This window comes from Struthio camelus, chromosome 4, assembly GCF_040807025.1.
Source record: "Struthio camelus isolate bStrCam1 chromosome 4, bStrCam1.hap1, whole genome shotgun sequence".
Lineage (NCBI taxonomy): Eukaryota > Metazoa > Chordata > Aves > Struthioniformes > Struthionidae > Struthio > Struthio camelus.
The window spans coordinates 87,231,022-87,480,860 of NC_090945.1; the positions used below are offsets into that span (position 1 = coordinate 87,231,022).

At 62.4% G+C, this 249,839-nt stretch overlaps 18 protein-coding genes, 1 long non-coding RNA gene and 3 other non-coding genes across 63 annotated transcripts; 10 read left to right on the forward strand and 12 right to left on the reverse strand.

Moving 5' to 3' along the window:
* Nucleotides 1-4,106: 4,106 nt before the first annotated feature.
* Nucleotides 4,107-6,558, forward strand: LOC138067270 (N-acetyltransferase 8-like). 2 transcript variants are annotated; one of them, XM_068943947.1, is made up of 2 exons: nucleotides 4,107-4,452; nucleotides 5,780-6,537. In XM_068943947.1, exon 2 carries the CDS (start codon nucleotides 5,787-5,789, stop codon nucleotides 6,474-6,476), a length of 690 nt encoding a protein of 229 aa, XP_068800048.1. In that variant the 5' UTR covers nucleotides 4,107-4,452; nucleotides 5,780-5,786; the 3' UTR covers nucleotides 6,477-6,537. The 2 variants fall into 2 exon arrangements, with proteins under 2 accessions (XP_068800048.1, XP_068800047.1); XM_068943946.1 differs by lacking the exon at nucleotides 4,107-4,452 and adding an exon at nucleotides 5,320-5,652 and having other exon boundaries at nucleotides 5,780-6,558.
* Nucleotides 6,559-7,352: 794 nt separating this feature from the next.
* Nucleotides 7,353-23,901, forward strand: VPS16 (VPS16 core subunit of CORVET and HOPS complexes). The gene is made up of 24 exons (XM_068943945.1): nucleotides 7,353-7,515; nucleotides 11,587-11,675; nucleotides 11,816-11,910; nucleotides 12,859-12,987; nucleotides 13,586-13,730; nucleotides 13,798-13,913; nucleotides 14,282-14,404; nucleotides 15,728-15,783; nucleotides 16,095-16,184; nucleotides 16,824-16,918; nucleotides 17,813-17,889; nucleotides 18,766-18,897; nucleotides 19,013-19,140; nucleotides 19,687-19,722; nucleotides 19,977-20,085; nucleotides 20,168-20,302; nucleotides 20,411-20,519; nucleotides 20,910-21,007; nucleotides 21,188-21,292; nucleotides 21,693-21,770; nucleotides 22,039-22,208; nucleotides 22,616-22,712; nucleotides 23,123-23,226; nucleotides 23,399-23,901. The coding sequence occupies exons 1-24, from the start codon at nucleotides 7,463-7,465 to the stop codon at nucleotides 23,541-23,543; spliced, it is 2,514 nt and encodes an 837-aa protein (XP_068800046.1). The 5' UTR covers nucleotides 7,353-7,462; the 3' UTR covers nucleotides 23,544-23,901.
* A 1,065-nt stretch (nucleotides 23,902-24,966) lies between these two features.
* Nucleotides 24,967-37,616, forward strand: IDH3B (isocitrate dehydrogenase (NAD(+)) 3 non-catalytic subunit beta). 2 transcript variants are annotated; one of them, XM_068943949.1, is made up of 12 exons: nucleotides 24,967-25,096; nucleotides 27,717-27,797; nucleotides 29,774-29,872; nucleotides 30,765-30,885; nucleotides 31,327-31,387; nucleotides 31,861-31,993; nucleotides 32,484-32,617; nucleotides 33,106-33,208; nucleotides 33,735-33,881; nucleotides 34,025-34,119; nucleotides 34,289-34,349; nucleotides 37,412-37,616. In XM_068943949.1, exons 1-12 carry the CDS (start codon nucleotides 25,061-25,063, stop codon nucleotides 37,487-37,489), a joined length of 1,149 nt encoding a protein of 382 aa, XP_068800050.1. In that variant the 5' UTR covers nucleotides 24,967-25,060; the 3' UTR covers nucleotides 37,490-37,616. The 2 variants fall into 2 exon arrangements, with proteins under 2 accessions (XP_068800050.1, XP_068800049.1); XM_068943948.1 differs by having other exon boundaries at nucleotides 24,979-25,096; nucleotides 34,786-37,616.
* A 528-nt stretch (nucleotides 37,617-38,144) lies between these two features.
* NOP56 (NOP56 ribonucleoprotein) lies at nucleotides 38,145-43,425 on the reverse strand. Its single transcript, XM_068943950.1, has 12 exons — nucleotides 43,206-43,425; nucleotides 42,914-43,003; nucleotides 42,304-42,418; nucleotides 42,044-42,205; nucleotides 41,661-41,859; nucleotides 41,224-41,411; nucleotides 40,911-41,062; nucleotides 40,610-40,710; nucleotides 40,127-40,275; nucleotides 39,778-39,899; nucleotides 39,457-39,591; nucleotides 38,145-38,808 (listed from the first exon to the last, which is right to left on the reverse strand). Exons 1-12 carry the CDS (start codon nucleotides 43,206-43,208, stop codon nucleotides 38,623-38,625), a joined length of 1,602 nt encoding a protein of 533 aa, XP_068800051.1. The 5' UTR covers nucleotides 43,209-43,425; the 3' UTR covers nucleotides 38,145-38,622.
* LOC138067296 (small nucleolar RNA SNORD57) lies at nucleotides 39,664-39,733 on the reverse strand. The gene has a single exon (XR_011141176.1). It is a non-coding gene; the product is annotated as a small nucleolar RNA SNORD57 (small nucleolar RNA).
* LOC138067297 (small nucleolar RNA SNORD56) lies at nucleotides 39,974-40,044 on the reverse strand. The gene has a single exon (XR_011141177.1). It is a non-coding gene; the product is annotated as a small nucleolar RNA SNORD56 (small nucleolar RNA).
* Nucleotides 41,481-41,612, reverse strand: LOC138067291 (small nucleolar RNA SNORA51). Its single transcript, XR_011141172.1, has one exon. It is a non-coding gene; the product is annotated as a small nucleolar RNA SNORA51 (small nucleolar RNA).
* A 417-nt stretch (nucleotides 43,426-43,842) lies between the features above and the next one.
* On the reverse strand, nucleotides 43,843-137,105 carry DCTN1 (dynactin subunit 1). Of its 18 annotated transcripts, none has more exons than XM_068943957.1 (32): nucleotides 137,033-137,105; nucleotides 109,727-109,975; nucleotides 103,873-103,951; nucleotides 99,589-99,620; nucleotides 94,241-94,261; nucleotides 81,764-81,781; nucleotides 76,447-76,467; nucleotides 72,136-72,324; nucleotides 68,314-68,511; nucleotides 65,127-65,331; nucleotides 63,857-63,935; nucleotides 62,046-62,205; nucleotides 60,903-61,007; nucleotides 60,368-60,559; nucleotides 59,426-59,542; nucleotides 58,264-58,416; nucleotides 57,118-57,278; nucleotides 55,885-56,053; nucleotides 55,246-55,314; nucleotides 54,700-54,762; nucleotides 54,467-54,616; nucleotides 53,770-53,931; nucleotides 53,257-53,388; nucleotides 52,549-52,677; nucleotides 52,004-52,146; nucleotides 51,191-51,357; nucleotides 49,308-49,322; nucleotides 48,481-48,614; nucleotides 46,700-46,889; nucleotides 45,661-45,737; nucleotides 45,089-45,178; nucleotides 43,843-44,774 (listed from the first exon to the last, which is right to left on the reverse strand). In XM_068943957.1, exons 2-32 carry the CDS (start codon nucleotides 109,952-109,954, stop codon nucleotides 44,637-44,639), a joined length of 3,786 nt encoding a protein of 1,261 aa, XP_068800058.1. In that variant the 5' UTR covers nucleotides 109,955-109,975; nucleotides 137,033-137,105; the 3' UTR covers nucleotides 43,843-44,636. The 18 variants fall into 18 exon arrangements, with proteins under 18 accessions (XP_068800058.1, XP_068800053.1, XP_068800052.1 ...); XM_068943952.1 differs by lacking the exon at nucleotides 137,033-137,105 and adding an exon at nucleotides 121,648-121,955 and having other exon boundaries at nucleotides 45,661-45,734; XM_068943951.1 differs by lacking the exon at nucleotides 137,033-137,105 and adding an exon at nucleotides 121,648-121,953.
* On the forward strand, nucleotides 82,518-109,081 carry LOC138067273 (uncharacterized). The gene is made up of 3 exons (XR_011141156.1): nucleotides 82,518-92,982; nucleotides 97,964-98,087; nucleotides 104,782-109,081. It is a non-coding gene; the product is annotated as an uncharacterized lncRNA (long non-coding RNA).
* Nucleotides 135,547-142,358, forward strand: LOC104142211 (uncharacterized). The gene is made up of 5 exons (XM_068943973.1): nucleotides 135,547-135,607; nucleotides 139,414-139,507; nucleotides 140,077-140,234; nucleotides 140,386-140,552; nucleotides 141,050-142,358. Exons 3-5 carry the CDS (start codon nucleotides 140,084-140,086, stop codon nucleotides 142,355-142,357), a joined length of 1,626 nt encoding a protein of 541 aa, XP_068800074.1. The 5' UTR covers nucleotides 135,547-135,607; nucleotides 139,414-139,507; nucleotides 140,077-140,083; the 3' UTR covers nucleotide 142,358.
* Nucleotides 142,359-142,390: 32 nt separating this feature from the next.
* LOC138067272 (retinol dehydrogenase 12-like) lies at nucleotides 142,391-147,278 on the reverse strand. Its single transcript, XM_068943974.1, has 7 exons — nucleotides 147,236-147,278; nucleotides 146,063-146,299; nucleotides 144,564-144,803; nucleotides 144,381-144,470; nucleotides 144,118-144,306; nucleotides 143,146-143,252; nucleotides 142,391-143,063 (listed from the first exon to the last, which is right to left on the reverse strand). The coding sequence occupies exons 1-7, from the start codon at nucleotides 147,261-147,263 to the stop codon at nucleotides 142,869-142,871; spliced, it is 1,086 nt and encodes a 361-aa protein (XP_068800075.1). The 5' UTR covers nucleotides 147,264-147,278; the 3' UTR covers nucleotides 142,391-142,868.
* Nucleotides 147,279-148,157: 879 nt separating this feature from the next.
* C4H2orf81 (chromosome 4 C2orf81 homolog) lies at nucleotides 148,158-152,887 on the reverse strand. The gene is made up of 3 exons (XM_068942930.1): nucleotides 151,806-152,887; nucleotides 150,872-151,084; nucleotides 148,158-150,545 (listed from the first exon to the last, which is right to left on the reverse strand). The coding sequence occupies exons 1-3, from the start codon at nucleotides 152,037-152,039 to the stop codon at nucleotides 149,157-149,159; spliced, it is 1,836 nt and encodes a 611-aa protein (XP_068799031.1). The 5' UTR covers nucleotides 152,040-152,887; the 3' UTR covers nucleotides 148,158-149,156.
* A 2,597-nt stretch (nucleotides 152,888-155,484) lies between these two features.
* WDR54 (WD repeat domain 54) lies at nucleotides 155,485-163,056 on the forward strand. The gene is made up of 10 exons (XM_068943975.1): nucleotides 155,485-155,578; nucleotides 156,795-157,020; nucleotides 157,706-157,768; nucleotides 157,994-158,060; nucleotides 158,435-158,491; nucleotides 158,799-158,926; nucleotides 161,122-161,222; nucleotides 161,446-161,608; nucleotides 161,896-161,970; nucleotides 162,539-163,056. The coding sequence occupies exons 1-10, from the start codon at nucleotides 155,532-155,534 to the stop codon at nucleotides 162,668-162,670; spliced, it is 1,059 nt and encodes a 352-aa protein (XP_068800076.1). The 5' UTR covers nucleotides 155,485-155,531; the 3' UTR covers nucleotides 162,671-163,056.
* A 1,581-nt stretch (nucleotides 163,057-164,637) lies between these two features.
* Nucleotides 164,638-174,787, reverse strand: LOC138067271 (rho-related BTB domain-containing protein 2-like). Of its 3 annotated transcripts, XM_068943970.1 has the most exons (9): nucleotides 174,509-174,787; nucleotides 171,412-171,515; nucleotides 168,653-168,838; nucleotides 167,637-168,559; nucleotides 167,430-167,548; nucleotides 167,169-167,319; nucleotides 166,984-167,072; nucleotides 166,807-166,912; nucleotides 164,638-166,729 (listed from the first exon to the last, which is right to left on the reverse strand). In XM_068943970.1, the coding sequence occupies exons 1-9, from the start codon at nucleotides 174,698-174,700 to the stop codon at nucleotides 166,560-166,562; spliced, it is 2,040 nt and encodes a 679-aa protein (XP_068800071.1). In that variant the 5' UTR covers nucleotides 174,701-174,787; the 3' UTR covers nucleotides 164,638-166,559. The 3 variants fall into 3 exon arrangements, with proteins under 3 accessions (XP_068800071.1, XP_068800070.1, XP_068800072.1); XM_068943969.1 differs by having other exon boundaries at nucleotides 166,984-167,319; XM_068943971.1 differs by lacking the exons at nucleotides 171,412-171,515; nucleotides 174,509-174,787 and adding an exon at nucleotides 169,238-169,592 and having other exon boundaries at nucleotides 166,984-167,319.
* A 5,008-nt stretch (nucleotides 174,788-179,795) lies between these two features.
* On the forward strand, nucleotides 179,796-189,048 carry LOC138067219 (drebrin-like). The gene is made up of 12 exons (XM_068942931.1): nucleotides 179,796-179,922; nucleotides 181,115-181,167; nucleotides 181,232-181,344; nucleotides 182,629-182,703; nucleotides 183,046-183,183; nucleotides 184,794-184,871; nucleotides 185,102-185,253; nucleotides 185,321-185,375; nucleotides 185,481-185,558; nucleotides 186,838-186,958; nucleotides 187,040-187,423; nucleotides 188,957-189,048. Exons 1-12 carry the CDS (start codon nucleotides 179,837-179,839, stop codon nucleotides 189,046-189,048), a joined length of 1,425 nt encoding a protein of 474 aa, XP_068799032.1. The 5' UTR covers nucleotides 179,796-179,836.
* Nucleotides 189,049-189,478: 430 nt separating this feature from the next.
* RTKN (rhotekin) lies at nucleotides 189,479-205,263 on the reverse strand. Of its 7 annotated transcripts, none has more exons than XR_011141158.1 (13): nucleotides 198,155-198,308; nucleotides 195,839-196,015; nucleotides 195,656-195,717; nucleotides 195,422-195,475; nucleotides 195,212-195,329; nucleotides 194,881-195,105; nucleotides 194,702-194,796; nucleotides 193,068-193,174; nucleotides 192,819-192,944; nucleotides 192,576-192,741; nucleotides 192,399-192,503; nucleotides 192,138-192,246; nucleotides 190,445-190,534 (listed from the first exon to the last, which is right to left on the reverse strand). XR_011141158.1 is itself a non-coding variant. In XM_068943979.1 (13 exons), the coding sequence occupies exons 1-13, from the start codon at nucleotides 198,257-198,259 to the stop codon at nucleotides 190,528-190,530; spliced, it is 1,479 nt and encodes a 492-aa protein (XP_068800080.1). In that variant the 5' UTR covers nucleotides 198,260-198,308; the 3' UTR covers nucleotides 190,445-190,527. The 7 variants fall into 7 exon arrangements, 5 of the variants coding, with proteins under 5 accessions (XP_068800077.1, XP_068800080.1, XP_068800078.1 ...); XR_011141157.1 differs by having other exon boundaries at nucleotides 192,819-192,947; XM_068943979.1 differs by having other exon boundaries at nucleotides 195,816-196,015.
* Nucleotides 205,264-207,724: 2,461 nt separating this feature from the next.
* INO80B (INO80 complex subunit B) lies at nucleotides 207,725-211,405 on the forward strand. The gene is made up of 5 exons (XM_068943981.1): nucleotides 207,725-208,044; nucleotides 208,808-208,997; nucleotides 209,183-209,301; nucleotides 209,734-209,915; nucleotides 210,224-211,405. The coding sequence occupies exons 1-5, from the start codon at nucleotides 207,999-208,001 to the stop codon at nucleotides 210,686-210,688; spliced, it is 1,002 nt and encodes a 333-aa protein (XP_068800082.1). The 5' UTR covers nucleotides 207,725-207,998; the 3' UTR covers nucleotides 210,689-211,405.
* A 1,141-nt stretch (nucleotides 211,406-212,546) lies between these two features.
* Nucleotides 212,547-214,434, forward strand: WBP1 (WW domain binding protein 1). Its single transcript, XM_068943982.1, has 4 exons — nucleotides 212,547-212,674; nucleotides 212,990-213,092; nucleotides 213,239-213,400; nucleotides 213,678-214,434. The coding sequence occupies exons 1-4, from the start codon at nucleotides 212,606-212,608 to the stop codon at nucleotides 214,355-214,357; spliced, it is 1,014 nt and encodes a 337-aa protein (XP_068800083.1). The 5' UTR covers nucleotides 212,547-212,605; the 3' UTR covers nucleotides 214,358-214,434.
* Nucleotides 214,435-216,007: 1,573 nt separating this feature from the next.
* On the reverse strand, nucleotides 216,008-219,916 carry MOGS (mannosyl-oligosaccharide glucosidase). Of its 2 annotated transcripts, none has more exons than XM_068943985.1 (4): nucleotides 219,761-219,916; nucleotides 218,554-218,774; nucleotides 218,009-218,202; nucleotides 216,008-217,928 (listed from the first exon to the last, which is right to left on the reverse strand). In XM_068943985.1, the coding sequence occupies exons 1-4, from the start codon at nucleotides 219,792-219,794 to the stop codon at nucleotides 216,215-216,217; spliced, it is 2,163 nt and encodes a 720-aa protein (XP_068800086.1). In that variant the 5' UTR covers nucleotides 219,795-219,916; the 3' UTR covers nucleotides 216,008-216,214. The 2 variants fall into 2 exon arrangements, with proteins under 2 accessions (XP_068800086.1, XP_068800085.1); XM_068943984.1 differs by having other exon boundaries at nucleotides 218,548-218,774; nucleotides 219,761-219,903.
* A 1,859-nt stretch (nucleotides 219,917-221,775) lies between these two features.
* Nucleotides 221,776-230,932, reverse strand: LOC138067278 (programmed cell death protein 4-like). 2 transcript variants are annotated; one of them, XM_068943987.1, is made up of 11 exons: nucleotides 230,774-230,932; nucleotides 228,890-229,172; nucleotides 227,394-227,491; nucleotides 227,161-227,274; nucleotides 226,142-226,363; nucleotides 224,899-224,996; nucleotides 224,710-224,824; nucleotides 223,567-223,674; nucleotides 223,386-223,496; nucleotides 222,003-222,142; nucleotides 221,776-221,909 (listed from the first exon to the last, which is right to left on the reverse strand). In XM_068943987.1, exons 1-11 carry the CDS (start codon nucleotides 230,843-230,845, stop codon nucleotides 221,858-221,860), a joined length of 1,413 nt encoding a protein of 470 aa, XP_068800088.1. In that variant the 5' UTR covers nucleotides 230,846-230,932; the 3' UTR covers nucleotides 221,776-221,857. The 2 variants fall into 2 exon arrangements, with proteins under 2 accessions (XP_068800088.1, XP_068800087.1); XM_068943986.1 differs by having other exon boundaries at nucleotides 222,003-222,082; nucleotides 230,774-230,923.
* A 316-nt stretch (nucleotides 230,933-231,248) lies between these two features.
* CCDC142 (coiled-coil domain containing 142) lies at nucleotides 231,249-238,543 on the reverse strand. Of its 5 annotated transcripts, none has more exons than XM_068943991.1 (11): nucleotides 237,731-238,543; nucleotides 235,999-236,095; nucleotides 233,998-235,446; nucleotides 233,710-233,796; nucleotides 233,474-233,638; nucleotides 233,117-233,274; nucleotides 232,855-232,989; nucleotides 232,659-232,773; nucleotides 232,369-232,546; nucleotides 232,063-232,274; nucleotides 231,251-231,616 (listed from the first exon to the last, which is right to left on the reverse strand). In XM_068943991.1, the coding sequence occupies exons 1-11, from the start codon at nucleotides 237,776-237,778 to the stop codon at nucleotides 231,363-231,365; spliced, it is 2,898 nt and encodes a 965-aa protein (XP_068800092.1). In that variant the 5' UTR covers nucleotides 237,779-238,543; the 3' UTR covers nucleotides 231,251-231,362. The 5 variants fall into 5 exon arrangements, with proteins under 5 accessions (XP_068800089.1, XP_068800092.1, XP_068800090.1 ...); XM_068943989.1 differs by having other exon boundaries at nucleotides 235,999-236,161; XM_068943993.1 differs by lacking the exon at nucleotides 237,731-238,543 and adding an exon at nucleotides 237,133-237,157 and having other exon boundaries at nucleotides 235,999-236,161.
* Nucleotides 238,544-238,784: 241 nt separating this feature from the next.
* On the forward strand, nucleotides 238,785-248,813 carry TTC31 (tetratricopeptide repeat domain 31). 9 transcript variants are annotated; one of them, XR_011141160.1, is made up of 17 exons: nucleotides 238,785-238,901; nucleotides 240,080-240,141; nucleotides 240,379-240,484; nucleotides 241,624-241,874; nucleotides 242,733-242,816; nucleotides 243,070-243,138; nucleotides 243,411-243,584; nucleotides 243,752-243,883; nucleotides 244,761-244,857; nucleotides 245,217-245,307; nucleotides 245,493-245,634; nucleotides 245,819-245,920; nucleotides 246,005-246,089; nucleotides 246,304-246,451; nucleotides 246,574-246,736; nucleotides 247,248-247,350; nucleotides 247,563-248,813. XR_011141160.1 is itself a non-coding variant. In XM_068943998.1 (17 exons), the coding sequence occupies exons 1-17, from the start codon at nucleotides 238,808-238,810 to the stop codon at nucleotides 247,659-247,661; spliced, it is 1,917 nt and encodes a 638-aa protein (XP_068800099.1). In that variant the 5' UTR covers nucleotides 238,785-238,807; the 3' UTR covers nucleotides 247,662-248,813. The 9 variants fall into 9 exon arrangements, 7 of the variants coding, with proteins under 7 accessions (XP_068800099.1, XP_068800100.1, XP_068800101.1 ...); XM_068943998.1 differs by having other exon boundaries at nucleotides 246,002-246,089; nucleotides 246,662-246,736; XM_068943999.1 differs by having other exon boundaries at nucleotides 246,662-246,736.
* Nucleotides 248,814-249,839: the final 1,026 nt, after the last annotated feature.

Sequence of the window (249,839 nt, forward strand, 5' to 3'; positions counted from 1 at the left end):
GGCCCCGACGGGCGGGGAGGACGAGGGGGGACACGGCCCGGCCCCGGCCCTGCCCCGACGGGCGGACGAGGGGGGACACGGCCCCGACGGGGGGGGAGGACGAGGGGGGACACGGCCCGGCCCCGGCCCGGCCCCGACGGGGGGGGACGAGGGGGGACACGGCCCCGACGGGGGGGGAGGACGAGGGGGGACACGGCCCGGCCCCGGCCCGGCCCCGACGGCGCGGACGAGGGGGGACACGGCCCCGACGGGGGAAGAGGGGACACGGCCCCGACGGGGGGGGAGGACGAGGGGGGACACGGCCCGGCCCCGGCCCGGCCCCGACGGGGGGGGACGAGGGGGGACACGGCCCCGACGGGGGGGGAGGACGAGGGGGGACACGGCCCGGCCCCGGCCCGGCCCCGACGGGGGGGGACGAGGGGGGACACGGCCCCGACGGGGGGGAGGGACGAGGGGGGACACGGCCGGGCCCCGGCCCGGCCCCGACGGCGCGGACGAGGCGGGAACGCAGCGGGGCTCTGCCCCGGCCCGGACTGCCCCGCCCCCAGCCAGCCCCGCCCCATACAGGCTCCGCCCACAGGCCTGGCCCCGCCCCCTGCCCGGAAGGTCTCTGCGGTGATGTCACGCCGCTCGGCCCCGCCCACGCGCCCGGAGGTTCCGCCCTCCGCGTCGCCCAAGCCTCCCCGGGTTTCCTTCGCCCTCCGCCGGGCCCCTATTGGCTGGCGGCGGCGGGAGGGGCGGGGCCGCGGCGGGGGCGGGGGCCAATGGGCGGCGAGCCGTGCTGGCGTCACGTGGGCTGGGACGGCGGCGGCGCGGGTGTTGGGTGGAGGGCGCGGTGGGGGGGGGGAACCACGTCACACCCCGGGGGGCACGGGGGGGTCGGCTCGGCCCGGGGGGGCCATGGGGCGGCGGCGGGGTCCCTGGGTGCGAGGGCCCCATGGGGCCGGGGGGCCTCAGGGTGCCCGCGGGGCAGGTCTCTGGGGTGCAATGGGTCATCCCTAGGGTGGGAGGGGGGCCATGGGGCAGGAAAGGTCCCTGGGGTGCAGTGGGGGGCCCATGGGGAGCTGAGATGGGCCCATGGGGTGGAGGGCAGGTCCCTGGGGTGCAATGGGTCATCCCTAGGGTGGGAGGGGGGCCATGGGGGTGGGAAAGGTCCCTGGGGTGCAGTGGGGGGGCCCATGGGGAGCTGAGATGGGTCCATGGGGTGGAGAGCAGGTCCCTGGGGTGCAATGGGTCATCCCTAGGGTGGGAGGGGGGCCATGGGGGTGGGAAAGGTCCCTGGGGTGCAGTGGGGGGGCCCATGGGGAGCTGAGATGGGCCCATGGGGTGGAGAGCAGGTCCCTGGGGTGCAATGGGTCATCCCTAGGGTGGGAGGGGGGCCATGGGGGTGGGAAAGGTCCCTGGGGTGCAGTGGGGGGGCCCATGGGGAGCTGAGATGGGCCCATGGGGTGGAGAGCAGGTCCCTGGGGTGCAATGGGTCATCCCTAGGGTGGGAGGGGGCCCATGGGGGTGGGAAAGGTCCCTGGGGTGCAATGGGGGGCCCATGGGGAGCTGAGATGGGCCCATGGGGTGGAGAACAGGTCCCTGGGGTGCAATGGGGGGCCGATGGGGGGCTGAGGGGCCCATGGGGTGGAGGGCAGGTCCATGGGGTGCAGTGGGGGCCCATGGGGACTGAGGATGGATCTTTGGGTGCACAGCAGGTAGGGGGGGGCATGGGGTCCGTGGGGTGCGGAACAGGTCCATAGGGGGTCTACAGGGACTTGGGATGGATCCATGGGTGCTGGGCAGGTCCATGGGGTGCAACGGGGGTCCATGGGGAGACTGCGGGGTCCCTCGGGTACACAGGAGCCCATGGGGGGTTGAAAGTGTGCCTGGGGGATCAAGGGGGCAGGCGGGTCTCCGGGGAGCCTGCAGGTTGCATGGGGAGATCTCTGGGGGGCAGGGGGATCCCTGGGGCTCGGGGCAGCTCTGTCGGGTGCAAGGGGGTGGTCCATGGTGTGCACAGGGGGGATCCGTGGGGCGCAGGGGGACCCGCGTGGTTTGTGGTGGTGCGGGGTTGCACTGTGGTCGGAGGGGGAGCTGGGGGAGTGCCGGGAGCCCGGGGGGGGGGGGAAGCCGTGGGGCAGTGGGGTGGCACAGCCTGAGAGGGTCCATGCCGTGTTGGGGGGGCTGGGGACCAGGAGACAGCCGTGGGGCTGGGGGCTAGTGTGCAGCCTTAAGGATAGGAGCCAGGGGAGAGCGGTGGGGCTGGGGTCAGCCGTGGGGCTGGGAGCGGGCACGCAGCCGTGGGGCTGGGGCCAGGGGAGAGCGGTGGGGCTGGGGTCAGCCGTGGGGCTGGGAGCGGGCACGCAGCCGTGGGGCTGGGGCCAGGGGAGAGCGGTGGGGCTGGGGTCAGCCGTGGGGCTGGGAGCGGGCACGCAGCCGTGGGGCTGGGGCCAGGGGAGAGCGGTGGGGCTGGGGTCAGCCGTGGGGCTGGGAGCGGGCACGCAGCCGTGGGGCTGGGGCCAGGGGAGAGCGGTGGGGCTGGGGTCAGCCGTGGGGCTGGGAGCGGGCACGCAGCCGTGGGGCTGGGGGCCAGGGGAGAGCGGTGGGGCTGGGGTCAGCTGTGGGGCTGGGAGCGGGCACGCAGCTGTGGGGCTGGGGGCCAGGGGAGAGCGGTGGGGCTGGGGTCAGCTGTGGGGCTGGGAGCGGGCACGCAGCTGTGGGGCTGGGGGCCAGGGGAGAGCGGTGGGGCTGGGGTCAGCTGTGGGGCTGGGAGCGGGCACGCAGCTGTGGGGCTGGGGGCCAGGGGAGAGCGGTGGGGCTGGGGTCAGCTGTGGGGCTGGGAGCGGGCACGCAGCCGTGGGGCTGGGGCCAGGGGAGAGCAGTGGGGCTGGGGTCAGCTGTGGGGCTGGGGGCCAGGGGAGAGCGGTGGGGCTGGGGGCCAGGGGAGAGCGGTGGGGCTGGGGTCAGCCATGGGGCTGGGGCCAGGGACAACCGTGGGGCCAGGAGCAGCAGCAGCTCCCTGGGCCGCCGTGGGGCCGAGCCCAGCGTCAGAGCGGGGCTGCTGGGCGCGCGGGGAGGGGCTGGAGGCTGCGGGGTGCGAGCAGGGGCTGGGGGCTGCGAGCAGGGGCTGGGGGCTGCGGGGTGCGAGCAGGGGCTGGGGGCTGCAAGGAGGGGCTGGGGGCTGCGAGGAGGGGCTGGGGGCTGCGGGGTGCGAGCAGGGGCTGGGGGCTGCGAGGAGGGGCTGGGGGCTGCAGGGTGCGAGCAGGGGCTGCGGGGGTGCGGGGTGCGAGCAGGGGCTGGGGGCTGCAAGGAGGGGCTGGGGGCTGCGAGGAGGGGCTGGGGGCTACGGGCTGGGGGCTGCGGGGTGCGAGCAGGGGCTGGGGGCTGCAGGGTGCGAGCAGGGGCTGCGGGGGTGTGAGGAGGGGCTGCGGGGTGCGGGGGTGCGAGGAGGGGCTGGGGGCTGCGAGGAGGGGCTGGGGGCTGCGGGGGTGCGAGGAGGGGCTGGGGGCTGCGAGCAGGGGCTGGGGGCTGCGAGGAGGGGCTGGGGGCTGCAGGGTGCGAGGAGGGGCTGCGGGGTGCGAGGAGGGGCTGGGGGCTGCGGGCTGCGAGGAGGGGCTGCGGGGGTGCGAGGAGGGGCTGGGGGCTGCGGCGTGTGAGGAGGGGCTGGGGGCTGCAGGGTGCGAGCAGGGGCTGCAGGGTGCGAGCAGGGGCTGGGGGCTGCAGGCTGGGGGCTGCAGGGTGCACGAGCAGGGCCTGGGGGCTGCAGGGCCGCCACCGCCCCCCCCCCCCACAGCTGGCTGCAGCCCCCAGCCCGGTGCACCCAGCCGGATTGGGCGGGGGGCTGCGCGCCGCTGCCGAGCCTCCTCTTCCTCTTCCCCGGGCGCCTCGGCAGAGCAGCGGCTCCCGGTCCTGCCGCCACGGGCGGCCGGCGGCGCCCTGAGCCCCCCCAGCCCGGGAAGGAGCCCGTTCCCCCCCCCCGCTCCCCGGGAAGCCCCCGGCCCCCGCCGGAGGTGTTTGCGCCGGGGAAGGCCGTGCCGCGGCGGGTGCTGCCCCGGCGCCCCGCTGCCGCCCTGTCCTTCCCCCCGGGGGGGCTGCGTCCCGGGGCCGGCGGCTGGGCCCGCGGGGCGCCGCTGGCAAGCCGGCGGGGGGACGGAGAGGCCCCGCGTGCGCCCAGCGGGGCTGGGGTCTGCCGGGAGGAGCGCCGCGCAGGCTGCGCTCCGGGGGGGCCGGGACCCCTTTCGTTAGCGTTTCGGTGCAGCCGGGGCGGCTGCGGGGGGAGCGGCGTCTCCGCTCGGCCGGCGATACCCGCGGCGTCCAGAGGCAGCAGCCAGCCCCGCGCAGCAGGCGCGGGCGGGCCGAGCTGCGCACTTCCCCTTTAACGCGCGGCGCCCGGCCCCGTCGCGCTGCACCCCGAGCCGCCGTCCCGAGCCCTGCCGGCGCCCAGGCCCAGGCCGCTCCGGCGTGCAGGTAAGGGCCGCACAGCGCGCTGCACCGTGCCATGATGCAGTGTGCTGTGCTGCACCGTGGTGCTGCACCGCCCCGTGATGCGCCGTGCTCTGCTGCACCGCGCAGTGCTGCACCGCGGTGCACTGTGCCGTGATGCACCGTCCCATGATGCACCGCACTCTGCTGCACTGTGCTGTGCTGCACCGCAGTACACTGTGCCGTGATGCACCGCGCCATGATGCACTGCGCTCTGCTGCACCGCGCAGTGCTGCACCGCGGTGCACTGTGCCGTGATGCACCGCGCCATGATGCACTGCACTCTGCTGCACCGTGCAGTGCTGCACCACGGTGCACCATGCCATGATGCACCGTGTTCTGCTGCACCGTGCAGTGCTGCACCACGGTGCACTGTGCCGTGATGCACCGCGCCATGGTGCACTGCACTCTGCTGCACCGTGGTGCACCACACCGTGATGCACCACACTCTGCTGCATCGCGCTCTGCTGCACCATGGTGCACCGTGCCATGATGCACCGCACTCTGCTGCACCGTGCTGTGCTGCACCACGCTCTGCTGCACCGCAGTGCACTGCGCTGTGATGCACTGTGCCATGATGCACCGTGCCATGCTGCACCATGCAGTGCTGCACCGTGTGGTGCTACACCACGCACTGTGCCAGGCTGCACCGTGGTGCACCGCGCTCTGTTACACCGTGCCGTGCTGCACCGCGTTGCACCACGCTGTGCCGTCCTGCACCGTGCTGTGCTGCGCCGTGCCATGCCATGCCGCACCGTGCTGCGCTGTGCTGCACTGCGCCACAGGCCCGGCCCTGCAGCATCCCCGGCCGGGCCCGGCGCTGGCAGCGCGCCCAGCTCAGCCTCCCTGAGCCCGGCGATGCCGCCGGCCGCCGGCCCCGGCTCAGCAGGGCCGCGGCGCTCGGGGAGGCGAAGGCCGGGGGCGTTCGCTCCGCGGCACCGGGCGGCATCCGGGCAGGGCGAAGCCCGGGGGGCTCATGGCGGCTGGGGGCGCTCCCGGTTTTGCACGGCGGGTGTGCGCAGAGCCCGGGGCGGCCCCGTGTCCCCCGCCGCCGGCTCCTTGTGCCGTGAAGGCTGCCAGCGGCGTAGGGGCAAAGGACAGACTCCAAGGTCCGGGCGGCTGCCTCTGCCCAGCCTCGGCTGCGCGGCCGGGGAGGTTGGGGAGCGCCGCTGGCAGCGCGCGCCGGTGAGTGCCGGGGCGCCGCGGGAGCCCCCCAAGGGGACGGGGCGGGGGGGGGGGGCAGGCGAGCGCAGCGCAGCGCCGGGCCGCCGGTGACCCGTCCCCGACGCCGTCTCGCCCCGCGGCCCCCCAGGTGCCCCATGGCGCAGTACCGCATCCGGCAGTACCGGGACGGCGACTACGAGGCGGTGCGGACCCTCTTCGCCCGCGGCATCATGGAGCACGTGCCGGCCACCTACCGCCGCATGCTGGGGTCGGGCCGGACGCAGCTGGGGCTGCTGGCGCTGCTGGCGGGGGTGCGGGCGGCGGCGGGGTGCTGGGCGCCGGCGCTGGCCGCCGTCGCGCTGGCCCTGCTGACCGCCTGGCCCCTGGTGCACTCGCTGGCCTCCTCCTACGTGCGGGAGGCGCTGGCCACCGACCTGCGGGACATCCGCGCCGCCTACCTGCAGGCGCCCGACTCCGACTTCTGGGTGGCGGAGGGGGCCGGGGGGGCGGTGGTGGGCACGGTGGCGGCGGCGCTGCCGGACGAGCCGGCCGAGCGGGGGGCGGCGCTGGAGCTGAAGCGCATGTCGGTGCGGCGGGACCACCGGGGCCGCGGCATCGCCCAGGCGCTGGCGCGGGAGGTGCTGCGCTTCGCCCGAGCCCGGGGCTACGGCGCCGTGGTGCTCAGCACCTCGGTGGTGCAGGTGGCGGCTCAGCGCCTCTACGAGAGCCAGGGCTTCCGCAAGGTGGGAGCCTTCAGCCCCTCGCTGCTCGGCCGCCTCCTGCACTTCCAGATCTTCCGCTACCGCTGCGAGCTGCCCGCCGGCCCCCCGCCGCCGGCCCCCTGAGCGGGGGCGCCCGCCGCCGCCGGCCCCCCGCGCCGCCTGCCTGCCCCGCCGCCGGCTTCTCAGCGCAAAATAAACGGAGCCTTGTGGGAAGGTGGTGCGCGAGCGTGCAACCGGGCGCGCGGGTCTCTGGGCAGGCTGCTGGGCGCGCGGGCGTGCACGAGCGTGAGCGTGTGTGAGCAGGCTGCTGGGCGAGTGCACGCGTCTGCGTGCACGAGTGTGAGCGGGCAGGCTGCTGGGTGAGTGCACACGTCTGCGTGCACGAGTGTGAGTGTGCGCGTCTGGGCAGGCTGCTCTGTGTGTGTGCAAGGCCGTGAGCGTGCACGAGTGTGTGTGTCTGGGCAGGCTGCTGGGCACGTGCAAGGCCGTGTGCATGCACGAGTGTGCTTGCGTGTGTCTGGGCAGGCTGCTGGGTTAGTGCACATGTGCATGCAAGGCCATGCGCGTGCACGAGTGTGCTTGCGTGTGTCTGGGCAGGCTGCTGGGTGTGTGCACACGTGTGCGTGCAAGGCCGTGCGCGTGCACGAGTGTGCTTGCGCGTGTCTGGGCAGGCGGCTGGGCGCGTGCCTGCACATCTGTGCAAAGCTGCGTGTTCACATGTAAGCACGTGCGCGTGACTGTGTGTGGGCAGCCTGCTGCGCCTGTGCGTACACACGAGCGTGAGTGTGTCCGGGCCCGCGGGCCCGCGCGCGGGCCCGGCTGCCCGGCCGGCCGCCCCCACGGCCCCCTGCACCGCGGCCATCCGGCCCGGCCCGGGCTCAAGATGGCGGCGGCCGCGGCGGCGTCGCAGGGCGGGCGGAAGCGGGGTGCGGCCCAACCGGAAGAGAGGGGCTGGCCGGGCGGAAGTGGGGGCAGACCGGGCGGAAGTGGGGGCAGACCGGGCGGAAGTGGGGGCAGACCGGGCGGAAGAGGGGGGGAGCGGACAGCCGGGAATCCGGGCCCGGCGCTGAACGGAGCGGAGCAGGGCCGGGCCGGGCCGGGCCGCCGCCATGGACTGCTACACGGCCAACTGGAACCCCCTGGGCGAGGAGGCCTTCTACCGGTGAGCGCCGGCAGCGGCCCGGGGGTCCCGTCCCCGCCCCCCGGTACCGGCCCGGTTGTGATCCCCGCCCCCCGGTACCTGTGTATGAGCGATCCCCGTCCCCGGTACCAGCCCGGTTGTGATCCCCGTCCCCGGTACCAGCCCGGTTGTGATCCCCATCCCCTGGTACCTGTGTATGAGTGATCCCCGTCCCCGGTACCGGCCCGGTTGTGATCCCCGCCCCCCGGTACCGGCCCGGTTGTGATCCCCGCCCCCCGGTACCTGTGTATGAGTGATCCCCGTCCCCGGTACCAGCCCGGTTGTGATCCCCGTCCCCGGTACCAGCCCGGTTGTGATCCCCATCCCCTGGTACCTGTGTATGAGTGATCCCCGTCCCCGGTACCGGCCCGGTTGTGATCCCCGCCCCCCGGTACCGGCCCGGTTGTGATCCCCGCCCCCCGGTACCTGTGTATGAGTGATCCCCGTCCCCCAGTACCGGCCCGGTTGTGATCCCCGTCCCCGGTACCGGCCCGGTTGTGATCCCCGTCCCGCGGTACCTGTGTATGAGTGATCCCCATCCCCGGTACCGGCCCGGTTGTGATCCCCGTCCCCGGTACCGGCCCGGTTGTGATCCCCGTCCCGCGGTACCTGTGTATGAGTGATCCCCGTCCCCCGGTACCGGCCCGGTTGTGATCCCCGTCCCGCGGTACCTGTGTATGAGTGATCCCCGCCCCCCGGTACCGGCCCGGTTGTGATCCCCGTCCCCGGTACCTGTGTATGAGTGATCCCCGTCCCCCGGTACCGGCCCGGTTGTGATCCCCGTCCCCGGTACCGGCCCGGTTGTGATCCCCATCCCGCGGTACCTGTGTATGAGTGATCCCCGTCCCCAGTACCGGCCCGGTTGTGATCCCCGTCCCCGGTACCGGCCCGGTTGTGATCCCCATCCCGCGGTACCTGTGTATGAGTGATCCCCGTCCCCGGTACCGGCCCGGTTGTGATCCCCGTCCCGCGGTACCTGTGTATGAGTGATCCCCGTCCCCGGTACCGGCCCGGTTGTGATCCCCATCCCCTGGTACCTGTGTATGAGTGATCCCCGTCCCCCAGTACCGGCCCGGTTGTGATCCCCGTCCCCGGTACCGGCCCGGTTGTGATCCCCGTCCCGCGGTACCTGTGTATGAGTGATCCCCATCCCCGGTACCGGCCCGGTTGTGATCCCCGTCCCCGGTACCGGCCCGGTTGTGATCCCCGTCCCGCGGTACCTGTGTATGAGTGATCCCCGTCCCCCGGTACCGGCCCGGTTGTGATCCCCGTCCCGCGGTACCTGTGTATGAGTGATCCCCGCCCCCCGGTACCGGCCCGGTTGTGATCCCCGTCCCCGGTACCTGTGTATGAGTGATCCCCGTCCCCCGGTACCGGCCCGGTTGTGATCCCCGTCCCCGGTACCGGCCCGGTTGTGATCCCCATCCCGCGGTACCTGTGTATGAGTGATCCCCGTCCCCGGTACCGGCCCGGTTGTGATCCCCGTCCCCGGTACCGGCCCGGTTGTGATCCCCATCCCGCGGTACCTGTGTATGAGTGATCCCCGTCCCCGGTACCGGCCCGGTTGTGATCCCCGTCCCGCGGTACCTGTGTATGAGTGATCCCCGTCCCCGGTACCGGCCCGGTTGTGATCCCCGTCCCCGGTACCTGTGTATGAGTGATCCCCGTCCCCCGGTACCGGCCCGGTTGTGATCCCCGTCCCCGGTACCGGCCCGGTTGTGATCCCCATCCCGCGGTACCTGTGTATGAGTGATCCCCGTCCCCGGTACCGGCCCGGTTGTGATCCCCATCCCCTGGTACCTGTGTATGAGTGATCCCCGTCCCCGGTACCGGCCCGGTTGTGATCCCCGTCCCGCGGTACCTGTGTATGAGTGATCCCCGTCCCCGGTACCGGCCCGGTTGTGATCCCCGTCCCGCGGTACCTGTGTATGAGTGATCCCCGTCCCCGGTACCGGCCCGGTTGTGATCCCCGTCCCCAGTACCTGTGTATGAGTGATCCCCGTCCCCGGTACCGGCCCGGTTGTGATCCCCGTCCCCAGTACCTGTGTATGAGTGATCCCCGTCCCCGGTACCGGCCCGGTTGTGATCCCCATCCCGCGGTACCTGTGTATGAGTGATCCCCATCCCCGGTACCGGCCCGGTTGTGATCCCCATCCCCCGGTACCTGTGTATGAGCGATTCCCGTCCCCGGTACCGGCCCGGTTGTGATCCCCATCCCCCGGTACCTGTGTATGAGCGATTCCCGTCCCCGGTACCGGCCCGGTTGTGATCCCCATCCCGCGGTACCTGTGTATGAGTGATCCCCATCCCCGGTACCGGCCCGGTTGTGATCCCCATCCCCCGGTACCTGTGTATGAGTGATCCCCGTCCCCGGTACCGGCCCGGTTGTGATCCCCATCCCCCGGTACCTGTGTATGAGTGATCCCTGCCCCCCGGTACCGGCCCGGTTGTGATCCCCGTCCCCGGTACCTGTGTATGAGTGATCCCTGCCCCCCGGTACCGGCCCGGTTGTGATCCCCATCCCCTGGTACCTGTGTATGAGTGATCCCCGTCCCCGGTACCGGCCCGGTTGTGATCCCCATCCCCTGGTACCTGTGTATGAGTGATCCCCGTCCCCGGTACCGGCCCGGTTGTGATCCCCATCCCCGGTACCGGCCCGGTTGTGATCCCCGTCCCGCAGTACCTGTGTATGAGTGATCCCCGCCCCCCGGTACCAGCCCGGTTGTGATCCCCATCCCCGGTACCGGCCCGGTTGTGATCCCCGTCCCCGGTACCTGTGTATGAGTGATCCCCGTCCCCGGTACCGGCCCGGTTGTGATCCCCGTCCCTGGTACCTGTGTATGAGTGATCCCTGCCCCCCGGTACCGGCCCGGTTGTGATCCCCGTCCCGCAGTACCTGTGTATGAGTGATCCCCGCCCCCCGGTACCAGCCCGGTTGTGATCCCCATCCCCGGTACCGGCCCGGTTGTGATCCCCGTCCCCGGTACCTGTGTATGAGTGATCCCCGTCCCCGGTACCGGCCCGGTTGTGATCCCCGTCCCGCGGTACCTGTGTATGAGTGATCCCCGTCCCCGGTACCGGCCCGGTTGTGATCCCCGTCCCGCGGTACCTGTGTATGAGTGATCCCCGTCCCCGGTACCGGCCCGGTTGTGATCCCCGTCCCCGGTACCGGCCCGGTTGTGATCCCCGTCCCGCGGTACCTGTGTATGAGTGATCCCCGTCCCCGGTACCGGCCCGGTTGTGATCCCCGTCCCCGGTACCTGTGTATGACAGATCCCCGTCCCTGGTACCGGCCCGGTTGTGATCCCCGTCCCGCGGTACCTGTGTATGAGTGATCCCCGTCCCCAGTACCGGCCCGGTTGTGATCCCCGTCCCCGGTACCGGCCCGGTTGTGATCCCCGTCCCGCGGTACCTGTGTATGAGTGATCCCCGTCCCCGGTACCGGCCCGGTTGTGATCCCCGTCCCGCGGTACCTGTGTATGAGTGATCCCCGTCCCCAGTACCGGCCCGGTTGTGATCCCCGTCCCGCGGTACCTGTGTATGAGTGATCCCCGTCCCCGGTACCGGCCCGGTTGTGATCCCCGTCCCGCGGTACCTGTGTATGACAGATCCCCGTCCCCGGTACCGGCCCGGTTGTGATCCCCATCCCCTGGTACCTGTGTATGAGTGATCCCCGTCCCCGGTACCAGCCCGGTTGTGATCCCCGTCCCGCGGTACCTGTGTAGGAGTGATCCCCGTCCCCGGTACCGGCCCGGTTGTGATCCCCGTCCCGCGGTACCTGTGTAGGAGTGATCCCCGTCCCCGGTACCGGCCCGGTTGTGATCCCCGTCCCGCGGTACCTGTGTATAAGTGATCCCCGCCCCCCGGTACCGGCCCGGTTGTGATCCCCATCCCCTGGTACCTGTGTATGAGCGATCCGCACCCTTCATGGGGGTCGGATTGCCTGGGGTCGTTGGGACCAGCCACGGGGCCTGGTGCAGGCCGTGGGGCTCGGGGCCGGCCGTGGGGCTCGGCTCCATCCCCAGCGCCCCGTCCGTCTCCCTGCGGCCGCAGGAAGTTCGAGCTGTACGCCATGGAGTGGAGCCTGAGGGAGGACCTGCGGGACTGCCTGGTGGCGGCCGCCCCGTACGGGGGGCCCATAGGTAGGGCAGGGCCCCTTCCCCTGCGCCCTCCGGGGCGGGCACCCCCCGACGCACCGGCCGGGGCCGGCCCTGACCCTCGGAGGGCTGTGCGGGCAGAGGGGTGCCGCCAGCTCAGAGGGGCTGCCCCATCCCGCCGGCAGCTTTGCTGAAGAACGTCAGGAAGGAGAAGTCGCCCAGCGCCCGCCCGCTGCTGGAGATCTACTCGGCCTCGGGGCTGCTCCTGGCCAGCATCCCGGTGAGCGCGTGGTGCGGCGCGGTGAGCGGGTGCTGGCCTCTGCTGCCCCGTTAGCTATCGGACCCAGCTGCTCGCTTCAAGCTGCGCCCTGGGCCCCACTTGGGGACTTGGCGATGGCCTCGAGAGCCTGCGACAGTCCCGGCTGCATCCCAGGCAGGAGGTGCCGGCTGACGCCAGCCATCGGTGCCTGTGCTGCGCGTCCTGCGTCAGCACGGGCTCAGGCACGCTAGGCGGTTGCGGCTCTTGGACCCTTGCAGCAGCCACGATGAGCCCCCAAGCAGCGCGGGTGGCTGTGGCGGAGCTGACGGAGCTCTAGACGCCGTGGGTGAGGGCCAGGCACCGTGCAGAGCAGTTACCAGCTGGGCACTGTAGACAAAGCACTGGGCTGTGAGATGCGCAGTCGCTTCTGGCTGTGCCACGTGCTTATCACGTGCCCTTGGGCAGCTCCTCTAATCTCTGAGTGGGGAAGCAAGATGCTGCCCTGTGTCCTTAACACCTTAAGCTCTCTGGCATGGAGCTCCTGCCATGCAGCTCCTGCAGTCACAGTTGAGCCCCCCAAGACCTTCAGAGAAGCTGCTCAACAGCGGTAGTGTGTGCAAGGGGAGAGCTGTGGGGAGTAGGAAGCCACCTGGCCCCTCGGAGAAGGAGATGGCAGCAGTGCCAAGAGCGTTGGAGCCACAAGAGCAGCCTCCCTTCACCGTTGTGCAGAGCTGGGACGGGGGCGGAGCAGTGAAGACGCAGAGGAAGAGTGGGAGGGGGAAAAGTTGCCAGGACCACCAGCCCTGCAAAGCCAGGAGGGCCAGGGCATGAGAGCATCAGAGCTGCAAAAGCCAAGACAAGGCCATTGGCTTCACAAACATCTCCAGGCGAGAGGCTGTGGCTGGGACGCTGCCCTGCGAGGCACGAAGCCCTGCTGCGCGTTCACGCATCCTCTTCTGCCTCCCTCAGTGGAAGAGCGGCCAGCTGGTGCACCTGGGCTGGACGGCCAGCGAGGACCTGCTGTGCATCCAGGAGGATGGCACCGTTCTCATCTACAACCTCTTCTGCGAGTTTAAGCGTCACTTCAGCATGGGCAACGTGAGTGGAGCCGTGTGGGCCGGGCTGGGCTGGGTGTCCGTCGCTCCGCAGCCTGGCCAGAGGGGCCCTGGGGCCAGGGCCAGGCCTGGCACTGGAGCATCGTCCTGTCAAAGGGAGGAGGCCTTCCTGGGTGACACGAACCTCAGGCCACGCTCCCGCTGTGCCTGCTGCGAGCTCTTTGCAAGGAAATGCACTGAGTTGGGTTTGCACGACTCAGAGAAGGAAGTGCTACGTTGCCTCCCTGAGTGCTCCGCCAGCCCCTTTGGGGGCAAAGCTGAAAGCGTGGGGCTCTTTCAGCCTCCGTGCAGGGCTGGCTTCCTTTGAAATGAGCTGACAAACATCCTGGTGACACATGGGGCTGGAACGATCCTTTCCTCGGCAGGAGCAAGGTCTGCTGGAGCTGGGACGCAGGGCAGCACAGTGCAGGGCTGGGCTCAGTATTTTTGTTGTTCCTCCCGGGGGCGGTTTCGTTCCCAGAGCAGCGTTTCACCGACAGCAGCATCCCTCCTGGCAGCCTGGTGCTGAGCTCCCCGCTGCGCCTGGCCCGAGCTGCCCCTGTGGGCCCCGGCCTGGGCTCAGCTCTCTCTCTGTGGCACAGGAGGTGCTGCAGAACCACGTGCTGGAGGCGAAGGTCTTCCACACGGAGTACGGCACCGGCGTGGCCATCCTCACTGGGGCACACCGCTTCTCCTTAACGACCAACATCGACGACCTGAAGCTGCGCAGGATGCCCGAGGTCCCAGGTGCGTCCCCTTTGCCCTCCTCCCCGCTCCTGCCAGGCGCAGAGCCCTGATCCCTTGTGCCCGGCAGGTCTGCAGAAACCGCCCTCCTGCTGGGCCGTGCTCTCCCAGGACAGAGTGACCATCATCTTGCTGGCGGTCGGCCAGGACCTGTACCTGCTGGACAACACGTCCTGCTCCGTGGTGGTGAGCGAGGCGCGGGTGGCCGTCAGCAGGGAACAGGACCCGTCTCCAGCCTCCCACCCTCGATAGCGGGTCCTTTTCCCTTCCCCCTCGTCTGCCCCACGGGCACCCCCTCTCGCCGGGCAGGTGCATGCAGCGGGGACGCTGGCCGCGTCCTGGCCGGGGCAGAAGGATGAGGATTGAGCAGGCGCAAAGCAGCCGGTGGAGCGGGAAGGGACAGTCCAGCTTGGCCCTGGGCTACTGCTCACCAGCTTCACCCTCACCTACTGCCGGCTCTCAGCCCCGTAGGCAGGGTCTGTGCTAACGTGTGGCACGTCCTCTGTCCCCAGATTGGCCCCCAGTTGTAACCGTCTCTTTTTTCCCTGGCCCAGACCCCACCTGGCATGAGCCCCACTGCCGGAGCCTATCTGCGGATGGCCGTGTCCTTCAACTACCGCTGCCTGGCACTCTTCACTGACACCGGCTACATCTGGATGGGGCTCTCCACGCTGAAGGTGAGCGCCAGGGCCTCGCTGCGCCAGGGAGCCCGTGCTCGGCGGCAGAGGCGAGTTAGGGCGGTGCTGCCTCGAGGGGCCTGGTCTGAGCCCCGCTCTGGCACAGGCTGGGTTGGAGGTACTGAGGGCAGAGTCTGAGCCCTGGGCCCTGGATGTGTAAATTCAGGGGTCTGACTCCTCCCGTAGACAGGAGGCTTGAGGCCTAACTGATGCAAAAGATTGTGTGGTTTACTGGCTAAGTAGCAAACTGCTGAAAAACTAATACCAAAGCAATCAGTAAACTAAAAATGCACTATTATTATTGAGTTACAGTTGTACCACTTAGTTCATTATCACATATAACTGTAAAACTATTAATTATCAACGTTAAATGTTATAAATCATATACTTGCTGTTGAATTGCAATTCTATTTCCCTTCCATTCCCGCTACTTCGTATTAAAGTGTAAGTCTATCCCTCCGTACTCCACCCTCTCGCACCAAGTCTCACAGACACCGAGGATGGAGAGCACGGTGGGGTGTGTGAGCAGGTTCCCTCCGGGCTGCTGATGGGCTTGGGTCTGCAGGTCAGCGTCACTTCCACCCGTAGGCATCTGCACTTCTGCTGTCAGAAGACCCGTCCTGTCTTTTGTTCTTTACCTGATTTTTATACCTTATTCCCTATTTTTTTCTGCCTCTGGGCCCACCTTTTTACTGCCCTTGCATGTTCCTTGTTCTGCCCAAACTCCTCCCAAATAAACGACTTGCCTCTAATTACTTTTTCCCCACTGGTCCCAGTTCTTTTACACTCATACCCAAATTTGGTAGTTCTAATACATTTTCCTAGGCAATCTCAGCCTTATTACCATTACTGATGTGGTCACTTAGGTATAGCTGGCCTTGTAAGCCTCTGCACTCCTAAATTTCTCTGCAGTTATCTGGTTCATACCAGTGACATATTGGTTATGTTTTGCACTCTTGGAAACAAATCATTCTCCTTTAGCCTTTTATTTCCTCACCTGGTTTCAGTCAAGCACAAGCAGTTTCTCGCTCTTTGGGCAGACGGGCAGCATGCTGTAACAATGGAGGAACACACTTTCCACGCTCTGTTTTTGTGCTCGCGCAGCATCCTTGCCCTTCAGCTGGTCCAGTCGCTCAGGGTTCCCTGCAGAGGCCGGAGCTGGCGACGAGGTCGGCTGCTCCCGCAGGACCGCTTGTGCACAGGCTGGCACCAGCAGGCCCAGGGCCCGGCGCAGCGCGGTCTGCTGCCCCCAGCACGGGGCTCCTGCCACACACACCCTTCCCTGCGCTTTCTCCTCTGTAACCCTGCTCTTTCCCACTCCAGGAGAAACTCTGCGAATTCAACAGCAGCATCCGATCTCCACCCAAGCAGATGGTTTGGTGAGTGGTCTGTGGCCTGGCTCCCACTGCCCCGGGCTGTGCCCAGCCAGAGACCCCGAATCCTTGTCCCCCTGTGTTGGCCTGGGCCTGCTGGAGCGTCTTGGTGCCCTGAACCGCGGACGCTTCAGCAGCATCTGCTTGGCTCCGGGCTGCTCCGGTGCCTCCCTGGGATGAGTGTGACCACCTCTCGCATTCCTGATCCAGGAATGTGGGGACAGGCCCCGCTCTGGGGGGCTGCGGGACCAGACCTGGCGCTGGCGCGGGGCCTCGGGGTAAATGCTGCCCCTGACTGGGCTGGGGCTCCCCGGCAGGTGCATGCGTCCCCGGAGCCGGCAGCGTGCCGTGGTGGTGGCCTGGGATCGTCAGCTCGTGGTGGCAGGGAACTCCGCGGAGTGCATCCAGTATCCTTTGGGGAGGAAGGACAAGTGTCATTTTGAAGGCCAACCCAAACCGTGGGCCTCAACTGGCCTTCCTCAGGCCATTGCTGTGTCTGCCACAAGCATCGTTGTTTCTGCAGCCCTGGCTCTACCCTTGCTGTCAGCAGGCCCCAAAGATGGTCAGATAAGGCTGAATTTGTTCCTCTTCTCTGCAGTTCAGCCACAATCCCCCCTTTCCAGCTGCTGTCAACTCAGTTATGTGCAGCAGCAAAAGCACCTTCCCTCTCCGCCCCCACAGGCCCTTGTTCCCCTTCTCTGAGTCTCCCAGCTCCCTGTGGGCAGGACCCAGCCTTCCTCCCAGCCTGGAGAGGAGGCTGGTGTCCCAAGCCACTAAAGCCCCAGCAGCTGGGCGCTGCTCTGCCCTTCCATGATCCTCTCATGATTCCCAGAGGGCAACGGCTGCCCTCAGTGGGAGGATTTCTGTCCCTTCTAAGTCCTAAGCCTGTGTCCCACTGTCTGCCTAGAAGGGGGGGGGGGTCACGAGCCACTGTCCTGTGGACGGGAGCTGTCGGGGGTCACTCAGTGGCTTGGCTGTGGCTGGCCTGGCCCTGGGCTGCAGCTGGGAGCTGCCTTCTTCCTGTGAGTCCTTAGTGAGGAGCACAGATTTGTTCTGGATGAGGACTCTTACCTGGTGCCGGAGCTGGATGGAGTCCGGATCTTGTCCCGCACCTCCCACGAGTTCCTGCATGAGATCCCAGGTGCGATGTCCCCTGGGTGGCGAGGCCAGGGAGGCAGGGTCTCCCATGGGGCGCTCAGTGCCCAGGCTGGGGCCCCCGGGGCTGCGGGAGGAGGGTGACAGCAGTCCAGGTTGCCTCATGCCCAACTCTGTGTTCGAGGTGCAGCGTGCTTGGCCCTTTCTAGAGGCTCAAGAGCCGGTGAGAGCTTCGCAGCAGAGCAGATCTGTGCCCTGGCCTGTTCTGGTGCCAGGCTCCTTCCCCTGGGTCCCTTGCCTAGTGCTGAGCTGCTGCCCTGGCCATGTCCGTACCCCTGTCCCCCACTTGGCCCCAGGCACCCTCCCATCTCCCAGCCCTGCTTCCCCGGCGCTGCTGCAGTTCTGGTCCCTTCCTTGCCAGCTCTGCCATACCCCTGCGTCCTGAGCTGGAGCCCCCTGGCAGCTGCCCCCTGGATCCCTGTCCCCCGTCTGACTATTGGGGTCTGTGTTTATTATTTGCAGGCCAAAGGTGGTTGAGAGCCCCTCCTCACTGCCACAGCCTTTCCCTGCATCCCCCGTGCCCCGCATGCTCCTGCCCCTGGGACTGGGGCTCTCCAGTGTGAGGGGTCTGAGCAACCGTGGGCAAGGACGAGCCTCCTCTGACAGCCTGGCAGACGGAGTGGGGGCTGCAGTCGCAAGGGCTGTGAGTGGCCCCGAGGCTGTCCATCGACTCAGGTCTGCCTAGCTCCTCGGGACTGGCCGTGCTCCCACCCCTGCCCCGTGTCCCCTGCAGAAGGGTGGTGTTGGGACCTAGCTCTCTCCTGGGGTCGCAGAGCTGTAGAGAGCGATAGGGTAAGAGCAGGTGCCCAGCCAGGTAGGGGTGTCTTGTGCCTGTGCTGGGGCAGCCTCTCACCCTTGCTTTTTCTTCCCTTCTCCGCAGAGGCCAGCCAGGAGATCTTTAAGATCGCCTCCATGGCCCCAGGGGCGCTCCTGCTGGAGGCACAGAAGGAGTACGAGGTACGGCACGCTGCCCTGCTCCGGAGCCTGCCTCCTTCCTGCCTTCCCTGGGGAGCTCCGCATGGTCAGGGTGGCTCCGATGCAATGCAAACCACCGTCAGCATTATCCCTGCCTTCCTCTGCGGTAATGGGAGGGAGGAAAGCCTGGAGGTCTCTGCTGCGTTGTGATGGGGACCCAGCCCTGAACTGCAGAGCTCTCTTCAAGCCAGGGCCGCTGGCTCTGAGGCCTTCTGCAGCAGCCGTGGCCCCAGGGCGCAGGCTGGGCTAGGCTGTGCTGGAGCCTGGACGTCTGGAGCGGGACAGCTTGGCGTGCAGTTTGGGGCACCTGGGTGGGCACAAGAGCCAGCAACTCCTGCCTGGCAGCTCAAACAGCCGCGGGCAGCACAGGGAGGGCAGGGAGCGCAGCCCGGCTGGAGGAAAAGCCTTTTCCCTGGACACCACAGCAGCCACACGGCAGTGCTGGGTGTCCAAGCGGTTCATCGGCGCAGGGTGCATGGGCACGTCTGTGTGACCCCGGGGCCGTGCTCCCCGCCCCGTCCCGAGGGTGTGACAGCCCTGCCCGCGCAGTGCTGAAGGGTGACAAGCTGAGCGGTGTGGTGTCATGCAGCTGTGTCCCTGCTGCTCAAAAGCCCCATTCAGGGGAGCTGGGCACCCAGGCTTCATGCTCGCTGCCACTTTGCGGTCGCCTGCAGGCTGTGCGTGGGGAGCTGGTCCCCAGGACGCCAGGGTGAGGGCTCGCTGAGCGCTACCCACTACCCAGCACCTACTGTGCAGAGCAGAGGGAGCATGGAGAGTGAGGTGGCCCGTGCTCCTGCTGGGAGATGTCAGGTCCCAGATCCTGAGCTCTGCCTGTGGGCCGTGCTCTCTCCCCTGTAGAAGGAGAGTCAGAAGGCAGACGAGTACCTGCGGGAGATCAAGGACCAGAAGTTGCTTCCAGAGGCAGTGAGCCAGTGCATCGAGGCAGCTGGCTACGAGCACGAGCCCGAAACCCAAAAGTCCCTGCTCAGGGTGAGTGAAGGAGGCGGTGGGAGAGTTTGGGATGAGGCTGAAAGCTTTTCCCTGCTCTGCTCCAGGCCTCTCCCATGACTCGCTCAGCCCCAGAGACCGCACATCTCTCCTGCAGGCTGCCTCGTTTGGGAAGTGCTTCATTGACAAGTTCCCCTCGGAGAGCTTTGTGCGCATGTGCCAGGACCTGCGGGTGCTCAACGCCATTCGGGACTATCAGATCGGCATCCCCCTCACCTTCACCCAGTATCCTCTGTGGGACAAGTGCAAGAGCGAGGACTGTGGGGAGGGCACGACATTTGGCTGCTAGAGCAGGAGGCCACTGAAGTCAGTGCTGGCCTTGGCCCAGGGATTTGGAGCTCTGGGCTCCTGCTGGGACAGCAGCGAGATGCAGGAGGAGTGGGATGCGCTGCTGCTTAGCAGCCAGCTCCCTGTCATTTGGGCAGCAGCCAGCCATGTGCTGGGCCCTATAGCAGGGGTCTGTAGCTGAGATGCTCGTGCTCATCACATCCTGCTGGGCGTAACCTGGCTTTGTGTTGCATGCTGGGTTTCCCTCCATGATGGTGAGCCAGTAGGCTCTGCCAGCCTGCAGAAATGGCCCGTGCTGCTTCCAGAGCTGAGCTGGCCCTGCAGCCACATGTGCTGGGGCTGGCTCCAGGGCAGCGCTCAGCCCGGGCAGCGCCGGGGCAGCAGGCGCTGCCAGGAGGGGACCGGTGCCGGCACACATTGCCTATGCTCTGTGAGGCTCAGTCCTGTTCGGCAGGCTGAGATGTCCCTTGACTGCCCCTGCAGATACAAGCGGCTTACCATTGAAGTCCTGCTGGACAGGTAAGGATCCCCCGCAAGCTGGGCATGACAGCACCTGTCCCCTGAGCCACCCTGGCTGGCAGGACCGAGGCTGTGTCCAGCTGCGCTGCGGTCTCTGCATAGTCCCTGTCCCCCTGACCGGAGGGCCGAGCAGGCTCCAGGTGCTCAGGACCTCCTCGCAAGGCCAGCTGTGCTGCACTGCCTCGCACCGTGCCTCGGATGCCCTGCGTCCGTGGCGGGCCGTGCTGCTGACCCTCTGTGTGCTCCCGTGCCAGGCTCGTTCTGCGGCGGCTCTACCCCCTGGCTATCAGGATCTGCGAGTACCTGCGCCTCTCGGAGATCCAGGGCGTCAGCCGCATCCTGGCGCACTGGGCCTGCTACAAGGTAAGGAGGCAGCTGCGGGGAGGCAGGTCCGAGGGCTCTGCCTGTCCCGGTGCCATGCAGAGACGTCTTCGCTCCCTTCCAGGTGCAGCAGAAGGACAAGTCAGATGAGGAGGTGGCCCACGCCATCAACCAGAAGCTGGGTGACACACCAGGCATCTCGTACTCAGAAATTGCCGCCCGGGCTTACGACTGCGGCAGGACAGAGCTGGCCATCAAGGTGTGCTGGGCTGCAGGCTGGGGCCACAGTGTACCCAGCAGGGCAGCGAGGGGGGTGTCGCGGAGGGCTCGGGGGGCCGTGCACCAACGGCCTCTTTGCTGGTTGCAGCTGCTGGAGTATGAGCCACGATCTGGGGAGCAGGTCCCGCTGCTGCTGAAGATGAAGCGGAGCAAGCTGGCCCTGAGCAAAGCCATCGAGAGCGGGGACACCGACCTGGGTAATGGCAGGCAGGGTCGGTGCTCCCCACATGCAACTGCAGCAGGACAGGGCCTTGCATCTCCTGCACTGTGGGGTCTGACTGGTCTCAGGGCTGCAAACATCTCCTGGGAAGGATGTTGGCTTTGGGAGAGCCTGTTTATGTCTCTGTGCCTCGCTGCAGCGTTCAAGCTGGGATGAGGGTGGTGCTTCACGGAGATGAAGCCCCACAGGGCAATGCTCACCCGTGACAAGAAATAAGCATTGGGCTCTGCCCTGCACTTTGCTCTCACCTGCTTCCCTCCCCGTGCTGTGGGCTGGTGTATGTCCCAGCACTGCTCCCCTGGACCTGCTGTGTCCGGGGGAAGGGTCTCCATACCCCGTCCTGAATCCTGCCCTCTCTGTGCCCTAGTCTACACTGTCGTGCTCCATCTGAAGAATGAACTGAATCGTGGCACTTTCTTCATGACGCTGCAGAACCAGCCGGTGGCCCTGAGCCTGTACCGCCAGGTGAGGGGCTGCCCCAACAGCTCCGTGTGCTCGGCCCTGCGAGCCCCCTCTGGCCACCTTGGCAGGCCCTGCAGACCCGTGAGCCACTTTGGCAGCAAGGGGGTCCGAGCAAGCCGGGCCCAGGGCGATGGAGGCAGCTCGCCGTCTCGTGTGCCTTAATCCCTGCCCTTTGCTCCCCAGTTCTGCAAGCACCAGGAGCGGGAGACGCTGAAGGACCTGTATAACCAGGATGATAATCACCAGGAACTCGGCAACTTCCACGTCCACTCCAGCTACTCAGAGAAGGTCTGTCTGTGGCAGTGGGAGGAGGAATGCAGAGGAAGGGCTCTTGGGCTCCTTCCTGCCTCCTCCTAGTCAACTGATCCGTTTGGCCAGGGAATTCCAGCACGCTGGGCTCAGCATGCCGGACGCATCCCCATGTGAACAGAGCAGGGAAGGGGCAGGCGGTAACTTTGTGCTCGGTGGCTGTGTCTGTCCCGCGCAGCTCAACAGCACGAGCCAGGCATTTGCAACCAGGGCAGTTTCCACCCTCCCCTTGCTCAGGGTGGGCTCCAGCTGCAGGAGAGAAACTCCCAGGCTCACAGCTCAGTGCCCTCGTCACCTGGGGGCTGCTCAACACCCAGCCTGTGTGCCCCGTCCTCTGCAGCCCGGCATGGGGTGACATAGCTGTGGTCTCTGTCCCCAGCGCATCGAGGGGAGAGTGGGGGCTCTGCAGAATGCCCTGGATGCGTACTACAAAGCCAAGAATGAGTTTGCTGCCAAGGTGAGTGCGCCTGAGGCCGGGGAGGGGCTGCTGGGACCCTCCTGTTCTCGCTGGGGCTGGGGCTGGGGCTGGGCAGGGAGCGGAGCTGGACTTCGCTGGCTGGCCCTGGCATTCGGCTGGGCCTCGTCTGTTTGACGCGGCACTGTGGGCGTGGGAGGGCGGCGTGCAGATCCCTTGCCCCGCTGCTGAAGCTGAGTGGACCATTGCCTTCGTTTGCAGGGGAAGGGCTGGGGCTGGGACCCCATTACCCCGGTGCTTTGCTCCACAGGCCACAGAGGATCAAATCAAGCTTTTGCGGCTCCAGCGACACCTCCAGGAGGACTTTGACAAGCCCTACCTTGACCTCTCTCTGCATGACACAGTCTCCAACCTGATCCTGGATGGCCACCACAAGCGGGCTGAGCAGCTGTACCGGGAGTTCAAGATCCCCGACAAGCGGTCGGTCCCACGGGGGAGCAGCCTGGGACTGGGGGCTCCCGCAGCAGGGCAGGGGCAGAGCTGACCCCCATCCCTGGCTGCCCACGTGCACGCAGAGCTGATGCTGTGCTTGGCCAGCAGCACCCTCTGTGCACCCTCAATGGTTCACTGTGAGCAGGAGATGTGAATCTCAGCTTGGGGTCCCAAGGGTCACCTTTTCAGGGTGCCAGGCATGAGCTTTGCTGGAGCAGGTGCTGGCCAGGGCTGGGCAGAACTGGGAGGAGGAGGAGCAGTGTGTGACCAGGAGCCTTCCTCTCCTGGTACCTTTCTTCTCCGGGGTCCCTGTGCTGTGGGGCCAGGGCCCAGCCAGTGCTTGGGGGTGGCAAACCGCTGGCAGCTAGACGAGCTGCTTTGGTCTATGTCCCCAGGTACTGGTGGCTGAAGATCAGTGCCCTGGCCAACCGCGGAGACTGGGAGGAAATGGAGAAGTTCTCCAAGAGCAAGAAGTCGCCCATCGGGTACCTGGTAAGAGGTTTTGCTCCTGGAGGCGGCCCTGGCCCTGCCCCGTGCCAGCAGTTTGCCCCGTCCCAGGACACGTGGCAGGGCCCCAGCGGTGACACTGGGGAGGTGGCCATGGGGGCCATGGGACGCAGCAGGGTCTGGGTGCGCAGCAGCAGGCCGGGGCGCACCAGAGCGGCTGGGTGCCCTCTCTTGGGAGCAGGACTTGGCCACCTCTGCCTCGCTCAACACATCCCCATGGGGCTGCCCTAAGGTCTCCGAGTAGGCCCGGGGCAGGCCTTTGGCCCGGGACAGCGTGGGGCAGCAGGGGGGCACCACCAGGAGCAGCCCTGGGGGGAGGTGGGCATGGGGCAAGGGCTGAAGGAGCCCTTGGCTGGGAGGGGTCCAGCAGCGAGCCTGCCGCCCTGCTCTCCCAGCCCTTCGTGGAGATCTCCGTGAAGCACCACAACCGCTACGAGGCCAAGAAGTACGCTCCCCGCGTGACCCCGGAGCAGCGCGTCAAGGCTTTCATCCTGGTGGGGTGCGTCCCGGAGGAGCTATGGGGCACGGGGAGGGCGGAGGAGGAGCCCCGGGGCGTTACGGGATGGGGGCCCCAAGGAGCGTCCTCGGGGCTGGCTCCCGTGCCAGGCGGGCAACGTGCCGAAGGGGGCCGGGGGCAGCGCCGCCCCCAGCTCCCTCCGCTCTCACCGCAGGGACTTGGACCAAGCGGCCGACGCTGCCATCGAGCACAAGAACGAGAACGAGATGAACTTCGTCCTGTCCAAGTGCACCGCCAGCACCGACGCGGCCGTGGTGGAGAAGCTGAACCGGGCCAGAGCCCAGCTCCTGAAGAAGTGACCCGGGCGCGGGGCGCTGCTGCTGCTGCTGCTGCTGCTGCTGCTGCTGCTGCAGCCTCCCCTGCCGCCTGCGCCCGCGCTGGGGACCTCCGGCCCCGGGGTTCGTGCGGGCTCCGGGGCTGGGACGGAGGGGAAGGACTCGGGCGGCCGCCGAGCTGCCCTGGGGAAAGCGCTGTCCCCGTCGCCGCCTGGCCCCGTCCCGCTCGCTCGCGGGTTGGCACGGGGGAGAAGCGGCGCTGCCCCTGCTGCGGGCAGGGGCGGGCGGGCGGGAGCCCTCTGGCGCGCGCGTGTGTCCCCCCCCCCCCCCCCCATGCCGCGCACCCCGTTAATACGTTAATAAAGAGCAGAGCCGCCGCTGCGCTGTGTCCCCCTGCCAGGCTGCCCCGGCCGCCGCCACGGCTGGGGGGCGCGGGGGCTCTGGGCGGGCAGCTGCGGGGGCAGGATCGCCCGGCGGGGGCATGCCGGGGTGGGGGGGCCCAAGGGTGTCCTGGGCGATCTCGGGGGGGGGGGTCCCCTGGGTTGTCTCTAGGGGGGCTCTGAGGGGTTCCAAAGGGTCCTGGGCGGGGGTCCCTCAGGGGTCTCTGCAAGGTCCCACAGGGGGTTCCTGGTGGGGGTTCCTTGGACACCCCTCAGGGGTCCCTGGGGGGGCAAGGGGGGTCCTGAGGGGTTTAGGGGGGGTCCCTGAGTTGTCTCCTGGGGGGGCTTGGGGGGTGGTCCCTCAGGAGTCCCCAGGGGGGCTCGGGGGTCCTGAGGGGTCGGGGGGAGGGTCCCTGGATTGTCTCTGTGGGGGTCCCTCGGGGACCAGGGGGGTCCCTGGATTGTCTCTGGGGGGGTCCCTCAGGGGTCCCCGGGGGGAGTCCAGGGGGGGTCCTGAGGGGTTGGGGGGGGTCCCTGCATTGTCTCTGGGGGGGTCCCTCAGGGGTCCCCGGGGGGGGCCCGGGGGGGGTCCTGAGGGGTTGGGGGGGTCCCTGGATTGTCTCTGGAGGGGTCCCTCAGGGGTCCCCGGGGGAGGTCCGGGGGGGGGTCCTGAGGGGTTGGGGGGGTCCCTGGATTGTCTCTGGGGGGGTCCCTCAGGGGACCACGGGGGGAGTCCAGGGGGGGTCCTGAGGGGTCAGGGTGAGGGTCCCTGGATTGTCTCTGGGGGGGTCCCTCAGGGGTCCACGGGGGGAGTCCAGGGGGGGTCCTGAGGGGTTGGGGGGGTCCCTCAGAGGTCCCCGGGGGGGTGGAGGGGGGTCCCTCAGGGTCGGGGGGGGGAGTCCAGGGGGGTCCTGAGGGGTCGGGGGGAGGGTCCCTGGATTGTCTCTGGGGGGGTCCCTCAGGGGTCCCCGGGGGGGTGAAGGGGGGTCCTGAGGGGTCGGGGGGGGGGCCCGGAGGAGGGGGGGGGTCGGGCGCTGCGCTCCCCTGCCTGGCCGTGCGGGGGCGGGGCCCGGGGGAGGGGGCGGAGCCTGGCGCTGCCCCGCCCCTTCCGCCCAACGTCCCCCGCGCGGCCGCGGCTGCGGAGCATTGTGGGGCTGGGAGATGGCGGCTCTCAGCGCGGGGCGGGTGGCGGCCAGGGTGAGGGGGCCGGGGGGGTTCCGGGGTGGGGGCAGCGGTCTGGGGTGGCGGGGGGAGCCTGGGGAGGGCGGGATGGGCTGGGCTGGGGGGGCGGACTAGGCCGTGGGGGTTGTTCTGGCCTGGGGGGGGTGAAGGGTCGGTCTGGTGGGGGGGGCGGGCTGGGCCGGCAGGGGGTGGGGGGTTGGGCTGGGCTGGTGGGGGGGGTCGGTCTGGTGGGGGGGGGCGGGCTGGGCTGGGGGGGGCAGTCTGGTGGGGGGGTCAGTCGTGGGGGGGTCAGACTGGGTTGGGGGACGGGCTGGGCCGGCAGGGGGTGGGGGGTTGGTCTGGGCTGGGGGGGAGGGTCAGTCTGGGGGGGGGTCAGACTGGGCTGGGGGGGCAGTCTGGTGGGGGGGTCAGTCGTGGGGGGAGTCAGACTGGGTTGGGGGGGTCAGTCTGGTGGGGGGGTCAGTCGTGGGGGGGTCAGACTGGGTTGGGGGGCAGTCTGGTGGGGGGGTCAGTCGTGGGGGGAGTCAGACTGGGTTGGGGGGGATAGGCTGGGCCGGCAGGGGGTGGGGGGTTGGTCTGGGCTGGGGGGGGGGGTCAGTCTGGTGGGGGGGGTCAGACTGGGCTGGGGGGGGCAGTCTGGTGGGGGGGTCAGTCGTGGGGGGAGTCAGACTGGGTTGGGGGGGTCAGTCTGGTGGGGGGGTCAGTCGGGGGGGTCAGACTGGGTTGGGGGGGCAGTCTGGTGGGGGGGTCAGTCGTGGGGGGGTCAGACTGGGTTGGGGGACGGGCTGGGCCGGCAGGGGGTGGGGGGTTGGTCTGGGCTGGGGGGGGGTCAGTCTGGTGGGGGGGGTCAGACTTGGCTGGGGGGGCAGTCTGGTGGGGGGGTCAGTCGTGGGGGGAGTCAGACTGGGTTGGGGGGTCAGTCTGGTGGGGGGGTCAGTCGTGGGGGGGTCAGACTGGGTTGGGGGGCAGTCTGGTGGGGGGGTCAGTCGTGGGGGGAGTCAGACTGGGTTGGGGGGGCAGTCTGGTGGGGGGGGTCAGTCGTGGGGGGAGTCAGACTGGGTTGGGGGGGATAGGCTGGGCCGGCAGGGGGTGGGGGGTTGGTCTGGGCTGGGGGGGGGTCAGTCTGGTTGGGGGGGTCGTTCTGGGTTGGGGGGATCAGATTGGGCTGGGGGGGGCAGTCTGGTGGGGGGGTCAGTCGGGGGGGTCAGAGTGGGCTGGGGGGGCAGTCTGTTGGAGGGGGAGTCGTGGGGGGGGTCAGACTGGGTTGGGGGGGGCAGGCTGGGCCGGCAGGGGGTGGGGGGGTTGGTCTGGGCTGGGGGGGGTCAGACTGGGCTGGGGGGGGTCAGTCGTGGGGGGGGGTCAGACTGGGTTGGGGGACGGGCTGGGCCGGCAGGGGGTGGGGGGTTGGTCTGGGCTGGGGGGGGGGTCAGTCTGGTGGGGGGGGTCAGACTTGGCTGGGGGGGCAGTCTGGTGGGGGGGTCAGTCGTGGGGGGAGTCAGACTGGGTTGGGGGGGATAGGCTGGGCCGGCAGGGGGTGGGGGGTTGGTCTGGGCTGGGGGGTTCAGTCTGGTTGGGGGGGGTCGTTTTGGGTTGTGGGGGTCAGATTGGGCTGGGGGGGGCAGTCTGGTGGGGGGGTCAGTCGTGGGGGGGGTCAGAGTGGGCTGGGGGGGCAGTCTGTTGGAGGGGGAGTCGGGGGGGGGGTCAGACTGGGTTGGGGGGGGCAGGCTGGGCCGGCAGGGGGTGGGGGGGTTGGTCTGGGCTGGGGGGGGTCAGACTGGGCTGGGGGGGGCAGTCTGGTGGGGGGGGTCAGTCGTGGGGGGAGTCAGACTGGGTTGGGGGATGGGCTGGGCTGGCAGGGGGTGAGGGGTTGGTCTGGGCTGGGGGGGGCAGTCTGGTGGGGGGGTCAGTCGTGGGGGGGGTCAGACTGTGTTGGGGGATGGGCTGGGCCGGCAGGGGGTGGGGGGTTGGTCTGGGCTGGGAGGGGTCAGTCTGGTTGGGGGGGGGGTCAGACTAGGTTGGGGGGGTGGACTGGGCCAGTAGGGGGTGGGGGGTTGGTCTGGGCTGGGGGGGGTCAGACTGGGCTGGGGGGGTCAGTCGTGGGGGGGTCAGACTAGGTTGGGGGGGTGGACTGGGCTGGCAGGGGGTGGAAGGTTGGTCTAGTTTGGGGGGCCGGACGGGATTGCTCTGGGCTGGGGGGGGGGGGTGGAAGCAGTCTGGTTTGGGGGGGGCCAGACTGGGTTAGGGGGCTAGGTGAGATTTTTCTGGGCTGGGAGGGGGCAATCTGGTGGGGGAGAGGGCTTGGTCTGGGCTGGGGAGCCGAAGGGTTACTCTGGGGTGCGGAGGGGTCGTTCTGGGTCTGGAGAGGTTAAGGGGGTTGGTCTGAGCTGGGGGGGTGTTTGGGGGGGGTCGTCTGGGCTGGAGACAATGGGGGGGCTCAGTGGGGATGTGAGAGGTTGGTTGGGGGGGACGCAGGGGTCAGTCTGGGCCAAGGAGCTGGTCTGGGTTGTGGGGGTGTTGGAAGGTCAATCTGGACTGCGGGGTTTCGTCAGGGTTGGGGGGGTGGGTAGCGCTGGGCTGGGGGCACCCTGCCAGCTCCCAGGGTCTCATCCTTCCGCTCTGCCGCCTCCTGTCCCAGGGGCTCCTGCGTGCCCAGAGCATCGGCGCGTGGAGGGGCCTGGGTGCCTCCGCTGCCCTCCAGCAGATCCCGCGGGCCAAGGTGAGGGGGGGGTGTCGGTGCTCCTGCCCCGGCCCACCCTACGGGGCTGCCTCCCCCCCAACCCCGCAGTCAGGCCCCTGCGCTCGCTGCAGGACGCTGCTGCGCTGGCTCTGCAGCACCGAGCCGCAGTGGGTTGGTAGGTTAGAGCTGTCTCTGCCGCCGGTCTTTCTCCATAAGTGCCGATATGTGCTACTGGGGCTTTGGGACTCGGAGAAAGTAGCCCGTCACCAGCACAGCACTGGGAAGAGGGGCACGATTCCCTGGCTACCTCTCCCCGTCTGCCTGGGCCCCGGCACTCTGAGCAGGAGCTGGTGCGGGAGTCGTGGAGGATGAAGGGTGGCAGCGATCCTTGTGGGCCGCTGCCGTGCAGCGTTAGCTCAGTGACTGCTGCTGCCGGACGGCAGTGTGGATGAAGGGTGGTACTGCCTCAGCTTTATCACTGTGTCTGGCGTGTGCTGTAACGTTTTGCACTTCCCTGTGAAGGTGCTGAGCTTGTTGTGGCGAAGAACCGACTCGCTGTTGCTTATGAGTGTGAAGGAAAAGTTCATAACACGTAAATGTCCAAGGCTAAGCAAGGCGAAGAAAAGCACTTCTAAATTCTTTGGGGTGGAAAAACCCCTGCTATTTTTAGGGTTTGGCTGTGAGTGCTTGTGGCCTGCAAGGTAAAGGTCACGAGAAGACCGGAGAAGATTCATCCTGAGAAGGATTTATGTGTAGACAGAGGACACAGAAAGCCATAGCAAGACCACTGTCACCACCTAAAATTACAGAAGCTTAGGACTGTGCCCATGAGTGGGATTGGGCTCGCTTCGTTCAGGAGAGCATTCCTACTTGTTTGCATCTCATCGGTGTGCCTAGAAAGCGCTGTGCTTCCTCTCCCCTTCCCAGCCATCTGCTCCCTCTGTAGGCTCCCTCCCAGCCTGGTGAAAGCAGCATTTCTCACTCTCTGACTAGTGTGCTCTGAGACTTGCTCCCTCATTGCTGGTAATTCGGGCTCTTTTCCCTCTCTGGCTCACCTGCACGTAAAGGTTTGCTGGCAGGATTATGCTGACAAGCATTTCTGGTATTTAGTGGTATAGCTAAAGTGATTAGCCCTGAGTGCAGTACTACAGTAGTGAAAGTGCTTTTGATCTAGTCCTTAGCATTTAGTTCTAATTTCAGTAGACCTAGATATAGTAATTAACCTAAAAATAATACAGGAAATAATATACGATAATTATTAGAGACTGAATAAGATAAAAGCAAGTAGTAGCTTAGCACATATGAGCATCTTTTAGACTTTATGATCAGGAAATAAGAAATGGAGAGAGGAAGTGTCGCTTCCTATGGGCATAAGGATAGAAGAAACAACTGAAGTGCTGCCTCCTGGATTAGCATGGCATTTATTGTGTTTAGGTGGACACGTAGCGTGTTCACGTCTGGTTCCTTTTTGTAAGTTCTATTTCTACAATTTCTATTGAACAGAGGGAGAGATCGTAACTAGAAACATTATGGAGGAAATGATCTTTAGATTACTGTTGAATCGCAGGCTTTTGGATTCCTCTCCTGTGTAAAGTGTTCATGACCAAACAGTGTCCTCAGATCTGGGAAACGGAGCAGTTCTCGTGCCATTGTGCAAGGTACTCGCAGGGCTTTGTCCGTAATGCAGCGTGCAGGTCCCGTTCCCCATGCTCGAGGCGGAGCAGGAGCAGAGTCTATATGAGAGAAGATTACGAGTGAGGCTTGTTTAGCCTGGTAACGTGAAAGCTGGTGGAGGTTATGCTTGCTTTCAGCAGGCGCCCTGAAAGCGTGAATGTATGTAGGGAAAGAGGAGCAGGAGGACTCTGTAGGTTAAAGCTCAGTGCTAATGCAGCAGTAAGTGTATGTTGTGCATATTCTCCTCCCTGTAGCTTGCTGCTTGCCGGTTGGGCGTCCTATTTGAATTATGGGTCTGGGCATGCCACAGGAAGTTTAACTGTTCTCTGCTTTCTGTGCAGTCAGAAAATGCGAAATCTGAGGGCACGTTCCAGGTCACCATGCTGCCCGGAGATGGGGTGGGCCCAGAGCTCATGCACGCAGTCAAGGAAGTGTTCAAGGTAACGGCTCCTGCTTCTCTGTGAGGCTGGGTGAATGGTGGAGAATGGAGGAGCAGCAGCTGCAGAATTGCTTGAAGATGCTTATGTTTCAGAGACCAACTTGACTGTTTCCTCTAGAGCAGAAGAGAGTTAGTAGGTTGCTAGAAACCTGGGCTTTTACTCTTTTCCGCAAAATAGGTTCAACTTGGACCTTTTGCAAGACGGTAGGTAGTCTTGCAAAGTGTCTCATTTTCTGGTGTGTGCCATTCCCAGTCTAGAACCATGTCCTGGAATGAGCAGAGGAGTCCGTGACCTGACGGTCCTTCTCTTTCTCTGCTGAGGTGGCCAGCGAACACTAGTGCCCTCTGAGGTGGTCATGGGGAGGACAGTCCTGTCTGGAATGTGACTGCTGTGCTGTCGTTGTCCAGCTGTCTAGAACTCTGTGCTCTTCTGACCATGTTCCTGATCTGTAGTGAGCCTTTCTTTCATATAGCAGCGTCAGAGCTTGAGGAGGAAGTTAGTACCGAAGTTACTAGTTAGTTAGTAAGTTAGTTCTGTTTTTTAGCAGATAACAAGTCTGTTCACATCAGAGGAAACAAACATGACGTTATCTGTCACGTTATGAGTTACACAGCTGAAACTATAATTTACACTAAGGAAGTGGAGTTCTGATGTTGAAGGTACCAGAAAACATGTCATTATTCAGTTAGAATTAAGTTGAAAGAAGCAACCTAGACGTCCAGGTTCAACATATCGTGACTTCAGTATCCTCTTCTCCCCGCGGAGACAGTCTGGCTGGTTTAAGGTTTCATGTCCCAGCTCTGTGTGTGTGTGTGTGTGTGTTTGTTGTAAGTTTCCTGCCAAGTCTCTGAGCTGACTGGGCAGTGGTCCTTTTCTTGCATCTCTTGTGCAGGCCGCCAGTGTGCCTGTGGTCTTTGATGAGCATCACCTGAGTGAGGTGCAGAACATGGCATCAGAAGAAAAACTGGATGAGGTGGTTGACTCTATGAAGGAAAGTAAAGTGGCCCTTATAGGTAAGGAATTGCACTAGCTTTCTGTCCAGCAAACAGAGCTCTCCACTCTGCCTGAGGGAAATGTTGCCTTATCTCAAACCCCATTAGATGCTTTTAGAAAGCAAGGACTGCTGTGGTCTAGGTCCTGGAAAAGGAAATATGGCCTCTTTAAGCTAAGGAACAAATTGCCTCTACTTGATGTACTTAGCTTATCAAAGAAGAAGTTATTTCCAGCTTCTGCTTTTTGAAACAGGATCTCGCAGTATGGGGCCCAGAGAAACCAGTGAACCCGTCTGGGTCCCGTGTAGTGAGAGAGCAGTCCCTGTGCTTGGGTGAGGTTCTGTCGAAAGAACCTGTCTCTGATGCTGGCTGTCCTGTGGTCTGGGTTCAGGCAATGTTCTTAGCGGCTGTTGGTGGGCTCTGTGCTGTGCATCTTACTCCCGCTCAACCTTGTCCCTGCAGGCAAGATCCACACCCCCATGGAGTACAAAGGAGAGCTGGCTTCGTATGACATGAGACTCAGGTAAGCTTGGTCCCCTGCTTGACTGTCAGTGCTGAGCCCTGACGCATCAGTCACTGGAGAAACCAAGCTGCACTTAGTTGTGGTATTCTGCCAGTGGGCCACGTGTTGAAGGAAGTAAGTCCAGGATAGGTGTGAAAGTCATGAGGAAGCAGAAGCTTCTGAGAAACTGTCAGTGGCCAGAATCTGCCTCTGTTAATTATGATTGACGATGTGCTTTCTTTGGGATCCTGGAGATGCCAAAGGCGGGTGTGAATGGATGGAAAATGGACCTGCCTCGACAGAGCATTGTAGAAGCCCTGCTTGGAGGTGTGACTGGTTCATGATCCATGAGGGGATAAATAGATACAGGAGAACATCTTAAGAGGTGGAGAGCTGTGCACCATCACCGGCTGATACCCCGGCATTGGCCATGAAGAGTATCTGCCCCAGAAATAGCTCACGATGAAATGCTGACCCTGCCGCTTCTTTTGCAGGCGCAAATTAGACTTGTTTGCCAATGTTGTCCATGTGAAGAGCTTACCAGGCTATAAAACACGGCACAACAACTTGGACCTCGTGATCATTCGTGAGCAGACAGAGGGGGAGTACAGCTCTCTGGAACACGAGGTAAGGGAGCTTCCCTCCAGCACGTGGGTGCTGTGGTGCGGGGTCACTGCTGGGCTCAGCGTCTGCATCAGAGCTCGCTGCTGAAGGACAAGGAAACTTACCCAGGATATGGAACTTCCTTGCTGTTGGCGCCCATTCCTGCTTTGCGTGCCAGACCCGTTCAGCACGACTGAGCAACTGGCTGGAGCAAAAGTTACGTAGCAAGTAACAGTAACAGGCCTCGGAAACAGGGTGAAGAATACTTGGGAGGCCTGAATACACACAGACCCCAAGGAGGGTGGTGAGCGGCTGCCTTAGGGGTGATGCCAGAAAAAGGCAAAGGAGCACTGGGTACTGAGGAACCTCTTGATGGGAGGCAGAGACTCCTTGTCTGTGTCTCAGCACCTGGACTATCAGAGTGGTGCAGGTGGATGAGGTAGAAAAATTGTGAGGCAGGGCACTGGGCTACACGATGCATCGCATGGCTGCTCACGCTCCCTTTTGTGTCCAGAGTGCAAAGGGAGTCATCGAGTGCCTGAAGATTATCACGCGGGCCAAGTCGCAGCGCATTGCCAAGTTTGCCTTCGACTATGCCACCAAAAAAGGGCGCTCCAAAGTCACAGCTGTGCACAAAGCCAACATTATGTGAGTGCCCCAAGAGCGGGTTTGGGGGGATGTCTGCTGATTGTGCTGAGACTCACAACTGCCGTCACATCTCAGGCCTTGTTGCTCGCTCCGCTTTTGATCCTGATCAGAGCAACACCAGTCTGATTCTAGACAGGCTGGAGTTTCCCTGGCACTAGCTTCCCCCCCGCCCCGCCACCCCCGCCCCGGTGTATGGTCTCATCTCCAGTATGAGCATAGCTGAGGCCTGACAGCTGCATCGTGAAGGCTATCAGCTGAGAAGGGGAAAACCTCTGGCACTCAAAGCTGATCCTTCATCGTTCCCCTTAGGCCCAGGCTTCGCTGCCTGTTTGGCTTTGTGTGTGCAGTGGTGTGAGGTGCTCCAGAGTCGCCTGTCTTCCTGGGCCCTGCAGTGGTGGGACAGCAATTGCTACTGAATTACTTGGTTCTGTAGCGATTCTGCCGCTGTCCTGGCGAGCAGGCATGTTAATGTGCTTTTTGGCTCTCAGGAAACTAGGCGATGGGCTGTTCCTGCAGTGCTGTGAAGAAGTGGCAGAACTGTATCCCAAGATCAAATTTGACACCATGATAATTGACAACTGCTGCATGCAGGTGAGGACCTGGTTTGCCTACCTTGTCCCTGTCCCAGATTCATAATGCATCTGCTGCTGAGGGGATAAAGAATGGTCTGAAACCTGAAAAGCTGATGCTGCTCTAGAGCTTCCTGACAGCTTACAAAGGTCCCGTTGGCCATCCCTGTCTCCTAGCCTGAGGTTTGCTCCTTGCACAAACTGAAAGCCACTGGCCTTCTCCCTGCTCTGGTCCAGCCAAAAGCAGGAGCTGCAGGTATTGAGGCTGTCAGGGGTGTTTACAGCTGTCTGATTTGGGCTTGCAAGACTCTCCCAGGGGAAGTTGGTGTGTAGCAGCTGACGGTGATCCCCTTTTCAGTAGGACTCCCTGCTGTCACTTGAGTGCGGTCTGGGGATGTTGTCAGACATGGGGTGTTCTGCTGCTCCACCTGGTTCACCTCGCACTCCCTTGTCCTGAAGGCTGTCGGGCTGCCAGCTGCGTGTGTGCCAGCCCATGTTGGGCAGGACTGGTGTGCAAGGCCTCATTTCCTCCTGTTCCCTCCATGCAGCTGGTGCAGAACCCCTACCAGTTTGATGTCCTGGTCATGCCGAACCTCTACGGGAACATCATTGATAACCTAGCGGCTGGCTTGGTGGGCGGTGCCGGTGTGGTTCCTGGCGAGAGCTACAGCGCAGAGTACGCCGTGTTCGAGATGGTGAGGAGTCTTCTCCCTGCTCTCAGCTCCCTGGAGTCTGTTGCTTTGCCCCTTGTCAGCACCCTGGGTTATCTATCTATCTGGGGAGCTACTCGGACAGGAGTGTGGAATGCGGTCCCTCACTGTGGCTTCTCCTCCCACAGGGTGCCCGCCACCCGTTTGCCCAGGCCGTGGGCAGGAACATTGCTAATCCCACTGCCATGCTGCTCTCAGCTGCCAACATGTTGCGACATCTCAAGTAGGTGCCTCCTCCTGTGGCTGTGCGGTGGGATGGGGAGGGGATGGCCAGCATGGTGCCCAGAGGGCAGCGCTGCCTCAGCCTTCCTTTGGGCTGCAGACGTGTTTTGAGGGGCGGGCAGAAGGCTGCTGTATGAAGGGGCTGACCGTCGTCGCTTTCCTTTTTCTAGCTTGGAATTTCACTCCAATTTGATTGCGGATGCAGTGAAGAAGGTGATCAAAGTCGGAAAAGTGAGTACTGGGCAACTGGCCTTGTTGCTTATCTGTAGCCTCTGTAGGAGCTCTTCATGGGTAGGAAGAAGCTCCGCGTTCTCCCTCTCGGACAAGTGTGAGCCTCGGACAGAGGTGCTGTGTCAGCACCTCCACGCCCATTTCCAGCCCAGTGAGCAGCTCGGAAACCTGTGTGCTTGCAGCTGCTGCTGTATTCAGTCCTTCTCTGCTTGTCTCAGGGGAATGCTGCTGCTGCTGTTAGTGGTGTTTGCTGGCTAGGGGAGGCCTGGCAGGGCTGGGGATGTCTGATGGCCTTTCTCTAGCTTGCAGCCCGGCTGGGGTCTTTGGCAGGGTGCGTAGAGGGAAGCTGCTCTCCTCTCCCTTCTCGTAATCGTTTTGCTTGGTTCACGACCACATTTCTCCCTTGTTTCTCCCCTTCCCTGTGTTGGATTTTTAGGTTCGGACACGGGACTTGGGCGGTTACTCCACCACTTCTGACTTCGTGAAGTCTGTGATTGACAGCCTGCACCCCCACTATGGTGTCTAGGAACCCCGCTCGCTCGTGGGGAGTTCTGGGACTTCACTGCACCCTGCAGCACCTTTCTGTAGCTTAAAACCTAAAAGAGCGTCCTTCCCCCTCCCCTTGCTGGCATAGCTCTCCAGGCTGCTGGGATCCCCTTGTGCCTCCAGGGAGGCTCTTCCTCTTCCCCCAGCCCAGAGATCCCAGTAGCCTTCCAGAGTCATGGCCAGTGTGAATAGCCAGAGGGACAGAGAGCAGGTCTCCCTGGAGCTGGAGTGAGGACTCCTGGGTGTACCTCTGGTTTGTTCAGGTGGTGGTTTCACTTTGCCCTCCATGAGATGACTGTAAGTGCTCATCTCGGGACTTGAGCGTGCCTGCTGGGATGACTCGGTGTCCCCTGGCAGGCAGTTCACAGGGATATCAAGGCCAGTGTAGTCCATGGTTACTGTAGGAGCCTTCGCTGCCCACAGAGGCTTTAGCAGTAGGACCACAGGGCTGAGGACTTTCGCTCCGAGCAAATATTTCTGGATGCGAGTCCACTCTCTGGGAGCAGGCGCAATTCCACTTAGCACAAAGAGGCTTTGAAAGCTCCTGCCCTCTGGGAGCTGGTGCGGGACAGGGCTTGCTCTGTTCCCGTCCGTATTATGAGTTTCCTACGGATCGCTGAAAGCCACGGGACAAGGCTGGGGAGAGCTGTGCTCTGAGCTGAGCCACCGGTGTTGTAGAGCAGGGAAGGGCAGTCGCTGCCCTGGCCTGAGCAGGCACCCCGGCACAGCAAACTGCGCGCAGGGCCTTGCAGGCCTGCTGCAGGTTTGGGCCGTTCCTCTGGCTCAGCACAGAGCGGGGAGCTGGGGCAGGTCTCTGCCAAGGCCGAGCCGCTGCTGTGCTCCCTGGGGCAGGGCCTGGGGCAGCCGTGGGACTGACCGAACCTCTGCGCCCCTCACCGCGCCTTGCGCCTTGCCCAGCGCTGCAGCAGCCCGGGGAGCCTGCGTGGCTCTACGGCTGTGCCAGGGCCCTGGAGGGCAGCGCTGGGGGCTGGGTTACAAGCGGGCTGGTGGGACCGCTGGAAGCTCTGCAGGCGCAGCGCGGCCCGCTCCTGCCCTGCTGACACAGGGTGCTGTGCGCGTTGGGGAACGTATTTATTACAGTACTTTGTAGTCGTGTTTGCAAATAAAGGGAGCAACACCCTCCCCTCCACGCCCACAGCCCTGGGCCTTGGTCTAGGGCGCGCATGGACCGCTTTGTGCCAGGGCAGGGCTGAGGTAGGTGCAGGCTTGGCGCTGCGGTGTGGCTGAGTCAGCCCAGCGCCGGCGCCGACAGCGGGAGCAGTCGCCTGAGGGGGCTGCTGGAGCTAGCAGAGCTCGGGGTGGCCGTGCTGCTCCTGCCCCGCGCAGGGCCAGAAGAGGGGCTGGGATCACGGCAGTGCTGCTGCCCGGACCCTCTGCAAAAGCAAGAGCTGGGGCAGGGTTGCAGGGGCTTCAGCACCGCTCCCGGCGTCATGCTTGCCACAGCCAGCTGGTGATGGTGGTCATCCGCCATGGCGTGCCATGCTCCCCTTGTCCAGCCTGCTGGGCCAGGTGCCCCCAGGTGCTGCGCTACCGGGGCAGCAGACGGGCGGCTGTGAAATTAGGGCAGCAATCCCCTGCCAGCTTTTACAAAAAAAATTAAACCAAAACAAAACCTGGCTGTTGTAGAGGGCCACTGACTCAGCTGCTGCAGCCCTTGTTTTCTGCAGTTGCTAAAAGAGTCTTGTGCTAGTTTTTGGGGGTTTTGTTTGTTTTTCCTTTTTTCAGGGCAGGGGCGGCAGTGGGTGCTGAGCCAGCTGGCTGCATGTGCTGGCCCAATGGCACGTTGAAGCCCATCTCTAGGTTGAACCGTTGCAGCCCCGTCCTTGCGCCGCAGCACCACTTCGGCAGAGCCCCGCTGCGCCTGCGCAGCTGCTGCTGCACTGGGCTGGTGCTGGCAGGAGGGCGAAGGGCTGGGCAAGACCGAGCTGTGAGGGGCATGCACCTCTTTTTTTTTGGGGGGGGGGTGGGGGGGGCAGGAACTGAAGTGTCTGCTCGGCTCACGCCGGGACCAGGCCAGGGCGGCTGCCCCAGCCCTGACGGGGGGTGTTGAGGCAGGGCTGCCCCTTGGCGCCAGCGCTGGTGCAGGGCTGCCAGCTCCAGCAAGGCCAGGGACTGCTGGAGGGGGGCATCACCACCGCCCCAGCCTGGCCTGCGCACCCCAACAGCCCTGGCTGCTGGCCCAGCCTCCTCCCAGGGACCCCGGGGGGGGGGTTTTGGGGGGGGGGTCGCTTCCACTTCCCCCTCTCCCAAACCTGGAGCAGCTGCTTGTGGAGTGTCAGCCTCGCCCAGCCCTGCTCCAGGGGGATGGCGCCAGCTCTGCTCCGCTGCCTTCCTGGGGCCCAGGGACACCAGAATGGGGGCTGCACCGAGCAGGGGGCTGCGGCAGGCCTCAGGGGGCCTGGTCCTGCTGACCCCCAACGTGGTCCAGCCCCACAGCCCAGGCCCTGCTGCAGAGGCCGCTTTCCTGCCTTGCTAACGCTCCCCTCTTGTTGCAGGTGCGCACAGCGGACATGGGGGGATACGCCACGTCCCTGGATTTCACGCAAGCTGTGATAGCTGCCCTGGATGCCTAAGGCCCTCTTCTCCTGCTCTGGCAGTCCAGGTGCTCTTGCGTGGCCTGCATAGTAATTTATTGCTTCCCAGCAGCTCTGCTGAGCCGAGCCTGCCCTCACATGTAATAAAGCAGCCTCTGCACCACCACGGAGGCTCCTGCTGTGAGTACTTTGAACAGACAGAAGCAGGTCTGCGCATTCAGCCCCAGGCACACGCAGCACCTCCTGCATCCTGCCTGCCCCATCCTGACCCGCCCTCTGCCTCCGCTGCCCCATCGCCACGCAGCAGCACCTGCCCCACTCGTGTCCGCACCGGGAACCCACCTCGCTCCCGTGGCAGCCTGAGCACCGTCGGCCCCAGGGGAGGTGCCCCTGCCTTCCCCTCAGCACCCTGCACCCCAGCACTGCTGGGGCCCCCCCACGTCGCTGCCCCGCTCCCTGCGGGCAGCCAGCAGCACTAGGCTGGGAGGATGGTGGTGGCTGGGCAAGCACGCTGCAATCGTGCCCCTGGGTGCAGCCCAAGAGCCAGGAGTTGGGGGGGGGGGGGGACAGTATGCGGTCAACGTCCCATGCGTGGGGGAAAGGATGCAAAACGGGGGCCTCCTGGCAGCCCCCCTCCCCCCCCCAACGTGGCTTCACCTGCAGCAGCTGCAGCAAAACAAAACAGAAGAGGAGCAACAGCCTCAAGCGTTTATTGAGGTTCAGTCACGCTGGGAGCTGTTTCCTTGCCCCCTGCCCTGGTCCAGGGCTCTGCCCGCACCGTGGGTGGTGCTGCTGTGGCAGATGTCCCCCAGAGACGGGGGCAAAGCCACACCACAACCCCAACCCGCCCCCCGGCCCTGGCCAGGCCTCCCAGGCAGCTGAGAGCCAACGCTGTGTCAAAGGCAGAACAAAGCTCATTCGAGCAGCGGCCCAGATGATGCACCGGGCTTGGCCTGGTCTCGGGGCAAACGGACTCACCCGGGACCCGAGGTACCAAAAGTCATTTAATGGCGGCTGCCCCGCTGAGTTACATTCTAGGACATGCAGCTGCCGTGAAACACTGGACACCAGCTGACGAGCCATGTCCAAAGCTGCGCTGAGCGCAGCACCTCCAGCCCTTCTGCGAGTTTGCATGCTGCGCACAGGCCCTGCTCCAGCTCCTCCCTGCTTCCCTAATCCTCCTCCAAATCCTTGGCCTTTTTCTTCTTCTTTTTGTCCAGCTGGACAGTCTCTCCTGCTAGTTTCCTTTTCTTCTTGGGCAAGGCCTCTTCCTCCAGCCCGTTCTCCTCTGGCTCTGAGGCAGCCTCCAGCTGCTGCTTCTTTTTCTTCTTCTTTTTCTTGGGCTCTGTCTCGTTTTCCTGAAGGGAAACGTGAGTCAGCAGGAGCCATGCCCAACCCAGGGAGGGGGCCGGGTCCACGTGCTGAGCTGAGCTGAGCAGGCTGGGGCTGCCAGGGCTGCGCTTGGGAGCAAGGCAGGGTCACAGCACAGAACTGGGTGCTTTGCATTGGGCCCAGAGCAGGGAAGACCACAGACCGCAGCCACGTGCAAGGCAGCTCTTGGAGCGCAGCGATGCTTGCTAAGACACAGCGCCCAAGAGCAGGCTCAGTCTTGGGGGCTCGGCCAGACACCAGGTGCCCACACGAGTCCTGCCCCCTCGATGGCTGTCGCCAGCTCAGCCGCCCCGGCCTCGATTCTTCCTTCCGCCTCCCTCAGTGCTGGAGCAGGGTCACCCCACGGGCAGGGAGACACCACGGCTGAGGCACACACAGCCTGGCCCAGCCCTTCTGCCAGCAGGACACGGACAGCAGCCGGCACCTCGAGCCCCTCCGTGCCCCAGGTGAACGCCAGAGGCTGGCACCGGGCGTTCGGCTGTGACAGGCTGGGAATGAGCCCCAGGACTGGCCAGTTCTGTCCTAGCCGGGCCCGGATGGCCAGGAGAAGCAGGGACAGCGCCAGCCCCGTAATGGCACCCTTTCCTCCCACCCTGGGTGCTCCCCGCCTTCACCTCTGTCTCCAGCACCGAGTTCTCCATCTCCTCCGCAGCCGCAGCCAGCGCCTCCAGCCGCCGCTTCTCACGCTTCTTCTTCTTCTTCTCTTTCTTCTCCTGCTTCTTCTTGACTTCAGCCACCACCTCGTTGGCCTGCCAGAGGGCAGAGGCAGCTCTGTCAGCCCAGAAGACATCCCCGCTCTACCCGTCCCAACGGCGCCCGTCGGATCAGTCTCATTAAATCAGTTTTTTGCCTCCAGCGGTGGGTCAGGATGGCAATTTCACATCACGTCTGACAGCGGGGCCCCAACCTGGCCGCCCCTGCCCAGCCCGCCTCACCTCCACCATGGCCTCCTTCATGACCTCCAGGTTCTTGCGCGGCGGCTCCCCGGTCTCGTAGAAGGCCAGCCGTTCCTCCACCTGCTCCCGGAGCTTGTCCCCAAAGACGCTCGTGGGGACTTCTGCAGAGACGGGACAGACTCAGCACCACTCAGCCCTGCCCGAACCCGCCACCACCTCCCCCAGCTCCAGCGCTCTGCTCAGATCACAGGAGTCACCATTCACCCAGTGAAATGCTGTTGACGAAAAATATTCCCATCATCGCAGAAGCCACCAGGCGCAGAGGACCGCAGCCGGCCACCCCTTCCCAGGCCCGGGCTGCACCCCCGGCCCCGGGCCCCGCCAGCACCTGAGAAGCAGTCGATCCTGGAGGCGATCGTGCACTTGTTGGCCAGGTAGCGGGAGATGCGCCCCTTGTTCTTGGCGGCCGCTCGCCCGATGAAGGTGGAGTGGAATATGAGCCCGTACTTCGGGGTGTTCCCTCGCGTCTTCAGAGCCCTGGAACCAGCCCACGGAGCTGTCAGAGGGCAGCAAAGGGGAGTCCCGGGGCCAAGGGCATCCTCCGGCCAGGAGTCACGCAGGCAGAGGGCTGCGGGGACGCCCAGCGCGAGGGGACAGGGCTTCCCCCAGCTGCTCCCCGCCCCAGGGCGGCTCCCTGGGCACAGACCTGCCATCAGGCACCCACAACACCCGCGAGGCAAGACACACAGCCACGGTGGTCGCTCAGAGGCTGGGGCTGGCTGATCACACGCGGCCGAGGCCGCGAGGGCCCGGCGCGTCACACCCAGCGGCCCAGGGGCCTGCCATCACCGCAACCACCCTGCAGCGGTACCTGAAGAGGGCTTTCTCAGCCCCCAGGATCTGCACCGTCGAGGCCGGGTACTTGGCCAGGTTCGTCAGGCTGCCGGCGTGCGAGATGAGACGAGCGCCCACCTGCGAACGGACAGGGCTGGGGTGACGCCACCGCCGCCGTCCCCAGGAGCGTACGGAGTCCAGCTCCACCAGGACTACGCAGCGCAGCCCCCCAGGCCACGGATCAGCAGTGAGAGGTGTCAGCACGGCTGCTCAGTGGATTGACAGATTCACTCAGACATCACGTCCGCGGCCTGGGCGAGCCCGGGACACGCACTCACCACTTCCCCGATGAGGGCCGAGAGGCTGGGAGCCACTTGGCTCATCTTGGAGCGGAGATACTCCTGCAGGCCCTTGCGGTACTCGGACAGCGAGATCACGCGGCTGGAAAAACTCTCGATGTTGATGAGGTCGATGGGGGAAATATCCATGCCTACAAGAGAGAGGCGTCAGGGGCCAGGCCAGACGGATTGCGTGGCTGACGGAGGGCGCAACAGGAGCTCCGTCCTCAGCCACAACGCTCCTTCTCACCTCAGCTCGTGCCCTAGAAAGCCCAGGGCTCTGCCAGAGCCCCCACTGCCAGTGCCCACTCACCCATGGAGGAGCGGGAGGCTTCCAGGATCGCCTGCGCCTTGGCGCCGTCCATGACGATCTCCTCCAGCCCCTCCAAGCTCTCCTCGCTCAGCTCCTTGCGGTTCCCGATGAACTTGGCGAGGCGGCAGTACGTGTAGTTCTCCGAGGCGATCTTGATGAGCTCGGGGAAGTGGTACCCGTACCACTCCCTGCGGGGCAGAGCCGGTCAGGGAAGGAGCCCGAGCCCGCGCACGGAGCCCGCGCCCGCTCGCGCGCCGCCGTGTCCCCCCGCTCACAATCCAGCCGGGGCACCGTCTCCCAGGCCGGGGTGTATCGAGGCGATGCTCTCCCTCCCCGTTCTGTACAGGCAGCCGTAGGGGGCAGCTGCCTGCGGTAAGCGTGGGGAGGTGGGACCGCGCCGCTCCCCCCCGCCCAGCAGGACACGGGCCCCAACTCACCGCACGCGCATGGAGAAGGTGTTGATGTCCTTGTCCAGCTGGTCCAGCAGGCTGATGGACTGGATGATCATGTTGTCCACGCGGTTCACGTTGAACTTCACCTTGGCCCGGGAGTAGCTGTGGCCGAGGCCCAGCTGGGCCTTGGAGGCCGACTGGGCGGTGAGGCCCTTCACCAGGGCGTGGAAGTGCAGGCGGATCCCTGCCAGGGGACGGCTCCGTCACCGCGCAGCCGCCCCGGGAGCCGGGAACCGCCTGCGGCGCGGTCCGCCCCGCTCCGGCCGTTCCCGCTGCCAGGAGCCGACCCGCAGGGCCGGTCCCGCACCCAGGGAATCTCCCGGAGCGGCCGTCCCGCCGCCTCCCGCTGCCCCCTCGCCCGCCCTCACCCCGCAGGATCTCGGCCACGACGCCCCCCGTCTGGCACTGGTAGCCCAGCTCCTCCAGGATGGCGGCGCCGATCTTGGCGTCGGCGACTCCCAGCAGCGCTTTCTTCTTCTTGGCGGGCATGTGGGTCTCCAGCAGCAGGCGCAGGTCCTCGTGCAGGACGCCTGCGCGCGAAGAGCGGAGCGGAGGTGAGCGGGGCCGGGCGGGGGACGGCGCGGGGCCGCCCCGGGGACACTGCCGCCGCCGCCGGGCTCCCGCTCACCCTCGGAGACGGCGTTGATGTTCTCCAGGGCGCTCTGGGCCGACTTGAAGGGCGAGAAGGCCACGAGCTTCACCACGTTGTGGAACTTGCCCACGTTGAGGACGCTCTCCTCCACCTGCCGGCGCGGCCGTGAGGCACCCCGAGCCCCCCCGGGGGGGCAGCACCGGCCCCGCCGATCCCCGGGCCGGGCCTGAACCGACCCCCCCCGCCCCGCCCCGGTCCCGGTCCGTCCCCCGGTCCGTGTCCCCCCCCCGCCCCGGTCCATCCCCCGGTCCGTGTCCCCCCCCCGCCCCGCCCCGGTCCATCCCCCGGTCCATGCCCCCCGCCCCGGTCCGGTCCATCCCCGGTCCGTGTTCCCCCCCCCCCCATCCCGGTCCCGGTCCATCCCCCGGTCCATGCCCCCCGCCCCGGTCCGGTCCATCCCCGGTCCGTGTTCCCCCCCCCACCCCGGTCCCGGTCCGTCCCCCGGTCCGTGTCCCATCCCCACCCCGGTCCAGCCCCGGTCCGTGCCCCCCCCCACCCCGGTCCCGGTCCATCCCCCGGTCCGTGTCCTCCCCCCGCCCCGGTCCGGTCCATCCCCGGTCCCTCCGCCCCCCCCCGCTGCCGGTACCTGCGGCAGCAGCAGGCTGATCTCCTCCACCTCGCGGACGGCGAACAGCGCGTACCCGGCCGCGTGCTCGAACAGCGCGTGCAGCAGCACCTGCACCGGCTCCGGTCACCGGGGAGGCCGCGGGGGGGGGGGGAGGCCATTCCGCAGCGGACGGGCCCCCCCCGCCGCCGCCGCCCCCCCGCCATGGCCGCCCCCCGCGCCGCCCCGGGGCTCCGGCCGCGCCGCCCCGGCCGCCCCGGCCCCCCCCGCGCCCCGATGCCGGCGGATGCGGCCCGGCGCGGCCCGCGCTCACCATCCTGCCGCCCCGCCGCTGCCCCCGCCGGAAGTGGGCAGGGCCACGCCGGAAGCCCGCCCCGCCCGGCAGCGGCCAATCGGCGGCCGCGCCGCTGCCGCTTTCCCGCCAATCAGCGGATTGGCCACCACCCCTCCCACCCCGATGTCGTTCCCCCGGCCAATGAGAGCGCGGATGAGGCGGAGCCCGCCTCCCGGCCCCGTCTGCGCCGGCGCAGCGCGGGGACGGCCGCGGACGCCCCGCCCCTTCCTGCCCCCAAGCCAATGAGAGCGCGCCCCGCCCACCCGTCGCGTCACGCGATTCGATGCGAGGTTTCGCGCCGGCGCGCGGGGCCGCACGTGGGTGCTGCGGCCGCGACCGCCCAGGGCCGTCGGGGCCGCGCGTGGCTGGGACCATCCGGCGCTGCCAGGGCCGCACGTGGCTGCCGGGGCCGGCCGCGACCGCTGATCCCGCGAGTGGCCGCGACCGCCCAGGGCCGTCGGCGCCACGCATGGCCGGTACCTACCGGGGCCGCTGAGATCGCGCGTGGCCAGGACCGCCCAGGGCCGGTGACCCCCGTCCCCAGCGGCGGCGCCCAGTCCCGGTCTTCCCCCCGCCCCCCGGTCCCGCTGCAGGACGAGGAAGGAGCACGGCCGGGCAGGGTGAAGGGGCAGCTTTATTCAAGAGCTCGAGTGCAGAGAGTCCGCGAGGGGGCCGAGGCCCACGGCCGCGGCGGGAGCCGCCCCCGCCTGCGCGCCCAACAGCGAGGGGGCCCCAGCCCTGCCGCTGCTGGACCCTGAGCAACAAACGCCGGGGCCGGGAGTGCCGAGCCCCCCGCGCTCGTGTGTCTGGACGGCACCGGGCTGGGGCTGCGAGGGAAGGGGCTGTAGCGTCGGGAGCGAGACCCCGCGGCCCCCCAGCAGGACACGGAGATGCTGCTTTGGGCAGTTACTGGGTTTTTAATACCTCGTGCGAGGTGCCACCTCCCTCGTCTCAGCTGCCCCCGAGCCAGGCCAGCCCCGAGCAGCAGAGGGCCCAGAGGAAGAGCAGCAACGGGCTCTAGTGTTAAACAGCGTTTGCTTAGAAGGGGCCAGCAGCACGCGGTGGTCTGAGCTCTTGGTGAGCGTCCTGCTCGCTCACCCCGGGAGGAAAAGCAGCTCTCGCACTCACCCCCCCAGCAGGGCCAGGCAGGAGAGGCGATGTGGTGGAAGCGGCCAGCGTTTCCTCTCCCTGGCCAGGCTGGGCAAGGAGAGGAGAGCAGAGCAGTGGTTTCAGTAACGGGGACGCAGCGCGTGGCAGAGCAAGGCCAACGGGCGCTGCCGCGGCCCGGGGTACACACAGGTTAGTATTGCTGCCCCCAAGGGCTGCCTCGTACAGGGGACGATTCAACAACAGGCTGGGGAGGGGATGTGCAATGAACCTCAGTCTGTACGGGGGGAGGCAGCTCCGGCCTTAGGAGATGAGGCGGTTGTGCAGCTCGTGGAGCTGCTCTGGGGTGAGGACGAGCTTGTGCACTTGGCCGCGCCCGGGCTGGCAGGGGAAGGTCACTTTGCCGAAGTAAACCATGTCCTCCTCCTTCTCCTCTTTGGCCTGGAAGAGCAGAGCAGCAGTCAGAGGGGCAGGTCATACCTGGCCCGAGTCAGGGCTTAGCAGAGAGGCTGCGTGCACCCACAGGCCTGCTCCGGCAGCGCTGCTGCCCAGCGTGACCGTCCCCTCCACGCTCCAGCCAGCGGATGTCCCCACAGGGACCCCCCAGGACTGCTGTCCACTGTCCTCTGGCACCAGCACGGCCCCAGAGGGAACGGGCGGGAGCACAGAGGCTTCTGATCCACCCGCCCCCTTTCAGCGGGTCTCCCCCGTCTGGAGCCAGGCCCCGAGCACACTGCTGGGAAAGTAGGTCTCACCTTTAGGAAGGAGGAGGAGGGGAAGGTGGCAAAGTCCGTGGGGACGTTGGCCCCCGGGTGCTGCAGAACCGTCTCTTTCATCACCTCATCCTGCAGGGAAAGAGCGACAACGTCCCCCCAAGAACTGCGCTGCTCCCCGCTGCCCTCCGCTCAGGCTCGCGGCCGTACAGAGCAGCTCCCCGCCGTGTGACATCCAGCGGGGAGAAGCCAGGGGCCCTGGCCCAGTTTCAGGAAGGTGGTAGTGTCTAGCCCCACTCCGCTCCAGCCCAAGGTGCGCAGGGTGCGCCGAGCTGGCAGCACGAGCGTAGCGTGCGCCGGCTGGCTGGGCCTGCCCATGTTGAGGGACACGTCCATCCGTTTCCCCACCTCGGCCGGGAGCGACAGGAGGGCTGCGCCTGGGCCAGCTCGCGCTGGCAGGGCTGCGAGGCCCTGCCGCGGCCGGGGGGAGCCTGCCAGGACACCCATCCTCCCGCGCCAGCCAGCACCTTCGCCCCAGCAGCAGCTGAAAAGCCGAGTGATGCGTGGATGCGGGAGGTGCGAAGCCGCACGGCTAGAGAAGCAGCCTGCCTTACCCTCAGTTTGTCGATGCTGTCACTGAGAGACTTCAGGCGGGCCGTCTGCTCCAGCAGCCGGGCTGCTGGGCTCCCTGCTGCAGAAGACAGACAGGAAGTGAGAAAGGCAGGAGCCCCACAGGGCTGTCACAGCAGGAGAGCCACAGGGTTGTCACAGCAGGAGAGCCACAGGGTTGTCACAGCACCACCGGCCTTTGTCCAGCGCTCTTCATCGCCGGACACCTCCAGCCCTGAGCACCAGGGCCCGTTTCACCCAGCCCCGATGTACAGGGAGCTCCGGGAGGGATGTGGCACGTACTGATCAAACACCCCACCGCAGCACGAGCAGGGGCACGGCCACTGCTGTGCCCAGCTTGTCCAAATGACACAGCACAGGAGAGAGCTGCACGAAGGAGAAGGTGTTGTCCTCGGCGTTCAAGATCCAGCTAGCCACTGTGCTGCAGCGCGCGATCCAGCACACATGAAGCGCTGGCTCAGCTGACTCGGGTTGTTTGTTACTAAGGAGGTTTTAGTGGGACAAGAGGCTCCAGGATCAACTAGCAAATCCCTAGAGAAGAGGCTGAGACACACTGACACGAGGGAACGGCTTCAGCTCCTCCCTGCCGAGCCAGTACTGTGCTGTCCCCAAACACACAAATGCCTGCGAGCAGGTGGGATGGGACGTGACCCTTGCACCTATCACGAGGGCGAGGCCATTCCCCGCCACGCAGGAGAAAACCTGGCCAGCTCGAGCAGCCAGGGATTACTGATACCAGCCCAGATCCCTCGCAGGGAGGTCTCGCGCTGGCAAGAGGAGAAGCTGTACAGTCCTGAGCACCGATGGCTCAGATACTGCCTACCCACTGAAGGGGCGCTTGCTGTGATACAAGTACAGGGAGCTTTACAGATGCAGCGGCTGCAGGGACAGGGTCCCCGGGCCAGAGGGAAGATGCAGAAGCTGCTCACGCGCCTTGGACAAGCTCCCTCCAACTCGCAAGCTGCTCATGACCAATCTCCTCCCCAGATGCCTCAACCAGGCAGTGTTTTGTGTAGGACCTACCTGACTTTTTCCGTGTGATATCCACAACCTTGGCATTGGCACTCATCTGGTAGAGCGTCTCCAGGAGCTGGCTGGTCTTGCGGTAAAGGGTGCCTGAGGCCACATCTTCTCCCTGTCTATCCTTGGGGAGGGAGAGCTTGGAGACATGCAAAGGTGTCAGTCCTTCTAGCTCCATCTTCATCTGGGCTCCCTGGGAACAATGGGGAAAGAAGTATTTAGGGGCAGGCTGCTTATTTGGGAGGAGTTTGAGTGCAGAAGAGGTGGTGCAACGGCAGAGGAAAAGAGGGCTCCAACTCAAACAAACAAAAAAATGGAAAATAAGGCATAAAAATCATAAAATTAGTCTAAGAACAATAGAGGGTGAATCTTCCGACAGTGGGAGCATGGGTGCCTACAGTCAGAGGTGACATCCCAAACACACTGGACCCAAACGCACCCGGACACTGGAAGGAACCCCCTGGACAACCTGCTGGACTCTCCATCAGGTCTGTGTCCGTAAGACTTGGTGCAGGGGAAACAGACTTGCACCTCAATGCTTATACAACTGTAATTCAATAGCGGCCATGCATGTGACTCATTAGATTTAAGAGCTATCATTAACAGCTTTGCAGTTGTGCATAATAGTCTGCATGACTGTGTAGCTGTGAATTAATATTAGTGGAATATTAGTTAATTAGATTATTTTGCCACTTTGCCAATTTCCTGACAGGGCATTCCTTAATCAGCAGACATCTTAGTCTGCATCAGTTCATGTCTCAAGTCACCAGTCTAGAGAGGGAGTCCAGGCTTGGCAGTAACGTGCCGTCAGTACCACCACCTCTGCCAGGTGCTCCTGCTCTCAGTCACCTGGCCCTGACCCTGGACTCAGACCAAGCCAGCGACCTGGCCCCTTCTCCAGCCAGCACATCCTCTCACACGTTAGGAAAAAAAGAGAAACGAAAGGAGCCAAAATCCACCACTCAAGGGAGAGCCAGCTGCAACACAGCTGAGCTACATTCTTGGCCACTTCTTCCCTGCGGCGGTCAAAACCTCCCCTCCAGCTCATCCCACCCGACCTGCAGACCCCTGTGGCCCTTCCCTGTCCTCCAGGGATGCTACTTTCTACAACAGCATCAGTGAAAGCAAGGTAACACAGCATCCAACTCCACATAAACCCACAGCCCAGAGCCTGCAGTCACGTGAATGCAAATGCCCCTGAGAACAGTGTCCTAGTGGTGCAGGACGGCCCTTCCCAAGGGCTGAGCTGCTCCTAGACCCAAATGCCTGCAGGGAGGAGCCTGAGCCACCAGCAGCAGGAACAGGAACGGTGTAATTGTGTCCTTGCTGGGGTTTTCACAGAGCCCCTCTCAGTAAAGCTGTGTCCAACACCTCTGTCCACGCTGGTTCACTCTGTTTTCAAGCAGGGCTGGCCACAGCCACAGCACAAAGGTGCAGGGTGCTAAGCTGCTTCCCCGTGCTGGCGGGAGCACATCGCTGCAGGCAGTGCTGAGAGGACAGGGACCCTAAGGCACCCTAAGGCACCCTGCACGGCCCCACTGCAATCCCCCAGCACTGCACAACGGCATCACGCTCCCTTCAGTCATCCTGGGCTCCTCTTTCACCTTCAGACCAGGCCAGTGCGCTCAGCTGTCCGAGGGTTGCCCTCCCTCTCCCGATCGTACTCTGAAGGTACGACACATCCAAGCTCCAGCGCTCCAGCCCACGGGAACCGGCTGTGCTCAGCCCATTGCTGCAGACACCCACAAGACCCACACAGGGCGAGGGAATTCCCTACAATTCACCTTGAGCCGATTGTTCTCATTTTTGAGGTGCTTGATGGACAGCCGCATAGCATCGATTTGCTGGAGAAGAAGAGGCGAGTCCTTCACCTGGACCGGCCCTGAGCCGCCTCCCATCACCTGGCTGGCACCGACACCTGCAAACAAGCAAGAACAGGAGCAACATGAAAGACTGTGAGGCCCTGGCCCACAGGAGCCTGGGACAGGATCGCTACAGCAGGCACGAGACATGCAGACAGGGCTCAAAGGCACAAGAGGTGCAACGTGTGCAACACCGCAGGGAGCAGCAGCAGCAGTGAGGTCTGCCCAGGTCTGCTAGGCACACACTCAGCCATCACGGACATGCAGCGCCTCACATCTGGCTCAGAGAAAAAAGTCAAAATGTCACCTGTCAGGAGGCATGGGTGTTAAGATGCTGCCCCCGACAACAGCCCTGGCACAGGGGATTTCTCTTTGCTATTTCCTGAAGACACAGGATTTCTGCTTGGGCTCTGGGCGCCTCCAGGGAACCATTCCCCTATCGCTGCGGTGGCATCAGTCTGCATCCCCAGCAGTTTCATGCTCTTTACTCTCTTCCCGGACTCCGAGGGCTGTCGAGAACTGCATTAGCTGCAGCTTGCCCTGCGCCACAGGCCACTCGGTATGCGAGGCGAGAAGAGCTGCTCTTGGGCAGGAACCTGCCACCCTTTCACTCCAGCCCCTAACTCCCAAACCCAGCCTCGTCCCAGGGCCATGCTTGGATGCTTATGGGACACTAGTCCCTCCTTGCATGCACTTCTGGCGGCCGGAGGAGGTGGGGAGCATTTGCATGCCAGGGTGCAGTACTGTACCTCTCTGCTGTTCCTCTGCAGTACAAGGAGAGGAGGCAGAGGAAAGACAAGAAGAAGCAGAATTAAAGCTGAGGATCAAGTTGGAGAGGAGCTATGGCCAGAGGAGCTCTGGTCACCTGGAGCTGCTCCTGTGCCGACCCCTCTTCTCCACCTTTTCACTCAGACGGGAGCAACCACCCGAGGCAACCTCGGCCACAGAAGCGGGGCTCCTCGCACCCGGCTGTGGGCTGTGGGCTTTGGCCGGGGAGCCGGCACACCCGCTCACCTCGACTGTGTGCAGCCATAAGCAGCCGAAGGAGGATACGCGCACACCCACAGGCTGCTCCTCCAGAGCGCCTGCTTCTCGGTCTGGACCTCAGGACGTGCTGAGCATCTGCACTTCCTTCTGACTCCAAGATGCTCAGCCTGAGCCTCCAAACTCAGGGGGAGAGAAATTGCTCCCAGAGCCCCACTGCATCCAGGCTGCACATCTGCAAGTTGGGGCCCCCCCTCAGGCTTTATTCCACTTCCTTGCGATTCGGAGCTCTGACACAGCCGCATCCCCCAGCTTCCCTGCTCTGAACACGGAGCACTCATGAGCAGCCTGGCACTGGCACAGGCTCAAAGCACAACTGCTGCATTCGCTGCCCAGGACCAAGACACGCTGGCCCTATCTCAGGGCACCCAGAGAGCACAAGTTCACGGTCCTGATGGCTCAGGTAGAGGCTGCAGCTCCACTGCGGTTCAGGAACTGCTACCTCCAGGAACCAGACCAGATCCTCACAGGGCCTTTCAGGGGCAGACTCATACCCAAAGACATTTGCCTCGCCGGGAAGATGGCGTTCACGGTACACCCAGAGCAGATCCAAGACATGAACTGCCGCCTTCTTTGTGCAAAGGAGTTGCCCGCTCTAGACTGAGCCAAAAGGATGAGGAATCTGGACCAAACACTGCAGCCAGAGCAGCAGGTTGCTCCGCAGCCCTCAGTCACAGTCCTAAAGGACACCTGGGCTCTGCAGTCACAAAGTGGCATTTTGTCCTACAGCCAGCGCTCCTGACAAAGAGGCCAGCACGTTTCCCTTACCCCCACCAATGCTCTGCCTCACCACGGTTCCCCCGACCAGGGATTTCTCATAGGAGGTTTCCTCCAGACAGCGAGGGGAAGACCTGAACACCCCACACTAGCCAGCACGAGGACCTCTTTCCTCAGCAAGCACCCTTCACTCACCGTCACCCATCCCTTTCTGCTAGGCTTCAAAAAAGCCCCAAGAGGTATGGAGAAATTGGCACATCCGTGTCCTGCAGCGACAAGGGAGAGGAGGAAGGTGCTGGGCACAACAGCAAAGATACACCAGCAGGCAGGCACGGACTGCCGTCTCCCCACTGGAGCACCCTGGTGGGAGGAAGGGCCTGGCGGCACTGGCACTTGCCAGCCCCAGCGGGCCAGAGCAGGCGTGCTCCATCAGCGAGGCACAAGCTGCAGTGTACCCCCCGGGCTGGCTCCACAAAGGTGCCCTCCGTTCCGCCTACACAGGCACAGAGCTGCTGGACACTGCTCAGGGAGCTGCAAGCTCCCTGCGCTTCCCACTCATCCTTACAAGCCCAGAAGCCTCCTGCCCCCTTGCAGATGTTCTGCCTCTCTGCAGGAAGGTCAGGCAGGCAGAAGAACAGAGTGTAGAGCAGCACTTCCCAGTGCTGCTCACTCCAGCAGGTAGTCTCTGAGCTCCCACGCTGCCTCCTGGGGTCGTGCCATATAGACACTACACTGGCATTCCCCAAACAGTTCTTGGCATCTGCGTCAGGGAGAGGGAGTGTGGAGAGGAGGTGCCAGGCTCCCTCTCCAGCCTGCCAATACCCTAGCAGTTGCAGGGGCATTGAGTGCTTTGGGGGCACTGGCTACGCACCTCCTGCAATGCCAGACACAATGGAGGCAACTCCAGAGGCAGGGGCACCACGCAGTCCCTCAATGGTTCGCTTCGACTGGTTGTTCAAGCGCTGCTTCAGCTCCACCTTTTCTGACTCCAGCTGGTCGATATCTGCCTGAAGAGCATCCATAGTCTCCTCAAACTCCCTGCAGAAGGGAACACGGTCATGGGTCTGACTAGAGGTGTTTCTCTTCAGAAAAAGAGATGAACAGTTCAGGACGTGAGAGCTCCTAGCTTTGACACCCACCCTGCTACCGCCAGTCATCACCATTAAAAGCTTCAGGCACAAGCCTGCTGATTCAGGGTTTGGAGCCCCCACCAGCTCCTGCTGCAGGTTACAATACCACACACAAAGGAAGTATTTATCCATACTGAGCCCACCACCACCTTAGCTGTTCCTGCGTAGCCCAGCGTTTATCCTGCAAAACAACCCTCTCTTCACCTTGTAGGTTTGCACTGCCCTGCTCGCCAACAGGCTTGCTCTGCCAATAGACTACATGTGGCAAGAGACACTTGCAGCAAAGCGATGGTGGTAAAAAAAAACACACACAAGGAATGGGCCTTTCCCCAAAGAGCATTGGAACAGGGCCTCTCCCAAGACTCCTGCTCCCAGCCTGTGCTCTGCTGTGCGCTATGAACACATGTTGGTTCCCTTGCTCATCTTCCACTGACATCATTCTTCCAATACGTCAGAAATGCTCCCAGACTGTCCAGCCAACACAGGCAGTCTAGTCTTCATCAGGGACTCTCTATTAGCCAGCCCCTGTTCTGCAGACCCCATCTCACACTCACTTCTCTTTCTTTTTGAGCAGTGTCTGGGTCTCATCCAGCTTTGTCTGTATCTTTTCCACACGGTCATCTGCATCCTTGGATGCGCTGTCAAGCTTCTTCTCCAGGAGACTGAGACGCACGTTTGCTTCACTGAGCTCCTCACCCTGGAGGAGCAGGAAAGAAAGCAGGCTGCTCCAGGCCCCTGGAGATGGCACGCACTATGGACAGCCCCTTGCAGCGCCTCGGGGGAGCTGCCCAGAAATCATAACCCCTACCCCACTGAGCGTATGTTCAGTACCCCGACATATACACCCACCGCCAATACTCGCTGTCCCAGAACAGTATGGGAGAAAGGCCAGGACAGTCCCTAGCAGGGAGTCACCAGGCTGTGGCCACGTGGCAGAGAGCACTTCCCTGGTAACGGGAACGATATTTCCAGGAGGAGATCTGACTGGGACTTGAAACAGTCAGCTCCACAGGCAGCAAGCCACCTGGACCACAAAACGCGACCACTCCGGTGGCACAGACCAGTCAAGAAGCTTGAGATCAACTGAAGAACAGCTTACCTTGATCTTGAGAGATTTTTTCAGCTCTTTGATGACCGTCTCCCTGTCCTCCAGCTTAAGCCCCAGCCCCTCAGCATCAGTGATCTCTGCCCGAAGAGCTGCCGCCCTAAGGTCAGCAGGTGGGGTGGGCTGCAACGGAGACCAAAGGAACAAGACACAGATTTGGTACTGTAAGAAGAATCCTAGGAACAACAAAATGGGTCACACAGCAACTAGGGGACCGTTCCCTGCTTCCCCGTATCCTGCAAGCATCTCCTGCACCTCCCTAAGCCTTGGGCTCCTATTATACCCAGGAGACAGTCTCCTGCTGGGGGAGCCCTGCTAGGTTGAGCAGGCAGCTGAGTACACCTACAAGCCCGAGTCAGGCCTTCAGGCAGCCCCCTCAGAAATCCCACTCTTCCCAAGTTCACGAGGGGCTTCTTTCTTGACCACCAGCCAGTGGCACTCAGTGGGCCCAGTGAGCACTCACTTGGTGTCTGGTACCACCAAGCTCTGGGTGTCACGCCTCAGCATTTATTCTTCTGAGAGTCACTATTTCCTATGCCTTCATCAGCACTGTTGTCAGCCATCTGCCTGTGGGGAAACCTAGCAGGCACCAAGGCCATGCAAAAGTTTCCTTCTCTTAGAGATCCTCGGGATTATAGGGGATGAAGGGGCAATTCAAATGTTGCGGCTTTGCCTGAAACTCCTGCCATAGCCAAAGCCTACCTTGGTCTGTGGCCTATCAGCATCATATTCTCCCTCCTGCATGGCCGTGGCCATCTTGTTCATGGTTGCAATGAGGATGCTGCAAGACTGGCGCAGACACTCATATGGGTTGATGCCCTGGGTGCCGTAGATCTGCAAAAAGGACAGGAAGAAAGTTACAGTGCCCCCACAGCTGGGCTCAAAGCCACTGTTACAGCCCCCTTTCTGCCTCTCCACAATAACGCGCCACAGAGGTCGCAAGCCCTTTGACAAGGCAGCTGCAGAGCAAGGCCAGCTGCCGGGGAGGACAATGAAGAGCAGGAGACTATGAAGCTCTCTGCATTTTGACATTCTTTGGCCATATTCCCAGGAGTTCGTTCCCAGCCTCCACAGGAGCGTCCTAGACTCCATCCAGAGCTGCCCCCAGACAGGTCTGTAGCCCTTGAGTTAGATGGATCTGTGAGGATAAGCTTATCACCAACTTTATTTCACTGCAGCAGGCAATGAGGGGTGGCCGTGAACAGTGTTTCCCACCTGCTCGCTCGCTTTGAAGGCCAGATCCTCCAGCTTCACCGCCAGCAGTCCCTCGTTCTCTGTCAGAGGGGCAATCATCTGGGCCCCGGCAGCGGCCACCTCCTGCAGCACGGCCACCACCCACGTCAGGTGCTTGCGGCAGTCTAGCAACGTGTCCGACACCTGAGAGTCGAGCAGACACAGGGTAGTTCGGAAAGGCCAGAGCCAGCCGGGAACACCAACAGAGGCAAACGAGCTACTTCCCCACTCGCCTCCCAGACTTCACAGCTCCTGGCTGTGACACAGCACTTCCTTTGCCCTAGTCCAACAACTACTGAGATTTTAACATCCCTCTGAAGCATCATGGGAAGACGAGAAACATGAGGAAGGAACGAAATAAACTCAAGCCTGGAGAAAAGTAGGTTAAAAAGTCCATCTATCTCCATCCTGACTAGAAACATGCAGTCCACAGACATTAGATCAAGTATCAGCTCACACCATTTTCCTCTGCCTGAGCAGCAGGCTGCAGCTTGGCTTAAACAGGGCACAGCAGACCAGCGTGCTCCCTCCCTAGGGCCAGCGAGGAGGACAGCAGTGGTCTGTGTTTTATACTAGTCCAGTACAGTCCACTGCTCCCAGTATACTGCTAAGACGGCCCTATGCAGGGAACGGCAAGAGCACCCTGGCCCTATGCGAGCCTCAGTGCTGGCCAGCTCACCTGCTGCCCAAAGCCGAGCGCTGCAGGGATACCAGGAGCGTCTGTCCCCGGCATGCGGCGCCTGATCTTCTTGCAAAACTGGCGAATGTCACTGCACGAGGTCTCCAAGTCCTTGAGGAGGATGGCAAGGTCGGACGCCTCTTGCCCAGCCTAGGATTCAGAGATAGGACCTCAGAAAAATGGACAAACGGATCACCACCTAGGGGAATCTGCCACAACAGAGCACGTCCTACCTGGAGGAAGGATCGCAGTCTGCCCACCTCCACGCCCATGCAGTCCAAGGCACTCTGGGTGAACTGCAGAGCACAAACACAGGCACGTGAGCTCAAGGCAAAGCAGAGAGCAGGTAAGACAGCTGCCATTTGTACACCGTGCTGCCATGACTCCAGATTGTATAGGAGCAGGAGAAAAGGTTGAGGCATTAACCTGGCTTTTCTTTTACGCTGTGGGGCACAGGGCACAATGCTGCCCCCTTAAAGGCTTAAGAAAGTACAACGCTCCCTCTTAGGCACAAGGTTTTCAGCACTCTCCTTGCTGTTCTCTTTCTTGCTTACCTGGGTGTCTGCAGAGAAAATGGCCCACATCTTTTTCCCCTTTCCCTGACCTGGGAACCCATTTGACTTACGTGCCGTGACACCCAGTGGGAGCAGAGGAAAACGCGACTGCAATGGGGAGGGCAGAAGAGGTACTTCAACTCACAAAACAATTTCAGAGGAGCAAAAGACAAGAAGACAGAAAACGCGCAACAAAAAGAGCCAAATTATTTTGCTACACTTCACCTTAATGTGGTCGGCCAGCTGCATCGTGCAGTCTTCAGCCTGGTCGGTCAGGTGGATGCTATATAGGTGCTACATGAAAAGAGAGAGATCAACACAGCAGAGATCAGCATCCTCCAAATGTTTCCACGCATCCAAGCAAACAAAACAAACCAGGAAATACATAACAAAGTGAACGCTGAAAGTTTGGCCTAATTTGTGACTGGAAGTGAAAACTGTTGCACCCCAACCAGGTGCCCTGTGAACACCCCGCTCTCTGGGAGAACACTGGTGGCCCTTAGTTCTATCAGGTCAACAGCCCGAACCTCCAGCACAGAGGTTCGGGAATCTAGGGCAGGAAAATCATATCCTTTCTGCCTTCGCCTCCTCTCTCTTCCTCCCCGGGACAGAGGACACAGCCTCTAAGTGACAGAGCCACAGGCATAAGTTCTGCATGCTCAGAAGGTGAACAATATCCAAAGGGAATTGCTATCAGCGGGCTTATTGACAGCTTCTTAATATGCCATGTGAACGGTGTATCCAAGGGCATGACTTCCAGCTGCTGCACGTGCTGGAGAGATTTCACCAGTCCCATGCCCTGCACGGTCAGAAACGCCCTGAGCTCGGCCAAGAGCCAGACCCTCTTGGCTCCGCAGATCCTACCTGATAGTATTTGATAGCTTTGGTGAGCGGCTCCACATTGACCGTCTCATCCAGCTGGTCCTTGTGCAGCAGCTCAATCAGGAAGTCCAGGGAGCGTTCATGGACGCTCATCTCGGGGTACAGCATCCCCACCTTCTTATACACCTCAACGCTGCATTTGTTCAGGGCCCTGGTAAGGAAACGCAGACGCAGTTAGCTTGACTGGCATATGGTCCAGACAGCATCAGTGCAGGGCTTTGCTTCTGGGTGCCCATCTCAGACCGCTTGAAGTGCCAGCCATAGCCAGCTGGACTCTGAGGGGCACAGTAGCTAGAGAGAGGTCGCTGAAGGTCAGAACATCTGCAGGAAACGAGGGCATGAAATCGGCTGCCTGGCAGCTACAGGAAAGGGAGCTTCGGAACAGAAAACACTTCAAGTATCTAAGCTAGCATGAATTAATTTCTGAGCCAAAATCCAGTGTTGGCGGCAGGGGAAGATTTAGCATCTAGCTCCAACAGCATATAATACGATTTAATGAGCTCCTCAGTCATGTTGCTGTAGGAGCAAAGGGATCTTTCAGTGCCCTGTTCGACTGAGCCATTTTCCTGAGGAAGCAAAGCCTAGCAGGGCTCACAGTGATTATTTTCCCTAGCACAGCTCTTTTGGTCTCCAAAGGAATTTCCAGTCTCTACAGAAAGCACTGTTTCCATGCTATTGTCATGGCATTGGCCAGCAACTAGTTCATATTAATCAAGCATTAGATTCCTCCTTGACACTCCATAAAACCTTCCTGACTAAGCACTGGGCATTCACGAAAGAGGAAACTGGGCTGCAGGGGAAGAGTCTGCTCTTTGAGTCTGAAGCCCAGTACGAGTCCCAGACACAATCAAACTTAGGAGAGTGTGATGCATCTCCTGGCAGGATCAGATGGAAAATCAACGTGCCAGAGCTACTTCTGGCCTAAAGACATGGTCACAGCTGAAGAATGAGCAACTCATGCTAGAGAGCTAGATCCCTTCACATCCCAATTCTTGGGAGGAAAACAAGGAAGGAGTTACAAGAGAAGTGAACACTACCCTCACAAGGCAATATAGGGAATCCCTCAGCTTTTTTCCAGCCTAGTTGCCAGAGTATCTTCAACTCCAGCACAGATCAGGCCCTCCTTTGAGGCTGCAGAGCTCAGTACTTCTAGTTGGTGAAGCAGGTGGAAACCAAGGGTGGCACGGTGATGGAGCAGAACGGTTCGATACTCACTGTTCATATTTGTGCAGCGTAGCCTGCAGGAGACTTAGAGAATACACCAGGCCGGCAGCAAAGCTCAGCTGCTCTCCCTGAGCACCCCTGAGGCCGGTGCGCTCTGCGCAGTTTTCGTTCAGATCAAACTTCTCTTGAGCCTGTTTGCTGATCAGCTCAGCCTGTTGTGGAAGAGGGCAAACAATCACAGTCTTCCCACGCTTGCTCCGATCCTTCCCCACTTAGTCGTAGACCAGCCAAACCCAGGCATAGCTTGCTCGCATGGCTTCATTAGCCCTTCCTTCAACGCTGACACTTATTCAGGCTCAAGGTTCATTTCCATCTGCCTCGCTGCCAAGTCACCTACCCCTGTTCACACTGCTCAGCTCAGCTCCCAGGCCTCTCCAGCCAATTCTCCACAGCTGAGCCCCATAGTTTCCCTGACCAGCACCTTCCTGTGTTCCCTTTATCATTCAAGCTCCGTGACTGGAGCAGGAACTTCTCAGTGAAAAGCAGTGATCTTGTTGAAACTAAAGCTTATAAGGAAATGACTTACGTATATACGTGTGTGCATGCCTCTGTGTGTATGTATATATTTTATACGTATATACATACACACAGAGGCATACACGCATTTGTATATATAAAAGGTTTTCCTGGGAAAGGTGTCATGAGTCCAGAAGGGGTAGAAGAGGGACAGCTGGCAGCAGAGCGCCAAGCACCCCTGGACAGTGCTGAAAGAAACCAAGGCTCACCTGCCTGCCCTGCCTGAACTGGTCACCTTGGGCTTGACCAACCACAGCTGAGTACTCCAGCCACTGATCTGCCACTATCTGGAGGCAGGGACTTCTGTTTCCTTCCCTACTCCTGCTGCCCCAATAATTTTGAAAGTTTTCAAACAAGTAAACATTCTACCCCAGGTGAACTTGGAATTTTGAAAAGAATATCAACATTTTCCACAGAGTTGTAGCACAGCTCCTGGTTAGCCCAAATGGCACCGTGGGTTTGAAGATGACACTCCAAGCCCCACGAGCCAGCTCTTCCTATGGGCCAGCTCTAAGCCTCTGGGGAAGAATTAGCACGAGCTCTTCACATGTGTCCCTCTCTCCAGTCAGTGACCAAAGCCTAACTCCCAAAGCCATGCAGGAGTCGAGGCACCCATCCCACCTTGCAGATGAGCCGGGGGATGAGCAGCAGTACAAGGATGCAGTCATGGTCCCCTCCGTGACGCAGGAAGCTATCCGGCATGAACGAAGTGAGGAGGGAGACGTGCCGGTTAGCCTGCTGCACCTCCATCTGGCGCAGCTCCATCTCGATAGCCTGCAGGAGACGTGCACAGTCAAAAGGAGCCCTGCTTGGTCCTCTCTCCAGGTCAGCGCATCCCATGCGGAATAGGAGATGTGCTGTCAGTCTGTTCAGCATTTAAGAGTCAGAATCGCTTTCCTCCCGGGATACAGCTAACACCATGCGCCACAGCTGCTGCAGGGAACGCTTCTTTATCATTATCATCTGGCTGCCCTGTGGACTGGTTTGGATCAGACCCCGAGCTCCGATCTAGCCAGAGAGGTCAGAGCACACCATGTATCCATGCTCACAAGCGTTCTTTCTTTCCTGCCAGCATTCACAGCGTGATACAAACAATGCTTCAATTGTCAGCTCTGAGAACACACTTTCATAAAAAACACCCCTTTTTGCACAGCAGTGAGTATCCGAAAACGTCTGATGTTTTTCTTAGCAAAATGGTACACTGCTGCCCCCAGCACTAACAGCTGAAAGTCCTGCACTGCTTCACATCGCACTTGCCTTCCCAGCTTCCTCATCAAGTAGCAAGCGCTCAGTTCCACCAAAGGGCAGCGGAAGCAATGAAAATCTCATGGTCGCTGGGGTTCAGCAGAGCTAGAAACAGAGCAGGGGAGTCCTTGCACAGGCCCATACCAACCCACTGGAACACAAACCACATAGAAGCAGAGGGAGAGATGTTTTTCCTCCTGATTAAACTGCTCTGCTTGATTCAGCCCTCCCTGCACGCCTTCACAGACACAGCAGTGATCATTTCTTTGTGCGTCACATTCTGGTATCTTCCTCCCTCCCATCAGGTACCGTGTTCCTTCCAACTCCTGAGAGTCACCTCAGCCTGTTTCTACTAGTGGCAAGAGCACCATAAGTCTAACCCAAGAGCATCAGCCTCACCACACAGCGACTGCAGTACACTCAGAGCACGTCTCCAAGCCCTGCACCCCGCACACCTATGCCAGGTACGTCACTTCGGGAGTTTTGCACACTGGAATAGATGCACGCACCCGGTACACAGCTCTCCTGCTAGCCCTACCTTAGCATGAGCTTTTGTCTCTGCAAATTTAATCTTGAAGTCAAACATTTCTGGAGGAGGTTGCTGCTGTTTCTCGGCAGAAGCTTCTTGCTGACTCATGAGTTCACGGTTCACATCCTGAGCAGAGAAAGAAGCTGCAATTAGAAGTATGGAAAACACCACAAAGGAGAACTGTAATCCCACACCCTCTGCAGTACATCCACATCTAACTCCTGACGCCTCTTTTTTTTTTTTTTTTTTTGGGGGGGGGGGGGGGGGGCTTCTTGTGCGACAATGGAATAATAGGACGAAAACGAGGAAGAGAAACACAAGATTGTCCCAAACACTCAGCTGACAGCAAGCTGTATTAAAGCCAAGGAACCTTTGCAGACTTATTACCAATTTATTTCGCACTGCCAGCAAAGCCAAGGACAGTGCTGGAACAACCCCATGCTACCCTGTCTTTTCCAGGGCACAGTTCCCAAGCCTGGAGCATGAGCAGCACAGCTGCGTGAAAGGCTGAAACACCCATGTGTTCAGAAGCACTTTATAGCAGCAACTGCAGCAGCCTTGAGCTGATGCTCTGCTCTGCCAGCGAACCCCATCTGCATATAGGCAGGACAGCCAGGACTGACAGAGGTCGTGAGAAGCACGAGCAGTCTGGCATTGCTGGTCGTCCTCAGGAAAACAGAGTTAGGAACCCACTCCCCGGGGTATCAGCCATCTGTTTTCTGCTGTGTTTGCAGTGCCAATTTCCACATGAGATTAGGAGACAACATGATGCCCCCACCCCCAGGGCCTGCTTCCTTTAAGAACGCTCTTGCCTACATACGCTCGGTCTCCTCATCATCGAGGTCTGCTCCCAAAGGAGCGCTGCTCCAGGGGGAACGGCACGCCTGGCCGGTGGCATCTCCTTCCCAGCCCTGCCCTGCTGTAGTACTCAGCAGCGCTGAAGGTCACTACCTGAAGGTGTGCAGTCAGCTCTCTGTATTTTTTGATGGTCTGCTGGTAGTCAGCCACGGTCTCCTGTGCAGCCTCCACACGCTTCTCAGCCTCGCGGACCCGTGCTGTTGCCATGTCCAGCTGCTCCCGTAACTCCAGCTCGGTCTCCCGGGCATTTTCCTGCAGCTCGTCGTTCATCTCATTCATGGCTTCCTAGAAACAAGGAGATGACGCGGGATGCAGTTACCCCGCGGCCTCGCAAGTGAGGGCAGCCTGGCATTTTCAAAGCAGAGCAGAGGGGTGAGCGTAACGGGCATATTCTGCAGAGATGAAGGACGAAACACTTGGAAGCACAACCAAGTGCGATGGCTTTAGAGAGCTTCCTCAGTTCCCTCTGGCACTGCTACCAGTGCACATTAGCATTGCTGCCTTGGGCAGCCACAGCTTCAGGCAATCAGCCCAACCGGCCTCATGTCAGCCCAGCCACACACCAGGCATAAAGGAAGCAGCACAGGCACTCCAGCACCACCCCTTACTCCACAGGAATCTGTCTTACTAGGTCTCCAACAGTCTCACGCAGCTCCCGGACCTTCTCTTCCAGGTCTAAGTTTCTCTCCGTCAGAGTCTCCACCATCTCTTCAGCACCCAAAGCAGCATCGACCTGCAAACACACGCCACATCACAGTCCAACCCAGCTCTCAAAGCACTGCTACCAGCCGCTTAAAGTTCCTTTTGTATCACAGAGGGATAACTCCGGTGAGCTCTGGGATGTGACTGTCGCATCTTTCTCCCCCTCCCGGGGTGACTGCTTGGGCAGGAAGCGCGTAGGCTCCCTCCCAACAGCAGAGGGCAATATCCACGAGGACAGCAAGCAACTCAAACCAGAGTTGCCACCAATGTGTCTAGCAACTCAAAGGAAGGGCATGCTAAAAGAGAGGCTTGGCTTTGGCTCTTACAGTTATTACTGCGTCTTTAGCTGCAGCGTCAGGGTGCGACGCTGAACTCTTTCAGGTCAGCGTAAATGATGCTGACCGTTGGGTTGAGTCTTTGCAGACTCATGACAGTGCTTTCCAGGCTCTCCGTCCTCCCCCAAGGACCTACGTGAGTGGTTATAAGCTCACAATATTAATAGAGTAACGGGCATGTCAGTCTTTGCGTTAACAGGCATCACCTCTAACAGCCCACCTTTTATAAAACTCAGGTTAATGCTCAGAGAGCGTGTGGCCTGCTTCCCTCCACAGCCGTAGTTTAGAGGAATTGCACGCACTGCCTTGTGGTGAATAAAGATCCTTCCTAGGGACTTTGTAAGGGCAGCTCCTCAGCTGCAACCCTGGCTAGGAACAAGCCTCGTGAAGATGGCTCAGGCAGACAGATTAGAAGGAACAGAACTTAGCAAGTAGCAAACACGGATCACCCCTACAAAGCACAACATACAGCGCGTACTTTATGTTCAAGAGCCACCTTAGAACCAAGTACAAAATAAAGCAGAGTCCAGCACAGCTCTAGTGCTGGAACAGGGTTTGCTTTTGGACGCAGACATAGTGGTATTAGTCCCTGCAGTAGTATCGCCCAGCGTGGCTCTCGAAGAGCGACTGCCAAGATGAAACACCTCCATGCCATGAGGTAACCCTCCCTGACTTGCCTGGCAGCAGTTGCCCAAGGCCCAAAAGAGCCTAAACCACCCCCCAGATCGACTCACCTGCTCCTTCAGCTCATCAACCGTTTTCTCCGCCTGCTTCACCTCCTCCTGCAGCTTCTCCCTCTGCTGACGCAGGGACTCCAGCTCTGTGTTTTTCTTCTCCATTTGCTTCTGAAGCTTCACATGTTCCTGCTTCTCTGATGCAGACAAATCCCGCATCCTTACAGAGAGCAACCAGACTCAGCACAGGACAGCGGAGGCACAGGTACTACAGCAATAGAAGCCATTCCCTTCCCAGACGTCGCTCTTTGTGCGGTCCCTTCCTACCACCAGGGCCAAGACCCCGCTCTTCAGTTGGCCTTGGAGACAAGCAGAGCTACCAGGCACTGCTGGAGAGCCCCAATAGACCCTGCATGTGCCAGGCTGGCACAGAAGTGACTTCCAAAGTTTGGGAGTGGGAACACACGGAGATCTAAGACACTCAAGCAGAGGTCATACATTTTAAGGATAAACTACTCCCACCTCTGAAAGTATGTGGTCTGCAATTCAACTCATGAGCTGCCCCCATCTCCGCTTAAAGAAGAGCTGCCCATACAGTCTCCTATTCTGCTGCATCTGGGCAGCCGTTCCCCAGTGGAGACACCAGCAATGTCCCCAGAGAACAACTAATGAACAGTGAGGGATGGAGATGAATCAGTGCCTGAAATGGCACCTTCCTCTGAAAGAATCAGAGCTATTGGAGAGAACAGAGAAGGAGAAAATAGGAAAACGAACAGGAAAGAATAACTGCAAATGGAACAGTCTAAAGCACAGAAAGGAAGAACTAAGTGAGCAAAGAAAAATAACACAGTCACATTCAGTCTTTCACAGTGCATGAAAGAGGGTCCACAGCAGAGAAGAAAAAACAAACAAAAAGACAGAGTACAGACAAGGTAAGGTGTTTCATCATAGCAATGAGAACAGAGCTTTACTTATGTGTACTCCGACCCCAGTGTGAACAGCTCTGTTAAGAGACTATAAAGTTCCCCTGCCCACTTAAGTTTAAGGGCTGGGAGTTTCTCTCACTTAGAACGGTTTCTTTATACTTCCTATCCCAAACATATGCTGGTTGGGAAATCCTCGCAAAGTAGTTTGTCGTGTTTTGTATCAGTAGGGAATGCCTCCACAGCAAGGCCACCTCCTACTTCTCCCTTCCTTCACCTGTTCCTGGCCTACAAATCATAAACGTCTTTGAGCAGGGACAGTTTTCTGCACAAAGGGCAATATAGCACCCTGCATACACAAAGGAATTAAGGTGTGACAGTGAGCAATGATATGGTTACCACAGGGACCCAACCTGATCCTTTAGGCTAGAGGACACGCGGCTTTCAGAAAGAAAAGCCTCAATGCGCTGGCACGTGCCTTTACACAGAGAAAGGCAACAACGAGTTTGGACAGCAGGCTCAAGAAAGCTCAAGTAGGACCTGCCCAGGATGTGTCTGGAGAACTATCCTATACAGGCTGCTTGAATAAACCTACAGCACAAAAACCTGCTGCTTTTCTGGAGAAGCACAATATCGCATAAACAGAGAAAAGAAATAGAGCACGAGCTTCCTGAAACGGCTCATTTTCTCTTTATATGCATTGTTCTCCAGTAACAAGGGACTCTTCTTTTTATCTTGTTTCAGCCTCTGCAGGCTTAAAGGAGCACACAGAGCTTGAACAGCCCAAGAGTCAGTTAGCAGCTTTTACGCCGTCTGCTCTGGAGAGCAAGGGTTTGGCTCAGTGCTCTAACACAAGCTGTCAGTAGACCGACAGAACACGGGCTTTCATAGCAAGGATCTGCATAGGCAGTACCCCAGCCTTTTGTGAAGCCAAAGGTGGTTTCCTACCTTACAAGAGCTTCCTTGAGTCTTGCATTTTGCTCTTCTAGCTGTTTGACTTGGTAACTGGATGCTGCTCCATCTGAGCCTGGAGTGGAAAAGAAGCATTATTCAGCTTGTGCAGAAACAGCAGCTGCTACCATCTCTCAGCACTAAGTGACACTACAAACACTATTAGGAGGACAGCTAAGTCCCAAAGGGAAATGGAGCAGTCCCTCTGCTGCAACTGAGCAAAACTCAAGCCTGGTGCATAAACCTGGTGCTCCTAGGTTGAGAGATTCCCCTGATTATATCAAGGTCAATTAGTTCAGATGAAGAACCATTGTATCAATTTGCAGACTATATCCAAGCAATAGCTGGGTTATGACAGAGCTGCACTTAGCCGGATATAGCGAGCATGTCTAGCTCCCTCCAGGCACTCAGAATGCAGTGAGAGCAAACTCAAATAAAATATACCACTCATCTCAGTAATTTCCTCATCTCCCTGCAGACTGTTCCTGTCCTCCCCACATTTTTTTCACTCCCTCAATATGTCTATCTTTCTGTCACATCCCTCAGCCTGCCTGAGGGATCATCTGCTTTTTTCTATGCGTTTAGTTTCTTTCAGGTGAATGCTAATGCTACAAGTGTTTCATAGCTGCTCATTTCCTGCTATGTGTAATTTTTAAAGCTCCCCTTGAACACAAAGAGCTAAAAAGGCCACAGTGGAACCAAAAACGGGCAATAAACTGGTTTTGAAGATATGCTCAGGGCAAAGCTGAGCAGTTGGATCTAAAAATCAGCAAGCAACAAAAGCAGTTATATGACCTTCCACATAAAGTCTGTCCCACTCAAACACCTTGTGGGGTGGGATCCACTGTCCCCAGCGAGAGTGACAAGCATTAAAATTAAGCCTCTGGCATTAAATCCAAGCCCCTCCAAGTCTAGGACAAGAACACTCTTGTCCCCAGCCTCAAAAGTGCAGTAGCTACATCTCTGTCTTCTCAGCGAGGCCTGGTATCTGACTGAACACAAAGCTAAGCTGCTGCCTCCTGCTGACCTGCCCCTTGCAAAGGTCCTACCTGTACCTACTGGGCAGGGCTGGAAACACAGCAGAATGCCTCAGGGGCTGCCAGGTGGGAATTGCAGAGGCAAACCCCAAGTCCCACTGTAATTAGCAGTAAGGATCCACCACTGCTGCTAAGAAGTCAATCTCCTCCCCAGTGATAAGCTCCCCTGCGGAGCAGCACCCCTAGCTGACACCACTCTAAAGCTGATCCTTTCTCACATCCTCTCCCACCTTTCTCTTCTATCTCATGCTTCAGGATCTCCAGGTCCATTGTGAGATATTCCACCTTCTCTTTCAGGGAGTCCACCTCTTGCTGCAGGGATTCTGCTCGCTCTTCTGCCATCTCCTTGTCCAGGGTTGCCATTTCAATTGCATCAGCAGTATCTGCCATCTCCTCCATGTAGCGTTCCTTGGCTTCCAAGGCATCTTTGGCTTCCTGCAGTCAAGCACAAACAAGTGAGAAGACCATGTCCTGGAAGCCCAAGGCCAATTGTTAAGAGATCCATCTCATAAGCAGCGAGCCTCAGACAGTTATGACTGCCACAGCTCTCCCAAAGGAGAATCAAGTCCAATTAACAAGAGCTCATCCAGGCTTAGAGGGGAAGGCCCACTGCCAACACTCCAGAGTAGCCTTTTCCTCTTTCTTGGGAATCTCTCCTCTGTTTTGTAGCAGCTGCATTTCAAACCCACTCCCATCAATTAGACAGCCCAGCAGAAACACCCAAATACAGAACGATCTGCAGGTGAAGGAGAGATGGATATGAAGACAGAAGAGATACAGACTTGCTGTCACTTGTATTGGAGCAGATAAGCAAATAAAACACTGGGGAAACAAACCAAGAAGCTGCCCTTGACAAAACAGGCCAAAGAGCAGAGAGAAGCGAAAGGTCACTCTCAGTGCTCCAAGCGTCCTCCTGTCTGTCGGAGATCACTATGCACGGGTGGGAGGAACAGAGCACCTATCCTTGGCAGGGGGACAGAGAAGGAGCTAAATCAGTAAAGTGAAGCAGACGTTTTAAATGACATTCAAAGGCAGGACTTGGCAAGAAGAAATGGTACCGTAACTCAGGTGAGGGAGTAGCCAACACGCAAACCAGCTCAAGGGAGGGCTGAGAGAAGACAGTTCCTCAAGAAATATCATTAGAAGAACTATAAGCCGCAAGAAGAAGAACAGGAGGATTCAGGAATACCTTATGGAGGAGAATAAGGCACCAAATAACAGAACACCAGCTGCGAGCTGGCCCAGTGGTTTGCTACTACTATGTAAATCCAGGAGACTTGAAGCACTCCCCGATGAACTGAGACAGCAACAGCAGCACCAAAGAAGCACTTCTCTATATAGTGAGCAACACTAAGGTTCATTAGCTCCAATGGCTATGGCCAGTGGCTTTTACTGGCAATGACTCATGCTAACCAATCCTGCAGAGCAGAAGCTCAAAAAAAATATCAGTTTAGCTAAAGGGAGAAGGGTTTTAACAAATTAAAATTAAAATCTACAGTGGAAAGTCATGATCAGAGCCTCTTAGGAAGCCACTGCAGAAAGAAGCAATTCCAGGCTAGGGCAGGAAAGAAAAAGGCGCAACGGGAACACCCACTGACACCCTCCAGTCACTGAAGCAGGGAGGACAGTTCACACTTCTAACACAATCACAGAATAGGTGGGGTTGAAAGCCACCTCTGGAGATCATCTAGTCCAACCCCTGAGCAGGCTGCCCAGGACCCTGTCCCATCAGGTTTTGAATATCTCCAAGGGTGGAGACTCCACAACCTCTCCGGGCAACCTGCTCCAGCGTTTGATCACCTTTACAGTAAAATAGGTTTTTCTTATGTTTAAACAGAATTTCCTGCGCCCATGGCCTCTTGTCCTTTCACTGGGCATCAATGAGAAGGGCCTGGTTCTGTCTTCTTTACTCCTCCTCATCAGGTATTTATACATATTGATAAGATCCCCTTAGAGCCTTCTCCGACACCTCTGAAGACGTGCTTAGCTCAGACTAGGCTCCAGAGGACGGTATCATCTAATCTCCGTTTAAGAACGGCCCCAAGATGTTCCAGGTTGCTTCAGCTCAGTTCCTGAACAGACTCAGTACAACAAAGCAGCAGCTTACATTAATGCTGTATTTAAAAAAAAAAACATTGGGATGCAGCTTCTTCAAGTGATGAATACTGTAAGTGAATACATTGCTCAGTTAAAGAGTATGTTGCTTTAACATTACATAGAAACAAGCAAGAAGACAGACAAGCTGCTTCTTCACAAACACTAGAGAGAAAGATAAGTACATAGAAGAAAGGAAAAAAAAGCCTTCCTCCACACAGGAAATTAAAAGCAGCATGGTAGTTTAAAAAAAAAAAAAAATCTTTCAAGACATCCAGTTCTTGGGACATCAAAAGAACTTAGGCCTGCAAGGTCAGCATAAGCAAAGAGGAACAGATCCAGCAGCATTAACAGTGAGCATATTCCTGTGCTGCTGGCTCTTGCAATCGTAGTGGAAGCATCAAAGTGTGGCCGTGTTTTTAAAACCATAGCTGCTGGAATATATTGATTTCGGAAGTACTTTGCAAGGTCTCCAGGGACTTTACTCATGATTTTGAAGGTAAGACTGGTAGTCTATCAACAGCTTTGGGATTTAAACGGCGTCACTCCCACAGCACTGGCAGATATGCAACCACAGATTAAACTGGAGAAATGAGGATGCTGCCATACTCAGATATTTATCTTGCAAGGTGAGGAGACGTGTGACTTGTTCCTCAATCACTATATGTTTCTCCATCTTTTAAAGCAAGCTATCCTTAACTTCAACTTACCTTAACCTGCACAAGACTGAAAATTGCATCGATACAGAAATTGATTCATGGATAGATCAGATGTTCCTGCCTCAAAGGCCAAGCCGTCTGTCAGAAGGGTCAGGCAGGCAGCAGAAAGCAAAGCAAATCCCAGGATGCACAAAATCTCCAATATCTTGACAGGACTGAGCACCCAAGGAAAGCCCACCCAAAGGCTCTGTCTGCTCAGATATCTACTGCAGCTAAAGGAGGAAGCTATCACTTCAGCTCTAGGACAAGCTGAATGTGCTGCTGCCACGATGCACCAGATACTATTGGAGCTCAGGCTCACATGGCGATTTAAACACACGGTGTAGTCTGATTGCATTTGGCACTTGCATTGGCAGCTCAATACCTAAATCAGTATTTACGTCAGACAGAACAGAGCCATGTGAGGTCAGAGGCCATTTTAGGATCTTTAGGTATTCAAAAGACAAGATCCAGCAGAACACAGAGTTGAATACCAGCTAATATTTCATCCTTCTCCCCTCAAAACTATATAATTGGATTTTCAGCAACTAAATTAGCCCCGGCATCACTTCCTCCCTATGCAAGTCACAGCAGCTGAGCTGCACAGCTCCCCAAGAACGCTCACCTTTTTGGCCTCCTTCAAACGTTTTTGAAGATCAGCCTGTTGTTCTTGCATTTTGCTTTTCCATTCCTGCACCTGTTCCAGTTGGATCTTGTACTTCTCGAGCTCTTTAAGTTTTGCTTTGTCTTCATTTCGCTTTATCTTCAGAGTCTCCAATTTCTCCTCCAGGTCCCTGACTTGAGCACGCAAGTTTTCCTCCTCCTACAAAGTGATGCCAGGAATTAGCAACAGGAGTAGCAATATCCTTTGCAGAGAGCTCCAAAAACATTCATTTCACGCATAGTTAGCGAAACCTAAGAGTCTGGCCCAATCAACTAGCCCTTCTTTTGGCATTATTATGGGAACAGCTTTTGAAGAAAGCATCACTATATAGTTGCAGCTGCAGAGTCTATCATTTTAATCTTCTGATTTTCACTACACACAGAACACGTGATAAATGTTCCTTAACAAATTGAGACAGCCTGGCTTGCAAAGGGTGCTCAGCATCTAGCCACTGATTTCACTGGGATCTATGCATGCTTAAATTAAAAATAAAACAAAACAAATAAAAAAAAACACCCACCCACCCACCCAAATCCACCCTTCAATAATTTTTTTCCTCCTACCCTTAGGATCAGAATGGAATAGTGGCATGCCAGAAACGTTTTCTTAAGGAGAATCAGAATTTATTTAAAAAGGTTTTAACAAAGCAACCTACACAATGTTATAGACTTACAGCAACCAGGATTTTATGACATTAATGAGTAATTCAGAAACATGCATGCACACAAATAGGGCACACCACAAACTGTGCATTCATGCTGCAAGTTTATCATATCTTGGTTCAGCTACTCCCCTTTCATCCTTCCACAGTCCTCTCTTGATATTTACTCTTCTAGAGCAAGGCAGATATTTGTAAGAAAGAGGGTTTCAACCACATTCGGGGCTGTGTGTATTGCAACCCACAACATGTCAGGCTGGAACACCTCTACAAGGAAAAGCCCAGTAAAAGTCTAGAACCTGGAAATTCTTCAGTCTGACCAGGATAGCACATGACAAATCAAATCCTAAAACTGTCTCTGAAGTAAACCTCAGATTAGCTTGCAAGCGCAACCGCAAGACCCTCTTTAAGACTTTTCTAGCCTGCTAACTGCAGAGAGGCAGATTCAGGCCCTTCCCACAGCCCTGCCAGGTAACCAGCACCAGCCTGAATTCACTTCACTCTACTGAAGGTGAGTGAGGGCTCTAGTATTTGGGCTTCACTGTGAACCCCGCTTTATCTTTAACTAAAGATATAGCCTAAAGAGGATACTGATACCAGTACGCAATGCCCCACTTTAATCCAAAAAGGCTGCACAAAGATACAGCACTGTAGCTGGGGCCTGCAGCAGTGCCTTAAGAGCAAACCCAAAGGTGACCAAAATTAGTGCTGGTGCGTGAAAAAGGGAGGCAGACTTAAGACTCCCAACAAGATGAAGATGCACCCCCATGGGTGCAAGCAAACACATCCCATCTCACCCAGCTATAACACTTCTCTTGCAAAAACCTCCTATGTTCAAAGGGGAAAGATATATCTGACTCTCCTTAAAATACAGTCAAGCTTAGCACGATGTTTCTAAACCAGATAGCTATGTTGTAACTGGTGAGCTGCCTATGCAGGAAGGAAAACATCACTCAAGCAGCACAAAGCCATAAAGGTATTATGCAGCCACGCGTGAGTTTTTACTGAAGGGTGAGTTAGAGAGCTAGGCAAAACTCCCAGCTCCCTGTTACTGAGCTGACAAGGATGATTTCGACATGCACACTCATCAAACCACAATGCTGGGACAGCAGTCACCTGGCCTTCATGAACAAACTGAGATGCTGCTGAGCTGTTCTGGAGACAGAGAATAATTTCAGTTACAATTGCCTATCTTGAACACAATTCATACATCCAAAATATAGTATTTTTTTCCACAGAATCATACAATAACTGAGGTTGGAAGAGAGAACTGGAGGTCTCCGGCCCACCTCCCTGCTCAACGCAGGGCCAACTAGATCAGGTTGCTCAGGGTCTTGCCTAGCCAAGGTCTGGCTGTCTCCAAGGACAAAGATCCCACAGCCCCTCTAGACCCACCTCAGAGTCTGACCACCCTTGCTGTGAAAAGTTTTCCCAAATATCCAGAGTTTCCTGCATTGCAGCTTGTGTCCATCATCTCTTTCCCTGTCACCACGCACCTTTGAGGAAAGCCTGGCTTCCATACCATTTAAAGACAACCCCACTTCCACCCAAAGTTCCATCTTTTTTTAACTTTGCAAATAAGCCAGTGCTCTGTAAAGGATCCCAAGCTCCCTCCAGTACCCAGACTTTCCAGGCATGTTTTCCCACACTTGCAGCTGCCTGCCTGTGCCCCTCATGTGAGGGCCCACGCAAAGAACAGGGCAACTGCCCAAGGCCATGGCTATTCAGTCACCAAGTGGCATAAGTCTACAGAGCTACCAGAGATGGTCCTTACCCCTGCCCACTCCATCCCAGAGTAGCGCTCACATAACCTCACGGTAAGCCCCTGCCCGGAAGAACTGATCTTGTATTTGTCAGGCTCTTTTTTGGCTAGATCCACTCCCGTGGCCAGACAAACGCTGATGCCAGCACAGCGGTACCTTGAACAAATGGCTGGGAGAACGGGTAGGAGGAAGGGAAAGGATCCCCCCACTCCTGCCGCCACCTTTTGGCGGTAGCACAACTTTAAAGCAGCCTCACGACTGTAGGTTAAAATCATGAAGCTGAGGTGACATTAAGGAACAGACTTTGAAAAAAACCCTACATGTTGTCAAAGAGCATAGGAAAACCAAACAGATTTCTCTGCTGCTTTCCCAACTCCGGACATATAGATGTCACTAATACTATCGAGCAAACAGACCTGCACACACATTATAAACCTGACACCACAATCCTCAAAACCAGCCAGAACTCGGCGGGAAATGGGAATGCCCTTTCTTCCCACCAGGCGGTGATTGTTCCAGCTCCTTCCCTAACACACAACCTCTAATAGTGGTTTTTTTGTCCTCTTGTGCTATTATTTCTTTGCCCTCATGCCCTAAATCTTTCACAAGCTCTAATTTTAACTAATTAATACAAAGCAGGATGGAAATAATGAAAAACTATTTTAAAGAACAAAAATGGATTAATTGTGCCAATACAATTATTAGAAACATCCAAGTTAGAAAGATTGGATGTTTCTAAGGGGTCTTTGTATCCCAGGGCAAGAGTGTTTCCAAAGTGCACCTACTGCACATCTGTCCACTCTAGCTCATCTAATACTAGAGGGTGGATAACGATAACATTTCCAAGTCCGTCCTCGGACGGAACGCAGACAACTCCTCCCTTTACCCGACCTGTAGGCTCTAGCTCTGACAGAGCCTTGATCTAGTATCATGTTCACCTGTGAAATTGGTCTGATGCCATGCAAATCTCATGAGGACCTGGGAAGGCAGAACATGCATCAAGTAGGGAGTTAAGCTACGGCATTCTTAGCATCTGCAGTGTCTTTGCATGTTTGGTGTTTTGGCCTTTAATATTTGTCCCCGGCCAACGCCCTGCTAAGATATTTGCCTGCCTCTTTCAAGTCGCCAGCCATTTGGTTGCTCTGCTCCGTTTTCCTTCAGACTGTGGTACCCCAAAAAGAACCCTGCCGGGGCAGTCACACGAGCCCTGTGGAGCGATCACCATCGGGACCCGTCAGCAGACTCCTTGCTCCCCTTTTCCTCGCACAACTCCTACCAATGTTTGTGGCACGTTTCCTTTCCTTTTTTTACTTAGGAGTTCTCCACCTTTCATACTTGCAAGAGCCTACGGCAACAGCTCACCTTTGTGGGTGATGGAACTGGAGGTGCCACCGGAGAGGTCAGGGAGGGAGTTGGAATAACTGGGGCCACCAGCGGTGTCTGAGCAGGCGTGCTGGGTTCGCTGCTGCTCATCTCCCCCCCGGAGGCCGAGGCTGAGCCGGAGGGCCCAGCCGTACCGCTGGACGCTGCAGAATTGGTGGTCCGGGTGGGCTGTAAAACACCACATTCAAGGGAGGAAGTTAGATGAGCGCGTTTCAAAGCACACGACGCTGCCCAGACTGGTCCATCCCCTTGCCCTCCCTCTTTGAGATCGCCTTGGTCCTCCGTCTTCCTTTTACGATGATTTTTACCCATTGACAACTACCGTCTCTCAGAGACTCACATTTCCACCACAGGTGAAATGCAAGGAGTAAAACTGCAGAGGTGCTTCTGGCTCTTTCACACACGCAGTTTGTACTTACCTGCTGGGCTAAGACCCAAGAGTGGGAATTTGAACTGAACACACTAACCAGGGGCGCTACCCTCAGGAGGGGACTGAGGTCAGGAACAGCTCCCCCAGAAGACAAAAAGGGTTTTGTTTCACCAAAGAGAGAGCAGTGACATCAGGGAGAATAATCTGGCTAAACTGAGCATATATCTATGTCCACATTTTACTGAGATTTGCAACAAGCAGAGGACAACACAGTTCTCCAAAGGCCTTTCAGTGGTGTGAACTCTGCATTTTATGCTGCTCTGGGAGGAGTCTGGCTTGGCCAGAATTCAGATGATCAATTATTCTAGGGAAAGGTAAAATTTTATTACACCTGTGCCTGCCAAGTGGGTGCACTAGGCTGGATCAACGAAAGGACCAGCTAGGGTCCCTTCTGCAGCATTCACAGAGTGGAGAAACGCGCTCAGAGGTTTCAGTGGCCCAGCTCCAGAGGATGAGACAGCAAGATCTAAAAGCGCACAAAGACAAGAGCCGGAAAGGTTTCACCACTGTCCATTTTCCACATCTGATAACACTACCAGACACCTTTGCTGTTTCCGCATTCGGAGGAGCTGCACTTGCCGTGCACCCGAACTCAGGCACTGCCAACGCCCGGGCGCTAGCGGCCCCAGTGGCTTGTTGGGGACACGCGGCAGGCAGCGGCAGGCTGGAGCTCGGGAGAGCTTGGACGGCTCCCGCGTCTTCACGCTCTGTTTGGAACTACCCAGTTCTGGGGGCAAAGCACTGAGTTTTAGGGGAACAGAGGGAGAAAATGAAAGAGTGGCGGAAGAGTTCATCAGAGTCCAGGGAAAAAAAACAGTGGAGCTTGAAAGTAAAAACTTTTACAGCTGGTGAAGACAAACAGAATGGCTCTAAGCCTGTAAGACTCTGAAGTCATCCAGACTTCTGTTTGAGATGTTAAAAAAAAAAAAAAAAAATACAAGGAATTAAAACAGGTAAGCCTAAGGACTTCCAACACCAGTCAACAGAAGACAAAAATTTATATACTTTTTTTTTTAAATTATTATTCTATGTAATCTGTGGGAATTTTAGGAAACAGCTAGATACATGTTAATTTTAATTTATAGTCTGTTTATTTTCTCATTTTAGCCTTGTTTTTTCCTGTACACTATTACAAATTTTATTCCTTCTTCTCAGGAACAAACTATCCCTTTTACTATATGCCAATTTGTTTCCAAATTTTATGATAAAAAGAGTTTGTAGCCTTTCTTTCAAAGGAATTGCCAAAGTACGTTTTCTGGGGCAAAGATTCCCGAAAAAGGCCACACTGAATAATAAAGGAATACTATGCATATTTTTTACAGATGCTAACATAAAAGACAGGACCCAACCCTTGGCAGAGATGTGTTCATCAGTGCTTACAAAGCAGTTAACTGCTGCCAACGAAAAGTAACGAGACCAAGGGAACCTGCTGTCTAAAGGAAAGTACCAGGTTCAGCGGAAACATTGCTGTTCACCTGATCAGCCCTTCAATGACCCGTATTTCTGAAGCACCCATCTCTGTGGCATCTAACACTGTGCAAATTAATTTCCTGACTCCTTATTTTATTCCTCGAGATTGGCTTCCTGGTGCATCGCAGAGTCTAGCGAGGCTCATCCTCGAGCTGCCAGGCAGGACAGCGCTTGGCATGCGCGGGGGCACTGCTGGGCCAGGCGCAGCCCTCGCGTTGCTGCACCCACCTGCCTGAGCAGAAACAGCAAGCAGAAATCAGACGATCACCTGCCATACTGCAGAGATAGATCTTCTGCTGAGTCCTAGATATATTTCAGACAAATCTGACCTAAAATGACTGCAATGGCTGAAGCGCAGTACAGACAAGCAGGCAGCTGAGCCTCTCCCCTGGAGCGAGATCAGAGACTCTCCGAGGGACCACACAAGCCCCTGCCTGGGAACAGTCTCCGTGGCACCATCTCCAAGTAGCACGCTACTCGAAACAAGGAAGTTCTTGTTCCTTTTGCTTTAGGGATTTAAAAAGCCTTACAGAGTGAGCTTTCAGCCTCTGTGGGAACAGAGCAGCATCAGCAGGGGACATACCTAGTATAGTTTCATCGCACATCGCATCTGAAGCGCTAGAAATATTTGGAGACCGTTCTGATAACCACCTGCAACTTGACCTGGACAGTCAGGGTCAGGGAAGGCCCGGGGACAGGCTTGGCCCACAGCCAGTTGGACGGCAAGCCTCGCTCAGAGAGGGTCGGGTACCGCCTTTCTGACACAAGTCCCGGGGGGCTCCTGCTCCAGGATGCTGGCATGCCAAACAGCGACTGATGCTATCTCTTCCTTCTTCAAAAAGGCACAAAGCTCAGCATGCTCTGGCGTGTCCTAGAGCCCACTGCACAGCTACCGGGCAAACTGCATTAATGGTTCCTACTGAAAATCTATTCCCGGTAACCCAAGAAGGTCTGGGAAGGCCCCCAGAGGAAGAGACCTGCCAGCTGACCGTATCTGTTGTGAACACATTCGTGAGCCCTGTCAAAATAGGATGCAATGGCTGGAGAGGGGCCTTCATCCCTGCAGAGTGCCAGACTGGCTAGTCAATATGGGCAGCAGCTTCGATCCCAACACACGTGCACGGATGCCTTCGCCTCCTTCTAACTTCCTGCTGAGTGCATATGTGAGGTCAAAGGAATAGGAAAAAAGTCAGGTAGGACATCCACTCACTTCTTGTCCCCAGCAGAGGTTGAAGGGAACACGACAACATCACTCACACTGAGGCAACGGCAAGAGCAAGGACCCACGATCAGCTGAGAGCGCTCTGGACTGGCCCTGCAAGGGGCAATGTTCCAGGCGGAATTGCAAACTTTGGCTCCAAATCCATTTGGACTCACTTTTCTGCCTCATTGCTAGCAGCCCAACATGTCACATGGACCCACAGCAAAATCCATACCACGTCTCAAACGTTTGGGGAGGAGACATTTTAAGGAAATTTTTACCTAGCATCAGAGCACTAAGGTCAGTGAGAGAATGAGTGGTGAATTCCTCCTTATATTGCAGAGCGTGTTCATATACTTCTGCCACATTATTTTTTCATGAGGCCCTAACTCAGACTGGCCTGTGGCCCTACAGTGCCTAAGTGACAGTGAAAGAGATTTTTCACCGGGCAGAGCTGGGTGCCTGGCAGCTGGAATCCCAGTTGCCTTGGGACAGAATGGGCCTGTCCCTACCCTGGTTGGGGTTCCTTGTACAAGCCAGAGAAAATAAAGCCCTCCCTGCAGTGTGCCCCTCCATAAAGGAGGGAAAATTATTCACCATTTACAAACCATAACTTGTCTATTATAGAGATTTTGGATGATTTATCTCCTCGCTTTGTTCTCCTCAAACTATGTCCTCCTTTGCAAAGGAAGTCCCGCTTGCTAGGGGCAGACCTCAAAACATGAAAGAATCAGAACGCTGGAAACAGTACAATCCTGGATGACATCTCTTAGCTCTTACCTCTCTCCTCCAACAGGTCATCTCAAGCCCCTGCTGAAAAGTATCCCATACAAGAAAGCAAACAGCAGTCGGTGAGAAGCAAGTAATACCATTAACAGAGGGACACCAAGAGGATTGTTCTGCCAGCCAGACGGACTTGGCATTGCTACATCACTTTTATGCTCCGCTCTGTTAGATGAGCTCCGGCTAAGAGCATAAAGTTTTTATATGCACATCTCGCCCAAGCGAATCACCAGTGATTTAGACACATTCTAGAGGAACACATCAGTCTTGTGAACTCCTTCAGGTTCTACACAAAGAGACAGGAGAGCAGAAAATGCACTTTGGGATTAGCACTCAATTAGTTCATTAAAAAAAAAAAAAAAAATCAGATGATCAGTGCCCACTGACCGCACCTACTGGTTCTCACCTTGGGCCGCCGGGTGGTGGTCTGGAGGGCAACAGGAGTAGAAGGCAGAGGAGGAGAAACATTCATACAGGGAAAGACAGGAGCAGAGATACAGACCGCAGCAGCGCAGCAGCAGATGCAGCAGAGAACAAGGTAAAGGAAACAAAAGACATCACTGCAATTAGTGTGCATGGCATCAGGTGTACGTGCTCATTAACCCATGCTCCCAGGACAGCTCCAGGTAAAACCCTGCTAGCAGAGCTCCCTAAGGAAACAGAGCCCTGTAGCAGCCCAGCCTCCCATTCAGGTTTTCTTGCTTAGGCCAAGGAGCATTCATAGTGCTCTAGCCCATTTCCTCCCCCTTTAACACAGGGCCAGGACCACAAAGCTGTTTGCAGCCTGAGGCCTTCCACCACCAGCAAGGCTGCTTGCCTGCATCTGTCACAGGGAGCCAAAGCCCAGAGCTGCAGCTGACACCCTGGGGGCAAATGCTCCATTTACTTCACAGAGATCTTTGAGCTGCAAAGGCAAAATCTGGGCTGCCCTGGGTCAGCCTGGAAACATGCAGCTATGTTTTACTGCAGTGCTCTTCAGGCTTCACAAGGGATCTGCTTACAAAAAGCTCACTTTAAGTCAACACACCTTTTTTCAATCACTGAAGTATGAGATTTGACTTCTCCCCCCACCCCACCTTTTTTTTTTATTTTTATTGTTTTGAAGGAACTGGAGCATCACCGAACCAGCTGCCCACAGAGAGGCTGGAGTCCCCGGGCTCTGTTTCTCTCTAGTCACAAAACTCACAGGGCAGCATCTTGTGAAGCTTTCTCTTCATTTCTGGAACATGTGTGTCCATAGACTTTGAGGCAGGATCCCCCCAAAACACACCCACCGTTTGCACAAGCAACATAGCAATAAAACAACCATGGCCAACTTAGTGATCTCATGCTGAGGGGCGGAGAGGTCACACCATGTATCTGAGCATATCCTTGCTGTGAGGTTAAACATCAGTGGGACAATTTTCTCATTAACAAATATTCCAACCATAACTGATACTGTAACAGATAAAAGTGAATTTGGAAGCACTCTTGTGTCAGCCTGCAGCGGGGAAAGCCCACAGGGCTTTCAGTGCGGGCAAGGGGCTCCCGCTGGCACTGGAAGCTCATGAAACCAAGCAAAGGGAACCACTTGCAGGGGCTGCAGTTCTAGCAGTCTAGACAGGATCACTGCAGCGTATTTTAAGGCTTTTCACTCTGCTTCGTGTTTTACTCTATTATCTAATCCTCAGCTTAAAGTAACCAAGAACAGAGGAGATCAATAAAAATGCAGCCACACAACACAATCCAAGGAAGCTGTCGTGAACAAGACATTTGATCATACAAAGCCCATTAGCAAATATCTCAGAGGCAGACCGGCCCCAGACCAATGCAGTATTGCTCCCAGCAGAGCAGCTTCTCTTTCAACTGGATCTCAGAAACAGCAGTACAGAAAGCACTACTAGGTAGACAAACCAGTGCTCTACTGAGATGTCACAAGCAATGGTGGTATTTGCACACAGGGCCTTGATTAACCAGCCAACATAGACCTTCCAGCTACTTTTCTTTTAAACATTAGAATTGGACAGATTGTCACTTCAAAGCAGCTGGTACCTATTGTACTACTTAGGCTAAATCCTGTTTTGCTCACTTCCAGCATTTTCTAAAGGCTGAACTCAATAGCAGGCCCATTCCAACACTGAGTGAAAGATTGACATCTTCCAGAACTTTTTCTGCCTTGCAAAATATTAGCCAGAAAAGCATAACAAAAATAGTAAAAGCTTAAAACCCTCAGATAAATGCAAGTGCTGATTTAGGAGCAGTAGTGTAAGCGCCTCCAAAGTACTTCAGTATCTTTCAAAAGTTCTACTAAAAAAAGATTAAATCAAGTGACACACTGAATATCTGAAAAACGCTCTGAAAAATCCCCTCTCTCTGGGACTTAGCAAGCCATGCGCGTTAAGATGCTTTGACTCCTTGCCAAACATGTGACTCCCAATACAGCATGTAAAAGAAGAACTCAACAAAGTCCTCATTGTCAGAGGACAGCGCTTCCAACCTGGTTCCTGCTGTCCTATTATGAAGTGTTTAGTACCAAAAGCACCACAGCAGCGATGGAAATGCCAGCTGCACGGGCTCGTTGGCTCACAGGCAAGCACTTACAGAGAGCCCTCGGTGCTTGGCAAACATTAGTAACCAAGGGCTAGAACATTTTAAACTAGCTACTAATTTTCTGCACTTGAAATACAGCTTAGTGCTGCCCATTCCAGCAGATGGATGTCAGGAGAAATAGTCAACAAGCAATCATTGAACCCTTCACGTCTGGTATCAAACAGCCCTTGACTAAGAGCTTCTGGTCTATGAGGGGTGGGGGAGAAGCTGATATCTTCCCTTACTCAAAGCACACCAAACCCTTAACAAAGGGGGAAATCTCTTGGTAACATTCACTAAAAGCTATCCGCTTTAAATGACAGAGACAGGCAGGTGAGATTAATCCTGGTTACGTGCCTCCTCTGTTATCAAAGTCTAGCATGATGTGGAAGGCCGTTTTGGTCCCAATCCACGCAACACCGTGTAAAGATTATAAAAAGCTGAAGTGTCACCTCTGAGATACACCGGGTGAATGGCTCATTGGCAAGGGAAGGTCAAGAGAACGGTCTGCTGATCTCCGGAAGGGGCTGAAGATCACCAGGCTCCCTGCTCTTTCAGCTGTCCTTCTCTCCATCTGTCTATCTGTACAACATGCCTCATTTCTCCTAATGAAAATGTTAAATATGTTATAAAAATAACACATATATGTTATAAAAATGTTATAAAATGCTTAAGTGCTCCCCTCCCTGGAGGAAACTGAGAAGGTGCTCTGAAGCCTCGGGGATTCTGAAGGTAAAGGCCACTTGGAATAAAGGTAATAGACCATTATGTCTCCTTAGGGAAAGGCAGGGGTTTAATTTTTGAGTAGCAGTTCACCAGCTGTGGTCTGTAGGCCATATGTAACTGGCTCCCAGAAAGGTGGCCAGCCTGGGATGCTCGTTTCTCCTCATTTCTAGCCAGTAAGCCTATTAAAGAGATAAGGTATGCTAAACAGTTTTCTCAGCATCCACTTCCCAAGCGATCAAGTGCACCAGATAGCAAGGACGTTCAGCTGGCTGAGGAGAGGCAGCGACTCTACTGATAAAGCAGTTCACTGCTATGAAGTCATCTAGGAATCTCTGCTCTAGAGCCAGGATCAGAGACTTGAACTTTTACGAGGCTCCAGAACAGACTGATTATATAGGCAGTAGCTTAATACAAAAAATTTGGGACCTCTTGGATCCCAGAATGCTCTGCATCAGCCAATTGTGGCCATGAATATTTTATTATTTAGTGGTTCTGAACTGTTCTGCATAATGCTGCTGCATAAATATTTGATAATATTATGTAACCTTTGTTCCTTCCAAAGGACCCACACTCAATAGCAAGAAGAGTGTCTGAGGCTCAAAATAGACTTGCTCATATAAAAAATTCACTTCTAGCAGTAAGAAATCCGGCAAAACACCTTCTGGCTACCTACAACTGCTTCACGGCTGGCAGAGACAGTTGGCATTGCCTGTCTCTAATATGAAACTACAGTTCATAGGTGCTGACGTTCCCACCAAACTTGGTTCCACCTTGAGTAAAACCCTGATCCAGATTGAGACGACAGCATTAAACGCTGGCACTGTCACGTATATAGTCCAACTTTATACTCAAGACAAGCACACTTGTATTAGCTTCAGGGTTGGTACTGCATTGCTAAATTCTTCTGTTGGACAAAGTTTGAAGGTTTCTAAACCAAAAACGAAAAAGTCATTCTCAGGTCCCGTGTTTTAGCAACTGTTTGTACAAAGATTTCCCACGTCGTTTATGTGAGAGTTTCCAGCAGAGAATGGACAAGCCCAGCCTGCATCTCATGACAGGAGCTGGCAGCTGCTGAAGATGTATGCGGTAACTAAGCAAACGCTATAGGTTCAAGACTGTTAATCCCTGGGAGCTAGGACCTGATTCCATTTACAAGTAGAGAAAGTCTTTCAAAAGAATTGAGCCTTCTCCAGAGGATGCTCACAGTCAGACAAGACCTGTTGGCTTTAATAATGTCACACCCACGCAGCTTCCACCTACAGAATTACAAGCTCCCTTTCTAAAATTTTTTTCCCCCGGTAGGCACATCATGTGCATTATTCCTGGATACGTTCTACAAACAATTTCACAATATATCTTAAACAAGTGGAAATACTTTGTGCATGAACTTCCTCGCAGCAGTAATCAGGTACAGAGAAAGCACATGCAAGGAAAAGTAACAACAGGAAAAAAAAAAAACAAGATTAAATCAAGGGATTATGTCAGATTTATAAAATCCCCTGAAAGAAATGGAGGCTGGCCTATCATAAAGCCTATCACCAGCAGAAACCGATGTGTACCCAGGTTGGTTCGCAGACCCCGTCAGAGCTCCACCTTTCTGCTGGAGGCAGAAGAAAATTAGCATTTGTAAAACTTTTCATTTGGAAGTGGATTAAACAGAAGCTTTTAAAGTAATCTCCACGTAAGAAAGTATTTCACTATATTTGGTCAGCTTCAGAAACCACATACATAAGTCACGTGCGTTTACTGTAACATAAGACTACAAAGTCTTCTAGCTGCTGCAGTATGGTTAAAGTTGTACATTTGTGCCTTTGGTTATTTTTATTTTCACTTCTCTGAGATCAGGCAAAAATGCTCAGGATTTCTCTTTAAGCTGAACAGCGATATCCTGGTTATGCTAAAAATAAACATATAGGACACTACAAGAACACAAATCAGAGTCCAGGCTGTAACCTACAGGAAACGTTAGCTTGACAGCAAATCCAGGTAAGGCAGCCATTCGGGAACGCTAAAAGCAGGCAAAACTCACATTGCATAAGCTTGCATTGCTAAAGCAGGTAAAAGGCAGGCCGTTATTAACATGCAACTTCCATCAAACAAGCATCGTTATCCGGCGGCAGCAGCAGCGAGCCCACCAAGCCCCGGGCTCGGCGGCGAGCTGCAGCGACGCTGCATGCAACACCGACGTCGGGCGGCCCGGCGAAACGGAAAAACGACTTCAGCGAAACTTGAAAGGAAAGGCTAGAAATTAAAATGATATTGCTTCCTCACTGAACAGCCTCCTCCCCACCCCGTCCGTCCCCGGGCACCGGCACCCGAGTCAAACTCGGAATCAAAGCTCAGCAGCGTTAACGCAAAAAAAGAGCAAACCGCGGTACGTTCAGAAGCAGCATTAGAAACGCCCGCGGGGATACAGCGGCGGATTGTACCTTCCGTGTCGCGGGGGCCTGCCTCATCATTGCAGAAAAGACAGACGAAGGGAGAGAGAAAGAGAAAACAGGGAGGCAGAGAGAGACTGTTAGCACGCTCGGTCGCAACAACGCAGCCGCCGCCGGCTGCCCGGCGCGCCGGCAAATGGCCGCAGCTCTCCTCTAGCCGCTGTCCATCGGCCCGGTCCGCCGGCGCCGCCGATCAGAGGGGCTGCCGCGGGCCCCTCGCCGTTCTCCGCCGGCCGCCGCGCCGCTCTCCGCCGGCCTCTCCAACCACCGCCCCGGCTCCTCGTTACATCACCGCGCACGGGCTTCGCCCTCCCTCGCCGCGCTGCCGGGCGGCCGGCGGAGCGGGCGCCGAACCGCGGCCGGCGATGCTCGCTCCCCTTCCCGCCGCGGGGACCGCCGAGGGGCTCCTCCGTCGCCTAGCAACGCCCCCGGCTCAGCTGCATCCCGGGCTAATTAGCGCCTTCTCCATCCCTCCGCCGGCGAGGAGGGCCCCACGCCGATCCACGCATGCCCGCCGGGCCCCGGGGCGAGGGGACATCACCCCGCCGAGCCGGATGGAGGGATTTTCGCAGAGTCACCCAATCCAGCGCCCGGCATCACGCCGGCTTCCCCCCCCCCCAACCCCCGCGCGCCCGACGGATCCCCGGGCGCCCAGGGACAGTGGCGGCGCCGGTGCAGACAGAGCGGCCCGGCCGCAGAGGGTCTCCTGCCCCCGGGAGCACGCCATCGGCACCCCCCCCCCCCCCCGGAGGTGCCCGTTTCTGGGGCTTGTTACGGTGCCGGACTTGCACCTGAACTCCCCGGCTCTTGTTTGCTCCCGGACCGAGTTTGCTGCCTGCATACACCTTGGTGAGAAAGGCAACCCTCCACCAGCGCTCCAAAACCGGAGTTTAAAATGGCAAAGCAACCAGGAAAATTTAGAGTCAGATTTTTATCACAAACTCCAGCCTTCCTTGCGACTCTCAGTGCCCTAACGCCACCACACATCGGAGACCTCATCCATTCAGATACTAATTTTTTTTTTAAATACACACATCTTTTATTCTGTATATTTGTATTATATAATAGCACGTATATGTGCGTATGGATCTTCTAATACTGACAATTTATATTTTGATTCCATTATTTTCCAATACTTAAAAACCAGGGAAGTACAAAGGACCAGAGCTCGTGCTGACCAGGGGTTGCTGATACTGGTACCTGGCCTCCTCAGGCAGTACGCGTATGTGCAAACACCTACATATAAAGCGGCTCCTCGGTGCAATGTTTGCAATCCCTTAGAAAGAGCGTCCTTAAAGGCCACTGCTATCACCAGGTTAAAATTTCCTGGAGACTTGAGCCATGTCCCTCACAGTTTACCGTGCCATGGATCGATCACATCCAACCGCAAGAGCCATTATCTGCGGTAGTTTTTGGTCGCTGCACAACTTCTACATGAGGAAAATGAACTGTGCCCAAGGTACCTTGCACACTTGCTCTCCTCCAGGACTGGCAATCTGGACTGAGTTTCTGAAAGCTGAGAGCTTTTCCGAAACCAAAATCTGCATTTTTATGAGACTCTTGGAAGTCCTTTAACAACAAAAAACCTCACCCCCTTGCAGGGCCAGAGACAAAAGTCAGGAAGTTTCAGTCTAAAAAGTAGCATTTGGGAAAGAGAAGTTGGGAGTTGATGAGAAAGCAATAAAAAAGGAAACCATCACCCCTAAGACGACTGTAAACATGTTCCGGGCTCCAAAACGTGTTTTAACACCACCACCCATACTGGGCAGGCAGCGGGGGAGCAGCCGGACACGTCTTCGCCGCAGCGGCACGCGAGGCCTTCTGCCCTAAGAAACGCTGCCACGAGCCTCCCGCGGCGGCAGCTCCCGCGTGCTCCGACCGGCGTCCCAGCAGGCATCTCCGGCACAAGACGGTTACCAGAGGGACGTGGTGCCATTCCCACTCCGGCAATATTTGGGTGAGGAAAGGGAAGATCTGCAGCTCCTTTAACCTGCACGTAGGGGAGCGCCTCCAGTTTGTTTAACCTTGCCCCAGGCCACGGGGACGGAGGAGACCTTTGCAGCTCCTCTCAGCCCTCTGCTGCTGTGAGGCTGCAGAAAGCCCCCAGGACCCCCTACCCCGCGAGGGCTCGCGCACTTCGCCTGCCTAAGCCGCCCAAGCAAGGGCTGAGCGGAGATCCACCTGCTTTGTACCCACATCTGAGGGGCAGACACCAACAAAGGGGAAGCCACTTAAGCTAAAGGGCAATTTGGCATGTGAACAAGGGATAATAACTGGCCCCGAGCAATTAGGCTGGGAATTAGAACATTTCTTGACATCAGCGCAGGCCTGAGAGCGCCTCCCAGCAGCAGCCACGGGGACAGGACGCCCTCCCTTCAGGGCCTTACGAGAGGACCTGCAGGAAACGGGGTCTGTCGGCCACAACCACAGCCTTCCCCCAAAGCAACCTGACAGTCGAGAGCGAACCCTGGGGCACGAAGATCATCTACGGGGGTTTGGGGAAGTGGGGGGAGCGGGGCTGAGTAAACCAAAGCTCCCCCTCAATTTTTCAGCCCTTCCCCTGCAGCCAAAGGTCAGAAATCAGGACTACCTTATTAAAAACAAAAAACAAACAAAAACCAGAAACAAAACAAACAAAAACCAGAAACAAAACAAACAAAAACCAGAAACAAAACAAACAACCCCCTCCACACAATCAGTTGATTAACTCTAGAGTCCAAAATTCAGTAATTAAGTATATAGTTAGTATTTCCTACCCTGTAAGTCTCACAGCCAAAACATACCTATCAGGTTTTTATTGTTTGATGCGCTAAGAACACTTACAGCATTTTCTCTCTGAAAGCTATTTAAATATTTGTCAGTAAAAACAGCACATCCAAACTCTACGGCAATGCTTCTGAAAACAGACCCTTCCGGGGTCCAGCAGTGTCACAGCAGGTGGTCTGCAACTGTGCTGCAGACATAGGGGCTAGTGCAGACTTCCAGCTAAACTCTGCAAAGATTTCACAGCAGTTTACAGAAAAAAAAAAAAAATCTGGGAGCTGACTCTCCTCCATTTGCCCAAAATAGCACAGGCACTGCTGCTCCATAACGCCTTGAAGGCCAGCAAAGGAGACTATTCGCAGTGGCGCTGCACGTAGCACATGGCCAAAAGCTGAATCAGACACCACTCAGCCCACATCCTCAATTTTATTATCTGACTTGATCCAAAGTCCTTGGGGTAACTTAAAAGCACTAAGTAGTGTGCTGAGTTCAGATTACATACTCCAATCAATAGTCTAAAAAGGATAGCAGAGTCTGGATTCTGTTACATATTAAAACTGATTAGTGCTAGCTGCAGATAAGCTGCACACCAGCACCCTCAAATCCCCCAGCACAGTCCTAATGTCTTGGGGTCTGATGAGACAGATTGCTGAAGATCGCTCCTATTAATCAGGGTGAAAGCTTTTTCTCGCTAGATTTTACCCAGTTGAAAGGGGGGCAAATTCCCAGTGTCCAAAACACCTTCCAACCCAACTAGAACTTTTAACCTGAGGCCAGATTCAGTCTCGTTTTGTCCCTTCCATCACGGGGCAAGGCAGTCCTTGTCTGTATATATGAAATGAATATATATATATATGAATATATGTATGTGAATATATGTATATTTATGTATAAATATAAAATGTATATTGTGTGTGTGTCTGTGTGTACATATTTTAGATGCATCTCAGTGTGCCATTTAATATTTCAAACATTTTCTCTACTAGCAGTTAAGGTCACTGGTATCTTCAGTGACGTATCCTTTCCTGATCTACGACCTGGAAGTCGGACCCTCTAGAACTACTGGTCCTGGGATCCAATCTGCCCATATTTTAAAGTCAAGATCTTTTATAACATGCATGGTCTGTTGTTGAAAACATGGAAACCCAGAGGTGACTCTTGTCTAGGATGAAAGCTGCTGTCCTCTGCCTTGTGCAATTTAGATGTGGCCATCTGCCTCCCGGCAGGCTGCCAGAGCGTCCAACCAACTACTTATCCAAACTTACTGGTGAGCAAGTCAGAACTCAGCAGTATGAAGCCTGGCGCAGGGAATGATTTGAGAAGCCCCTTGCAGACAAATACAAAGCTGGGCCGGGGATGAGGATCCTTCCCCATTTCTCTTACCGCTGCAGAGCACCGCGAAGGAGGGTGAATGGCCAAACTGGCAGTTCTGAAGTGAGCACATGTAAGTTTTGGTTCATGTGCAAGTTGCTTCTACTTCCCCATCAATAAAAGCATAGGTGGGCTTTCGCCAGCCTCCGACCATTTAAGACTGTATCTCCTCAGTAAAACAACCAGTGTCAAGAATTTTTGGACTTCCGGCAAATCTGGAAGCATCCTTCTTGGCTTTTCTCCCTTAGGCAGCACCTCTCCCACACCAGTGGGGATCACAGATTTAAGGTTGGGCTGTGCTTCTGGCATCTTGGAAACGCTGAAGAAAGTCAGGTAACTAACCTCCCAGCCCCTTCTGCTGCAGAAGATCGTTTAAAAAAAAAAAAAAAATCTAGCATTCACTCAAGATCCTGGCAACAGCAAACCCATACATGTTAAGGCCCTCTTACCCAATCACTGCTATCTCAGACATCAGGCTCTCCTAGGGGAACCAGGAGAGGAAGCAATAGCATCCACATAGAGATGCTTTTTCCCTGCCTGGAGCAAGGACAAAAGGTTCCTTCTACAGTTTTACCTGCACATCAAACATTTGCAAACTTGCAAAATTTGTTGCAAAAAGTGTGACAACTGTATTCTAGATGCATTGTAAAAGTCACTTTATACAAAGGGTGCTCTTCGCCAACACATATGGCTACATCAGCCTCAGAGAATCCCTAAAGCACTAAAAAAAAATTTTAAACAGTTACAGTAGTTAAATCGCAGAAAGACTGGCGCCTTCAGCACGGAGTCACTTCCTGCTACGGAAATACCAGCCTCTAATACCTTCTGTATATGACAGGCAAAAAATAACAATAGTTCGCAAGAAAGTGTCTCTGTTCCCACAGCAATTTATTAAAGCAAGTCAGAAAATATGCTAATGAGCTGAGAGATGGCTAAATACTCACATCAGGAAAGAATCAAAAAGAAAGTGCTTAGGCATGCTCTCAAGAGCTGAAGCATTGAGACAAAACAGCAGATTTCAAAAGGTAACCAAGAGTAATTTCATGAGTTAGGGCCATTGCAATGCTACAGGAAACTACGGCACTTCATGCTGTACCACTGCAGGTACAGCTATTGACAGCAGAGACCTGTATCACACCCAGCTTGAGGAAGAGAATTAAGATATTTCTGCCTGTGTCAAATAACAGCTGACTGAAAGCCAGGAAGGAATAGATGCAGGCAATAGCAAAGCCACCACCGAGTTCCCACATCAGTGGGGTATCCTCAGATCGCTGCCCCAGCCCCAGAGCTTACTAGCAATGTCCTAGAGGTGAGAACTCTTTGGTGGTGGGGAATCCCACCCACCTCTCCGAAGAGCGAAAAATCCTGTGCAAATGTCTACAGAAGAGCTAAGCGTACTATCTCTCAGGTGAGCAGGATGGGATTATCATGCATCTTCACCGGCAAACAAGAAACTGCTCCTATCTGCAGACAGTTGAATAAGAACAGAATTATCCAGATAATTACACATACCAAGTTAGCCTAGTTTTTACAGTAGTACTGTCTTTCACATAAGCCCAGATTAAAATCTTTCCTTTTCGGGCAAATAGCAATTTTCTGTTGTTCAAAGGAAAACAGCAGGCTGCACTGAGTGACCTCAAAGGAAATTGCTGCTGCAGAATTGATGAGGTGTCCCAGAGGGATTTAAAGACATTTTATGCTTTCTACACACACAGAGCACCACAGAGACGTTCTGCAGCACGGCTCTGCTCCCAGAAGACGTTCTCAGCAAAGGGCAGTATGGACTCTCCCATTCACTGTCTGCCTCCAGCCAGACCCAGGGGCTTATGCACGTGAATGCTGTCTCCCTGACTTCCATTTCCCCAAATGTAAACCGAGCACAGAGCCTAACTGGATTTGCCCTTCTGAAGCACAGAACTCAAGACTTTCACCAAAGCCCACATTAGAAAATCAATAAGTATTCCACGAACCATCGAACGTGCAGAATCCTTTAGCCAGGTGAAGGACTCAGGATAGTTACCCGATCACATTATACCTTAGGACTCACTTTTATCACCAGTCTAACCACAGACTATTCTAAATCCCAGTGGTGCCTTTGCACCTCACTGTGCCAAGCAGTTTTTCCTGCTGTTTATAGTCTGACATGAATTCAGGGCACTGAGGTAGAAAGTGTCTGTCTCAAGCTCTCTGCTCTCATACGGGCTACACAGTCCCCCCTCTCTTGGCTTGCACTTGGTTTTTTACTTTTTACTCTCAGCTCCATTCCTAGCTTGCAGCTGCCAAGCCTGAAGTTAGTGAGTATAGCTTAGTGTGGCAAACCGTCGTGCGAGACATCTTGCTGTGACAGTCTTGTGCAAGGATCTGCTCATTAACAGGTTTGGGTCTTCTCAAAGATGTTCAGAGCTCAGTTTGGGGAACTTCATCAGCTTTCTGAACGCTTCCATGCTTGGGCCGATTGGTCTGCTAATTTTGGTCACCCATCCCCAACAACAAAGAACCTGGAGGCCAAGTAACACTCCCAACCAGTCAATACCAGGCTTGCTTACCGGCCCCACCATTAGCCACTTCCTTCCTCCTCCACTTTGATGATCCTTCAGGACTAACAGAGAAAGAGCTTATTTTGGATCAGTCAGCCAATTAGTCCACAAAGGACGGAACTGTCAAATAAGACGGTACCACTTCCACAGAAACAGCCCTGAGGATAAGGCACATCTATCATCCATACCTAACTACTTTTTGGTTCCTCCTAACTGGCTACGACCCCTATGCAGAGCTCCTATGGGCAGTAATAAGTTGTAAACAAATCTGTTCATCCTCAAGAGATAAAACCCAGGATCCCACCAGCATTGCCCCGCAACAGGTCTTCCAGAGGGTGCAGATAACCTACTGGTGTTAGCAGTGGAAGGGTTTCCAAACAGCATTTTTAAAAGTGCTAAGAGCAGAGGGTTAACAAAGAATCATTGAGTCTGAGCATGTCACAGTAAAGTCTGCTGGTATCAAGAGCTAATTTTATATGCAGCTAATTTAGAATTTCTACGTTATCTGAAGGCATTAATAGTTCCGGTAGAGTATCTCTTTATATTAGTCCTTTGCCGCATCCCTGGATTGGTCTAGAGGACAGAGGCTTTCCTCCATTTTTCCTCCATTTCCACCATTACCCAAATTCTTCAAGAAAAAAAACCCGTGTAGATATTAAATATTCTTAGACAAAAGCAACCTTGATTCATGGCTGTAAGCCCCTTAGTGAACAAAGTGACACATATATTGCTAAAGGAGTCACATGAAAGCTTACACAGATTTAATATTCAGTTAAGAGAGTTAAGGATATTACAATAAGTGGGGTGAGGCAGTAGCTGTTCTAATGAACCGACACTTTTCCTAGTCCAAATCTTACGTTTTCTGAAACTGAAAAATATGCATTGTTTCCACATCCAAGATCCTATAGGCATCAACAAGGAACTGGCCACACCTTCTAAAGCTGCACTGCCAAGCAGAAGGAGCAGATGAGAAAAATACAACTGTATAACTGAAAAAATAGATGTTAGATGCTTTAGCACTGTCCTTTCAGTGACATACAAGGAAGTGTACTTGACTTAAAATAACAAGGTGATCTTAGCACCAGCACAGATGAGATTGCTCAAGCTTATCTCAGTTCAGGAACCAGACCAGCTCATGACGGTGCCAGGGTTAACTTCATCTCACGTATATGGTATGACCAGCTTGTGGTGCCAGATGCTGCCCTGCTACAACTCAGTGGGTACACTGGCCTTTCCCTTGATCAACAGCAAAATAACCACCGTTCTGCAACACAGACCTTGCCACAGGTACCCAGGCACGCCCTGTAGAAGAACTGCCATTACAATTTGCCACCTGGCCAAGAGGAATAAAAGTCATGTAAAAATTAGTGCCCAGGTTGATTTTGACCCTTTTGTGAGACAGGCTTTCTGCAGTTACCTGAGGCACGTTTTATGAGATAACTGGATTACTCTTTCCTTTAAAGGATTAATAGGGCTTGGGTTGGCCCTTTTTCTTTAAAAAGAAACCATCTGGAATCAGATAGCCCCATGCCCTCATCAAGATGAAAGAGGCCATCTGCTCCACAAATGGAGACACTAGTGCTGAACATACAACTCTAAAAAGAAGCTTAAGAACTGACACAGTGATAAGCAAGAGGACAAAAGAGGGACAAAACAAGATCAGCTGCACAACAGAGGGGGAGATGAAGAAGCCACGTTTGTTACAGATCTGTTATACTCAGGCTCAAAACAAAACACTTAAAAATCGGCTCGAGCGTACTGAGTGCCAGCTGGAAAGATAAAAGGAATGGGAATGTTACTGAATTTGGGACAGAGCCAATCTAATAGAAAAACCCAGGCATCAAACTGGCTTTAAGCTCATGTTGTTACAGGACAAGTGAACTGCAGTAAGAGACCCTTCATTCAGCATCCTCGACATCGGGGCAGGCAGACGCTGCTGCTGCGGAGAGACCAGGTTCCCTGGAAGCAAGTGTCCGAATGGTGCCAGCTGGTACTGGACAGCAGAGGCCAAGCCATGCAGCTGGCACAGCTACACAAGACAAGAGACAAGGTAAGACTAGACCAGGTAAAATAGACCGACGATTCCCAGGATTCAGTCAGTAAGATAAGGCAGAAGCCTCTTTGGACCCTGGCCTCCTCTCTCTGATATCCTCACAAGTAAGGCAGAGCTCGCGGTGGTAGGAAGCTGTGAAATAAGGCATTCAGCAGGGTCTTCTGGGCAGAAGACACAGGTCAACAGCTCTTGACCATAATCCCACCAACACGACTGCGTTACAGCTGACCAGCTGAAAGGCCTCCAGATTCCTGCCTCCAACCCCACCACAGCCGCTGGCGTCTTGGGGCTGCGTTGCCAATCCCTGAGCAAACAAACAGCCACTCCACCTTTAGCAGAGGGCCTGCAGCACCAGCCAGAGCCAACAGCGCCGTTGCGCCCAAGGCTGAAGCCGGAGGCTTTCACCAGGAAGCCAGTGTCCATGCTATACTAAACCAAAGGCCAGAGCAAGATGCCTAGGGAAGAAAAACACAAGTAATCCTTTACTCCAACTACTCTTCCAGGCTCCAAGCACTTGTAGTTCAAGGACTCCCTGGGTCAACTGTAATTTCTGTACATTTCTATGCATTTCATATTCTATCATGGGTTTCTCTTCAAAGAGTACATCTAACCTTTCTTTGCATCCCTTAAAATACTTACCATCCCCAACATCCCGTGGCAGGAGATCCACAGCTTCACTACATGCCACCTGACAAAACTACTTCCTTCTGTCTGCTGTGGGCCTACCTAGAGAGCTTTTATTTAGCAGCCTTGGAAAACAGACCAAGTGCCAGTGTTCCACTGAAAGGTGCCGCTGCAATGACAGAATATAATCCCAGGTATCTCAACAAGGCAGAAGACAAATTGACTACACAGTCGGTGAAGCGTGGGACCAGGTAGCACTGAGGAGAGACAGGAGCACAGAACTGTAATTTCACTCCAAGTTTTAGGAGAGAAACGCTCCCTTACTGCTCTTATAGTATCTGCTATTCTTCTTCATCCAGTGTAACAGCAGTTTCAGCACTATGGCCCCAAGCAGGGGCTGCTATACCCATCCGAAAACGAGCCAGAAATTCCTTCATTCTTCACTTGTGCCAGAGGAGCGCAGCCTGGACCGCCAGCATCCGAACTGCCACTGGTACCCCTAGATGCAGGGTAGATGCATATGGGGAGAAGGAGGACATCCCCTGACACCGTTTACCCTTCTGCTGCTATGCAGCTCACAGATAACGATCAGAACCTCCCAGCTTCTTTCAGCCCCAGAAACGAAGCAACGGGGATCTTGCCAGCAGCAGCTGTACAAAACCACCCACGATGGTCGGGAGCCCTAGTGGGCTGCCTACCAGGGACGATAGCACAGTCCGTGCCACCAACCAGTAAAGGTCACAAAACAGCCGTGACCTCAAGGGCAAGGGGCTGCCTATTCCACTGTTCTTGCTGAATGCCAGGGCCGGGGGGCAGAAGAGATTTAGAGACAGTAGCGAAACCAAGGCAAAGAGCACAAACAGAGAGGGGCACAATAGCTTAGAGGACAAGGACCATCTGGCACAAAAAAAGCAGCAAGAGGAAACAGCTTTTAACCCGATTAAAGTCTATATTTAACATACAAAGAGCTACCTTAATCTCATGAATAGGGATTTACCTGCTAATAATGTTACTTATTTTGCAATCATACCAACTGGATCGCAATTTTCACACACTTGTACAATGCCAAGAGCTGTAGAGAAGGAAAGCGGAGAGCTGGCAGGTTTATTAAAGGCTTCCATCTGAAAAATTAAATTCTGAGGTGACATCGGAAAATTCGTGGCACAAGACTGTCATTCTGAGAAAAGCTATGACGTACCTGTCCGAGCTTCATCTCCACGCAACACTAGTCAGGAATATTCTTTTGTGACATAGGTCCTCCGGACAGCCGTTACCACATGACCACTTATTTTAAAAGCAATAGGCAACTAAAGCTCTGAACAGATGGTAGCATATGTACCATGATCTGCAATCAACCTAACCCCCTGGAAATCACAATGAATGGGAGATTGGAAAGTGGGGGAAAAAAAAACCCAAACATTCAAAACCAGAAGTTCTTCCCATCAACGTAACAGAGCCATGAAAGACAGCTGGATAGAAGTAAGAGTTGCATGCAAAACAGCAAGGATAATAGCTAGCAGGAATGAAAAAGCAAGGCAAAACGCATGCACAAAAGTTAAATATCAGACACGTGCAGAGACTTCAGACTAGAGAGAGGTCGTAAAAGAGGTTAGAAGAGAAAAAAAAATTCCAGTAGTATTTGTTCCCGGCCATCCTTCTACAGCGTCTCTGCAGACCAAATTTTAAATGGAACATCTAACTTCTCCCTCTACTCTGCTCCTCATCTGTGGGCTTTCTAAGGAAGGATAAACGCTGTTCTTTGCATTATCTCTCCACCCAAAAATCGAAATGAAAACGGCTGGAAATAAAAGATCCATCGCAGATACCACTAACTGGCATCTCGTACATAAAGGACCAAGCAGGTACTGTCTCACTTTCTTTTCAGTGCTTGTATTATGCCTATTGCAAGTATCTGAGTGGCCAGATTTGCTTTTTTCTTGGTAGGATTTCCATGGCAAAATAATATTCCCTAAATAGGCAGTAAGAAAATATTACTCTTTGCCAAGACCTATATAGTTTTAGTTCATTTTGGTAACAAGTCATACAATTTTTTTTTGCTTTGATATATGTTAATTATGAAGAAACTAGCTGTGGGGTGTTCTTACCTTTCTTTTTGATGCTATCTGGAAGAAACATGGGAAGTAGTATTTCAAGGAGAAGGCAACTTTCACATACATGCAAAACAGTGACTTGTCTCTAAGACACCGAAGCATGTTTCTTAGCAGCACTGTATCTTTTTCCAAACTCTTAGGTTTTGTTCTTTTACTACAGTTGTTCCCTGTTTTACCACTGCTCACTGCTAAATTAAAACCACTTATAAGAAAACTCATAATGTAGCACTACCTTGTATCTTTTAGAAAACTGCTATATATTGATCAAACAAGGGCTACAGGGTGGCCCAGTAAGAGCATATGTGGTTACCAAGACAAATCTACACAATTTTAAATGTTTCCAGTTAAGATAGTAAGTGTGAAGCTCACATAGCTCATACTTCCCACAGCGAGTAATTTCCTTAACGTTTACCTGGTACTTACAAAATCCACACGTAGGGGAAAGCACACTATATTAAAAAGGCAGTTAAAGGAAAGAGAAGGGAAAAGAACGTGAAAGCCAAGTTGAAGAGCATCAGTCAAGCATTTGTGTGTTGTCTCTTGGGTGCTCAAGACTTGAACTAAGTCGATGTAAAAACTTTCCATACACATGTTGAGAGATACTGGGCACATTCCACAAGCGGCACCAAATGCTGACATGAAAGCTCGACTGTGATTAACTGGAACAGCAGAAAATTCTCAGAATTGTACATAAAGCAAAAAAAAAAAGCTTGGCTTCTAAACCTCTGCACCTTTCTGGAGCACTGTCAGGGCAGAGATACAGCAACGTAAACCCTTTTCAAGTCTAACTCAGAAGCAATCGTTTTCACTGCATTTACCTTGCATTCTTTGAGCAAGCTGGGCCAGGCTGGGGGCTGGAGAAGGGGACACATGCAATGAGCAAACATGCAATCGTACTATGAGGGCACAGTAGCAATGAGTGACAATGAACTGGGATGCACTGGAAGGCATTTCATGCGGCCAGGTGACTCTGCAACATATAGATTAATTGCCAAAAAAAATGCACCACCTTTTTAGGTTTCACTCCACGCTGCATGAAGAGGAATAAAAGGTTAGAAAATTAGAGCTTGCATCATACGGACTATGACAAGAAAATTGTTATCGGTTCAAACGACATGGAGAAACGTACTCTTTCATGAATAGCTCTAAAAATCAGTGAAGTCATTGGGCTGCAGTAAAATAAGTACAATCAGAGAGGAAAATACATCCAGGCAAATTTAAACAAGTATAAAATAGCTTAACAGAGGAAAGTAGACAGTGGAGCTTATTTTCAATGCTATGATGCACTAGCTTTACTCCCAGTGCGGTTAATCCAGCTGCCACTCTTCCAGCACCAAGATCTTTTGAGGTTCCAGGGCATTTTGGAAGGAGAATGATTTCTTTTAATGGTTGTCATTAGCACTGGAAAAGAAGAGTTAACCGACCTTCTGAGCTGATTGAAACCTGGAATCCCTGGGAACTAGCTCCGTCCCAAATCAGCTTTCACAGACCCTGCTCACTTCCCACACTGACCCTGTCCTGGACCGGGCACTGTGAAGGAGCCACTGTATCCATCTGTTCCTTTCCACGTTTTCTGTTAAGGCATTTCCAGGTATTAAAGAGCAAGTAAAACTAGCAAACTTGCCTCAGGTAACAAAGACTACTTACGACTTACAGTAACACAAGACTGCACTTTCAAAATGCAGCTCTTGACTACACAAAGGCAAAGCCCCGCACAGGCTGCTTCCCCCCCCGGACGATTTTTCCTGGCTGCTGAAAGTTTTATATAATCATGTTGGTAAGAGATGTATTCGATCCAGAGCGGGCAGAAAATTTGTTCCGCTTTGCCTCCATTCTCACAGAGCAGGGTCCCCTCTACATACTGGAGGGAAAGTCGTCTTCACAATTCGCAGAGCTGATTTAACAGCTTCTCGGGCGAAATCTGCAAACGCAGAGCATCATGCTTTTGACGGCAGCGTCTCCCAGACCACAAACGAAGAAAGGGGGAGGAAGGAAACACAGGGACGAAAGACCTCAAACCGGCCGGGGCAGATGACTGGGAAACGCTGCGTTTCGGGGTGGCCCCCAGCTCGCGGGAGCCGCACCGCGTCCCTAGCAGGGGACAGCAGCGCAGCTAGTCGCGGCGTTTCCCCGGCCTCCACTGACATCTACTGGCAAAGCCATCGCTAACCAGCGGCTGCAGCCGGAGCCCCCACCCTGCGCCCAGCAGCACCCAGGGCAGCACCCTGCTCTCCTCCGGGCTCCCGGAGGGTCTCGGTCCCCTCTCGCGATTGCGGCGTGCTCCGACGGAGCAGCACCAGCGCTGCCCCAGCTGCGGCCGCTCGCAGGAGCGGGGCGCCTCCGGGCTCAGTAAGCAGGCCAGGAGCCGAGGCCGAGCTTCACCTATCCGCCCGAGGCCGTGCGCGGCAGGTGAGGGTTTGAGGAGCGCGGAGCAAGAACTGGCTTCCACGCAGAAAGCACTGACTTTTCACCCTCGCGCTTCGTGGGAACTGATTGCCCTTAACGTCAACGGGGCGCGAAGCCATCCTTGAAGAGCAAGTGACTCGAGTTCAGATTCGGGGACGTCTCACACCTTCTTCATGCACATGTTTGATCATTTCCATATTCCTGGCACTACGGGGACTGCCCTGCTGCACGGGCCTGCCTCAGCGGCTGAGCACCCTCTCCAGCCCGCTCACATCCCAACAGAGCCAGTTTTGACTTTCCTCATTTTTTCCAGACGCCATCCAAAGACTTGCTTCGATAACATCTCAGCCCGGGACACAAACATATCACTCGTAAAGCACCACAAAGGTGATCTGACTGAACACGTTGCGTTGCTGGGCTAACACGGGTAGAGATCAATAACAGGCTGTGCTTTTTGCCCTCACCAGTCCCTGTCTTGAAGGGCTCAGGAGATGCCAACAGAGCCGGGAAGTCCTGGTGTCTCAGAGCTCCATAAAGGCCCCACCTGGACTCGATTCCCTACCCCAGGCCACAGAGGTGGGAACACTAACGAGCAATATATGAGCCAACGGAGGCCAGGAAAGAGCTGTAGCTTAACAGAAAGACGTCCGGTTTCTTAGGGATTTACACCCGGAGCACAAGCAGCCTGTCAGCAAACAGCAGCAGCTTGCAGAAAGCCGGGCTCCCGCGCTGCGGCGCCCAGAGCCTCCCCCCAGCAGGCCTTCGAGAGCCTCTGCTGCGGGAGGAGACCGAGCGCTCTTGCTTCATTCTCTACTTTCAGGGAATACGATATGGTACTACCACAGAAAACATGCCTTTTGCAGCAGTGTTAAGTACACACTCAAGATGGAAAAGCTTTTGCTCTCAGAAAATATCAGTTCTCACGACTGTCACTAAATAGTCAAGCCTACACCACGTACAGATAGGCCAAAGAAAAACCGAACAGACTGCAAGGGCTTGCCCATCGTGAGGCAGGATCCTTACTCCAGTAACTCTCGCTAACCTCCCCGAACTCTTGATGCTTGGACCACAATTTCAGTATCACTTTCTGCAAACAACCGCAACACCGTTTAAAAGATCAGGACGCGATGCTGGAGAATGCTGCAGAACGCTTACCCTACAGCTCAGGCTTCGCATGAGGGAAGCTTTCTCTCTGGCATTTGCTTGCCTAGCACCACTGCAACATCTCTGGAAAGAGCATGCTCCCTTCTCTTTGGGGATATATGCAGTCTCTCAAGAACCACTATTTGCTTTTGTTCCTTTCTCCAGTGTGCTATTATGTTGGCTTGAAGCTAAACCCTTAAGCGTTTGATCAGACTTGCCGCATACAGAAAGAGGGAAGATTTATGTTGTCAGCCTGTAACATGAAAGACTAACCTGAACTCGTTCCGTGGATCTCAGGTTTGACAGGCAACTAGCCTGTGAGCTAAGTGTTTATTCAATAGAGTAAAGATATCTATTTGGGTTAAAATCCTGGACTGTAGCTCAAAGCACTTCTCCAGCACCTAATTTTCATGTTTTTGTCTGGCAGCTCTAGCAGTTCCTGGGAAAAGCTGTATAATCAATGCAGACAAACAACAGAGCCCTCATTCTCTTTTTCAAAGCCAGTTTCTCATATGGAAGGTAAAAGACAAATCTGTGTGTATCCTGATCTCTTTCTGATGCATCACTCAAAATACTGCTGGAAGTCTATCACCACCCTAGCGATAGCGTTTAAAATGTAGCAGGACATATATTTTGAACTCTAGCATTTTCCGTAACGAAAATGCTAGACAGCGCGCCCCCACAGCACAGCAGCACATCACAGCAACAGCATCTCCAGCCCAGAACAGGACACTGCTCCAGCTACCAAAATATTTTGCTTCCAACCACAGCCAGCACCAAATTCTTTGTAAAATAGTAGCAGTCTCTTATGCAGAAAAAGTGTGTTATGCTTATGACTAGAAGGTACCATTAGATATTTAATCTGGGGTTTCTTAATCCTTTTGGGTGCAATGCCTTTTGGTTCATCTGCTTTCCTATAACCTTCTTGGAATCTGAACAGCATAAAGCATTTAAAGAAAAAAATACTTCTTTTAGCATCCTGCCTTCGTGAACGCTAGGATTTTTTTCCCCGTTCATAAATACTGTATTTGTCTTTTATTATATGTGTTTTGAAACAATTTTAAAAGTCTTCTTCCAACGCTTCATGACTCCTTTTTGCACCCCACATTTTCAGAAACTGTAATGTGATTGCCTTTACAACACACTGTTGAGTTTCACCTCGCAACTCATCTCTTAATTCCAGTGTATAATTAAACCAGGAGACCAAAACATTATTCACCACAGGCAGAGAACACAAGGGCAAAAGATGCCACCAGTGCCGGAGGCTCTGCAACAGAAGAGACCAGTCAGACAAGATGAGCCAGAAGGTAAGTTATGCCCATTCAGCAGAGGAAAGGCAACCCCTGCAAACTCCCTGTAAATATTATGGGGGGCAGGAGCGGGGGGATTTCTTCCCCAACCTCTACTCTGGCAGTCAGCTTGACTCAGAGCACAAGCAAGGCACACCCGCTGGGACATCCGAGAACGATGTCCGTCGGGACCACCTCAGAGCGCTGGTCCGTCACCCCCGTTTCCAAGTGGGCCACGCTCTGATGCTGCACAGGCAGACCAGGACCCAGAATATAGCTGTGCATCAAGGGGTAAAACCATTCTTCCTGCTCTTGGCAATTACCTGAAACCGCAAAGCATAAGATTTGACTCAGTAACCGTCCTAATGCAGAACTGCAGGTGTTAAGCGCACAAGGGGGCAACATGGAGCTTCCTATTAATTTCAAGTCCATAAACAAAGAGAATAAACAGCAGTGCTCAGATTCACCAGTTTCAAGCCTAGAAAGTACCACTCAGAACCAAGCAGTGAGAGAGAGTCAAGCTTAAGCTCTCTAGGACTGACCAGGCAATCAGTGCAAAGATATTAAACAAAGGCAAGTTTATCAGCTTTCTTTAGAAAAAGGTTTCAAGACTGAATTGCTTTCATTGAAACAAAATGAGAAACATCCAGCTTCTATCCTAAAGTATGCACAAACCAAACTCACCGTATCATCCAGTATCACCACAGATGCTCACAGTATCTACATAGAAATTTGGCCATTTTTGCGTTTTTAATCTTCAGTAGCTATTTAATTGAGCCCGTCTGGGGGTCAAAAGTACCTGAAAATATAAGTACTTGCTCCAATTTTTTGTTACTTATGAAATACGCATCATATATTTGGATACAAACACGTACCCATTTATGTCTCAAGAGTCATAGGGATTCCTAGATAATGATACTCAAAGAAGCATACACAGAGTTTATCTGAAAGCCATACATACAAGCCAGAGAATGATCATTTCAAATTTCCTGAAAAGCACACTCTTCCTGCAGGATGCAAAGGTCAGGATTTTTAAGGAACACTGCCAAGAAGCATGCAGGGCTCACATTTTGCAATTCTGACTAAACTTACGATAAAAATCTAATGCAGCTACCGTGCTGGGATTTGATTCCTTAACTGCAGAAAGGTAGGTAGAAGATTATATCTATAACTTACTGGTTTCTAGCCATTAGCTGAAGAAATTACTTTTTATGTGGCCTTGTTTCCCCACATGTTTCAGAAGAAACGTATTTTACCACTGGCATTTTTATTATAGAATACAGAACTGAAAAAGTAAAATAGGAGACAGGCTGGTAAAACTCTGTCCTTTCTGTACGTTTTGTGTGTGCGTGCCCACGCAGTTTTTCTGTAGGGCTAGAAAATGAAGCTTTTAGAGAGGTGATAGAAGTCAATGAAGAAAAATCAATACAGTAGCGTGTGCAAGCCTGCCTCTTCCACTAACCATAGGCAACAAAGTGAATTTATTTCGACGGCCTGCAGTTACAGGCTCAGCACTCACCAGTTTGCTGGCTTTGGCGGCTTCTAGGGAATCTGTAAAGAAAAACAGAAATAGAACCATAAGCCTCGGCCCAAGGGAGCCCTCTGCCCTAACGTGCATACCAAGAGTCTCTGCAGTCCAGCAAGAGTTGAGGCATATGGGAAGGACCGTTTACACGTGTTCTTAGAGGAGCGGGAGTGAAGCAGAGATGATGGAGATCTGGATAAATCAGGAGATGGTGGCACAACAGGGTATAGATGAGGTAAGGTCTGTAGGAAGCAGCACTCCCTTATTAGACCAGCTGGCACAGCTGGAAAAAACAGACAAACATTCAGACATATGCCCTTTAGAGGAAGGTCATGACACACGTCTTTTCTTTAAATAGCTGCAAAACTTCAGAGAGCTTTGAGTCACCTTCCAAATATCCTCCTCATCAGAAATGTACGGTAATCTAGCTGTCCATATGACCATACCCAGCTACCTGGATTCCAAATGAGAATCAACCGTGATTATGCATAGAAACATAGGTCCAGAGATCATTTACTTCACTCAGGAAACTAAAATACATTTCCATCTGGGACTGTATGCAGCCAGGAATCTGAACACCCATAAAGAAAACGTATACCTACAAGAGACCAACTCTCTGAGCAATTAAGACAGCTGCTCGGAAATGCTTCCAAACTTACCAACTACGGTTCTGTTCTGCCTCTATTCAATAGCTACCTCAGCTCAGCAAACTACGCACGTGTCACTTGATAAAAAGGGGCATCAACAGCCCTAAAACCACAATCCTGACAGGTCTCGGCCTTGCTCCAGGTCACTAAGCTCATAGGGTTCCAGCTGCTGCTGCGAGGTGCTCCCATTTTGTCATCCTAACAGAGCACCCACAAAACAGAGGATGAACTATGCACGTTGCCACAGAACTCTGACCGTAAGAGCAGGATGGCAAATGCCAGCTCAGAGCTAAAATCCGCTTCTCAGGCAAACCCACTTCCCTTGCGTTCAGGATTCCTCCCTCATTCTTTGGATTGTTGGTGCGCACAGTTAAACAGCAGAGCGAAGGCCACGTACGTGAGTGTGGAAGCACCATCTAATTGCACAGTCTTGGTAAACACGCATCAGAAATGCAAGCAACCAAAGCAGGTTTTGCTAAATTACATCCTTTGTTCTGTTTCTGGATAGCTGAGGGGTCCACGACAGCAGCTCACAGCCACAGCGGCTGTTTGCCCAGCTCCTCTCATGGCTGGAATTCAAGAATTGAGTGTTTTGAACTGTGGCACTGGCTGCCCCGATAACAAACACTGCAGAAGGGTCTCATAAATAAAGGATACGAGCCACCTCCACTGCGCATCTTACACCTTTACTAGCTTGGGAGGGAAGGTACTGGATTTATGGGAATCTGCATCACGTACCGCAGAGTCAGACTGCGGCAGCAGGCACCACTGTTTCTATGGAAACTCCTGGCACGGAGCCACGCTTCCGAGCGCCTGTATCTCATTACTCCAAGGAGCGCCGAAACGCGAACAGGGAGCCCACGTGCTGCGATCCTCTCACCTTCCACGGTGCTAGACCGAACAGCCGCCCTTCCACCACCCTGCTCCCGACGTGCCCTGCCGAGCTGGCCTCGGAACAGCCCGTTCCCTGGGAGCCAGCCCACGCTGCCGCCTGCCCCTTCCGAATCCACGGCGCAGCTCCGGCTCTGCAGTGCTCTGGCACTGCCCCTCACCTTCGCAGTATTTCCCTCCCTGGCCAAATCCCCAGCTCAGCCATCAGCTTTCACTCTAGACCAGGTCTGTCTCTTACCTCTCCCCGCAACGCCCTCCTACCCCCCAACACGAATGCCACGTCAGGGTGCTCAAGGCCAGCTAGACTGCTACCTGCAGAGAGTGCAAACTGCTGACAACACCCATCTTGCAACCTCCAAACTTCTACCTGAGCTAAAAATTCCAGTTTCTCCCCCCTACGGACTTTGGGGGCTCCTTCCCGGAAATAAGCACTGAGCAGCAAGGGGCAGATGCAGCAATGTGACACTTACTGCGCACTGGGAGGGAAAACTTGAACTGCTTGTGTTTTATTCTTTTCTGTATTTGAGTGAAAGAATTCAGCAGCTGGAGAAAAAAGGCCAGCGTGTCGCCGTAGGAAGTTCAGCGAACACTGCTGGGCAGCAACAATAAACCTCAGAGTGTATGAAAAAAGGGAGAGACAGCACTGAAAATATCACAGTGGTATGATGCAAGTAAGCAGGCCATGCACTTCTGGATGCCGCAGTCACTTCTGGTCGTCCCAAGGCAAAGAGGTTTTGGAAGAAACGAGACAACTCTGCAGAAGACGGTGGAGATTAGAGCCTTAGAAAGTCTTTCATATAATGAGAGGGGAGAGAAAGCACACGTTGTAAGGAGTCGTCATACTGACACACACACATCTAGTGAAACTAAAAGGCAGCAACATTTGCTAGAGAGACAGGATAAACCTGGAGGCTTGATTTGTTCCTTTTTCCAAGGCTACCATAGCTCCGTGTAGTTAACATTTCTTGCCTCTATTTACGTATCCGTCAGCCTGCTTGAGAAAGCATAAGCCTACTGCTGAATTCCCAGGACTTTACCAGATGGTCTAAAGGGCATTTGTCTTCACTTTCTGCTTAGCTCCTAGTAACTGAATGAGAAAAATGACAGCAGATTCCCAGCTCCAGAAGGCCTGTAGCTTTTGCCTATGTCAGCATTCAAATGGCTAATGTCCGTTAACAGACACTGAGAAAGCCTGACCCCACAGAAGCAGTGAAGAAACGCGTGCATGGCTCCACACGCAAGCGCCTTCTCCTAAACGAGTACAGAATTGTAACACAAAAACCTGAATCTTCTGTTGAAGTTTAGACTTTCCAAGAACTACAAGAACTTCAAACTACAAGAAATAATGAAAAAAGTCATAACAACATCAAGGAATATTTTCACTTACTATTAAGTACATAAAAAAGAGCAGATTGAAGTTGCACATGAAAAGCTGAGCTTTCTAGCACTCTAGGGAAAAAAAAAACTCTAAGTTCTTAAGTTAAGAAAATCATTACGTTTCTACCTCTTAAAAAAAAAAAAGAATGAGAGAGAGAGAGAGAGAGAGCGCGTGCAAGAGAAAGAGAGAGAGAGAGAAAACACATCAGCTAAACTCAAACTGGCTTGCTTTAAATGTTTTTCTGTTCAATTGCACATGCTAATTGGGTAATTCAAAACGGAGATGAATTGAAGTGGTTGGGATTATACCAAACCCAAGCCTCCGCAGTGACAGTGAGCCGTTAAGAGTTCAGAACCCTTCTCAGGACAAGGTGAAGGCAGAATGCCAAGAGACGTGAATGCCAACTCAAATTTCCTTTCCACTCACGGGATGGACAAAATGAACGTCTCATGGGAACATCGCACTTCTGTGCGGAAACATCACCCCATTCTGGTGCCTCCAGGCATGTTTTATGCAGTCAAAGGGGAGATTTCACTTTGCCAGGTAAAGGGGTATTTTAGCTTCTACTGGCCAGAAACAATGAGCATTATTCTGAAACGTCAGGCACGCATTCAGCTAATAGTTCGCATACAAGAATTCCTCACTTTGGCATATATTGCCTGCAACCTGTCCAGGACAGGAAACTATCATGAGTTTTTTCCTAAAGCTCCTACCATCCCTAAATGTACCGCAAAATAATTACTTAACAAAACAGATCCCAATGAGAGGCAAGCATATGAAATGAAAGAAAACCACAACCCAAGAGGTAACAAAACACAGAAGGCTATTAGAAATTGGCCCAACAAAGGAAAAAACGCAAAGAACGCTCCCATTACTGAGCGGAAAGCGTTCTCTACCAAAGAGGTGAGAAACACGCGGGCTCTAGAGGCTATTGACCTATAAGCTGTAATTTCACAACTTCAGAGCAGTTCAAGTCTTTCTTCCACATGCCCCACACTTTGAAGAAGGATTTCCCACTTTGCTTTTAGCTTAACCCTGCTTCCTCCCAGTCACATTTCATGGTAAGGACAGAACTGCCTGGAGCAACTTTTGTATGAGGTGCTTCCTTCTGATTCACAATGACCATGACCTACCGTGCAGAGAGGACAACAGGAAACGTGGGATCAGCCCGGGGGAGACTAAGGTGTACCTGAACCAGAGACACAGCATTAGGCACACGTGCAGGAGCTCCCGGGCAGCAGGAGCCCGGAACTTCCCCAGAGCCGGGACTCCTTGCAGCACTGAATGTTTGGCGGTGAAATCTTTGTCTGGTCTAGACCAAGGGAGAGACGAGGGTTCACAGCCCAAACACACCAGACGTACCTCTTTTCGGGACTTTCAAGGCAGAAGATTCTGGTGTTTCTGGGGATGTTGTATCAGCTCCATCTTCAAAAACCTGGATCTGAAAAAAGTTTAACAACTCTTATTACAAGAAAGGAAGAGAGTGATTATGTAGTAGGTCCATTTCTGCAGCAGATTCAAAAAGAGTAGACTACGTTTTTTGATGCAGATTCGTAATTCACCTATTCAAGCTCAAATATCTGACCATCCTCCTTCCATAGGCTTCCTGAAAAGAGCTACATATTCAAGTAGGGAATAAAGAAAGTAAAAACTCAGGATTCAGCAGCCCAGAAAAATCTGTAACAGTTTTATGATCACTCTACGTAGCAATCAGTCTATGAACTTTGGTCTGTCAAAGATTTTAAGTTACTGACACTTGAAGGAAATCTGGAATTTTTTTCATGTTTTATCTTAGCAAAAATGAATTTAAAAGTCTTATTCCCCTTTTTAAGGAAAACTGCTTCTCTCTGAAATACACTAACTGTAGCAATTCAGAACGCCAACACAGCCAGTTAGCTTCCCTGTCTCCCCTCACCCCCCCCCTTTTTTTTTTTTTTTTTTTTAACTGAGTGCTGCCAAGATCTCTGGGTTCATGCCAGTAGGCATAAACAGAAATACTTTCAGGTTCAAGTTGTTTTAAGGTATTTAAGGGGTGGGGCGTTAGGTTTTGTTCTTTGTCCACTGTTTTTTGGACATACTTTTGCTTGATAAGTGTAGAAAACAGGATCAGAAAGGATTAGATCACTTCTCGAGAACCACCCCTTCACCCTAGAAAGTCAATGCTACCCAAACTTTTCCTGACAGGTTACTTGCCCTGTCCATTGTGTAAAAACCTTGAGCATGGGAGTTCAGTTAAAGTAAATAAATAAATAAAATCTGTAAATCTGTCAGTCATAGATTCTATTCTGCAAAGATGCCCAAGTACCAGGAACAAATTCTTGAATGAAAAGGAACAAGGAGACTGAATGAAATTATGCCACGGAAATCATGACAACTGCACCAGTGGTGACAACATTTAGACCATGGTTTAAAAAGTGAAGAAAAGGAAAGCGTCCCTTAGATCATGCTGAAAGTGCATCTCCAACACAGCCAAGTACATCTGATCTTTTATGCGACTTCAGCAATGCACAGATTTTCATGACAACTCACTGAGTCAGGACAACAGCATGCAAAAATATTGACAAAAACATATCCAAGGACTATAGAAACACGATGCAGGGGGAACTGCTACACCATGCCACACAAAGGAGTTCAAGATCACTCAAAATCTTATGCTCATTTTGGATGTAGTCCTCTGCCAGGTACAACTTAGGGGGCAATATCAGATATACTGGGAGATGGAATCACAAGCACTGACGTCACCATTATAGGGGTTAGTTTATCCTGAAATCAAGCAGACAGCAGATACCAATTATTTCATCATCCCACGGCACCTTCCACAACAGGCCCTGCTCCAACACATCAGCCCTCCTTCCTAAATTCCTTCTTCAACTTCAATCAAGTATAGTGATCTTCACTGCTCCTGCAACACCACCACCACCGACAATCCCTGTAGAACGATGCCGTAACAGATTGATGCTGTGTTCCGGTCCCAGAAAGGGAGCGCGTTGACTGTTAAATGCCACTTGTAGCCTGTAACACATTTTGCGGTCTATCAACAGTCCAACATTAACGACACAGAGAAGAAAAGCAGGAATCAGAACGGGGCTTGCTTTTGGCTTAGCTTGGAGAAACGCAACAGCACACAAGACATGCTGCAGAGGCAGAGTTAAGGCGATGGGCTCTTCTGCCAAGCAAGAGCGGGAAAGCAGCTCCCCTTGGTGCCAAAACGAACGCTAAGGTTTCCACATGGCAAAAGGGAATACTCATATTCAAAATTACTGGCCCAAATGAAAGTCCTAGGCAGGCAAAATTTTACAGTTGCCAAAAGCGGTTGGAAATGCCTGTCTGTATTGACACAGCTGCATGAAACAATATTCCAGTCCTCTGCTAACGGGAAAACAAACAGGGAAGGAATGGTCAGAGAGAGCTGGAACAGCTCCTCCCCATCCTGTTCCCCCGTTTGGCTTGGTATCTACAGTCTCCGAGGCAAACTGGAACACTCGAGGTTCGTTTGTACAACCTAAGGCAGACTCCTTCACAGCTGAATCGAACGCCAGGCTCCCTGCCGTCACCTTCCCTTCCTGCCGGCTGGGAGGCGCGAGGAGGCTGCTCTCAAGGGCAGAAAGCGACCCAGCTCCTTTGGGCCGACTGCCCTGCCAAGAAGCGTGAAAAACGGATACCCAGCCCGTAGAGCTATTACACTTCAAGTCTGCCTGCTCCACCGCGTCCAAAGAGTCTTTACCGACTCTCACCTAGAGATAGCCATGCACGGGAAGCTGTTAACTACTACTTTAAGTGCAGGCCTAACAATGGGAAATGATTTGGTAATTATCATAATTCGTTTGGATTTCTGCTTCCCCTTGACCAAGGCAAGGTATTGGTAGGATGCACGTCTCAACCGCAGCCAGTAATACGCAGAGCGCTCTGCAGCAGACGTCACGCGAGGTTTGCTCCTTCCTTAAGGGAGTCGAACTTTCTTGTAGATATAAGCATGGCATCATCCCCCTACCTGGGATCTAGTCCTGAATAACTGTAGGAAACAGGGGAAAAAAAAAAACACCCTCTAAAAACTAAAGTTTTTCTGTCAGTGCATTTTTAAAGCTAAAATTCTACAATAAATTAAAAGTCTTAGTATTCTGCTATATCCTATTGATGCTGGTATTACCGGTGCTCATTTTTGGAGAGATATCTTTGGGTGGTGGGGAGAACAGAAAGTTACTCGATCTTGGAAATTCCTAAATACACTTTACATAGATTTAATGAGATGTGCTTGTAGTGATGTAGTCGATCCGCTTCATAAGCAATGCGTGTTATAAATTGTTTTCAAGACCAATGATTTATTATTCATATTCAGCGGTCCAACACCATGTGTAACCACAGGAAAGCCGCCCACCGTGTTAGAGAGAGCTACAAATGAAATATGGGAGGAAGCAGTAGACAGATTCACAGCTGAGAGCACAGGCAGAACATTAACTCCGCTAAAAGGGCATCCTGCCCTTTCCCATCTATTTCTCCAAACCAAATCTTGAAAAATTAATCCCCAGACCTTAACGGTCACTTTGGTTTAAGCCAAAGGCTGGGATTTCAATTTATTGCGAACAGCCTTGGCAACTTAGACTAAGCGGGTGGCAGAATAAGCAGCCAAAAGCCGAGCGGGCAGCAGAGCAGCACTGCCAGCGCCAGCGCGCTGCCTCTCGCCTTCTGCCGGCGAGCGGAGACCTAACCTGCAGCAGCTCCCGCTCGCTCGGCTCACAACAACATTGCTATAGCAACGTTACCCTGCTCCCTAGCAGCCTCCGAAAAACGTCCCTGTTGAAAACTGGGAACAGGAAGTTCAGTCACCCGGACTGCGATAGGCCCGTTTGGGCCAGATCTCCCCCAAGACGGAGGCAGGCGCGCCACCAACGCTCTTAACCAGCTCGCTGCTGGTCGGGGAAAGGCTGACGCCCGCGGCCAGCTTCGGCCACCGCCACCTCGGTTCCTTCGCCTCTGCTACAGGCGGACTCACCCCCCTTCTAAGCCGCATGCTGAAACGGGAAGCCGTGCTCCACACAATTAGACCTTTATTAAAAGGGCCGGACAGAACAGAACTGTAGTGCTGCACCTCTTCTTACGGCAGCAAGCTGCCGCTGCGCAAGGCGGGCATTAACAACCGCTGAGATTTACGACTCCAACTCCCATTTTAGTTAGGCTCCTCAAACACCTCTTTTTCTTTTTTCTTTTCCTTTTGAGAAACTCGGCAGTGCTGTTTTCATAAGCAACTATGCTCCCTTTTGCTTGTCAAATTCATTTGTCCATATAAATCAGAGAGTCAGATCTAGAGGGACAGCCTGCACTAGGAGTGCTAGTTCATCTCTGCACGTGTACACCAGGGATTTGCTTTTCCACAGGTGAGAGCAGGCAGCGACAAACTACTTGCACTATCAACTGTGGAGAAGCAGCTCATTTTTAAGAATACATTGTGTACCTCAGCTGAGGATAAGGCGAGATAAGACCTAAAACATTCCAGAAGAGAAGGAAGAAAGGTGGGAGCGCAGCGACAGACGACTCTGACTCCCAGAGCGAGGCTCAGCCATCCCTGCGCAGAGCTCCTGAACGGACCGTTTCCTGGAAGGGAGCAGAACGTTAAAGCCCCAGGAGAAGACACTATTAGTGGATCCCTCATTTGAACCACAAACATCCCAATGCAAGGCCATATACAAGATAAGAACCTTTCCATCACCACTCTTGCTGTCACCAGTAGATGATATGGAAGCTCCTCTGCAAGACTCAGGATAAACACAGCAATACTAGTTGGTACATGTCAGCACCACCAATCTGACTGCACACCTCGTTTCCACCACTGCGTTCACCAGAAGGCATAATGCGGTCCTCTGCACCCTTTCTGACTGGAGCACAACAACAGCCCTTGTATTCCCTCCCAGTCTGGCAACACTGGTATTGTACACCTGCTTGAGAAGCAGGGACCTACCAACGGACAGCTTTGTGTACTGAACATATTTCTATCCACCCGGTTTAGAAACCACTCTTCCTGGACTTGTAGACTAAAACTTTTAGTTGTATACCACTGTATCTTCTTTTCCAGCTGGGAGGCTAGGCTGAGAGACAGACCTGGTAAGCCAGGTCTGTAAGTCCCAGCCAAACGGCCAGAAGAGAACATTCAACTGGCTGTCAATGAAACATGCTATCGTATTCACTGATCACATGCGGACAGATGGCCCTTCTGGTCACTGGGACAGAGGATGCTGGAATCCACCTCAACTTCTGCTCCCAAAACCATTTATTTGGTGTTTGGCTTCTCTGTACTTCCTCAGTCGCACACTGTCAACATCCTGGAAGAGAGTCACCAGGTCTAAGGCGGAAGGGTTAGTGGAAATGGAAGCAAGTTTCTGCTTCTCAGATCCTACAGGGTCAAATTTAAAAAAAAAAAAATCATTTTCTATTAAGGGAAGGAGGAAGGGAGCCAAACATCTCTCACTGTGCCATCATAGTCGGAACGTACCTGCCTGTGGGACTAAAGAACACTGTGTCTTTGCTGTGCTTGTACCATTTGAAGGTTATACAGAAGAAATTAAAATTGAACAGACTTATTTGTGCATAAATGAAATCTTTGTTCCTACCTATGGTACATAAGTAACAAAAGCTCAACAACTAAACCCCAATCACAAATCATACACACCTTAAGGTAAACATTATCTAATTAAAATTCTCCGACTTCACTTCCAGACTTCAGTCCCAAACATTATTTGCTGCAGATAACGTAGCTAATAATTCCCTGAGGCAGTATATAAAAGCTAGACTTGGACACTTCATTTTGGAGGCAAAATAAAACCATTTCATGCTCTCTAGAATGCAGTGCATTTTTTCCACCCAACTCACCTGAAATTATTTCATGACAACCCCATAAATTGGGCTAATCGAGACACTTGATGAAACACACAAAGGCGACAAGAGAGTCAGATTAAAATAAACTATACTTCGGACATGGGCACTGCCTTCTGCAGAGGCTTCTGTGTTTGGAGCGGTTCTGTTCCTCATGCAATGGAAGATGAAGAAACACCGTTGCCTCTGGGAGCGAAGGAAATGCGTTTTCTCTCTCCCCCATCGGCAGGTGCTGAGAGTCATTTTCCTATATTTAATCAAGCACCTTTCCCAGTCCACGAGCTATATATATCCAAGACAAGCTTGGCAAGCAGAGGCCATCCCAGAGCACATTCACACGCGGGAAGCATACCTGTGACTGCCGCACAAAGATGCCGTGGTTCTCTTCACAGGTGAAGTATTTCCTGCCCTGCACAGTCCCATCATTCTTGCCCTTGGCTTCATCCAAGATGACACCAACCCACTTTCCAGTGGCAAACAGGGTGGCACCCACATAAGCCACTGTTCCACGGTGCCCTTTCCCGATGACTTCTACTCTGGAGCCCACCTTCAGGGGCTTGCCACTTGCTTCCACACTCATCCTGGGTCCAGTGCTGGATGCCTGAAGACAGAGAGGAAAAGAAAGGCAAGTTAAATAAAGTTGGCGCAAACAGATGGAAAAATGGTTTAGAAGTCTGACGTCTTATTCCCTGCAGAGCTGGCAAGAGCAGCACGTGGTGTGACTTCCAGTGCCCTTCATCTCCAGATCCTGCGCTGAGACACGTGAAGTCTGAACAGGTCAGTCCCCATGCAAGTCTACTATTCTTTCAAGAGCTAACAAAATAGGATTCCTTCAATTAGAGCTGTCAAACAATATATCAAAACCACCAGTAACTACTACTCTTCAGCTTAATAAACATACTGGATTCACAAACCCAATTTATCTATTTTTTGAAGATTATGGAGCAGCTTAGAAAAAGATTAACTGTTAAGAGGCAGATGTTAGGGCAATTCATACTTGTCTTAAATATATTTGCTCTGTTCTTTTTTCATTACATCAGAAACTGCCTACAGCTTTCTAGTTTCTTGCATTACATGCTCAGGAACAGAAAGACCTTTTCTGCTATAGTTTGTTTTCCTTTTTATTCCCATAGTTTAAGAGGAGTTGGTGGTCCATCACCGGTACAAGAGTTAGACAGCCCACCTCCATCAACATCTCATTGCATTTACGAGACCACCTCTGAGCCAGGAGCTCCCAGGTACCAATTTTAATAGCGCTTCCTATCAGGACGTTGATGAGCAGAAAATATTGATGGTAAACTCATTAGGCTTTCAAGGCATTATCATCCTAAATATTTATCCACAATTAAAGTTCAGCGTGCATCATTAGATTTCAAGCATGCCATCCTAAATACGTACTTCTCTGTTTAGGTAAAACTAACGGCATCGACGAAGTAATGGGTGTAAGGAACTCTATTAAAGCATTTCAGACGCCCAGCTTTACTTAAACCACATAATGTTAGTGCAGTTTCATACCACATTTCTCCCTTTTATAAGGGGGCAGCCAAGTCAGGGGTTGGTTCCTCCCCACCCCGACAACAATGCCTCCTCTTTTAACAAAAATTTCATCTATTTTTCTCAAGCTTATACTAAATTGCCATAGATCTAAATTAACTCTATTTTAACTGTTTAAAAAGTAACACTACACTAATATTCCCTCCTCAAATGTAATGCCTTTCAAATATCTATATTTAAATATATATTTAAATATAAATAAGACGGGAGAGGGTTATCTGACTATCCTGGTCAATTCAAGTTTCATAATTCAGTATAATACTGTGGCATTGTCCTCATGCCAATCTTTAAAATGAAGCAAATCTTGGCATTTACATCATCCCATTTGTCAGTAGGTTCTGTTTATTGTGTAGAAAATATTCTGTTTTGATTACTGCTGGGTTTGGCTTAAGTGAAAGAATATACTCTTTATTCAGACAAGTACACTCAGAGATGCAAGCTGGGAGATGAAAGGATAGAAGGCTTCTTTCACTCCTGCATGCTATGAAATAGAAAATAGATGATAAAGGGCAATCTAAATCTGATGGATGCCAGGACAAATTTCAGAAGCAAACAGACACCAGGCAAGAGCTTCAGTGACAAGTAGATGTCAGCCTATATAGGGAATCAAGGGTATTTTGAAAGCTTCCAGTTGGCACGTGCAGAAATCCCTATCACCACTGTCAGCAGACAAACTAACCAATCATTACCTTCCTTCGAGTATTGAATGCATTGTTTTTAAATGAAGAATGCATCCCTCATGCTCGGGAAGTTTTGTTTTGCCACAAAGAATTGTGACACTGTTTTTCCAGACTTAACTAAATTCCATTTTTCATCGAAATACAATTGAAAGAAATCTGAAGCATAAAAAAAATTTTTTTTTTAAAATCAAAAACAAATCAATCCCCGTTTTCCCTCAACAAAAACAAGATCCCAAATCAAAACTCTTGGTGGACTTCTGTTTGAATGCATAGCTTAAAGTACTGGCTCGTTTCAGTTGTCAAAAGGGCTACGCCCCAGAATCCTTGCAATTCTGAAAGCAATGCATCCCACCGGTTATAAAAAATGAGAGCAAAACTTTAAGAAAAATAACAAGTCTAAAAGAAAACCAAGATTCAGCGTTTAAATAAAAAGCTTCCTGCGAAGTGATTTTAAATCACGTTCCTTTATATCCATCTTGTTTTATATTTGCCAGTTTATCCTTCCAGTGGCTGTGGGCCAGCTTCAATCTAGGTAAGATCTATCGTTTCGTGAAGTGTCACTTGCTGCAAACCAGAGCTCCACCTCTATCCACGCCTCCTGCCTGGATTATCCTACAGCTCTCATATTTACTGGGCTCTTTAGGCACACGTGCTGCATTTGGGATAAGGAGTCTTACACTTTTAACAACAGTTATATGCTCATGGAAAACACGTAATAAGAGTCTTCAACATACGCTGCCTAAGAAAATTTTTGAACCGCAGCACGCATTTACAGAGAAGATATGAAAGTGGGATTGCAAACTGGAGATATCAGACTTGCAACATCACAACGTTATCGCCAGCCAATTTGACAAATAACGCAACTATTTAACAAGAATCTTGTAGGTTTATTTCTAACTTGTAAGGCAAAAAAGTCATTCTTTCATCACTACGCTGCCGATAAATTGAGACTACGGATCCTCTTTCATATCACAATATTTATACTTTCGTTAGTCTAATTACGATATATCCCAGCTTCGGCTCAGCCTGCAATTGTGATTTTTCCAAATTGCAAGACTAGTACGCTTCTCTCATAAGTGCTGGAGACACCTGCATTCTCCAAAGGTTTCGCATCGTATTACGGCCCTGATACTCGCTGCCTCCAACCCGTGCACGGAGCCCCCAGCATTTTACCAGTGATCGAAGCTACTGGAGCCCTGGATGCTCTCACTAGGGCGCTGAGCACGGAGCAAAACAAAAGCACTTCCTCCAGAAAAAACATGCAGGCAAGACACGGACAAAGCGGACAGCCGGGGGCAGGAACCAGCAAACAGGAGCCCAAGGAGATGTTTCAGGAGGAACAAAACCGAAACAGTAAGAGCAACACGACTTACAGGATCCGAGCTGTCAGCCGAGTTGAGCGGGTCAAGACAAAGGCCGCAGAGCCCAGAGAACGAGACTCGCCGAGCTTTTTTCTGACAAACTATTGAATGTTGATTCTTCTATAGCATCAGCCTGCACAGAGATGGCCAGATAAACTGGCCTCAAAAATCAAATGTTTTAGTGCTTCTGCTGCAGCAGCAGCACATTTGGTTTTGTGGGCTGAACGTGGGTGTCTGGGGAACGTTTCTGCAGAGCGCTGGTACGAGAGCTAAGGGAGAACCCTGCCGCTTCCTTTCCAAAACACAATTGGAGTAAAAGCAGGTATCGACGGTTACCACAAAGCCCGGATTTTTAAGCTGGCTGATGTGGCATGGTTCCACATTTCAGATTTTCTGACAACAAAGCCGATTTATGAGGCTCCCGACCTGCTTCCTCCCTCCAGCCCCTCGCCAGCCACCGTATAAATTCTCCAGGGAAGAAAAACTGGGACTTCATACGGAAAAAGAATCTTCCTGGTTTTTTAAATCACAAAAGCTCTTCAGGGCCTGCTCTACAAATTATGAAGCAGAGATGCATACCAAAAAAGTAGCTTATCTTTGTTCTTTGCAAAACCATCTCCGGAGACCATCCCTTAAGAATTAGCAGCACAGTCAAATGAGTGAATCACCTCATCAGTCTGTTTGGAAATTCCCTCTCATTTCCCTTGGAAGATGCTCCAGCACTGATTTTTCTGCCACAGCAGCTCCTTTCCACGACTACAGAGGAGCAGGCAGTCACCTAAGAGGAAAAAAAACACCTTTTCCCAACTTCAAACCATCCTCAGACTGCAGCTAACCACCAAATCAGTGCAATAGAAAGAAACTAATGCCAGACTTTACTGAAAAGGAACATAAGAGACGTCACGGAGACCGGCGTCTGGCAAGCTCTTTACGCCACACTCATTCTGGCACTAGAAAGCCTCTGCTTCGCAGTGACGCAACTGGGGAAAAAAAAAAAAAATCAAAACAGAGGTAAAAGCCTCCGGGATGTGTGATTTTCCTGGCTGTATGAATAGATATTCAACACAAGATTCTTTTCTGCTGCAGTATAAGAGAGTAGACCAAAATAATTTATCTTACCACAGCAAAACACAAAACTATGTAAACCTACTGTTAGTCCGTCGAGTAGCCTGAACAAAATTGCCAAGTCAGGTTGCATTCTTTACCCTTTTACAGGTTTGTTTTACACAAGGTCTAGTATTTTAATCAGTAAGGAGACAGAGGGCTTTATACTTCTTCTCTTTGTACCTAACCACACAGGTTAAGCATCTGAAGGTTATTTTTAAAATGGTAAAATACAGCCAAAAGTCTCCTAGGAACCATTAAAAAATTCTCCTGGGAGGTTCCCAAGAATAGCTGGGAGAATAGGTCCGTGGATATTTTCTTGCCGTCATTTTTGGAAGCCATTCGCTCCCGCGGGATTCAGCCTTCTCCCGACAGCAGCGGGGCGCGCACGTGAGTGCCGCGCACACGTGAGAGTGGCCTGCACCACCTCACGAGACTAGCTCAGCCTTCCAAACCATCTCAACTGACAGACACATGAACTCGATAAATAAACAGCTTTATAAGTTCGCTGGCAGGTAATTTACTGCTGCAGCATTAGGTTTAGATTAAGCATCCAAGTCTGTAAACATAAAAAGGCTTTAAATTAGTAGTAGTGTTGGCCTAAAAAACACATACATAGATCTCTACTTCAGTGGCTGCGTTCCAATAAATCTCAGCAAGTACTTCGTTCCAGCAAGCGCAGGGCTTCGGATCTCCTACGAAGGACGCTTTCTTCCAGCCTATTACTTATTCTCGCAGTCTGACTGCTGACTTTGAGAGCGGCCTCTGGCACGTCCCTGCATTTCCATCCTAGGAACAACTGAACTTTAGCCCAAAGCTGTTGGTCAGTACAATCAAGGAAAGATTTTAGCCTTTAGCAGCAGCTCCCATCTCCAACATTTGCATATTTCAGGAGGAGAGAATTAAAATCGGTAAAGTGGTATTACACTGCTAAAAACAGCCAAACAAACTTGCATTAGCCTTTTCTTAGCTCCTTTCCTCTAATCACCTAATTCTCTCCCAGCAAAGCCCTTCCCAAAACAGAGAGAGTCTCTCCCTGCACGTACCCCCCCAAATCACAGTCGACAGGATTAGAGCATGTGTGAAGCAGTGCCAGTTCCCATCTATTCAACTGGGGCTGACAGTGAAAACGGCACAGTAAGGATTTCAGCAAAGTCTGCGTAAGCCCAGCTGGGAGCGCGGCTGCTCTGCAGTCCACGCTCAACGTCCCGGCTGCTAACGGCGGCCGTGCGAGCTGGGTTTACAGCCAGCAGCGCAGGCAGGGCCACGCGGCAGTCCCACCTGCAGCGTAGCTGCACGCTTTCTCGATCTGAATCCGGAGCAACGACCGTTTGCACTGCACCATCAGTGGCTGACCCCAGGAGACTCACCGGAGCAATTAAGCTGACAGTTCCACTTATATTTCTCTAGTTCACAAAATTTGCAAGGATAACACATGCAATTCAAAAATCCACTTAAGCTCCAGATATTAGATGTAACAAACATTTCATTTAAGAGATGGCTCCATGACCTGTAGTTCTGCACTTCTGCATGTGATGCACCCTTCACCCCATAAACTGAATTCGTTTTCCAAATAAAATATTTAGTTAATGCAGCCACATCTGAAAATAAGCTGTGTTTTCATTTTCTTCTTTACTCCCCTCGGTCTGTAGGGATGCAAGTTAGTTTCATGGTTTATTCTCCTCTCAAGTTATTAGTTATATGTCATAATTAACACAGCAGCCAACTAATAACATATGGGTAGGCATCACTTCAAGAAAATAATAAACCAAATCATTAACATCTTTCCCTCATGTCTGTGATCTCATTAATGCTGAATGAGAGAGTTCATGCAATTAAGTCTGGTAAAAGTAGGCATACATTTTTTCCCGTATCAAGTATGAAATTATAATAATTTTGTAAATCTATCAAAAAAAGTTTTGTTTTTAAATAAGATAGAAAGTCTATTACTGTTATGGTATTCCCATGCCAGATGCCCTCCCCTCCCAAGAAAGCCTGTAATTTGCAAAATCAGCAGAAAATATTTCAGAGTAACTTTTCTCCGAGCAGACTTTGCATACAATGTATAGCCAAGGACCTTTCAGAACGGTTTCCTGCCCCAGATGGATGTCCCACTCTAACTATATTCCAGCAGTTCTTTTTCTACAATGGAAGTTCATTATTTAAAAAAGTTAGAGAGTATAAACCGCTATTTGCATACAAACGACTAGTTTGAGCCTCTGGCTTGGAAGGCAGCTTGTCGGGGCCAGGAGAACCCAAGCAATGCTGACTACAACACACATCTTCAGCATCGGCCCCGCACCTGCCTGCGGCGAGCGTCACACCCTCGGGCAGGAGCAAGACAGCTTGGGAACTCGGCAGGGCAGTCTGTCAGCCTGAATTGAACAAGCGGCCCCTCCGCTGCCTGTTAGCTGTCTTAAAACTTTTACAGTGTTCTCCAAATTGCGTGGTGGCTAATGAGGGTGTAGCGCCTGCACTTGAGAACCCTTGTGAAGTCAATTTGACGCAGTGGTGAAAAACCTTTTTATACCCTTCTGTCAAGCAAAAGACCCTTCTGGACTAACTGAAGGTGTTCTGGTGTTGTTAAAAGATTGGAGTTGATGCTAGCTGGAAAAAAAAAAAAAAAAAGTCCTGTTTCTTCACTTTGTAACGTCTGTGAAAGTAAACACGAATGTTGTACTCCCTAAACCTATGGGGATGCAGTAAGCAGGGCAGAAAAGGACTTCTCAAAGGGCTAAATAAGGTCCACCTTAGGCATCTCTGCACCCTCCCTTCGGATACCTCTACACGCTGATCAGATCCCCCCCTCAGTCTTCTCTTCTCCAGGCTGAACAGGCCCAGCTCTCGCAGCTTTGCTCACAGGAGAGACGCTCCCCGTCCCTTCTTCATCTCAGCAGCCCTCCGCTGGACTCACTCCAGGAGCTCCACGTCTCTCTTGCCCTGGGGAGCCCACAACTGCAACGAGGGCCTGTGAGCGTGAGGCTACTCCCAGCTGTCTGTAAAAGGCCTCATCTACTTCCTCTTCCTCATCAGGTGGCCCGTAGCCTGTTCTATCAGACCCAAGCAAAGAGCAAGCTGACTTCTGCGATGACTTCGTGCTGCCTCAGCTTTCCGTAGCGTTTCCTGAGATACCGCTAACAGCAAGGGACTCATCTGCCTGACTCTCCGAGGACAGAAACAACCAAGAGGCAGGGCCCAATAAATAAACAAACACTGAGACTTGCATTCTCATGAAGACCCCAAGCAGTGAGATCACCACGATTTCAGATCTAGATAAGAGGAAAAACTGCCCAAGCTGGAAATACTGAGTCCCCACCCCCAGGGAAGGGCAGTCGTATTTACTTCCCTGTTGGATTACCGCATACTCAGCATCTAATGGCCTTACAAAGCGGAGGTGGAGGGACAGACTCTGGTCAGTGGCAAGCCAAGCCGACCCATGTCTATCTGCTGCTGTTCCTCATGGCTGCTGTCACTCTCGCATTCCCTAGCCATCTGCTGAAGGACGGAGGCAGGGAGGTGAGAAATACAACAAAGCTTGGAAACAGTCACTTGGACGTTAGGACATTACAACCGAAAACAGCGGCTGGTGACATAACCCAAAACTTCCCCAGGTTTTTAGGTATTGTACAACACCCCTGTTCTTCTCTGGTGTCTTCCCAAAAAACATACAGCTTTAGCTTTTCTGGACAGTGGCATTTCATACACTGTTCCACACACTGTGCAAAAGGGTTTGCTCTCTAGTTTTGCAGGTTTTCCGAGCCTCTAACCGATGGAGGCAGCCAGTCCCCTTCCAGCGAGTGGAAGGATTCCCAATTTCTGCGTCCAGGCAGGTTCTGAGCTGCCACCCAGGGCTACTCAGGACTGATCTGCCGCATGACACTTTCACAGAGCTTCCCTGCTATCTGCAAGGACCAGACGGGACACCCTTCTGGATTCAACTCACTCACCTAGACAGAAGCTATTGCCCTTAAGGTAGCTCATTCTTAAATACGTTGAGATCCTTTCAGGGTTGCCTTAGCCCAGACAGACAGGAAGAGTCTGAGCCAAGGGGGGAAACCAGCAGGGACCTGCATATTGCACAGGGAGCTGGCAGAGATCCCCAAAGCAGTGTCTGATAAGGGTGACAGAGGGATTCCAGAAGCCAGGCAAGCATTTCCAAATCCTGCAAGGGCACCAGCTACTACAATTGCATAAAGGAAAGTTGCAATGAGGCGACAGTTTCCCCATAAAAGCCACGCACAACACAGGAACATGGCCAGAAATTGGAAGGACACTCTGCAAAGATAAGCTCTCAACCAGGAAAAAACACAGACAGAATTGCGAGTGGGGCTGAATTTGGGGACTTCTTCCCCCGCCACCGGTGACCAAAGGGTCTGGTATTGCCACCAGGCTAGGACCCTGGACCTACTGTACAAGGCACACAGACCTCAGAGTGACAGAGGATCGTCTTTAGTAACCTCAACCTCTCTAGCAGGCTAGCACTACTGTTCTGGACATCTGAATTTTTGGCATAGAGAGCAAGATGGTGATACGCTGATCACTGGATGAGTGAAGCGGATGGAGGACCACACAGACCTATAGGAAGCTCTAATAAAGCCAAGAACAAAGGAAGACAGGAGCTGCACACATACAAGGTGAGAAACACCCCAAGGAGTAACTCACACACGCTGACAGACTCCGAATTAGTCAGAATCCCTCGGGAAATCTATTTACGCATCAGTGTAGACAATTCATAACAGCTCCTAACCATCACTGCCATGCAGCCATGGCCAAAAGGGTGAATAAGTTAATAAGTTGTATTAAAAGAAATGATACCAAGTAAGAGTACTACGGTAGCAGAGCCAGCATTCCCCCCCCCACCAATCTCCTAAATCCAACTTTTACCTGGACTGCAGGACATCAACAGCCAAAGCAGGAGCCCCAAGAACAGGCGGCAGTGGAATGCAATGGGGATCGGGCAATTAGAAAAGTAACACAGAATATCTCATTCCCTCCGTATCCGGCCAAAACAGCTATCACCAACTGCAGTGCCAGCCTTGTCTCCTGCAGGACAGTCTCTGCAGAGGTGGCTCAGATAAAAGTCACTCATCCCACTACCAGCATGCCTAGTCCACCCATCGGAAAGGCCAGTAAAAAGCCTGGAGAACGAATCTCCTCTCACCTTCTAGGTAAGGAATGAGCCACACGGGCCAGGCAGCGTGGGCTACAACTTTAACTGCCTAACTATTCTATTAATAGGAGACTTCACTTCTCCAAACTACCTATCTGGCACCTTTCAAAAGTACTACATTTTCACATTTTTATCCCCCATGTAAAAAATTACACATATTTACAGACAGTTTCCTCAGTTACTTGAACATATTGGTTTTTAGTCGCTGAAAAATGGATGTACAGTTCAAGTGACTTAACTTGTGATTTAAGCATATATTTGGGTCATTACTGTGTTTCATCTGAACATGACAATTTTAGTGCTTTGATCCATCATAGCAGATATCCCAAGGAATATTTACTGTATTCCTTCCGGAAGCCAGAATCACATCATTATGCAGGCACACAGGGACGCCTCCCTCCGTGCAGATATGACTAATTGAACCTTAAACTGTCATTCAAAGCACAGATCAAAAGTTTCAGGCAAACCTTGAACACAGCAACCACCTCTCTGAAAAGCTCCCACGATGAGATTCATGACTGCAGGTTAAAATCCTTTTGGCCTCAAATTCAAGATGTGACCAAACTCGGCTGGAATAAGGAAAGACTTGGAAATAATTCTAGCCTAGTTACTTTAAGTCTAGTTATTACCAAATACATAATGTATGGTGTTGCCATACTGTCCTGACTCAAAGGAGGAGATTGCTCAAGGATTAATACCAGACCCGTCATGCAGTGACACAACGGGGGTGGCTGCTGTCTCATCTAGCAGAATCCTAAGCAGCGTGGATCTGTTGCCGTTAGGCTTGGAGACGAACTAGCAAGGTGTTGTTACGATGAAGCTCGCACTGTGCAAACACCACTCTAGTACTGGATTTATTTTGGTCAAGGCTCGAAAGCCAGAAGTCACATGCAAGTGGTCTAGGCAGTTCTACGTTTCCCGGTACAACGATGCCGGACCACACAAGTAACGTAAGAGCACACATCGCTGGTGAAGTCACATACGTCGCTGAACACCGCCAGGAGAGCCGGTCAGTCAAGGCTATCCAGAGGGCTGGCACAGTTTTGGTCCTCTCGATACCGATTTCGAAATGCAATTTGAGTAAAAGGCAGATAACGCTGCTCACATTCAGGACGTACAACTGCCATCCTACCTGAACGAAACTCAATGCAGTTATCAGGATAGGAATGGGCAAGGTTCAGGTTGAAATCTCACCTTCTTAAACCTTTGATCGGCCCCCCAAAAACCAGCAGCATTTAGAAAACCCAAGGCCCTGGAGCTGGAGCAGTTCGCGCTCGCACGCCCGAAGGCGTCGCTCTCCCAGACCCTGGGGCGTTCGGCGGCGGCGCCGAACGCGCTCCCGTCCTTTACGGGGCGGCTTAACGCAACTTTTCAATCGCGTGCCGCAGCTGGCGTTCCTCCGTCTTCTTTCTGAACGGCAGCGCCTGCCTTCGGCGGCCCCTGCTCCCCGACTGCACGGCACTAACCACTCCGGCGCGGAAGAGCCGGCAAACCGTTCTGACCGGAGAGGCCCCCGGGAGCGCGGCCGCGCTGGGGCAGGCAGCCCTCCGAACAACGCCCGCTCCTTCGCTGCCTCCCCCCGCTCCCGGGGGGCCGGGAGCCGGCCCAGCGCGCCGCGAGGGCGCGGGAACGCCGCCTCTCCTCTCGCGGCCCGGCGAGAGCGAGCGAGGCCGCAAACGAGGCCCGCGGGGGCCCGCGCTCGGCCCCAGAGTTACGAAGCACTTTGCCAAGTCGGCAAGCGCCAAGTAATAGAGGCGCCTGCAAACGCCCTACCCGGTCCCCGTCCCCCCCCCCCCAGCGACTCGGACACAGCGTCACCGTACAGAAGAAAAGGGACAAAACGACAAAGAGAGAAACTCCCAAGAAAGGCCTCATTGTAAGGCCCCTACTCTGTTTAAGTTCTGCTACCCGCGACACAGCCCGAGATTAACTGCAATATGGCAAAACCTCGAGCTTCCAAGTATCTGAAAATCGTTTCAGCATCTCACAACGCGACCTGGAAAATAAGCAGAGAGGGGAAGAAGAAACACGATGGAGGAAGGAAAACAACCCAGAATCTTTGTGCCGAAAAGCCCTAGAAAGGGTCTGTCATCACTGGAGGCTCAGCTGACACCTCGTTGCATTATCGGGGATAATTAACAGGAAAGAAAGACTAATTTAAATCAAAAGGACAGAGCCACTAATATAATTCAGACAGTTTAACCACCCACCGTGCATCTTAACAGATATTGTTAATCATGAAGATGCCAGATTCAGGAAATGAGAAAGCACAGGAAACGCAATCTAGATTTCACCTCAAAAATACCTATATTTTTCATTGCAACAGAGAGCATTAAGATATAGCATAATAGATCCAACAACATAGCCAGGAGTTTGTAAATAAGTTTCCCTGCCCCCAACTTACCCGGCTGTATGTGTGTCTCTTGCTCTGGGCCATGCCGCCGCTGGCTTCTCTCTTTATTTTAATGATTTATTATTTTTAAATAACGGTCTCAGTTCATGGCTAGTAGGAATTCACCAGAGATTTTTCACGTTTCAGCTGATCCGGTCATTCCTACGCCCCGCCAGCTATGCTCCGCTGGGTGCCACAGGAAGGGGGAAAAGCCCTTTTCTGAGAGGGGGTCCTTCGGCGCAGGATGTACACAGATCCAGCCCAGCTGATGGAGACTACTCTGCGCTAGCGCTGCTCCAGACTCTTGTCACAGGTTCTGCCAGCTCGCTGGGTCCTAATGCTCCCCGCGTCCTGCTGAAACCGGAGCCCAGGCGAGCGCCCGGGAACCACCACCCTGGCGGCACGGCCCCGGCGGCCGGCCGCACGCCTCCCTCCGCGCCGCAGGAAGGGCACGGCTTCGCCGACGCGCTGGCGGCACCACGCCGCCCGCTCTGGCGCTCTCTGCACCAGGGCCATCATCGTTTCTCCTTGCCTGGAGCCGGCCAAAACGCCCCCGGACAAAGGCGTAGCGGCGCTCGGTTGGCCTCCCGCCGTCTCTCCCGGCCTCCCCGGCCGGCGCACCTCCTTGGCCAGAGCTAAGGTTCGCCATCCTCGAGCCATGCCTTGCCTTGCCTCGTTTCCCTTGCACTGGGTAGCTCCATAGTGAAGTCTGAGGAAAAATAACGCTGTGCTACATCATATTAGCTCCCCAACTACCCTGCTGTTCATGGCAAGCCATCACCTCGGACACCTCAAACACTACCCGACAGCTAGAGGTGTTTCCACGGCTTGCTACAACGCAGCGTAAAGACAGATGGGAGATACGGTGACCAAACAGTTAATCACGGGGCATTTTTTAAATCAATAATTGTTCTTTCTATGGTTGATCTGAATAGATGCCTAATTAAAGTCATCAGCCTCTCTTCTCAAAGCTGTCTGCAGCATTAATTGCTGCCTGTGAAACAGCAAGCAGGGGCTAAGGGAGGGGGCACGCTAAACAGGAGGCTTTGACAAACACAGTGCTTAAACACGCTGCACAGCAGTTTCCTCCACGATTTCATGACATCAAAACCCCAGGAGCAACCCAAGAACGACCTTCCAGCTTTCCTCCCCCAGGACTTCAATGCACATGGCCATCCTTCGAAACAGGGGTCAGACCATAAACTTTTCAGGCCAAGCACTGACAAGCTTGCACCAAAGTCTACCTCCACGTTCCTATATTCAGATCTGTGACTACCCAAGTCAAAAGGTCTGACTGTTTAACTCCTATCACGGCACCTGATTGCAGTAAACACAAAGAAGGCAACAAACTACCTAAGGGGAAACTAATATTTTAAAAAGAGGAAAAGGAACCCGCTAGTGAAGTTTGTTATAGGTCAATTTTGGGACTGAACTTTTTTTTAATACTTGTGTTAGTGAACCAGACCAACATTTGCATCCTGTGATCCCTTATCCCCTGCATGGCTGTGCAGTAGTCACTTCCAAATATTCTATAAAAAGGTAACCAAGAAAAGGCAAGCTCCATGTCAGCGATCTTAGTGCCCCTACCTGAGCCAAAACGGTTTTCTAGGATCTAGAAGTCAGGGGGAAACAAGTTTGAAAACCACCGACGCAGGCCAAACAAGCAGAGCGTGGCGCCGAACAGGCGGGTGGCACCTTCCAGGAGGGGAAGGCTGGAACGCTTCAGAGTGAGTTGGGTGGCCTCCGAGAACAAACTCCAAAGACACGCATCCAGGGATGAACAACCAACAAACCTTCAACTAGGAACCAGACGTTCGTCGCGCTCAACGAAGAACAATTTCAAGACCCTAGCTGATCGCCAGAGACCTGCACGCCGCCCAGCACAAGCGAACAGAAAATAACCGCACCCACAGGGCGTACCCAGAGAGGCACTGCCAGCAGGACAGAAAAATTACTGCCGTTGTTCAAAAAGCTTGATGAAACTGCTTGGAAAAGCTAGTAGTTTTTGTCAGAGCACAATTATATTCCTTTATACAAAGGAAAGGTTAAATTATCCATTACATAAGCACACTGCAGGCAATCCTTTGCCATTCAACAGACCTACTCCACATAACTTTCCTTTGTGCTAGCTTTCTAGAGTAAAATCCTGTCAATCGCCTCTTAAACAGGCTTTTACAAGAATATGAACGTCTGAGCTAAAATCACTTTTCCTCTTCTCTATTCTATCTTAGAGGAAACAGTTACATATACAGAAATCCAAAGCAAGAACGCCTGAGAAAGTTACAAAAAGGCAGGAGTAGGCACGAGTATCCTCCCGTTGTCTTCAATTCTCTCCACGCTAGGAGCTATCAAGGACATTGAATGCAAAAACCTGCATTAGTTGAACAAAATCCAACTCAAACACAAACAAAAGTAGTTGAACACATTAAAATTAGAAAAGTGAAATAAACACAACAAAATTAGTTGAAAGTAGCATAAACTCAACTAGACCATGCTCACCATGCGACTGCGCCAGTGCAACTGCACTGGGCCAGCGCAGCGAGGGAACCTGATCTCCAGCATCTCAGGAGCATTCAGCCTTCACGTGCATTATGAATATTTTTCACGTCTATGCAACCTGTCAATTTAAGGTTCCCAAAGCACTCCATAAACACTCCAGTCTGGAGAAGAATAGAACTAACCGCAGTGATTACTGGAAGAGAGAAATTACAAAGCAATACCACAAGTGAATTGAAATGACCAGAAAGGGACATGCTGCCTAATCAGAAACAGACTGTCTTTATGCGCTAGATCCGGTCACACTATCTTTCTCTACCTATTGTAATAAGAATAAAGACATTTATTTTGTGAGGAGGATAATATTTAATGGACATTGTGGCCTATAAATGAACAGAACTAGGGAGGTGCGAGGCATTCTGCTGTCGTCCTCGGCACCGAAGGTGCTCCCAGAGCATGGGAGGTCACAGTGCCGACGATTCCAAGAATCGTGGGCCAAAGAAATCCCCAAGCTAAAAACATTACTTCTTGCAACTTTCTCTCATTCCTCTACGAGGATTTTGCCTTCCTTAGGGCTCCCTATTTTGTTCAGGCTCACAAGACGTGACTCTCTTCTTTCTCCTCTAAGTTGTATTAAATCAAAATTTTCCCCTTATATAAAAATCAATCAAGTGTTTTTAAACAGAGACGGAAATATACTTCTGGCTTAGGAAGTCCCCAGCCATACCTTGCAGGAGCGGGGAGGTTATATTGGAGGAAATATCACTGTATTTTACCTCGTTCTAATATTGTTCTAATATGTTCTTCTTGACAGCCGCTACAGGCCACTGTTAGGACAGATTCCTGGCCGAGAGGGACCTTTGGTCTGGCCCAGAACAGACACTCCTACGTTCTGTGCTGTGTTCTTTTCCAGCATGAACAACATCCACTCAATTTTTTTCTTTTTAACCAAGGTCCACGGGATTTCACCCATGAGGAAGCTCTCTACAAGGCTCCACCTCTGCAAAACCAGACAAGCCCTGATCACTCCCTTCAGAACTGGGAAACGCAGCAGCACACTTTAACATCGCCAGGAGCCTCGAAGATTGGTAAGTACCTGCTTGCAGAGACCTGAGCACAGTTTAGTCTCAATCCCAATCAGAGCTGGAGGTTGCCATTTGTCTGCCCTGGAACAGCAGCAACAAACAAGCCAGAGAGCTCTGTCCAACTAGCTGTCACGTAACGCAATGCCTTTCCTGCTCACCTGGAACTGCAGGGGCAAGAAACCCTCCAACTGGGGCAGGAAAACAACTGATATAACTTCTGAAGCCCTTGGTCCCAACAGTTGTGCAGGTGCTTCTGCAGCTCATGAATTATCCACCATAGGGCTCAACAACCTCGAATGCACGTGGTATCAGAAGACTGCCAAGGAACTCAGAGAACCACGCACCAAGTAACAAAAAAAACACCGACAGTGTTAGGGTATGGGAGCAACCCCAGGGAGAAGTATTAATTTATGCTGCTTTCACAAATTTAGTTTAATACAAAAGAAAAAAAGATTCTCACGATTAAAGGACAGGACAGATTCATGAGATCTGGCTTCTAAATGTCAAAGTTTCGTTTTAGCCACAGAAACAGCTAGTTGCCACAAGAAACTATCAACACAATCCTTAACTAAGCAGAGGGCTGAGTCTTCTAGCACAAATATTTGAAGGGTGCTAATCTCAACATAGCAAGGCTGTTATTTAGATTAGTAGGAGAGGCTAGCATGATAAGCAAAAATATCAAATTAAAAAAAAAAAGTAAATAAAACTGTCTCACTGGGAAATGGATCTGGCCACAGAACTTCACGAGGACTTCAGAAAATCCAAAAGGGTGATCGGTTCTGCAGTAGCCCCTGGGAATGGGTGACACAAGACATTTTTCTCCTTCTCAAAGGATGAGAAGTTATGACTCCGTTCTTCCTACAGAGCTCTAGAAATAACAGGTTATATGCTGAAACAAAAAACAGTAAATATCAGGAAGGATTTCCTCTTAGCAAGATCAGCTGTAGCTAGAAGAGTATTTTATCATTTAAAAAGAAAATTAGAAACGTTATGCCACTAAATTCTCCCTCTTCCCCAGTCCCACAGTTTTCCACGTTAAGCCTCAAGTGCAAGGGGAATTTTTCCCCCCATTTTTTTTCCTGAAGTCTCCCTGCAAAGCCAGTTCTACTGATCGACTACGCAGCTAGTACTCTAGCCGTGAGCGCTGTCTGACAACCAGCCGGCAAGCGATCTGGGCACTACAACCTCCTTGAACTCCTATTGCCAGCATCAGTGAAAGGACTTGTATTAAACTGACCAGTTTCCCCTTGGAGGGGCCCACAAACACAGCGGTGGTGGAAAATCAAACCTGGCGAATGAATCACCACGAAGTAGTACACAACGAAGACGTTTCCATTAAGAATATATATTGAATTGTAAACATCTGCTTACAGACTAGTCATTCGAAAGCTAAAAACAGTTATGCAAAATGTGGGAACATTTTACATTGGAAACAAGACTATATGATTAACCCCAAGGACTGAAGGACAATTACTCAGCAGAAATTTTAAGCTTTCACAGTCTACATAAAAGCTGCAAAATAACTTACAAAGGAAAGGGAAGCAGCCTCAATTTCAGGTCACTTAGAGCGAAATTAATGCGTGAGGGAACACTGAAGTTACTTGCCCTAACATGAACACACTTGCAGCAATCAAAGGACACTTCCTCCTTACAACTACAATGCCATGACTGGAACCTACCATCATTTTCAAAAGAGCCTCTTAAAATAAGCAATACTACAAAAGACTAGATCTATGAGAAACAGTGATGACTGCTAAATGATCCTTCACCGCAGTCCCTTGAAAGCTTGCCACAGAAAAAAAGAATTTCTGCATCTATTGAAATAGGTCAAGAATGAGAGCGCAGCCCTCTGTACCTCATGCTTTTGGAAAGCCTTTGCCACTCAAAGGCATAGGTCTTCAGAGAGGAGGTCTGTGATTCCCAACCTCAGCACTTCCAGAATAACCGTAACCACCACTCCCTGAAGCCAGAGTCCAGCCTGCCGCCAGAGAAGAGCTCGAACAGCAGCAAGAAACATCTGTTCCCTCTAACGGCAAAACACAGGAAAGGAAACTCAACGGAAGTGTCTGAAAACGCTGGGAGTCCAGCAATCAAAGCCAGCATGGGCCCGACCAAGCGTCACCCTGCAGCGCCTTGCTGGGCACCTGGAGAAAAGGGGAGAAGCAGCATTAGCAGCAGACTTCCCCACCAGGCAGGAAAGTCTCCCCCAGCATCTGCTGACCGGCTACGGACACCGCTCCTGCAGCAACTCCTGAACTGCTGCCAGAGCAGGTTTGCCAAAAGCTCCATCGTCCAGGGAAAATTGCACCCATGACACCCGTAAGGGCGCCGTACCCTTCAGCTCGGGGGACCTCAGCTTCACTACACCCACATGAAGATGCAGGGTACATGTTCAAGCTCATCCTCCCACTTTTCCCTATTGTATCCCCGGCCTATTGTCTGTCAAAAGGTACTGATCCTTCTTCTCTTCACAACTCCAGAACTATTATTGCTAAAAGAGGACAAGCGCGAACCCGCATGAGCCAAGCGTTTCACGGCTCAGTGAGTCGAAGGGAAACCTGAGGATTCCTGGCAGTGCCCGAGACAGCACACACCTACAGAGCAGGCTGCAAGAACCTAAACTATCCAGTGACTGAAGTTAGACTGTTAGGTCATCCGTGTAGCAGTGGTGGCTAAAATCACAATTTACACTGCTCCCATCCCAGGAGGTGCAAAGAAGCCAGCAGAAAAAAAGAGAACTCTCAGTCTAGCAAGGTGAAATATAGAAAAACAGAAGGAGAGGACAGCAGCAAAGTGATTAGGGCTAAGCACATAGAAGCACAAGAGCATAGGAAAAAAGGAAAGAGGAAGGGCATGCAACAGGAGGACACTGAGAAGAAAGAAGTCAGGAAGATAGGTGACACGTGCAGTCCGCTCGGCTGTGGGCTAGAGAAGTTTAACTCGTAGTGTTGACAGTTCTTTAAAGCCACAGACCACAACAAGTATTTAAAAACATATAAATGCAAAGAGTTAGAGTTGATGCTTCCTAAACTTGTAGCGAACTAGTTAAAAGTATGAACCAAAAGCAAGAGCCTTTGAAAATGAGTTTGTGAATAAATATGCCCTGAACTTTAAAATAATTTTTTTGCTAACCGGGAGATATTATCTATATGCTTAATAGGATACTGTTTCTTAAAGTAACAAAATCATGCAGCACCATTAATCATTTTCTGGTTTTATTTCTGATTTACTATGTGAATTTTGGATGGAAATTAAAACTCCATCAAAATATGAGAAGCCAATGTTTGACAGTATTTTTATTAGTTAACTGAAACTGTATTACATGGGAATATATAAAGCTTTCTGTAACTAAAGCATGTTGAAGAAGTCCTAAGCAGTCAATGCAAACAAGAAAAATATCCAAAAGAGGAAGCTGATTGTTTACTATTGTGTCCTTCAAAACTTTAGAACTAGTAGATTCCAGCCTAAGGCCTATCTTTTTTTTTTTTTTTAAACATAGAGGAGAAAACTTTTTTTTCCAGCTCCCATTCTGATGCTATCATTTTTGAATGAATTGCAGTTTCAACCAAACAGAAATGAATAAATTTTCCTGCTTTTCCAGAAGCAGTCACAGCTTTCAGAAACTAGAGCATCCAATTTCCACAAAGGAGTACCCAATTGTATGATTGATTATAAAGCTTTGAAATAAATTGTTTACTGTTTTAATAACCTTTAATTATTTTAGTTTAAGAAACCATAGGAAATACTAGCCTCAATAAAGGCTATGGATTGAAATACATTTTTTTTAATGTAAGGAAAAAAAAAAAAAGTTTGTTTACCCTGGTCTGCTAAGATCTTGGCTACCCAGGAGACACAGAACCAGGAGGCTGTAAACCCTGCTGCCCCCCACAAACGGGTAACTCTTAGTTCTCAGTCCAATTTTTCCATCTTATGTTTCTGAAAACGGTGCAGTATTCTCACATTTCTCATCATGTGAATACATGAGCTTGAAAAAGACACAAAATCCTTTTTCTTATTCAAGCACTGCCACAATTCACCATGTCAGCATCTCCTGAAGGTATTTCTGCTCCAGCTTGCTAACACCAGCAACAGTTTGGGACCAAACGCGGCCTACAGCCATCGTGACACATTACTACTTGCTCAAGCAACACAGACTTCAGGATGAGTTCACGTTATCCGGCCGCTGCTTGACAGACCAGACCAGCTCCCCAGTTTGCTTTTGCATTGACATGGGTCATCCAAACAGCAGGTCACAAAACCTAAGGGACACAGCGACTCTGCAACCGGGAGAGGGGTCCAAGCTCGCTGCCCCCCTGGCCCTGCCGAAGGCCGAGTCCTGGCGTCCCTCCTGCCTCTGCTGCCTCTCCCCAGCAGCGCTCGAGAAGCCTCCAGCCCCAGCATGAAACCACCGTGCCTATGACAGACTACCGGCATAATTTACTCCCAAGCAACACCAACTGTTTGGCAAGCAGACTACTCGCTTCCTGATCCAACCTCACTTTTTAAGGGAACCCACAAGACAATTTCTGCAGTGTCACTTTGTTATACAAAGGGCACTGCGAGTCCTAAGCAGAAACCATTTTAGTAGGTCCTCCCTGCAGTCTTTTCTCTCCGATACAAAGACCAGGAGCAAAGACAAAGATAGTAAGCAAATGCGATCAGTGGAGCACAGACAGCAGCGAAGGGACCGCTGCAGGGAGCAGCAATCCCTTCACGCTCTTCAGCTGCTGCAGCGCAGCCACTTCTTAGACATTCACGAAGATCTTTATTTGGCAATAACATATACCCTAAAAGTTAAAGCTGCCTGAGTATTTGTTCACAAATCCAATTCAGTGGATTCCAGGAGGCACGTATCAGAACGGGAGATCAAACTAGATCAGCCTGCAGCAAAGGGCACGTAGCAAAGCTATCCTTGCAAGTTCGGGGCAATCTTCTTCCACGTGCAAAAAAGCAGTGAATGTTACAGAACCTCTGCACAACGTCTTTTACGGACAGGTAACCAGTGCCACAACCTCGCCGCCTTCTCCAGGGGCGAACACCATCTCGTAGGCCCTTTTCAGTCACAACTCTTTCAGGACCCACAATAATTGTCTGGTAGCTGCCCAAACTCTACACTTAATCATGGTTTAACTCTACTGATGAATATTAAAAACCCAAAGCATATTTAGTTTATACACTTCAGGTTTTTTGCCGAAATCTGGGATAAGAGACAGTCACATGCAGCGTAGCGTGGACATGCTAACAGAGTGGCTATTCAGTTTAAGTGAACTGAGCAGGAAATTAAAAAAAAAAAAACAAACCTTCAGAAGCCTCCACAGAGTTTATTTAGGAAGAGCAAAATTCTATCTTGTTATATTATATATATTGCTCCTGGGGTCCCTTGCAATAGCTTCAGCAAAACTTCCTTCTGATTTATAAGCAGCTTAGAAAACTGCAAACTCCTGCTTAGAAAAAAAAATTCTAAAAATTGCACTTCAGGTTCTATCTTTATTGTGTCAATATAAATCCAGATCAAGTTTGCCAAGTTTAAGACCTTTTTAATTAAACTATAAGCTTTGCTAACTCCCTCGAGTGACCTGAAAGTCAGCCTGGGTTCTTTCTATTCTTGCCTCAGAAGAGGAAAGATTGCAAGTAGAACTTGATCTGCACAATTATACGCAAACCAGGTCCTTCCTCTTTGAAGTTTGTTCTCAGTTATGTAATTCAACCCTATTCAACACTATGCGCAGGTATATGAAAGGCAAATTTCAGTCCTGTAATTGATGCAAGAGCTAGAGCATATCTCAACTCCAGCTCCCGTTCCAGCACCGCTAGAAGTACAATCTTATTCCTGTCTCCCAAGAGACAAATATATGTGGCCAATCGTACAGAGAAAATCTGCTGAGCCATTAAAAACCTTTGTTAGGGTTCTCATTTGCTATGACATCTATAATGGACGATAAGGGATATCGTGCTGCTATATTGAGACTAAAGCCCACCACACTGACAAGTACTGCCCCATAAATTCTTCGTGCTTTCCATGTGCCGATATCCCAGCTTGTCCCATATTTATATTTAGATTGCGATCTTTTCGGAGCATGGAATATCTTCTGCTTTGTTTCTGCACACCCTACAGCACAACCAGGCTCTGATCCACAACTCGGGCCGCTGCAGACTACAGCACTGCACTCGCTCGACCAGCCACACAACCCTTCTTTTGTTAGGGTGGCCCACCACCTGGAAGAAAGCACCTGAGCCTGTGTTACACGCTAACACCATCAAACACAAAAAAGCATCGCTCTAGCCACGACTGGCTAAAGATAAAAAACATGAAGAAACAAGCCTTGTAGGGACAGGTAACATCATTTGTAAGAACACAGAAAACATAAGCCTTATCCTACCAAACCAAAATCACTGCTTGAGTCACATAGCAACTGTGACACAGCAGCAGACATTAAAAGTTCGTTAAGCTAAAGCCTCGCTGCCATCAAAGCGCCAGAAGTAAGGTTTTATGACCCTTCATATATTTAAAAATGAGTTGACAGAAAGGGGTGACCAATGAAATACTACCAAACAAAAAGCCAATCCTGCATGTAACCAGAACTCAAGAGGACAGGACACAGCTATCACCTAAGTCCAGCATTCTGCTCTCTGCAGGATAATCCAACCCAATTTTCAAATGAGAATTGATCCACACGGCACTAGGACCCCGCAGATGGCAAATGCTGCGAGCCTGCGCCGTGGAAAACTGCACCATTTCACAACTTCAGCAATAGCTAGAGCAGCACTGCAACAAAGCCAGGCAACAACCACTCAAGGACAAGGAAGCACGCTTTATTTGTTTTGTATTTCTTACACCACAAATTTAATGATTTTCTTTTCAGCTAAAACGGAAGCTATCAAGATTACAATCGATACATCAGAAGCACTTCATTGAAAAGGTAACCATAGCAACGGACTGACAAGCAAAGGATGCTGCGTCCAAGCTACATCTGTCTGGTAGCAGGAGGAGGTTAGTCAATTTTAGCTCATCTCTATCAAAACAATTCATTCATTATTTCACAGCTGAACACCTTTCCATAGTCATCGAGTTCCAGCCATTAGCTTGTATATATCATGTAGCCTTCATTGTTTCTAATTATATTAAGAAAATGCTGGTTTAAAAATATGCCTGCTCTACTGCTCAAAGATTCAGAACGACCAGAACTGTTTATTCCTTCTGTTTCTTCTTATGTGACTTTTACCAAACCGTTGGAAAAGCTGTTATTGCGTTTTAGTATTTATACAACTGTCTTTGCTCTCTTTTCTGAGCGATTTTTATCATTCTTAACAAAGTTCTCTCCTTCGCTGCATTATGGGATTCCTGTCCAACAAGACTCCTTATCTTCTGAGCAGCGCCTAACTAAAGTTATACCTCGTACATAACAGGGCATCCGTAGCAAGGCATACGCAGTCTTTCACCAGTATGTGGTAGCGTCCTCTGTGGGTTCAAATCCCCCCCCCAAAAAACCCACAAACAATGAGAAAGCCAGCAGAATGTTCCTCCATATAACAAGACAACCTCGCCGGAGAGTTGTATACCGAGCTACAACATAAAACTGACAATAAAGAGTCAGGGGCTCTTTCTTATTACTTTGCATCCTTTAGGTACCTTTCAAACAAACAAACAAAAAAAAACTTTGCAAACCCTTTAGGAATGGGTGCAAAAGGTGCTGCAATTCAGCTTCCACTTGGGATGTGGGTGTTTATGTTGCAATAGTGCAAGAAAATCACCAAAAGGAGATTTCCAATACTATAGCTCCTGAAACCTCCCTCCTATTCAATAAATAAATAAACTAATTGCTGCCTACCCTCCTCCAAATCATTTCATCAAAGGAACTTAAAAGTGCCTTGCATTTAATTTAGCAAGAAACCCTCCTGAGCTCCTGTGAAGTACGTCACAATTACTGTCTTAGTTTTATGTTTGAAAATTAAGGAAGAGAGAAAGAAAGGAATACATTTGTCCAAGGTCACGCGGCAAGACCTTGACAGCATCTTAAAAAAAACCCACATACATACAACACCCACATCCTATTTTAAGAGCAACCCTTTCTGGTGAAATCGATGGCCAATGTCAGAGAACTCCACTAAGCACGCTCAGCGAATCTACTGTGCTGAGCCTGAACGAACTAGGAAAACACAATGAGTTTTTGTTAACATAACGGAGGGAAAAAAAAACCAACAACAACTGCTGAGTTTCTTGAATTAGTCTGTGCAATATTAAAAAATGCAACTAATCTAAAAATGCAGGCGTTCAGATTGATGCACACTGGAGGAGCTTATCATAACTGTGAAACAAACCACAGTTCACTGGAAGTTTGTCAGCAAACCCATCTAGAAAGATTTGATTTATAATAAAGAGATTTAGAATTCATAAAGGCACTTGTCTAGCACAACTGCTCCATGCAGTAAAGAGAGGACAAGCACTAGACAGTTTAGCTTTGTGTCACAAAACAACAGTGCGTCACCGCGCTGTTTTTCATTCTAACCCAAGACTTACTGCCTCAACATAGTAAAATGATTCATTGAATAGAGAAAACACTGCACAGGCTCTCCGCTCCCAAGCACGTCTGGCCAATGTTTTGTGGAAACTTATCTGGGGGAGGCTGACACACTGGATGGCAGAGGGCACACAAGCGGAGAAGAGGGTGTACGCTGGCGTCTCTAAGAGGGAAAAGCAAGATCGTCAGAGGCAGCCTCCTCTCCGAAGGTTAGCCCTGCCCTAGAGCACTGCGAAGGAGCAAAGGAGAGGGCTGGGGGGCGGAGGAGAGGGCAGGCCTCCCCCCCGCAGAAGGGGGCGCGGGCTCTGGCCGCACCACAGCCACGCGTGAAGGCCAGGGCTCGAGACTCCCACGCCAAGTGCTGAACAGCCCCAAAGGAGAGCAGCAAAAGGCACCCGTCACCAGCAACCTCTGCCAAAGGTCTCCGACCGCAGACGCTGGGACAGGTGCACGACTTTGGAGGTACTCTCGGTAACTCCTAGCTCCTGGTAAAAAGCACTGCATCACAAATTTCACACGCTCAAGGTAACTTGCCATCGAGGACGAGAGAGTAAAGATAAATCTCTCACATATTTACTCCTCTGCGTTACTAGCGCGCAGGACCGGCTGTCCTACTGTCTCCAGCTTTTGTCTCCAGCAGACGGCCCGCGTGAGACGCGGGGGTCCCATCCACTCGCAACGCAAGCGGGGAAGAACGAGGCAGAGGAACTGCAGGGCTTGTGCTGTTAATGCAGCAATGGCACATCTGGGACGAGGATGAAAGAAGCCTCGTAACAGTTCAGATTTGGGGGTTGTATCCTTCACGTTTACTAGAGAAAATTATCTCCTTCAAGTACAAAAGTGAACATTCTGGCCAGACAAATTAGCAGATGCCACGGGGAGAGGGCGTACGTGCACAAAATAACGAATAAACAGGAATACTCAGTATCACTGTTGTATCAAATTACAAAACTAGGCAGACGCACAGCTTTTAACACGCATCCTATGACCTCATAGCCTACAAACTGAAGTTTGCGGCACAAATAGCCTTAATTTGATCAGTCAATTGTTCAAACATGCCACTAGCTAATTAGTGCTCCATTGTGTACTTTTATGCACCTGACAGACAAAATTCTTGGCCAGAAGAGCTCTACTGTACCTTCACTAGCCTATATCAAAGGAAATATTCAGCTAGGAAAATTACTTTTTCTTGACTACCAAATAGCTATAATATTCACATGTAAATTATCCAAGTTATTAATTATCCAGCAGCTGAGTTGGTCCTGTCCCTCCTCAAATCTATTTTTCTCAGTCAAAAAGCTGACCTCTTCTTCTTGTGCAGCTTCTACTTGTGCAATTTATGTTCCTACTCAGATGCTGTTTTTTAAAATCTTCTTTTCTAATAAGATTCTGACTCAAATCTTAATTTAGATCCAAAACTTTGATGGCAAAGATGCAGGGCTAAAGATTTGTCTAACAGGTTATCCATATAAATTTTCCATTCCCCCACCATGAAAGACAAAATAGTTGTACAAGCAGTAACAGTGCACCAAAACAACCCTGCAAAGGTTTAGAAACCGCTCTCCATTTGGAAGCGAGCTTTACTCACACATAAGCTTTACTCATAAATAAGAAGCTACAGCTTGATATAAAGTTAATGTTAAAGGTTATCAGTGTAAAATGAGTTATATCTATACTATAGTAAAAAGTGAGTTTTTACAGGTTATGCATAGTGATTGTTTTTACTTTTTTTTTTTTTTTTCACACGGTGCAGATCCCTTCGCCATCCCATACGATTCCGCCATGAAACTATCTCACAACGGCCAGCATAACGAAGCCAGCTGCCATTGCTTAGATGGACTGAAGCCTTCCAGCACCACACTGAGGAAAAAGGTGAATTACACTGAAAACAAAAAGCAAAACCTGTAGCTATAAAGACCATCTGATTAAAGTGAAAGAGGACACTTTTTTTTTTTTTTCCAAAAAACATTTAATGCAAGGGTGTCCAAACACAGACAGCTCTGCATCTGTAATATTCTTCGAGGCATACCGGCCTCTCGGAGCAGCTCTCACCTGGCTTTTTACTTGCTGCTGAAAATACCCGCGTAAAACAGAATCTTTGTTTCTGCAGGTGCTCATACGCTTAGTCACTGGTCTTGCAGCGACTGCTGCAGGTACCTGTGAGGGTTTCCTCCTCCCGAAAGGCCGGAGCTGGCCAACACTGTCATGGCCATACGCACTCGAGCGGTAACAAAACAGGGCTCAGCACCTAACGGGAGCCTTGGGGGCCCCCAAAGCAGCCCCGGGGGGCTCCAAAGCAGAGGAGAGGAACAACGATTCTGTTGTGCGCACAGGGCACCGCAGCGCGGCTCTGCTCCAGCCCAGGCGGGGCTGTGCGAGCAGAGAGCAGGCGGGGGGACCCCGGCTCCGCCAGCGGGGCTCGGCCCCCCCGACGAGGGGCAACGGGAGAGCCTGGGGTCACCCCACGGGGAGGGAGAGGCAGGGCCTGGCGCTCCACTGGGGAGTGCCTCCACCCCAGCACCGACCCCCCAAGGAAAGGGCCCTCCCTGGCACTCACCACCCCCAGCACACCCCATGGGGGGGGTGATGCCCCCCCACCCCACTGAGGGGGAGGGGTGACCCCACACGCACCGGCCCCACATACGCCCCACTGGGGGGAAGGGTGACCCCACACGCACCGGCCCCACACACGCCCCACGGGAGAGGGAGAACCCCACACGCACCGGCCCCACACACACCCCACGGGGGGGGGGGGTGATGTCCCCTCGCACTGACCCCACACACGCCCCACGGGGGGGGTGACCCCACATACGCCCCACTGGGGGGAAGGGTGACCCCACACACGCCCCACGGGGGGGGGGTGACCCCACATACGCCCCACTGGGGAGAAGGGTGACCCCACACACGCCCCACGGGAGGGGGGGAGCCCCACACGCACCGGCCCCACACACGCCCCGTGGGGGGGTGATGTCCCCTCGCACTGACCCCACACACGCCCCACGGGGGGGGGGTGACCCCACACACGCACTGACCCCACACACGGCCCCCCGGGGGGGGCGTCATCCCCCTCTGCACTGGCCCCACACACAGCCCACAGGGGAGGGGTGACCCCACACGCACTGGCCCCACACATGCCCCACGGGGGGGGTGATGCCCCCTCTCCCGGACCCCACACGCACCCCACCTGGGGGGGAGGGTGACGCCGCCCCCGCACCGGCCCCCCACGCAGAGGAACATCGGCCCCCTGGAGGAGACCCCCCCCAGGAGCCCCCGCCCCGCGCAGGCCGCGGCCGGTACCTGCCGCCGCTGCCCAGCGCCGCTCCCCGGCTCCCGCTCCCGGAAGCGGCCGGCCGCCGCCCGCGCCGCCAGGCCCCCGGGCTGTCCGCCAGGCCGCCGGCCCGCCAGGCCCCCCGGGAGCCGCCGCCCGGCGTCAGGCAGCGCGCGGGCAGCCGCGGGGCCGAAGGGGCCTGGCCGGCGGCGCGCAGGCGCAGCGCGGCGGCCTGAAGCCGCCGGGCGCGGGCACGCGGGCGTTGTATGGCGGGGGCAGAGGGACACAAGAGGCAAGGCGGCGGCGCCGCCGGGTGCGGCCTGCCCGGCGGCGCCGGGTCCCGATCCCGCCCGGGGGTGGGGCCGCCCTGGAGGAGGAAGCGGGGACGGGACAGGACGGGGTAAGGCGCCGGTAAGTGGGGCCTGGGTAGGCCGGGGGCGGCCTAGGCCCGGTTGCCATGGCGACGGGGCGGTTAGCGGCGAGGCCTGCTGCCGGCCCGGTTGCCATGGGGACGGGGGAGCCGTTCAGCGGCGGAGCCTGCTGCCGCCCGGTTGCCATGGGGACGGAGGGGGGGGGTGGTCAGCGGCGGGGCCTGGTCCCGGCCCGGTTGCCATGGGGACGGGGGGGCGGGGGTCGGTCCGCGGCGGGGCCTGGTCCCGGCCCGGTTGCCATGGGGACGGAGGGTGGTCAGCGGCGGGGCCTGGTCCCGGCCCGGTTGCCATGGAGACGGCGGGTGGTCAGCGGCGGGGCCTGGTCCCGGCCCGGTTGCCATGGAGACGGAGGGAGGGGGGGGGGTCAGCGGCCGGGCCCGGTTGCCATGGAGACGGAGGGAGGGGGGGGGTCAGCGGCGGGGCCTGGTCCCGGCCCGGTTGCCATGGGGACGGAGGGGACGGAGGGTGGTCAGCGGCAGGACCTAGTCCCGACCCGGTTGCCATGGGGACGGAGGGGACGGCAGGTGGTCAGCGGCAGGACCTAGTCCCGGCCCAGTTGCCATGGGGACGGAGGGTGGTCAGCGGCAGGGCCTGGTCCCGGCCCGGTTGCCATGGGGACGGAGGGGGGGTCGGTCCGCGGTGGGGCCTGGTCCCAGCCCGGTTGCCATGGGGACGGAGGGGGGGTCGGTCCGCGGTGGGGCCTGGTCCCGGCCCGGTTGCCATGGGGACGGAGGGGGGGTCGGTCCGCGGTGGGGCCTGGTCCCGGCCCGGTTGCCATGGGGACGGAGGGGGGGTCGGTCCGCGGCGAGGCCTGGTCCCGGCCTGGTTGCCATGGGGACGGAGGGGGGGGGGTTGGTCCGCGGCGGGGCCTGGTCCCGGCCCGGTTGCCATGGGGACGGAGGGGGCAGGACGAGGCCGGTCCGGGCAGGCCAGGCCGTTCGGGTTCGGGGCTGAGAGGCCGGAAACACCGACACCCCCCTTCCTCCTGCCCAGCCTGCCCCTTGACCCCCCTCGCAGAGCCCGGCTCCCTCCTGCCCGCACCCCTCGGGCGGCAGTGAGACCCCCCCGGCCGCACAGCCCCTCATCCCGGGCACAGCATCGGGACGGGTCTCGGAGCCGCCCCCCAGGCCGTCCGGCGGCAGGGGTCACCCCGTCCCCCCTGCGGCACTCTGCCACTACCTCTGCTGCACTCCGCGAGGTTCCCCCGCCTGCCCAGCTCCCTCCGGACGGCGTCTCGACCGCTGGCCCCGCTTCGGTTTTGTCTGCTGACCCGCTGGCGGCCTGCTCTGCCCCGTGCTCCGGCCTGCTGGAAGAGACGGGGGACGGCGCCGGAGCCGGCCTCGATCCCCGAGGGGAGCCGGCCACCGGCTGCACTTTGTTTTCCACTTTGTTCTTCCACGTTGGAGCGCTGTCCCACCGTTGAACCTGGTCACAGCCCCTGTCCCGGCAGTTCGTCGGACTTTCCGCCCCTCTCACTTTCCGCTTATCCAGCCTCTCTCCCCGGTTCGGCTCTAAGGACGCCGGGGCAGACCGTCAGGGGCCCTGCGAGAGCCGAGGCCTCCGACGTCCCGGCCCTCCGTCGAAGTCGGCCAGGTCGGTCGGGCGCGATGTGCCCTTGGCGAATCCTCCCTGGCTGCTGCCAGCCGCCTTCGCGGGCCCGGGAGGGGCTTCGCTCCGCCGCCCTCCGGGGTCTCGGGGGCCGCTTGCCTTTGCCCAGTGATCAGAAGCTCCCCAGTTGCCGTGACCTTTGAAGCGCTTCATCCCGTTTAACTTCTCCGCAGCCCGCTGGCTGCGCTGGGCTGTCTCCCCGATGCAGGAATCGGAGTTCGGCGTTAGCCTGCTTCGTGCTTTAATAGTCTCAGCAAGACACAGCACATGCGTTTTGTTGTGTGGTTACAAGGATGCTGACACTCGGCACAGGTTTTGGTGGTCCCAATTAACAATGCAATTAACGCTATTATACCCCACCTTCCCAGCAGCTGCCCCTTTCCTGGTGGCCCGCTCGCCCGACCTCGGTGCTGTCACGGCCGGCTGCCGCTGCCCCGACTTCCTCGCCGGGAGGAGAGCGCTGTGGTGAGGTTTTGGCTCTTCCCCCTTGGGCTGGAGGCTGCTCGGGGATGTTTCTGTTTGTCTCGGCTCCCTCTCTGCTGGTGGGTTGCTCCCTTCCCTCGCTTCTTGGTCCCGGGGTCAGCTGCGCTGTAGCTAACTGTGCTCGTTAGCCCTTCTCTGGTTAACGTGCACGCTCCTTTACATGCAATTGCCCAAAGCTAAGCAAAGCTGAAGCTAAGCAACAGTTTACTTCACAACATCACTAAAACAGGCCCCAAACAGACGACAGGCACCCGAGCCTGGGTCACGTCGTGGTGACCCCCACGACACGGGAGACCGTGGGGGTCTCACCCAGGAGCGGTGAGGTAGCGGGTACCTAGGTGGAAGTTTCTTGCACAGTTCTGTAGAAACAGCTAAAATCCAGCCAAAATAAACTCGGACCCAGACAAGTCCTGGGTCTGCTGCGGCTCGTTACGGCTCTGAAGCCAGGGGCCCGTTGCCAGCGCGAGTAGCGCCGATCTGGCGGTCCAGGGAGCGTGCTGCGCTGGCCGGGCCGCGGATCGTCGTGCCCGATCAGCCCTTTTCCCTGGCAGGAGCCCGATGCCCAGGAGGAAGGAGGTGCCGGCGCTGAGCAGCCTCTGCCTGCAGAGCCTGGCGAGGCACATGCAGAGCGTGTGGGTGAAGGACTACAGCGAGAACTACCTCGACGAGTACCACTTCCGCTACGTCATGGGCCCCTTTAACGAGCTGGGTGAGGTGCAGCGTCCGGGGACCCAGCTCCGCGTGGGGCGAGGAGGAGGAGGAGGAAGGGCGAGCGGTGCCGGGGCTCTGCTCGCCGACGCCGTGGGGCTGCAGCACAGCCGACCCCCAGTAACAGCTTCCTCCTGTCCCCCCGGCGCCAGCCGGCAGCTTGGTGCAGGACCTCATCCGGCTCCTGGGCGAGAGCCGGCGCCTGACGCGGGCCGCGCTCCACCTGCTCCTGGTGCCTCACCTCCGGGAGCTGAGCCTGCGCTCCTGCCCCGGCCTCGTCAGCAACGCCATCGGCCAGCTCGTCGCCGTGCGCTGCAAGGTGAGCGGGGCCGGGGCCGGCGGGCCGCCGGCGGGCGCTGCCTTTCCTCCCGGCTCTTGGAGCGTGGGGCCCGGGGGCTGAGAGCAGGGGTCGGGAGCGAGCGCTCCTGGGTTCCCTCCCGGTGTCAGGGTCTGGGGGATTGGCACGGGGCGAAAGGGTTTCTGGGGGCTCTCCCTGGTCTCCCCTCAGCCACTGCCTGGCTTTGGGAGCCCCACATCTCCCCGAGCCCGTGCCGCGGGGCGAACGCTGCCCTGGCTCGGGCTGGGTGCAAGACCACCCGCAGCGGTGGGGGAGCAGGATGGGCGTTCCTGGCCTGCGTGAGCCGGGCTCGGGATGGCTGCCCAGGATTTTCCCGGTCTAACACGCCGCGGGCCCGGAGGACGCCCAGCCGCCCCGCGCGGCCGGGGGAGCGGGTGCGAGGGGAGCAGAGGGGCCGGCGGGGTGCCCACTGCACCGGGCCCTGGCCCTACTCAGGAGGCTCTTGGGGTGGGGGGCAGAGCCTGAGCTCTCTGGACCTGCACGGCTGCAGCCGGGTCTCGGCAGACGTGCTGGTGGACCTGCTGGAGGGACTGCCGCTGCTGAGCAAGCTGGGGCTGGCCGAGACGCAGGCCAACGTGCAGGTGCTCTCGGCCGTGGGCTCCTGCTGCAAGCGCCTGCAGGAGCTGGACGTGTCCCACTGCAAGAAGGTGTCCCCGCGCGCCCTGCTGCACCTGGCCTACGACCCCCTGGCGGGCGCCCTGTGCTGCCCCGCGCTCCGCGTCCTGCTGGCCCGCGGCCTCGAGGCCCCGGGGGGCTGCGACGTGGCCGTGGCCCTGGCCTTCGTGCTGCTGGCCCTGCCTCACCTGGAGTTCCTGGCCCACAGCGCCGTGCCGGACGCCCTGTGCCTCATCCACACGCGGCAGCTCGGCGGCGCGGGCGACGTCCCGGGCTTCCCCTCGCTGGAGGAGCTGGCGCAGCGGCGGCAGCGGGGGGCCGCGGACGGGCCCTGGCTCACCCTGCCCCTGCGGCGGGTGGAGGAGGTAGGGGAGCCCTTCCTCGCCACGCTCTGCGCCGTGTGCCCGGACGCCGAGGAGGTGAACGTGTGGCTGGGCGACGGCCCCACCGCCGGCTGGGCCGGGCTGCGCTGGAGCCGCCTGGCCCACCTGGCCCTGACCTGCGCGGGGCAGCGGGGCTGGGCGCTGGCCCGGGCGCTGCCGCTGGCGCACAGCCTGGGCCCGCGGCTGCGCACCCTCGCCCTCCACGGCTTCTGCTACGAGGACGAGCTCTCCCTCGGCGCCCTGCTCAGCTGCTGCCCCCTCCTGCGGGCCTTCAGCACCGACCTGCACCCTCCGGCCGGGCTGCCGGGCGCCGGCCCCTCCGGGGACCCCCCTGCCGAGCCGCTCCGCTGGGACACCGACCTGCTTCCCCACGCCTTCCCCCAGCTCCAGCGCTTCTCCCTGGCCCTGGCCACCGCCTCCGGCCCCTTCCCGGCCCAGCACGGCCTGGTGCTGCGGGCCACGCTGGCCTCGCTGCTGCGCCGCTCCCCGCGCCTGCAGAGCCTGAGCCTCCTCGGCATCCCCTTCGCGCTGGACGCCGTGTTCGAGGCGGCGCTGGCGGCCCCGGGGCCGGCCCTGCTCGAGCTGCGCGAGCTCTCGCTGGCCGAGAGCCGGGTGTCCAGCCGGACCGTGTGGCAGCTGCTGGCCGCCGACAGCCGCCTGCGCGCCCTGGACCTGTCCCGCTGCCGGGACATCCACCGCCGGGACTACGACTCCTTCCTGCAGGCCGTGCGGAAGCAGCAGCTGGATCTGGACATCACCTGGGAATAGCGGCGCGTCCCCGTGGCACCGCAGAGCCCGCGCTGGCTGCGCAGAGGAGTTTAATAAAGGCGTTTACAGCACGGGCGGCTCCGAGTGCCTGAGCATGGCGCGGGCGGCCGTGTGCCCGGGCTGGCCAGGGCCACCCGGCTGTTTGCCTTCCCTGCCGGACGCGGGGACGAGGGACCCGCGTGAGGGTGGCCGGGCTGCAGGGAACCGCGCGTTATGCCGGACGTGGCCTGGCAGCCCCGAAAGGAGGGCGTCTCCAGCACCGAGGGAGACCGAGGGCCGCCGGAGCCGGGCGATCCGGGAGGGGGGTCCTGTGGCACGCGGGCCGGCGGCTGGCCCCCTCTCCGCTGCGCTTCGGGTCAGCGGCACCGTGGGGCTGGGCCGGCTGCGTGCCCCCCCCCCCCGGCGCCCGTGCCTGCCTGGCTCCCGCGGCTCCGGGGCCGCGAGACGCCCCAGGGGCTCCTCGCGGCGGCGGCCGGCCCGGCGGGGACGCCCGCGTGGAGCCCCGGCCGGCTCAGTGCTCCGGGCCGGCGGCGAGGCCCGTCAGCCGCTCCGACTCCTCCCAGAGCTTGCGGGCCAGGCCGGCGTCGCGGGCGGCCGCTGAGGGCAGCGCCAGCCTGCAGTCGCTGCCGATGTACTTGCCCGTGACGCCGGCGGCCTCCTCCGAGACGGCGCAGTAAATGGTGCTGGCGGCTCCCTCCTCGGCGGACTGCGGGGCGAAGCGCGGCTGAGGACGGGCGGCCGCGGCCCCGGCGCTCGAGCCCGGGCAGGCGCCGGCGGAGCCCGCTCACCTTCATGAAGGGGCCGGCGAGGGTGAAGAGCGCGCGGACCAGCCAGTTGAAGTGGCGCATGATGCCCGTCTTCACCACGCCGGGGTTCGGGCTGTTGGCGGTCACCCCTGCGGCGCAGCACCGTCAGCGCCCGCCTCCGCCGGCAGCCGGGCAGCTCCGGGGACTGCGGCGCGGGCCGGCCGGCGGAGGGGCTGCCCCGCGGCAGCAGCAGCAGCCCGGCTCCTCTCTCCTTTCTGCATCCTGTGGCTTCGCCCTCGCAGCAGGGACGGCCGCCCCTGCCCGGGGGAGCAGCCCCGAACCCTGGCCTGGAGCGGGGGCACCGCGGCTGCCCCGGCGGGACGAGCTGGCGCAGACCTGCCGGTCCCCAGCCCGGGCTCGCCCGCCCCGGCCCTGCGCCCGCCAGCGCCGGTCCCGGTGGGACACCAGGGAGTTTCTCGCGGGGTGTCCCGGCTGGCACCCGGCAGGGCTGAGCCCCCTCGGCTCCCCGCGGGCAGCTGCCGAGTCGCTGCACGGCGCGGTGGGGTGAGCCAGCGGCCCTGCGGGTGCAGCCCTCCCTGGGCGCCCGATGGCTGGGCATGGCATGGCACGGCACGGTGCAGCATGGGCATGGCACAGCAGGGCATAACACAGCACGGTGCAGCAAAGCATGGCACGGCACGGCAGGGCATAACACAGCACGGTGCAGCAAAGCATGGCATGGCACGGTGCAGCATGGCACGGCACAGCAGGGCATAACACAGCACGGTGCAGCAAAGCATGGCACGGCACAGCACGGTGCAGCATGGCATGGCACAGCAGGGCATAACACAGCACGGTGCAGCAAAGCATGGCACGGCACGGCACGGCATGGCACAGCCCAGGACAGCATGGCACGGCAGTGAATGGCATGGCGTGCCATGGCAGGGAATGGCACAGCATGGCACAGCCCGTTATGGCATGGCATGGGGCAGGACAGCGCGGCGCGGCACCCACCTGTGCCCTGCAGGCGCCGCGCCAGCTCGGCGGTGAAGAGGATGTTCATGAGCTTGGTGCTGTTGTAGACGTGGTCGAAGCTCTTGGGGCGCTCCTGCCCCGTGAGGTGCCGCAGGTCGACGGTGCCGGCGCTGTGCCGGAAGGACGAGACGTTGACGACGCGGGCGGGCGCCGAGGCCTTCAGCAGGTCTGCGCGGAGCAGCGGGTGAGCGGGGCGCCGGCGGCAACAGGCGCGGGACCCGGCCCCCCGGCAGCCCCCTCACCCAGCAGCAGGTTGGTGAGCAGGAACGGCCCCAGGTAGTTGGTGGCGAAGGTCTGCTCCAGCCCCTCCGGCGTGACGGCAAAGGGCAGCCCTGGCGGAGGAGGCGCGTGGGGCCGGCGGTGCCGCCGTGGGCCGCCGGCCCCACGGCCGAGCGCGCGGACCCCCGGCCCGGCCCGGCACCTACCGGTGAGGCCGGCGTTGTTCACCAGCACGTCCAGCCGCCTCTCCTCGCGCAGGATCTGGCGGGCGAAGGCGCGCACGGAGGCCAGCGAGCTGGTGTCCAGCAGCCGCAGCAGCACCGCCGGGTTCCCCGTGGCCGCCCGGATCTCCTCGGCCGCCGCCTGGCCCCTCTCCCGGCTCCGGCACGCCAGGATGGTGCGGGCGTTCCTGCGGGCCAGGTCCAGCGCCACGCACTTGCCGATGCCTGCGGCACAGGGAGCGTGGCACCGGCCGGCCCCGCGGCCAGCGGGGAGCCCGGGAGCGGGGCCGGGCCGCCAAGGGGCACCCGTCCGCCCGGGGCCGCCTTGGCCCCGGCATCGCGGCGGCCGGGCCGACCTCGGCCGCTGCAAAACAAATCCTAGAAAGCCCCCAACTGGCCGCCCAGCTGCTGTTGGCGTGTCCGGGAGCCGGGCGGTGGCGTGCCGAGGCGGGACGCTGGGCCGGGCCGTTGCTGCCGGCGCGAGGCAGCTGCCCCGCTGCAAGGGGGCACGGCCGAAACGCACGGCCCGGCGGCACCGACCCGGCGCCCAGGGCACCCGCAGACCCTGCCCACCCAGAAACGCCGGGCAGGCCGGGCCCCCCCGCAGGGACGCGGTCCTCGGCGGCGGTTCGGCACGCGCCGTGTTTCTGGGCAGGCCGGGAGCCGGGGGCCTGGCCGGGGGCGGCCGCGGGGAGGGGGCGGGCGGCGGACCCCGCGCCGGGCAGAAGAGCCGGGGACGTGCGGCCCCGGCGCGCCGCGGGAGCAGCCAGGGCGGCGCGGCTCTGGGCACGGAGGGCCGCGGAGCCGGCCCCGTCCCGCTGGCCCCGCTGCACTGGCCCCGTGCTCTGCACAGCGGCGCCCGCGCGCGGCCCTGGCTTGGGGCAAAGCGGGTCCGGGGGCAGCTTGCAGCCCAGAAACGCACTGGGACGCGGCCAGCCCGCGGCGGCCTTGGCTGTCAGTCATTAACCTGGCCGGGGACAGAGTCCGGCTGCAGGGAGCTGCCGCCTCCCGCAGCTCCGGCTGTGAAACGAGGGCGGCTGAGCCCTGCGTCCAGGTGGGACAACGAAGCTCTGCAGCCCTGTGCTCCTGCACCTCTGCGCCCCGCAGGCCTGCAGCCGTGTCCTGCAGCGCTGCACCTGTGTCCTGCATCTCCGCAGCCCTGCACCCCTGCACCCTGCACCCCTGTGCCTTGCACCCCTGCACCCATGTCCTGCACCCCGCAGCCCTGCACCCCGCAGCCCTGCTCCCGTGTCCTGCATCCCTGCACCCCCCAGCCCTGCACCCGTCCAGCATCCCTGCACCCTGCAGCCTTGCGCCCTGCACCCCTACACCCCTGCCCTGCATCCCTGTGCCCCGCCGCCCTCTACCCCTGCAGCCCTGCCCCGTGTCCTGCGTCCCCGCAGCCCTCCATGCCTGCACCCCCATCCCCACCGCCCCCCACCCCTGCAGCCCGCCAGGCCCCTCGCCGCACCGGCCCCGCTCACCGCTGTTGGCTCCGGTGACGATCACCGTCTTGCCGGTCAGGTCGGTGGGACACCTGCGAGGGAGCCAGGCGCCGCTGCGCCTCGTGGCCCGGAGCAGCAGCAGCAGCAGCAGCAGCGTGAGCACGAACCAGCACGGGTGGCTGCAGGCGCTCAGCAGCTCCATGGTGGGCGACGGGAGCCGGCCGTGTACCGAGGTCCGGCTGGGCGGCGGGACCCGGATGGGGCACCAAGGTCCGGCTGAGGACACAGGTCAGCTGGGAAACGGGGACCTTGACCCCGGCGCCCAGCACGGCGCGGTCCCCTCCTGCTCCCGAGGTGTCGGCCCCTCCGGGTGGGAGCGGAGCCCCAGGCGCGATGGGGAGCAGCGGAGCGTTTCGCTGGGTTCCTGTCTAGGGAGGGGCGAAGCGGGCAGGAGGCCAGGCTGGGTGCGCAGCGGGTGCAGCGCGCCGTGGCGGGGCCGCTCGCCCACGCGGGCCAGGGCGCCCCGCCACGCTGCCCAGCCCCGGCAGGGCCACCGCTGCCGCAGGGGCGATTCCCGCCCCGAGGGTCCCTGTCCTGCCCCGCGGGGAGGGCTCCCAGCTGCAGCGGGGCCCCGGGCCGCCCTCGCAGGCAGCAGACCCGGGAAGCAGGCGCGGAGCATCCCTGATGGGCGCGCGCCCAGCCAGCTCCTCCTGGCACTTTCCACATCTTCCGCGGACGTTTCCCCCAGGAACGGGTTCAACTGGAAGGAGCTGTGGGTCGGGAGGCGGTACTTCTCCGCCAAACTGGTTCCTTGTGGCAAAACTGGGGTGCTTGTGCAACCGGGTTCGAGCTGGCAAGCAGCCCACAGGCAGCTCGGCTCTGCCGCCGAGCCAGCCCGCGCGGGGCGGCACCAGCCGGGGACGCAGGGATGCGGGGGACGCCGCGGCCCGGCGGGCAGGCGGCAGCAAAGCCCGGGAGGGCTCGCGCGGTGAAGCTGAGCCGACACTTCACTCCGTTCGCTACCTCTCTCGTCTCGCTTGGTAGCAAATCACCTGGTCAGCTGCCGGGTGAATAGCTGCGTTTCGTCGCAAACTGAACAAACAGCCCATGGGTAGGACGCACGCTCATCGCCCTGCGCTGCTGCCCCGGGGGAGCAAACCGGGGGGCAACGCCAAAGCACGAGCTGCCCCCGCTACGCCGAGATTTGCTCACCTTTTGCTGGTGGTCGGTTCTTTTCCATATCTTCTGAAGCAGCTGCCGGGAGGATTGAGGGGCGCCGCCGGCGAAGGCAGAGCCCCCCAGCTCGCAGAGGGTCAGGCCACGTCGTCGGGGTCCCAGAGGAGGGCCCCCGTCCCACGCGGGGCCCTGAGGTGCAATGACAACCCACCAGGGGAAGGACGGCGCGAGCACCCCGGGCCCAGCCTTGGGAGAGCCAGCTGCCCCGGCGGGACCTGCCTGCCGCCGAGAGCGCCGCTCGGGACGCGGACGGCGCTTCGCCTCCCCGCTAGTCCAGCCAGGCTGCAGAGCGGAGGTGAGGGCGCTGCCTGGCCTGAGCGAGAGGGAAAGGAGCACGTTTCCCTCGCAGCACGGGCAGGGCTCAAGGGCTCTGCCCAGCCCAGGAGTTAGGCCCTAGCGATAACAGTCCTTTGGCGTCCGTATCAGGACTCTTAATCAGACACAAAGTGTGGAAAAATAGTTTGCAATTAAGCAGACTCCTGGTTGCATGTGGGGAACTGGAAAGGCCAATTGCACACCAGCCTGATGAATCGCTCCCAGGCCGGCGTTCCTGAGCAGGCTCTTTGCCGACTTAGCACGATGACTAAGAGCTGCCTTGCCCTTGCTGTGCAACCTGGAGAATCACACTGCCTCAGCCTCGTTAGCCCCGGTGCATAATTGCCTTCCTGAGCACGGAGGCTCGCGCCCCAGCCAGGGCGCTCTGACTCATCACTCGTTCGACTAAACCGGCAGGGACTTGGCAAGTCAGGTAAAAACTTGCAGCCCCAAAGTCATTGTTCGTCCGATCCCCGGCTGAACATGTCGAGCAGGGGAACCCGCGCGGCTGCGCGGCGGCACGCACCGGCGGCGAGCGCGGGAGCCGGGGCGCCGGGGCTGCGGGTGGCCCTCGCCGGCGCCAGGCGGGCCACGGCCACCCCGGCCACGTGGGAAGGGAAAAGGCGCAGCTCTGCAGGGAAGGGCTGCGAAGGACTGCCTAACTCTGCAGCTGTGACCGAGGCCTGCCGTGAGAAACCAGCGTCCAAGGGGCAGAGCGAGCGGCGATGCCGAGGAGCGACGGGTCGGGAGCGTGTTCAGCACCCGAGAGAGAGGAAGCGGGAAGGAGTGGCTAAAACAGGGCGCAGCGCGCTCGTGCTCGAGGCTCACAAAAGACCGCAGAAACCAGCGGGCAGAGGAGCCTGCAGAGGACAGGATATTTTCTCTCAGAGCAGATATCTAGCCCAGGGCATGAAGCTGCCAAGGAGAGCACGGCGGTGGCCACGGTTAGGCAGGGCACCAGCCGCCGGCCTGGGCAGCGGCAGGCGTTCTCGTGCAACGCGGTGGCTTCTGCCCGGGGAGGAGCCGCCCGGCCAGCGGGGCGACACGGGGCGACACGGGGCGTCAAGGCGCAGGGGGGCCAGGCGAGAGGCAGGAGCCGAACGCCGTCCCTGGCCTTGCCCCGCCGGCTTCGGTTCAGCGCCAGGACCGCTGCAGCACAGCGCTGAGCCGGCTGCCATTAGCGGGGCCGGGCTTGGGAAATGCCCTTCGCAAGGCGGGAAGGAAATGGTTTGGCGGGGGGAGCTGACTGCATTAAGAGCAAGCTGGGGGGCAGGAGGCTGTGTGTCTCCCACCACGGGCTTGGGCGAGCGGGTTGGCCTGCGGGGGACAAGAGAAGGCCAGGCCCCAGGAGACGCAAGGAAAGCAGCCCAGGGCCTCGCTGGTGTCGTTCAGAGAAGAGGGAAGAGCAGACCGACGCAGGAGGGTCAGCTTCAAGGAAGTCTTAGCCCCGGTCCCCGGTTACACGCAGCACCGAAGCAGCACGTGGGACACGCTGAGACGTGAGGCCCAGCTGCACAGCTTGGCTGGGGGACAGGGAAGTTGCTGGTCCAGCCCCGAGCTGAGGGCTCGCCCCGCACGCCGCTCACTGATCCCGTGGCCTCGTGGACATGTGGGACATGTGCTGGATCTGGGGACCGTGATTGCCCGTGACCTGCTTCACAGCAAGGGCCGGTAACGGCACAACGGGGCAGATGGGTCTCAGGTCCCTCTCGGCCTCCTCCGTCTCCTCCTCCCCATCAGCGGGAAGGCAGGGCCCTCGCTTCACGCTGCCACCGTCCCTGACGGTCACACCTGGGGCTGGCTTAATGGAGTCCAGCAAGGCACCCGGCTTCCAGGGCACAGGGCTGCTGGGCTCCAGGATCTTCTTCAGAGGCGGCAAGGGATGTTCTCCTCTTGCGGCTCCCACCTCTGGGAGGAGCTTTGAGCTGCTGAGCTCTGATCCCTGGCTGCCAAATTTCTGACGCTCCTGACTGCGCCTGGAGACAGCCTGGGCACCTTCATGCTGCTTGGCTTCCACGTCTGGGTCCAGCACCTCCACCTGGGGCCTGATCCAGTGCTTGGGCAGGCGGGCTGGGTCCAGCCTGGAGATTCCCAGGACGGCCCCAAACTTATCACATTTTCCCTTCTTGCTGCATGAGGGCCTCCCAGTCTGGATCTTTATCAGGTTGTTGGAGGACGGAGGCAGAAGCCATTCAGGACTGTCAGCCTTCCCCATGGAGCTTTCCTCCACGTCCACGTGGGAGAGCTGCTGCTGAAGCAGTTCCTCCTCTGTCCCCTGCAGGGGCTCGTCCACGCTCTCGAGGCTGGGCAAGCGCTGCGGCCCCTCATGGGACTGATAAGAAGGCCCTGCCCAGGCTTGGCAGAGAGAGCACGGCTGAGGAAGCAGGACGTGACAGTCGGGAGGAGATTGTCTCTTCAAAAGTTGGGGAATGGGGGCCTTCTCATACCGCAGCAGATTCAAGGAGGAAAGCGATGGCACTCTGTGGGGTTGCAAGGAGAGCTCAGCCTCTTCGGACAGGAGATCGGCAGAGCCTGAGACCTGCTTGGAGCACAGGGTCCTTATGGCAGAGGGGGGACCCTGGCCTTGCGCAGCCAGAGAGGGACTGCTGCTTTTGGCGCTGACTGCAGCCCCCCAGCTGCAGCGCCTGCACACTTGTACCTGCCCCGGGAACGGGTGAAGTGGGAGAGGGGGAGAGACTGAGTGTCGGAGGTCAGTTATGTTAAAGTCCTCAATCCGAGGTGACTTGGTTTCAAAGGTCCCGTCTCCGCTCCCTCCCAGAGGGTGCAGCCTGCTGCCAACAGGCTCTCCTTGGTGCACGAGCGCTGTTGCGGGCGCTGCTGTTCGCCTGCGTGTGCTGACGCTTTGAGCACTTGAACAGCCGCTGCAGCGCTGCTGGGGAGGAGGACGCACAGGGAACAGTGACCTGGCAAGCAGAGCCGCAGCACAGAAGGGGCCAAACCTCCTTCGCTCCTATTCCTCACCCACCTGTGATCCTCCCTTTCCCACATTAGCAAGGATCCACTGGCTCTCCAGGAGGGCTTATTTGCTGAAGGCTCTGGCCTTAACCAGGGGCCTTGTAAAAACATCTGGAGGACTCGCACCACCAGGGCCAGGGAAGAAGCATCCTTTACCCTCACTCACACCCGCCTTGCTGACGGCTGTTCCACGACAGCAAAGCCAACTGGGCTCAGCCCTCCTCAGTGGGGACTCACTCACTCACACAGACCCCACACCCAGGGGAAGGGGAAAGCTCAGATGCCTGGGGATTATAGGAGAAGGATTGGGGCATTTCATACTTCCGTCTCTTCTGAGCTTGGCAACAGATGCTCCTGCACGACAGGAACGGAGCCCTGTGCCCAGGAGTCTGTGATGAGGGGCTCAGGCTCTTCATCTTCTTGCCAGGTGGCATCTTTCTCCACGTTCGGCTCTCCCTCATCCCGCAGCAGGAAGCGCCACTCGGTGATCTGCAGGATGGCATCCTTTGCCTGGTTGATGGTGAAGGGCACGCACTGCAGAGCACAGGCCAGAGACAGAGACAGCTTGGCATCCAGTGACGAGCAAAGCCAGGACAAAGGCAGAAGAGCAGCTAGAACACAGACTCCTGCCCTGCCCCGCCTGCTCTATGGGGATTTGCAGCCTTCATCATTACAACACTGCTAGTTCAAACCACTGGCACCTCTAATCCCCTGGCTGAGAGGAGAGGTAGCAACCAGGATGAAGGCAAGAGCAGAGGGCGCAGCCAAGAGCATCTCAGAGCTATGGTGTCCTGTTTAGATTCTCATTCATGGGAGAAGGAAGGACTTTTCAGCCACAGCGAGCTTCCCTGGAGCTCTCCCAGGTGTGAGGGAGCAGCAGGGAAGCCAAGGGAGGATGATGTGCGAGTTACTGTGGGCTGCGGGGATTCAGGGGCTGAATCTTTGGGTGCGGGATGGAAGGACCCTGCTCTTCCCTCCCCCCTGCCAAAGGCTGCCTTCAGCAGGACTCTGTTTGAAGCCAGGCAGCCAAGTCTTCCCTGGCCTCCCCTGCTCACCTCCCGGCCGGCTGCCTGGTGACACACTGAGCACTGAGTCCTTCAGGATTCACCCCCCACCACACTTGAAGCAGGGGCAAAGACACAGAGCAGGGTCTGGAAGGGACCTGGTCTTGCCCTGGGGCCCACAGCGGGGACGTGGGTGGCACCAGCTGTCACCAAGCAGCACGCGGGGTTCTCCTTGAAGCAGGCTCGTTCACCTGCCGAGCTAGGTAGACTTTGTAGCACTCGTCCATCACGTGGTCCCAGAACCCTGCAAAAATGTCTCCAGCCTCATCCTCCCCTTCCTCAGCTGCGACCAGGGAAAGCCATTCAGTCTCAGTCAGGCGCCCGGGGACGATTTCCACTTGGGGAGCAGCAACTGTCAGCGGTCGTGACTTCTCCGCTCGCGACCTGGAGCCTGCTGTTCGCTCCCGGGAGGACATTTTCTGCATGGAGAGACAACGACCCTCTCAGCTCCAGATTCTCTTTCTAATGCCCCACAGACGGACATCAGGAGCCCAGGCTGGGGCACCAGCAGCACAGGGCAGGATGATGTCCCACGGCTATGCCATTCGTAGGGTGCAGACGGCCCGCAGTCCTTCTGAGGGAAGGAGGGAAGCCGTGCAGGGACCAGAGGTGAGATCTTGCTCATACAGTGCCCTGCGGACTCTGCTTTCCCGGTTCCCCAGACAGCGATGTCAGCCACGAGCAAAGCAAGGCCAGCGAGGGCCAGCACAGGGGGAGAGGGACGAAGAGGCTGTAGGTGCTAGCGGTGGCCTCCTGCTGTGGGTCTCCTCCCCCCAGCTCCCTACCGCTGCAGGGTCTGGCAGAGCCCGGTGCTGAGCGGGGAGGGCAGGTTCTGCAGAGCTGCAACCGTTTCAGGCAGGCTGGCGGGGCAGAAGAGCGCCTCGCTCGAGCAGTGACACCGGGGCAGGGCAGAGCAGGGCGCGGGGCGAGTCCCTTCGCCCCGACCCAGGGCAGGGAGCGGGCAGGGGCGTCCCCGAGGCTGTGTGCACCCGCCACGGCGTCCCCTATACGCACTGTGCTGTACCCTCCCACCAGTGCTGCATCCCCACCAAACCCCAGCGCCTTCCCCAGGGCCCCTCCCGAGCCGAACCGCCCGCCCCGTCACCCCACAGCCACCCCACGCGCCCTCACCCCCCAGCCAGCGCCCAGGCCCTCACCCCGTCCCCGCCTGCCTCTCCCAGCGCCCCGACCACCACTCCCAGCCGGGCCCCTTCCCGCTGCCCAAAGAGCCCTCTGGCCCCGTGCCCTGACCCCCCCACCCCAGCCCTCCCACCACCATTCCCAAGGCCTCGGCCCCCCCCTACCTGCAGCCCCTTCCCCAGCGCCCCAGACATGCCCTCTCGCAGCCCCTTCCCTGTCCACAGCCCCCCGAGGTTCTGCTGCCCCCCACCTCCCATCCCGCGGCTTCCCACCTGCCCGCCACACCGTGTCCCCCCCGACCCGGCTCCACTAAACACACTCCCGCTTGTCCCAAATCTCCCAGCACGCCCAGGACACCCCAGCACTCTGCAAAACACCCCACAACACCCCAATACACCCAGCATCCTCCAGCACCCCCAAAACACTGCAGGACACCCCAGCACCCTCCAGCACCCCTCAATACACCCCAGAACACCTCAATACCCTCCAGCACCCCCCAATATACCCCAAGACACCCCAATATACCCCCAGAACACCTCAATACCCTCCAGCACCCCCCAATATACCCCAAGACACCCCAATATACCCCCAGAACACCTCAATACCCTCCAGCACCCCCCAATATACCCCAAGACACCCCAATATACCCCCAGAACACCTCAATACCCTCCAGCACCCCCCAATATACCCCAAGACACCCCAATATACCCCCAGAACACCTCAATACCCTCCAGCACCCCCAATATACCCCAAGACACCCCAATATACCCCCAGAACACCTCAATACCCTCCAGCACCCCCCAATATACCCCAAGACACCCCAATATACCCCCAGAACACCTCAATACCCTCCAGCACCCCCCAATATACCCCAAGACACCCCAATATACCCCCAGAACACCTCAATACCCTCCAGCACCCCCTCAATACACCCCAGGGCCTCCCAGCCCCCTCAAACACATCCCAGCACCCCCCAGCTGGCACCGCCCCAGCCCTGCTCCCCCAGCCCCTACCAGGCTCTGCCTCAGCCTCGCCCGGGCCCCCCCAGCCAACTTCGGCCCCTCCCGGGTCCCCCAGTTCCCCCCAGCCCCTGGCCCACCTCGGTCCCCCCGAGCCCCCTGGGTCCCCCAGCCCACCTCAGGCCCCCCCCCCCAGCCCCTCCGGGTCCCCCAGCCCAACTAGGTCCTCCTCAGCCCACCTCAGGCCCCTCCGGCCCACCTAGGTCCCCCCCAGTCCCCCCCAGGTCCCCCAGCCCACCTCGGCCCCCCCCAGACCCCCCCACCCACCTCGGCCCCCCCAGGTCCCCCGGCCCACCTCGGTCCCCCCAGACCCTCCCCGGCCCACCTCGGTCCCCCCCCGGTTCTCCCAGCCCACCTCGGACCCCCCAGACCGCTCCCCCAGCCCACCTCGGCCCCCCCCAGCCCACCTCGGTCCCCCCCCAGACCCCCCCCGGCCACCTCGGCACCCCCCAGCTCCCCCAGCCCACCTCGGTCCCCCCCCAGACCCCCCCCCGCCCACCTCGGCCCCCCCCAGCCCACCTCGGTCCCCCCCCAGACCCCCCCCGGCCACCTCGGCACCCCCCAGCTCCCCCAGCCCACCTCGGTCCCCCCCCAGACCCCCCCCCGCCCACCTCGGCCCCCCCGCAGCTCCCCCAGCCCACCTCGGTCCCCCCCAGACCCCCCCCGGCCCACCTCGGCCCCCCCCAGCTCCCCCAGCCCACCTCGGTCCCCCCCCAGACCCCCCCCGGCCCACCTCGGCCCCCCCCAGCTCCCCCAGCCCACCTCGGTCCCCCCCCAGACCCCCCCCGGCCCACCTCGGCCCCCCCCAGCTCCCCCAGCCCACCTCGGTCCCCCCCAGACCCCCCCAGCCCACCTCGGTCCCCCCCCAGACCCCCCCCCGGCCCACCTCGGCCCCCCCCAGCTCCCCCAGCCCACCTCGGTCCCCCCCCCAGACCCCCCCCGCCCACCTTGGCCCCCCCCAGCCCACCTCGGTCCCCCCCCAGACCCCCCCCGGCCACCTCGGCACCCCCCAGCTCCCCCAGCCCCCCCAGCCCACCTCGGTCCCCCCAGACCCCCCCCCGCCCACCTCGGCCCCCCCGCAGCTCCCCCAGCCCACCTCGGTCCCCCCCAGACCCCCCCCCGGCCCACCTCGGCCCCCCCCAGCTCCCCCAGCCCACCTCGGTCCCCCCCCAGACCCCCCCCGGCCCACCTCGGCCCCCCCCAGCTCCCCCAGCCCACCTCGGTCCCCCCCCAGACCCCCCCCGGCCCACCTCGGCCCCCCCCAGCTCCCCCAGCCCACCTCGGTCCCCCCCAGACCCCCCCAGCCCACCTCGGTCCCCCCCCAGACCCCCCCCCGGCCCACCTCGGCCCCCCCCAGCTCCCCCAGCCCACCTCGGTCCCCCCCCCAGACCCCCCCCGCCCACCTTGGCCCCCCCCAGCCCACCTCGGTCCCCCCCCAGACCCCCCCCGGCCACCTCGGCCCCCCCCAGCTCCCCCAGCCCCCCCAGCCCACCTCGGTCCCCCCAGACCCCCCCCCGCCCACCTCGGCCCCCCCCAGCTCCCCCAGCCCACCTCGGTCCCCCCCAGACCCTCCCCGCCCACCTCGGCCCCCCCCAGCTCCCCCAGCCCACCTCGGCCCCCCCCCAGACCCCCCCCGCCCACCTCGCCCCCGCCGGCCGATCCCGGCCATGGCGGGCGGCGTCCCGGTCCCCATGGCAACGCCGGCCCCGCCCCCGGCGCCCCGCGCGCCGTGACGCCATCGGCGCGCGCCGCCCGCAGATGTCAGCACGCCGCGCCACCGTCTCCATGGCGGCGGCCGACACGGAGTGAGCGCCGGGGGGCGTCCGGGGGGGCTGTCCCGGGGGACGGGGTGTCGGGGGGGGCATGGGAGCGTCCGGGGGGTGGGCTGTTCCTGAGGGGGGAAGGGGTATCCGTGGGGGGCACCCGTGGGGTCCCGAGGGGGTTCCGGGGGAGCCGTGGGGGGCACCCATGGGGGCACGGGGGTGTCCCGGGGGAGCCTTGGGGGGCATCCATGGGGGCACGGGGGTGTCCTGGGGGGCCGGGGGAGCCTTGGGGAGCACCCATGGGGGCACGGGGGTGTCCCGGGGGGCTGGGGGAGCCGTGGGGGACACTCATGGGGGCACGGGGGTGTCCTGGGGGGCCGGGGGAGCTGTGGGGGCATCCATGGGGGAGATGGGGCCCATCCTGGGGAGGCAGGGTGTCCCTGGGGGAGAGGAGGGGATGGAGCAGGCCATGGGGGGGGGATTCCTGGAGGACAGGAGGGGATGGAGCAGGCCATGGGGGGGGGGATTCCTGGGGGACAGGAGGGGATGGAGCTGGCTATGGGGAGGGGGTACAGGGTGTCCCTGGGGGAGTACAGGGTATCCCTGGGGGAGAGGAGGGGATGGAGAAGGCCATGGGGAGGGGGTACAGCGTGTCCCTGGGGGACAGGAGGGGATGGAGCAGGCCATGGGGGGGGGGGATTCCTGGGGGACAGGAGGGGATGGAGCTGGCTATGGGGAGGGGGTACAGGGTGTCCCTGGGGGAGTACAGGGTATCCCTGGGGGAGAGGAGGGGATGGAGCAGGCCATGGGGAGGGGGTACAGCGTGTCCCTGGGGGACAGGAGGGGATGGAGCAGGCCATGGGGGGGGGGGATTCCTGGGGGACAGGAGGGGATGGAGGGGCTGTTCCATGGGGAGGGGGGATCCCTGGATGGTGGAAGAGGATGGTGGGGGAACAGAGACATCCATGGTGGGGCCAGGGGGCCTGTCCTGGAGAGATGGAGATGTCCCGGGGAGCAGGAGAGTACATAGATGTCCATGGGGGGGGGGGGGGGCGGGGGCGGTTGTCCCTGGATCTTCCTTGTTGGGGAGGGCATTGAGGACAGGGGGTGTTTCTGGGAGAGGGAGGCCACGGAGACAGGATGTCCCTGTGTCTCTGGTGGGGGGAGGCTGCCAGGGAGCACAGGGTCCCCCGAGGAGGTGGATGCACGAGTCAGCATCCCTGATGCTCCCCCTCGCTCCGGCCCCTTCCCCCGGCAGGATGTACCGCAAGGAGAAGAGCATCCAGCTGAAGAGCAGCAGCTCAGCGCTGTACAACAACCTGAGCGTGCTGCCCCTGCCCGACAAGCAGCTCGCCTACTTCACCGCCGTGCATGGCACCACCGTGAACATGGTCAGCGCCTCCGGTGACGGGCTCAGCTTCTCTCACCGCCAGCTCCAGGTGAAGGAGGGCGGGCCGGCTGTCAGCGCCTCCATCGTCACCCAGGTAAAGGCTCAGCGGCTGCCAAGATGGCAGCACCCCTTTGGGGGCAGCGGGGTCCTCCGCCCTGTGCTGCATTGCTTGGGAGGATCCTGCTGTGGTGCGAGCGGGTGAGCTTGCAGGCTTGCTCACGGGTGCCTTTGTGCTGCCGGCCGTCTAGCACACACATCACCAGGAGGGCTGTGACCGTAGCAGTTTGCCTTCCCCTCTCTCACAGTTGGCTCTGCTCCTCTAGCAGTCAGTAGGAAGCTGGTTCCATAGCCTGGGGCATAAAAAATGCCCTGCTGCCTCCAAGGAGAGCTGGGCAACATGATAAACTGCTCCCAGCTAGACTGCAGAGGACCTGGGGCGTCAGGCAGGGCTGCACAGAGCCCAGGTGTTCAATGAGAGGTGTGCGGTGCCTCCAATGGGATTCAGCCGAACTGATATGAGTGGGACTGGGGGGGTAGTGCTGTGCAGTGATGCTCACAGGCAGTCTGAGAAGGGGCATCTGGCATTTGCCATGTAGTTGTCTCAGTCTTTGCCTCAGTTTCCCTTACTTACCATGATGACAGCGATGTTCACCTGCCTCTTGACAGGGCACATATCCTTGTGGGTGACTGCAGACTGTCCCACCTTTGGAAAGTGATATGGGCATTTTGCCCCTTTCTTTTCCCTCCCTGAGCTGTTACTGAGTTGTCTTTCCTCCCAGGCTGCTTGGTGTGTCCTACCATCTCGAGTTCTTCTGGTTCTGACTTCTCAGAAAGGTATCCAGGTAAGATTGTTTTCCATGGAGGACAAGAAACAGAGTCATGGTGCTGGGAGGATGAGCTCTCTTTGAAGAAACCTGGGCTCCTGGGCTACAGGACGATGCTGGGGTACATTCTGGAGATCCTGCTTGGGGAGATTGGAGATCTCTTGGGGTAGCAGTTGAGCCCAAAGCAGTAGGAGAAGCTTTTCCCACCATCTTGGGTCTTACCCAATTGTTTTCTCTCTCCAGATGTACGAGTCAGATGGCTCCATCATGGTTTATTGGCATGCACTGGATGTCATGGAGCATCTACCAGGTAAATCCCACAGGAGGAGCAAGGAGTCCTCCGGACCCTCTGCCCACTGTCCTGCCCTAGGTGTGTGTGATTGTGCATTCCTGTGGTGCAGCTCGGTTCCTTCTGGCCTCCAGCCCTCCAGCAGCACTGCTCTTGGACTCCAGTTAGGATTTAGCCCAGAAGGGCCCAGAAGAGGTTAATGCGTCATCCTGACTCTGCTGTCCAGGTTTGATGGGCGTTTAAAGAGCTCAGAAGGGACCCAGTGTGGCAGCTGTGGGACTAGCATTAAAAATGAAAGGCGTCAAACAGACGCCTTGGTCTCTCAGGCTGTTGCACTGGTCTCCTGGCTCCCGTGAGCTGCTGCATGTTGTAACCAGCTCTTGGTTTCCTTTCAGCACAAGCGGTGTTTGCTCGAGGGATCGCAGCAGCTAGTGGACGCTTCATCTGCGTAGGTGAGCAAAGCATGGGAATTTGGGCAAGGAAGAGAAGGGGGGGGCCACACTGGGAGGCATTTCTGAGAGCTCCAAGTAAAATGCAGTGGTCTGAGGGGGTTGTATCTGTGTTGCAGCTCTCCTAGTGAGCTGGTCTGTGGGAGCGTCTGTGTGTTAAGCAGAGAGGTAGGTCTGCAAACAGGCATCCGTAAGGAGCAGGCTTGTGTAGGCAAAGGGGCCCAGAGGGAGCACAGAGTCAGGCTGCAGGCTCGGTCCTAGTCCAGGGTGGGATGGGTCCCTGCTCATGCCTCCTCTGGTCCGTCTGCAGGGACGTCCTCCGGGCTGGTGCTGGTGTTTGACATCCCCCCCAAAGGGACAAACATCACAGTGAGCGAGGTCCTGGAGGAGCACCACGATGCCATCACCGATATCACGGCAGAGCTGGGCCGGGCTCCGGTATGGCTCCCTGCTGGCTGCACACCGGGAAGCATGGGTGGAGTCAGTGTCAGAGCCGGGGGGCTCCCACCGCCCCCTGGGCACAACTGACTCATGCCCACTCCTCAGACGGCTGGGCTGGGAGATGAGGCTTTACCCTAGCGATGGCCATTGCTGAGTTGTTCCTGGCGCAAAGCCCCACGCAGAGCCGGCGCTTTCTAATGACCAGCCTGACCTCCACTGCGTGTGAGGTCTGTGCAGGTCATGCCAGCTGCCGTGCGGGCACCGCTGCCCCAGAGCGGGCTGTTCCTCACAGTGCAGGACAGCAGGCAGCTCTAACATCCTCTTCCTTCACCTGTCTCTGTACGAGGGAGATCTCCCTGGTCAGGGTAGGCTCAGAGAGACCTGGGGGAAGAGGTGGCTTGGGATGCCCGCATCCTCAGCCCCTGCTGCAAAGACCATGTTAGCCATGCTGCTGTGGCTTGTAGCATGTCATCCCAAGGTAACGCAAATTGGAATCAGACGTTGTTTAAAACACTGCATCATAAATTGTGGCATTTCAGAGCAGTTTCCTGGGCTACTCAGACACCCGTGCAGCAGTGAGGTGTGCAGCTGGGAGCAGCCATCTCATCAGCTACTCCAGCCATCCCAGTTTGTCCTCACTTTGACCCATCCCTCACTTCTTAGCATCTCGGTCGCCACATTTCTTAGCTAAATGAAATCTCAGCTCTGGTCACCCAGCTTCTGGGAAGGCAAACTCTGCTGAAAGCCAACAGAGATGGTCAAGGAACTAAGATCCTCTTGCACAAAGAGTGACTGTAGGAGTATAACTAATTATCAGGCCAAAGAAAATATCCTGTGATACGTCTGGGTGTGTGCTAGGAACACAGAAGAGCTATTTAAGCTGAAGGGCAGTTTTGATACAAGAACAAATGAGCAAAACTGGCCAGGAATAAACCCATGCTAAAATTAAAGTTCCCACCATTAGAGCTGCGAGTTACTCCAGGATCCCCTCCCCCGGGAGTAGCAGAAACCTGCTTGGCTGTAAAATGTCAACTGTTTCTGAGAAGGGTTGTGAGGGCATCCCCGGTCCAAGCTGATCTTTCACACACTTGCATTTTGGAGGCTGCAGGTAAAATGAAGGCACAACAAAACATGTCATATCTGCATCTCTGGAGCAATCCTGGGGCACTGAGCTGCCAGTATACAGGACTGTGATCATCCTCCCAAAACCCTGGTCTGACTGCTGGAGCCCAGGGAGATGATGAAGCTGAGGACAGTCACATGCCTGCACACCAGGATGAGTGAGCATCTCCGTGCTTAGGGCTTGGTGTAGGAAGCTTTCGTTGTGGTGACAAGCCTTTCCTCCTCACCAAACGGAAGGAGGTTTCTTATCTAAGCTCTCTCTCACTGATGCCCACCGTGACCTTTCTCATGTCAAATGAAATAGCTTTACCTGATTATACAAAGCATGACCTGGAGTCAGGGTGGGGGTTCCTTATATTCAATTCATCCTGTTCTAGGGTGATATCTCTGCAGACACATTAATTGGCTTCCTCATTATTGGTTGCCTCCTTCCCAATGAGGACACTTTTCATATACTTTCTCTAATTGGTTACATTTAACTTTCTCTGCTTTTGGGACTCCCTTGAACAATTAATTGCTTAGAACTGGTTCCCAATTAGCCTGGATATTTAGCTTGTTTATCTGAAAGCTGTTCTGTCATCCATCTCTGTCTCCTGTCCCCTGTCCCCTAATACGCCTCTCTTGGACTTTGTACTGTGGTTTATTCAAAAAGCTTTTCAGCAAGCAGAGAGACAGCATTTTCTCTGTGAAATCCCAGGTGCTTGTTAAGGTGAACTGTGTTGAGACTCGAAGTCAGAGGGAGGAGATGCAGTGACTCTTGTCAGAAATTTATCCTATATGTATTAGTGTTGCCAAATATTAACATGTTTAAACTGAAATGCCCATGTCGAATCACAGGCAAACCTTGTTCTTTGGCAAAATGTGTCAGCAGTTTCTCTGAGCAGTTAAACTTTAAGCTTGTTCTGCCTGCAGGCGGCTTTTCTTTGTAGCAATTTCGTGGCACAGGCAATTGGGTCAGCAAATAACTCGTCTGGTGTGAATCAGCTGCTGCCTCCTGTCCATGCTGATGGCTGAGCTAGCTGTGCTGTGAGCGGTCCCAGGGGACAACACTGCTGTTTCTGTTCCTGCAGGATGGGGCTGGTGACCTGGTGACCGCAGATGACTCTGGGACCCTGTGCATCTGGAGATCTGGAGAAGAGTTCACCTTGCTCAACAAAATCCCTGCTTTTGGGTAAATGTGGGAGGTGGATGGAGCTCAAATGGAGCTTGGGCCATACCACAGGATCCCATCACCGGTGAAGTGGTCTGAGACATCTCCTGCCAGAGCATTTCTGGGTCTCACTAGGGGTGGGAGGGCAGCTGGCAGTGCTGGGAGGGGGAAGCCCAGCGCTAACCTCCGGCCTGCGGGTCTGCAGCCCAGAGGGAAGGAGGCTGAAGCGTATCCTTGTGCCTAGCTGCACCTGCTCCTCTGTGAAGCTGTGGAACGGAGTCGTTGCTGCTGGCTATGGAAACGGGCAAATCCGGCTGTACGAGGCAGCGACTGGTGTCCTGCGGGCTGAGGTCAACGCTCACGCTCGCTGGATCTACGCCTTGGACCTGGCGCCCCTGACGGGGAAGGTAAGGCTATCTGCACCCCAGCCTGCCACACCACCCCGAGGCACCTGGCCACAGGGATCTGTGGGCCTGGAGCGTGGCACCCCGCAGGCTGCCAGACAGGCTGCTCCCTCGCCACGGCACGCCACGCTGCCTGCCCAGGGCAGAGCCGCAGGGCCCAGCAGCGCTGCAGCCTCTGTCGCAGCACCACAGCTCACAGCCAGGGCTCTTCTGGAAGGCTCTGGGCACTCCAATCCCCAGCTCCAGAGCGTCCCTCCAGCCCACTGCCTCTGTCCTGCTTCCCGTTACAGCTGCTGTCAGGGGCAGAGGACTCCTTTGTTCACATCTGGAAGCTCAGCAAGAACCTGGACACCGGCGATGTCGAGGTGAGTCTGGAGACAGCAACAGGCCCCTGCAGGAAGGGTGAGCTCCTGTGACATTAGCATGGGGCAGGGAGCCTGGAGTAAGCATGTGGCACTCAAAGCTGTCACTGAGCCAGTGGGACCACGGGTTCAGCTGCTGCTCTGTCATGCAGCCTCCTGTGAGATACTGTTGTCACTGAGGAGCTGGGGAAAACCCTGCCAGGCTCGCTCTGAGCTCCCACGTGGCTACACAGCTCTCCTCTTTCCTCTTGGCGTAATCCCCAGCCCTGTCCTGCGCTGAGGGAGGTACGAGGAGGGAAGGAAGGCTGCTGTATCTTATCAGCACACAGTTCTCGTGCCCCTGAAATGGCTGCACCTAGCTGTCTGCTGGCCTGGCTGCGTTCCCCTGTTGCCCGGCCTGTGTGTTGTTCAGATGTAATGCTTCTGCCTCTCATGCTCATGCTAGGCCAGTGCCCACCCCTTTGTAGGAGCGTGCAGATCTGGCAGAGGTGGCTGGGCTTTCGGTTGTGGCAAGCTGTATTTGTTTTACTCAAGTCTGTGTCATTCGTTGTCACTCCTCTTCCCCCTGCAGATTGAGCACTGCCACTCGGAGTGTGTGACTGACACCCAGATATGCGGCGCCCGTTTCTGCGATCCGGAGGGAAACTCCTTCGCCGTGACCGGCTACGACCTCGGCGAGATCTTCCGCTACAGCCAGGTGTAGGCTCCGAGCTGTGGGGTCTGCCCCGGGCAGTGCAGGGGTTGCAGTGAGGGAGAGGTGGGCTGCGGCAGGCTTCCCTACCGCTTCCATCGCTGTGTGGCGTGCCAGCACGCCCAGACCCCGTGCACTGAAGCGCTGTAAGCAAGGCGGTTTCAGCACGGACCCCCGACTCCTGCTGCATGGGGCCCAGGCAGCTGCTGCAGCCCTGGCACAGTGATGTACCCCAGTGGCGTGGAAATCCGTGCAAGTGTGGAGCTAAGCTCAGATCCCTGCCACTCCCCAAGTGAAGCCTGCCCTCAGCGTGGTGGGACCATGCATAGGGAACTTGGGCTTGGAGCCGTTACGTCTAAACGGGACGCAGCCCTACCCCGTCCCATGAGTTCCTAGGCCAAAAGCTCTTTTCCTACACCTGCTCCCTGCACCGCAGACACTCCTCTCCTGCGCCCTTCCTGGAGGCAAGGAGGCAGTGGGGGTGCCGGATGTGGAGCAGCAGCTGCCTCACCATGGGCTCTAGGGTGGCAATTTGTTCCGCTCTCTGTGCGGAGGTGCAGAACTGGCTCCCCTCTTCCCTATGGCAACTCTAGTTCAAACTCGAATGGATCCAGGGTAGAGCTAAAATCTGTCTTACACGCTGCTCCGGCTGGAGGGCCCCAGGGAGCCTGTTCCACCCTTGGCTGCAGCAACCCGTGGGTGCAGCGGCCGTGGGGCTACCCTCCCTCTGGGTGGCACAGTTCACTTGGGAGGAGGAGAGCAATCTCTCCTCCCTCTGAGGGAGCCGTGGGGACACACAGATCCCTGTGGGGCCCGGCTCCAGATGTGCAGGGCTGCAGCTGTGTCCCTGTTCTGCGAAAAGCGGAGGCAGCTGCGCTTGCTCCCTTCCAGGCCAGCAGAGTGCCCCAGGGACAGAGTCTTTTAGGTCACCGTGAGCGGAGCTGTGGTGCTGCCGTGCTGGCAGGCTGTCCCAGTGCTGTCCCCCTCCGTTCTCACCCCAGGCCCAGCAGCTGCCTGGCTTTGGCCCTGCCTCCTGCCCCAGCTGGGACAGGGCTGGCAGGGGGCAGTGCTGGACGGGGTAGGTGCCCGCTGTGCCCTGCTCACCCCTCTCCCAGCTCCTCTCCCTTCGCTCCCCTGGCAGGACTCGGCCCTAACTCCCCTGGGGGCCACCCGTCCCAGCAGTCCTCTTCCCAGCTCCTTCCACGCTGGCGCTGGCTGCAGGGAACTCGTGTGGCCCCGGGGAAGAGCCAAGCGTCCGGCTCCGTTCCCAGGCGGGGGCTCCATTCCCTCCATTCCCTGTGGGGCAGGGGCGCGTACGGATGGCCCCAGCCCTAGTGCTGCGGGCTGAGCTCAGTCCCTGAGCAGACCCCGCTCTCCTAGGCCAGAGGGAGAGCTGCCCGCGGCCCCCGGCCGGACCCGGCTCCAGCGCGGCCCCTCGGCTCTGGGAGAGCCGCCCGCAGCCCCTCCGTGCTGCTATGGGGCCAGAGCAACATCCTGGACCCCATTGCCTGGCAGGTGGTTGGGGACCCTGCTCCCCATGTGTTGACCCCCCCCCCGCTATGGGTCACAGACCCCCAGGCTCTGTGTGCCCCCCCCATGCCGTGACCCCCCCCCCAAATCCGCTCCCCTGCCTCCTGCTATGGGCTTTGTGACCCCCCCCCATGTGCTGTCCCCTCTCCAAGCTATAGATCAAGGCCCCGCTCCGCTGGCCTCTGCCCCGCCATGTGCCGTGTCCCCCGTGATAAATGCACGCGAGTCGATCCCCCCCGTGTCGCTCCTTCCTGCGTGTCCGGGTCGCCGGGTGGGCTGCAGCTGCGCGGGAGCGCAGGGGTTAACCCGCGGCGCGGGTGACTGACAGGCCCCCGGGCCAATGGGCGGCGGCGTCCGGCGGCGGTTGCGCGGCGCCCAGCGGCCCGCCCCCGCCGGCACGGGCGGGGCGGGGGGAGCGCGCAGCCCTGTGCAGCGCCGAGCACCACCAGCACGTTACAAAAGGCTTTATTAAAGGTTAAAACAGTCAATACTGAGAGGTGTGGGGCGGCCCCGCTCACAGTGGTTAGGAAGGCGGTACAAAGAGCCCTTGAGGCGGGCGAGCGGCGCTCAGCCCGGGAACGTTGTGCTCGGTCGGGGCAGAAGGGGGACTAGAAAAATGTAAAAACGTTTGTGCAGTTCAGGCCCCGCTCGGCCCCGCGGCCGCCCGGGGGTGGAGGGCGAAGCCCCTGGCCCGCTGCGGGGACGGGGACGGGCCGGGTCCCCGCGGCCAAGGCACAGAGATGAGCTCCGGGCGAGCCGGGCCGTCCCTCCTCTTGGGCAGGCAGCGCCTACAGCTACCGCACACGCACACACGCACGCACCGGGACCCCCGCTCGGGGGGGACCCCCTGCTCGGGGCGCCCAGCTCAGGGCATCCCCCTGCTCGGGGCGCCCAGCTCGGCGCCTGGGCAGAGGCGAGGGGAAAATACAGCACCAGAGAGCCCAGGGCCGCCCCGGGGCACGGGGGCCGCGGCAGCCCCCTGCCCACCCGGGAGCCGGCACCACTCCGGGGCCCCCAGGAGGAGGAGGAGGAGGAGGAGGAGGCAGCCGGTGCCATGCAGCCCCCGGCGCCCCGCAATACTGCGCGGTGGGAGGTAGCACCAGCGGCGGCCGGGGCCCGGGGGCCCGCCGGCCCGCTCCCCGGCCGGGGGAAGGCACCGCAAGGCAGCGGGGAGGAAAGGCCCTAACCCAGAGCAGCAGCGGCAGGAAGCGCCTGTAAACGAGCAGAGGGCGAAGGGGGGGTGTAAACAGGCAGCGGCCCCAGGGGCTCCGCCGCGGCCAGGGCGGCTGCAGCCCCGGGGCGGGGGGTGCCGGCGGGCAGCACCCGCACGGCACAGCTGTGGCCCACGGCTCGGCCTGGCTGCGCCCCACGGCACCGTGCACACGCAGCATGGCTGCACCCCATGGCTGGGCCTGGCCGTGCCCCACGGCACCGTGCACACACGGCATGGCCGTGCCCCATGGCTGGGCCTGGCCGTGCCCCACGGCACCGTGCACACACAGCATGGCTGCGCCCCATGGCTGGGCCTGGCCGTGCCCCACGGCACCGTGCACACACAGCCTGGCCATGCCCCACGGCTGGGCCTGGCCGTGCCCCATGGCACTGTGCACATACAGCATGGCCATGCCCCATGACACCATGCACACACAGCACGGCCGTGCCCCATGGCTGGGCCTGGCCGTGCCCCACGGCACCGTGCACATGCAGCGTGGCCGTGCCCCATGACACCATGCACACACGGCACGGCCGTGCCCCATGGCTGGGCCTGGCCGTGCCCCACGGCACTGTGCACATGCAGCGTGGCCATGCCCCATGACACCATGCACACACGGCACGGCCGTGCCCCATGGCTGGGCCTGGCCGTGCCCCACACACCGTGCATGCACAGCACGGCCGTGCCCCGGGCTCAGCAGCATGGCCACGCGCCACGGCACGGTGCAGCACGTGGCCCAGAGCTCAGCCGGAGCCCGGTGCAGCCGTGCCCGTGGCACGGTGCGTGTGCAGCGTGGCCGTGCCCCACGGTGCAGCACACAGGCAGCCCCACAGCTCGGCACGGCGCACGCGCAGCACAACTGTGCTCCAAGGCACGGCCCTGCCCCGCGGCACGGCGCCCGTGCGGCACGACCGCGCTCCCTGGCTTGGCGCGGCCGTGCCCCATGGGATGGTGCACATGCGGCGCAGTGCCTATGTGGTACGGCTGTGCCGTGGGGCTCGGGCAGACTCTGGCGCAGCACGCGTGCGGCACGGCCGTGCCCCACGGCTCGGCACACGCGCGGCACCGCCGTGCCGCGGGGCTCAGCTGGAGCCCGGTGCAGCCGTGCCCCGCAGCATGGGGCGCGTGCAGCCCGGCCGCGCCGTGGGGCCGGGGGGCTCAGGACACGTGGGGCGAGGGGCGCCAGAAGCACCACTTGCTGCGGGTGTGCTGCTTGCGCTGCAGCTGCTCCTCGCGCTCCCGCTCCTTCTTGGAGCGCAGGTACAGATCCTCCTCCTTGAGGTACCACACCGGCGGCCAGCGGTGCCGCTCGAAGTGCGCCCGGTTCTCTGCGGGCGAAGGGGCGCGTCAGCGGCCGGCCGGGCCGGGGGGGCGCGGGCCGCCCCCGCGCCGCCCGCGCACCTACCTGGGGACATGAACTTCATCTCCCGGGGGAAGCGGCGGCAGACGCTGTTGTAGTTGGTGCAGATGTAGTGCAGGCACCAGGCGGCCAGCTGCCGGGCGTTGTGCACCTGCGGGCGAGGGCGGGCTGAGGCAGCGCCCCGCCGCGGCGAGGGGCTCGGCCCGCCGCCGCCCCCCCTACCTGCGTCATCTCCAGGTAGATGATGACCTGCTCGTCGATCTCCACCTGCTGCATGAAGGCGCGGAGCAGCTCGTCCACGGCGTACTGCTCTGGGGGCGGAGGAGAGGGTCGCGCCGGGCTCCTCCAGCTCTTCCGCACGGAGCCCGCATCGATCCCGCGCGGCGGCGGCGGCGCGGGGGCCTCACCTGTGAGCGCCTGCAGCCGGGGCAGGCAGAGGCGGTTGGTGAGGATGAGGAGCTCCATGGCGTCCAGGTCGGGCGCGGGGGTGAAGACGCCGGTGTAGAGGAAGTCGAGGACGGCCCGCAGGCAGGCGCAGTTGGTGCCGGGCAGGGAGACCTGGGGGCACGGGCGGTTGGGGGCGGCCGGCCGGCGTCGCGGCCACGGAGGCGGCGGGGGGCCGGGTGCCGCGCGGCCGGCCCCCCGCCCGCCAGCCCGGCCGCCCTCACCTCGGCGGCGTAGCTCTCCCGGAAAGCCCCCCGGAACATGGCCATCATCCAGTCGCAGCCGGCGACGAGCAGCGGCTTGTGCGCCGGCACGGCCCCGTCGTCCACGCGGAAAACCACGTCTGGGCCGGCGCAGGGACGGCCTCAGCGCGGGGACGCGGCCGGCCCGGCGTCCCCCAGCGCCGCGCACCCCCCCCCCGCGCCGCGTACCTGCGAAGACGCCCTTGCCCAGGCACTCCTTGATGCGGTTGGCGCGGCGGACGTGGAAGGCCTTGGTGATCTCCTGGTTCATGAAGCTCTCCTTGTTCAGCACGTTGGCCACCATCATGCGCAGGTCGAAGACCTCCAGCAGCTCGGCGATGGTGGCCACCTGCATGAGGTCCCCGCGGGCCTGGTCCAGCCGCCCCGTGTACAGGTACTCCAGCACGGCCCGGAAGGGCTCGGCCGGCACCAGGCGGTCCATGCACACCACCGTCATGCGCTTCTCCCGCCCGGCCACCGGGTCCGGCACCAGCTCCCAGCGCATGCTGACGAAGCCGCGGCCCCAGGCGGAGAGGTCGCGGGCGCCGGGGGCCGGGCCGTCCCCCGCCGCCGGCCGCAGGGCGTCGTCGCTCTGCGAAGTCCGCAGCGGGGCGCGCGCCCCCTCGCCCAGGGCGCCCCGCTCGCCGTCCAGGCTCTTGGCGCGGGCGGCCGGCTCCTTGCCCGCCCCGTGGGGCCCCTCCAGCGTGAAGAGGTCGTAGAACTTGGAGCAGGAGGTGGCCAGGTAGACGCGGTGGGCGAAGACCCGGTGGCCGCCCTGCAGCTGGAAGACGACGTCGGCGCAGAGCGGGGTGCAGAAGAGGGCGGCGGGGCCCCAGCCGCGGCTGGCCGGCGGGTCGGGCACCTGGATGACGGGCGGCGGCGGCTTGGGGGGCAGGAAGGGCGCCTGCAGCAGCGGCCGCTGCATCTTCTTCAGGTGGGACTTCCAGAACTGGAGGTGCCGGCGGGAGATGAGGGCGGCCCGGATGGCGTTGTCGAAGACGTCCTTGATGCCGAACTGCGCCACCACGCTAGTCTCGTAGTAGGGCACCCCCAGCTCCTTGGCCACCTCGTGGCCCCGCTCCGGGGGCAGGATGTCCGTGGGCTTGATGGGCCTGGGGGGGGGACACGAGGGGGGGCCGCGTCACCGCGCGCGGAGGCCCCGGGTGCCACCACCGCCGGCCCGCCCGGCCCCGCTCGGGTCTCACTTGGCCAAGGGGCGCCGGGCACGGTTCACCGCCTCCAGGTCGGCGTAGCGCAGGTCCAGCTGGCAGCCCACCAGGATGATGGGCGTCCGGGGGCAGAAGTGCTTGATCTCGGGGTACCACATGGTCTTCACGTGGCGCAGGGAGTTGGGGTTGGCCAGCGAGAAGCAGAGCACGACCACGTCCGACCTGCAGGGAGGAGGAGGAGGAGGACCAGGGCAGCCCTCGCCATCACGCTGCCCCACCGGCCGGTCGGGGGGACGGCGCCGGGATCCCACCCTGCGCCCAGCCCTGCCCGGGAGCACCCCGGCGGCAGAGCCCCTTCCCGCAGAGGGACCCCAAAACCAGGGGCTCCCCCGGCTGGGGAGCCACCGGGACACGGCCCAGGGCTTGTCCCGGCCCCGGAAGCGCCCAGGCCGGGTCGCTGCCGCCCCCCCCAAGCGCAGGGATCGAACCGGGGCCGGCAGCGATCCCGGCCCGGCGGCGCGACCCGAAAGGAGCCGCGCGAGGCGCCCGCAGCGCCCAGGTCGGCGGCGGCCCCTTGGGGTCCTTATAAGGAGGCCGGGAGCTGCCACGTGGGCGACAGACCTGGTTTGTTTTTAGTCCGCGCCTGGCTGAGACGTGACCAGGAGAGCGGCGTTTGGAGCCGGGCCCGTGTCACCGACCAAGATAGACTCCGTCCTCCCTCCTGCCCGCGGGATCCCCGCCAGGACGGCGGCCGCGGCGCGCACGGCCCGGGGCGATGCCGGCGGGGAGAGCCGAGCGTGCCGGGAGCCGGGCTGGCGCGACAGCCCCCCGAGGGTTTCGCGGGTCGGAGCTGCTCCCTCCGCGCCGGCAGGAGCCCAAGAGGCCCCTTCGGCTCCGGCGTCTCCCACCCGGCCCGCAGAGACCCGCCGGGAGAGGGAAGGGAGCAGCGGCAGGAGCGGGCTGCCGGGACCCTCGGCGCCGCCGGCCACGGCTCGAGCCCCCCGGAGCGGCGGGGACGGGGGTCCCCCGAGCCCCCCCCAAAGTGGTGGGGACGGGGGTCCCCCGAGCACCCCCCGGAGCGGCGGGGACGGGGGTCCCCCGAGCCCCCCCCAAAGTGGTGGGGACGGGGGTCCCATGAGCACCCCAGAGCAGCGGGGATGGGGGTCCCCCGAGCCTCCCCCGGAGCAGTGGGGACGGGGGTCCCATGAGCACCCCAGAGTGGCGGGGACGGGGGTCCCATGAGCACCCTGGAGCAGCGGGGTCGGGGGTCACCCGAGCCCCATGGAGCGGCGGGGACGGGGGTCCCATGAGCACCCCAGAGCGGCGGGGACGGGGGTCCCATGAGCACCCTGGAGCAGTGGGGACGGGGGTCCCCCGAGCCCCTCCCAAAGTGGTGGGGACGGGGGTCCCATGAGCACCCCGGAGCGGCGGGGACGGGGGTCCCCCGAGCCCCCCCCAAAGTGGTGGGGACGGGGGTCCCATGAGCACCCCAGAGCAGCGGGGATGGGGGTCCCCCGAGCCTCCCCCGGAGCAGTGGGGACGGGGGTCCCATGAGCACCCCAGAGTGGCGGGGACGGGGGTCCCATGAGCACCCTGGAGCAGCGGGGACGGGGGTCCCCCGAGCCCCATGGAGCGGCGGGGACGGGGGTCCCCCGAGCCCCCCGGAGCGGCGGGGACGGGGGTCCCCCGAGCCCCCCCCAAAGTGGTGGGGACGGGGGTCCCATGAGCACCCCGGAGCAGCGGGGATGGGGGTCCCCCGAGCCTCCCCCGGAGCAGTGGGGACGGGGGTCCCATGAGCACCCCAGAGTGGCGGGGACGGGGGTCCCATGAGCACCCTGGAGCAGCGGGGACGGGGGTCCCCCGAGCCCCTCCCAAAGTGGTGGGGACGGGGGTCCCATGAGCACCCCGGAGCGGCGGGGACGGGGGTCCCCCGAGCCCCATGGAGCGGCGGGGACGGGGGTCCCATGAGCACCCCAGAGCGGCGGGGACGGGGGTCCCATGAGCACCCTGGAGCAGTGGGGACGGGGGTCCCCCGAGCCCCTCCCAAAGTGGTGGGGACGGGGGTCCCATGAGCACCCCGGAGCGGCGGGGATGGGGGTCCCCCGAGCCTCCCCCGGAGCAGTGGGGACGGGGGTCCCATGAGCACCCCAGAGTGGCGGGGACGGGGGTCCCATGAGCACCCTGGAGCAGCGGGGTCGGGGGTCCCCCGAGCCCCATGGAGCGGCGGGGACGGGGGTCCCATGAGCACCCCAGAGCAGCGGGGATGGGGGTCCCCCGAGCCTCCCCCGGAGCAGTGGGGACGGGGGTCCCATGAGCACCCCAGAGTGGCGGGGACGGGGGTCCCATGAGCACCCTGGAGCAGCGGGGTCGGGGGTCCCCCGAGCCCCATGGAGCGGCGGGGACGGGGGTCCCATGAGCACCCCAGAGCGGCGGGGATGGGGGTCCCATGAGCACCCCAGAGCAGCGGGGACGGGGGTCCCCCGAGCCCCTCCCAAAGTGGTGGGGACGGGGGTCCCATGAGCACCCCGGAGCGGCGGGGACGGGGGTCCCCCGAGCCCCATGGAGCGGCGGGGACGGGGGTCCCATGAGCACCCCAGAGCGGCGGGGACGGGGGTCCCATGAGCACCCTGGAGCAGCGGGGACGGGGGTCCCCCGAGCCCCTCCCAAAGTGGTGGGGACGGGGGTCCCATGAGCACCCCGGAGCGGCGGGGACGGGGGTCCCCCGAGCCCCATGGAGCGGCGGGGACGGGGGTCCCCCGAGCCCCCAGCGGCGCGGCCGGGCCGACGGCTCTCACCTGCCATAGGCGAAGCGCCGGTCCTTGTGGTGGTCTCCGAAGGTGTCCCAGAGGCGCAGGGAGACGCTGACCTCGTCCACCACGTCCCGGGAGCGCTCCAGCACCTGCGCGGGAGGGAGGGCGGCAGCGTCACGCAGCCCCCGCCACCCCTGCCAGGGCCCCGCACCCACCCGGGGCTCCCCCCGCGGGTGCTCCGCGCCCCTCGGCAACGCGCCCCCAAAACCCTCCCCTAAGGGCGCACGGCGTCTCCCCCCCCCGCCCCGCAGCACCGAACCCTGCACCCTCCCTGCAGCCCAGCACTGAGCACCCCCCGCCCCGGGCACCCCAGCACCCCTCGACCCCGCTCCAGCACCTCCCCGTGCCCCCCCGCGCACCGAGCCCCGGGCACCCCCGGCATCGCCCCTGCACCCCCAGGCGCCCTGCAGCCCCGCACCCAGCCCCGTCCCCCTCCCTGCACCCCCAGGCACCCTGCAGCCCCGCACCCAGCCCAGCCCAGCCCCGTCCCCCTCCCTGCACCCCCAGGCGCCCTGCAGCCCCGCACCCAGCCCAGCCCCGTCCCCCTCCCTGCACCCCCAGGCGCCCTGCAGCCCCGCACCCACCCCAGCCCCGTCCCCCTCCCTGCACCCCCAGGCGCCCTGCAGCCCCGCACCCAGCCCAGCCCCGTCCCCCTCCCTGCACCCCCAGGCGCCCTGCAGCCCCGCACCCAGCCCAGCCCCGTCCCCCTCCCTGCACCCCCAGGCGCCCTGCAGCCCCGCACCCAGCCCCGTGCCCCTCCCTGCACCCCCAGGCACCCTGCAGCCCCGCACCCAGCCCAGCCCAGCCCCGTCCCCCTCCCTGCACCCCCAGGCACCCTGCAGCCCCGCACCCAGCCCCGTCCCCCTCCCTGCACCCCCAGGCGCCCTGCAGCCCCGCACCCAGCCCAGCCCCATCCCCCTCCCTGCACCCCCAGGCGCCCTGCAGCCCCGCACCCACCCCAGCCCCGTCCCCCTCCCTGCACCCCCAGGCGCCCTGCAGCCCCACCCCAGCCCCCAGTCCTGTTCCCCTCCCTGCACCCCCAGCCCTACACCCACCACCACAATGCATCCCTATTTCTGCTCCGTGCTCCTCTCGATGCACCCCCAGCCCTGTGCACTCCCCCAGCCCTGAGCCCTGATCCTCTCAGTGCACCCCCAGCCCCGTGCACCCCCCTGCCCCAGTCCTGCTCCCCTCCCTGCACCCCCAGCCCATGCACCCCCCTGCCCCAAGCCCCACACCCCTTCCTGCACCTCCAGCCCATGCACCCCCCAGCCCCAAGTCCTACTGCCCTCTCTGCACCCCGGGACCCCGTGCACCCCCCAGCCCTGAGCCTTGCACCCCTTCCTGCACACCTGGGACCCGGGCACCCCCAGCCCTGAGCCCTGCACCCCTCCCTGCACCCCGGGGCCCTATGCACCCCCAGCCCTGAGCCCTGCACCCCTCCCTGCACCCCCGAGGCCCCGTGCACCCCTGGCCCATGCACCCCCCAGCCCTGAGCCCTGCAACCCTCCCTGCACCCCAGGGCCCTATGCACCCCCAGCCCTGAGCTCTGCACCCCCGGGGCCCCATGCACCCCCAGCTATGAGCCTTGCACCCCTCCCTGCACGCCTGGGGCCCTACGCACCCCCAGCTCTGAGCCCTGCACCCCAGGACCCCATGCACCCCCAGCCCTGAGCTCTGCACCCCTCCCTGTACCCCGGAACCTGGGCACCCCCAGCCCATGCCCCCCCCCAGCCCTGAGCCTTGCACCCCTCCCTGCACCTCAGGGCCCCATGCACCCCCAGCCCTGAGCCCTGCACCCCTCTCTGCACCCCCACTCCCGTGAACCCCCAGCCCTGAGCCTTGCACCCCTCCCTGCACCCCCAGCCCATGCAGCCCCAGCCCTGAGCCCTGCACCCCTCCCTGCACCCCCGCTCCCGTGCACCCCCAGCCCTGAGCTCTGCACCCCTCCCTGCACCCCCAGCCCAGGCACCCCCAGCCCTGAGCCCTGCACCCCTCCCTGCACCCCCGCTCCCGTGCACCCCCAGCCCTGAGCTCTGCACCCCTCCCTGCACCCCCAGCCCATGCAGCCCCAGCCCTGAGCTCTGCACCCCTCCCTGCACCCCAGAACCTCGGCACCCCCAGCCCATGCACCCCCCCAGCCCTGAGCTTTGCACCCCTCCCTGCACCCCCCCACTCCCATGCACCCCCAGCCCTGAGCCCTGCACCCCTCCCTGCACCCCCAGCCCATGCATCCCCAGCCCTGAGCCTTGCACCCCTCCCTGCACCCCGGGGCCCCGTGCACCCCCCCGCTCCCTGCACCCCTCCCTGCACCCCGGGGCCCCGTGCACCCCCCCAGCCCTGAGTCTTGCACCCCTCTCTGCACCCCGGGGCCCCGTGCACCGCCAGCCCATGCATCCCCCCGCTCCCTGCACCCCTCCCTGCACCCCGGGGCCCCGTGCACCCCCCCAGCCCTGAGCCCTGCACCCCTCCCTGCACCCTGGGACCCCGTGCACCCCCCCCGCTCCCATGCACCCCCAGCCCTGAGCCCTGCACCCCTCCCTGCACCCCGGGGCCCCGTGCACTGCCAGCCCATGCACCCCCCCCGCTCCCTGCACCCCTCCCTGCACCCTGGGGCCCCGTGCACTGCCAGCCCATGCACCCCCCCCGCTCCCTGCACCCCTCCCTGCACCCCCAGCCCATGCACCCCCCTCCGCTCCCTGCACCCCTCCCTGCACCCCGGGGCCCTGTGCACCCCCCCGCTCCCTGCACCCCTCCCTGCACCCCCAGCCCATGCACCCCCCCCCGCTCCCTGCACCCCTCCCTGCACCCCGGGGCCCCGTGCACCCCCCCGCTCCCATGCACCCCCAGCCCTGAGCCCTGCACCCCGGGACCCCGTGCACCCCCCCGCTCCCATGCACCCCTCCCTGCACCCCGGGGCCCCGTGCACCCCCCCGCTCCCATGCACCCCCAGCCCTGAGCCCTGCACCCCGGGGCGCGCGCCCCCCCCCCCGCTGCCTGCACCCCCCCCCCGCCCGCCGAGCCCTGCCCTGGGCAGCGCAGCGCCGCCCCGCTGCCGCCGCCGGCCGGGCGCGGCCCGCACCTCCTGGCAGACGCGGTACTGGTCGATGGCCCACACGGTGGGCACGTGCGTGGCCAGCAGCTGGTACTGCGAGAGCGTGGCGTTGCAGGCGCGGGCGCAGATCAGCCGCGTCTTGCCCACCGCGTTGTCCCCCACCACCACGCACTTGATCGTCTCGACGTTGGGGCGCTCGTAGTCCACGTCCAGGTCCATGGGGCCGGGCGGCACCGGGCACCGGGCAGCGGGCAGCGGGCAGCGAGCCCGGCCGCGCTCAGCGCCGCCGCCGCCGCCCCCCGCCCATGCCCGCCGCCCCCCGCGCCGCCGCCCCGCCGCCCCGCTATCCCCCGCCCCGCCCCGCCCCGCCCCGCCGCCAATCCCCGCCCGCCCCGCCGCCCGCCCGCCCCGCCCCGCCGCCAATCCGCGCCCGGCCCCGCCCCCCGCCCCGCCGGCCCCGCCCCCGCCCGCGCGCGGACAAAGGAGCCCCGCCAGGGGGCGCCGCGCGCACGTGACCGCCGCCGCCGCCGCCCTGAGCCCCGCCCCGCCCCGCCGACAAAGGGCCGAGGCCACGCCCCCCCTCCGACGGAGGGGCGGGGCCACCGGAGGACACGCCCCGCCCGCCCCGCGCCGGGGCGCTGGGAGCGCTGAGGACGCTGGGGACATTGGGGGCACTGGGGGACCAGAAGCACCAGGGGCACTGGGGGCACTGGGGGCACTGGGGGCACTGGGAGCACTGGGGACACTAGGAGCACTGGGGGTACTGGGGGCACTAGGAGCACTGGGGGCACTGGGGACACTGGGGACACTGGGGGCACTGGGGGCACTGGGGGCACTAGGAGCACTGGGGACACTGGGGGACACTGGGGACACTGGGGACACTGGGGGAACTGGGGACACTGGGGGACACTGGGGACACTGGGGACACTGGGGACACTGGGGGCACTGGGGGTACTGGGGACACTGGGGGCACTGGGGGACCAGAAGCACCAGGGGCACTGGGGGCACTGGGGGAACTGGGGACACTGGGGACATTGGGGACACTGGGGGAACTGGGGGCACTGGGGGCACTGGGGGAACTGGGGGCACTGGGAGCACTGGGGACATTGGGGACACTGGGGGAACTGGGGACACTGGGGGCACTGGGGGACCAGAAGCACCAGGGGCACTGGGGACACTGGGGGCACTGGGAGCACTGGGGACACTGGGGGCACTGGGGACACTGGGGGTACTGGGGGCACTGGGAACACTGGGGGCACTGGGGGCACTGGGGACACTGGGGGCACTGGGGTCACTAGGAGCACTGGGGGTACTGGGGGCACTGGGGGCACTGGGGACACTGGGGGAACTGGGGACACTGGGGACACTGGGGACACTGGGGGCACTGGGGACACTGGGGGAACTGGGGGCACTGGAGGCACTGGGGGAACTGGGGACACTGGGGACACTGGGGACACTGGGGGCACTGGGGACACTGGGGGAACTGGGGGAACTGGGGACACTGGGGGCACTGGGGACACTGGGGGAACTGGGGACACTGGGGGACACTGGGGACACTGGGGGAACTGGGGGCACTGGGGGCACTAGGAGCACTGGGGGTACTGGGGACACTGGGGGCACTGGGAGCACTGGGGACTCTGGGGACACTGGGGACACTAGGAGCACTGGGGGCACTGGGGACACTGGGGGCACTGGGGACACTGGGAGCACTGGGGGCTCTGGGAGCACTGGGGGCTCTGGGGGCACCAGGGATACTGGGGAAACTGGGAGCACTGGGAGCACCAGGGGAGCAGGAGCACCAGGGGCACTGGGGGACTGGGGGCACTGGGGGCACTAGGAGCACTGGGGGCACTGGGGGCACTGGGAGCACCAGGGGACAAGGAGCACCAGGGGCACTGGGAGCACTGGGGGCACTGGGAGCACTGGGAGCACCAGGGGACAAGGAGCACCAGGGGCACTGGAGGCACTGGGACCACCAGGGGACAAGGAGCACCAGGGGCACTGGGGGCACTGGGAGCACTGGGAGCACCAGGGGCACTGGGAGCACTGGGAGCACTGGGAGCACTGGGGCACCAGGCACACGCACATGGATCAGTGCAGACCAGCCACCCTTCTGGCATGAGCACGCACCAGTGCCACCAGTATGACCAGTGCCACCAGTGACCCCAGGGCCCTGCGCAGTGAGGGAGGCGCAGCAGGGCCGGGGCGGAAGCGTGCCGCCAGCCCCCTGCGGCCCCGGGTGCCCCGCGCCCTGCGGCCCCGTCCCGCGCCAGCCCCGGCGGGCACCGCGGGGCCCGCTGCAGCCTGCCTGGCACCCTGCACTGCGCACGGCACCCTGCACTGCGCACGGCACCCTGCACTGCGCCCCACGTGCTGCACTGTGTGTGGCCTGCTGCACTGGACGTGGCACACTGCACTGCGCCCCGTGTGCTGCACTGTGCATGACACGCAGCACTGCACATGTCACACTGTGCTGCACCCCACGTGCTGCACTGCACCTGGCCCACTGCACTGCGCACGGCACACCGCACTGCACATGACACACCGCACTGTGCATGGCCTGCTACACTGCGACTGGCGCACTACACTGCGCATGGCGCACTGCACTGCATCCCACGTGCTGCACTGCGCATGGTGTGCTGCACTGCGCATGGTGTGCTGCACTGCGCACGGCACACTGCACTGCACCCCCACATGCTGCACTGCACAAGGCATGCTGCACTGCACATGGCACAGTGCACCGCATATTGCATGCTGCGCTGTATCCCGCATGCTGCACTGTGCCTGGCACACTGCACTGCAGCCTATGTGCCGCACTGCACATGGCATGCTGCGCTGCACCCTGCATGCCACACTGCGCCTGGCACACTGCACTGCACCCCATGTGCTGCACTGTGCCTGGCACACCGCACTGCATCCTGTGTGCCGTAATATGTATGACACGCTGCACTACATCCTGCGTCCTGCACTGCACAAAGCACACTGCACTGCAGGCTGCGTGCTGCACTGCACCCTGCATGCTGCGCTGCGCCTGGCAGGCTGCACTGTGCCCAGTATGCGGCAGCGCACCCAGCGTGCTGCACCGCACAGGGCGCACTGCACGCTGCCTGGCATGCTGCACTGCACCCGGCATGCGGCACTGCGCCTGCCAGGCTGCACTGTGTAAGGCCTGCTGCACTGCGCACTGCACGAAGTGAACTGGGCATGGTGGTGCACAGCGCACAGCACTGTCCCGGGGGGGGTCGGCGGAGGGGTCGGGGGTCCTGGGGGAGGGTCAGGCGGGGGGGTCGGGGGTCCAGGGAGGAGCTGAGAGGGGGGGTCGGGGGTCCCGGGGGGGGGTCGGGGGTCCTGGGGAGGTTGGTGGGAGGGTCGGGGGTCCCGGGGGGGGTTGGGTGGGGGGGTCGGGGGTCCAGGGGGAGGGTCAGGCAGGGGGGTCGGGGTTCCCGGGGGGGATCGGCGGGGGGGTCGGGGGCCCCGGGGAGGGGGGTCGGGCGGAGGGGCGGGGGTCCCGGGGAGGTTGGTGGGGGGGTCGGGGGTCCTGGGGGGGGTTGGCAGGGGGAGCCGGGGGTCCAGGGGAGGGTCTGGTGGGGGGGTCGGGGGTCCCGGAGGGAGCCGGGAGGGGGGGGTCGGGGGTCCCGGGGGGGTCGGGCGGGGGGGTCGGGGGTCCCGGGGAGGTTGGTGGGGGGGTGGGGGGTCCAGGGGGGAGCCGGGAGGGGGGGTCGGGGGTCCCGGGGGGGTTGGCGGGGGGGTCGGGGGCCCCGGGGAGGGGGGTCGGGTGGGGGGGTCGGGGGTCCCGGGGGGGGTTGGCAGGGGGGTCGGGGTTCCCGGGGGGGGTCGGCGGGGGGGTCAGGGGTCCCGGGGGGGTTGGCAGGGGGGGTCGGGGGTCCTGGGGGGGTCGGGCGGGGGGGTCGGGGGTCCCGGGGGGGTTGGCAGGGGGGGTCGGGGGTCCTGGGGGGGGTCGGGGGTCCCGGGGGGGTTGGTGGGGGGGTCGGGGGTCCCGGGGGGGGTTGGCAGGGGGGGGTCGGGGGTCCTGGGGGGGTTGGCGGGGGGGTCGGGGGTCCTGGGGAGGTTGGTGGGGGGGTCAGGGGTCCAGGGGGAAGCCGGGAGGGGGGGTCGGGGGTCCCGGGGGGGGTCTGGTGGGGGGGTCGGGGGTCCCAGGCAGCATGGCCGCGGCGCCCTGCAGAAGGGCCCCGGCACGCCGGGAGCAGGGACGAGCCATGCGGGCGGCGGGCTCCCCTGGGGGGCGGTGGGCTCCCCTGGGGGGCACCGCGGCAGGGCCGCGCCGGTGCAGCGGGGCCGCCGGGACGGAGGGGCACGGCCAGCCCCCGCGGCCCCCCCGTCCCCGCCGCCGCCGCTGACCCGGCGTTTTTCCAGCTGGCCGCCGCTGCTCCGCTCGGCAAATTTTTTCCCTCTCTGGGGCTTTGGGGTTTGCAGCCTGCGGTGACCAAATAAGGGAACAGGCTGCTCGGCGCCGTCGCCGGCCGGGGAGCCGCTGGCGCCCGCCGGGGCGCGGGACCCCCGAGCCGGCCCCGGCCCGCGGAGGGGAGCGCCCGGCACCCGGCACCCGCTGCCCGCCGCCCCACGAGCCCTCACCCCGGGTCCCGCTGGCTGCACCCGCCTCCCAGTGCAGGGTCCCCACTGCCCCAGCCTCGCCGGTGGCCCTGGGGGGCTCCCTGGGGCTCAGGGCGGCATGGGGCTGAGCGGGGCGCGGGGCGCCCGGACGCCTGGGCCCGCTCCCGGGGCGGCGGGGGGCTGAGCGGGGTGCGGGGCGCCCGGATGCCTGGGCCCGCTCCCGGGGCGGCGGGGGCTGAGTGGGGAGCGCGAGGTGCCCGGACGCCTGGGCCCGCTCCCGGGGCGGCGGGGGGCTGAGCGGGGTGCGGGGCGCCCGGATGCCTGGGCCCGCTGCCGGGGTGGTGGGGGGCTGAGAGGGGCGCGGGGCGCCCGGACGCCTGGGCCCGCTCCCGGGGCAGCGGGGGGCTGAGTGGGGAGCGCGAGGTGCCCGGACGCCTGGGCCCGCTCCCGGGGCGGCGGGGGCTGAGCGGGGAGCATGAGGCGCCCGGACGCCTGGGCCCGCTGCCGGGGCGGCGGGGGGCTGAGCGGGGCGCGCGGGGCGCCCGGACGCCTGGGCCCGCTCCCGGGGCGGCGGGGGGCTGAGCGGGGCGCGCGGGGCGCCCGGACGCCTGGGCCCGCCGCCGGGGCAGCCCGGGACCCAGGCGCCCGAGCGGGCGGCGGCGCGGGGCTGGCGCGGCTCCCGGTCCCGCCCGGTGCCTCCCCGCCCCTGCGGGCGGCGGCGGAGGCGGGGCCGGGCCGGGCCGGGCCGCCCGGGGCCGGGCCGGGAGCTCGCCGGGCGCAGCCATGGGGGCGCCGGGGCTGGAGCGGCACCGCCTGGCGCTGCTGGCCGCCAAGGAGGACGTGGGCAACCCGCGGGCGGCCACCAACTGGTGAGGGCGCCGGGGGCGGGGGGGCTCGGCGGGAGCGGCACCGGGGCCGGGGGGGGGGGGGGCGGGAGGCGCCGCGGCCCCGGCGCCCGGACGGACGGCGCGGACCGGGGCGGCGCCCGGGGGACGCGGGACGCACCGGGAGGCGCGGCGGCAGCGGGACGTGGGTCGAGGGGGTCCGGGGGACGCGGCACGTGGCCGGGGCGGCGGGGACACCCCCCCCCTCGCCTCTCCCGGGCCGGGGGGCCCAGGCGTCCGGCCCCGCCCTGCCGCCGCCGCCGCAGCCGGACCCGGCGGGGCCGCGACGGGGCGGGGGGGGAGCGGAGCCGCCGCTGGGGGCACCGGGCTGGGAAGGTCCCCCCGCCCCGGGAAGGGCCCCCCCCCACCCCCCTGTGCCCGCCTGTGCCCCCCCCATGGCTGCACCATGCACCGTGCGCCGGCTGCGCACCGTGCACCATGCTCCGTGCACCGTTCACCGTGCACCGTGCACCACGTGCCCGGCTGTGCTCTGTGCACCGTTCACCGTGCACCACGTGCCGGCTGTGCTCCATGCACTCTACACCGTTCACCGTGCACCACGTGCTGACTGTGCACCATGCACCCTACACCGTACGCCGTGCACCACGTGCTGACTGTGCACCATGCACCCTACACTGTTCACCGTGCACCACGTGCCGGCTGTGCTCTGTGCACCCTACACCGTTCACCGTGCACCACGTGCCGGCTGTGCTCTGTGCACCCTACACCGTACACCGTGCACCACCTGCCTGGCTGTGCTCCGTGCACCCTACACCGTTCACCGTGCACCACGTGCCCGGCTGTGCTCCGTACACCACGCACCGTGCACCGCGTGCGGGCCGGGCGGGGGGCACCGAGCGTGCCGTCGCCCGCTCCTGCCTGCCTCCGGAGCCGTGCAGGGGCAAAGGCGGCGGCGGGGGGGGCTGGATGCCGGGCCGGGGGCTGCCAGCGCCTGGGCCGGCCCCGGTCGGCGGCCCCCCGGCCCCGCGGGGTCTGCCGGCCGGCATGGCCAGGGTGCCCGGGCCCGTGGCAACGCCGCCGCGGCGCTTCCTGCGGCCCCATTGTCCCCGGGGCGGATGCTGCCGGCGGCACTTCCACGAATTGAGGCCGGGGGGCGGCGGGGGCAGAGCGGCCGGGCTCCCCGCCGCCGCCCTGCCCTGAGCCCCGCTGCCCCCAGGGCCCTCTTCGCCTACGAGAAGCACCACGAGCTCAAGCTGCTGGACTCCGGAGGTAGGGGGAGGCCGGGGGCCGGGGCCCGGCGCCCCCGGCCCCGCTGACCGCCCCGTCCTTGCAGCCGGCGGCCCCGACGAGCTGGCCGCCAAGTTCTGCGCCGGCAGCGTCATGTACGGGCTGTGCCGCCTGCCTGACCCCGGCACCGGCGCTCCCCGTGTCGTCCTCGTCAGCTGGGTGAGCGCCGGCGCGGGGCCGGACGGGGACGGGGACGGGGGACAGCGTGGGGCAGGGGACGGGGACGGGGATGGGGGACAGCATGGGGCAGGGGACGGGGATGGGGGACAGCGTGGGGCAGGGGACGGGGACGGGGACGGGGGACAGCGTGGGGCAGGGGACAGGGCAGGATGGGGACGGGGACGAGGGGACAGCGTGGGGCAGGGGACGGGGATGGGGGACAGCGTGGGGCAGGGGACGGGGACGGGGATGGGGGACAGCGTGGGGCAGGGAACGAGGGATGGGGATGGGGGACAGCGTGGGGCAGGGGATCGGGACGAGGATGGGGGACAGCGTGGGGCAGGGGACGAGGCATGGGGATGGGGGACAGCGTGGGGCAGGGGACGAGGGATGGGGATGGGGGACAGCATGGGGCAGGGGACGGGGACGGGGATGGGGGACAGCGTGGGGCAGGGGACGGGGATGGGGATGGGGGACAGCGTGGGGCAGGGAACGAGGGATGGGGATGGGGGACAGCGTGGGGCAGGGGACGGGGACGGGGATGGGGGACAGCGTGGGGCAGGGGATCGGGACGAGGATGGGGGACAGCGTGGGGCAGGGGACGGGGATGGGGACGGGGGACAGCGTGGGGCAGGGGATCGGGACGAGGATGGGGGACAGCGTGGGGCAGGGGACGAGGCATGGGGATGGGGGACAGCGTGGGGCAGGGGACGAGGGATGGGGCGGGATGGGGCACAGCGTGGGGCAGGGGACAGGGACGAGGATGAGGGGACAGCGCGGGGCAGGGGACGGGGATGGGGATGGGGGACAGCGCGGGGCAGGGGACGGGGACGGGGGACAGCGTGGGGCAGGGGACGGGGACGAGGACAAGGGGACAGCGTGGGGCAGGGGACGGGGCAGGACGGGGATGGGGACGAGGGGACAGCATGGGGTGGGGACAGGATGGTGCGAGGCAGGGGGACGGGGTGAGGGCAGGATGCAGGATGGGGGGACAGGGCATGATGTGGGGCAAGGGGATGGGGGGGCGAGGGGACAACATGGGGTGGGGGGACAGGGGGCTCCCATGGGCGGGGGGACGGGGGTTAGGGGAGGGGGCAGCACGGGGCACAGGGACCGGCATGGGGTGGGGGGACGGGGGGGTTAGGGGAGGGGGCAGCACGGGGCACAGGGAGCTGCGTGGGGCAGGGGGACGGGGGGCTCCCGCGGGGCCCGTCCCGCCCGGGCCGGGCGCTGAGCGGCGATGGAGACGCCCCGCCGCGGCAAGCTCGCTCGCGCCCGGGCCAGGTCGGGGAGAAGGCGCCCGAGTGCCAGAGGCAGGCGTGCGCGGGGCACCTGCCGGCCATCCGAGCCTTCTTCAGGGTGAGTGCGGACCCCGGCCCCGCGTCCCCCCGCTCCCCGCCCGCTCCCGCCCGGCCCGACCTTTGCTTGCTTTGCTCCGCGCATTCCTGGCGCTGCTGACTCAGCGCCGCCGTTCCCACTTCCAGCCTTGGCCGCCGAGCCGGGGCTGCGGCTGGGCTCCCTGCCCCGGCCCGGCCCCGGCGTGCCCGGGGACGGCAGCACCCTGCCCACGCTCCCCGCCGGGCGCCGGGACTCCCCGGGGCAGAGCGGGCTGCAGAAGGCGGCAAGCCCCCCCCCCCCCCCCAAGGCGGGGGGCGAGCCGGGGGCAGCCGGCGGTGACGCTGTCCCCGTCCCCGCGGGCAGGAGGCCAGCGCAGTGCTGAGCGCCCGCCGTGCCGAGGAGGTGACGCAGGAGGGGCTGCGGCGCGCGCTGGCCCAGCTGGCCCCCGCCGGAGCCGCCGCCGTCAGGAGGGCCCCCCCGCCGGAGGCCGAGGAGCTGGTGGTGAGCGGGGCCGGGGGCCGGTGCTGCGCGGCGGGGCCGGGCTGTCCCGCAGCCCCATCAGCCCCCCGCCGCGGGACAGCGAGCGGGAGCGCGGGAAGAGCCGCGGCCGGGAGGCAGGGCGGCGGCGGGGCGGCGGCCAGGGGTGCTCCCGGGATGCTCGCGGGGGTGTTTCCGAGGATGCGGGGGTGCTCCCGGGGATGCTCCCGGGCTTGCTCCCAAAGAAGCGTGGGGGATGTTTCAAGGGATGTTCCCGGGGTCGGTGCTGGAGATGTTCCTGGGGATGCTCCCGAAGATGCTTGGGGGGTGCTTGTGGGGGATGCTCCCGGGGGTGCTCCCAGGGGTGCTCCCGAGGATGCTCCCGGGGGTGCTCCCGGGGATGCTCTCAGGGATGCTCCCGGGGGTGCTCCCGAGGATGCTCCCAGGGATGCTCCCGGGGGTGCTCCCGGGGGTGCTCCCAAGGATGCTCCCAGGGATGCTCCCAGGGGTGCTCCCGGGGGTGCTCCCAAGGATGCTCCCGGGGGTGCTCCCGGGGGTGCTCCCAAGGATGCTCCCAGGGATGCTCCCAGGGGTGCTCCCGGGGATGCTCCCAGGGATGCTCCCGGGGGTGCTCCCGGGGGTGCTCCCGAGGATGCTCCCAGGGGTGCTCCCGGGGGTGCTCCTGGGGGTGCTCCTGGGGGTGCTCCCGGGGGTGCTCCCGAGGATGCTCCCGGGGGTGCTCCCGGGGGTGCTCCCAAGGATGCTCCCAGGGATGCTCCCGGGGGTGCTCCCAAGGATGCTCCCAGGGATGCTCTCAGGGGTGCTCCCGGGGGTGCTCCCGGGGGTGCTCCCAGGGATTCTCCCAGGGGTGCTCCCAGGGGTGCTCCCGGGGATGCTCCCAGGGATGCTCCCGGGGGTGCTCCCGGGGGTGCTCCCAAGGATGCTCCTGGGGGTGCTCCCGGGGGTGCTCCCGGGGGTGCTCCCAAGGATGCTCCCGGGGATGCTCCCAGGGGTGCTCCCAAGGATGCTCTCAGGGGTGCTCCCGGGGATGCTCCCAGGGATGCTCCCAGGGGTGCTCCCGAGGATGCTCCCGGGGATGCTCCCAGGGGTGCTCCCAGGGGTGCTCCCAAGGATGCTCCTGGGGGTGCTCCCGGGGGTGCTCCCGGGGGTGCTCCCAAGGATGCTCCCAGGGATGCTCCCGGGGGTGCTCCCGGGGGTGCTCCCAAGGATGCTCCCAGGGATGCTCCCAGGGGTGCTCCCGGGGGTGCTCCCAGGGATGCTCCCAGGGGTGCTCCCAAGGATGCTCCCAGGGGTGCTCCCAAGGATGCTCCCGGGGATGCTCCCAGGGGTGCTCCCAGGGATGCTCTCAGGGGTGCTCCCGGGGGTGCTCCCAGGGGTGCTCCCAGGGATGCTCCCAGGGGTGCTCTCAGGGGTGCTCCCGGGGGTGCTCCAGGGGTGCTCCCAGGGGTGCTCCTGAGGATGCTCCCGAGGGTGCTCCTGGGGATGCTCCCAGGGATGCTCCCAGGGGTGCTCCCGGGGGTGCTCCCAGGGGTGCTCCTGAGGATGCTCCCAGGGGTGCTCCCAGGGGTGCTCCCGGGGATGCGCCCCGAGCTCCCCACGCCTCGTCCCTGCAGGGCACCAACTACCGGAAGACGAACCCGGCGCTGGAGATCCGCCGGACCAAGCGGGACTCGTTCTGGGCCCAGGCCGAGGTGAGGGGCGCGTGGGGGGGCCCGAGGCCGGGCCGGGGGGCCCTGCCCCACGTCGGGGCCGGCAGGACGCTCTCCTCGGCGGCTCCCTGCGGGGCCGGGGCCGGAGCGGTGCCCCGCGGGCTGCCCGTGCGGGGATGGTGCCTCCATGCCGCGCTGCGGGGTGGGGGGACGCCGTCCCCGGGAGCCCCGTGCCGGGCTGGCGCCGGCCCCGCTGAGCGCCGGTGCCGCAGCGCGAAGAGGAGCAGCGCAAGGAGGAAGAGCGCCGGCGGGTGCTGGAGGAGCGCAAGCGCTGGGAGCGGGAGCGCATGGAGGAGGAGCGGCGGGAGGCGGCCGAGCGCGAGCTCCGCTTCAGGGAGAAGGAGCGCGAGCTGGAGGAGCAGCGGTGAGCCGCGGGGCGGCGGGGGCCGGCGCCAGCCCCCGCGGGGCCCTGACGCTCCCGCTGCCGGCAGGAAGGAGCAGGCGCGGCTGGAGGCGGAGGAGCGGAGGAAGGAGAAAGCGCGCTGGGTGAGCGGGGCCGAGGGGCGCGGGCAGCGGGGCGCCGGGGGCTCGGGAGCGGGGGCCGCCCGGCCCCGGCCCCGGCGCTGCCTCGCCACCGCGCCGTCCCCGCAGGAGCAGCAGCGGCGGGAGCACGAGGAGGCCGCGCTGCAGGAGCGCTTCCGGCGCAGCCAGTCCGTCGAGAAGGCAGCGGTGAGTGCCGGGGCCGCGGGAGAGGCTGCACCGTGCCCGGCCCTGCCCGGGGCTGAGCGCCGCCGCCGGTGCCCGGGGCTGCACGATGCCCAGCGGTGCCCGGGGCTGAGCATCCCGACGGTGCCTGGGGCTGCACTGTGCCCGGCCCTGCCCGGGGGCCGAGCGCCGCGGCCGGTGCCCGGGGCTGCACCGTGCCCGGCGGTGCCCGGGGGCTGAGTGCCGTGACCGGTTCCTGGGGCTGCCTGTCCTGGCGGTGCCTGGGGCTGCACCGTGCCCGGCCCTGCCCGGGGCTGAGTGCTGTGGCCAGTGCCCGGGGCTGTACGATGCCCAGCGGTGCCCGGGGCTGAGCATCCCGGCGGTGCCCGGGGCTGTGCATCCCGGCGGTACCCAGGGCTGCATGATGCCCAGCGGTGCCCGGGGCTGAGCATCCCGGCGGTGCCCGGGCCTGCACCGTGCCCAGCCCTGCCCGGGGCTGAGCACCGCAGCCGGTGCCTGGGGCTGCACGATGCCCAGCGGTGCCCGGGGCTGTGCATCCCTGCGGTGCCCGGGGCCGAGTGATGCCTGGCCCTGCCCGGGGGCTGAGTGCCAGGACCGGTCCCTGGGGCTGCCTGTCCTGGCGGTGCCCAGGGGCCGAGCGCCGCGGCCGGTGCCCAGGGCTGCACGATGCCCAGCAGTGCCTGGGACTGTGCATCCCGGCGGTGCCCGGGCCGTGCGATGCCCGGCAGTGCCTGGGGGCTGCGCGATGCCCGGCCCTGCCTGGGGACTGAGCACCGCGGCCAGTCCCCAGGGCTGCACGATGCCCGGCGTTGCCCGGGGGCCGTGCATCCCAGCCGGTGCCCGGGGGCTGAGCATCCCGGCGGTGCCCAGGGTTGCACCGTGCCTGGCGGTGCCTGGGGCTGTGCATCCCGGCAGTGCCTGGGGGCTGAGCACCATGGCTGGTGCCCGGGGCTGCACCGTGCATGTTCCTGCCCAGGGCTGAGCACCGCAGCCGGTGCCCGGGGCTGCACCGTGCGTGGCCCTGCCCGGGGGCTGAGCACCGCAGCCGGTGCCCGGGGCTGCACGATGCCCAGCATTGCTCAGGGCTGTGCATCCCTGCGGTGCCCGGGGCTGAGTGATGCCTGGCGGTGCCCGGGGGCCGAGCGCCGCGGCTGGTGCCCGGGGCTGCACGATGCCCGGCGTTGCCCGGGGGCCGTGCATGCCGGTGGTGCCCGGGGGCCGTCCCGGCGGGGGACGCGGGGCCCAGGGCGCCCCGCCGATGCCGTCTCTCCCTCGCTGGCAGGAGGCGGCCGCGCTGGTCTCGCAGCGGTCGCAGAACCCGCGGGATTTCTTCCGGCAGCGGGAGCGCTCGGGGTCCGCCTCTGGCCCCCCGCCGCCCGCCGGCCCCCCGGGCCCCGGAGCCGGTAGGTGCCCCGCGGGCGCTGCGGGGGGCCGAGGCCGGGGGCGCGGGGCGGCCGCTGACCCCTCTCTGCCTGCGCCCGCAGGAGCCCGGCGGCCCTTCCTGCGCTACCAGCGCAGCCTGACCGAGTCAGCCTACATCTTCGGCCGGCCGGACCCCCCGCCCTCGCCGGGGGCTCTCCGGGCCGCCTCGGGGACCCCCGGCCCGCCTGGGGCAGGACCCCCCCCTCCCCTTGCCAGTCCCCCTCGCTCGGGGCGCCCCCCCACCGCTCCGGGCCCGGGGTCCCCAGGCAGCGCTTGTGGGGCCGAGCCCCCGCCCCCCGCCCGTGCGCCCGGCCTGGGGGCCCCCGGCAGCCCCCCCGGGCCGGCGTCCCCCCCGCCGCCCCCTGCCAGCCCCCCCGCAGCCCCCCGCGGCGGGGACGGCTCCCCCCCGGCTCCCAGCCCCCCTGCCAGCCCCCCGGCGCGGGGGGGTGCGGGGCCGGCTGAGGGGTCCCCGCTGCCCCAGGCCCCCCTGGGCAGCCCTGGCCCCCCGGACGGGGACAGGGACAGGGACGGGGACGGGGACGGGGACGGGGAGCCGGCCCCGCACAACGGCGTCGGCGCCCGGGAGCACGGAGCCTGGCCGGAGCGCTGGGAGCCGGAGCCCCCGGCGAGGTGGGCACGGGCACGGGCGGGGGGCAGGTGGGGGGGCAGGAGGGGGCTGGGGCTGGGGGCTGATGGGGCTGGGGCTGGGCTGGGGGAGGTGGGGGGATGTTTTGGGGGAGGGGGATGTTTTGGGGCTGGGGGAGGTTTTGGGGCTGGGCTGGGGGAGGTGGGGGATGTTTTGGGGCTGGGGGAGGTTTTGGGGCTGGGCTGGGGGAGGTGGGGGGATGTTTTGGGGCTGGGGGAGGTTTTGGGGCTGGGCTGGGGGAGGTGGGGGATGTTTTGGGGGAGGGGGATGTTTTGGGGGAGGGGGATGTTTTGGGGCTGGGCTGGGGGAGGTGGGGGATGTTTTGGGGAGGGGGATGTTTTGGGGGAGGGGGATGTTTTGGGGCTGGGCTGGGGGAGGTGGGATGTTTTGGGGCTGGGGGAGGTTTTGGGGCTAGGCTGGGGGAGGTGGGGGGATGTTTTGGGGGAGGGGGATGTTTTGGGGGAGGGGGATGTTTTGGGGCTGGGCTGGGGGAGGTGGGGGATGTTTTGGGGAGGGGGATGTTTTGGGGGAGGGGGATGTTTTGGGGCTGGGCTGGGGGAGGTGGGGGGATGTTTTGGGGCTGGGGGAGGTTTTGGGGCTGGGCTGGGGGAGGTGGGGGGATGTTTTGGGGGAGGGGGATGTTTTGGGGCTAGGCTGGGGGAGGTGGGGGGATGTTTTGGGGGAGGGGGATGTTTTGGGGGAGGGGGATGTTTTGGGGCTGGGCTGGGGGAGGTGGGGGGATGTTTTGGGGGAGGGGGATGTTTTGGGGGAGGGGGATGTTTTGGGGCTGGGCTGGGGGAGGTGGGGGGATGTTTTGGGGCAGGGGGATGTTTTGGGGGAGGGGGATGTTTTGGGGCTGGGCTGGGGGAGGTGGGGGGATGTTTTGGGGGAGGGGGATGTTTTGGGGCTGGGCTGGGGGAGGTGGGGGGATGTTTTGGGGGAGGGGGATGTTTTGGGGCTGGGCTGGGGGAGGTGGGGGATGTTTTGGGGCTGGGGGATGTTTTGGGGCAGGGGGATGTTTTGGGGCTGGGGGATGTTTTGGGGCTGGGCTGGGGGAGGTGGGGGGATGTTTGGGGGCTGGGGACACGGAGGGGACGGGGCAGAGCGGGGGGCACAGGACAGGGGGGTCTGGGGGGCGTGGAGGGGCGGGGGGCAGCGGTGGCCGCTCACCAGCCGCTCTCGCAGGAGGAGCAGCCCGGCGACACCATCCTGCTGCCGCAGCCCCCACTCAAAGCCACGCCAGGTACCACCCCCCCCCCAAACACCCCCCCCACCCCGCAGCCGGGACGCCCCGGGGATGGGCTCGGCCCCGCTCACCGCCTCTCCGCGCCAGGCTTCGCCCTGCTGCTGGCCCGCGACACCCAGCAGCTGCCCAGCAGCACCAGCGCCCCCGAGGACGAGGACCTCTCCCCCCACGCCGTGTAGGGGGGGGCACCGACCCCCGGCCGGGCACCGCAGCGGGGCCCCGGGCAGCGAGAGCCGGCTGCCTGCAGACCCCCCCCATATAGCACACCCCCCACTGCCCTCCCCCAGCACCCCCGCAGTGAGGCCAGGTCCCCCCCATGGGACCCCCCCCAGCACAGCCCCCCCCCCCAGGCCACACTCACCTGCACCCCTGGGGCTGCTCTGCTGCCCCCCCCCGATTGCACCCCAAAACCGCAGCTTTGGGAAGGAGCCGGGCGCCCCGCAGCCCCTGTCCCGCCAGGGTGGCACAGGGGCTGCGGACCCCCACCCCGCGCCAGGCAGAGGGACGCTGCCCCACACTACCTCTGCCCCCCCCCCCCCCCCAGTAAAACACAGCAGCTGTTAAATAAAGTTTAATGCATATTAATGAGGTGGTAGCTTTGGCTCCCTGGCCCCGGGGGGGGGGGGGGGCCGGGGCTGGTCCCTGCTGCAGGTCACGCTGCCCCCTGAGCCCCCCGGCTGGGGCGGGGGCAGTGGGGGCCAGGGCAGGTGGCCCCAGGGGGTTAGAAATGGTGAGGGAAAGCAGAGCTGGAGGATGCACCTCTGCCATGGGGGGGGGCACCCCGGCTGCAGGGTGCACCCCGAGCACCCCCTGCCGTGGGGGGGAGCCCGAGCGCCCCCGGCTGTGGGGTGCACCCCGAGCACCCTCCTGCCGTGGGGGGAGCCTGAGCACCCCCGGCCGTGGGGTGCACCCCAAGCAACCCCTGCCATGGGGGGGAACCCTGAGCACCCTGGCCGCGGGGTGCACCCCGAGCACCCCAGCCATTGGGGGGGTGCATGCCAAGCACCCTCTGCCATGGGGGGGGGGGGAGGCCAAGCACCCTAGCTGTGGGGGTGCCTCCCAAGCAGCCCAGCCGTGGGCTGCACCCCGAGCATCCCCCCCCCCACCCTAGGTGAGCCTGAGCACCCACCCTGTGCGTGTGTGCGGGGGGGGGCAGCCCCGCACCCACCCTGCGGCAGAGCACCCCGCAGCCCCCCACTCAGGCACAGGGTTATCATCAATTCCAGTTTCTGCCCCAAAAAGAGAAGCTCTGAGCCCCCAGCCCAGCAGGGCTGGACCCCCCCCCCCACGTGCACCCCCCGGCTCAGACCCGGGACTGGAGGCAGGCGGGGGGCCGGGGGGCCGCGCGCTCCGCGTCCGGGCCGGTGCTGCCGCTGCGGGAGGCGCCGGGGGCGGGCGGGGGGCGCGGGCAGGGGGGCGCCCGCCGGGCCCCGCGCCCCTGCAGGGTGCTGAGCTCGGCGTCGAGGGAGAGGGTGCGCGGGCGGCCCCGGGGCGCCCCGGGGCTGGGGCCGCCCGAGTCGGAGGCGGCGCGCGGCGGCGGCCCCGGCCCCCCCTCCAAGAGGGTGAGCCAGGGCGGGCAGCCCCGCGCCGGCCGCAGCTCCGGCCCCGCCACGCGCCGCGCCAGGATGTCCGTCACCGCCTCGATGTCGTCGGCCGGCTCAATAGCTGCGGGGAAGAGCGGGCGTCAGGCGGCCTCCCCCCAACCGCCCCGGGGCCGCGCCGGCCGGGGCACGAGGTGGCCGCGGTGCCTGGGGCGTCCCCTCGGCCGGGATGTGCCCGCAGCGGGGATGTCCCCATGGCTGGGAAGCGTCCTGCCGCTGCAGGACGTCCCTATGGCCGGGACATGCCCCACAGCCAGGACATCCCCAAGGCTGGGACATGCCCACGGCCAGGAGGTGCCCCACAGCCAGGACATCCCCAAGGCCAGGACGTGCCCAAGACGGGGAGGTGCCCATGGCCAGGAGGTGCCCCACAGCCAGGACATCCCCAAGGCCGGGACGTGCCCACGGCCAGGAGGTGCCCCACAGCCAGGACATCCCCAAGGCCGGGACGTGCCCATGGCCAGGAGGTGCCCCACAGCCAGGACATCCCCAAGGCCGGGACATGCCCACGGCCAGGAGGTGCCCCACAGCCAGGACATCCCCAAGGCCAGGACGTGCCCAAGACGGGGAGGTGCCCATGGCCAGGAGGTGCCCCACAGCCAGGACATCCCCAAGGCCGGGACGTGCCCATGGCCAGGAGGTGCCCCACAGCCAGGACATCCCCAAGGCCAGGACGTGCCCAAGACGGGGAGGTGCCCACGGCCAGGAGGTGCCCCACAGCCAGGACATCCCCAAGGCCGGGACGTGCCCACAGCCAGGAGGTGCCCCACAGCCAGGACATCCCCAAGGCCAGGACGTGCCCAAGACGGGGAGGTGCCCAAGGCCAGGAGGTGCCCCACAGCCAGGACATCCCCAAGGCCGGGACGTGCCCAAGGCCAGGAGGTGCCCCACAGCCAGGACATCCCCAAGGCCGGGACGTGCCCATGGCCAGGAGGTGCCCCACAGCCAGGACATCCCCAAGGCCGGGACGTGCCCATGGCCAGGAGGTGCCCCACAGCCAGGACATCCCCAAGGCCAGGACGTGCCCCATAGCCAGGACGTGCCCATGGCCAGGAAGTGCCCCACAGCCAGGACATCCACAAGGCCGGGACGTGCCCATGGCCAGGAGGTGCCCCACAGCCAGGACATCCCCAAGGCTGGGATGTGCCCATGGCTGGGATGCACCCTGCAGCCAGGATGTCTCCTGCAGCTGGGACGTCCCCATGGCCGGGACGTGCCCTGCAGTGGGGACATTGTCATGGCTGGGATGTGCCCTGCAGCTAGGATATCCTGCAGCCAGGACATCCCCACAGCCGGGACGTGTCTTGCAGCCAGGATGTCCTGCAGCTGGGACGTGTCCCCCAGCCAGGACATGCCCTGCAGCCGGGACGTCCCCATGGCCAAGACGTGCCCTGCAGCCAGGACATCTCCATGGCCAAGACGTGCCCTGCAGCCAGGACATCCCCACGGCTTGGACGCGCCCTGCAGCAGGGACGTCTCCCACACGTGGGACATCCCCACAGCCGGGACATGCCCTGCAACCAGGATGTCCTGCAGCCGGGACAAACCCACAGCCAGGATGGGCCCCGCAGCGAGATGCACCGACGGCCGGGGCAGAAGAGAGGCAGCGGAGGTGGCGAGGACGCCTGGCAGCGGGGACGGCGAGGACGCCTGCCCCGGTACGTCACCTGTCGCTGTAATAGGAGGAGAGCAGCGCGCGGATCTCCGCCGAGACGGCGTTATCCTGCAGCAGGAGCCCTTCGCAGGCGGAGGGCGGCGCAGCGGGGCCAGGCAGGGCTGCAGCCGCGGCGGCACGGCCGAGCCGGAGGGACAGAGCGCGCGAGAGAGGCAGGAGGGAGGCGGCGGCGGGAGAGAAAGGAAGCAAGCGGTCACGGGGAGCGGCGAGGAAGGCGACCGAGCGAGCGCGGCCCCGCGGCCCCCGCGCTCACCCATCTCGTGGTACAGCGAGCCCTGCTTGGGCAGCGGCGCCGGCGGCCGCCGCGCCGGCGGCACCTCGATCTTCATCAGCTCGTCGCAGCACTGCTTCCACTGGCCTGCGGGCAGCGGGGCTCAGCGGCAGGCCGGGGGCCGCGCCGCCCGCCCGCCCAGCCCCGTCCCGCACGCACTCATGTCGTAGAAGTGCTGCCAGAAGGCCTCCATCCAGCGCTGCACGTCGGCGCGGGTCTCGGCCAGCAGCGTGTGCGTCACCTCCTCGGCCCCGTAGCGGTTGCTCACGGTCATGCAGTGCAGCTGGCTGCGCGGCTCCTTCTCGGCGGCGCGGATCCGCGTCTCCTGCCGGGCGCCGGGCGCTCAGCCCGGCCCCCCGCCACCGCCCGGCCCCCCCCGCCCCGGCCCCCCGGCCCCTCTACCTTGTTGATGGCGATGGTGAGAGCCGGCTCCACCCCGGCCTCGGCCTCCTGCGGGCGCCGGTAGCAGAAGAGGTTGGTGCCACGCAGGATGCAGTAGAGCCGTGCCCAGCTCTGCGGCTCGCCGGACTGCTGCCGGGGCCGCGACACGAGCCCGCCGTCAGCGCCCGCCGGCCCCAGCGCCCTGCCCGGCCCCGCTGGCCGCGGGCTGAGACCCGGCGCGCTCGTGTCACGGCCCCGGCGCTCGCTCACCTGCAGCTTGAGGAAGCCGCACATCATCTGGGCGGCCATGCAGCGGGGCTGGGCGGCCAGGCGGCAGCACATGCTGCCGTAGAGCGGCAGCCAGAAGGAGCTCTCCTCTGCGGCAGCGAGGGTCCCGCTCGCGCCGAGCCCCCGGGGCACGGACCCTGCCCTGCCGCTCCCGTCCTGCCCGTACGGCCCCCCGGACCCCCTCCCTGCCCGGCCCCCGGACCCCCCTCGCCTGCCTCCTCTGCGCCCCCGCACCCCCATCCCTGCCTGCACGGCCCCCAGACCCCCCTCGCCTGCTTCCTCTGCGCCCCCAGACCCCCTCCCTGCCCGGCCCCCGGACCCCCCTCGCCTGCCTCCTCTGCGCCCCCGCACCCCCATCCCTGCCTGCACGGCCCCCAGACCCCCTGTCCCTGCCCGTATGGCCCCCCGGACCCCCGTCCCTGCCTGGCCCCCGGACCCCCCTCTCCTGCCCGCACCACACCTGGACCCCCCTCCCCTGCCCGCACGGCCCCCAGACCCCGTCCTCTGCCTGCACCATCCCCAGACCCCCTATCCCTGCACACATTGTCCCCGGATCCCCTCCCTTGCCCGCACCACCCTCAGGCCCCCTCCCCTGCCCATGCTGTCCCCGGACCCCCCATCCCTGCCCACACGGCCCCCGGACCCCCTTTCCCTGCCTGCGCCGCCCCCAGACCCCCTGTCTCTGCCCATGCTGTCCCTGGACCCGTCTCTGCCTGCACAGCATCCAGACCCCCATCCCTGCCCACGCTGTCCCCGGACCCCCCTCCCTGCCCACATGGCCCCCAGACCCCCAACCCTGCCCACACGGCCCCCAGATCCCCCTCCCTGCCCACACGGCCCCCAGACCCCCAACCGTGCCCACACGGCCCCCAGACCCCCATCCATGCCCACGCTGTCCCCGGACCCCCCTCCCTGCCCACATGGCCCCCACACCCCCATCCCTGCCCGCATGGCCCCCGGACCCCCATCCATGCCCACATGGCCCTCAGACCCCCAACCCTGCCCACACAGCCCCCGGACCCCCCTCCCTGCCCACATGGCCCCCACACCCCCATCCCTGCCCGCATGGCCCCCGCACCTCCATCCCTGCCTGCACGGCTCCCAGACCCCCTCCTCTGCCCACGCTGTCCCCGGACCCCCTGTCCCTGCCCACGCTGTCCCCAGATGCCCTCCCTGCCTGTGCAGCCCCCAGGCCCCCTCCCCTGCCCGCATAGCCCCCGGACCCCCGTCCCTGCCCATATGGCCCCCGGACCCCCCTCTCTGCCCGCACGGCTCCCTGACCCCCCTCCCCTGCCTGCACTGCACCCAGACCCCCTTTCCCTGCCTGTGCCGCCCCCAGACCCCCTGTCTCTGCCCATGCTGTCCCTGGACCCCTGTCTCTACCTGCACGGCACCCAGACCCCCCTCCCTGCCCACATGGCCCCCAGACCCCCTGTCCCTGCCTGTGCTGCCCCCAGACCCCCCGTCCCTGCCCACGATGCCCCCGGACCCAGCTCTCCCCACCACTCCGCCAGGCCCCCAAGACCATCTCTCCCCCCAAGCAGCCGAGACCCCGACCCCGGCTCTTCCCCAGCCCCACCAGGTGCCCCCCAGCCCGCCCCACGGGCCGGGCTCACCGCTGCAGGCGACAGCGAGGTCGTGGGTGCGGAAGCCGTCCTGCACCTCGGCCAGCGACAGCACGGCGCGCGCCAGCAAGTGGTACTTGGGGCCGCTGCGGGCAGAGGGCGGCTGAGCGGGGGGCGCGCAGCACGGGGGGGGGGGGGTGCAGCACGGGGCGGGGGGCCGGGGTACTCACGCCACGCTGGGGGCCGGCAGCAGCAGGGGGCTGCTGCCGCCGTTGCTCAGGGGGCTGCCGGGAGCCCCGTCCAGGGCCGCCCGCACCCGCTTGCCCGAGGAGCGCCCCAGGGAGCTGCTCAGCTTGCTGGCCAGCTTCTTGGGCGCGCTGCCCAGCGCCGCCTCCTCCTCCAGCCCCGCGCTGTACAGCTCCACCTTCAGCTCGAAATCCGGGCCGGCCTCCGTGCTGCGGGCGACGCCGGCTCAGCCGGGCGGGTGGGGGGCAGCCCCCCGGCCCGCCGCCGTCCCCCCGCCCGGTCCCGTGCACGGCGCTGCCCCGGCCGGGCGCTCACAAGAGGACGGCGGTCTCGAAGCAGATGTCGGTGAGCGTCCGGTCCACCAGCACCATCTCGGTGTCGTAGATCTCCGCGCCGATCTGCAGCAGGCAGAAGACGGCGCAGCGGTGCAGCTCTGCGCCGGCCCCGAGTCGCCGTCAGGTCCGGCCGCCGGCAGCCGTCCCCCCCCCGCCGCCCGCGCCGCCCCCTGCCCGCGCCCCCACTCACCTCCCTTGTTCTTGAAATACTCCGTGTCCTTCCACATCAGGGGGATGCGCAGGTCTGGGCGGGAGACGAGGCCGGCGGTGGGACGGGGGGGGGCGCGAGGCTCTCCCCCCGCCCCGCCGCAGGGACCGGCCCCGGACGCCAGCGGCCGCGGCCGGACCCCCCTCCCCGGGCAGGCGGGGGTCCCCTGGGCCCCCCCCCGGCCCCTCGCATCGCCGCCCGCACCCCGTCCCCTACCTGACACGCAGACTCTGCCCCGGCAGGGCAAGCGCTCGTCCGCGGGGCCGGCGTCCGAGGGGCTGCGGGAGGAAGGGCAGAGCCGTGACGGCGGGCGGGCGGGCGGCCGGCGGCGGCCCCCCCGCCCGCCCCTGCCCGCCCCGCGGCGCGGGGTCCTCACCGCCTGGCCATGCGCTGCATCACCTGCACCTCCTTCATGCGCTGCAGCTCCGACATGTAGGCCAGGATGCGGCTGTTGCAGACCAGCAGGCTCTTGGTGGCCTCCAGCGCCTGCTCCCGCTGCGTGCAGGCAGCCAGCAGCTTGCAGGCTCCTTCCCGCATCCGGATCTCATGGTCGATTTTCTTCTGGATGTCCGTGTCCTGCAGGAGAGGGGCAGCGTGGCTGCGGGGCGAGGGAGCCCGGGGTTTGCACTGGGGTAAGAGCCCCCCCAGCGCCCCCCGGCAGGCTGGCGCCGTCCCTCCCCTGCCTTGGGGTCTCCGGGCAGGTCCCGGGGACGAGGGGCGGCGCGTGCCGCCGCGCTGCAGCCCCGCCGGCCAAGGGGCGCACGGGAGGGCGGGGGGGCGCCGGGCCGGGCAGGGGCCTGCCCCCCCACCCAATGCTGCGCACATCTGCCGGGGGGGCCAGCTGTGCACAGCTGGATGCCAGGGAGCCCCAGGGAGCGCAGATGGGACACCGGCCTCGGGCACAGCCCCGCCGCCGGGGCCGACCCCGCAGCCCAAAACAGCCTTTGCTGCAGCCCACGGACAAACCACCGAATCTGACCCCCCCCCCTCGGTTTGCCAAGCAATTGCCGGCTCCGGCAGGGCTCCTCTCCCCACCGATCCCCGGCCCCGGGCGCAGCACCCATCTGCGCCCCACGACACCCCCTGCCCCAAACCCAGCCCCGGACCAGTCCCGCAGCTGTGCCACGCACCCCACGGCAGTGCCACATGCCCTGTGGACACGTGACACACCCCACGGTGGTGCCACATGCCCCACGGCGATGCCACACACCCCATGGCCGTGCCACGCGCCCCACGGAGGTGCCACACACCCCACGGACACATCACGCATCCCATGGATGCATCATGCGCCCCACGGACACGTCACGCACCCCATGGATGTGTCACGGACATCGCAGACACGTGGCACTCCCCACTGACATGCCACGCACCCCACGGCTGTGCCACGGACCCTGCAGATGTGCCACGCGCATTGCAGACGCATTGCGCTCCCCATGGACACGTCACACACCCCACGGCTGTGCCATGCACCCCATGGACACGTCACGTGCCCCACGGACGCGTCACGCACATCACAGACACGTCACGCTCCCCAAGGACGTGTCACACGCCCCACGGCGGGGCCACGCACCCCACAGGCGCGTCACGCGCGTTGCAGACGTGTCACGCTCACTCCCCACGGACGCGTCCCACGGACGCATCACGCGCCCCACGGCTGTGCCAGTTGCCCCACGGACATGCAGGCAGCCTACGGATGTGTGACGAGCATCGCAGATGTGCCGCGCGCCCCACGGCTGCGTCGCGCGCCCCACGGCTGCATCATGCACCCCGCGGACGTGCCAGTCGCCCCACAGACGTGCCACCCCCCCCCAGCACGGATCCCCAGCACTGCCCATCCTTGCACCGGAGCGAGGGGCTGCGGCGCTGCCCCGTGGTGCCCCCAGGCCCAGCAGCTCCCAGCCCCTGGGGGACGGGGGCGCTCAGCCCTGCCCCCTGGCCCCAAACGCGTCCCACCCCACGGCTCCCCCGCAGCAGGCATGGGGCTGCTGGAGGAGGAGGAGGAGGGGTGCAGGACCCCACATCAGAGCCCGGGGGAAGGGGGCTGCCCCGTATCCCACCTGCAGGATGCAAAGCCCCCCCCCCCCCCCCGGTGCCAGGGCAGGGGGTCCCACTCTGCCAGCACCCGGGATCACCCCCGGGGGGGGGGGCCAAAACCTCCGCAGCCCCCTCCAGGAGCTGCGCACCGCCCAGCTGGGGGGCATCCCGCAGCGCGCCCGGGCCGGTGGGCGCAGCGGGCAGAGCCCCCCCTTCCCCGGCCCCCGCCGCCCCCCCCCCCGGACTCACGGTGCCGGTGCCGTCCATGCCGCGGGGGGAGCGGGAGCGGGCCGGCCCCGCTGTGTCCGGTGCGCCCCCCGCGCCGCTGCCCAGGGCCGGCGCCGGGGGGGGCGGGACGGGGGGGCGCGGGGGGGCCGGGGCTGGCGGCGGCGGCGCGGCGCTCGCCGGGGGAGCGCGGCAGCGGTGACATCACCGGCGGCTATAAATAGCCAGAAACGAGCACCGGGGGGGGGGGGAGGGTTGGGGTCCCGGCAATGCAGAGGGGCTCCCCACGCCCCCGGGGGGGGCCCACGCCGCGGGGGGGGGGGGGGGGCCGGCAGCGCCCCGGGGCGCAGGCGGTACCCAGGACCGCCCCCCCCCCTCCTCCGCGGTGATTTCGGCCTGCAGCGAAGCGGGGGGGGGAGGGCAAAGCCGCCCCCCCCCGCGCCGCCCGGCCCCCACCTCCAGGCTGAGGGCGATCTGGCGGATGTAGAGCATGTTGAGGTCCTCCAGGATCCGCAGCTTGTCCTGCATCTCGGGGAAGCGCTCCCGCGCCGCCACCTCCATGGGCCCGGCGGCGGCAGCCCCCCCGGCACGGCCGCCTGCTCGCCGGCCCCCCGCCGGCCCCCGCATCCGCCCCGGGCCGCGCCGGGGGGGCCCCCGCCGCCGCCGCCGCCGCCGCCGCCGCCGCCGCCGCCGCGTCCAGCGCCGCGTCCAGCGCCGAGCGCCGCCGCCGGCCGCAGCGGCCTCCCCCGCCCGGCCCGGCCCGGCCCGGCCCGGCCCAGCTGCGCAGAGAAAGGCCCTTTCATCGCGGCGCCGGCGACGCGCTCCTTCCTGCCGCCGAACAAGCGCCCACTGTGCCGGGAAAGGGCAGCGCGGGCGGCGGGGGCAGCGCGGGGCCCCGCGCCGGGGGGACGGGACGGGACGGGACGGGGCGGGACGGGGCGGCGGGGGCCGCAGGGCACGGGGGGCCGCGGGGCCCCCAGCGGGGGCAGCAGCCACAGGGCACAGCCCAGAGCCGCAGGGGTGCAGGGGCACCGCACTGGGCCGGGGGGCAGGAGACGGGGGTGCAGGGGAGCGGACGGGACAAGGGGTGCTGGGGACAGGACGAGGGGTGCTGGGCATGGGGACAGGGCCAGGGTGCTGCAGCCGGGGGGCAGGAGACGGGGGTGCAGGGGAGGGGACGGGACAAGGGGTGCTGGGGACAGGACGAGGGGTGCTGGGCATGGGGACAGGGCCAGGGTGCTGCAGCCGGGGGGCAGGAGACGGGGGTGCAGGGGAGCGGACGGGACAAGGGGTGCTGGGGACAGGACAAGGGGTGCAGGGGACGGGGACAGGGCCGGGGTGCTGCAGCCAGGGGGCAGGAGACGGGGGTGCAGGGGAGCGGACGGGGCTCGGGGACAGGACGAGGGGTGCTGGGGACAGGACGAGGGGTGCTGGGCATGGGGACAGGGCTGGGGTGCTGCAGCCGGGGGGCAGGAGACGGGGGTGCAGGGGAGCGGACGGTGCTCGGGGACAGGACGAGGGGTGCTGGGGACAGGACGAGGGGTGCAGGGGACGGGGACAGGGCTGGGGTGCTGCAGCCGGGGGGCAGGAGACGGGGGTGCAGGGGAGCGGACGGGGCTCGGGGACAGGACGAGGGGTGCAGGGGACAGGACGAGGGGTGCTGGGCACGGGGACAGGGCCGGGGTGCTGCAGCCAGGGAGCAGGAGACGGGGGTGCAGGGGAGGGGACGGTGCTCGGGGACAGGACAAGGGGTGCTGGGGACAGGACGAGGGGTGCTGGGCATGGGGACAGGGACAGGGTGCTGCAGCCGGGGGGCAGGAGACGGGGGTGCAGGGGAGGGGACGGGACAAGGGGTGCAGGGGACAGGACGAGGGGTGCAGGGGACGGGGACAGGGCTGGGGTGCTGCAGCTGGGGGGCAGGAGACGGGGGTGCAGGGGAGCAGACGGGACAAGGGGTGCAGGGGACAGGACGAGGGGTGCTGGGCACGGGGACAGGGCCAGGGTGCTGCAGCCAGGGAGCAGGAGACGGGGGTGCAGGGGAGGGAACGGTGCTCGGGGACAGGACAAGGGGTGCAGGGGACAGGACGAGGGGTGCTGGGCATGGGGACAGGGCCAGGGTGCTGCAGCCGGGGGGCAGGAGACGGGGGTGCAGGGGAGGGGACAGGACAAGGGGTGCAGGGGACAGGACGAGGGGTGCAGGGGACGGGGACAGGGCCGGGGTGCTGCAGCCAGGGAGCAGGAGACGGGGGTGCAGGGGAGGGGACGGTGCTCAGGGACAGGACGAAGGGTGTTAGGGAGAGGGGTGCAGGGCAGGAGACAGGCATAGAGACAGGGCCCTGGGGACAGGACGAGGGCTGCAAGGGAGTGCATGGGGCTCGGGGATGGGACAAGGGGTGCTGGTGATGGGGACAGTGTCAGGGACAGGGTGCTGGGGCCAGGAAAAGGGGTGCTGGGAAGGGGAGCGTGGTGTGCAGAGCAGAGGAGAGGGATGGGGTTCGGGGGTGCGGGGTGCAGGACGAGGGGTGCTGGGGCACAGGGGCTGGGCTGAGAGGTGCTGGGGGTGCAAGATGAGAGGTGCAGGGGACAGGGGTGCAGGACAGGGGGTGCTGGGGATGGGGGTGCAGGACACGAGGTGCAGGACAGGGGGTGCAGGATGGGGGGTGCTGGGGCCAGGGGCGCAGGACAGGGGGTGCGGGGTGCCGGCAGGGGCTGGAGGTGCAGGACGGGGGGTGCTGGGGCCGGGGGTACTGGGGCCAAGGGTGCAGGACGAGGGGGCAGGACGGGGGATGCTGGGGCCAGGGGATGCAGGACGAGGGGTGCAGGACGAGGGGTGCAGGGGCTGGGGTTGCAGGACGGGGGGTGCAGGACGGGGGGTGCTGGGGGCCGGCAGGGGACGCGTGTGCAGGACGGGGGGTGCAGGACGGGGGTGCAGGACAAGAGGTGCTGGGGCCAGGGGGGCAGGTCGGGGGGTGCAGGACGGGGGGTGCTGGGGCCGGCAGGGGCCGGGGGTGCGGGACGAGAGGTGCTGGGGCCGGGGGTGCTGGGGCCAAGAGTGCAGGGGGTGCAGGACGGGGGGTGCTGGGGCCGGGGGTCGGTGCCGCCGGGGGTGCAGGGGGTGCAGGACGGGGGGTGCTGGGGCCGGGGGTGCAGGGGGTGCAGGACGGGGGGTGCTGGGGCCGGCGGTGCAGGGGGTGCAGGACGGGGGGTGCTGGGGCCGGGGGTCGGTGCCGCCGGGGGTGCAGGACGGGGGGTGCTGGGGCCGGGGGTGCAGGGGGTGCAGGACGGGGGGTGCTGGGGCCGGCGGTGCAGGGGGTGCAGGACGGGGGGTGCTGGGGCCGGGGGTCGGTGCCGCCGGGGGAGGCCCGCTCCGCCCCGCTCCGCCCCGCTCCGCTCCGCTCCGCCCCGCCCCGGGCCCGCCGGCTCCCCGCGCCGCCCCCTGCCGGCCCCGGTGGGCGCTGCAGCGCGGGCCGCCCCCGCCGCCCCCCCCGCCGGTACCTGCTGCCGCCGCCGCCGCCGCCGCGCTGCTCCGGCACCGGCACAGGCACAGGAAGGCGGCGGCGGCCGCCCGCCCCCGGCCCGGCCCGGCGCGTCCCGCCCTCCCCGGCTCCGGTTACAGCGGCCGCCCCCGGCCCGGCCCGGCCCGCGCCCCCGGCAGCCGCGCGGGGGGGGGCCGCAAGGGGGCGGCACCGCCGGCGGGACGGGACGGGCACCCCGGGACCCCCCGGCACAGGGGGACGGGCACACCGGGACCCCCCCACGGCGGGACGGGCACCCCGGGACCCCCTGGCACAGGGGGACGGGCACACCGGGACCCCCCACGGCGGGACGGGCACCCCGGGACCCCCCGGCACAGGGGGACGGGCACACCGGGACCCCCCCACGGCGGGACGGGCACCCCGGGACCCCCCGGCACAGCGGGACGGGCACACCGGGACCCCCCCACGGCGGGACGGGCACCCCGGGACCCCCCGGCACAGCGGGACGGGCACCCCGGGACCCCCCCACGGCGGGACGGGCACCCCGGGACCCCCCGGCACAGCGGGACGGGCACACCGGGACCCCCCCACGGCGGGACGGGCACCCCGGGACCCCCCGGCACAGGGGGACGGGCACCCCGGGACCCCCCACGGCGGGAAGGGCACACCGGGACCCCCCGGCACAGCGGGACGGGCACCCCGGGACCCCCCACGGCGGGAAGGGCACACCGGGACCCCCCCACGGCGGGACGGGCACCCCGGGACCCCCCGGCACAGCGGGACGGGCACCCCGGGACCCCCCCACGGCGGGACGGGCACCCCGGGACCCCCCGGCACAGGGGGACGGGCACCCCGGGACCCCCCACGGCGGGAAGGGCACACCGGGACCCCCCGGCACAGCGGGACGGGCACCCCGGGACCCCCCGGCACAGCGGGACGGGGACACCGGGACCCCCCCACGGCGGGACGGGCACCCCGGGACCCCCCGGCACAGGGGGACGGGCACACCGGGACCCCCCGGCACAGCGGGACGGGCACACCGGGACCCCCCCACGGCGGGACGGGCACCCCGGGACCCCCCCACGGCGGGACGGGCACCCCGGGACCCCCCGGCACAGCGGGACGGGCACACCGGGACCCCCCCACGGCGGGACGGGCACCCCGGGACCCCCCGGCACAGCGGGACGGGCACACCGGGACCCCCCCACGGCGGGACGGGCACCCCGGGACCCCCCGGCACAGCGGGACGGGCACCCCGGGACCCCCCCACGGCGGGACGGGCACCCCGGGACCCCCCGGCACAGGGGGACGGGCACCCCGGGACCCCCCCACGGCGGGACGGGCACCCCGGGACCCCCCGGCACAGGGGGACGGGCACACCGGGGAGCCCGGGACCCCTCCCTTGCACAGCAGGGCTGGGGGCTGGGTAGATCGGGGCCCCCCTTGCACAGCGGGACTGGGGGGGCCACGACCCCCCTCCTTGTGCAGCTGGGACCCAGCCCTTGGCGCGTCGGGACCCCTCTCCTCACTTCTTGCACAAGGGAGACGTGGGGGGGTGCATCCCCAGGGGGCCGGGGGGGGCGACCTGCCCCCCCTCCTCGTGCAGCCTGCACCCGGTGGGTGTTTGTGCCACCTCCATTACCCGGACCCCCCCTTCCCTGCTCCTTGCACCGCAGCCCCCGGGGGCAGAGCCAACCCCCCACCTCGGTGCGGCGGGGGCACGGCGCCCCGCGGCACCCCCGGACCCTGATGCCCCCCAGCCCCAAGCGGCGGCGGAGCCCGGCGTGGCGGGGACCCCACCCAGCCCCCCCCCCGACAGGTCTGTCTCGCCAGCCCCACGCCCAGAGCCGGTCGGGGCAGACCCGGCGGCCCCGGGCAGGATGCGACCGCAGCCGGCGGGACGGGGCGCCGTGGGGCTTCCGGCAGCCGGGCCGTGAGAGCCGCCCGGGGCATCGCCCCACGGCGCCAGGCGGCCCGGGAGCGCCCAGGCGCAGCCGGGGAGCCCCAGGGGGCTCGCGCCCGGCCGGGCCGCCGGCGGCTCCCGCGCCGCCCGCGTGCTCCGCAGGGACGCGGCGCCTGCAGGCCAGGGTCCGCCTGGGGACCCTCCTCCTCCTCCTCCCGCCGGGGCATCGGAGCGGGTCCGGGCCCGAGCGGGCGCAGCCGCTCCGGCTCTTCCCCAGCGCCCCGCCGGCCGCGCCGGGACCCCCCGGCCGCCCCTCGCCCCAGCCCTTCGCAGACCCTTCGCGCGTCCTCGCAGCGCCGTCGCGTCCCCTGCCAGCAGCAGGGCCCGGCGCCCCGCAGCACCGCTCCCGGAGTCCCGTCCTCCGCCCCACACCGCGGAGCCGCACCACGGCTGGAAACGCGCCCCGAGCGCCCCAGGCCTCTGCCCCGCCGCCACTGCGGTGCCCTGCTGACGCCCGGCTGTCTGAGGGACAAGAAGTCACACGTAGATGACTGGCCTGCCCGGCCCCTCCGGCCTGTCCCCCCTTTGCAGCCCTTTTCCTGGTGCACCCTGCACAACGCTGGCACCCTGCACCCTGCACGACCTGGACGCTGGCACCCCGCACTGTGCACGACCCCGACGCCAGCACCCTGCACCCTGCACAACCTGGACGCTGGCACCCCGCACTGTGCATGACCCTGACACCGGCACCCTGCACCCCGCACAACCCCAACACCGGCACCCTGCACAACCTGGACGCCGCCACTCTACACCCTGCACGACCCCGATGCAGGCACTCCGCACCCTGCACGATCCTGGCACTGGCACCCTGTACCCTGCCAGCACCCTGCATGACCCTAACGCCGGCGCCCTGCACCCTGCACGACCCGGACACCAGCACCCCACACTGTGCACGGCCCTGACACCAGCACCCTGCACCTTGCACGACCCCGATGCCAGCACCCTGCACCATGCACGACGCTAATGTTGGCACCCTGCATGGTGCACGGCCCTGACGCCAGCACCCCACACCACGCACAGCCCTGATGCCAGCACCCCACACTGTGCATGACCCTGACACCAGCACCCTGCATCAGGCATGGCCCTGACGTCAGCGCCTTGCACCAGGCACGGCCTGGCGCCAGCACCCTGCACTGGGCCCGGCCCCGACACTGGCACCCTGCACGACCCTGACACCAGCATCCTGCACCCTGCACAACCCCGACACCAGCATCCCGCACCAGGCATGGCCCCGACACTGGCACCCTGCACAACCCTGACACCAGCATCCTGCACTGGGCGCTACTCCGACATCAGCACCCTGCACTGTGCACGGCCTGGCGCCAGCACCATGCACCGGGCACGACCCTGACACTGGCACCCCGCAGCACGCACGGCCCCGACACCGGCACCCTGCACGGCCCCGACACTGGCACCCCACACGGCCCCGACACTGGCACCCCGCACCAGGCATGACCCCAACATCAGCACCCTGCACTGTGCACGGCCTGGTGCCAGCACCATGCACAGCCCTGACAGTGGCACCCCGCACCGCGCACGGCCCCGACACCGGCACCCCACACCGTGCACGGCCCCGACACCGGCACCCCACACGGCCCCGACACCGGCACCCCACACCGGCACCCCACACGGCCCCGACACCGGCACCCCACACCGTGCACGGCCCCGACACCGGCACCCCGCACCGGGCCCGGCCTGGCGCCTGCTCCCAGCCGTGCCGAGGCGGCCGGCGCCCTGCCAAGGCCGGTTATCGCGGTGCTTTGGGGCCGGGGCCCGTGTCGGCCCAGCGGTGCGGAGCGCCGGCGCCTGCGGGGAGAGCCGGGGCCGGGGCCGCGGGGGGGAGCGGGGCCGCTGCGCCCGGCCCGGTCACGCTCCGGCTCCGGCTGGGGCGGGCGAGGAGCCCCCGGCGGCCCGCGGCCCCCTGCCCGGCCCGGCGGCCGCCCGGAGCCCCGCGGGGGCCGCGCCGTCGGGCGCCGGAGAAGCCGCGGCGGGTCCACGCGGGACGCCCCGCTCCTACCTGCGCGGCGCCGCCGGGCCGGCCGCGGCGGACCTCCGCCTCCAGGGCCGAGCCGCGGGCCACGGTCGCGCGGCTCCGCTGGTGGCGGCGGAACATCGCGCCGCGCCGGGCCGGGCCGGGCCGGGCCGGGTCGCTCCCGCGGGCGGTTTCGCTGCCGGCGCGGAGCAAACCCCTCCCCGGGGCCGGCGGCACCTGGCGCGGGGGGCGGACCGAGCCGCGCCCGACCGGCCGGCAGCGGCCCCTGGCACGGCGCGGGGCGGCCGCGGGAGGCACCGCCGGGCCGGCGGCACCCGCCCGCCCGGGCACAATGGCCCGAGTGAGGCGGCGCAGCTGGGCGCGGGGGGGCGGCGCGTCTGCACCGGGCACCGGGCACCGAGGGGGGGTGCGCACCTGCACGTGTTGGCACACGCCTGTGTGTGCGCGTGCGTGGGTGTGCGCGTGCACGCCTGCACCGGGCACCGGGGGGGGGTGCGCACCTGCACGTGTTGGCACACGCCTGTGTGTGCGCGTGCGTGGGTGTGCGTGTGCACGCCTGCACCGGGCACCGGGGGGGGTGCGCACCTGCACGTGTTGGCACACGCCTGTGTGTGCGCGTGCGTGGGTGTGCGTGTGCACGCCTGCACCGGGCACCGGGGGGGGTGCGCACCTGCACGTGTTGGCACACGCCTGTGTGTGCGCGTGCGTGGGTGTGCGTGTGCACGCCTGCACCGGGCACCGGGGGGGGGTGCGCACCTGCACGTGTTGGCACACGCCTGTGTGTGCGCGTGCGTGGGTGTGCGTGTGCGCGCATGCACCGGGCACCGGGGGGGGGTGCGCACCTGCACGTGTTGGCACACGCCTGTGTGTGCGCGTGCACACAGCGTGCATGCACGGGTGCATGGGCACAAGCGCGTGCAGGAATGGGCGCCTCGCCGCACACAAGTTCTGCACGTGGCTGGGTCCGTGCGCGTGCATCACGTGGGAGCGTGTCTGTGCGTGCAGAGGTGCGCGCCTCATGAGTGTGTGTTGGTGTGCGCATATGTGCACCCCATGGGAGTGTGTGCGTGCACAGGTGTGGACACCGTGAGCGTGTGTTGGTGCGTGTACGTGTGCACCCATGGGAGTGTGTCTGGGTGTGCATCCAACGGAAGTGTGCCCACGTGTGCGTGCAGTGTGTGTCCCGCAGGTACGCATCGGAGCACGCGTGTGTGTGTGCCCCTGGGAGCATGTCCCCATGTGCATGTGTGTGTGCACCACGGGAGTGAGTGTGCAGAGCCAGCGTGCTACAAGAGCGTGTATGTGGGGCGCGTGTGCCCCTCCCCCGAATGGGGCACGACTGTACCCCACGGGTGCGGGTGTCCGTGTGGGAGTGAGTGTGCACTGAGACCTGTGTCTGTGTGCGCAGGAGGCTGCATGCCCGGAGCTGTGCGCACCCGTGTGTGCCAGGCTGCGTGCAGCCCGCGGCGGCGTGCCAGCGTGGCGGGGTGGCCCCGCGCGTGGGCATGGGGATGCGCATGCCCCACGGGGGTGCCTGCGCGTGTCAGCGAGCCGTGTCCCTGAGCTGGCACACACACGTGCCCCGGGGCGTCCCTGCACACGCGTGTGCCCGCAGCTCGCCCCGCGCTCCACCCGCGCTGGCTGGCCCCGGCGCCTCTCCCTGCCGCTGCCCCTCTCCGTGCCCCCGGGGGGGACGTGAGGACCTGGCCCCTCCACGAGGAGGCCCTGGCCCGGGAACGGGGCCGAGCAGGGCCAGTGACGCGCGGCACACGTGACACGCTGGCACGCAGATGCCTCCCACCCCGTGCGCCCGGCACGTACTCCCAGGCCGTGATCGTGCCCCCCTCCGCTGTCGCCTGGCCCCGTGTGACCGTCGCTCCCGCACGACTCAGCCTCGCCGCTGCCTGACGCGTCCCCTCGGCCCCCCTCGGCCCCCCGCGCTGCCCGGGGCATCCCCTGCCCCCGTGGGGCAGCCCCACTGCCCTCCCCAGGCCGGACCAGCCCCACGGGGCCTGCTGAGGCCGGGGGACCTGGGGACAAGGGAATAAGGGGTGTGGGCAGGGGGATAGGGGCAGGGGGATACAGACTGGGGGATACGAGCAGGGGGATATGGGCAGGGGATAGGGGCAGGGGGATAGGGTCGGGGGATACAGGCAGGGGATGGGGCAGGGGATATGGGCAGGGGATAGGGGCAGGGGGATAGGGGCAGGGGGATACAGGCAGGGGATGGGGCAGGGGATAGGGGCAGGGGGATATGGGTAGGGGGATAGGGTCGGGGATACAGGCAGGGGATGGGGCAGGGGATAGGGGCAGGGGATATGGGCAGGGGGATAGGGGCAGGGGGATACAGGCAGGGGATGGGGCAGGGGATAGGGGCAGGGGATATGGGCAGGGGGATAGGGGCAGGGGGATACAGGCAGGGAATGGGGCAGGGGATAGGGGCAGGGGATGGGGCAGGGGATATGGGCAGGGGATAGGGGCAGGGGGATAGGGGCAGGGGGATACAGGCAGGGGGAGATGGACAGGGGATGGGGCAGGAGGATACAGGCAGGGGGAGATGGACAGGGGATGGGGCAGGGGGATATGGGCAGGGGGAGATGGACAGGGGATGGGGCAGGGCCGCACAGGGGGTGGCGGGCAGCCGCGGCCCAGCGAGCCGGCGGGGGCGGTTTCCACATCGGAAGCCTTTTCCATGGGGACCGCGCCCGCCTCAAAGATGGCGGCGACGGCGCCCTCCCCCTACGCCGCGCGCCGACCCCTTCCCGCCGCGCCGGGCGGAAGTGGGTCCGCGCGGAATTGGTTCCCCCAGGCGGCGGCCACCAGCACCAGCACCATCCCCAGCGGCGGCGGCGGCGGCGGCCGGGCCGGATGAGCAAAGCGTGGCGGCGGGGCAGGATGGAGGGCGGCGAGCCCGGTGAGCGCGGGGCCGGGGTCGGGCCGGGGCCGGGGTGGGGGCCGGGGCCGGGCCGGGGCCAGGGTGGGGGCCAAGGCCGGGCCGGGGTGGGGGCCGGGGTCGGGCCGGGGCCGGGGTGGGGGCCGGGGTCGGGCCGGGGGCCGGGGCCGGGGTGGGGGCCAAGGCCGGGCCGGGGTGGGGGCCGGGGTCGGGCCGGGGCCGGGGTGGGGGCCGGGGTCGGGCCGGGGCCGGGCCGGGGTGGGGGCCAAGGCCGGGCCCGGGGTGGGGGCCGGGGCCGGGGTGGGGGCCGGGGTCGGGCCGGGGGCCGGGGGCCGGGGTGGGGGCCGGGGCCGGGGTGGGGTGGGGGCCGGGGTCGGGCCGGGCCGGGGGCCGGGGTCGGGCCGGGCCGGGGCCGGGGTGGGGGCCGGGGTCGGGCCGGGGGCCGGGGCCGGGGTGGGGGCCAAGGCCGGGCCGGGGTGGGGGCCGGGGTCGGGCCGGGGCCGGGGTGGGGGCCGGGGTCGGGCCGGGGGCCGGGCCGGGGTGGGGGCCAAGGCCGGGCCCGGGGTGGGGGCCGGGGCCGGGGTGGGGGCCGGGGTCGGGCCGGGGGCCGGGGGCCGGGGTGGGGGCCGGGGCCGGGGTGGGGTGGGGGCCGGGGTCGGGCCGGGCCGGGGGCCGGGGTCGGGCCGGGCCGGGGCCGGGGTGGGGGCCGGGGCCGGGGTGGGGTGGGGGCCAAGGCCGGGCCGGGCCCTGCGGGCGGCGGCGGCGCTGACGGCTGTCCCGGCAGGCGAGGAGGACGAGGCGGGCGGCCACGGCTCGCACAAGAAGAAGCACAAGAAGCACAAGAAGAAGCACAAGAAGAAGCACCACCACGAGCCGGCGGGGCCGCCCGAGGGCCCCGAGCCCCCCGCCGCCCCGCGCAAGCCCCAGCTCAAGCTCAAGATCAAGCTGGGGGGGCAGATCCTGGGCACCAAGAGGTGAGCGGGCTCGGCCGCGCCCCGGCCTGCCCGGGCGGCCCCCCTCTGCCGCCCCCGGCTTCGTCCCGCGGGACCGGCCCGGAGCACCGGGGCCTGGCGGCGGCCGGGGCTGGCGGCCCCCGGTGCGGTGCCGGCCCTGCGCTGGGCCCGTTCCCCTTCGCCCACCTCTCACGCCGTCTCCGCAGCGTGCCGACCTTCACGGTGGTCCCCGAGGTGCCGCGCTCCCCCTCCCCGCTGATGGTGGTGGACGAGGAGGACGAGCCCACGGAGGGGGTGCCCATCGAGCAGTATCGGGCCTGGCTGGGTGAGTGCGAGGGGAAGCTTGCCTTGCCCAGCTGTGGGGCGCTCTGGTGCCGCTGCTGATGCGGGAGTGACGCGGGGAGGGAACGTCGGGATGGGAGAGACCTCTGGGGAAGGACAGGCTTTAGGGGGAGGTGGTGGAGGGTCAGGGGGGCTGGAGCAAGAGGGAGACCCTGCTGGGCTGCGCCAGGACCCCTCTGCCGAGCTTTAGACAGGCTGTCGGTGCCCCCCGCGCTCAGACATGCTGGGCAGTGCCAGGAGCCTCGCCGAGGGGGACGGAGGTGGGGCCGCAGTCCGAACCTGCTGCGTGGGGCAACGCGAATCCCCTGCCGGGGACCTGGGGACGCTGTGACCCTGGCCTGGGGTGAGTGGTCCCAGCAGCTGCTTGGGGTGAGCTCCCCGCAGTGACTTCTCTCTTCCTCACCGCGTGGCCTAGACGAGGACAGTAACCTGGACCCCTCACCTCTGCCGGACTTGGACTCAGAGAGCTGCTTCCCTGCTCGTGAGGAGGAAGAGGAGGAGGAAGAGCGCTGGCTGGATGCCCTGGAGAAGGGTGAGCTGGATGACAACGGGGAGCTCAAGAAAGAGGTGGATGAGTCCTTGCTCACGGCCAGACAGGTGAGGACGGTGCGTCGGAGCCGAGGTGTTGCCTGGGGCGGTGCTGAGTGAGCCCTCCTGCTGGGGGGCCGGGCCCGGGGCGCTGCCCAGCGCTGGCAGGGCTGGCTCCGCCGCCTGCACGGGTGACCTGAGGCACCGCAGCGATCCCGGAGCGGGCGGGCAGCCGGGTCGGAGCCTCCGTGCCCTTGGGCTGCCTGGAGCGGCGAGGAGGGCTCCAAGTCCGGCACCTTCCCCCCAGCCCTGCCTGGGGGGCACCAGGCTCCTGGGGGCCTCGATGCGGCCTGATGGAGCCCTCGCTGCCCCCGCAGAAAGCGCTCCTGCACAAGCAGCAGAGCCAGCCGCTGCTGGAGCTGCCCATGGGCTACAAGGCAAAGGAGATGACGGAGGAGATGCTGGTGAAGCGGGAGGAGCGCGCCCGCAAGCGGCGCCTGCAGGCAGCCAAGAAGGCGGAGGAGAACAAGAACCAGACCATCGAGCGCCTCACCAAGACCAACAAGGCCAAGGTGAAGACGCTGCGGGAGCGCAAGGCCAAGCAGGCGCCCTGCCCTGTCGTCCACTACTGCAACGCCACCGACCGCATCACCGTGTCCTTCCCCGCCGGCATGGCCCTGCCGCTGCTGCCCGCCGCCGCCCCCCCGGTGCCCGTGCCCGCCCTCTGCGGGGTGAGCGGCTGCCCCAACCGCAAGCGCTACTCCTGCTCCCGCACGGGCCTGCCCCTCTGCAGCCTGGCCTGCTACAAGAAGAACTTGCAGCTGCAGGAGGCTGCAGCCTAGCGCCCGCGCGGCCCCGGGGCCGGGCTGTTTTCAGAGGATGTGGCGCAGGTCCTCGTGCCAGTCCACGCCAGGCGCTCGCCTGGCTCGGGGCCCGGTGCAGCTCTGGGTGGACCGTGTGCCAGGGCCTGGCAGGTCCCAGTGCTGTCACAGAGCCGTCCCCGAGTCCGCTGCACAGCTGTGGGTGCCGGGGCTGGACTCTGCTCCCTGCCCAGCCTGGGGCTGCGACGTGGCGGTGGCCGCTCCGTGAGAAGTGTTGCTGGTGCAGCGCGAATCAGGCTCTTGCTTCACATCTCCGAACGCTGCTGCGGGGTGGCCCAGCCATCCCAAGCGGATCTCTCCCGCCTGGACGTGCTGCTGGGGTCAGAGAGGAGCCTCCTGGAGCCCCCGTGTCCGGCTGAGCCCACTGCGGGGCTGGAGGAGTCCCCGTCTCGGGGGGACGGGCTCAGGGCCGTTCCCCTCGTGCGGGCTGGTCCTGGCTGCTGGTGCCAGGGCGCAGGCCCAGCACGTGCCTCTGTTCTGGTTATTTGTGCTGGGAGCTTTGGCTGTGCCCAGAAGGACGGTGGGAGAAGCCTGGGCTGGGCTGGGCGCAGCTGTGGAGGAGGTGGGGGCTGTTTGGGTGCTTCTGCCTCCCCATTCTGCCCCCACGCTCCGGTGCTGGCTGCTGGGCCCAGCTGCCCCGCTCCTGTGACGGTCAATAAATTCTGGTGGTGAAGAAGGGACCGTTGCCTGCATCCCTTGCTGCCCGCACGTGGGAGCCTACCCGTGAGCTCCTGGGGCTCGGCACGCGCCAGGCGTCCTGCTGGGGCTGTCTGTCCTCGGCTGGGGCTGGCCGAGCCCCGCTGCCCCCTACATGGGCAGGCACCAGCTGCCAGCGTCCGCCCTCTGCCTGGCTGCCTGCTGTGAAGCTCCACTTGCTCTGAGGTACCAGGGGCTGAGTCCCCGCGGGCTCGCCGTGCTGGTGCCCGGGGCACGGAGCGGGGCTGGGGCTGAGTCCCCGCGGGCTCGCCGTGCTGGTGCCCGGGGCACGGAGCGGGGCTGGGGCTGAGTCCCCGCGGGCTCGCCGCGCTGGTGCCCGGGGCACGGAGCGGGGCTGGGGCTGAGTCCCCGCGGGCTCGCTGCACTGGTGACCTGCGGCCGCGGGCCCCCCCCCCGGCCCCACGGGTGGAACAGCCCGGCCCCCTTCCCTTGGAGCAGCCCAACTCGACCCCCCCCCGGGCACCACGCAATGGCACGGTCCGCACCGCCTACAGGCTGCGCCAGGGACCGGGAAATCCCGACAGGGGCTGGGCCGGTGTCGGCCATTGGTTGCCATGCTTGTCAGTCAAGCGGATTAGCGGTGCTCGTTGGTTGGCCTTTCCGCCAATCGAGCGCTCCCGTTCGTATCTTCGCCCCTCATTGGCCAAAGGCCCTCAAATGCCGGCCCCAGAGGCGGGTTCAGGCTCGCCATTGGCGGCCGCACCTGTCGGTCACGCGCTGTGGCTGAGCGCGGGGCTGCCTTTGGCGAAGGCTCCTGTCAGTTGTCCCCGCAGAGGCGGAACTCTGCCTTCGATTGGCCGAGGCCGCCGTCAGTCCGCCCCGGAGGCGGGCTTCGGTCCCTTTGTCTCTGTTGTTGGGCGTGAGGTCCGGGCAGACGGCCGCTGATTGGCAGTGGCAGGGCGGCGACGGCGGCGCTGGTTGGCGGGCGGGCGGCTCGGCGGGCGCCGATTGGCCGGCGGCGGCGGCAGGGGGCGGGAGCGGCGGCCGGGGAGTGATGGCGGCGGCGGCGGCTGCGGCCCGGGCGGCGGCGGCGGGCCGGGCGGCCGGGATGGGGGCGGCGGCGGCGGCGGCGGGGGAGCGGCTGCTGCTGCGGGCGGCGGGGGCCGGGGCGGCGGAGCGGGCGGTGCCGGCGCGGGGCCGCGGCGGGCTGTAGGCGGCGCCATGGAGCGGCCCGGGAGCGGCGGCGCCGAGGGGGCCTGGGCCGCGCTGCTGGGCCGGCAGCACCAGCAGGTACCGCCGCCCTGTCGCGACAGGCGCCGCCGCGCGCCCCGCGTCGCGATACTCGCCGCCGGCTGGCTGTCGCCGCGTCGCGATAGCCCCGCCGCCCGTCGCGACACCCGCGCGCCCCCGGCGGTGCGTGGCCGGCGGGGGGCCCGCGGGTGGCGGCCGGCGGCTGTCGGGATAACGGGGGGCGGCCTGGGGGGAGCGCCGCCTGTCGCGACAGGGCGGGCGGGGGGCGGCGCGGGCACCGGCCGGGGGCGGCGCCGGGGGCAGGGCCGCGTCCGGCCGGGGCCGGGGGTCACGGGGGGGCCCTGTCTCCCGCAGGCCCGGGAGTACTGCCCGGGGGTGAACAACCAGCCCTACGTGTGCGAGACGGGGCACTGCTGCGGAGAGACCGGCTGCTGCACCTATTACTACGAGCTGTGGTGTGAGTGCGGGCCGGGGGGGGCCGCGCTTCGCTGGCGGGGGCCCGCGGCCGCTCCCCCCGCTGCGCAGGCGCGGACGGGCCGCCCGGTGCGGGCCGCGGAGGGACAGAGGCGCGAGGGGAGGCTCAGCCCCGTCTCCTCCCCGCAGGGTTCTGGCTCCTCTGGACCATCCTCATCCTCTTCAGCTGCTGCTGTGCCTACCGGCACCGCCGGGCCAAACTGCGCCTGCAACAGCAGCAGCGGCAGCGGGAGATCAACCTCATCGCCTACCACGGTGCCTGCAACTACCCCACCTCCATGATGGATCTCAGTGAGTGGCGGAGGGACGCCCGGGGCTCCCGCTCGCGTCCCTGGCGCTCGGCTCTCCCCCCAGGGCCCGGCTGAGCCGCGCGGTCCGGGTTTGTCCCCGCCCGGGGGACCTCGCTGGTGAAGCTGGATGGTTTCAGGGCCGTAAAGCTGGTGCTGGGGCCCCGCGGCGCTTTGTGAGCGGCGCGGCTGCGGGCGGCCGCGCGGGGAAACGCGGCGCTACGGGAGCGGACGCTGGCGCGGGGGCCTGGGCCGTCCTCACCCGCGCCCCGCTTCCGCAGGGATGCTGGCTTCCTTTAAGCTGCCTGCCTACGAGGAGGTGGCCCACCGCCCCAGCACCCCGCCGCCACCCTACAGCGCCATCCTGGCCCAGCTGAGCGGGCCGCACAGCCGCCTGGGCTCCAGCACCCTCACCCTCTCGCCCAGCTCGGAGAACTACACCAGCTGCTCGTGCGAGTCGAGCTGCGTGACGTCCCCCAGCAGCACGTCGCTGTCGGTGCAGGTGACGGACGAGACGGAGCGCAGCCGGGCCAGCACGCCCAGCGAGGAGGGCGGCACCAGCAGCACTGGCACCGGCGGCAGCTGGGAGCTGCCCGAGGAGCTGCCCGCCCGCGAGGCCCCGCACAAGCACACCCTCTTCTCCTCCAACGTGGACTTCTTCGAGGCCGACTGCCACCACTGCTCGGACATCGAGGAGGGGGAGGAGGAGGAGGAGGAGGGCGGCGCGGCCCAGGGCGAAGGCGGCGAGCACTTCCGGCACCGGCGCCTCACCGGCGACTCGGGCATCGAGGTGGGGCGCTGCCAGGAGGAGGAGGGCGGGGAGGAGAGGGAGGGCGAGGGCGCCCACCTGCTCAGCAAGGCCGGCCCCGAGTCGCCCCAGCGGGCCGAGCGCAAGAGCCTGTGCGGGCTCCCGAGCGAGGCGGGCGGCGAGGAGCCGGGCTCGCCCGCGCTGCCCGTCTGAGCGGGGCCCCCGGTCAGCGCCGGCGGCGCCCGCCGCTCCCTGCCCCGCGCGGGCCAGGTCGTGCCCTGCCCTCCCCGCCGCCTGCGCGCTTGCCTGGCCCGCTGCCCCGGCGCCCGCTGCCCCCCTGCGCCCCGGCAGGCGGGTTGGGGGCAGCCGCCGCGGCCTCGGGCCCTGCCGCCCCCCCCCCGCCCTGGCCGCGCGGCGGAGCGCGGCCCCGCTCCCTCCGCCCCACCCCTGCCTTGGAGCAGCGAGGCTGGGGGCACGCGTGGTGCCCGAAGCCGCCCCTGCTCAGAGGGCCCTGCGGGTGCGCGGCGGAGAGGGCTGGGGCGCCCGCTCCGCGCTCCCTGCCCAGCCCGGCCGCCTCCAGGGAGGGAGCGGGGCTCCCCGCGCAGCCGGGCGGCACCCACCCTCCCTCCCCGGCCCCCCCCGCCCCAGGCCGCAAGCGGGGCCCGGCGCTGCTCGGCACCCGCGCGACGGCCCCCTTACCAGCAGGCAGGCTCCAGCAGCGCGGGTGCCTTGCCCTGCCCCTTGCCTCGCCCCACGCTGCCCGCTGCCTCTGCGGGGCTCTGCCCCGTGCCGCGCCGTGCCGCGGGGCTCGGCAGACCCCTCTCTGGGGCATGGACTCTGTCGCCGCGGAGCCCCCCGGGACGGGCTGCCCTCCCGGACTGACTCGTCCAGGTGGTGTGTGTGTGTTCCTCGCTGCGCTCTGTAATGTTCGGTACGTCGTGTAGCGCGGCCGTGCCCCGCTGGGCCTGCGCCTGCCAGGCCCCCTGCGCCCCGCAGAGCCCCCCGGGACGGAGCTTCAGCAGAGGTGGCGTTTTGGCGTATTCCCAGCTGGTGCCCCCTCCCCTCTCAACTGCTTCCAGGAGCTGCCTGGGCAGGAGCCGCAGCCCAGAGCCCTCGCGCCTTCCCCGGAGGGGGCTCGCGTGTCCCGGGGTGGGGGGGCTGCCTTCCTGTGTCCTGGAAGCCGACTCTTTCCGTCCCGCACTGGCAGCTGGCGCGTGCCCCCCGCTGCCAGCGCACCCGCGCCCAGGCCCACGCGGCCTGGCTCCGCTGCCTTTGGGCCGGAGAGATGGTCTCTGCCTCAGCCTGCAGGTCTGTGCTCTGGGTGACAGTAAGTCAAGTAGCGTTCTCTCATCATTAAAGAGATGTGGAATTACAGCCCTGCCGCGCTCGTCTCTGGGGCCGGGCGGCTGCAGGGGCCGGCGCCGGCAGGAGGGCAGGCGGAGCGCGGCGCGGGGGGAGGCCGGGGAGCCCCGAGGAGCCCGGGTGTGTGCTGGCCCCGGGGAGGCTCCCTGGGAAGCGGAGCTCGCCCCGTGGCTCCCGGGGACCAGCCTTTCCCAGCGCGGGGACAGGCGGCAGCCCCTCGCCCTCCGCAGAGCTGGCAGCAGGAAGCCCCCGCAGCAAGGGGCTCTCAGAGCTGTGCTGGCAAAGCCGGCTGCGGGGAGGAAGGGGCCAGCCAGGCCGCTCCTGGGCTGCCAGACCCGGCCGGCTGCGGGCAGGGGGGGCCTCGCTCCCTGCAGGTGTCCGAGCCCTGCGGAGCAGCTCAAGCAGGACGTGCACCCCTTCACCCACCCGACGGGATGTCGCCCTTCCCTCGGGTATCAACCCTTCTCCCAAGGCTGCTGCCCCCAGACACATGCAGCGATGCAAGCTTAAAGCTTGATCTTTATTACGCTCGTTTGTCCAGGAAGTAGATTCTGGGCCTGGACCGCCGTGGCCCAGAGCGCGTTCATCTACCGCCACCTGAGAAAGACGGGCAGGTCGGGGTGCGTGCAGCGGCGATGGCACGGCAGCTCTTGCCCGCGGCGCCCCTCCGCTGCCGCCCTGCCGGCACGAAGCTCCGCCACGGCCCCGCTAGTACTCCTCGGCCATCACCAGCACCACCAGGGCCGACCAGCCCGTGAAGGGGTAGCAGCCCTGGCCCTTGCCCGTGCTGTCGCTGTACTGCTCCCAGAGGTAGCCGCTCTCCGCGTACTGCCGGTACAGGTTGGCGATGAGGTTGGCGCGCAGCTCCCGGTACAGCTGGGCCGCCTGCTCCCGGTAGGGCCCCTCGTGGCTGCTGTAGTGGTGCAGCGCCCGCACCGCCAGGTAGTTGATGTTGATCCAGACGGGCCCCCGCCAATACGGCGGGTCGTGCTCCGTGTTGCGCTTCATGTAGAGGGGGCTGGCGCGGGAGAGGGAGCGGAGGCCGTAGGGCGTCCAGAGGTGCTGCTCGCTGCGCATGGCGGCCAGCACGCGGGGCAGGCGAGGCGAGTCGGGGCGCAGCAGCTGCAGCAGCAAGGGGAAGAGGCTCACGTAGCCCAGGGCCCCCACGAACTGCAGCTCGGGCGCCTTGCGGACCACGCGCACCAGCCGGGGGGCCGGCGGCACCTGCCCCGGGACCACCCTCACTTTCTCCCGCTCCAGCCCCACCGCCTGGCTGTGGTTGCCGTAGTCGGCGAACGCGCCCAGGCGCTCGGCCCAGTGGAGCCGGTCCAGCAGGCCGTTGTCGCTCAGCTCCCGCTGCGCGTGCCGGTAGGGCTCCGCTGGCTCGCCCAGCCGCTCCGCCATGTCCCCCATGACGGCGGAGGCCAGCGCCATCCAGCAGCGGAGGTCGAGGTGCCGCTCGTCCGCGGAGGGGTGCGAGGCGCGGGGGTAGTCGTCCAGCCCCGACGTGAGCGTCTTGGGGTTGAGGAAGAGCTCGGGGTCGCGGTCCCGGCCGCGCCAGCGGAAGGTGGAGGGCAGCGGCCCGGCCTGGGTGGTGTTGTACCAGTCGTACCAGGTGCGCAGGCGGGGGAAGACGCGCTGCAGGTAGGGCAGCGGGGCCGTCCCCAGCAGCTGCTGCAGCGCCAGGAAGAGCGTGGGCGGGTTTGCGTTCTCGTTGTGCTGCAGGACAAACTCGGGCGGCACCTTGGCGCGCGCCTCGTCGTCCAGAATCTGCTCCCGTGGGATCCAGCCCTCTACGTTCATGAGGTCGAGCCAGTGCGCGATCACCTCGCGGCTCAGGGCAGGGTCCCAGCGCGCCAGCAGCAGCTGGTGGAAGCCCTCGTCCCAGAGGAAGCCGCGGGGGAAGAAGGAGCGGGAAGGCACGGCGGTGAAGAGGGAGCCCTCGGGGTAGGGCACGGGGTGCTCGGTGTGCGCCGACTGCACGATGGAGCGCCCGTGGAAGTAGCCCATCCCGCCCAGCATGTTGCTGAGGGCGGCCTGGGCGAAGCGCTGCTGGGCGGGGGCGAAGCCTTTGCGGCCCAGCGAGAAGGTCTCCTCGAAGCGCTGCTCGAAGGCGGCCACGTGCCTGGCCAGCTCCTCGGTCAGCGCGGGCCCCGCCAGCGGGCCGGGCCGGCCCACGACGCTGCCCGACTCGAACGTCACCTCCACGCGGCAGGGCAGCTGCAGCGTCACTTGGTGCAGCAGCAGGTGACTGCGCGGATCCTGCTCCGCGGCGCCCGGCTGCCCCCGGAACGTGTCCACGGCGAAGAAGCGCTGCCTGGGCCCGCCCGGCGGAGCGAAGACAAAGCGGTTGCTCAAGCTGCTCTTCACCACGTCCGTGAGGCGGTGCAGCCCTGGGCTCGCGGCCTGCAGGTAGTTATAGCTGCAACCAAGGAGAGGAGACGCTCGTGCCTGGAAGCTCCCAGCCGGGGGAAGACACAGGCAGTCGTCACCACGAAGTACCTGGCGTATTTGGGGGTTGTCCCGGTCTCCGCCGTGGGCTTCAGGAAGGAGATCTTGAAGTGGCCCAGCTCTTCGGTTGTCCCCGTCACAGAAGCCAGCCGGGTTTTGTCTTCCACGTGCGGCTGCAGCGTCCCCTGCCCGTCAGTGGCTACGTAGAAGAACAGGGAGATGAGGGAGGCCTGGGTACCTGCGCCCTGCAGAGACAAAGCGCGTGCGTCTGGACCAAAGGATTTTTGGAGCTGCCCACGTTCCTCCACCAGGGATCAGACCCCCGAAACGCTCGCAGGGCAGCGGGAAAGGGGCCAGGGCAGCTCAAGCCACTCAGAAAGGATCCCGCAGCCAGGCGCGCCCTCCAGCTGGCTGCAGAAGAAAGCCCACAGCTAGACGTGCTCCCGGGGTCTCTGAGCCCGACAGCCTGGGGGAAGGGGCTAGAGGCCAGGGCTGCGGGGGCTGTCCCCAGCTGGGCAAGCGCAGCGCAGCGCCGGACGCGCGCTGGGTGCCCGGCCCCCGGCTGGCCCGCGCCCTGGCCCCGCACACACCCCCACCTCCGGCCGGGCCGTGACGCGCCAGCTCCAATCCCCGCCATGCTCCCCGCCCGGCCTCTTCACGAACTCGGTGCGCAGCAGCAGCCCGTGGTCGTGGATGTCCTGCACGCCGAAGTTCTCGCCGTCGTGCTGCAGCCAGCCGTAGCGGGACAGCCCGTCGCCCTGCTCACACGTGTGCCGCAGGCTCGCCTCTGCCTCCCGCTGCTGCATCCACATCAGCCCTAGGGGGAGGCAGGGGGCAGCGCTGAGCCGCCAGCCCAGGCCCTGCCCCGGGACCAACCCCGACCTGCGCCCTGGGCCAGGGACAGCCCCAATCCCACCGCGGCCTGGCCCCGGCCCTGCTCCACTCTGGGCCCAATTTGGCTTCAGGCCGGGGCCTGCCCAGCCCCTGCCTGGCCGGGACTGAGCTGCCCAACCCTGCCAGGGCTCAGCTCATCACCCTGCCCTAATCCAGGCCCAGTCTGGAGCCCTCCTGGCCCGGGCCTCACCCCCCCCCCCCAGCTCCCCCCCCCCCGGCTCAGGGCTCCCTCCGAGCCCCAGCAGAGCTCAGCAGAGCCGTGTCCAAAGCTGCCCTGGCCCTGGCCCCAGTCCTGGTCCTTCCCACCCCGGCCCTGGTCCCGGCTCTGACCTCGCCCACCTCAGCCTCGGTCCTACCCACCCCGGCCCGCCCAGGCCTTGGTCCTGACCCCAATCCCAGCCCTGCCCACCCCGGTCCTAGCCCCAGTGCCGGCCCTGCGCACCCAGCCCCAGTCCCAGTGCCAACCCTGCCCGCCCTGGCCCCGGTCTCGGTCCCAGCCCTGCCCGCCCCGGTCCCGGTCTCGGTCCCGGCCCTGCCCGCCCCGGCCCCGGTCCCAGTGCCGACCCTGCCCGCCCCGGCCCCGGTCTCAGTCCCAGCCCTGCCCGCCCCGGCCCCGGTTCCAGTGCTGACCCTGCCCGCCCCGGTCCCGGTCTCGGTCCCAGCCCTGCCCGCCCCGGCCCCGGTTCCAGTGCTGACCCTGCCCGCCCCGGCCCCGGTCTCGGTCCCGGCCCTGCCCGCCCCAGCCTCGGTCTCGGTCCCAGCCCTGCCCGCCCCGGTCTCGGTCCCGGCCCTGCCCGCCCCGGCCCCGGTCTCGGTCCCGGCCCTGCCCGCCCCGGTCTCGGTCCCGGCCCTGCCCGCCCCGGCCCCGGTCTCGGTCCCAGCCCTGCCCGCCCCGGCCGCGGCCCGCACCGGTGACGAGGGCGCGGGGGCTGCGGGTCTTCATGCCGAAGTAGAGGTGGGGCCGGTAGGAGCCCCAGAAGCGGCGGGGGGCGGCGGCGGCGCCGGGCGGCAGGGCGGGCGGCGCGGGGTGCGGGGTGACCAGGCGGGCGGCGGCGCGGGCCCGGCCCCAGCGCCCCAGGGCCACGGCCGAGGCCGCGCCGCCCAGCGCCAGCGCCGCCAGCGCCAGCAGCGCCCAGCCGCGGCCCGGCGCCTCCCGCTCCCGCTCCCGCCGCGAGGGGGGCGGCGACCCCCGCGCCCGCCCCCGCCCGCCCTCGGCCCCGCGCTGCCGCCGCCGCCGCTGCTGCTCCGCCGCCGCCATCCGCCCCGCCCGCCGTCGCGCCCCGCGCGTCACCGCCGCGCGTCATCAGCCCGCGCCGCCCGCGCCGCCCCGCCCCGCCCCGCCCCGCGGGGGCTGCCGGGAGCGGCGGCGCGCGCAGCCCAGCTGCCACGTGGGCGGCGGCGGCGCCCCCTGGCGGCGCGGGGGGGCTATGGGGACCCGGGGGGTACAGGGGGCACAGGGACACGGGGGGCTATGGGGGGCTATGGGGACCCGGGGGGTACAGGGGGCACAGGGACACGGGGGGGCACGGGGGGCTATGGGGACCCGGGGGGTACAGGGGGCACAGGGACACGGGGGGGCACGGGGGGGCTATGGGGACCCGGGGGGTACAGGGGGCACAGGGACACGGGGGGGCACGGGGGGCTATGGGGACGCGGGGGGTACAGGGGGCACAGGGACACGGGGGGGCACGGGGGGGGCTATGGGGACCCGGGGGGTACAGGGGGCACAGGGACACGGGGGGGGCACGGGGGGCTATGGGGACCCGGGGGGTACAGGGGGCACAGGGACACGGGGGGGCACGGGGGGCTATGGGGACGCGGGGGGTACAGGGGGCACAGGGACACGGGGGGGCACGGGGGGGGCTATGGGGACCCGGGGGGTACAGGGGGCACAGGGACACGGGGGGGCACGGGGGGCTATGGGGACCCGGGGGGTACAGGGGGCACAGGGACACAGGGGGGGCACGGGGGGCTATGGGGACGCGGGGGGTACAGGGGGCACACTGACACGGGGGGGCACGGGGGGCTATGGGGACCCGGGGGGTACAGGGGGCACAGGGACACGGGGGGGCACGGGGGGCTATGGGGACCCGGGGGGTACAGGGGGCATAGGGACACGGGGGACACCAGGGGACAGGGGGACATGGGGGACATGGAGGTGACGGGGGACACGGGGGGGCGTGAGGGGACACGGGGGGGACATGGGGGGACAGGAGCGGTCATGGAGGGGAAACAGGGTCATGGGGGGCACGGGGACACGGGGACACATGGGGGGGCTATGGGGACCCGGGGGGCATAGGGACACGGGAGACACGAGCGGACAGGGGGACATGGGGGACATGGAGGTGATGGAGGACGCGGGGGGACAGGAGGGGTCATGGAGGTGATGGGCACACGGGGGGCATGAGGGGACAGGACGGGTCATGGGGACATGGGGGGACAGGAGGGGACACGGGGTCATGGAGAACACAGAGGACATGGGGGGGACACGGGGGCTGGGGGGATATGGGGGGGCAAAGGGGGACAGGAAGGGTCACGAGGAACATGGGGGGCCCAGGGGACATGGGGGATACAGGGGTCATGGGGGGCCCAGGGGACATGGGGGGACAGGAAGGGTCACGAGGAACATGGGGGGCCCAGGGGACATGGGGGACACGAGGGGTCACGGAGGGGACATGGGGGGGACGCAGGGGACACAGGACCCAGTCCCGGGACTGGGGGGGGGGGGGGTGGGGGCAAAGACCCCGCAGGGCCTCAGCCTGGGACGGGGGGGGGGGGACATGGGTCCCCATCCGAGGAGAGGGGACACGGGGGGGCGGCGCAGGACACCCCCGAGCCGCACGCCAGGAGAGGGGACTCAGGGGACCCCCGGGGCCGCGTCCTGCCCCGCTCCCGCCCGCCCCACAGAGAGCCGAGGCCGCGGGTCCTCGGGGAGCCTCTTTATTGCGGCGGCGGCCCCCTGCCCGGGGGGCGCCCGCTGGGGTGCCCGCGCCGGGGTCCCCGCCGTCACTCCTTGATCCGGCCGCCGTCGCCCTCGCTCACGAAGCGCTTCCGGCCCCTGCGGAGCAGCACGAGGAGGAGGAGGAGGAGGAGGAGGAGGAGGATGGGGGGGAGGAAGGGCGGGGGGCCGGGGCGGGGGCCGCGGGGGTACCTGGTGGGGCAGGCGTCCCGCAGCGCCCGGGTGATGACGCCGGCCTCGAAGCAGCGCTCCACCAGGCGCTCCAGCCCGCCCTGCGCCCGCGGCACGTCCAGGCTGAGGTCGCCCAGCTCCGCGTACACCCGCTCGAAGCCCTGCCGGGGGGCGGCCGCGCCGGCGTTGGCCCCCGCCGCGGCGCTCGGCCTCCAGCCCCACGGCCCCGGCACCGCGGGGCTCGGCCCCGCGGCCCCCCACGCCCTGGGGTGCAGCCCCACGGCCCCGGTGTGCCCCATGGCTGCTGCGCTGGGGGGCTCAGCCCCACGCCCCCCAGGGCCCCCCACGCCCTGGGGTGCAGCCCCACACCCTGGTGTGCCCCACGGCCCCCGTGCCAGGGGGTTCGGCCCCGCGGCCCCCCACGCCCTGGGGTGCAGCCCCACAGCCCCGGTGTGCCCCACGGCCCCCGTGCCGGGGGGCTCGGCCCCATAGCCCCCCACACCCAGGGGTGCCGCCCCACAGCCCCCGTGTGCCCCATGGCCCCCGTGCCGGGGGGCTCGGCCCCGCGGCCCCCCACGCCCTGGGGTGCAGCACCACGGCCCCGGTGTGCCCCATGGCTGCTGTGCTGGGGGGCTCAGCCCCATGCCCCCCACGGCCCCCCACGCCCTGGGGTGCAGCCCCACAGCCCCCGTGTGGCCCACAGCCCCCATGCCGGGGGGCTCGGCCCCACAGCCCCCCACACCCAGGGGTGCCGCCCCACAGCCCCGGTGTGCCCCATGGCCGCTGCACTGGGGGGCTCAGCCCCATGGTCCCCACACTGGGGGGGCTCAGCCCCACAGCCCCCCACACCCAGGGCTGCAGCCCTACAGCCCCCGTGCGCCCCACAGCCCCTGCGCCGGGGGGCTCAGCCCCATGGTGCCCATGCTGGGGGGCTCAGCCCCACAGCCCCCCACACCCAGGGGTGCCGCCCCACAGCCCCGGTGTGCCCCATGGCCCCTGTGCCGGGGGGCTCGGCCCCACGGCCCCCGTGCTGGGAGGGGCTCAGCCCCACGCCCCCCACAGCCCCCCACGCCCTGGGGTGCAGCCCCACAGCCCCGGTGTGCCCCATGGCCCCCGCGCCGGGGGGCTTGGTCCCACAGCCCCCCACACCCTGGGGTGCAGCCCCATGGCCCCAGTGTGCCCCATGGCCCCTGTGCCGGGGGGCTCGGCCCCACGGCCCCCGTGCTGGGAGGGGCTCAGCCCCACGCCCCCCACAGCCCCCCACGCCCTGGGGTGCAGCCCCACGGCCCCGGTGTGCCCCACGGCCCCAGCACCACAAGGCTCAGCCCCACGCCCCCCCATGGCCCCCCACGCTCCCCCAGGCCCCCGCGCCGAGGGGCTCGGCCCCCCCCGCGCCCCGCTCACCCGGTTCATCTGGTCCAGCGTCACCAGCCCCGTCTCCCAGAGCACCTTCAGCAGCGCCACCATCATGGTGACGGGCGCCTCGCCGGAGCCCTCCAGCACCATGAGCAGAGCCTGCGGCCGGGGGCGTCAGCGAGCCGCGGGGAGGGCCCCCCGGCCCCCCCGGCCCCCCCGGCCCCCTCACCTCGTACACCAGCTCGTGGTGGAAGTGCGGCACCTCCAGCTCCCGCAGGCAGTGCTCGGCCTCCGCCACCTCCCCGGACAGCAGGTACTCGCGGAGCAGCAGGTTCATCTGCGGGGACACGGCGCCGGGCACGGCGGGCACGCGCAGCGCGGGACGGCAGGAGCACCATGGGGACAGCGTGGGGACATGGCACAGGGCACGGCGGGCACGCGCAGCGCGGGATGGCACAGCGGGAGCACCACGGGGACAGTGCGGGGACACGGCGCCCGGCACGGCAGGCATGTGCAGCACGGGACGGCAGGAGCACCATGGGGACAGCGTGGGGACATGGCACAGGGCACAGCGGGCACGCGCAGCGCGGGACGGCAGGAGCACCATGGGGACAGCGTGGGGACATGGCACAGGGCACGGCGGGCACGCGCAGCGCGGGACGGCAGGAGCACCATGGGGACAGCGTGGGGACATGGCACAGGGCACGGCGGGCACGCGCAGCACGGGACGGCAGGAGCACCACGGGGACAGTGCGGGGACACGGCGCCGGGCACGGCGGGCATGTGCAGCACGGGACGGCAGGAGCACCATGGGGACAGCGTGGGGACATGGCACAGGGCACGGCGGGCACGCGCAGCGCGGGATGGCACGGTGGGAGCACCGGGGGGTTGGCATGGGGACGCGGCGCGGCACGGCACGGTGGGAGCGCCGGGGGGACAGCGTGGGTACATGGCGCTGGGACAGCAGGATGCAGCGCAGGATGGCGTGGCACACAGCAGACGAGCAACGTGGGGCGTGTGGCATGGGGACGCGACGTTGGGACATGGCACGGGGACGCTGGCAGGCGTGGAGCAGGATGGCGCGGCAGGAACGCTGTGGGGCCCGCGCGGGGACAGCGCAGGGGGCGCAGCGGGGAGGTCCGCCGGCGGTGGCGCAGGGACAGCTGGGGACACCGGCGGAGGGACAGGGCAGGCACGGGGATGGTCTGGGGGGACACTGCAGGGCTGCAGCGGGGACACGTGCAGGGGGACACGGCGTGGGGACGCCCGGGGCACCTCGGGGGGACGGGGCGCAGGGAGGGGCACAGGGCCGGGCCGTGGGGACCCGCCTGGGGGACGCCTCCGGGGGCGCGGGGCGCGAACAGCCACCGACCTCCTTGACGAGGTGCTTGACGGGGCGCTGGCCGCCCCCCACGCCCCACACGTTGTCGAGCCGGTTGACGTCGCGCTTGATGCGGAGCAGCACGGCGGCGCGGTCCAGGGCGGCCCTGCGGGGAGCCGGGTGAGGGCGGCGCGCCGGCGGGCGGCGCGGCCCGGGGAGGCCCGGGGCGGCCGCGCTCACCTGGCGTGCTCGCAGTCCACCCGGCCCTTGTAGCGCTCCAGGAAGTCGAGGGGCAGCGCGTGGTCGGCCACCGCCCGGGCGATGAACTGTCCCAGCATCTGGGCAGAGACGGGGTCAGCACTCGGCCCTGCGCGTCCCCGCGTCCCTCCTGCACCCCGCACCGTCCCCTCCTCCAGGCGTTCCCCCTGCATGGTCACGTCCCCTCCCGGCACGGCCACGTCCCCCCAGCGTGTCCCCTCCCGGCATGGCCATTTCCCCCCAGGATGTTCCCCTCCTGGCACAACCACGTCCCCCCAGGATGTCCCCTCCTGGCACGACTACGTCCCCCCAGCGTGTCCCCTCCTGGCATGGCCATTTCCCCCCAGGATGTTCCCCTCCTGGCACAACCATGTTCCCCCAGCGTGTCCCCTCCCGGCACAGCCACGTCCCCCCAGCATGTCCCCTCCCAGCATGGCCATGTGTCCCCCAGGATGTCCCCTCCTGGCACGACCACGTCCCCCCAGCATGTCCCCTCCCAGCATGGCCACGTCTCCCCCAGGATGTCCCCTCCCGGCATGGCCACGTCCCCCCAGTGTGTCCCCTCCTGGCACGGCCACATCTCCCCCAGCATGTCCCCTCCCGGCACGGCCACGTCCCCCCAGCGTGTCCCCTCCTGGCACGGCCACATCTCCCCCAGGATGTCCCCTCCTGGCACAACCATGTCCCCCCAGCACGTCCCCTCCCAGCATGGCCATTTCCCCCCCAGCGTGTCCCCCCCGGCACAGCCATGTTCCCCCAGCGTGTCCCCTCCCGGCATGCCCACGTCCCCCCAGTGTGTCCTCTCCTGGCACAGCCACGTCCCCTCAGCATGTCCCCTCCCGGCATGGCCACGTCCCCCCAGTGTGTCCTCTCCTGGCACGGCCATGTCCCCTCAGCATGTCCCCTCCCGGCATGGCCATTTCCCCCCAGGGTGTCCCCTCCTGGCACAGCCATGTTCCCCCAGCGTGTCCCCTCCTGGCACGGCCACGTCCCCTCAGCGTGTCCCCTCCCAGCATGGCCATTTCCCCCCAGCGTGTCCCCTTGTGCCACAACCATGTCTCCCCAGCGTGTCCCCTCCCAGCACGGCCATATCCCCCCCAGGATGTCCCGTCCCATCCTGGCCATGATGTCCCCCCACCGCGTGTCCCCTCCCAGCACAGCGACGTCCCCCCAGCCTGTCCCCTCCCGGCACGGCCGCGTCCCCGCGCCCCCCGCCTGCCCGCACCTGCGGGGCCTCGGGGGTGTCGAGGATGAGGTCGGGCAGGTCCCGCAGCATCTTGTCGAAGGCCCAGGCGATGTCCTCGGGCGTCACCACGTGGCCCACCAGGTCGGAGAGCAGGCGGGACGTCAGCTCCCGGTGGCTGGCCTTGCCCTCCAGCGCCAGGGCCACCGCCAGCGAGGGCACCGCGTGCTTCCGGCTGCCCAGGTTCAGCCCCCGCAGCAGCTCCTGCGCCCGCGACGCGTTACCCGCCCGGCGCGGCGCCCGCTGCCTGCCCCCGGCCCCCTTCCCGAGAGTCCTCGTCCCCTCCCTGAGGGACCCCATCCCCCAGGGTCCCTGTCCCTGAGTGTCCTCATCCCCGTCCCCATCCCCGAGACAACCCCATTCTCGAGGGTCCTCATCCCCAAGGGTCCCCATCCCCCAGGGTCCCTGTCCCCTAGGGTCCTCGTCCCCAAGGCACTCTCTCCCCAAGGGTCCTCATCCCCCAGGGTCCTTGTCCCCAAGGGTCCTCATCCCCCAGGGTCCCTGTCCCTGAGTGTCCTCTTTCCCGTCCCCATCCCCGAGGGACCCCATCCTCGAGGGTCCTCATCCCCAAGGCACTCTGTCCCCAAGGGTCCCCATCCCCTTCCCCAGGGACCCTATCCCCCAGGATCCCCATCCCCGAGGGTCCTCATCCCCTCCCCAAGGGACCCCATCCTCGAGGGTCCTCATCCCCAAGGAACTCTGTCCCCAAGGGTCCATGTGCCTCAGGGTCCAAGTCCCTGAGGGTTCTTGTCCCCGATGGACCCCATCCCCCAGGGTCCCCATCCCCGATGGACCCCATCCTCGAGGGTCCTCATCCCCAGGGTCCCCGTCCCTGTCCCCGAGGGTCCTCATCCCCTCCCCGAGGGACCACCACCCCCAGGGTCCTCGTCCCATCCCCAGAAGGCCCCTGCCCCCTTCCCCAGGGTCCCTGTCCCTAAGGCTCCCTGAGGCTCCCCTGCCCCCTCCATGAGGGTCCCCGTCCCCGCGGCCCCCCGGCTCACCATGACCTCGCTGGTGTCCCCGTGCTCGAAGTACTCCAGCACCATGGGCTGCACGTTCTTCTCCAGCTCGCCCTCCTCCAGCTCGGGCACCACGGTGGCGTAGACCGTGTCCCCCTGCGGGGACGGGACGCGGCAGCCCGCGGGGTCGAGCCGGGCGCCCGCGCCGCGGCCAGGCGACCCGCCGGCCGGCCCCGGCCCGGGGGGCTGCGCGCGACGGGGCGGGGGGGCCCTACCTGCGCCGCCTCGTCGTAGTTGGGGTCGCGGGCGTCGGGCTCCTGGTAGCCGTACACCACGCCGGGGGCGCCCCACACGCCCTTGCCCCCCGCGCCGCCTGCACCGGCACGCTGGGGGTGAGCGCGGGGGGCCCTGACCCCCCAGACCCTCCAAGGGTCCCCCCGATGGACCCCCTCCCCTAGACCGTCCAAGGGACCCTCCCCACGGACCCTCCCTCCTGGACCCCCCCCCGGACCCTCCAAGGGTCCCCCCGATGGACCCCCTCCCCTAGACCATCCAAGGGACCCTCCCCCCCCCGGATCCTCCAAGGGTCCCCCCGATGGACCCCCTTCCCTAGACCGTCCAAGGGACCCCCCCCCCGGACCCTCCAAGGGTCCCCCCGATGGACCCCCTCCCCTAGACCATCCAAGGGACCCTCCCCCCCCCCGGACCCTCCAAGGGTCCCCCCGATGGACCCCCTCCCCTAGACCGTCCAAGGGACCCCCCCCCAGACCCTCCAAGGGTCCCCCCGATGGACCCCCTCCCCTAGACCGTCCAAGGGACCCTCCCCCAGACCCTCCAAGGGTCCCCCCGATGGACCCCTTCCCTAGACCGTCCAAGGGACCCCCCCCAGACCCTCCAAGGGTCCCCCCGATGGACCCCCTCCCCTAGACCATCCAAGGGACCCTCCCCCCCCCCGGACCCTCCAAGGGTCCCCCCGATGGACCCCCTCCCCTAGACCGTCCAAGGGACCCTCCCCACGGACCCTCCCTCCTGGACCCCCCCCCGGACCCTCCAAGGGTCCCCCCGATGGACCCCCTCCCCTAGACCGTCCAAGGGACCCTCCCCATGGACCCTCCCTCCTGGACCCCCCCCGGACCCTCCAAGGGTCCCCCTGATGGGCCCCCTCCCCTAGACCGTCCAAGGGACCCTCCCCACGGACCCTCCCTCCTGGACCCCCAGACCGCGACTGCCAGTGGGCAGCCTGGTCCCCACGGCGGGACACAGGAGGGGTCCCAGCCCCACGGGGTGGCAATGGGGCCGTGCGGGGCTCCTGGCTGCCCCCCTTCACAGGGATGCAGAAGGGGTCCCAGCCCCGCGGGGCAGCGATGGGGCCGTGCGGGGCTCCCGGCCCCCCCTCCACGGGGATGCAGGAGGGGTCCCAGTCCTGCGGGGCAGCGATGGGGCCGTGCGGGGCTCCCACTCCCCCCTCCAAGGGGATGCAGAAGGGGTCCCAGCCCCGCGGGGCAGCGATGGGGCCGTGCGGGGCTCCCACTCCCCCCTCCAAGGGGATGCAGAAGGGGTCCCAGCCCCGTGGAGCAGCGATGGGGCCGTGTGGGGCTCCCGGCCCCCCCCACGGGGATGCAGGAGGGGTCCCAGCCCCACGGGGCAGCGATGGGGCGGTGCAGGGCTCCCAGCCCCCCCCACGGGGATGCGGGAGGGGTCCCTGCCCCATTGGTCAGTGATGGGGCCGTGTGGGGCTCCCGGCCCCACGGCGCAGCCCGCCGCCCCTCACCTTTCTTGGGCAGCCCGCGGCCCTTGCCCGCGCGGGACTTGCGGTCGTGGGCTTTGCCCTTGGGGCTGCCGGGCTCGGCGCCGGGCTCGGCGCCCTCGGACAGCGACTCGCGGGCCGAGTCCCGGGACGACGTGCGCCGCAGCCGCCGCTTGGCCTTGGCCTTCAGCCGCGCCTCGTGCAGCAGCTTCTCCTGGGGGGTCCAGGCGCGGGACCCCCCGCCCCCCAGCAGCTCCTCGTCCCCGTCCTCCTCCTCCTCCTCCTCTGCGCCCCCCGGGCACGGCCCCTGCCGCGGCACTGTCACCCCGGAGCACAGGGCCCCCTCCGCCCCCCCCCAACCCTTGCAAGGGCCCCTTCATGGACCCCCCCCCCACAAACTCCCACGATGCCACGGATGCACCCCCTGGATCCCCCAGACCCTGCACAGGACCCCGTGGACCCTGACCCTTGCTGGTGCCCCTTCATGGACCCCCCCCACGATGCCACGGATGCACCCATGGACCCATCCTGGACCCTGCACAGGACCCCGTGGACCCTGACCCTTGCTGGGGCCCCTTCATGGAGCCCCCCCATGACACCACGGATGCACCCCATGGACCCATCCTGGACCCTCCAAAGGACCCCGTGGACCCTGACCCTTGCAGGGGCCCCTTCATGGACCCCTCCCACGACGCCACGGATGCACCCCATGGACCCATCCTGGACCCTGCACAGGACCCCGTGGACCCTGACCCTTGCAGGGGCCCCTTCATGGAGCCCCCCCACGACGCCACGGATGCACCCATGGACCCATCCTGGACCCTCCAAAGGACCCCGTGGACCCTGACCCTTGCTGGCACCCCTTCATGGACCTCCCCCACGATGCCACGGATGCACCCATGGACCCATCCTGGACCCTGCACAGGACCCCGTGGACCCTGACCCTTGCTGGGGCCCCTTCATGGACCCCCCCCACGACGCCACGGATGCACCCCATGGACCCATCCTGGACCCTGCACAGGACCCCGTGGACCCTGACCCTTGCTGGCACCCCTTCATGGAGCCCCCCCATGACACCACGGATGCACCCCATGGACCCATCCTGGACCCTGCACAGGACCCCGTGGACCCTGACCCTTGCTGGCACCCCTTCATGGAGCCCCCCCATGACACCACGGATGCACCCCATGGACCCATCCTGGACCCTCCAAAGGACCCCGTGGACCCTGACCCTTGCTGGGGCCCCTTCATGGACCCCCCCCACGATGCCACGGATGCACCCATGGACCCATCCTGGACCCTGCACAGGACCCCGTGGACCCTGACCCTTGCAGGGGCCCCTTCATGGAGCCCCCCCACAACGCCACGGATACACCCATGGACCCATCCCGGACCCTCCAAAGGACCCCGTGGACCCTGACCCTTGCTGGCGCCCCTTCATGGACCCCCCCTCACGACGCCACGGATGCACCCATGGACCCATCCTGGACCCTCCAAAGGACCCCGTGGACCCTGACCCTTGCAGGGGCCCCTTCATAGACCCCCCCCACGAATTCCCACTGTGCCACGGACCCACCGCACGGACTCCCCCACGGACCGCCCCCTGGACCCCCCCAAGGGACCTCCCGGATCCTCCAAGGGACCCCCCGGCGGACCCCCCCCAGGGTCCCCCCGACGGATCCCCCCCCCCCGGACCCGCACCCGCGCAGGGGCCCCTTCCCGGACCCCCCCGGCTCCGGCCGCCGCTGCCGCCCCCGCGCGCACGTGGCACCGCGGCTGGCGCCCGTCGGGGCTCGGGGCCGCAGGCGGCGCTCAGTCCGGGCCTCCGGTCCCGGGGGGAGACCCCGGCCGGGGGCCGGTACCGGTGCCGGTAGCGGGGGGCGGCCCGGTACCGGGGCCGGTACTTGCCGTGGAGAAGGGGGCGCGGTCGGCGGCGCCCAGCTCGGCCGCGCTGGCGGCGGGGACGGCGGAGGCGGACATTGCCGGGCGGCACCGGGACCGGGACCGGGACCGGGACCGGGAAGGGGCGCGCGGCTCGGCCCGACCCGACCCCGCCCCGCCGCGCCGCGCCGCGCGGAGGAAGTGACCGGGCGGGCGGCGGCGGCATCATGGGAGCCGTAGTCCCCCCGGCCCCGGCCCCGGCCCCGGCCCCGGCCCCGGCCCCGGCGCGCCCCGCGCCCCGCCGCCTCGCCATCCGGCTCGGCCGAGGGAAGAGCCCAGCAGCGGGGCCGGGGGCCGCCTCGACCCCCCCCCCCAAAACCCCGCGCTGGCGGGACCCCGGCGCGCCCCCCGCGCCCAGCCCTGCCGGAGCCCCCCGGGGCCGCAGCCGCCGGCTGCCCGGAGCGGGGCCGCCCCGTCCCGGCGGGGCTCGCGTCGGCCCCCCCGGCCGAGGGGCTCTCCCCGCGCGGGGGGGGGCCCCGGCCAAGGGGCAGGCAAGGCAAGCAGGGAGCCGGGGCTCGGCGCCCCTCCGGCCGCTTTATTGCTGCCCGGGCCAGGCTCAGGGCTCGGGGCTGCGGGCGCCGCAGGGCAGCCCGGGCACGCGCCAGCGCCGGGGGCCGTGCAGGCGCAGCGACAGCCACTGCTGCTGGCTGCCCGTCAGGTAGGACTCGGGGGCGCCGCGCTGCAGCCGCTCGGGGGGGCGCCGGGCGCTGGGGGCGGCCCCCGCCGCCGCCGCCCCCGCCGCCTCCAGGCTCTCCAGGCTGTCCAGGTCGCCCGCTCCCGGCTCCTGCGTGCGGACGCCGTCGTTGGAGCCTGGCCGGGGAGAAGAGACGGGAGTCGCGCGAGGGGCTCAGGGTGGCCCCCGGGACGGGGGAGCCCGGCTCCCTCCGGCGTGCTCCGAGGGTCCTCCCGCCCCCCGGAGCCGGGGGGAGTCCGCCTCGGCCAGCCCGGGCTGCGCTGCCCCGCTGCCCGCCCCGAGGGGCTGCTGCCCTCGGCCCCCCTCCAGCTCGGGGGCCGGCAGCGCCCGGAGCAGGCCCAGCCGACGCTCCCCCCGGCGCAGCAGCCCCCGGGCCGCTCCGTGCGCGGCTTCCCGGACCGCTCGCGGGCCTGCGCGGCACCCCGGGGCCGACCCCAAGGGCACCCCCGAGCCAGGCAGAGGCCGGCAGGACGGAGACAGCCGCCCCCCCCGGGGACCCGCTCCTGCCCTGCGTGCAGCAGGCAGAGGGGGCCGCCGCGGCGAGGACCGCCCGCGCACTCACAGCAGCGGCGCAGGGACCGCCAGGTGTGGGAGGGCAGGAAGGCCTTGCCGCTGGGCTGCTGCAGCAGGCAGAGGATGGCGCTGTCCATCTGCTGGAAGACGCGCAGGGAGAGCAGGGACTGCCGGATCTCCGGCGCCAGGCTGTAGTGCTCCGACTGCACCAGCTCCCGCACCAGCTCGAAGTCCTGCTTCAGCTGTAAGGCACCCTGGAGGCTGGGGACGGCGGCGGGGGCTCAGCCCAGGCTGCCCCACGCTGCCGCAGCTCCCCGCGCAGCCGGGGCCCCCCAGCCCCAGCCCTGCCCGCTACCTGAATTTGATCTTCTGGGCGAGGATGTGATCCATCCAGGCCTCCACGAAGGCCGTCATGACCTGGGTGAGGGTGGGCACCTGGGAGTCCCGCGGCAGCAGCTGGATGCCCTGCAGGACCTGGCCCAGCACGGTCTGGGCGGCGGCGGCGGCGTACTCGCTGGGGCAGCTGGGCAGGTCTGCGAGGAGACGGGCCCGGAAGCGCGCGAGGCGCAAGGCCGTCGAGCTGTGCCCGCCGCTCCGCCGGGAGCGGGGAGGGCCGCCGGCTGGCACCCAGGCGCCGTCACCTACCAGCGCGGAGGCCGAGTCTCCAGTGCTTGCCCAGCGGCATGGTCTGGTCAAAGATCTCGGCCGACACGCGCTTGCAGTCGGTGGAGAACATCCTGAGCACGTCCTGCGAGAAGAGCTGGGGAGCAGAGCGCGGCCGGGCCCGCTGCAGCGCCGCTGGCGACGCCAGGGGCTGACCCGAGCCCTGGTCCGGCCGTACCTGCATGCCGGCAGCCGTTGAGCGGATCTGCTGGCACAGCTGCTGCTCCTGGGGGGAGAGGGGGCTCGAGGGCAGCCCCTCCGGGAAGGCCGCGTTCACCAGCTCCGTCAGCTCGTCCGTCTCCGCCTTCAGCAGCTGGAGGCAGGAGAGGGAAGACAGGTGAGGCCAGATCCTGCCCAGCAGCCGGGCCCCAGCCCCAGGGCGGGCAGAGGGATGGGGGCCAGGGAAGGGCTCCGCGCCCCCCGGCCGGCCCCGCACTCGCCTGCAGATCTCCCTGGGTGACGAGCAGGAACTGGCGGAGGGACCAGGACGCCAGGTACTGGTAGGCTTTGCTCATGAGCCAGGAGCCGGCGGCCTGCGCCGTGGCCAGGCACCGGCCCAGCAGCTGCAGGCGCAGGTCGGGCGAGCCGGGGGGGCCGCCTGGGCGGGGGGGGGGGAGAGCGGAGCCGTGGCGGCCGGGGCTGCGCCGCGGGGCCGGGGCAGAGCCCGGCGGAGCGGGGAGCGCGGCACCCGGCGGGGCGCCCGGGGGCGGCGGCAGCTCGGCCCGGCAGGGCGCCGCAGACCCCCCCACGCCCGGGGGGGGCGGCGGGCCCCCGGGGCGCCAGGACGGGCCGCTCACCGGCTCGCCTGGCGGGAGGAGGCTGGAGGCGCCGCAGGGCGAAGGCCAGGGCAGGGTAGAGCCGCTGCAGGAGCCGGGCCGTCCTGCTGCGCGCGGCCCCTCCTGCCCGCGCCGGCTCCGCCGAGCACTTGTCCGAGAGCCCCGAGCCCAGGGCCCGGGCGAAGGCTGCGGGAGGCGGAGGCGGGTGAGGAGCGTCGCGGCCCCCCCGCGCCGCCCGCCCCGCGCCGCCCGCTCACCTCCGTCCCAGCTCCGGAAGACGCCCCCGCAGAGCAGGCGCAGGCCGAGCCGCCTCAGCTCCTCCTGGCACTCCCGGGGCGGGCAGGCTGCGAGGGGACGCGGGCTGAGGGCGAGCGCGGCCCGGACCGGGCGTGCGCCCGCTCGGGGCCGACGGCCCCCGGAGCCGCCTCTCGGAGCCGGCCGCCGGAGGACCCCCAAGTTCCCCCCCCCGCCGCCCTCCACCCACGTCCCTGGCCGGGCTGCCCCCCTCCCCGCGCCGGGGAACCAGCGCCGCCCCCCGCACCTACCCTGCCCGAGGGCCTGGCCCAGGTCCTGCGCCAGCGCCGCGGCCCAGCCTGGCCCGCGCGCCCGCGGCACCTCCAGGCGACGGGCCAGCGCGGCGCCGGCCGCCTCCCAGAACAGCGCGGAGTACCGGGCGTACAGCGCCTGGGCCGCCTCCGCGTGCGACGCGTCCAGCCAGCGCACCGGCTTCCGGCCGGCAGAGCCAGGCCTCGAGGCGCCCTCGGGGCCCTCCGCCGCCGGCCCCTTCTCCTGCCTGGGCCGGTCGAGCAGGCGGCGCCAGGGGCTGTCGGTGGAGGCCACCAGCGCTCCCAGGACGAGGTGCATGAGCTCCTTGTCCTCCCTGCACAGCGCCTGCAGCTCTTCAGAGAGCCTGGTCAGCTCCTCCCGTCCGGGGCGCCCCGGGGATCCCACGTCCGCTTCGACGGAGCGGCGCTCCGCAGGCCAAGGCACCGCGGCGTCTTCCCAGCGGACGCGCTCCGGCTCCCTGTCCCCGTCCTGACGCTGGAGGAGCCGGTGGAGGCGCTCAGCGGCCAGCCGGCCCCGCTCGGCTGCCAGTATGGCCAGCACCCTCTCCGCGGGGAAGGCCTGGGAGCCGGCCCCGGCAGCCCCCGCCGTCCCGCGCCAGGCGGCGGGGCCGCCGGGCAGGCGGCTGGGGCCCAGCTCCAGGGCCAGGTCGCCCACCACGCGGTTGTAGATCTCCAGGCCTTGGAAGAGGTCAGCGAGAAGGGCCGGGGGGGCCGAGGCGGGGCTGGCGCGCGCCAGGCCCCGCAGCGCCGCCTCCGCGTAGCTCTCCACCAGGCGCACCGCGTGCAGCGCCAGCAGCCAGAGCGCCTGCTTCATGTGCAGCACCGACTCGGGCCTGCACAGCAGCAGCGGGCGCAGCCACGGGTCGCCGCGCATCCGCCGCTGCAGCCCGCTCCAGTGGCCGGCGTGCGTCCGCAGCTCCTCGCAGAGCCCCCGCAGCGCCCGGGCTGCCCCCGGCTCTCCGGCCGGCGCCTGCGGTCCCGGCTGCTCCGCGAGCAGCAGCAGCAGCCGGCGGATGAAGTCGGAGGCACCTTTGAGGCGGCGGCAGTACTCGCGGGAGAGGCGGAGGTGGTGGCGGTGCTGGAGCAGGGCGTGCAGGGTGGCGCAGCGCTCGGCCACGCGGGGCCGGACGGGGTGGTAGGAGAAGGCCACGTGCGCCGCGTCGCCGGGCAGGGGCCGGACGTGGCCCTGGAAGGTCTCGGTGCGGGGGTTCTCCCAGACGCAGAAGCACCGGCGCAGCCCCAGGAAGCTCTGCTCCACCTGGGCCAGGCGGGCCAGCGCCTCCGGAGAGTCGTCGTCGTCGTCGCCGGCGTACGCGGCCTCGCCGGGGCGCGGGAGCAGCAGGCGCCGCAGGCCGGGGCTCACGCAGCTCCGCAGCACGGCCTCCGCCTTCTGCAGCGACCGCGCCAGGTTGGCCAGCGAGCTGCTGCCTGCGGGGAGACGGCACCTATGGGGACGGCGACGCGGGAGGCGGCCCTGCCCGCGGCCGCCCGGGGGGGACGCCCGGGCCAGGCTCTGGCCCCTGCGCTCCCGCGGACCCCGGCCGCGGCGCCTGGGAGCCCCCAGCCCGCGAGCCAGCTTCCGCCGGGCGCTGACAACGTTCGCATCTGCTTTGAAACGCTGACTGTGCAGCCGCTCCGGCGAGGCCACTCGCTCGGAGCGGAGCAGGGGGGCTCTGCTGCCGCTGCCAGCTGCCAGCGCGCGCTCGGTGCGGGGAGAGCGCGGCCCTGCCGCCCCCAGCACCCTGCCCGTCCGCGGCGCTGCCGGGGCCGCCGCTAATCCCCAGGGATCAGGCGGCCCAGAGCTGCCCCAGGGGAGCAGCGGGCAGGACGCGCCGATGCCATTAAGGGATAAGAGGCTGTAAGAAGGCTCAGGCCCCGGGCAACAAGAGGATTTGGGCCGCGGGGTGTTTCCCGCGCCCGGCGGCAGCCAAGCGCGCCCCCGACCGCGCTGCCCCCCCCGCCAGGCGCGCCCCCTCTCACCCGGGTCGGGCGGCTGCCCGCGGGCCGCCCCGTCGCTCAGCGTCGCGCGCTGGGGTCCCGGCGGGGCCCGCAGGGGCGGCAGGACGGAGCCCGGGGCCTGCGGCAGGCGGGACATGAGCAGGAGGAAGACGGCGTGCAGGCCGATGCCCCCCGCCTCCACCAGCTGCAGGGAAGAGCCAGGGCGGGTCAGGGGGGGGGGGCTGCGGCGCGGGGGCGGCGACCCAGCTCTGCCCCCGGGGCCGCGGCGGCCCCCCACGCCGCTGCCGCTGCGGAGCCCCGATGTCTCCCCACTGTGCCGCCCCCAGGCCCCCGCCGCCCCCCCCAGCCCCCTCTGCAGGCCCCCGCTCACTGCTGCCATGCCCACCCCCCGGCCCCCCCCCAGCCAGGCCCCCCCCCAGCCTCCTATAGCCCCCCACAACGTGCCTGGTGCCTCCCCAGCCCCCCCTCCCTGCCCAGTGCCCCCCCGAGGCCCCTATAGCCCCCCTCCCTGCCCACTACCCCCCCCGAGGCCCCTATAGCCCCCCCCTCCCTGTCCAGCACCTCCCCAGCCCCCCCTCCCTGCCCAGTGCCCCCCCGAGGCCCCTATAGCCCCCCCTTCCCTGCCCAGTGCCTCCCCAGCCTCCTATAGCCCCCCACTCCCTGCCTGGTGCCTCCCCAGCCCCCCCTCCCTGCCCAGTGCCCTCCCCCCGAGGCCCCTATAGCCCCCCCTCCCTGCCCACTACCCCCCCGAGGCCCCTATAGCCCCCCCTCCCTGCCCAGTGCCCCCCCCCAAGGCCCCTATAGCCCCCCCTCCCTGCCCAGTGCCCCCTATAGCCCCCCACTCCCTGCACGGTGCCCCCAGCACCCCCCACAGCCCCCCATTCCCTGTCCGCTGCCCCCCCCCCTCCCCAGCCCCCGCACCGCCGGGGGTCATGGGCCTTCGGACTGGGGTGGGGCTAAGGGGCGGGGCCTGTGATGGGGGCGGGGCCGACCTCAGAGAGGGGCATCGGCCCGCGCGGGCCGGCAGACCGGCGCGGCGCGGTGGGCGGGGCTCCTCGCCAGCCCCGCCCCCCCGGCCCGTGACCCCACTGCGGCGATGCGCGGGTCCCAGCTCCCGCCCGCCCGCGCCGCCGCCGCCGGGGCCCCGCTCCCTACCTGCCCCCGCGCCGCCCGGCCGCGTCCCCACGTGGCCCCGCCGCCGCCAACCGGCGCCCGCGAAGCGAATACGTCACTGGTCACGCGGCGCTGGCGGGGGCGGTCCCCACCCCGAGCTGGGCCACGCCCCCGCGCGGCGGAGAGGGGCGGGGCCCGGTGTGACGGACCGACAAGGGGGCGTGGCCATCCGGGCGCGGGGGCGTGGCCCGCCGTTGCCAGGCAGCGGCCGAGGCCCCGGGCCGTCGCTAGGCCGCGGCCCGCCGCCCGGGCCCGACCGAGGGGCGCGGGGTCCCGCGGGCACCTGCCGGCCCGGCCCTCGGGGCTCGGCCGCCGCCGCCGCCGCCTCGCCCAGCTGCGGCCTCGGCAGCGAAACGGGACGGGCAGCCGCAGCCCCGCCCGCCGCGGGTAGAGGGGGCCGGCGGCTCGGCTGGGCCTGGGGGCAGCTCCCCTGACTCAGCGGCTGAGACCTTCACCCTCGACCTCGGAGCCGCGGCGGCAGAAGGACCCCCCCCACCCCGCCCCTTGCAGGGTCCCGCCGCGCCACCCTCTGCCGGGAGCGGGGACCCCTCCGGGCACGGCGCTGCCCCCCCAGCCTCACCTCCAGGGAGGGCTTCCCGCAGCTCCTCTCAAGGCCGCCCTCCGCCATGCTGGATCATGCCCGGAGCCAGGGCCGGGCGGCCGCCCACGGGCAGGGCCGGAGGGAAATGAGCTTAGACCTCATCCGCGCGCTAATCCAGGCAGCCGAGGAGAGCGGGTTCGCGCTGACCCCGCGGGGCGGGCGCCCGCCCGCCTGAACGCGCCTCCCTCCTGCTGCTGACCCCGTCCGGGAACGCGGTGCCCTCGGCCAGCTTGCCGGGCACGAGGGGCGGCGGGGGGCCCCGCGCTGGGCAGAGCCCCAGCAGCCCCCGCAACGCTGCCCACGGGAAACAGCCAGAGCCCTACTGTAATTTCAGCTGTAATTTCGCTACGCTGGCACGCTCGTGCAAGGCACCGCTTGAGGATCATCTTTGATGCCTTCCCGCTCTCCGTTACTCCCCGTCCTGACTCTGGTCGCCCCCAACCTTTGCGAAGAGTTGGGTGCATTAAGGCCGGTTCGGCGCATGTCACGCTTTTCGAACTTCCGAGGGTGTTTTTGGGATGTCTAAACACCGAGGCGCTGGGCTGAGCCAGGGGCGCAGCTCCCGGCCGGCCTGTTAGCTGGCCAGGGGTCGCAAAGCTAGCGCCTTTCCGCCCGCAACAACGGGAAAACCCCTGCCAAGGTGGCTCTCGCGCCGACCTGGTCAGTCGGAACAGACCCGTCCCGCACCCTCGCGCCCTGGGACCAGCACAAGCCCCCGCTCGTGCGTGCGTGTGGGGGGCTCAGCGGCCCCCCGCCGCCTCCCCTGTCCCCATCCCAGCGCAGGCATGCTGCCAGGGGACGTGGGGCCGTGCCCCGCGAGGGGACGGTGCCTAGGGCCGGCCCGGCGAGGACGCCGCATGTGGGGACGCGGCCCGGGCCCCGGCCGCGCTGCGCGCCCCCCCGCCCCAACGTCTCTTGGGCCTCGCGAGCCGCCGTCGCGCCCGGCTTGCCCTCAACTAACATGGCGGCCAGGCGGCCTCGCCCTCCCGCCGCCGCGGCGCGCCGCGCTTCCGGCCAGCGCACAGACAGCGCTTCCGGCGGCGGCGGGCCGCGGCCATGCTGGGGGCGGGCGGGCCGCGGGGTCCCGCCGGGGCCGCCCTCGGCGACTGCCCCTGGGGCTGCGTGCCGGGCGCGGGCGGCTGGAGCGGCAGTACGCGGGGAGGGGCCTGGGCGGGGCCCTGGCGCGGGGCCCCTGTGGGGACGCCGGAGGGGGGTCCCCGGGGCGGGGGGGCCGGAGGGGGGGTCCCCGGGGCAAGGCCGTGGTGGGGAGGCCGAGGGGGGCTGGTGCGGTGAGGGCCGGTGGGGGGGGTCCCTGGGGCAGGGTCGGCCGGGGGGGGGTCCCTGGGGCAGGGCCGTGGTGGGGAGGCCGAGGGGGGCTGGTGCGGTGAGGGCCGGTGGGGGGGGGTCCCTGGGGCAGGGTCAGCCGGGGGGGCCGGGGGGAGGGCCGTGGTTGGGGGGTCCGGAGGGGGTCCCTGGGGCAGGGTCAGCCGGGGGGGCCCGGTAAGGGGGTCCCTGGGGGAGGGATGGGCCGGGGGGGGGGTCCCTGGGGCAGGGTCAGCCGGGGGGGCCCGGTAAGGGGGTCCCTGGGGGAGGGACGGGCCGGGGGGGGGGTCCCTGGGGCAGGGTCGGCCGGGGGGGCCCGGTAAGGGGGTCCCTGGGGGAGGGCCGGTGGGGGGGGGGTCCCTGGGGCAGGGTCAGCCGGGGGGGCCCGGTAAGGGGGTCCCTGGGGGAGGGACGGGTCGGGCGGGCAGGTGCAGAGGGGCCCGATGGGGGTCCTCGGGGCGGGGGGGCCTGGAGATGGGAGCCCAGAGCAGGGCCTGGGTGGGGGGGGGGGTCAGGGCAGGGCCTGTGTGGGGGCTTCAGTGGGGGGGGTGCCCACCCCGGAGGAGGGCCAGTGGGGGTGCCAGTGTGGGCAGGGGTGCCTCAGGTGGGGGGGGCGGTGTGGGGGTTCCTGGGGCAGGGACGGGGTGAGGGGGGCTGGTAGGGGGTCCCCAGGGTAGAGGGAGCTGGTGGGGGGGGTTCCCGGGACAGGGCTGGGTTAGGGGGGTCAGGGCAGGGCCCCTGTGGGACGCTGGCGTGGGGGGGTCCCCGGGGCAGGGCTGGGGCAGAGAAGCCCGATGGGGGGGCCCCGGCGCAGCGCGGGGGGTGTCGGCGGCCACAGGAGCGGGGCCTTGTGGCGCCAGTGTCCTGTGCGGCGGCGGCTGGGTGGGCGGCGGGGCGGTGATGGCCGGCCCGGCCCGGCCCTGCCCCGTCACCTCCCGCTGCCGCTGCGTTTCGGTTTCGTTTACGCCCGGCTGCTGACTGAATCTCTGCCGCACTCTCCCACAGGGCCCTGCTGCCCTCTGCACGCCGCGCCTGGCACCCCGGAGCCTGCGTGGAGGCGACAGCAGGTGGGTGGCGGGGCCTCCCGGGGTCCCCGCGGGCTGACGGAGGCGGCTGGGGAGAGAGGCCGCGGGGAAGCTCCCTCCTGTCGCCTCTGCCTGGCTCCGGCGTTGGCGCGAGCGCTGCTGGAATGGCGGGAGCTGGCTGGGAGCCCGCGGGGAGCGCGGCAGGACCGCTCAGGCTCCGCGAGCCGGGGCGGCGGGGCTGGTGCATAGAGAAACTGCTCCACCTCCTGGTCTCCGCAGACTGCCTTGAACATGATGCATCACGCTGTGATGGGGGACGTGTTTGGGGCACAGGACGCGTTCAACCAGGGCGAAGCCCGAACAGCCGCTGGCCAGAGATGCTCAGGTGACAGCGCTGGGGGCAGAGGCCGAGTTCAGGAGCTGCCTCAGGGGCTCAGCCCTTGGGCGCAGCGGGTGTTTCTCCTGCCCTTGTGGGGGAGCGAATCCTCTGCTGACTTATGCCGTCGCCTTCTGGGGCTCAGGATGGTGCCACGCACTGTGGGCAGGGGAAGCTGGCAGAGGTGGGGCACCCACCTCCTCATTTCCACCCAGCGCGTGGGGGCTGCTCTTTTTGAAAGGCTGGCAGGGCGTTTTTCACACTGGGCCTGCACTGCTGAGAAGTGTCTGTTTGCTGGCCCTGGAGGGCGGCTCTGGTGTGAAGGTGTGCAGGCTGCGGGTTGCTGCGTGCTCCCGGTGAGCTGGGCCAAGGCTCTGTGCTGCTCACGGGTCCCAGGGTGCCCGGTTGGACACAGTGAGCTTGGCTGAAGAGAAGCTCCAGCTCGTGACCCTGCTGTGTCTCATCCCTGTTGTTTGGCCTGCGTGACGGTAGTGCCCAGGTTTTCCCCAGAACCAGGACCCTGCTGGGGAAACGCGTGGGCACAAGCTTGGGGAGAGCTGTGGTTTCCGGCGGGGAGCTCACCTGTTGCGAGCAGCAGGCTCGCCCGGCCAGTGTGGAGCGTGAGCGAGTGCACAGATGAGCAGGGCAGCTGCTCTCACTTCCCCGCTCAGCTTGGCAGGAGGAGACGCGCCCACCTCCCAGGGGGCGTATTACGGTTTTGTCTGAGCAGGTCTCTGCTTGGTTCTGCTTGCTCCCTGCACTGTCAGACCCTTCCAAGCCTGATCCCGTTTTTCTAGTACAGTCTTCAGGTGTTGGTTGTTGTTTGTACGCTGTTCTTGGTTTTGTCTGTCTCCTTTGTTGAACTTGGCGATGTAACGAGCTGCCTGTTCTTACTGTGTCTGGGCAGTTCCCGCATCTCGCAATGGCAGGTGAAGCTCAGAGCGTCTGTGGCACCTCTGACTCCTCTGCACGCCCGTGCAGGCAGTTTGCTGTTTCAGTGATGGGGCGGGAGGAGGTGTCAGGATAGAGGCAGCTGTTTCTAGCGTCGTGGGGTTGCAGGAGGAGTGTAGTGGGGCATGTCCGTGTCCAACGTGTGGCAGTGCCCCTCTCTTCTCCCTCTCCTGAGCGTGGCTGTTCTCCCTGCACAGGCTGGGAATTCCGCTGCAACCCCAGCAACCTGGAGCCCTCCAGCGAGGAGGAGGAGGAGGAGGAGGAGTGGACTGACTACAGCCAGAATTGTGACATTCCCAATGAGAACAGCAACCTTCAGTACAACTTCTGCGGGTTCAAGAAGTCTTTTTTGTGCAAGGATTCTGTGTCTGCTCACTCACCCCAGAGCTTCCTAGACACAAAAATGCACTTTGAAAACCTGTCTTGGAAGCCGCAGGTTACAGCTGAGGTAATTAAGATTAGAGAGAGACTCTCCTAGGTGCTCTGTTCTTTATCTCTTTTCCATAGATGCCCTGTGCCCCAGCATGTTCCCTCCACACCCGTGCAGTGTCATGTCCCCTGGTGCCTCTTGTCCTTCCACGTTCTTGCAAGGCCTGGAGAGTGAGGAGCTGGTGGTGCAGAGCACAGGCTCTGCTGCTCCCTCATGCTGGGGGAGCCATCCCTGCCTTCCCACCCGAGGCGTGCTCGACCCATGGGCTCTGGCTGCTGCGGAGCAGGGTCCTGCAGCTATTGGAGGTGTTGCACAGCGGGGTGATTCCCTCGGGCGCTCTGACTGCCCGATCTGGTGTAGGGACTCTTGCGAGTGTTTCCCGTACCCAGCGCACAACCTCCAGCTCTAGCAGGGGCAACGCATGCTGTGGGGAAGCTGCCTCAGGTTTGTTGAGTGCTTCCTTTGCCTCCTGACTGGAATAAGGCACAGCGTTTCTGAGCGAGCTGCTTCCTTGCAAACCCTAGTGCTGGCTTCTACAGAGCCACCTTGGGCTGATTACACCTTTGCACAGGGGCTCTTGGGCATGTGGTGGCCGAGCTGCGTTTTCACTTCTGTGTGAGTACGCAGCTGCTGAGCTGCTGCAGCCTCCTGCCCGCGAACTGGCTTCTAGACTCTGTGGCTCTCCTGTGAGCTCTCTCCAGTCCCTTGGTGTTGCTGTCAGCCAGGCCACATGCCTTGCAGCAGCTCTGTGCCACACACAGAGGCAGTTGAGGCCCTGCTGTTTGTGCATCCCAGGGCTCTGCTGGTTGTGGCACGGTGCTGGGAGTTCACACTTGGCCCGGGCTTGCGGGGTCACCAGCACCTTTCTCTTCCCAGGAAGCAGAGAAAAATGCGAAGGAGCTGGTGGCAGAGGAAGAGCGAATGAAAAAGAAAGCTGAGAAAAGGAAACTCAAGAAAAAGGTGGGTGTGCTGTGCTGCTAGGCTTTGCATGGCCTGCCCAGGAGCATGGATGCCGCTGGCCAAGTTTCCCCTGCTTCTTCCAAACCTTGCTGGTAGCTCTGGGGGGTGAAGCGTATTTCATGGGAGAGAGCTGGTGCTCACTTACACTCCTCTCTCTAAGCAGCAGATGAGTAAAAAGCTGTGGCTTTGGCTCAGGCTTGGCTTTGTGCTGCTTTGCCAGGCACCAGCTCATAGCTTTCTCTCTGGTTTCCAGAAGCAGAAAGACCGGAAGAGAGAAGAAAAATTGTTGCAAAAGCTCAAAAGCGAGCAGGAGGCTGAACCGGTGAGTGACCGTGTGTAGTCTCCTCTTGGGCCAGCCAGCCTTGCCTGTCTTTGGGTGTGGAGCATGGCTCTGCTGCAACCTGGCACGTGGTGCCTTCTGAGGGAACTTGTAGATGTCGGAACATGAGACGTTACGGCTTCTGGAGGGCTGCTGGAGGCTGTCTCTGCAAAGGGTGTCCTGGCCAGAAGGAGAGATGTGGGCTGGCACAGCCCTGCTGCCTGCGTAGCAGTACCCACACGGCTGCCGTCTGACTTCCTGCTCTCTGTTTCCAGAGTTCATCGTCTCTGAACAGTGCTGTAGCTGCTGGTAACAGTGATAACAGCAGTGCTGAGAAGGTGAAGGACTGTCCAGAGTCCAGCCCCTCTCAGTCCCTTGGGGAGAGTGCAGCCTGCCCTGAAGAGGAGGGAGCAGGAGGCCCAGAGGCCAGCACGGAGGAGGAGATGGAGGTGAGGCACTCCTGGGGTGGGCTAGGCTGAGCTGCATGTTGGTCTGGGCCAGCGTGGCCAGCCCACGAGCACTGCGCAGCGTCGGCTGCGCTCCCGGCCTGAGCGCCTGTCCTGCATCCAGAAGCACGCAGCTTTGCACACTTCCCTGAACTGCTTTTCTCTCCTAGGACGAGCTGGACTTGAGCTGCACCTTTGTCTCCAAAGCGTGGCAGAAAGCAGGTGTGAAGCTGCCAGCACCTGGGAAGGAGAAACCGGCCAAAACTGATGATGCAGAGCCAAGCAAGAAGCCCCAGGAGAAAGTGAGTTGGATCCCACAGCGGCCTCTCCTCAAGGGGGACCTTCCCTGCTGCCCAGGGGCCCCGCCAGCCTGGAGACCAAGGCACAGGCTTTCCTGAAGCTATGGGGTGGGTGTCCTAGGCTGCTCGCAGGCTGGGGCCTCGTGAACTGACTGACTACAGCTACAGGGACCCAGTATGGGAAGCATAGGAAGGTGCGAGTGCCCTCAGCACTGACTGGCTCCTGGTCTCTTTCTTCCTATCACGTGGCTGGCCTGATGGGTTGGGGGATTGTGTGGGCAGAGGGAGCCCCCAGGCCTGGAAAGTGCCAGTCACTGGCTTTCTGAGGGGCTGGCTGAGTGTGCGGATAACCAGGGTCATACCCCCAGCTAAGAAGGGTGCTGTGATCTGGGTTGTCTGGGTGCTGGTGGGGACGCCGTGCCCACAGGAGGTTTGGCAGGCAGCTCTGGGCCTGCCTTGCGTGCCCGGTATACAGGCCGGGAGCTGCGGTGGCTCCTCTCCCACCGAGGCTGAGTGGTGTGTGTGGGTGTAGGGCTGTGGGTCCTGCAGTGAGCCCTGTTCCCCCACTGACAGCTGGGGGATGAGCTGTGGGGGTAGGTGCCCTCCTGCCCCAGCTCTTTGGGGGAGGCTGGATGGGGCTGGTAGCGGTGCAAGTGATTCCCCGTTTGCCTCTGCCTGCTGCTTGGCCCGGTCAGCCTGCAGGTCTTGGGGCTGAGGAGCCGCAGTGAGCAGCGGGCACCTGCCTGCCCTCCCGAGGGCTCTCACGGGGCGTCTCGCACTGGCTGCTGCACCCAGGCCTCCTTGGCTGGGCTGGGGGGCACGCCAGGCCCTGTGTCTTGCTGAGCCCTCACCCTTGCCGCCGTGCTTGGCTGCCCCACAGGCGCCCGAGCCCTCGCCGCCGTGCTTGGCTGCCCCACAGGCGCCTGAGCCTGTGCCCCTGGACACAAGTGTGGTGGAGCAGAGCCTGATTCTAGCAGGTCAGTGCCTCAGGCCTCTCAGGGCAGCAAGAGCATAAGCGGGGGCATGTGGGGGCTCTGCCCTGTTTTTGCCAGGCTCTGTGGGTAGGTTTGCCCTCAGGAGGGTTTGTTCTGGGCATGCATTCCCATGTCACTCGCTGGCATGGCAGTTCTTGGGGTCTTTGTGGCTCTGGGCTGTCCCTGACGTGCCTTTCCCACATGACTCGGAGAGAGCTTTTGTCTCCTTCACCCTGCTCTCCTCTGCTGCTCCTGGAAAACGTACCTGTCCCCTGCTGTGTGCTGGGGACGCAGCTCTGCTCTCCCAGCTGGGCTGCCCGGAGGGTTTGAGGGTCCGCAGCGGGATGATGCTCTCTCTGCAGGCTGTGGGAACGAGGCTGCCCAGAACGGTCGCTACACGGAGGCAGTGCAGGCCTTCACGGAGGCTGTGAAGCTGAATCCCAGGGAGTACCGGTAACTGGGCGGGGGAACCAGGCGTTTTCTGGCCCTGGTGCTGTGGGATTGCAGCCCAGGGCCCTGTGGCCTGGCCTCCAGATCCCAGCTGGCTGCTGGTGGGCAGGGAAAGGGCCCTGGTGCGCTCTGGCTAGCTGTGCGCGTAGCAGCTCGTGGAGGCCTGGCTGACCTCTCTCTCTCCGCAGGCTCTTTGGGAACCGCTCATACTGCTATGAGAAACTGCAGCAATATGAGGAGGCTCTCAGGGATGCAGAGGTGTCTCTTGGTCTCCAGCCTAAATGGCCCAAAGGCTTCTTCCGCAAGGGCAAGGCCCTGAGGGGACTGAAGGTACCAGGGCTGGGAGGGGTCGGGGGCTCGGAGGTGTCAGTGGGGCTAGGCAGAGCCCTTTGCAGGGGTGGAGGAGGGAGGCCTGGCCTAGGATGGGTGCTGAGGTCCGGGCCCCAGCAGTGGAAGCGAAGCGGAAGCATGCCCAGCAGACAAGAAGGAGCTCAGCACCTCTCATTGGCCCCAGCGCTACGCCGAGGCTGTGAGTACGTTTGAGGAGCTGCTGCGCCTGGATGGCTCCTACGCTGATGCGGCTGCCCAGCTGAAGGACTGCCGGGCCCTGCTGCAGGTGAGCCCCTGCCTGCCCCAGCAGCACTTCTCATGTCTTGCTGGCAGTGCAGCAGGGCCTGATCTCCTCTCCCCTCCACAGCAGACCAGCTCTAGCAGTGTGAGCAGCCCTGAGGGTGTCCCGGTACAGTCGCTGCTGGAAACTGGGGAGCCTTCACTGCCTCTGTCTGGTAAGGGACCCTTGGCACTGAGGACAGGGTTTGCTTTGGACCTGTTAGAGCTGGCAGCTGGGATGGTGCTGGAGGACCCTGGGCCGGCAATCTGGGGGGTGTTGCAGAGCTGGTGGGGAGCAGGGGGGACCTTGGGGCTAAGGCCAACCTGCAGTCTGTAAGACACTGCCCTGTCTGGCCCGCGGAGCCTGTTAAGCCCTTGCTTCCCTTTCAGCAGGGGAGTGGACAAGTGGAAGCTGCTGTGACACAGACAGGAACGGGTTTGTGATTGTCACAAACTCAAGGAGCCATTCGAAAGGGCTGGCCCGGGCAGCAGTTCCAGCTAGCAGCAAGCAGACCTTGCCTCCAAAGCATCCAGCCAGGTAGCTGTAAGGGCGGCTGGGGTGGGAGGCACGGAGAACAGGCTGGTGGGAACTGCAGTGCTGGGCTTGGCTGGGGAGGGTGCCTGCTGCTTGCAGTGGGCAGGAACGGGTGAATCCCGTAGCTTGCGCATGGAGCTGGTGATGCTGGGGAGTCCTCAAGCTGGTGCGCAGGACGAAGGCAGCTACTGGTGATGCTGATGTGATTGGCAGGGACTGCTATCCTTTGTGGGTCGGGAACGTCACCGCCAGGATCACCGAGAAGGTGCTGCAGAGCTCCTTTAGCCAGTGAGTATTTTCCCACACTGAATTCCTGGAAACTCTGTGCCCTGCCAGCCCTGTGTCTGCCCTGCCCCGTGCAACCCTCCCTGTGCCAAGACGCTGCAGCTGCGGCATCCTGCCGGTCCCATGTCTGTCCTGTCCTGCATAACTGTCATTGAGGCGAGACCCTGTATCTGCGATGCGCTGTCAGCACCGCATCCCTTCTGCATGACCACCTTTGAGCCGAGGCTCTGCACCCACGGTGCCCTGCTAGCCCCACATCTGTTCTGTCCCCATGACTGTCCCTTGGCTGTGTCCCCGTTCCCTGGTGTGCCGGGCCTGCCCGCGCTTGGCTTGTGAGTCCCCAGACTGCCTGGTGGCGGTTCACTGCCTCCAGGAGCTGTCCCCAGTCTGTCACGTCACATCTTGGCTGCGTTCCTGTGCTGTGTTTTGCCTTCCCCAAAGAGCGAGAGCAAAATATAGGTGCGGGGGCATCTCTGGGGCAAAGCTAGTTGCTAAGACCCTCTCTACCCCACAGGTTTGGGCAGATCCGCTTTATCCGGATGCTCCCAGAGAAACACTGTGCCTTTATCAACTTCACGCAGAAAGCATCAGCGGAAGCGGCCTACAGGACCATGCTGGTGAGCTCTGGTGTTGGGGCCAAGGACAAAGCCATGGGGACCCTGCAGCCCCTTGGGTGCGGAGGAAGGACAGAATGCGCCAGAAGCAGGAGCCTGCAGCGAGGTGGGGGCTGTCCGTGGCTCTGCACTGCAGCCCTGCTCCTGTCCTTCCTCTGCCTGAGGACTGCTTACGCCTGAGGTGGGGACTGGTGCTGACAGCTCCCCCTCCCCAGGGTGCTGATATGGAAGGGACCAAGCTGGTGCTGCAACTCAAACACCCTTCCCACGCAACGCCACCCCCCAGCAGCGCCCAGAGACTCGCCGTGAAGTAGGTGCCTCCGTGGAAGCCCTCCTAGCCAGGACGTCTCGTGAGCTTACGGGGAGCGGAGCTGCACCCTGTACATCTTACACCGCTGGGATGGCATGGAGGAGCTGGGCCTTAGTGCTGCCACTAAGTGTCCTTGGCAGCTGGCCCCAACAGACTGCCATGGTGGGCCAGTGTGCGGCTCTGTGCTGTGTCCTGTCTTGGGAGGACGCGCAGCTCTGAGTCTCTGCTCCCCAGGGAGCCAGCTGGAGTGCCCGCTGGCTTGGAGCGCCCGGCCTGGCAAAGCTGCAGCGGTGAAGACAACAGCCCCTTGCGACACTTGCCCCTGAGCTGTGGACTGGCAAAGAAGCGGGCACAGCAGCACTCAGACCTTCGCATCTCATTTCTGTGGGAGCCTGGGGCTTTCTGCTCAGCTCCCCCCGGGTGGGCGGCTGAGCGCTCTCTGAGAGCCTGGTGCCGGTGGCGCTCGGGCATCCTGCACCAGGCAGGGGCTGCCTTTGCAGCGGTGTCTTGTGGCTCCGCGTTGGGATGTTGGAGCTGGGGCATGCGCTCCAGAGGTGCCTTCCCCGCTGCCATGGGAGGGCTGAGGCTCAGTGGGGCTGGGGGAGGCCGGTGCAGGGAGAGCTGGGGCTGCCTCGTGGGGGTGGCCCGCAGCAGGGCCCCTGCTCTCTTGTAGCCCGGCACTAAGTGAAGCCCGCAGCTCTGGGGGTGCAGTGCAGGGAGCTGCGGCCAGGGCCTCTGCAGGTAGCAGGACCTGCCCCTGTCCTGGCCCTCTGGGAGCTGGGCTTCACCCCAGCCCCGTGGCTGGGGCACACTCTACCTCGTGCTGCCTCGAGTGGTTGTGCCTTGTGGGGTCATGTCCCGTGTGGGGTTTACAGCCCCTGCAGGAGTGGGGGGGGGGTTCTGTATGCAGCCCCCTCTGCTCCTGTCTGGGCGTTTTTATGGTATCACCATGTATCTGGGTCTCATAGGAGCAGGATGTGGTGGTGGGTCTGTGCTCACCTTGGAGCTCCTCGTGGCCCCATGAGCTGGTGGCCCAGGAGAACTGGCTCCATGCAGCGGGGAAGGGCACTGTGCTGCAGGGATGGCCACTACTTTCAGCTCTTTCAGGGATTTGTACCTGCTTTGCGTTTCTTAATAAAACAGATCCAGTGCTGGGCTTGTTGCATATCCTTCCCTGCCTGCTCTCAGGCCTGTGCCAGGCTGTGCCACCCGTTCACAGTGCCCGTCACCCAGCCTGGCTGGGTCCCGGCTCCCCCAGCTCTCCCTGCTGTCCCTTTTGCAGCTCCCGGCTGCCTTCCCCTCCCCTCCCAGCCCTGCTGTGGCCCCCGCACGGCCCTGGGCAGGCGGCGGCTGCCTGGGCTCTGCAGCCAGTGCCAGCCGGGCAGGGTGGGTGCAGGTGCAATCCCAGCCCTGAGGACGCGCGGTCCAAGTCCTGGGGGCAGGATGAGGAGCACAGCTGGCCTTCCTCGCCCCGCGTTGCCAGCGGCACGTTTCAGAGCCGGGGGTCCTGGATTTGGAGGGCTCTGCCCATCCCCAGGCCTTCTCTGTGGTGGTGGGAGCCGGCCCGGGCAAGGTCCCAGCTTTCTTCCTGCTTGGACGAAGAGGTTAGCTTTGGGGTCGTGGCAGGTGGAGGAGAGGGTGCTGCTGGCTCTAGGATGGGTCCAGTCCCCGTGGCATGGTGCAGGAGGGATGCTCCAGCGCTCAGAGCTGCAGCAACCCGTGGGGCAAAGCACCGGCCAGTGCCTGGCAGAGGCATCGAGGAGCCAGCCCGCTGGGCACCCGGCCTCGTGGGGCTCCAGGGATGCGGTGCTCGCCCCGGCTCTGTCCGGGCAGCAGCGGTCCCCATTTCCCGCGTCAATGTGAAGCTGCTCTTTCCTGCCCGTGGCTCTGGATCTGTGTCTGCCAGCGCAAGGAGCCCCGCGCATCCGGTGTTTGCTCCTGCAATGCGGTCAAAATCCCTCTCGGCCCTCTCTGATCGCTCGACGCTGGGCGTTCGCTCGCTCCCCCGGATTTCTCCGGCCCCGGCAGCGCGGCCGCCTCCTCCGAGCCCTCGCGGGCCGCGCTGTGCAGGGACCCGCGGGCGGCTTTGTCCGCTCGCCTGGCTGAGCCGTCCCCGGTCCTGCCTGGCCGCGGTGCTGCCGGCAGAGACGACTTGAACTTGCGGCGCCTCTGCCGTGCCCCG

Bases quoted from the DNA above. Each gene is read 5' to 3' on its own strand.
- LOC138067270 (XM_068943946.1), top strand. From the start codon at position 5,444: ATGGCGGCTGGGGGCGCTCCCGGTTTTGCACGGCGGGTGTGCGCAGAG. The intron at 5,653-5,779 runs GTGAGTGCCGGG...GCGGCCCCCCAG, and splicing joins GCCGCTGGCAGCGCGCGCCG to GTGCCCCATGGCGCAGTACC.
- VPS16 (XM_068943945.1), top strand. From the start codon at position 7,463: ATGGACTGCTACACGGCCAACTGGAACCCCCTGGGCGAGGAGGCCTTC. The intron at 13,914-14,281 runs GTGAGCGAGGCG...TCCCTGGCCCAG, and splicing joins ACACGTCCTGCTCCGTGGTG to ACCCCACCTGGCATGAGCCC. The intron at 19,723-19,976 runs GTAAGGATCCCC...CTCCCGTGCCAG, and splicing joins ATTGAAGTCCTGCTGGACAG to GCTCGTTCTGCGGCGGCTCT.
- IDH3B (XM_068943948.1), top strand. From the start codon at position 25,061: ATGGCGGCTCTCAGCGCGGGGCGGGTGGCGGCCAGG. The intron at 33,882-34,024 runs GTGAGGAGTCTT...CTCCTCCCACAG, and splicing joins AGTACGCCGTGTTCGAGATG to GGTGCCCGCCACCCGTTTGC. The intron at 34,350-34,785 runs GTGAGTACTGGG...TTGGATTTTTAG, and splicing joins AGGTGATCAAAGTCGGAAAA to GTTCGGACACGGGACTTGGG.
- NOP56 (XM_068943950.1), bottom strand. The intron at 41,860-42,043 runs GTGAGGGCGGGC...GTCCCCTGGCAG, and splicing joins CGTGGCCGAGATCCTGCGGG to GGATCCGCCTGCACTTCCAC. The intron at 41,412-41,660 runs GTGAGTTGGGGC...TCTGCCCCGCAG, and splicing joins ACCTTCTCCATGCGCGTGCG to GGAGTGGTACGGGTACCACT.
- DCTN1 (XM_068943951.1), bottom strand. From the start codon at position 121,680: ATGGCCCAGAGCAAGAGACACACATACAGCCGG. The intron at 61,008-62,045 runs GTGAGTCGATCT...GTGTGTTTGCAG, and splicing joins TTGATGAGCTGAAGGAGCAG to GTCGATGCTGCTTTGGGTGC. The intron at 59,543-60,367 runs GTAGTGACCTTC...TTCTCTGCTCAG, and splicing joins AGCTGACTGCACACCTTCAG to GATGTGAACCGTGAACTCAT.
- LOC104142211 (XM_068943973.1), top strand. From the start codon at position 140,084: ATGCCCAGGAGGAAGGAGGTGCCGGCGCTGAGCAGCCTCTGCCTGCAG. The intron at 140,235-140,385 runs GTGAGGTGCAGC...CCCCGGCGCCAG, and splicing joins GGGCCCCTTTAACGAGCTGG to CCGGCAGCTTGGTGCAGGAC. The intron at 140,553-141,049 runs GTGAGCGGGGCC...GGTGGGGGGCAG, and splicing joins TCGTCGCCGTGCGCTGCAAG to AGCCTGAGCTCTCTGGACCT.
- LOC138067272 (XM_068943974.1), bottom strand. From the start codon at position 147,263: ATGGAAAAGAACCGACCACCAGCAAAAG. The intron at 146,300-147,235 runs GTGAGCAAATCT...CTGTGTCCTCAG, and splicing joins GAACCGACCACCAGCAAAAG to CCGGACCTTGGTGCCCCATC. The intron at 143,253-144,117 runs GTGGGTGCCGCG...GCTGCGCCGCAG, and splicing joins GCGGCGCCTGCAGGGCACAG to GGGTGACCGCCAACAGCCCG.
- C4H2orf81 (XM_068942930.1), bottom strand. From the start codon at position 152,039: ATGCAGAAAATGTCCTCCCGGGAGCGAACAGCAGGCTCCAGGTCGCGA. The intron at 151,085-151,805 runs GTGAACGAGCCT...TGTGCTCTGCAG, and splicing joins AAGTCTACCTAGCTCGGCAG to TGCGTGCCCTTCACCATCAA. The intron at 150,546-150,871 runs GTATGAAATGCC...GGTGAGGAATAG, and splicing joins CAAGCTCAGAAGAGACGGAA to GAGCGAAGGAGGTTTGGCCC.
- WDR54 (XM_068943975.1), top strand. From the start codon at position 155,532: ATGTCAGCACGCCGCGCCACCGTCTCCATGGCGGCGGCCGACACGGA. The intron at 158,061-158,434 runs GTAAATCCCACA...GTTTCCTTTCAG, and splicing joins TGTCATGGAGCATCTACCAG to CACAAGCGGTGTTTGCTCGA. The intron at 158,927-161,121 runs GTATGGCTCCCT...CTGTTCCTGCAG, and splicing joins CAGAGCTGGGCCGGGCTCCG to GATGGGGCTGGTGACCTGGT.
- LOC138067271 (XM_068943969.1), bottom strand. From the start codon at position 174,700: ATGGACCTGGACGTGGACTACGAGCGCCCCAACGTCGAGACGATCAAG. The intron at 167,320-167,429 runs GTGAGGGCGGCC...CCGTGCCCCCAG, and splicing joins GGGAGAGCTACGCCGCCGAG to GTCTCCCTGCCCGGCACCAA. The intron at 166,913-166,983 runs GTAGGGGGGGCG...CCTCGCCCGCAG, and splicing joins TCTACCTGGAGATGACGCAG to GTGCACAACGCCCGGCAGCT.
- LOC138067219 (XM_068942931.1), top strand. From the start codon at position 179,837: ATGGGGGCGCCGGGGCTGGAGCGGCACCGCCTGGCGCTGCTGGCCGCC. The intron at 181,168-181,231 runs GTAGGGGGAGGC...CCGTCCTTGCAG, and splicing joins CAAGCTGCTGGACTCCGGAG to CCGGCGGCCCCGACGAGCTG. The intron at 185,254-185,320 runs GTGAGCCGCGGG...CGCTGCCGGCAG, and splicing joins CGCGAGCTGGAGGAGCAGCG to GAAGGAGCAGGCGCGGCTGG.
- RTKN (XM_068943976.1), bottom strand. From the start codon at position 198,259: ATGGAGGTGGCGGCGCGGGAGCGCTTCCCCGAGATGCAGGACAAGCTG. The intron at 196,016-198,154 runs GTGGGGGCCGGG...CCTCTCCTGCAG, and splicing joins AGATCGCCCTCAGCCTGGAG to GACACGGACATCCAGAAGAA. The intron at 195,106-195,211 runs GTGAGCGCCCGG...CGTCGCCCGCAG, and splicing joins TTCGAGACCGCCGTCCTCTT to CACGGAGGCCGGCCCGGATT.
- INO80B (XM_068943981.1), top strand. From the start codon at position 207,999: ATGAGCAAAGCGTGGCGGCGGGGCAGGATGGAGGGCGGCGAGCCCG. The intron at 208,045-208,807 runs GTGAGCGCGGGG...CTGTCCCGGCAG, and splicing joins GATGGAGGGCGGCGAGCCCG to GCGAGGAGGACGAGGCGGGC. The intron at 209,302-209,733 runs GTGAGTGCGAGG...CGCGTGGCCTAG, and splicing joins GCAGTATCGGGCCTGGCTGG to ACGAGGACAGTAACCTGGAC.
- WBP1 (XM_068943982.1), top strand. From the start codon at position 212,606: ATGGAGCGGCCCGGGAGCGGCGGCGCCGAGGGGGCCTGGGCCGCGCTG. The intron at 212,675-212,989 runs GTACCGCCGCCC...TGTCTCCCGCAG, and splicing joins TGGGCCGGCAGCACCAGCAG to GCCCGGGAGTACTGCCCGGG. The intron at 213,401-213,677 runs GTGAGTGGCGGA...CCGCTTCCGCAG, and splicing joins CACCTCCATGATGGATCTCA to GGATGCTGGCTTCCTTTAAG.
- MOGS (XM_068943984.1), bottom strand. From the start codon at position 219,794: ATGAAGACCCGCAGCCCCCGCGCCCTCGTCACCG. The intron at 218,203-218,547 runs GTGTGTGCGGGG...TTGTCTCTGCAG, and splicing joins CGGCCCGGCCGGAGGTGGGG to GGCGCAGGTACCCAGGCCTC. The intron at 217,929-218,008 runs GTACTTCGTGGT...CCTTGGTTGCAG, and splicing joins ACAACCCCCAAATACGCCAG to CTATAACTACCTGCAGGCCG.
- LOC138067278 (XM_068943987.1), bottom strand. From the start codon at position 230,845: ATGTCCGCCTCCGCCGTCCCCGCCGCCAGCGCGGCCGAGCTGGGCGCC. The intron at 229,173-230,773 runs GCAAGTACCGGC...GTGCCGCGGCAG, and splicing joins ACCGCGCCCCCTTCTCCACG to GGGCCGTGCCCGGGGGGCGC. The intron at 224,997-226,141 runs GTGCGGGCAGGC...GTCTCTGCCCAG, and splicing joins ACACCCCCGAGGCCCCGCAG to ATGCTGGGACAGTTCATCGC.
- CCDC142 (XM_068943988.1), bottom strand. From the start codon at position 236,356: ATGGCAGCAGTGAGCGGGGGCCTGCAGAGGGGGCTGGGGGGGGCGGCG. The intron at 235,447-235,998 runs GTGAGAGGGGGC...GTCTCCCCGCAG, and splicing joins CGGGCAGCCGCCCGACCCGG to GCAGCAGCTCGCTGGCCAAC. The intron at 231,617-232,062 runs GTGAGTGCGCGG...CTCCCCGGCCAG, and splicing joins GCGGTCCCTGCGCCGCTGCT to GCTCCAACGACGGCGTCCGC.
- TTC31 (XM_068943994.1), top strand. From the start codon at position 239,869: ATGGGGGGGCCCCGGCGCAGCGCGGGGGGTGTCGGCGGCCACAGGAGC. The intron at 240,485-241,623 runs GTGACAGCGCTG...CTCCCTGCACAG, and splicing joins CGCTGGCCAGAGATGCTCAG to GCTGGGAATTCCGCTGCAAC. The intron at 246,452-246,661 runs GTAGCTGTAAGG...TGTGATTGGCAG, and splicing joins CCTCCAAAGCATCCAGCCAG to GGACTGCTATCCTTTGTGGG.